General features: G+C 43.9%; 6 protein-coding genes, 1 long non-coding RNA gene and 1 pseudogene across 24 annotated transcripts in view, besides 23 other annotated features; 4 read left to right on the top strand and 4 right to left on the bottom strand.

Annotated features, from left to right (window-relative positions):
- The window catches only part of CXorf58 (chromosome X open reading frame 58), a 31,578-nt gene extending 25,414 nt beyond the window's left edge, over positions 1 to 6,164 (bottom strand). For 2 of the 3 annotated variants that reach the window (NM_152761.3, NM_001169574.2), the window contains exons 1-3: positions 5,767 to 6,090; positions 3,678 to 3,813; positions 2,240 to 2,339 (exon numbers count right to left, since the gene is read on the bottom strand). In NM_152761.3, the coding sequence (NP_689974.2) occupies positions 2,240 to 2,339; positions 3,678 to 3,793 (216 nt within the window). In that variant the 5' untranslated portion in view covers positions 3,794 to 3,813; positions 5,767 to 6,090. Of the gene's footprint in view, positions 1 to 2,239; positions 2,340 to 3,677; positions 3,814 to 5,766 lie in introns of all 3 variants that reach the window. The other variant, XM_011545473.3, reaches the window with a different exon arrangement.
- APOO (apolipoprotein O) lies at positions 6,158 to 80,743 on the top strand. Of its 7 annotated transcripts, XM_011545586.3 has the most exons (10): positions 9,754 to 10,321; positions 33,144 to 33,251; positions 35,062 to 35,181; positions 39,639 to 39,693; positions 45,408 to 45,503; positions 55,363 to 55,454; positions 57,714 to 57,794; positions 73,719 to 73,783; positions 80,484 to 80,489; positions 80,586 to 80,724. In XM_011545586.3, the coding sequence occupies exons 1-8, from the start codon at positions 10,301 to 10,303 to the stop codon at positions 73,752 to 73,754; spliced, it is 609 nt and encodes a 202-aa protein (XP_011543888.1). In that variant the 5' UTR covers positions 9,754 to 10,300; the 3' UTR covers positions 73,755 to 73,783; positions 80,484 to 80,489; positions 80,586 to 80,724. The 7 variants fall into 7 exon arrangements, 6 of the variants coding, with proteins under 6 accessions (NP_077027.1, XP_016885326.1, XP_011543889.1 ...); NM_024122.5 differs by lacking the exon at positions 9,754 to 10,321 and adding an exon at positions 6,158 to 6,402 and having other exon boundaries at positions 80,484 to 80,743; XM_017029837.2 differs by lacking the exons at positions 9,754 to 10,321; positions 80,484 to 80,489 and adding an exon at positions 6,158 to 6,402.
- Positions 6,199 to 6,408: an enhancer, noted in NCBI's record as "active region_29494". NCBI's record gives its function as "activates an Ori minimal core promoter by ATAC-STARR-seq in GM12878 lymphoblastoid cells {active_cell/tissue: GM12878}" and the evidence as "EXISTENCE:reporter gene assay evidence [ECO:0000049][PMID:35858748]".
- Positions 6,589 to 6,758: a silencer, noted in NCBI's record as "silent region_20707". NCBI's record gives its function as "represses an Ori minimal core promoter by ATAC-STARR-seq in GM12878 lymphoblastoid cells {active_cell/tissue: GM12878}" and the evidence as "EXISTENCE:reporter gene assay evidence [ECO:0000049][PMID:35858748]".
- Positions 26,517 to 26,694: a silencer, noted in NCBI's record as "fragment chrX:23905519-23905696 (GRCh37/hg19 assembly coordinates)". NCBI's record gives its function as "represses an EF-1alpha promoter that drives an FKBP-Casp9 reporter gene in an ReSE screen in phorbol 12-myristate 13-acetate-treated (for megakaryocytic differentiation) K562 erythroleukemia cells {active_cell/tissue: K562(+PMA)}" and the evidence as "EXISTENCE:reporter gene assay evidence [ECO:0000049][PMID:32094911]".
- Positions 30,511 to 31,277: an enhancer, noted in NCBI's record as "H3K27ac-H3K4me1 hESC enhancer chrX:23900936-23901702 (GRCh37/hg19 assembly coordinates)". NCBI's record gives its function as "activates a minimal SCP1, AML or CMV promoter by ChIP-STARR-seq in naive H9 embryonic stem cells {active_cell/tissue: H9 hESC(naive)}" and the evidence as "EXISTENCE:reporter gene assay evidence [ECO:0000049][PMID:30033119]".
- On the top strand, positions 76,750 to 77,452 carry RPL9P7 (ribosomal protein L9 pseudogene 7; annotated as a pseudogene).
- Positions 105,820 to 107,019: an enhancer, noted in NCBI's record as "P300/CBP strongly-dependent group 1 enhancer chrX:23825194-23826393 (GRCh37/hg19 assembly coordinates)". NCBI's record gives its function as "activates an origin of replication core promoter dependent on BRD2, BRD4, P300/CBP, MED14 and CDK7 cofactors, with strong dependence on P300/CBP, by STARR-seq in HCT116 cells {active_cell/tissue: HCT116}" and the evidence as "EXISTENCE:reporter gene assay evidence [ECO:0000049][PMID:35650434]".
- Positions 105,820 to 107,625: a biological region, named in NCBI's record as "P300/CBP strongly-dependent group 1 enhancer GRCh37_chrX:23825194-23826393".
- Positions 106,627 to 107,625: an enhancer, noted in NCBI's record as "NANOG-H3K27ac-H3K4me1 hESC enhancer chrX:23824588-23825586 (GRCh37/hg19 assembly coordinates)". NCBI's record gives its function as "activates a minimal SCP1, AML or CMV promoter by ChIP-STARR-seq in primed H9 embryonic stem cells {active_cell/tissue: H9 hESC(primed)}" and the evidence as "EXISTENCE:reporter gene assay evidence [ECO:0000049][PMID:30033119]".
- Positions 127,886 to 130,923, bottom strand: SAT1 (spermidine/spermine N1-acetyltransferase 1). 2 transcript variants are annotated; one of them, NR_027783.3, is made up of 7 exons: positions 130,679 to 130,923; positions 130,387 to 130,438; positions 130,213 to 130,296; positions 129,693 to 129,802; positions 128,667 to 128,768; positions 128,536 to 128,576; positions 127,886 to 128,410 (listed from the first exon to the last, which is right to left on the bottom strand). NR_027783.3 is itself a non-coding variant. In NM_002970.4 (6 exons), the coding sequence occupies exons 1-6, from the start codon at positions 130,742 to 130,744 to the stop codon at positions 128,240 to 128,242; spliced, it is 516 nt and encodes a 171-aa protein (NP_002961.1). In that variant the 5' UTR covers positions 130,745 to 130,923; the 3' UTR covers positions 127,886 to 128,239. The 2 variants fall into 2 exon arrangements, 1 of the variants encoding a protein (NP_002961.1); NM_002970.4 differs by lacking the exon at positions 129,693 to 129,802.
- Positions 130,203 to 131,402: an enhancer, noted in NCBI's record as "BRD4-independent group 4 enhancer chrX:23800811-23802010 (GRCh37/hg19 assembly coordinates)". NCBI's record gives its function as "activates an origin of replication core promoter dependent on BRD2, P300/CBP, MED14 and CDK7 cofactors, and independent of BRD4, by STARR-seq in HCT116 cells {active_cell/tissue: HCT116}" and the evidence as "EXISTENCE:reporter gene assay evidence [ECO:0000049][PMID:35650434]".
- Positions 130,226 to 130,275: an enhancer, noted in NCBI's record as "active region_29493". NCBI's record gives its function as "activates an Ori minimal core promoter by ATAC-STARR-seq in GM12878 lymphoblastoid cells {active_cell/tissue: GM12878}" and the evidence as "EXISTENCE:reporter gene assay evidence [ECO:0000049][PMID:35858748]".
- Positions 130,486 to 130,545: a silencer, noted in NCBI's record as "silent region_20706". NCBI's record gives its function as "represses an Ori minimal core promoter by ATAC-STARR-seq in GM12878 lymphoblastoid cells {active_cell/tissue: GM12878}" and the evidence as "EXISTENCE:reporter gene assay evidence [ECO:0000049][PMID:35858748]".
- Positions 130,726 to 130,905: an enhancer, noted in NCBI's record as "active region_29492". NCBI's record gives its function as "activates an Ori minimal core promoter by ATAC-STARR-seq in GM12878 lymphoblastoid cells {active_cell/tissue: GM12878}" and the evidence as "EXISTENCE:reporter gene assay evidence [ECO:0000049][PMID:35858748]".
- LOC127933115 (uncharacterized) lies at positions 130,729 to 130,818 on the bottom strand. Its single transcript, NM_001414725.1, has one exon. It carries the CDS (start codon positions 130,816 to 130,818, stop codon positions 130,729 to 130,731), a length of 90 nt encoding a protein of 29 aa, NP_001401654.1.
- On the top strand, positions 131,110 to 165,154 carry SAT1-DT (SAT1 divergent transcript). 7 transcript variants are annotated; one of them, NR_184056.1, is made up of 5 exons: positions 131,110 to 131,528; positions 143,800 to 143,991; positions 146,419 to 148,549; positions 151,514 to 151,659; positions 163,265 to 165,154. It is a non-coding gene; the product is annotated as an SAT1 divergent transcript (long non-coding RNA). The 7 variants fall into 7 exon arrangements; NR_184057.1 differs by lacking the exon at positions 163,265 to 165,154 and adding an exon at positions 156,987 to 158,089 and having other exon boundaries at positions 131,110 to 131,211; NR_184061.1 differs by lacking the exons at positions 143,800 to 143,991; positions 146,419 to 148,549; positions 151,514 to 151,659; positions 163,265 to 165,154 and adding exons at positions 136,245 to 136,378; positions 140,586 to 141,275 and having other exon boundaries at positions 131,110 to 131,211.
- Positions 132,574 to 132,723: an enhancer, noted in NCBI's record as "active region_29491". NCBI's record gives its function as "activates an Ori minimal core promoter by ATAC-STARR-seq in GM12878 lymphoblastoid cells {active_cell/tissue: GM12878}" and the evidence as "EXISTENCE:reporter gene assay evidence [ECO:0000049][PMID:35858748]".
- Positions 132,574 to 133,245: a biological region, named in NCBI's record as "H3K27ac hESC enhancer GRCh37_chrX:23798968-23799606".
- Positions 132,607 to 133,245: an enhancer, noted in NCBI's record as "H3K27ac hESC enhancer chrX:23798968-23799606 (GRCh37/hg19 assembly coordinates)". NCBI's record gives its function as "activates a minimal SCP1, AML or CMV promoter by ChIP-STARR-seq in naive H9 embryonic stem cells {active_cell/tissue: H9 hESC(naive)}" and the evidence as "EXISTENCE:reporter gene assay evidence [ECO:0000049][PMID:30033119]".
- Positions 161,207 to 161,394: a silencer, noted in NCBI's record as "fragment chrX:23770819-23771006 (GRCh37/hg19 assembly coordinates)". NCBI's record gives its function as "represses an EF-1alpha promoter that drives an FKBP-Casp9 reporter gene in an ReSE screen in phorbol 12-myristate 13-acetate-treated (for megakaryocytic differentiation) K562 erythroleukemia cells {active_cell/tissue: K562(+PMA)}" and the evidence as "EXISTENCE:reporter gene assay evidence [ECO:0000049][PMID:32094911]".
- Positions 170,651 to 170,970: a silencer, noted in NCBI's record as "silent region_20705". NCBI's record gives its function as "represses an Ori minimal core promoter by ATAC-STARR-seq in GM12878 lymphoblastoid cells {active_cell/tissue: GM12878}" and the evidence as "EXISTENCE:reporter gene assay evidence [ECO:0000049][PMID:35858748]".
- ACOT9 (acyl-CoA thioesterase 9) lies at positions 170,820 to 213,041 on the top strand. Of its 3 annotated transcripts, NM_001037171.2 has the most exons (16): positions 170,820 to 170,971; positions 178,080 to 178,177; positions 179,729 to 179,755; positions 180,879 to 180,924; positions 183,110 to 183,280; positions 183,532 to 183,569; positions 191,343 to 191,426; positions 192,112 to 192,215; positions 200,888 to 200,961; positions 206,152 to 206,219; positions 207,357 to 207,468; positions 208,238 to 208,328; positions 208,502 to 208,587; positions 209,016 to 209,103; positions 209,252 to 209,402; positions 210,114 to 213,041. In NM_001037171.2, exons 1-16 carry the CDS (start codon positions 170,952 to 170,954, stop codon positions 210,200 to 210,202), a joined length of 1,347 nt encoding a protein of 448 aa, NP_001032248.1. In that variant the 5' UTR covers positions 170,820 to 170,951; the 3' UTR covers positions 210,203 to 213,041. The 3 variants fall into 3 exon arrangements, with proteins under 3 accessions (NP_001032248.1, NP_001028755.2, NP_001317188.1); NM_001033583.3 differs by lacking the exon at positions 179,729 to 179,755; NM_001330259.2 differs by lacking the exons at positions 178,080 to 178,177; positions 179,729 to 179,755.
- Positions 171,241 to 171,290: an enhancer, noted in NCBI's record as "active region_29490". NCBI's record gives its function as "activates an Ori minimal core promoter by ATAC-STARR-seq in GM12878 lymphoblastoid cells {active_cell/tissue: GM12878}" and the evidence as "EXISTENCE:reporter gene assay evidence [ECO:0000049][PMID:35858748]".
- PRDX4 (peroxiredoxin 4) lies at positions 227,699 to 246,603 on the bottom strand. The gene is made up of 7 exons (NM_006406.2): positions 246,285 to 246,603; positions 242,450 to 242,567; positions 238,990 to 239,106; positions 234,809 to 234,931; positions 231,570 to 231,700; positions 230,391 to 230,425; positions 227,699 to 227,811 (listed from the first exon to the last, which is right to left on the bottom strand). Exons 1-7 carry the CDS (start codon positions 246,523 to 246,525, stop codon positions 227,761 to 227,763), a joined length of 816 nt encoding a protein of 271 aa, NP_006397.1. The 5' UTR covers positions 246,526 to 246,603; the 3' UTR covers positions 227,699 to 227,760.
- Positions 246,141 to 246,270: a silencer, noted in NCBI's record as "silent region_20704". NCBI's record gives its function as "represses an Ori minimal core promoter by ATAC-STARR-seq in GM12878 lymphoblastoid cells {active_cell/tissue: GM12878}" and the evidence as "EXISTENCE:reporter gene assay evidence [ECO:0000049][PMID:35858748]".
- Positions 246,550 to 246,844: an enhancer, noted in NCBI's record as "tiled region #11823; HepG2 Activating DNase unmatched - State 1:Tss, and K562 Activating DNase matched - State 1:Tss". NCBI's record gives its function as "activates a minimal TATA promoter and a strong SV40 promoter by Sharpr-MPRA in HepG2 and K562 cells {active_cell/tissue: HepG2 | K562}" and the evidence as "EXISTENCE:reporter gene assay evidence [ECO:0000049][PMID:27701403]".
- Positions 246,621 to 246,800: a silencer, noted in NCBI's record as "silent region_20703". NCBI's record gives its function as "represses an Ori minimal core promoter by ATAC-STARR-seq in GM12878 lymphoblastoid cells {active_cell/tissue: GM12878}" and the evidence as "EXISTENCE:reporter gene assay evidence [ECO:0000049][PMID:35858748]".
- Positions 249,088 to 249,622: an enhancer, noted in NCBI's record as "H3K27ac-H3K4me1 hESC enhancer chrX:23682591-23683125 (GRCh37/hg19 assembly coordinates)". NCBI's record gives its function as "activates a minimal SCP1, AML or CMV promoter by ChIP-STARR-seq in primed H9 embryonic stem cells {active_cell/tissue: H9 hESC(primed)}" and the evidence as "EXISTENCE:reporter gene assay evidence [ECO:0000049][PMID:30033119]".
- Positions 253,071 to 253,676: an enhancer, noted in NCBI's record as "OCT4-NANOG-H3K27ac hESC enhancer chrX:23678537-23679142 (GRCh37/hg19 assembly coordinates)". NCBI's record gives its function as "activates a minimal SCP1, AML or CMV promoter by ChIP-STARR-seq in naive and primed H9 embryonic stem cells {active_cell/tissue: H9 hESC(naive and primed)}" and the evidence as "EXISTENCE:reporter gene assay evidence [ECO:0000049][PMID:30033119]".
- Positions 253,677 to 254,282: an enhancer, noted in NCBI's record as "OCT4-NANOG-H3K27ac hESC enhancer chrX:23677931-23678536 (GRCh37/hg19 assembly coordinates)". NCBI's record gives its function as "activates a minimal SCP1, AML or CMV promoter by ChIP-STARR-seq in primed H9 embryonic stem cells {active_cell/tissue: H9 hESC(primed)}" and the evidence as "EXISTENCE:reporter gene assay evidence [ECO:0000049][PMID:30033119]".

Here is a 283,108-nt window from a genome sequence, read left to right as displayed (position 1 = left end):
TAAATAAATAGCTTTTAAAAGGACAAAGCATTATTAATTTAAGGTATTAAAGTATTACTATAACAGATAAAAAAGAATTTCCTTCTGTTACAAAAGTCTAAAAATACTATGAAACCAGCATTATAAAATTAAATACAAGTTCCATATTCAAAGACAATGGATAATAGACCTGAAATGCCAGGAGTTTACCTGGGTGGGTTTTCTCTGAAGTATTCAGACGGAGTCTTGCTCTGTCGCCCAGGCTGGAGTGCAGTGGCTCAAACTCGGCTCACTATAACCTCCACCTCCCCGGTTCAAGGTAGCTGGGATTACAGGCGCACACCACCATGCCCGGCTAATTTTTTTGTATTTTTAGTAGAGACGGGGTTTCACCATGTTGACCGGACTGGTCTCGAACTCCTGACCTCAGGCAATCCACCCGCCTCGGCCTCCTAAAGATCCCAGCTCACGCTGGGATTACAGGTGTGAGCCACTGTGCCCAGCCGTATTCTGCTTTTACTGACATCAGAAATAGGTCTGTGGGTCAGATGGTGAACGGTGTATACATTGCTCAGACTTTATTATTTTTTTCAGAGCTGCTAAAATTCCCTTAAGAGTATCACTAATTGGCCGGGTGTGGTGGCTCACGCCTGTAATCCCAGCACTTTGGGAGGCCAAGGAGGGTGGATCACCTGAGGTCAGGAGTTTGAGACCAGCCTGGCTAACATGGTGAAACCCTGTCTCTACTAAAAGTACAAAAAAAAAAAAATTAGCTGGGCATGGCGGCACGCACCTGTAGTCCCAGCTACTAGGGAGGCGGAGGCAGGATAATCACTTGAACCTGGGTGGTGGAGGTTGCAGTGAGCCAAGATCATGCCACTGCACTCCAGCCTGGGCAACAGAGTGAGACTTCATCTCAAAAAAGAAAAGAAAAAAAAGAGTATCACTAATAATAGACTACTGGATTTATAGGTTGTTTTATTAGAATATTTGGTACTATGCCAAGGAAGGCTCTGCTAGGGTTGCCAGAGTTGCTTTCTGGAGGAGGGGGGATATGCACCTTTTTTTTTTGGTTTTGGTTTTCACTCAAGTAGGATCATGCTCTTCATACTGTCTGGTGCTTGCTTTTTTAACTGATGAGCTATCTTCATTTCCTTTCTATTGCAGAATCATGTTAAAGCTGCAAAGTTTAACACTATAAAAGCAGCAACACTTATTTAACCAGCATCATATCAATAGATATTATACAGTTTACTCCCTTTGCTGTTACAAACAACGGTGCAATCAAATTGTGTATGTATTGTAGAACAGATTCTTAGAAGTAAAATTGCTGGATAAAAGGTAAGGGAACTTTTAATTCAGAGCTTTTTGAAGGGGGACAGAGTCTCACTGTCGCCCAGGCTGGAATGTAGTGGCGCAATCTCCGCTCACCATAACCTCCACCTCCTGGGTTCAAGCAATTCTCCTGCCTCAGCCTCCCAAGTAGCTGTGACTACAGGCTCATGCCACCACGCCTGGCTATTTTTTTGTATTTTAGTAGAGACAGGGTTTCTCAATGTTGGCCAAACTGGTCTCGAACTCCTGGCCCTCCCTGCCTTGGCCTCCCAAAGTGCTGGGATTACAGGCGTGAGATGCTGCACCTTGCAGATTCGGAGCTTTTTATTGTTGGAAGAGAACTGTCTCACATTTTCAAATAAGGAATCAAATTTAAAAACAAAACAAGGCAAGCAGTATATTAATTTCAGAAAAAAGTAATAGTCATCCACATTTTAAAAAATCCAGAAATACTCATCTAGGGCTAACAGAAGAAACAATTCCAGAACTCCACGTGATATTATTAGATCCAAATAGAAGAGATAAAGAAAGGGCCGGGCGTGGTGGCTCACGCCTGTAATCCCAGCACTTTGGGAGGCCAAGGCAGGCAGATCACGAGGTCAGGAGATCGAGATCATCCTGGCTAACATGGTGAAACCCCATCGCTACTAAAAATACAAAACATTAGCCAGGCATGGTGACAGGTGCCTGTAGTCCCAGCTACTTGGGAGGCTGAAGCAGAAGAATCGCTTGAACCTGGGAGGCAGAGGTTGCAGTGAGCCAAGATTGTGCCACTGCACTCCAGCCTGGGTGAAAGAGCCAGACTCCCTCTCAAAAAAAAAAAAAAAAGAGGAGATAAAGAAGGTTATCTATTCGATCTTTAATTAATAGATCTTTTAGCTTGATAATTAAATCCCTCAGAGAAAAAAATAAGCAAAATACATACCGCTGCACAAATTGCGTGTTTTAGGAGTCGAAATATCATTTTGTTTGTATGAGATAACCAAGCCCTCTGTATTATTTGAGCTGAAATGTCTTTAAGCATTCTGAGAGAAAAAAAGAGGTTAATATTTATAAAGTAGTTTTCATTTTCCTAAAACCTTAGAGAACTATCAATTTATGCTTCCTCCTCCTGTACCTCCCCATCCCCCACTCTAAGACTGACCTAATGAGGAACATTTGGATGTGGTAATTGGAAGTGGTCATTTGCAGAATCTACTCAGAATGAGGATATGAAATACTTGAGGAGATTTCCCTTGAGATTAAAAAAAAAAGTCCTGGCCAAAACTTTGTCATCAAAAGGCATATAAAATATAAATATATCATTAAGAGGCATGTATATTATAAATAAAAAGTATGAGGAGACAAGCTTACTTCCCAAAAACATTCACGACCTAAAATGAAACGTCCAACTAGTTCAAGTGCTATGAAAATGGAATGGGGAATAGTCAAAGTTACAGGAGGCCCAGTTCTCTTCTGGGGGTGGATGACTATGCCCTAGAAAAAGAAACTTCCTTCTCTGATCTTTGCTTGAACCAGGCTCATCCAGGTCAAGTCGGAATTATTCTACTTTTGATCATATCCCAGCACTGGCAGATTGTAGGGGTCTCCTCCTTCATACCTTCTCACCCCATCATTACCCCTTACAGCGCTATGTACAAAGACAGGTACTCCTGCATAATGCTACCCATTGGCTGGCAAAATGCAGGCTACAAGATATAAAGAAGAAAAGGCTAGGCCAGACACAGTGACTCACGCCTGTAATTCCAGCAGTTTGGGAGGCCGAGGCGGGTGGGATCACCTGAGGCCAGGAGATCGAGACCAGCCTGGCCAATATGGTGAAACCCCGTCTCTACTGAAAATATAAAAATTAGCCAGGCGTGGTGGTGCATGCCTGTAATCCCAGCTACTCGGAAGGCTGAGGCAGGAGAATCGCTTGAACCCAGGAGACAGAGGTTGCAGTGAGCCGAGATCGCACCACTGCACTCCAGCCTGGGTGGCAGAGTGAGACTCTGTCTGAAAAAAAAAAAAAAAAAAAAAAAGAAAGGAAAAAGCCTGAAGTGTGGAAACAAACCTTTGAATCCTATCTGATGCCATTTATTAGCTGATAACTTTCTGCAAGCCACTTACCTTCTCCCGGTTGCTACTACTTCATTTATAAAATGTAAAAATTGTTTCACAAGGTTGTATCAGGATCAAGTAGATGTGTGTTAATATGCTTTGTAAATTAGAAAATGCAATTATAATTACTCAATTTGAAAGTAATTTTAAAACACAAAAACTTTGATTTACAAAACAAGAAGCATTTGAAGTTATCTGAATAAGTACTGTTTGGAAACTGTACAGTTGTGGAAGATAACACAAGGCAAAACACAGGTACTTACGATAGTAATGATCTTGCATTTCGTGCATTTGCGAAATGTACTCTGCGAACTTTTTGTAAGGATCTTGTACCTGATTTCAGAATACCTTTACGTGGTACATTTGAGGAACGATTCATTTTCCCTCCAATGAAGTAATCTGAAAGTACATAAATTAACCCTTTGAGGTCATAATTTATACTATTACACTGTTTGGACAAGACTCAAGTGCCATATGATTGTTGTACTAATTCTGAATCCTTTAAAAAGGAAGGCATTGTGGATCTCTTAAAGTTGCTTACAGTTTACATTCTTTGTGTACTAAAAATATTATATGGTATATGGAAAAGACAAGTAAATCTATCCATAGCCTTCTAACTGGTCTGTCTCCAGTCTTTTTCTCCTCTTATTCATCTTCCACACTACACCTGGAGTTAACTTTTTAACTCAATAATTCAATCTCCTCACTCTCCAGCTGTCTACCAACAAGCTCATTGAGGGCAGGAGGCATCTTGTTAACTACAGAGTCCTCAGTGCCTAGCACAGTGGAGAGTTTTTACATGTTTGTCTAAAAACGTTTTGTCCCAGTTTTATCACCAAATAGCAGTGAGACTTTGGGCAAGTCACTTAACCTCTCAGTGGTTCAGTTCCCTCCTTGGTAAAGTGAGAGGGTATACACTAAATTTCTGATTCCACCTCCAACTTTCTATTCTTTAAAGCAACGAGTTTGGATGCAGTAATGCTCCAATTTGGATGCAGCTCCCAAATTCTTACTCACTGCTTGGTCTCTGTTACTAAACCAGGGGCTCTTTATCATTTCTTTTGGTGCCATGGACCCCTATGGACAGATCTCTTCTAAGAATTGGTTTTAAAACGCATAACATAAAATACATAGGATTACAAGGTGCTCCAATTATATTGAAATCATCAAAATATTTTTTAAAACAAAATTATAGTAAATGTGTCTTCTTAATGCATTAAATGAGCTCTAATAACTACTGTATTTTTGTAGTAACGAGCATAAATATTTCAAGATCCCTGACATGACTGCAATGTAACATGAAAATATCTGTGCTTTCCATTGATGACAAAGTCATCAATGTTAATACTACTGTGGCTTGTTATCTACACTATAATTGAAAGAAACAAAGTTCAGTTAGAGGTTAGTGAAAATGAAGTTGTCATTTTTTCCCCCATACAAGTTCACATACCCCCTGAATTAAGAACTTCTGCCCTAATTTATCAATATGTTTCACATTTTTATGTATGTGTGACGTTACACTGCTGATGCAGAGAGCCTTCTGAGTCTATTCAGTATTTCTCCTTGGGGATGCCTTGGAATATACAATCCTCTTAAGAAAGAGAAAAGCAGCCCTTAACATCTGGGAGCTAAGCTGGGCTTAACTAACACCAAGGCTGGCAGTCACAGCTGGGCCTTGGTGTTACCACTGCTTCCTAACAACACCCGATCCAGAGCAAAGCTCCTGCTTCCTTGAACTCGCCCCAAAATCACCGAACCAAAGCCCAAATCCTATAATAAATCTAACTCTTTTACTGAAATATGTCACTGTGTTCCTACGTGTGCGTTCTCCTTGCAGCAATGAGAAACCCAATTTCTTCAACTACAGGTGTGCCCCTAGTGGTCTTTGGCTGGAGGGCAGTGGCACGTCACTGTACAAATTCTAAATTTTTCCAGATGCTCGCCTGGATGGGGCTTACACTTTTTATAGGATTAGGGCAGAAATACAGAATGAAATAGGAAATACATCCTCATTATGAGACAGTGCAACAATTGTTTTGGCTAGAACACAGGTTTCAAAGGCAGACTAATGGGTTTGGATCCTAGCTTCCCACTTCCTATGTGGTCTTGTACAAATTACTTCTACGTGCCTCAGTTTCTTCATCTATGTATTGGGAATAATAATCATGCCCACCTACTTCCGTTGTTGGAAAGATTAGATGAATGTGAATAAAGAACTTAGATCAGGGCTGCGCATATCAAAGTGCTGTATCAGTGCTTGTTTACTCTTGTTAATAAGATAATTATTGCCATTATCAGTTACTTCTACAAGTATTAAGGGACAAACATTTGATTTCCAGAGAGGAGGCTTACCGCTTGTTTCTTAACGGGAAAAAATAAGGTCAGAGCCTTTTCCGATTAAAGGACACAGCATATTAGTTTAAATTTAAAACCTGAGAAACCTCAAGTCCTTGGTTAAAACCTTTCGTAAGGTAAATCCAGGCCGCCAACCGGCGGCTTCCGGCTGCGAAGCTTTCGAAGCCGCCGGTGGCCCTCCAAGCGCCCCCTCTCGGCAGCCTCTGCTCACAGAAATCCCAGTACACGCCGCTGGGCGCCCAGTCGCCGCTGCAAAGACAGTTTCCCAGCGCCGCGGCAACGCCAGGCGCCTCCCTCCTCGCGCCTCCGCGTACCGTCCACACAGAGCCGGCGCTTTCTTGCCGCCTAGCAACCGCCGGCGCAGGGGCGGAGCCTCCTGGAGGGCGGGGTTTGCGTTCACCCGCTGCCCGGGCGCGACGCGCTGCGGCTCAGCGACGCGGCTTCTAGAACCGGGTGATTGAACTAAACCTTCGCCGCACCGAGTTTGCAGTACGGCCGTCACCCGCACCGCTGCCTGCTTGCGGTTGGAGAAATCAAGGCCCTACCGGGCCTCCGTAGTCACCTCTCTATAGTGGGCGTGGCCGAGGCCGGGGTGACCCTGCCGGAGCCTCCGCTGCCAGCGACATGTTCAAGGTGAGAGCGTGGAGTCGAGTCACAGCTGTCACCGCCCCCTCCCGGCCGCCCGAGCCCTCCCCGCGCTCTCTTGGGGCCTCTCTGCAGCCAGGCCTGGCTCACCCCGAGGCTTTTCCCGCCACTGGGCCGGCTGCGTCCCGGCCCCGCGGTTCATTCACTGGTCTACTGGGGATGAGCGGCTGCCGGGCGGAGGCGGGAGACCCCCGGGTGGGTGGGGGCGGCCCTTTGGGTTGTGCTTTCGTGAATTAAACACTTTGAAAATTTAAAGTGCCTTCCCCCAAAGTACCCATCCCCTCGGCTAGTACCCTCTTGGGATCGTGGGTAGGGTGAGGCCAGCTCAGGGCACTGTGGGGTTCGCGGCTTTAGTTGCCTGGCAGGGTCAGGTTTCAGAACCTGATGTGTGGATGGGGGAGGGTCATTTTAGGAGAAGCTGTGCAGGGTATGGGGGAGGCTGGGGTGGGATGGCTGGGTGACGAGGGAAGCTGGAGCTTTGCTCCACTCCTCAGGGAACATTATTTAATACGGGCCAGTGGACCCCCTTCCCTGCGTTTTGTGAACTCGTGTCCTTTGGAAAAAAATCGACTTTTACGATGAAGACTTAATTTCGAAAATCTGCACTTTAGCATAAAGCCATTATTCTACTTTTTAAAAAGTAAATTATATGTATTTTGTCATAAAAAATCACAGGCTACCAGAAATTAATCTACAAAATTGAGTCTTCAAGAAGCATAGTACCCATAAAATAGTGCTAATGAAATCTCAGAATTGTACTATTCATTTAAAAGTTTTATTGAGCTCTGCAATGTGCTTTGGGTACGTTAATAAAGGCTGTAAAATCAGAACATGCATTCTGCCTTCTAGTCCTGGCATTGCCACTTTCTAGCTGTGTGACCTTGGGCAAGTCACTGTGCCTATCTTCCTTTGGTGAAGTTGGGGTAATAACATCTACCTCATAGGGTTGTTATAAGGAGTAAGTTGGTATGTGTAAAGCACTTGGAAAAGGCCTAGTATTTGCTCTTACTCTGTTTTCAGGCAGCTCACAGTTTAGTCAGGAAGACAGATCCTATAATCAACATTCATTTGATAAATTTGTGTGTTAAACACCTGTTATGTGCTAGGAGCTCAGCTCCATTTCAGGGTTACAACAAGGAAAGATATGCTGTGGCCAGTTTAACTATATGTGTACCAACAGTGTAGTAAAGTAGTAAAAAGGAGAGCAGGATCCACTTGGCTTAACCAGGGGTTCCTAACCTGGGGCCCTCAGCTCCTCAAAGGATCTGCACATAGATTTCAGAGGATCCCTGAACTTTGATGGGGAAAAAACATAACTATTTTTAGCAATCTCCAATTGGAATTGAGCACTTCCTTTAGTTACGCATATGGGTAATGTCTCAGTTATCTATTGTTGGGTAACAAATCACTGCAAACCAGTGCCTTAAAACAAGAATTGTTTCTCAAAATCTGGGTTGGCTGGGCAGTTCTGCTGGTGACTTGACTGAAAGTTGGCTTCACTCCCATGTCTGGGGGCTTGGTGCCCCTCCATGTGCCTAGGTTGGACTTCCTCACTTGGTTACTGACTTCCAAGAGGGCAAGTCCCAAGGCACAAACACAGCATCATGTTTGCTGATGTCAAAACAAGTCACGTAGCCAAGTCCAGAGTTGATATGGTGGGGAACCACACAAGGTCATAGATATGAGTTGGTGCACTTCGCTGGGGGCCATTCATTTTACAAGTTCCTACTGTAACAAATCACAGTAGTATTAGCAGTACCTGTTACCAGTAGAAGTCACAGTACCAGCACAAGTCACAGACATTTTCATATTACATTACAGTTGTTGCAGATGTCAAAATATCACTTATGCTCATTACTACTTCAGAACTATGGTAGTTATAAGACTCACTGCTAGATCTTTTTGTTTAGTGGGCTAGTAAAGAAGCACATACTGCTTATATCAGATATTTGAGTTTAAAAAATAAGATTATTTCAATATAGTTGGGACTTTTTTGTATGCAATTAGAAGCATTATTTTGAGAAGGAGTCTATAGGACTCACTGACGGCCAAAGAGGTCCACGGCAGAAAAAAAGGTAAGGAACCCCTGGGGACTTCAGAGAAGGCTTCACAGACGGGACACTTAAATTTAGTTTTGAGACAGGTAGGAGTTCTTCAGGTAAAAGGGGTGGGGAACATCAGTGGTATTCCATTGGGGGAAGTGCTGGAAGCTCAGTTTTGATGTGTCAAGGGAAAGACATAGTGAGCTGAGATTATTATTATTATTATTATTGTTATCATTATTATTTTTTTCAGACAGAGTCTGGCCCTGTTGTCCGGGCTGGAGTGCAGTGGTGCGATCTTGGCTCACTGCAGCCTCCGCCTCCTGGGTTCAAGTGATTCTCCTGCCTCAGCCTCTGAGTAGCTAGGATTACAGGCGCCCGCCACCACGCCTGGCTAATTTTTTTGTATTTTTAATAAAGACGGAGTTTCACCATGTGTTGGCCAGGCTGGTCTCGAACTCCTGACCTCGTGATTCGCCCGCCTTGGCCTCCCAAAGTGCTGGGATTACAGGTGTGACCCACCGCGCCCGACTGAACTGAGATTATTTCAGGTGAACATGTACTTTGGGTAGAAAAGATCACAACAAACCTTGGAGGACACCAAAATGTAGGAGTAGGCAGAGGAAAGGGGGAGGCCAGACTTGAGAAGCAGAAGTAGGAGCAGAAAAGAGTGATGTTTAGAAAATCGAGGGAGAAAAGTTTCAAGGAGAAATGGCTATGTTAGGATGCTTTCAGCTGGGAAAACCCAACTGCTTAAATAGTAAGGAAAATTCTCTCACAAAGTCCAGAGGAAGAATGGATTCCAGGCTCTGATTCAGTTGGTCAACAGTGTCAGGCCAGGCACGGTGGCTCACGCCTGTAATCCCAGCACTTCGGGAGGCCGAGGCGGGCGGATCACGAGGTCAGGAGATCGAGACCATCCTGGCTAACATGGTGAAACCCTGTCTCTACTAAAAATACAAAAAATTAGCCGGGTGTGTTGGCGGGTGCCTGTAGTCTCAGCTACTCGGGAGGCTGAGGCAGGAGAATGGCAAGAACCCGGGAGGCGGAGGTTGCAGTGAGCTGAGATCGCACCACTGAACTCCAGCCTGGGAGACAGCGAGACTCCGTCCCAAAAAAAAAAAAAAAAAAAAAACCAGTGTCATCAAGGACCCATCTCTTCTTGGGTTTCCACAGTCAGGTTGGTTTCCTTTAGGGTTGCAAGATGACTACTAGTAACATACACACTTTCTCATTCTCTAGAGCAAGAGGAGGAGGAGAGAGAAAAAACTCCCACACTTGGTCCTTCAGTCTGATTGGACCAACTTAGGTCAGTTGTCTGACCCTGTAACAGTTGTCAGAGGAATGCCATGATCTGATTGGCTTAGACTAAACAGGATCAACCCAGGGTGGCGTCACTTAATCACAGGGGAGAGGAATGCATTCATGAACACAATGGAGTTCTTTTAGGAAGGAAGAGGGAGAATAGAGACTGGATATGCAACCAACAATGTCCATGACGGAGATATAAGCTAGATGAGATATGAGTTAGTTACATATCATGAGTCGTGTTCACTGATTTGGGCACTTTGGAAAGCTTTCATGATCCTTATACTTTAGGTTTACTGATGGAAGTGAAGGGTAGATTAACCTGGGTTGGTGACTGAGGGCCAAGTAAGTGGACACTATGATGGTTGATAAGCTTGACTATCAAGGGAAGGAGAGAGAATTTGGTAACTAGAAGGATATGTTCAGTCAAGATTCTAGAGAGAATACCTCAGCTGTGCAAGGGAGAGATATTCCCACCCGAGAGATGGAAGGAAAAGAAAGGTGCGAGAGATTGTAGACCAGTGGTTCTCCATAGAATGGTACGACTCAACAGAATGGTATGTTTTGGAAACTTGTGGGGTTGTTCTTTTTTTCTTTTTTCGTTTTTAACTTTGCAAAAATTATAACTGAAAATGGGGTTGTTCTTTATGTCTTTAGTTGTGTTGAACATTTACATACTGAAATATAATTCACATAAATCTTTCCTTTTTATTCACCTTTATGCTACCATCAGAGTATACTGATTTACTTTTTGGACTTATGCATGTAACTTAGTGATGAATTTTATTTCAGGATACCAGAAGAGTGTCAGAAAATATTTGTCATAAAATGGTGATGTTAGGTCTAGTAGTTGAGAACCAGTGCTTGTCAAACTTTAATGGGCATGTGACTCTTGTTAAAATGGATTCCAATTCAGTAGGTCTGGGATGCGGCCTCAAATGCTCCATTTTTTTTTTTTTTTCTAGATGGAGTCTCGCTCTATCACGCAGGCTTGAGTACAGTGGCGCAGTTTCTGCTCACTGCAACCTCCGCCTCCCGGGCTCAAGCAATTCCTCTGCCTCAGCCTCCTGAGTAGCTGGGATTGACAGGTGCGCGCCACCATGCCCAGCTAATTTTTTGTATCTTTAGTAGAGACGGGGCTTCACCATGCTGGCCAGGCTGGTCTCAAACTCCTGACCTTGTGATCCACCCGCCTCAGCCTCCCAAAGTGCTGGGATTACAGACGTGAGCCGCCGCACCCGGCCAGATTCTCCATTTTTTAACTAGTTCTATAGTTTTCGTTGGTCCCCTTTGACTAGCAAGAATTGAAGCCAATCGGTAGATGAATGGTTCTTGTGTTTTCGAGATGGATGGTCTTATGAACATGGTGGGATTTGGGAGAGGCACTGACCAAGGAACAAAAAGATAGGCCAGACCCTTTGAGGGCTCTGCTGAGAGCACTCCTGTATGTTTGTGCAGAGTGGGGATGGAGTAAACGGTAGGATTGATCGGGGTTTGGGAGTTAACAGCTTGGGTTAACTAGAACTGGAGGGCAAAGGAGTTAATAGTATAGGTGTTGGTAGTAAAAGTACAATGGTAGTAAAAGTGCAGTGTGTCTGACTAGTTATGTGCATATTAAGTACACATTGTACTTAAAATATATACTGCGATGTTTTGATATAGTTATTCATCTTCAGGTCACTAGGGGGCATTGGTGGATTAAAAAACACATTTGAAAAGCTGCCCAGTATTTGCATTCCATTGTAGGAAGCAGCTTTTCCTTGTGCTGCTGCAGGAAGTTTGAATATTGGATACATATACCCAGATTCACGTTATTAGATTTCCTTCATTACACAGATTTTATCCTAGTCCAACTATGGGCTGGGCATCATGCTGGACCCTGGTGGGTACAAGTGAAAAGACCCAGTTCTTATCTAGGAGAGAGGTCCCAAATCTGGCCACAAATCAGAATTATTCAAGGAGACAGTTTCCAAGCCCCTGCGCATGGTTCTGACTGACTTTTTAGTTGGCGTCCAGGAACTGCTAGTTTTGAAAAAGCCCCCCAAGGTGATTATGAAACTTTCATTTCAGAAGCTCACAATGCACTTACCAGCACAGACATTAAAGGTCCGTTAACGATGCAGTGGGTCTCAACCTTGACTGCATGTTAGAGCCACCTGGGGAGCTTTTAAAAGTCCCGATGCCCAGTCTAGAACCTATACCAATGACATCAAGAATCTCTAGGGGTAGGATTAGGCATCTAGTTTTTGGAGCAAGCAGCCAGCCTTGAGATCTACTGACTTAGAGGGAAGAGCAACAGCAGGGGGCATCAGAAGGCTTTATAGAGAAGAACATGCCTATGCTGATCTTTGGAGCTAGGCAGACAAGGTTGAAAGGGCCTTCCAAACAGAGAAGAAAAGCACATGCAAGGACACAGAAGTGTGAGAGTGTTCAGAACAGTGTTAAGACCTTGGGCTTCACTGTGTTCCTTGTGAGAGATACTAAAGTTTTCTGTAGCTGCTTCCTCATTTGTAAAACAAGGATGAGATGCTTACCAACCTCAAATTATTGTGTGGATTAAATTCATTCCTACGCAAAGCTTAGAACAGTGCTTGGCCCAAAGTAAGGGCTGAAGAAATGTGAGCTGTTACTTTTAGTTGGCATCTTGTAAGATGGCATCTTGTAACTACCTGTGTTACGGTGGTGCACGGTCTTGGGGCTCTCCAAAAGTATTTTTTATTTCAAAACTTGGTAGTCAGTTGGATGTGGTAGATGAGGGAGAAGGATAAATTAAGGTTTCTGCCCAGGCTTTTGACTTTTGACTGTGGGATCTATTCATTGAGGTGGGAACTATTCATTGAGGTGGGAAAGTGGAAGAAGGTTGAATTTGGTTTGAGGGGGAGGTGATGGTTTGGTTTTGAACAGGTTGGGCTTGCTGAAATATCTGGGCATTGGAAGGGGGAAATCAGTTGATGTAGAACCCCAGGGTATGGACTTTTCCTGCCACAGACGTGGGCTGGAAATTGGGAAATCATCAGCTGCTAACTGAAGCCTCCAGGGCAAGAAGGTGGCCTAGTGAAAACTGGTCTGTGTCACTTCCTTCCTCAAGGGCAAATAACATGACCTGTACTCAGAGCTCACCACACCAAGGAGCCTGAGTGAACATGTCCATGACTATGAGGTGTTATTACCTCACACATTCTTTGTGGCTTAGTGTAATACTTACATTGCCTGTCTTCCTGAAATTAATTTTCTTACCATGTTACTAGTATGTTACTAGAACTGCGCGGAGAATTACAATGCTAAATGGAAAAGGAAAATCATCTGTAAATTGGAAGAGTAATGTAACTTTTATACTTGAGCATTATTTTAAAAGCCACATATTTGGAAAGATAATGAAGGTTTTTTTTCCCTAACAGTTTAAGCATCTTCAAGGGAATTCTTCTTGAGGAATTATAGTAACTACATTTTTACTCACATAAATACATTTTTTATGTGCAGAATCAATTGGTTGTTTCTTTTTCCTTTCTTACCTTTCGAAGAAGTTAGACAGTGGATCACAGAGACGAAGAAAAAACTGCTCTGTAGCTCTGGATGCAATCTTTTCAGCCTCAGGTTCTAGTTGTGTTTCTGGCTGAGCGACCTTGTTGAGATTTCTTTTTTTTTTTTTTTTTTTTTGAGCCGGAGTCTTGCCCTGTCACCCAGGCTGGAGTGCACTGGCGCAGTCTTGGCTCTCCGCACCCTCCGCCTCCTGGGTTCAAGCCGGTCTCCTCCCTTAGCCTCCCAAGTAGCTGGGACTACAGGCATGCACCAGCACGCCTGGCCTAGTTTTTGTATTTTTATTAGAGATGGGGTTTCACCATGTTGGCCAGACTGGTCTTGAGCTCCTGACCTTAAGTGATCTGCCCTCCTTGGCCTCCCAAAGTGCTGGGATTACAGGCATGAGTCACCATGCCGGGCCAGTTGAGATTTCTTAATCTCTCAGCGTCCTCTGATCATGATCCTGTGGGGATAGTAGTATGTCCCTCTGTATCTCACAGGATTGTTGGGAGATTCAATTGAGATAATATGCGAAAAGAACCGTGAACTACAAAGCACTATATCAATGTAAGGTGTTTTCTGTTCCTCTTGTATCACATTTGTCCACTGAAGTAATCTATGCTTGCAGGTTAGCACTCTGGACTTAACAACTGTAAAACGTGAATTAACTTGGGTTATTTCACTTCTCATTTGGAAATGAATTCTGCTCAGGACACTGTAGCATTCTTCTATCTACTTCTGAAATGCAGATAGCCTCACAGTTGTAACTAACACTGGAAGAGGAGAAAGAAGAAGTAAAACGATACATTAAAAGAACGGAGAGATTAGAGGCACAGTGGAGGAGAAAAGTAGATGATGTACCAGACATTTATGATAAATGAATTGATTACCCCATGAGGCCTGTTGATATTTGTAGACTTTTATGACGTAAAGGTTTAATTTATAATCTATATGTATATGTGTTCCACACCCATGTCCTTTCTAGGCTAGACTGGAACTTCTTAGAGGCTAGGAAACGAACTTGCATATTTGTTTGTATTGTACATTTAAAATTAGATATATAAATGCATGTTATTAGGTGTGTAATAAATCTCAATAGCAAAGATATCTGTTTCAAAAAGTTTAGACTTATTTTTAATATGACAAGAAAGTACTAAGAGATCTTTAAAATAAAGGAATTGAAAGAGTGTATCAGTTGATTTTCCCCAATAATGCTTAAGTGGAATTTTACAGTTAGTTCATACAGCATGAAACTTTATATATTTTCAGGGACAAAAAAATCCTAGTCTAAAGTTATATTTTAGAATTTGGAAGTTATTTATTTTTCACTTTTGCTGAGTTTTTCCTAATTTTTGCATAGCCTCATGCCAGTTTTGTTAGAAAATTTAATCAGTGCCAATTTCTTAATGTGGTAGGTTTTTAAACTTATTTTCAGTGTTCACTAAAACTTGGAGAAGCAGGAATGTAGGGCAAGGGTCGTAGAGTTTTCAGTATGCTGAAAGCCTATGACTTTGATTGTTAAGCTATATTTTCCTGATACAGCTTTATGCATTATGGATAGTATAGTTGAATTTTAAGTGAATATTGTTTTAAAGGCACTTTAAGTGCAGTTATCCTTTGTCTTCCTATTTCTGGCTGTTTGAAGCAATGCAGCGTGTTTTATTCAAAGCCCACACTGGCTCCCGCTTAAGGACTTCTTTGTTTGGTTCCATGAGGATGAGGAGCCCCCTCTGTGGGAGCTAGAGATAGATCCACAAGTGCATGTTCATTGCCTTAGTGTGGAGGAATTCCCAGTAGTTTCTTTTTTCAGATATTCCTGAAAAGAAGTCTATTCCTTCTTCTGAACAGTCTTTTAAAATGGAATATATGAAACTAACTAATAAAGGTTCTTTTTTTCTTTTCCCCCATTCCACAAACTTCAGTCCTTGTGAACTAGCCTGTTTTTGTTTGTGCTTGCTGAAAATGAGTCTCCTCTCCTATTAGAGATGCTGATTCATGTGACATGGGTTAGACTGGTGAGTGAGTAAGTAAGCAAAAAGTGATTATACGGGCTCCAAGAAGTTTCCTACATTGTCTGTTGATGGTTTACCTCACTTGGCAGATAGAACTGAGCCTGTTTGTGGAGTCACACCATTTGGGAGTCCTGTTAAAGTTGCTGGGTATAGTCCAAACATTTACTTTACTTGTTTTTGTTCCTTATTTTTGCACAGATTTTCATTATGAGGTCAGATGGTTATCAACCGAATTGAGTCTTGTACATGATTTTTTTTTTCCAAAAAAGGCTTACAGTTTTCCTTAAAGAAGAAAAACGCACATGAATAACTGAGATGAAGTCAAAGGCAGTTTTCATTAGTGAGTTTAGAGTTCTCTGTGCACATGGTGGTCTGTTAAGATATGAAACCCGGGTCTAGGCCCGACGTGGTGGCTCACACCTGTAATCCCAGCACTTTGGGAGGCTGAGGCAGGAGAATTCCTTGAGTCCAGGAGTTTGAGACCAACCTGGGCAACATGGCGAAACCCCGCCCGTCTCTACAAAAAATGCAAAAATTAGCCAGGTATGGTGGTGCCTGCCTGTAGTCCCAGCTACTTGAGAGGCTGAGATGGGAGGATCACTTGAGCCCAGGAGGTTGAGGCTGCATTGAGCTGTGATTGTGCCACTGCATTCCAGCCTGAGTGACAGAATGAGACCCTATGTCAAAAAAAACAACAACAAAAAAAGAGATATGAAACCCATGTCTAGGTAGATTTTTTTTTTTTGAGACAGAGCCATGTGTCTAGATAGAAACCTGTGTCTAGATAGATTTTTTTTTTTTTTTTTGAGACAGAATCATGCTCTGTCTCCCAGGCTGGAGTGCAGTGGCACAATCTTAGCTCACTGCAACCTCCACCTCCCAGGCTCAAGCGATCCTCCTGCCTCACCCTCCTGGGTAGCTGGGACTATGGGCACGTGCCACCATTCCCAGATAATTTTTTGTATTTTTTGTAGAGAGGGGGTTTCACCTTTAGCCTGTTGCCCAGGCTGGTCTTGAACTCCTGGGCTCAAAGGATCCGCCCACCTCGGCCTCCCAAAGTGCTGGGATTACAGGCATGAGCCAGCATGCCCTGCCCAGATAGATTTTACTTTGACAGACTAGCTCTCCTATTAAATGATGTACATTTTATTAGTTGCTTGGAAACACAGATGCATTTGAAAAGCTAAACTTGAAGTAAATGTTTCCCAACGATTTTTTCCTCCCTATATTTCCTTAATTCAGAAAAGATTGAGTGGGTCCCAGGATGCCATTCTAATAGAGAAAAAAACACATATATATAGGAGTCTTAAGTAGCAGTAAATTTCTGTCTGGATGAGGAAGTTCAAAATAAATTCTGGACTTGATAAATTACATATTATCTGTGTTCCAAGTCTTTAAAACCAGTATAGCCCAACTGGATGACTCAAAACCTGCCTAAATGAACAATTATCTCACTCTTTGGCCCTAAGGTTTTCTTCCTGTTTATCGCACAAGTTTATTATTTTTCTACATGAATTTTATAAAATCTAATCGCTATCTTTAAAGAGTAGAAAATGAAACAATTGCAGATGAGACATTTTGTTTGCTTTGCTGACCTAATTTTGTGGTGAATTCTACCCTCCAAAGATGAAACAGAACTTGGTTTTCTGTGAGAAAAAGATAATATTAGTCTTGAAAACAGCCTCATTTTTTTCTCTGCTTATCTCTTTAGATTGTAGTCTGTTTACAGTGGATGAGAAAGAGCTAGGAAATACCAATTACTGTAGTACAGAACTAAAGAATTAAAAATTTCTCATAAAATAGTTCTATGTTTGTTGTATTAGGAAGAGTTTTTTTAATGTTGTTTGAAGTCTAAACTTTACTGGGCATGGTGGTTCACACCTGTAATCCCAGCGCTTTGGGAGGCCAAGGCAGGAGGATTGCTTGAGACCAGGAGTTTGAGACCAGCCTGGGAAACATAGTGAGACTCCATCTCTACCAAAAAAAAAAAAAAAAATAGCTGAGTGTGCTCCGTCACACCCATAGTCCTAGGTACTTGGGAGGCTGAAGCAGAAGGATTAGGTGAGCCCAGGAGTTCAAGGCCACAGTGAGCTATGATTGTACCACTGCACTCCAGCCTGAGTGACAAAGGGAGATAAATTCTTGGCTTTATATCCTCCTTTGCTGTGAAACAGATCGAAATGATTGTGGGTTTTATTGTTATTGTTAAAGTATGAGTGCTCCCAAATTTTACATTCAAATGAATGCATCAAAACAGTCGTTTTGAGAGGATAGATTTAATTATACTGTCATTATATTTATTCCAAAAATTCTATCACTGATCAAAACATTTTTACTCTTCCTCATTTGGAATTATCTTCAAACTTTGTGGCAAACCTTTATAATATCCTCAGGAGCTAGCCATTTTTGTTCTTTGCATGTTACAAAACAAATCAATGGTTTTTTTGTAAAAACTTCAGGAAATAGAGATAAGAATTACCTTTAATATCACCACCTATAGACAACCACTGTTAACATCATATTTTTTTTTTTTGAGACGGAGTCTTACTCTGTTGCCCAGGCTGGAGTGCAGTGGCGCCATCTTCGTTCACCGCAACCTCCATCTCCCGGGTTCAAGCAATTCTCCTGCCTCAGCCTCCTGAGTAGCTGGGATTACAGGCGTGCACCACCACGTCCGGCTAATTTTTGTGTTTTTAGTAGAGACAGGGTTTCACCGTGTTGGTCATGCTGGTCTCGAACCACTGACCTCGTGGTCTGCCCACCTCAGCCTCCCAAAGTGCTGGGATTACAGGCATGAGCCACTGCGCCCGGCCCTAACATCTTTTTAGACTCCGTTCTGGACATATTCAAATATACCCTTGGTATGACATTTTCAAAAAACTCGGTGGAATCATACTACAAGTCCCCTTCCTCTTTTTTTTTTTTAAAAAAAATGCCATTTTCTTTTCTTCTTCTTCTTTTTTTTTTAGTAGAATGAGATAATCTTATTATTGACCAAGTTTACATAAAGCTTGATTCTTTACCGCCACCACCACCACAACAGAAAGAAAAGTTTATGTTGGACACTACGTTTAATTAGGAGATGTAGAAAAGGTTCCAGTAGAGATTGTTTTAATGAAGACTAATATTGTAATTTTTTTTTCTATTTTACTCTAAGTCCTGGGATACATGTGCGGAACATGAAGGTTTGTTACATAGGTACACATGCCATGTTGGTTTGCTGCACCTATCAACCTGTCATCTAGGTTTTAAGCCCCGCATGCATTAGGTGTTTGTCCTAATGGTCTCCCTCCCCTTGCCCTCCATCCCCTGATAGGCCCCAGTGTGTGATGTTCCCTTCCATGTGTTATCATTGTTCAATCCCACTTATGAGTGAGAACATGTGATGTTTGGTTTTCTATTCCTGTGTTAGTTTGCTGAGAATGATGGTTTCTAGCTTCATCCATGTCCCTATAAAGAACTCATTCTATTTTATGGCTGCATAGCATTCCATGGTGTATATGTGCCACATTTTCTTTATCCAGTCTATCACTGATGGGCATTTGGGTTGCTTCCAAGTCTTTGCTATTGTAAATAGTGCTGCAATAAACATAGGCGTACAGATGCCATTTTCTCATCTTTGTGTGTGTGTGTGTGGAGATAATGAATCTTTTTTTTTTTTTGAGGCGGAGTCTCACTCTGTCACCCAGGCTGGAATGCAGTGGTGCGATCTCGGCCCACTGCAGCCTTTTGCCTCCTGGGTTCGAGCGATTCTCCTGCCTCAGCCTCCTGAGTAGCTGGGGCTACAGGTGCCCACCAGCTAATTATTGTATTTTTAGTAGAGACAGGGTTTCACACTATGTTGGCCAGGCTTGTCTCGAACCCCTGACCTCAAGTGATCTGCCCGCCTCGGCCTCCCAAAGTGCTGGGATTACAGGCTCGAGCCACCGAATCCGGCCCATTCTCTATTCTTTACCACTCTTATTTAAAATATATCGAGACTGATTTTCTTTACTTTTTTTTTTTAAGCGGAGTTTCACTCTTGTTGCCTAAGCTGGAGTGCAGTGGCATGATCTCGGCTCACTGCAACCTCCGCCTCCAGGGTTCAAGCAATTCTCTTGCCTCAGCTTCCTGAGTAGCTGGGATTACAGGCGCACTCCACCATGCCTGGCTAATTTTTTCTATTTTTAGTAGAAACAGAGTTTCACCATGTTAGCCAGGCTGCTCTTGAACTCCTGACCTCAGGTGATCTAACCAACTTGGCTTTCCAAAGTGCTGGATTACAGGCGTGAGCCACGGCGCCTGGCCGAGACTGATTTTCTTTTAGGCTTAAAATGTGATCTGAAGGCATTTAGAAATGGAAGCCATATGATTACATATTAAAAGTAAATTTTGGTTGGGTGTGGTGGCTCATGTCTGTAATCCCAGCACTTTGGGAGGCCTGAGGTCAGGAGTTTGAGACCAGCCTGGCCAACGTGGCAAAACCCCGTCTCTACTAAAAATACAAAAATTAGCCAGGCGTGGTGGTGTGGGCCTGTAATCCCAGCTACTTGGGAGGCTGAGGTAGGAGAATCGCTTAAACCCGGGAGGCGGAGGTTCCAGTGAGCCGAGATCACACCACTGCACTCCAGCCTGGGTGACAGGGCGAGACTCTGTCTCAAAAAATAATAATAATAAAATAAATTTTAAAAAATAAATTTCACTTATGAAATTTATATAAATAGTTGTAGTAAATTCCGACTCCATATATGATTTATCAAGGTAACTGCTTTGAAAAGAAAACATCTATTTAAAAAAAATGTTGTAAGTAATACTGAAATACTTTTCCTTGTAAAAAGTCAAAATAGTACAGTTGGTCAGGTTGCTATTGTCCACCTCCCCCCAGCCCCCTTTCCAGAGAAAGCCTCTGTTCTGTTTGGTGTGTGGCCCTACATGTTAGAAAGGATTGCTGGCCGGGCATGGTGGCTCATGCCTATAATCCCAGCACTTTGGAAGGCCGAGGCAGGCAGATCACCTGAGATCAGGAGTTCGAGACCAGCCTGGCCAACATGGAGAAACCCCATCTCTACTGAAAATACAAAAAAAATTAGCTGGGCGTGGTGGCAGGCACCTATTATTCCAGCTACTCAGGAGGCTGAGGCTGGAGAATCACTTGAACCCAGGAGACGGAGATTGCAGTGAGCCGAGATTGTGGCACTGCACTCCAGCCTGGGTGGCAAGAGTGAAACTCTGTCTCAAAAAATAAAAAATATAAAAATAAAAGATTGCTGTATAAAATGTAGATACTGTCCTGAATGCTCCTTATGGAGGAGAGTATTCTGTATTCTTTTGACGTTTCAAGAATTGTGGACTCATTTCTCTTGATTTTTATTTTTATTTATTTATTTATTTATTTTTCAGACGGAGCCTTGCCCTGTCGCCCAGACTGGAGTGCAGTGGCGTGATGTCGGCTCACTGCAAGCTCCGCCTCCCAGGTTTTCTCCTGCCTCAGCCTCCTGAGTATCTGGGACTACAGGTTCCCACCACCACGCCTGGCTAATGTTTTGTTTTTTTTTTTTTTGTATTTTTAGTAGAGATGGGGTTTCACCATGTTAGCCAAGATGGTCTCGATCTCCTGACCTCGTGATCTGCCCGCTTCGGCCTCCCAAAGTGCTGGGATTACAGGCGTGAGCCACCGCGCCCGGCCTTTCTCTTGATTTTTCATTCAATTTACAACACGTTACTGAGGACAACAGTGTAGCCTGATTTTGACAAAATTTTTTTATTGTCTTCATCATTTTGTTGTATTCTGAGTTCTTTCACATAGTTCTTTTTTTTGTGTTGGTTACTTAGAATAAGAATAATCTCAAAAGTATTGTCAGTGTTCATAGTTTGTTTTTTTTTTTTGTAAAAAACCCATTTCAGATTTTTACCTCCTAAATAATTAGAATCAGATTAAAATAGTTTTGTTTCGAGTGAAAAATGCTGTCAGAATGGAAATTATTGCAGAAAAGGTTGACTGAGGCCAGGCGCGGTGGCTCACGCTTGTAATCCCAGCACTTTTTTTTTTTTTTTGTGACGGAGTCCCGCTCTGTCGCCCAGGTTGGAGTGCAGTGGCGCGATCTTGGCTCACTGCAAGCTCCACCTCCCAGGTTCACGCCATTCTCCTGCCTCTGCCTCCTGAGTAGCTGGGACTACAGGCGCCCGCCACCATGCCCTGCTAATTTTTTGTATTTTTAGTAGAGATGGGGTTTCACTGTGTTTCTAGGATGGTCTCGATTTCCTGACCTCGTGAACTGCCCACCTTGGCCAATTCCAGCAGTATGAGAGGCCAAGGCAGGTGGATCACCTGAGGTAAGGAGTTTGAGACCACCAGCCTAGCCAACATGGTGAAACCCTGTCTCTACTAAAATTCCAAAAAGTAGCTGGGCATGGTAGCGGGCGCCTGTAATGCCAGCTACTTGGGAGGCTGAGGCAGGAGAATCGCTTGAATCCGAGAGACGGCGGAGGTTGCAGTGAGTGGAGATCGCGCCACTGCACTCCAGGCTGGGCGACAGTGCGAGACTCCGTCTCAAAAAAAAAAAAAATAATTAGCTGGGTGTGGTGGTGGCTGCCTGTAATCCCAGCTACTTGAGAGGCTGAGGCAGGAGAATCGTTTGAACCCCAGGGGCACGGAGGTTGTCTTGAGCCGAGATTGCGCCACTTCACTCCAGCCTGGGTGAAAGAGCAAAACTCTGTCTCAAAAAAAAAAAAATTTATTTTCATTCTTTATCATTAAAGAGTTGCTTTTATGTTGTCCTTTGTGTGGCTTGTAGGATCATTAAATAAGGTAGAGAATCTCATAAAAACAGTTTTGGAGAAAGATAGTTGAAAGCATAATGTCATACATTTTAAATATATAAATGTAAACTATATATAGAAATACATAAAGTATTATATATACTTAAACTATATAAACTATATTTTTAAGTATATATAGTATGTATAAGTCTATAAGTATATATATACATATAGTTTATATACATATATATAAACTTGGTAGAAGGGTAAGATACTGTAAGTGTATATATACTTACATAGAGAGAGTTTAAATTATTTACATGGAAAATAGAAATAATATATTCCATCACTCCAAAAAAAAGGTCACCTTTGGATATAGCCTGTTTGAAGTAGCAGTTGAAAAGCCTGGTAACATGTCCCTCAGGGAGTTAGAAACACAGGAAACACACAAGCCTGAGGCTTAGGGAGAGGCCCAGGCTAGGGATACTGATTTGAGCATCAGTAGCATATGAGTGGGAGTTAAAGACTTAGATTTTGGCCAGGTGTGGTGGCTCACGCCTATAATCCCAGCACTTTGGGAGGCTGAGGCAGGTGGATCCCTTGAGCCCAGGAGTTTGAGACCAGCCTGGCCAACATGGCGAAACCCTGTCTCTACTAAAAACACAAAAATTAGCTGAGCGTGGTGGCGGGCGCCTGTAATCCCAGCTACTTGGGAGGCTAAAGCATGAGAATCCCTTGAACCCGGGAGGCGGAGATTGTAGTGAGCCGAGATCAGGCCACTGGACTCCAGTCTGGGTGACAGAGCGAGACTCTGTCTGAAAGAAAAAAAAAAGAAAGAATTAGATTTTAATGAAATTGCCCTGGAGTGAGAAGAGGAGAGAGTTAAAGACTACTCCATGACTCATCAACCTTGAAGAGCTATGCAGAGGAAGAGAAGGCCCAAAAGGGGAGGAGAGAGTACCTAGAAAGCCTCTAGAATGGGGATAGGGTAGAATCCTGTAAGCCAAAGAAAGGGGTTGAAGATGTAGAGTAGTCACCAGTTTCAGGGTGCAACCAAGATGCCAGATGTCCAGTGGGGTTTAGCAACTGGGAGGCTATTGGTGGTCTTGGGAAGAAAGGTTTTAGGTGCATTTAGTAGTAAAGGGAGGAGGAGATAAAATTGAGAAAGCAAACAGAATCTGCCTTTTTGACTTTGTGCTTAAATGCGGATGCTCCTCAGCTTGTGGTGGGGTTGCATTCTGATAAACCTATCATAAGTTGAAAATATCATTAAGTCAAAAATTAACACACCTAACCTACCAAACATCATAATTTAGCCTACCCTCCCTTAAATGTACTCAGAACACTTCCAGTAGCCCACAGTTGGGCAGAATCATCTAACACAAAGCCTATTTTATAATAAACTATTGAATGTTTCATGTACATTATTGAATACTGCACTGAAAGTGAAAAGCAGAATGGTTATATGGGTACTCAAAGTGCGGTTTCTACAGAATGCGTATCGCTTCTGCACCATGTAAGGTTGAACCATTTGTAAGTCTGAGACCATTTGTATAACATACATATAGGAAAGTAAACGGGGCATAAGTGAATTTTTACAAACTAAACATACTAGCACTCTAGAAGCTCTTCTCGTGGCCCTTCTAGTCACTACCCAGCTTGCTAAGGGTATCCACTATTCTGCCTTCTAACCATAGTCTACTTTTAAAATAAATTTGTCAATGGAAGTTGGTAGAAGGGTAAGGTAGTTGTTAGAGAGGGAATTAGGGGTGGAGGGTATTTGTTGTGTTTTGTTTAAGACGGGAGAGATTTTCTTGAATGTAAATAAATGTCATAATTTCTCTAGTGGGTGGCCAGTCACTCTGTTTCTTTTTATATTTAGGACAGTTTTCATTTTATACTTTCAAATGTTTTTAAAAGTATGTTTGAGTGCTTATACAAACTTAAGTTGAATAACTGTTCTCTAAGCATATGTTTGTGGAATGGTGGTTTTCAAAACTTTGCTTATCTTGGGAATAGATTCTTGGGCCCCTCTTAGATTCAGAGTCAGACACTCTGGGGGAAGCTGTTAGAATCTATGCTTTTAAAAAATTCCCCAGGTGGGCCAGGCGCGGTGGCTGACGCCTGTAATCCCAGCACTTTGGGAGGCCGAGGTGGGCGGATCACGAGGTCAGAAGATTGAGACCATCCTGGCTAACACAGTGAAACCCCGTCTCTACTAAAAATACAAAAAATTAGCCAGGCGTGGTGGCTGGTGCCTGTAGTCCCAGCTACCAGGAGGCTGAGGCAGGAGAATGGCATGAACCCAGGAGGCGGAGCTTGCAGTGAGCCAAGATCGCACCACTGCACTCCAGCCTGGGCGACAGAGCGAGGCTCTGTCTTAAAAAAAAAAAAAAAAAAAAAAAACAACTCCCCAGGTGATTCTGAAACCTCTTGTGTACACAGGCCTGCAAAAGCCTTCTATCATGAAGCTGGCATATATTATAAATGGAAGTCTAATAAGATAATAGTTCTGTAATTGTGGGAGAAAAGAGTCACCCTTTTTTTAAATGGGAGAGAGTATTCACTAGATTCTCTATAAAGTTGAAAAAGAAAGCAAGTTGTTAGGTATTTGAGCCCCACCATTCATGAGAGTCTGAATAATTCTGAGGGTGACTTATTTAGCTTAAGGTTTTTATTTGTCTTTAAGGCAGTTTTACTGGAACATAATCACAACATGATCCCAGAGCTATGGAATTCTGGGCAGTCAGTGTACTTTTATTTGCAAAGCAAGAACAGTTTAGCCTTCTGGACACCCATTATGATTTGTTTGTTTACGACCTTACCAGATTCATGTCTTGGTAAACTGTGTCTAAGAATCTACCTTTAAAGCTGAGGGAGCTGACTGATAAACTCAATCTTTTTATTTTATTTTATTTTTTGAGGCAGAGTCTTGCTCAGTCACTCAGGCTGGAATGCAGTGACGCGATTATAGCTCACTGCATCCTTGACCTCCTGGGCTCAAGTAATCCTCCCACCTCAGCCTCCCAAGTAGCTGAGACCATAGGCATGCCCCAAACACCTGGCTAATTTTTTTTTTTTTTTTTGTAGAGATGGAGTCTTGTTATGTTGCCCAGGCTGGTCTTAAACTTCTGGCCTCAAGTGATCCTCCCACTTCAGCCTCCTAATAAACTCAATCTTATGCCTGAATCTTTTTTTTTTTTTTTTTTTTTTGAGATGAAATCTCACTCTGTTGCCCAAGCTGGAGTGCAGAGGTATAATTTTGGCTCACTGCAACCTCCACCTTCCAGGTTCAAACGATTCTCTTGCCTCAGCCTCCCGAGTAGCTGGGACTACAGGCACATGCCACCATGCCTGGCTAATTTTTGTATTTTAGTAGAGATGGAGTTTCAGTGTGTTGGCCAGGCTGGTCTTGAACTCCTGACCTTGTGATCCACCTGCCTCGGCCTCCCAAAGTGGTGGGATTATAGGCGTGAGCCACTGTGCTGGGCCCTGAATCTTTTTTTGAATGTTAATTTATTTTTTAAATTGTGGCCTGAGTCTTTGATTAAATTCATAAGCTTCCTGGAAGCTCTATAAGAGCAGGGACCTTGTCTGCTTATGTGTTTTATCTGTTTAGTACCATGTCTGACATGATGTGGGTGTGCAGTAAATATTTGTTTTTGAAATAAAACCCTGGTTGACCTCTTCTAATTGTTATATATAACCTTGCTTGCCTGACCAGATTTGTTTTGCCAACATCAGTCCTTCGCAAGCTTCAGTGGAGACAGAGTAAGAACCAAATGTCTTTAAGATGATGACAGCCTACCCCTTTACACTTCTTGTTAGGGCCTCATCTAACCCAACACCAATACTGGTTGCTCTGTTTCCATTGACAAGCCCCTTGCGGGCTGTGCGAAACAAAAGTTTTGAGACATAGAGAGTCTAAGGTCCAAGATAGAGTGTACCTTGATACTTTGCTGGGGAGTAGGATCAGACCAGAAAGAAAGAAGAGTTAGCCACAAGAGTGAGAAAACTCAATGACACTCCCTCTGAGGTTTGCAAAGCTAAGGGCCACCAGTTTACCTTTAAGCCAAATTTTCGTTTTCTCTGTGACTATGGGTCTTACAGCTGTATTCAAAACCTCAGAGAAGCCAACACATTAGAGTCCTTACTTTGAGACCCCCAACTAGCTGAATGCCAAGAAAGGCATTTAGTAACTGAAGGGTATACTCCCGAGGGGCTGGATCTAAAGAAATGCCACCTTTGATCTAGCCTGTAACTTAGCACTAATTGGAGATTCAGCTCTTAACAGAGCTTGCTTGACTTTGATTGAGCAAGCCTAACTCATATAATGCAAAGTAGACCATATCTAATCAGTTCTTGGCAGGTGCATATGTACTCATTTTCTGAGCCAACTCATCTGCCCTGACCAGGGAGTGTACCTGGCAACAAGGCTTCTCAAGGACTATCACTTGGGAAAGGGAGTGCTCAGGGCGTGGGTACATGCAGTCTAGAGATTACAGCCCTGCATCAGAAAAAGTTTGGGGGAGGCCGGGCACAGTGGCTCATGCCTGTAATCCCAGCACTTTAGGAGGCCGAGGCGGACGGATCACAAGGTGAAGAGATCAAGACCATCCTGGCCAACATGGTGAAACCCCGTCTCTGCTAAAAATACAAAAATTAGCCGCATGTGGTGGCGCACACCTGTAGTCCCAGCTACTTGGGAGGCTGAGGCAGGAGAATGGCTTGAACCCAGGAGGCGGAGGTTGCAGTGAGCCAAGATCATGCCACTGCACTCCAGCCTGGCGACAGAGGGAGACTCTGTCGCAAAAAAAAAAAAAAAAAAAAAAAGGGAAAAAGAAAAAGTATGGGGGAGATTTCACTTCTTGGGAGGTATATTCAGTCCGATTATATCATAATGGGTCAGGACTCCTCATGGAGAGAGAATACCTTTGTGTTCATGTCTCACAAAGCAACCCATCCAGAGTGCGAACAGGAGGAAAGTTGATAAGGCTAGAGATTTTTTTTTATTATGTCCCAGACCCTGAAAGTTGATTGTGTTTCTTCAAAGAACTGGATTGTTCTTCCTTGGGGAGACAAAAGATTGAAGAAGGTTCATCTCCTCTTTGTGCCCTTACACTGTCCTGGGGTGATTCTACCCATCTTAGCCTTTCCCTTCTTAAATCCTGATTTTGAATAGGTTGGCCTGAATACTCAATATGAGCCCTAACAAATTATGATAACCACCTGGCAGGCACACAGTGTCGAAGATGGCCATTTGTGATGACATCTGGTCTGGCCAGCTTCCTTTTTACTGTTAAGAGGGAAAGGTGGTGAGCATGCTGAGGCAGGGTGGGGTCATCTCGCACCAGGAGGAGCCCCCTTTGAAGCTAAAAAGGAAGATGAATCAGCCAAGATGTTGAGTGCATCAGCTTCAGCCATGTCTACCTGGGGACCTTTTACCAAGGCTCCTCCCATGGGTTTCCATCACACAGATCTATACCAGTTCCTTACCATGGTCAGGTGTGTGGCTGGCTCCTTAGGAATGAGCTTGGCATGGATTAGGTGTGCTAGAGCTGATGGATTTTTTAAAAAGTCTAATTTACATAGAGTGAAATACATAGATTTTTAAGTTGTACAGTCTTAGTTGTACAATTTGAGCTTTGACAAATGTATATACCTTGAATAACCCATACCCCAATCAAGATTGTTTCACCCCAGAAAGTTCACTTGTGCCACTTCTCAGTAAGTCCACTTCCTTCCAACTCCCACCTCCCCGGCCTAGTAGTGATTGTTCTGGTTTCTCACTATGTTTGAGGCCATGGGTTTTAAAACATACAGATTTTCTTCAAGTCTAGATGGTGAGAGATGTCAGAAAGTAATACTTACTCAAGTAAATCAGAGGTTCTCAGTGGGAGAGTTGCTCCCCAGGAGACATTTGGCAGTGTCTGGAGATGTTTTTGACTGTCGTGACTGGGAGGAGGTGCTACTGGCATCTAGTGGGTAGAGGCTAGGGATGCTGCCAAACTTCCTGCAGTGCACAGGACAGCCCCACAAAGAAGGACCCAACCCAAATGTCAGTAGTGCTGAGTTTGAGAAATCCTCGAGTAAATCATGTGTTCTCTGCAAACTAAGAATTATGGTCCTGGGGAGTGTTCATTTGTAGGTCTCCCAGGTCTCCTGGGGTGAGGTTTGCTTTTTCTTTGTTTTGTTTGCTTGTCTGTTGAGAGCCTGCTGGAAGCTGAAAAGGCCGCTGCAGGAGCCAGCTTTCTTTGGTGCTACCACCCTTGTGGCCACAGTTCTTGCTGTGGAATGGGTATCAGGGTAGGCTTAGGGAGGAAAACTAATAGGAGAAGAGGAAGAAGAAGAAAACAGTTTAGGCAGTAAAGGGAGGCAGGCCTAGAATAATATTAAAACTAGAAAAACAAGTAAGATAAGAGGGGAAGGTAAAGTAGAAATTAATAATTAAGAATCCAATAAAATGTTAAAGGAAATGAGTTGAGATTTAAAATCAAAGATAGGCTGAGTGTGTTGGCTCACACCTGTAATCCCAGCACTTTGGGAGGCCAAGGCGGGAGGATTGCTTGAGCTCAGGAGTTCGAGACCAGCTTGAGTAACATGATGAGACCCTGTCTCTGCTATATATATATAGTTATGTATAGATATAGTTATATATTTATATATATATATAATATATATATTTGCCGAGGCTGGAGTGCAGTGGCACGATCTCGGCTCACTGCAACCCCTGCCTCCCAGTTTCAAGCAATTCTCCTGCCTCAGCCTCCCGAGTAGCTGGGATTACAGGCGTCTGCCACCACGCCTGGCTAATTTTTGTGTTTTTTGTAGAGACTGGATTTCATCATGTTGGCCAGGCTGGTGTCGAACTCCCGACCTCAGGTGATCCACCCACCTCGGCCTCCCAAAGTGCTGGGATTACAGACGTGAGCCACCGCACCCGGCCTTACTGTGCTTTATGAGAAATAAATACACCCCTGAAGTGCTGAGGAAGTCCAGACCCAAAAAACATGTTCTTATGGACTTAAAATTTCAGGTCAACTTTTTCTTAATTTCCAAAAGACAACAGTTTCTAAGTTTGCCTACTTTAGCTTTTCAAGTAAAATAAAAGATACATAGATAGATGACTAGACCTCTAGCTGTCTGTCGGTCTCTGGAACATGTCCAAAACCAACTCATCATTTTTCCCTCAGACTTGCCCCTCTTTTTCTACTTCCTCTCTCAGGAATGCTGTGTCACCACCCAACTAGAAAAACCCATCGGAAACCCCAAGGTCACTTAAAATCTACTCTTTTCCTGATTTTCGAAAATCCAATACATTGTTGTTAACTCTAGTCATTATGTTGTACAACAGATCTCTTGAACTACTCCTCCTAACTGAAACTTTGTACTTTTGACCAATATCTCCCCAACTCCCCCCAGCCCTTGCCCTGGTAGCCACCATTGTGCTCTCTACTTCCATTAGTTCAACCTTTTTAGATTCCACAAAAATTAATTTGTGAGGTAGTGCATATGTTAATTAGCTCAATTTAGCCATTCCACAATGTACACATATTTCAAAACAGCATGTTGTACACAATAAATATACACGATTCTTGTCAGTTTAAAAATTAAAATAAATGAAAATAAAAATTAAACCAAGGTCATCGTCACTCTTCCTTTCCCTTTGGTCACTAAGTCCTGCTAATTTTGCCTATTAAACTATCTCAATTCTACTTTCTCCTCTTTCTCCTCTCCTGTGCAATCTTTCCTTGGGCCCTTATTTCTTTCCTTCATTGTTTTAGCAGCACCATAACTGGTCAGCTGGCCCTTTAATGACTTAAAGCGCCACACTGAGAAATAATCGTCTTTCTAAATGGCAAACTCGATTCTATATTCCATCCTTATTTGAGATCTTTTGGTATTTATTACCTAGGACTTTTATGTGAGCCACACGAGTCCCATTATGATCTGGCTACAACCAACTTCTCTGACTCATCTCTCTGTCACTCTGCTCCCTCCCACAAAACTCGAACTCCCTACACTTCTCCCATGCTGTTTCCCAGCTTCGTGGCTTCACACATGCTGATTCCTCTGTCTATAATGTCCTATACTTGTTTTGTCTTTCTGTAGAACTGCCTAAGAGCCGGGAGAATTCATGCTTTTGAAACAAGGGGAATTTCCCTTGTCCCTCTTACAGGGCATGTGATGGGAGTGTGGCCCACTTCTTAGGTGCCCCACTGCTCAAAACCCCTAGGGAAAGCAGGCAGATGGGCAGGTCGTGGGGAGTGTGGGCTCCAACCCCATGGCAGCGTCTAGGGGTGGATGTTTACAGCTTCTGCAGCCCCAGTGGGCGTGTGTTACGTGTGCTCTTTTAGTTTTGCTGTCAGTAGGCAGCTTGTGTTCATCAGCTCAGTTAGACCCTCTGCCTTATTGCAAGGACAGAGGGCTTTCTGTATCCTAGGGTTCTTGCCTGAGTATACCAGAAAAACCGGATCACACGTGGGCTTGGAGGATGAGTGCAAGGTTTTATTGAATGGTGGAAGTAGCACTCAGCAGATGGAAACGGAGCCAGAAGGGGTATGGAGTGGGAAGGTGGTTTTCCCCTGGAGTCAGGCCGCTTAGCAGCCAGGCTCTCCTCTGACCGCCCTCAGCCAAACTCCGCGTTGTCCTGCCGTTCTGCTGTTGGTGGCCTGCCGGAGTCTGTCACTGTGTTCTTCTGCTGGTATGTTGTTCCTTGCCTCTGCTTCTCTTGACGTCCAGCCGCTTGTGTGCCTGCCCGCTAGGGTCTCGGGGTTTTTATAGGCACAAGATGGGAGTGTGGTGGGCCAGGGTGGTCTTGGGAAATACGATATTTGGGCACAAAAACAGAAATGCCTGTCCTCACCTAGGTTGGTGGGCACAGGCCCAGGGGTGGAGCCCTAGCCAGGGACCACGCCCTTCTCTACCCAGCATTTCCCTGCCTGCCCCTCCCGTATCACTTTTCTTTTATTTATTTACTTTTTGAGACAGGGTCTCGCTCTGTTGCCCAGGCTGGAGTGCAGTGGCAGTATCTTGGCTCACTGCAATCTCCACCTCCTGGGTTCAAGCGATTCTTGTGCCTCAGCCTCCCTTATTTTATTTTTTAATCTGTCCCAGGCCAAGTGCAGTGGTTCACACCTATAATCCCAGCACTTTGGGAGGCCGCGGTGGGTGGATCGTTTGAATCCAGGAGTTTGAGACCAGCCTGGGCAACATGGCAAAACCCTGTCTCTACAAAAATTACAAAAATGAGCTGGACATGGTGGTGCATGCCTGTAGTCCCAGCTATTTGGGAGACAAGACAGGAGGAGTGCTTGAACCTGGGATGGGAAGGTTGCAGTGCAGCAGAAATCCTGCTGCTGCACTCCAACCTAGGCAACAGTGTGAGACCCTGTGTAAAAAAAAAAAAAAAAGTTTGTCCATTTATTTACATCTATCAAGTTCTTCCTACCAGAATGGAAGCCCTTTCAGGGTGAGGATATGTCTTACTCCATATTCCTATTTCTATGGCTGTGCCTAACACACAAGGCATGCTCAATAATTGTTTATTTCCTGCTCAAATGAGACAAAAGGAAATGGATGGAGGAGAGGTGGAAAATAAATGAGTGATTGATTTCTCTCTAACTATTTAGGCATGATTTAGCATCTTGGAAATCATATTACTGAGATTTGCAGTGCCTGTAATGTGAAAGATGAGGCTATTCTGTAATACAAAACGTAATGCCAGCTAAAATATAACAAAAATATCTGTTGAAACGTATGGCTGCAAATTCCCATATTTCAGAAGCAAATAAAGAGCTGAAAGCCATTAAGAAAAAAAAGGGTGGTTGTTACTTTAACTGGTTTAAAAACAATTGATACATCTTGAAGTATTAAGTGTGCATCTTGAGGTCTTAATTTCAATGCAGTTTTGCTACAGATTTCTTTTGCTTCCACGATACAGATTAGCCAGCTAGTGCTGACATTAGTTCATGTGGTTTGTGCCCATCACAATTATTAGGCAGAACCAGCAGCACCAGGATACAACCTAAGGAGATCAACGTCCCTCCTAGAAAACTGCCACGGCCTTCGCAGGAGGGGTCTGAATTTTTTTTTTTTTTTTTTTTTTTTTTTTTGAGGTGGAGTCTCGCACTGTCACCCAGGCTGGAGTGCGGTGGCACAATCTTGGTTCACTGCAACCTCCACCTCCCAGGTGCAGGTGATTCTCCTGCTTCAGCCTTCTGTGTAGCTGGGATTACAGGTGCCCGCCACCACGCCCAGCTAATTTTTTTTTTTTTTTTGTAATTTTAGTAGAGACGGGATTTCACTATGTTGGCCAGGCTGGTCTCGAATGCCTGACCTGGTGATCCACCCACCCGCCTCTGCCTTCCAAAGTGCTGGGATTACAGGCGTGAGCCACTGCGTCCAGCACATTTTTTATATTCACAATTAAATTAATAAACCATAACTCTCCTCCTCTCAGCCCATCTTTTTTTTTTTTTTTTTTTTTTTTTTTTTTTAGTGGAGCGATTATTTTGTGTGTGTGAAACAGAGTCTCACTCTATTGCCCAGGCTGGAGTGTAGTGGCATGATCATGGCTCACTGAAGCCTCAAACTCAAGAGTTCTCCCACCTCAGTCTCCTGAGTAGCTGGGACTACAGGCACACACCACCATGCCTGGCTGATTTTTTAAAAAAATATATTTTGTAGGCCAGGTGCACTGGCTCACACCTGTAATCTCAGCACTTTGGGAGGCCGAGGCGGGCGAATTACCTGAAGTCGGGAGTTCGAGACCAGCCTGGCCAACATGGCAAATCCCCATCTCTACTAAAAATACAAAAATTAGCCGGGTGTGGTGGCAGACGCCTGTAATCCCAGCTACTTGGGAGGCTGAGGTAGAAGAATCGCTTGAACCTGGGCGTTGGAGGTTGCAGTGAGCTGAGATCACGCCACTACACCGCAGCCTGGGTAACAGAGCAAGACTCCATCTTGAAAACATAAAAATAAATAAAAATAAAATAAAGCACAGTAAGCCTTTCAGGGTGGGGAGTGGCTGAGGTTATGAATATGCTCATGTTCTGCACATTCGGTCTGTAACATAGAGAGGTTTAAGATTGCTTCTGCATTTCAGGTAATTCAGAGGTCCGTGGGGCCAGCCAGCCTGAGCTTGCTCACCTTCAAAGTCTATGCAGCACCAAAAAAGGACTCACCTCCCAAAAATTCCGTGAAGGTTGATGAGGTAACATGTTGTTCATGTTGCGATATATTTTGAGTGTCTGATTTAGTTACTGTAGGATAATTTTTTACAAATTGTATATCAGGAAGATGTGACTGTTTAAAATACATTTATTTATTTATTTATTTATTTATTTATTTATTTATTTTGAGACGGAGTTTCGCTCTTGTTGCCCAGGCTGGAGTGCAATGGTGCGATCTCGGCTCATTGCAACCTCCTCCTCCTGGTTCAAGCCATTCTCCTGCCTCAGCCTCCCAAGTAGCTGGGATTATAGGCATGTGCCACCACGCCTGGCTAATTTTGTATTTTTAGTAGAGACAAGGTTTCACCATGTTGGCCAGGCTAGTCTCGAACTCCCGACCTCAGGTGATCCACCTGCCTCGGCCTCCCAAAGTGCTGGGATTACAAGCGTGAGCCACCACGCCCAGCCAGAAGACATTTAAACAGAGAAAATATATTTCCTTATAGTTTGTTTAATTTGTGGGAAATATTAAACTATGGCTTTTTCAACAGATAAACTTTAATGATACTTAGGTAAGGGCACAATTAAGGAATACTTTATAAATGTTTACTGGGGAATCCACTGTGTCCCAACAGGTTATAAGCACAACTCACTTTTCTAAGTGGTCTGCCTGATTCTTGGCTTATCTTGATTCTTATCGAGCCAAGAATATATTCACATTTTTTCCTCTCTAAGAAATTAGAGATCTGGATCCTTTCTGTTTCTTGGCTAGAGGAGCCGCTCATAAGTATGTACTTAATAAATACTAAATTTAAAAAAAAAAAAAACAAGAAATCTTCTCTCTACTGTTTACATTCCTTTTTGGTCTGTACTTCCCACTAATTATTTTGGATATTCAGTTTCTGTTGCCTTTGAATAAAGTGAGGTAAGGATCTACCTTCAGTCCTGGGTAGGGTTACTAGATTGGTGTTTACATAAAGCTAATTAGCTTATCTTTTGCCCTTTACTCGCTTCTCAGGCCTTGGCACAGTGGCATTTTTGAGGGTAAAGAAGGCAGCCAGCAGTGGCTGTAAGAAGTTCTCTGGGTGGAGAATAAACCTGCTGTCCTGCTTTGATTAACATCAGACCAATCATTTGAACTGAATGACATGCCCTTTGGTTACTCTCAAGCTTTTTTAACCCCTTCACCCACCCTTTAGAGTAATAAAATCTTTTTTCCAAGCTCAATCTAAGGTGGAATACCAAATACCAGTATATAAAATGGATAAAGAGGAGCTGCTTTGTTTGTAGTCAGTGGGTGGGGAGAAAGTAGGACACCTCATAGCCCTGCCCTTTTGGCCTTGGCCTCGTTGATTATGGAAATAAGGTGCAGAGATAGTTTGAGATAAAGTTCAGGTTGCTTGTAACCCTTAGAGTCACTGGAATTCATGAAGTATTATTATTATTATTTTTGAGATGGAGTCTCACTCTTGCCTAGGCTTGAGTGCACTGGCACAATCTTGGCTTACTGCTACCTCCACCTCCCAGGTTCAAGAGATTCTCCCGCCTCAGCCTCCCAAGTAGCTGGGATTACAGGCGCCTACCGCGACACCTGGCTAAGTTTTGTATTTTTAGTAGAGACTGGGTTTCGCCATGTTGGCTAGGCTGGTCTCGAACTCCTGACCTTAAGTGATCCGCCTGCCCTGGCTTCTCAAAGTGCTGGGATTACAAGCGTGAACCACCACACCCGACCACAGAGTCACTGTAATTCATGAATTACTAGAAATATTATATTAAATACTTACAAATTTGATAAATGTATCCTGTAGACAGTACATCTTTTAAATCTTTGTTTTGTTTTAATGTGCGCAGCTTTCACTCTACTCAGTTCCTGAGGGTCAATCGAAGTATGTGGAGGAGGCAAGGAGCCAGCTTGAAGAAAGCATCTCACAGCTCCGACACTATTGCGAGCCATACACAACCTGGTGTCAGGTACAACTGTTCTGAAAATGGAGTGAACGCATTTCTGTTTAGAGTCCATAGAGGAAAGTCTGTATTGGCTGCATGTTTTTGGAAAAAGGCATGATAAAGGGCCCTGAGATGGTTGACAGAGGCTGGGAAGGGTAGTGGGGGTCTGGGGGAAAGGTGGGGATGGCTAATGGGTGCAAAAAAAAAAAATAGCAAGTAGCAAGAATGAATAAAACCTATTTGATAGCACAACAGGATGACTGTAGTCAACAATAATTTAATTGTACATTTTAAAATAACTTAAAGAGTGTAATTGGATTGTTTTTAACACTAAGGATAAATGCTTGAGCGGATAGATTCCGCATTCTCCATATTGTGCTTATTTCACATTGCATGCCTGTGTCAACACATCTCATGTGCCCCATAAATGTATATACCTACTACGTACCCACAAAAAATGTTGAAATACAAGGCCCCAAGTTAAAAGTGCCTGACTTACAGATGTTCTTCAGTGCCATCTGAGGAGGGGTTGCAGAGATGCCCTAGCTTCCTGGTGACAGCTGTTGCCACAGCTACAGAGAGAATTTCCCTCTCCCTGGGCAGTGCGTAACGCCTTAACTAGAGAGCAGAGGGGCTAGGAACTACCTTGTTGCTTGCAGTTATGAAAACATTGTTGTCTACCAGGGGAGGCTTGTGGGCTGGAACTCTAAACAAAGGAAAAAGATGCAACGTAAACACTTACATAAAAATTGCGAAGTTTTTCTCCCCCCACTATACAAATCAGTGCCACTTAAACCAGGAGGGGATATGGCATTTTGAATGCTATACTAAAATAGGGTAGAATTCCATACTGGATTACTGAACTATTTGTTCTAGTGACCAAAGAACTACATATACAGATTGGTTTCTGTCCCTGCCTGGGTTTTAGGTCAGGCATTTGTCATTACGTAAATGAAAAGTATTTCTGTGATTTTTAACATCAGTAACCAACGTTTACAATCTATAGAATGCTTTTGTAGGCTTTGATACATATGTTTGTTGTACTTGATCTTGATTTTGAAAATTGAAATTAATAAAAACTAATAGATGTAGATATGTGGGAAATTGTCTAGATTTACCTTGCTTGAGATTTATAAATTTAGTCTTTTTGTTTTTTTTTTTTTTTGAGAGGGAGTCTTGCTCTGTCGCCCAGGCTGGAGTGCAGTAGCGTGCTCTCAGCTCACTGCAACCTCCACCTCCCGGGTTCAAGCAGTTCTCCCGCCTCAGCCTCCCAAGTAGCTGGGATTACAGGCACGAGCTACCATGCCTGGCTCATTTTTGTATTTATCGTAGAGGCAGAGTTTCGCCATGTTGGCCAGGCTGATGTCGAACTCCTGACCTCAAGTGATCTGTCCACCTTGGCCTCCCAAAGTGCTGGGATTACAGGCGTGAGCCACCATGCCTGGCCTAAATTCAATTTTGATCCAGAGCTTGTTTAAAAATTTTTAATTTCCGTTGCCTATGCTGCTGTTGAACTTTTGTTCACCAATTTAGAAAGAAAATAGTAAAGCATGGACTCTATCAACAATAAGAATTAGGCCATTATACTTAAGTATCATAACCATATTATTGAGTTAAGTAATACCTAAAGACTTTAAACATAACATGTTGTAAAATGATTAGACTTTATTCTCTTGTTCTAGAAGATTTTTAAACTTCTGGTAGTTAAGATAAAGTCAGCAAATTTGTGTGTATATTTTTGTATCATGTAGGCATGACTACTGTTACTTGTAGTCTGTCTGTTTTTTTTGTTTGTTTGTTTGGTTTTTTTGGCAATAAAAGTACTTTGTACCTTTTAGCCTAAGGTTGCTTTTTGTTTTTTACCTTTTCTTCCATGCGTGATACTCAGTGCAGCAAAATACCTCTCTGGATGATGGATTAGTTATCTATATGTTTATTTCCACTACTACTAAATATAAAAACTTGCTTGTAATTATAATAGTTTTTGTAATTATAATGGTTTTGTTTTCCTGGGTAGAACAAAGCCTTTATGAGTAGAAATATTTCTAATTCCTGGTTCCTTTTTCAGACCAGCAATTTCTAGCCCTTTTCTTGAAGAACCAATTTAATTTTGTTTTTTTGTTCTTTGTTTTTCTTTTTTTGAGACGGAGTCTCGCTCTGTTGCCAGGCTGGAGTGCAGTGGTGCAGTCTCAGCTCACTGCAACCTCCGCCTCCCGGGTTCAGGTGATTCTCCTGCCTCAGCTTCCTGAGTGGCTGGGACTACAGGCGTGTGCTACCAAGCCCAGATAATTTTTGTATTTTTAGTAGAGACGGGGTTTCACCATGTTGGCCAGGATGGTCTTGATCTCTTGACCTTGTGATCCGTCCACCTCGGCCTCCCAAGGTGCTGGGATTACAGGCATGACCCACTGTGCCCGGCCTTAATTTTTTTTAATAGTAAAAATATTAAGCTAGCAAAAGAAGTCGGCAATCATTCTAGATATTGATCTGAAGTTTTTTCTTTTTTTTTTTTTTTTTTGGTAGAGACAAGGTTTCACCATGTTGCCCGGGCTGATCTCGAACTCCTGGGCTCAAGAGATCTGCCCACCTCAGCCTCCCAAGTAGCTCGGACATCATACACATACCACCATGCCCAACTAATATTTTTATTTTTATTTTTATTTTTTTTATTTTTTTGAGACGGAGTCTCGCTCTGTCCCCCAGGCTGGAGTGCAGTGGCGCGATCTCGGCTCACCGCAAGCACCGCCTCTGGGTTCACGCCATTCTCCTGCCTCAGCCTCCCGAGTAGCTGAGACTACAGGTGCCTGCCACCACGCCCGGCTAATTTTTTTGTATTTCTAGTAGAGACCAGGTTTCACTGTGTTAGCCAGGATGGTCTCGATCTCCTGACTTCGTGATCCACCTGCCTTGGCCTCCCAAAGTGCTGGGATTACAGCCGTGAGCCACCGTGCCCAGCCTAATATTTTTATTTTTTTGTAGAGATGGGGTCTCTGCTGTGTTGCCCAAGCTGGTTCTCAAATTCCTGACCTCACGAGATACTCCTGTCTTAGCCTCCCAAAGTGTTGGGATTACAGGCGTGAAATAATGGATTTTAATGAAGCGATACTCAGTTCTTTAGATCTTCTGGCTAATTCGGCATTTATTATTTCAGGTCATTTAAAAGAATGAGGATAGCTTGTTCTGACTTGAACTGAATTACACAAAACAAATCCTTTTCCAGGCCGGGCGCAGTAGCTCACGCCTGTAATCCCAGCAGTTTGGGAGGCCAAGGCAGGTGGATCACCTGAGGTCAGGAGTTTGAGACCAGCCTGGCCAACATAGCGAAACCCTGTCCCTACCAAAAATACAAAAATTAGTTGGGCGTGGTGGCGGGCACCTGTAATCCCAGCTACTCGGGAGGCTGAGGCAGGAGTAATCACTTGAATCCAGGAGGCGGAGGTTGCAGTGAGCCGAGGTCGCGCCACTGCACTCCAGCCTGGGCGACAAAAGCGAAACTCTATCTCAAAAAAAAAAAAATTAATTAATAAAAATAAAAATAAAAAAAAAATCCTTTCCCAAATGGCAACTAGTTTTGATACCTTCTGATACCCATGTATCTCTTCTTGTCTTCACTGTAGACTTCTTGAAGGTGGGTACCTTCTAGCGGGTCCCTCGTTTCCTTTAGGATCATGTGATATTCATGTACAAAGCCTTTTTTTTTTTTGAGACACGCCCAGGCTGGAGTGCAGTGGCGCCATCTCGGCTCACTGCAACCTCCGCCTCCTGGATTGAAGTGATTCTCCTGCCTCAGCCTCCCGAGTAGCTGGGACTACAGGCGCGTGCCACCACGCCCGGCTAATTTTTGTATTTTTAGTAGAGACAGGGTTTCACCATGTTGGTCAGGCTGGTCTCCAACTCCTGACCTCAGGTGATCTGCCCCACTCGGCCTCCCAAAGTGCTGGGATTACAGGAGTGAGCCATCATGCCTGGCCACAAAGCCTTTTTATTGTTTTTAAGAGAATGTTGACACCTCATTTGCTTTGGGCTATAGCCTTTGTCTCATTAAAGCTGGTCATTCTTGCTTCAAATGGGCAGTTTCCAGATGTAGGCTCTAATTAATGGCAGATCAGGAAGTAGTTAATATGAAAGACAGGTTTAATCTCATGGAGAAAAGCTTGCCACTTAAATATCAAGGGGATTGATTTTTAGTCTATTTTTTCCATTTTAATGGAAGAGTGAAATGGCTGGATTGTTGAAACCACTCTGTTTGGAATCTGCTTCCTGTGGCAGTAGTAAGCCATTCTGCTGAGTAATTTGCAGTGAAGGGAAGATTATAATAGGAAAAACAAACAAAAAGACCCAGACAGACAGTGTATCCCTTTGTTCAAAAAGCGTTAATAACATGATAATTTATTCAGTAAAAACAAGTATATTTATTCTGTTAACTTTCTAATCAGCAGATCCTGTGAATAGTTTCATTCAGTTTCTTTTTACCTTTTTAGGAAACGTACTCCCAAACTAAGCCCAAGATGCAAAGTTTGGTTCAATGGGGGTTAGGTAAGTTGATTTTAAATTAGGCATAATCAGCTACTTCATTAACATTGAACTCTTTAATCGGAGTTCCATGAATGAGCTCCAAGAAATCTGTGTATTCCTTAAAATTATATGCAGAATTTTAGAGCTATGTGGATTTTTCTGGGAAGAGGAGCTGTTGTTTTCATCAGATTTCAGGCAACTAGTGTCCCCAAATAGTCAGGTAAGTCTCTTCAAGATCGTTAGGATTCTTGGGCTAGCAAGTACAGATACACTGCTTTAAAAAAAAGAAATCTCATTTCTAGGTGCAGCGTAATACACCATACTAATTCATCAATAGATTTTCTGAATCGGAATAGCTCATTTGCATTGCAATTAATAGATGCTCTAGAAGTTTTGAAGCAGGAAGGAGCTGAGTTGGTACTCCTATAAAAGGTCTTACTGCATAATTGATAGTGTTCTTACTTTTTTTTCATTTGGTTTTATTTTCCTTGATTATTTTTCAGTTGTGGGCCACTTATCACATACACTCACAAACTGGATTCACAGTCCATGTTCTGACTAATCTTAATCAGAAACTGGTAAATTAATAAAGATACCGATCATATTTCATTCCCCTTATTAGGCATCTCGCAAACAAAATCTTGTTTTTACAAGGGTTTGTTTCCATGATAGAACAAAATAAACATAAGTACAGTTTCTTTGGTAAGATCACCATGGTGTATTGATGTCCTGATATTTCTGAGACTGTCAGATAAATTTATCGTTTGAAGACAAACATAACAATAGCTGCCTACTGGTTTTTTGTTTTTTTTTTTTTGAGACAAAATATCACTCTGTCACCCAGGCTAGAGTGCAGTGGCATAGTCTCAGCTCACTGATACCTTTGTCTCTCAGGTTCAAGCGATTCTCCCACCTTAGCTTCCCGAGTAGCTAGGATTACAAGCGTGTGCCACCACATCCACCTAGTTTTTGTATTTTTAGTAGAGACAGGGTTTCACCTTGTTAGCCGGGCTGGTCTCAAACTCCTGACCTCAAGTGATCTGCCCGCCTCGGCCCAAAATATTGGGATTACAGGCGTGAGCCACCGTACCTGGCCCCCTACTGGTTCTTTAAATTATTAAGGCATGTTAATAAGTAACATCTTAATTTTATTAATTTCATAAACACTTATTTAAGACTTATATGTCAGGTACTATTCTAAGTGCTTTACAAATACCAATTTATTGGGGGTGGAGTGAGGATGGTTAATGAGTACAAAAATATAGTTAGAATGAATAAGACCTAGTATTTGATAGCACAGTAGGGTGACTGCAGTCAATAATACTTTATTATACATTTTATTTTTTATTATTTTATTTATTTTTTATTTTTTTGAGACAGATTCTCACTCTGTTGCCCAGGCTGGAGTGCAGTGGTGCTATCTTGGCTCACTGCAACCTCTGCCTCCCAGGTTCAAGCAATTCTCCTGTCTCAGCCTCCCGAGTAGCTAGGACTGCAGGCACACGCCACCACACCCAGCCTATTTTTTGTATTTTTAGTAGAGACGGGTTTCACCATATTGGTCAGGCTGGTGTAGAACTCCTGACCTCAGGCGATCCACCCACCTCAGCCCCCCAAAGTGCTGGGATTACAGGTGTGAGCCACCGCGCCTAGCTTATTGTACATTTTAAATAACTAAAAAAGCTATACTCTTTTAGGTATTGTAAATAAACTGAAAGAGTATAATTGGGATGCTTGTAACACAAAGAAAAATGATAAATGCTTGAGGTAAAGGATACTTCATTTACCCTGATGTGATTATTATGCATTGTATGCCTGAACCAAAATACCTCATTTACCCCGTAAATATATACACCTACTATGTACCCACAAAAATTTTATATATATATATATATATATATAAATTCTCATAACAAGCTGACAGATACCTTATTATCTTCATTTTTATCCGAGGAAACTAGAGAACTCCTGATATAGTCTTTTATCTGTCCATGTGTGGCTGAGAGGTCTCTTGTTTAAATTTTTCTGAGACAGGATCTTTCTCTGTCATCCAGGCTGGAATCCAGTGGCGTGATCATAGCTCACTGCAGCCTCAACCTCCTGGGCTCAAGCAATCCTTCCAGCTCAGCCTCCCGAGTAGCTAGGATTACAGGCATGTGCCATCACATTTTTTCCACTTTTTGTAGAGGCAGGGTCTCACTTTTTTGCCCAGACTCCGTACAGTCTTAAAACATATCTTCTTTCCCCTTTCTTTGTGATTTACCCACTTTGGCCCAGCTCACCAGAGCCATCTGGGTGTCCCTCTGTCAACTGCTCTGTGTACACATCTAGAATTGAGCAACACTGGGCTAGTAGGCAAAAATAAAGGGAAGTAAAAAATTGCCTCAAATGACCCAGACTAGAGGATGGAAAGTAAAAACTAGGCTAAAGGCAAAATAAGTAACAGGCCAGACAGTAATTAATGCAAACATAATACAAGTCCTATAGTAGTATTTAAAATGATCACATTTCCCAAAGAACCCAGGAAAAGGAAAACTGGCGTGTATCTGGTATTACTTAGGGGACAGAATTGCTGAGTTTTCCAGTTTATTAGTTCAGTTCTGTATATATTTTTTAAGTCACCATTCTGCCAGGCCTCGAAAATTGAGATTGGTTAAGACAGTGGTCACAACCACTGAGATGCGTGTAATATATTATTCAGTACTAGTGCAAATACAGAGATAATCACAGACCATTATTGAAGGTACAGAGGAAGGAGATTAGTTTAATTGAAATCGAGGAGGTGGGAGCAGTCAGGGAAGGACTTCTGAAGTGAATCTTGAAGGAGCAGTGTTAGCCACTCCAAAATGTGGGGGTGGGACTGCTGGAAGCAGGCATTGCACACTGGGCCCAGCATGATCAGGCTTAGAGGTGTGACTTGGTATTGGATGTTTGAGGAACCCTAAGTAGATAGGGAGTGCTGAAGATGAGATTGAGAAGGAGACATGAGGGCTTTGTGTAAGTCATGACCTAGCTAAAATTCATTTGTTAATTCATCCAGTATTTTTTTTTTTTTTTTTTTGAGACGGAGTCTTGCTCTGTCGCACAGGCTGGAGTGCAGTGGCGCGGTCTCGGCTCACTACAAGCTCCGCCTCCTGGGTTTACGCCATTCTCCTGCCTCAGCCTCCCGAGTAGCTGGGACTACAGGCGCCTGCCACCACACCTGGCTAATTTTTTTTTTTTTTTTGGTATTTTTAGTAGAGTTGGGGTTTCACCATGTTAGCCAGGATGGAATACATCCAGTATTTATCAACTCCTGGCAGTGTGATTTTTGTTTTTTTGTTTTTTTGTTTTTTGAGACAGAGTCTCGCTCTGTTGCCCAGGCTGGAGTGCAATGGTGTGATCTCGGCTCACTGCAACCTCTGCCTCCCAGGTTCAAGCGATTCTCCTGCCTCAGCCTCCTGAGTAGCTGGGATTACAGGCACACGCCACCACGCCTGGCTAATTTTTGTATTTTTAGTAGAGACGGGGTTTCACCATGTTGGTCAAGCTGGTCTCGAATTCCTGACCTTGTGATCTGCCTGCATCGGCCTCCCAAAGTGCTGGGATTACAGGCGTGAACCACTGCGCCTGGCCTGTTTTTGTTTTTGTTTGGAGACAGGGTCTCATTCAGTCACCTAGGCTGGAGTGTAGTGGCATGATCATAGCTCATTGCAGTCTTGACTTCCTGGACTCAAGCAATCCTCCCACCTCAGCCTCCCAAGTAGCTGGGACCACAGACATGCATCACCACACCTGGCTAATTTTTTTTTTTAATTTTTTGTAGAGACAGGGTTTCGCCATGTTGCCCAGGCTGTTCTTGAACTCCTGGACTCAAGCAATCCTCCCACCTTGGCCTCCCAAAGTGCTGGGATTACAGGCGTGAACCACTACACCCAGCCATCATTCTTAATAAATATCTATTGAATGAACATCCATTATTACCACTGAGGGAAGATAACACAGAAGTGTAAGCAATCTATCATTAAGGAGCTTACATTCTCCTTGGGGAGACACCAGATATACACCTGAATAATTAAACACAGGGTACTATAGGATTAGGTACCAAGTGATGGTACAGAGAATAAATATGATGGGACTTTAGAGGAGGGAGAGAGGTGTGAACTGATGAGCTTAGGAAAGGCTTTTGTGTGGAAGTAGGACTCAACTTGGCTTTTATGAGGTGGGATTGGCTCAGTGGAGAGGAGACGAGGCATTATGTGAATGAAGTCAGAAGGCATGTTCAGTCATGATGAATAGGTCACATGTTGTATTTATTTTTATTCTATCACCATCAACAGCGATCAACAGTGGCTATTTTCTGAGTGAAATTACAAGTTTCCTTTATTATCCAAATTTATTCTGTTCTTCTGTTCGAGTAATGAGTTCAGATGGCAAAGGATGCTTATTTTTCTGAGTCTAATGTATTTGATTTCTTTCTTTTTTTTTTTTTTGAGAAGGAGTCTCGCTCTGTCACCCATGCTGGAGTGCAGTGGCGCGATCTTGGCTCACTGCAACCTCCACCTCTCGGGTTCAAATGATTCTCCTGCCTCAGCCTCCTGAGTAGCTGGGATTACAGGAGCGTGCCACCACGCCCAGCTAATTTTTTTGTATTTTTAGTAGAGATGGGGTTTTACCATGTTGGTCAGGCTGGTCTCGAACTCCTGACCTCGTGATCCGCCCTCCTCGGCCTCCCAAAGTGCTGGGATTACAGGAGTGAGCCACCGCACCTGGCCTTCCTTTTTTTTTTTTTTTTTTTTTTTTTCTTTTTAAGAGGCTGTGTCTTGCTCTGTGGCTCAGGCTGTCAGGCTGTCAGGCTGGAGTGCAGTGGCTCAATCCTAGCTCACCGCAGCCTTGAACTCCTGGGCTCAAATGATTCTTCTGCCTTAGCCTTGGAAAGTGCTGAGTTTATAGGAATGAGCCACCACTCACAGCTTGTTTTTGGTTCCTGAGTTTCAGAGAGCAAGCAGCAAAGCTTCAGATAGCAATAGATCTATCCAAAGATTTATCCAAATCTATTCTGTTTTTGTGTTTCCATAACAAGAGTTTGAATAGCAAAGGATCCCTGTATTTGTATTCCTCCCTGTGCAAATTGCTGATTCAGATCTGTTGCTTTCAGGAATATGAAAGTAATTTAACATTTACTTCATTGTCAGTAGGTTGTTGGACCAAAGGTACTTGAAAATTGGACACTTGCAGCCGGGCGCAGTGGCTCACACCTGTAATCCCAGCACTTTGGGAGGCTAAGGCGGGTAGATCACCTGAGGTCAGGAGTTCGAGACCAGCCTGGCCAACATGGTGAAACCCCATCTCTACTAAAAATACAAAAGTTAGCTGGGCGTGGTGGCGGGCGCTTGTAATCCCAGCTACTTGGGAGGCTGAGGCAGGAGAATTGCTTGAACCTGGGAGGCAGAGGTTGCAGTGAGCCGAGATCACGCCATTGCACACCAGCCTGGGCGACAAGAGCAAAACTTCATCTCAAAAAAAAAAAAAAAGAAAGAAAAGAAAATTGGACACTTGCTATGTGAATAGTAAATCTTGTTTATATGTCACATAAAAAGAGTATGTTGAAGAGAAGTATAGTAGCAGGATGCAGAGAATATGTGGTTTGAAAAGCACTTGATACTATATATACATATTATATACTGTATAAGACTTTTGTTTTGTTTTTTAATGAGAAATTTATGGAACTGCTTCCTGGTCTAATTCTATTGTAGACAGCTATGACTATCTCCAAAATGCACCTCCTGGATTTTTTCCGAGACTTGGTGTTATTGGTTTTGCTGGCCTTATTGGACTCCTTTTGGCTAGAGGTAGGTGCAATTTTATGGCTTTAACAGTCAGCTCATAAAGCAGAGATAGAATATATGTTTCATTCTTTCCCTTCATTTACCAGGTTTCAGAATAATGAGTTGGTTCCTAAATACGGCTTTCTTAATGTATAATGGATATGGTTATCATATTTGATTTTAAACATAAATAGAAATTGTATACTCTTGGTAAAAAAAAGAAGTTATCCTTTATAGGCACATTTACTTGATCAAATCTCTGTTGTTCTTTGGTACAGAAAGAGCAAAATTTTAAAGTCTTTCACACCTGAGAAATCAACTGTTTCTAAACGTTTCACTATTAAGATCAAGCTATATTAATCACAGTAGATAGAGCAGTGATTTAATAGAGATTTTATTACCTTCTTGATTTGTCATGCCTTCAGTCAGTGATGACAAAAACTTTAAAAATGCTTTAAATACTAACAAATGCCAACTTAAAAATATTACTATACTGCTAGATTATAAAATATCTATAGGAAATAAAGGCTAATAAAATACTTTGCTATGATGAGATGAATTTGTTATCAACTACTTGAAGTTTTGCTAGTTGGAAACTAAATGTTTATGATATAAAATTCTGACATTACCATCATTCCTAATGAAGAAAGTTTATGAATCCTGTAATCAGACCCCTGTAAAAGAGAACCATAGAGACTACTCTGGTCCCTGTATTAGTTTGTTTTGCATTGCTATAAAGGAATATCTGAGGCTGGGTAATTATAAAGAAAAGAGATGCCAGGCGCAGTGGCTCACGCCTGTAATCCCAGCACTTTGGGAGGCCGAGGCAGGTGGATCACAAGGTCAGGAGATCGAGACCATCCTGGCTAACACGGTGAAACCCCGTCTCTACTAAAAATGCAAAAAATTAGCCGGGTGTGGTGGCAGGTGTCTGTAGTCCCAGCTACTCGGGAGGCTGAGGCAGGAGAACGGTGTGAACCTGGGAGACGGGGCTTGCAGTGAGCTGAGTTCGAGCCACTGCACTTCAGCCTGGGCGACAGTGCGAGACTCCGTCTCAAAAGAAAAAAAAAAGAGGTTTATTTGGCTTATGGTTCTGCAAGCTGTACAAGAAGCGTGGCATCAGCATCTATTTCTGTTGAGGGTTTCAGAAAGCTTCCAATCGTGGTGGAAGGCAAAGGGGGAGCAGGCGCATCACATGGTGAGAGAGGGAGCTAGAGAGATGCCAGGCTCTTTTAAACAACCAGCCCTCATGTTAACTAATAGAGTGAGAAATCACTCATTCCCACAGGGAGGGCACCAAGCCATTCATGAGGGATCCACCCCCATGACCCAAACACCTCCCAGCGTGGGGGTTCACATTTCAACATGAGATTTAAAGGGGACAATCATTCAAACTGTATCAGTCCTATTCCTCCAATTTAAAAAATCTTCCCTCTACATGCAATAGCTTTTACTTTAGTTTAGTTTAGTTTCGTTTCGTTTCGTTTCGTTTCGTTTCGTTTCGTTTAGCTTAATTTGAGATAGAGTCTCACTCTGTCGCCCAGGCTGGAGTGCAGTGGCACAATCTCGGCTCACTGCACCCTCCGCCTCCTGGGTTCAAGTGATTCTCCTGCCTCAGCCTCCCAAATAGCTGGGATTATAGATGTGCACCACCACGCCCAACTAATTTTTGTATTTTTAGTAGAGATGGGGTTTCGCCATGTTAGCCAGGCTGGTCTCCAGCTCCTGACCTCAAGTGATCGGCCTGCCTCGGTGTCCCAAAGTGCTGGGATTACAGGTGTGAGCCACTACACCTGGCCTTATTTTTTTTTTAATTGATTTCTTTTTTGAGACAGGGTCTCACTCTGTCACCCAGGCTGGAGTGAAGTGGTGTGATCATAGCTCATTGCAGCCTGGACCTCCTGGGCTCAAGTGATCCTCTCACCTTAGCCTTTCAAGTAGCTGGGATTACAGGCGCCTGCCACCATGCCCAGGTAATTTTTGTATTTTTAGTAGAGACGGAGTTTCGCTATGTTGCTCAGGCTGAACTCCTGAACTCTTGAACTCTTGAACTCCTGAACTCAAGCCATCCACCTCCCTTGGTGTCCCCCAAAGTGCTGGGATTATAGGCATGAGCTGCCGCACCCAGCTAATGGCTGTTATTTTTGAATCTGGAGGGTAGACACTGCCCTGGTGGCACTACCAGCTCACCTGTGGAAGCAACTCATGTCACAGTCTTTGTGCCCTCCTCCCATCTCATGCAGAATATGTCAGAATTAAATTTCCAGCTTATTTTTGTAATCAACTTATGAACCAACATTTTTCCCTAAACTTCTTTCACCTCATTTCTTGCAAAGCTGTTCAGAAGAGCATTCGGTCTTATTTAGATAGCGTTTGAGATTGATGAACATCCCAAGGCCAGGGTGTTGGGATTTCAGCTATCGTTAGGGAGATAGGAATGTAGAAGTGAGTGAGAGGAGCTTCCCCCTCCCTCTCCTGGTTAGAGCATGTGGGAAAATCTTCCAGGTCCAAAGAAAGCACTTTTTCTGTGCTGTGGGTACGTTCCTACAGTGCCGAGAGCTTGTCCCTGGAACATCCACTAGGATGACCATCCTAAGGAGGATTGGAGATGGTGCTCTCCTGGCCAGAGCAGCAGCATGAGGACATCTGCTACAGTGGGTCCTAGTCCTCTGATTTTGTTTGTTCGTTCTGTCTCTTTTCTTCCTTTTCCTGGGGAGAGCTTGGTAGTATTAAAATAATTTGACACCTTAATTCTTTTTCACAAATATTCACACAGGCACGCACACACACATGTGCAATAGCAGGTCTTTTCTCCTGAGCGTTGGGTATAGAAAGACCTGAGGTGAGCAGCATCAGAGGGGTTCACCAAGCAAGATGAGTGGGGTGATAGGGATGTCTGTGGGTAGCCAGAATGGTTTGCAGGCCCCTCCAGGTGAATGGGCCCCTTTGAGGGCAGCAGCAGGGTGGGTGGGTGCAGAAGGTCCCTCCTGATAGGAGTTTCTTTTTTTTTTTTTTGAGACAGTCTTGCTCTGTTGCCGAGACTGGAGTGCAGTGGCGCCATCTCAGCCTCACTGCAACCCTGCCTCCTGGGTTCGGGTGATTCTCCTGCCTCAGCCTCCCGAGTAGCTGGGACTACAGGCGTGCACCACCATGCCCAGCTCATTTTTGTATTTTTAGTAGACACGAGGTTTCACCATGTTGACCAGGCTTGTCTCGAACTCCTGACCTCAAGTGATCCTCCCACCTCAGCCTCCCAAAGTGCTGGGATCATAGTTGTGAGCCACTGTGCCTGGCCTGGTGGGGTTTCTTGAGCGTATCTGCTAAGGTAGTCTGCTTCAGTTGTTGAGGATTGCCACAACTGTGGTGGTGACAAGAGGCTCTCAGAGAGGTGAATGGATGTCCATTCAGAGGAAGTGGGCCCAGCCAGACCACTCCAAGATGACACGTGGTTGTTGACACTATTGTTGCCTTCTGGTGGCTCTCCCCAGCATTGGCCACCAGTGGTTCCCCCCGCCCCTGGCAGTGCTGATAGTGACAACCTGTACCACTGGCCTCTTGGGAGATAGGGCATGGAGGTGGGGGCAGGGGAGTATGATTACACCTCCTTCCTGAAGTTCTTGGGTCTCTGGCTCATTGTGTGAACCAGCAGGAGCTGGAGGCCCGAGAGCTGCCACTTCTCGGCTCTCCCTGGAGGAGTGAGAAATGACTGGGTGGCAGGTTGGCTGCTCTTTCCCTGGTCCTCACTTGGGTGAGCTGCTTCAAGTGGATGGGGGCAGGGGAGGGGCCATATGCAGGGATATCACAGGCTTTTCTCTTCTAGGATAATTATACCCTTTCAATTCATGCAACAGGATCAGGAGAGAAACAGTAAATCATTAATAGTCTAGGTTGATAACATTTGTATTCTCTTCAGCAGTCCCAGTTCCATCGTTGGGGATTTCTCTGTTTAAAGTTTTAAAGCCAATAAACAGTACTTATGTGATTAGAACCGTTTAAGGATTAATGTACACATTCTGTCGGGGTACAGTGGCTCACACCTGTAATCCCAGCACTTCAGAAGTTCAAGGCGGATGTATCACCTGAGGTCAGGAGTTCAAGACTAGCCTAGCCAACATGGTGAAACCCGTCTCTACTAAAAATACAAACATTAGCCAGGCGTGGTGGCGGGTGCCTGTAATCCCAGCTACTTGGGAGGCGAAAGCAGGAGAATCACTTGAACCCGGGAGGCAGAGGTTGCAGCAAGCCGAGATCGCACCACTGCACTCCAGCCTGAGCAACAGAGCGAGACCCCATCTCAAAACAAACAAACAAACAAACAAATCAGCCGGGTATGGTGGCTAACACCTGTAATCCCAGCACTTTGGGAGGCTGAGGTGGGTGGATCACCTGAGGTCAGGAGTTCGAGACCAGACTGACCAACATAGTGAAACCCTGTCTCTACTAAAAATACAAAATTATTTGGGCATGGTGGCGCATACCTGTAATCCCAGATTCTTGGGAGGCTGAGGCAGGAGAATCACTTGAACCCAAGAGGTGGAGATTGCAGTGAGCCGAGATTGCACCATTGCACTCCAGCCTGGGCAGCAAGAGCAAAACTCCATCTCAAAAAAAAAAAAAAAAATCAATAACACACACATTCTGCTAGCATCTATATGGGTCCCACAGCAAAAAACACTATGCCTCTCAGTGGAGTCAAGGCCATGTGTATTCTCTAGTTTCATCCTCTACTGGTTTTTTTAACCTCATTCTCAGGTTTCTCCAGGCTCTGTGTCCTGCTGTCTCTTCTGTCCATTTCCCTTGCTCCACAGCTCTATATCCTCCTACAATCTGGCCTGAGACTTCAACACAGTTCTTGTTTTGGGACTGGTCTTCTTCACACTTTCTTGGGTTTAAGCCCCCTTTTCCTGGGTTCCATGTCATCTTCTCCTTGGTTTACTCTGCCGTGCTGTTGAACTACATGCTTAAGTCACTTTCAAAAAAGCGTATGTTGGAGGTAAACTTCCCAAGACCTTCCATGTCTGAAAATCACTTTCTGCCCTCATACCATGTGACAGTTTGGTTGGGCACTGAATTTTGTTTGCCATCAAAACTTTCAAAGCCATGTATTCTAGCATCTGGCGTTGTAGATGTGAGAGTCAGTAGCCATTCTGGATATTTGCTGCTTCTGAACAGGTGATACATTTTTTTTTTCTTCCTGGAAGCTTTGAAGATCTTCTGTGAATCTTTAGTGTTCTGAATTTCTTTGGTGCTGTGACTAGATAGAAGTCTTTTCTTTTTTTTTGAGACGGAGTCTCACTCTGTCACCCAGGCTGGAGTGCAGTGTCACAATCTCCGCTCACTGCAACCTCCTCCACCTCTGGGTTCAAGTGATTCTCACGCCTCAACCTCCCAGTTAGCTGGGATTACAGGCGTGCACCACCACGCCTGGCTAATTTTTGTGGTTTTAGTAGAGATGGGGTTTCACCATGTTGGCCAGGCTGGTCTTGAACTCCTGACCTCCAGTGATCCACCCGCCTCAGCCTCCCAAAGTGCTGGGATTACAGGCATGAGCCACCATGCCCAGCCTTGGATATAGTGTTTTCATTCTTGCCCAAACAATATGGCGGCTTGCAGCATCCAGCTGAAGGAAAATATCTTCTTTTCCTCCCTCCCTCCCTCCTTCTCCCTTCCCTGCCCTCCCCTCCCTCTCTCCCCTTCCCTCCTTCTCCCTCCCCTTCCCTCCTCCCTCCCCTTCCATCCCCTGCATCCCTCCCTCCCCTCCCTCCTTCTCCCTTCCCTTCCCTCCTTCTTCCTTCCCTTCTCGTCCCGTCCCTTTCTCTTCTCTTCTCTTCTCTTTTCTTTCTGAGAGATGATCTCACTCTGTCACCCAGGTTGTAGTGCAGTGGCATGATCAGGGCTCACTGCAGTCTTGACCTCCTCAGGCTCAAGCAATCCTCCCATCTCAGCCTCCTGAGTAGCTGCGACTATAGGCATGCACCACCACACCTGACTAATTTTTTTTTTTGTGGAGACCGGGTGTCACCATGTTGCCCAGGCTGGTCTCAAACTCCCGAGCTCAAGCAGTCTTCCTTCTTCAGCCTCCCAAAGCGCTAGGATTATAGGCATGAGCCACTGCGCCCAGCCTATCTTGTGTATCTTTGAAAATTTACTCTCATTCTTTTTCCTTCCTCAACGCATTAATTAGCAATTGAGTTATTTAAAAGGACCCTATGTGTCTCTTATATTTTCTTGATTATTTTATTTTGTTCCTTTTGAATTTTTTTTGCTTTGGTCATTTCCAAGAGCTCCTTCCTGTTCTTTGAATGTTCTTTTTTTCATAGAATTATTTTTTTCTTTTAATGTAGTGGCTTTTAAAATTTATTTGATGATACTTAGTAATAGGTTTAGTTTTGTTTTGAAGTTCTTCTGTTTCCTTTGTGCTTGTCTTGGTCTTTCTCCTTTATGTTTCAGGCTTTCCACAAATGACTGGTGATTCTTGGTTATCCAGTCATGTTTCAAAGTGAGGCAGCTGAAATGCTAATAAGAACTCTTTCACCTGTAATCCCAGCACTTTGGGAGGCTGAGGCAGGCGGATCACCTGAGGTCAGGAGTTCAAGACCAGCCTGGCCAACATGGGAAAACCCCATCTCTACTAAAAATACAAAAAATAGCCGGGTGTGGTGGAGGGTGTCTGTAATCCTAGCTACTCAGGAGGCTGAGGCTAGAGAATCACTTGAACCCAGGAGGCAGAGGTTGCAGTGAGCTGAGATCACGCCACTGCACTCCAACCTGAGCAACAGAGCAAGACTCCGTCTCGGGAAAAAAAAAAAAAAAAAAAAAAGAACTCCCTGTCTGTACATGGGGCCCACTGACGGGCAGGTTCTACCTCAGGGGAGCTGGGCAGGAAGTGACCATATACAAGGGTGCACCCAGGGCCAGTGTGAGGAGGGCTTTTCTCTCAGGCACTGACATACTCACCCCTTCCAGCTCTCTTGGTTCTCAGCAGGAAATCCATGGTGTTTCTTTAGTGATACCCTGCCCCCACTGTTTTAACTCTTTTTTTTTTTTTTTTTTTTTTGAGACAGGATCTTGCTTTATCACCCAATGTGTTAGGCCATTCTTGCATTGCTATAACCTAACACTGGGTAATTTATAAAGAAAAGAGGTTTAGTTGGCTCACAGTTCTGCAGGCTGTACAGGAAGCATGGCACCAGCATCTCCTCGGCTTCTGGTGAGGCCTTGGGCTGCTTGCAATCATGGTGGAAGGCAAAGGGGGAGCTGGTGTCTCACATGGCAAGAGTGCGAGCAAGAGAAAGAGGTGGGGGAGGTGTCACACATTTTTAAACAACCAGATCTCAAGAGAACTCACTGTTGCACAAGGACAGCACCAAGGGAATGGTGTTAAACCATCTGTGAGAAATCCACCTTCATGATCAGGTCACGTCCCACCAGGCCCCACCTCCAACATTGGGGATTACAATTTAACATGAGATTCAGAGAGAACAACATCCAAATTATCACCCAGGCTGGAGTGCAGTGGCATAGACACAGCTCACAGTAGCCTTGAACTCCTGGGCTCAAGCAATCCTCCAGCCTCAGCCTCCTGAGTAGCTAGGACCACAGGCACATGCCACCACACCTTACTAATTTTTTAATTTTTTGTAGAGATGTGGTCTCCCTAAGTTGCCCAGGCTGGTCTCAAACTCCTGGGCTCAATCAGTCCTCCCACCTCAGCCTCCCAAAGTGCTGGGATTACAGGTGTGAGCCACTGCATCAGGCTCATTTTTTTTTTTTTTTTAAAGGAATAGAGATGGGGGGCTGGGCGTACTGGCTCATGCCTGTGATCCCAGCACTTTGGGAGGCTGAGGCAGGTGGATTGCTTGAGCTCAGGAGTTCAAGACCAACCTGGGCAACATGAGGAAACCCCGTGTCTACAAAAACTACAGAAAAAAAAAAAATTAGCCAGGCATGATGGCTTGCACCTCTTGTCCCACCTACTTGAGGGGCTGAGGCAGGAAGATAGTTTGAACCTGGGAGGTCGAGGCTGCAGTGAGCCATGATTGTGCCACTGCACTCCAGCCTGGGAGACCGAGTGAGGCCCTCTCTCAACAGAAAAAAAAGAAATGGAGATGGAGTCTCGCTATGTTACTCCAGCTGGTCTCAATTCCTGGCCTCAAGCAATCCTTATGCCTCGACCTCCCCAAGTGCTAGGATTACAGGTGTGAGCCACCACACCCAGTAACCCTGGTTTACTGGGTTTTTTAACATTTTGAACTGGTGTGACTTCCTGGCCAGGGGTAGTTTTGTACTGGGATGGCATAGGGGAAGGAAAGGCCATGCTGGTCCATGCATCGGACTTGCGTTTGTCCTGTGCCCTTGTCTTGCTCCCTGGTTGCCATCTCCACTCCCCATGGTACCTGCCATCTCTGGATCTGGAATCTCCCTGGGGCTGCCTGGGACAGATCTGCTCCCTCTGAGGCTGCACTCCTCCTCAAGATTTCAAGATTTCAAGGCAGTGTGTCCTCTTATTTCCGTTCACTCTCCATTTTCTGAAAATTGATTGACACTTCCTTTCTGCCAGTGGCCCTTCCACACATTTTCTCTTCATTGTGGGTTTATTAATGTTTTTTCTTACTGTTTTTTTAACGGGGTTGCAGAAAGGGGAGAAGAAGAACGCTTGTGTTTAGTATTTATATAGGAAGCCAGATTGCTATAAAAGAACATAAACCCTAGAAACCAAAATACTCATTTGTTTATTTTTAAAATAATCTTTTTTTCTGCTCTCTTAGGGAAAAAAAGGTGTTCTTTTGAAAACACTTGGTGCTGAGTGAAAGAAGCCAGTCACAAAGGACCGTATATTTACTGCATGATTCCATTTATATGAAATACCCAGAGGGCCGGGCGCAGCGGCTTACACCTGTAATCCCAGCACTTTGGGAGGCCGTGGCGGGTGGATCACCTGAGGTCAGGAGTTCGAGACCAGCCTGGCCAGCATGGCGAAACCCCATGCCTACTAAAAATACAAAATTAGCCGGGCATGGTGGCGTGTGCCTGTAACCCCAGCTACTCGAGAGGCTGAGGCAAGAGAATTGCCTGAACCCGAGAGGCAGAGGTTGCAGTGAGCCAAGATTGCGCCATTGCACTCCAGCCTGGGTGACAAGAGCAAAACTCTGTCTCAAAAAAAAAAAAAAGAAATATCCAGAGTAGGCAAACACATAGAGATAGAAAGTAGATCAATGGTTGCCTAGGGCTGGACGGTACGGGGGAGTTGAGGAATGACTGCTAATGGGTTTCTTTTAGTGATTATGAAAAAGCTCTAAAGTTAATTGTAATGATGGTTACACACCTCTGTCAATATACTAAAAGCCATTGAACTGTACTTTAAATGGGTGAATATGAATTTTATCTCAATAAAGCAGTGCAAAAGCGTTTTGGTGCACATGACTTTATTTGGCACATTCTTTCAGTTTAGGACCAAAGAAATCTTATTCAGTGGTGGGGTTATTTTGGTTTTGTTGTTTGGGTTTCTTAAGAGACACGGTCTTGCTCTGTCACCCAGGCTGGAGTTTAGAGGTGTGATCATAGCTCATTGTAACCTCGAACTCCTGGGATCAAGGAATCCTCCCACCTCAGCCTCCCAAGTAGCTAGGACTATAGGCACACACTACCACGCCTGGCTAATTTTTTTATTTTAATCTTTGTAGAGACAGGATCTGACTATGTTGCCCAGGCTGGTGTCAAACTCCTGGCCTCAAGTGATCCTCCCGCCTCGGCCTCCCAGAGCTTTTGGATTATAGGCGTGAGCCACTGTGCCTGGCCTTGTTCCGTATTAAATGGATAAGGTAAATTGTGATGGTGAGGATAATGAATCATCTGATGGCGTGTACAACCTTTTATTTATCAGGTTCAAAAATAAAGAAGCTAGTGTATCCGCCTGGTTTCATGGGATTAGCTGCCTCCCTCTATTATCCACAACAAGCCATCGTGTTTGCCCAGGTAAGAGAAACTCTGTAATCCATGATGTCCCTCATTCTTGTTTGTGTGTGTATGAATCTGATGCTTAATTTTATTTTATTTTGCAGTTCTTATAACACCAGACTAAAATTTGTTTGTACATATAGATGAATACAGAAAATTTAAATGATTTTCTCCACTATATGCCTCAGTTCTGGCCCTTCTTCCAGTAATGCCAGTGTTCACAGAATTTGAACACGAATTTGCGTGATTGTTTGAATGTTCATCAGCAAAAATTTAATATACATTTTTTGTATACTTACATGGAAGTCTAGAGACTCAAATTCCAAAGCTGATAATTATGGGTCACTCAGTTTATGCATGTCCGGTCACAACCTGCTCTCGTTGGTATTGTAGACCCAGACTACTCTGACTTCCACTCCTCCCTAGTACTGGTGCCCTTGCTTTCCTTGCTGGGGACTTTGGGGACTGTAATCCCCTCTGCTTGGAGTGCCCTTTTCGGGGCTTTCAGTTGGCTGCTCCTTTCTTATCCTTGAAGCCTCAGTCTTATGGTACCCTGGCAAGCAGGTCTATCACGGTGGCAGGCAACATGGATAAAGCTGTACCACCGATTCTTAAAATGTGTTACCAGACCAGAAGCAGCAGCATCACCTGAGAACTTGTTAGAAATGCAAACTCTCAGGCCCCACCCCAGACTGACTGAATCAGAAGCTCTGGGAGTAAGGGCCAGCAGTCTGTGTTTTAGCAAGCCCTCCGGTGGTTTGTTATTAATGCCTATGGTGTTTGAGAACCACTGATGGAGACCAGTAGGTAGCCTGAAAAGGGTGATATCTGGAGTGAGTGGGACTCTAGAGATGGTGTCCCTCAGGAACTGGTAAGAACAAGACAGGCTCTAGGTTTTGAGGTCCTGGGCAGATTGTGGACACAGGGACTTTAGCTGCTGGAACTACCACATCACATGGAAACTCAGTTCCAGGAGCAGACAGCAGTGCAGTCACCCAAATTGGACTCTGAGCCAGACTGACCTGAGACTGAGCTTCCTTGGTTGTTCATGACAGTATTGAATCCAGATTCCTTGATTGGGCTACAGTTGTATGTGAGAGTCCAGTGGCCCCAGCTTGGGGAGCTTGATGGCTTTGATGACAAATACCAGTACTTTCCAGCATTTGCTCAACATTGTTTGTAACAGTCCTGGAGGCAGATAGTTAATGCTTCTGTCCCTGCTCCAGCCCCAGGTCAGGAACAGTGAGTAACATCTTCCAGCCCTAGATATAAAAATAATTAAACATTATTTCAGCCTGTTATGGTTTAAGCAGTAAATAGCTAGAGTGGAGAGGGTGAACTTGGTTGCTCGTTGAGAAGCATATGTGGCTGTCCCCAGAGTAGGAGTCTTTTTTTTTTTTTTTTAAATTTCTTTCTTTTTTAACTTTTAGCGTTAGGTGTACATGTGCAGGTTTGTTATTGTAAATCGTGTGTCATGAGGGTTTGGTGTACAGATTATTTTGTTACCCGGGTAATAAGCCTAGTACCTGATGGGTAGTTTTTTGATCCTCGCCCTCTTCTCACCCTCCACCCTCAAGTAGGCCTCGGTCTCTGTTCCCTTCTTTGTGTCCATGTGTTGTCAAGGTTTAGTTCCCAATTACAAGTAAGAACATGTGGTATTTGGTTTTCTGTTCCTATGTTAGTTCACTTAAGATAATGGCCCCCAGCTCCATCCCTGTCCCTGCAAAGGACATGAGCTCATTCTTTTTGGCTGCATAGTATTCTGTGGTGTATAAGTACCACATTTTCTTTATCAAGTCTACCATTGGCTGGGCATGTTGGCCCACGCCTGTAATCCCAGCACTTTGGAAGGCCGAGGTAGGTGGATCACCTGAGGCCAGGAGTTCGAGACCAGCCTGACCAATGTGGTGAAACCCTGTCTCTACTAAATACAAAAAATTAGCTGGGTGTGGTGGCACATGCCTGTAATCCCAACTACTTGGGAGGCTGAGGCAAGAAAATTGCTTGAACCCAGGAGGCAGAGGTTGCAGTGAGCCAAGATTGCGCCATTCCACTCCAGCCTGGGCAACAAGAGCGAAAACTCCATCTCAAAAAAAAAAAAAAAATCTACCATTGATGGGCATTTAGGTTGATTCCATGTTTTGCTATTATGCATAGTGCTATGATGAACATATGCATGCATATATCTTTATAGTAAAATGATTTATATTCCATTATTATTCCCAATAATAGGGATTGCTGGGTCAGATGGTAAGATCTTTTCTATTTTGTTTTAAGGTCAGTGGGGAGAGATTATATGACTGGGGTTTACGAGGATATATAGTCATAGAAGATTTGTGGAAGGAGAACTTTCAAAAGGTGAGGAGCATCTTTTTCATTATCTTCCTTTTGGTTTAAATATGTGGTTTCTCTAGGGTTTTGTAAAATATTTGATAACCCTGTTGATTTATTGCTTTTTCTGTTTGCTTCTAGTTCTGTCTCCAGCTCAGATTTTTCAGGTGACCTTTCTTGGTAGAGCAGTAGAACTTCTGAGTATTTGGTTATTATCAGCAGGGCCAAATAAGTGGTGACCATAAAATGCAATGCATTCCACCGTAGTCTTAGACCATATTTTCCATTATATTGTATTCCTAGTTTCCTCTAAGTGTAGCGTATTATTTAAAAGTCTTATTGAAACTGAATTCAAAGGGAATGTACTATGCTCCCAGGAAAAAGACATAATTGAGAGCCTCTTCCTCTTGGTTTTTCACTTATCATGAGTTCTGTTCTTTCCTTAGCACTGCTGTTTCTGTTTATCCCCCAGGCTTCTCAGCTCAGCTGAGGGTGTGAGCCATCGTATGTTGGGGACTAGCTACCAGCTAAAGGCCACGTTCTCTGTGCTGTCTAGTACATGAGCAACAGAGGGAAGAAGTTGTGTAATTGTAAGAACTTGTCACCTTTCATCTCTTTTAGTGGCCACATAGCCGATTAAATGTTGCCTATGTTCGCTTGGAACATTCCCTTCCTCCCACTGATAAGGAAGAATGAGTAGAGAATAAGGTATCATGTCTCTACTAAGCACTCAGAGGCACAGCCAGCTAAGGAAGAATTAGACTTCTTATATTAATATACCTTCTACATCACAGATTGAAGGAAGTTCATTTTTCAATGAAAATACTTTTTAAAAAAAAATAAATAACTGAGCTTCAAATCATTGACAAGTTAAAAAAATACATATAAATAACTATCTCAGAATTAAAATCCAGAATTTTGAACTGGGATTTGGAAGTAACAGAATAAATTATAAGCCCTCTTTATTATTTACATAAATAATCTTCTAGTGAAATCTTAAGACTCATTTTTTGGCCAGGTGCAGTGACTCACGCCCAGCACATTGGGAGTCCAAGGTGGGAGGATCACTTGAGCTCAGGAGTTTGAGACCAGCCTAGGCAACATAGTGAGACCCTATCTCTCCAAAAAATAAAAAATTTAGCTGGGCATGGTGGCATACTTTGGGAGGCTGAGGTGGGAGGATTGCTTGAGCCCAGAAGGTAAGGGCTAAATAGAGTGAGCCATGATTGCGCCACTGCACTCCAGCTTGAGCAACACAGTGAGGCCCTGTCTCAAAAAAAAAAAAAAAGAAAAAAAGAAAAAAAACCCCACTAATTTTTATACTGGTGGTTTCTAAAGGAATTAGTCCTTCTCGAGCCTATTTAAACTAGCTCTTGAATAGGAAATTCTATACCAATATCAAGAGTCTTTTGGCAATCCCTGTTTTTTTGATTGTTTTTTGTTTTATTTCTCTGATATTTTCTATGGAAGCTTCCTTTCCTTTTTAAAAAATTCCTTAACAAATGCGGCCAGGTGCGGTGGCTCATGCCTGTAATCCCAGCACTTTGGGAGGCCGAGGCGGGTGGAGCACCTGAGGTCGGGAGTTCCAGACCAGCCTGGCCAACATGATGAAACCCTGTCTCTACTAAAAAAATACAAAAATTAGCTGGGCATGGTGATGCACGTCTGTAATCCCGGCTACTCAGGAGGCTGAGGCAGGAGAATTGCTTGAACCCAGGAGGCAGAGGTTGCAGTCAGCCAAGATTGCGCCACTGTACTCTAGCCTGGGCAACAGAGCGAGACTTCATCTCAAAAAAACAAAAACAAACAAGCAAAAAAACAAATGCACACTAAATTTTATATGGGAAAGGAAGTAAAATATCAAGAAATCTCTAAACAGCCCTAGACAGAAATGTGGAAAGTGAGACTAAAAGCCTCAACTGCGAGCCTTCATTGTGGTGTGACTGCAGACTGAAGCACACCAAAGCCAGAGGGAGTCCCCCAGGCTCCCCGGAGTGCTCACTGTGGTGTCTGTGCAGACACACACGCACACCAAAGCTAAAGTGAGGGCTGCGGGAGCCTCTGGCTTGGAAACAGCATTCTCTGACTGTGCTAAGAATTCAGCCCAGTGCAGAAGCAGCTGGACTGTGGTTAGGATACCAGTTAAGCAGGCCAACATTTTCTGGTCATTTGAAGACATTAGATATTAAAGCTACCCAAATTTATATGCAGATCTTTTTAGAGTGAGGTGGTAAAGATTTTTAATTAGCTCATGATTGGTTTGCATTTCTCTCTGTCTTTATACCCTTGCCTTCTTCAGAGTCATTGAGAACTTAAGGCTTTCTCCTGTTTGTTACTCTCCAAGGATAATTTTATTGACAGCTGTCTGTTCTCAATAGAAGGTAATAAAATCAGGGCCAGGCACAGTGGCTCATGCCTGAAATCCCAGCACTTTGGGAGGCTGAGGCAGGCAAATCGCTTTGAGCCTAGGTGTTCGAGACCAGCTTGGGCAATATGGCAAAACCCTGTCTCTACAAAAACTACCAAAAAAAAAATAATAACCAGGTGTGGTGGCATGCACCTGTAGTCCCATCTACTTGGGAGGCTGAGGCAGGAGAATCTCATGAGCCCAGGAGGTAGAGTTTGTGGTGAGCCATGTTCACCCCACTGCACTCCAGCCTGGTGAATGGGAGTGAAACCCTGTATCAAAAACAAACAAACAAACAAACAAAAAAAAAAAACGGTCGGGCTCGGTGGCTCATGCCTGTAATCCTAGAATTTTGGGAGGCCGAGGTGGGCGGATCACGAGGTCAGGAGATCGAGACCATCCTAGCTAACACGGTGAAACCTCATCTCTACTAAAAATACAAAAAATTAATGTTGACTGCATTAAATATTTATTACAAGTTTTAAAGGAAAAATAGCAGAAGGCCCTATTAATTCAAAATTCAATATTCTTAAATTTCAGGAATTACTTGATATAATGAAGTGGCATTGTTTTTTGTTGATCTTGCTTCACCCCCCCCACTTTAGATTTCATGGGCTTCAGGGGGATTTTTGTTTTTTATTTTTTGGTTTATTTATTTATTTTTGAGATGGAATCTTGCTCTGTTGCCCAGGCTGGAGTGCAGTGGCACGATCTCGGCTTACTGCAACCTCCACCTCCCGGGTTCAAGCCATTCTCCTGTCTCAACCTCCTGAGTAGCTGGGACTACAGGCGCACACCACAACACCCAGCTAATTTTTGTATTTTTAGTAGAGACGGGTTTTCACCATGTTGGTCAGGCTGGCCTCGAACTCCTGAACTCAGGTGCTCCACCCATCTCGGCCTCCCAAAGTGCTGGGATTACAGGCGTGAGCCACCACGCCCGGCCTTGTTTTTGTTTTTTTAATGAGAGCTAAGATTTAAGCTACCCTGGAAAATGAATCTTTCTGGGGCCTTGGAGCTGAGTATATTCTCTTCATAGACTATCAAATAATTCAAAATCTAGTAAAGGAGATAAGGAAAGCATATGACCAAAATACAAGATAAAATGTGATAAATGCCAGAAGAAAGGCACACACAAAAATGTATGATTTTTGGATGAAGATATCTTGTCTTCATTGAAGGGAATTAAGGGACGCTTCATGAAGGGGACTTTTTTGTTTCTTAGCTTGTTAGGAAGTTGGTTTTCAAGTCCAGCTTTAATTACCAGTCTCAATTAAGTATCATCTAATTCATATTTTTTTTTTTTTTGAGACAGAGTCTCGCTCTGTGGCCCAGGCTGGAGCGCAGTGGCACGATCTCGGCTCACTGCAACCTCCGCCTCCCGGGTTCAAGCGATTCTCCTGCCTCAGCCTCACGAGTAGCTGGGATTACAGGTACATAGTACCACGCCTGGCTAATTTTTAATAGAGACGGGGTTTAGTATTTTTAGTAGAGATGGGGTTTCACCATGTTGTGCAGGGTGGTCTTGATCTCCTGACCTCGTGATCTGCCCGCCTCGGCCTCCCAAAGTGCTGGGATTACAGGCTTGAGCCACCGTGCCCGGCCAATTGTTTGTATTCTAATCATGTAACAGATGTACTGGCTTTTGGTTGTACATAGTCAGAGAAACTGTGGACACTATGTTTAAAACAGGGTGCTGGCCAGGTGTGGTGGCTCACGCCTGTAATCCCAGCACTTTGGGATGTGGAGACGGGTGGATCACTTGAGCCCAGAAGTTTGAGACCAGCCTGGACAACATGGCGCACCCCCGTCTCTACTGAAAACACAAAAATTAGCCAGGCATGGTGGCACACACCTGTAATCCCACCTACTTGGGAGGCGGAGGCACAAGAATCACTTGAACCTGAGAGGCGGAGGTTACAGTGAGCTGAGATCGTGCCACTGCACTCCAGCCTGGGCGAAAGAGCGAGACTCGGTCTCTAAATACATACATACATACATAAAACAGGGCACTGAAAATTTTTAAATTAGGAATGATGGCACAATTCTTAACGGTATTATTTCCCATGGGGGTATATTACTCTGAAATATCCCAAACAGGTCTGTGGCATTTTGCTGCTCTGCCACATCCCTTTTCCCTCTTACGAAATGATTCTAAATGTTTGTGCTGAGTCTTCTACCAATAAAGTAGTGTTTCAGTCTGTCATCATTGGTTACTTAAGAGGAATTTATCTGCTTCAGTTAAAATGAACTTTTTGTCAGAACTATGAAGCAAAGATAGGTGTGTCCAGAAATATTGTCATCTTGGTACAGTCTAGGGCTTTCTTTTAAGTTACAAGAATATATAACATATGTATAGTTTAAAATCCAACACTATAATGACCATGTACATACCAACCAATTATCTACCTTTAAAACTAGGAAATTACCGTGGGGCGCGGTGGCTCACGCCTGTAATCCCAGCACTGTGGGAGGCCGAGGCAGGTGGATGACGAGGTCAGGAGTTCAAGACCAGCCTGGCCAAGATGGTGAAAACCCGTCTCTACTAAAAATACCAAAAAATTAGCCAGGCATGGTGGCAGGTGCCTGTAATCCCAGCTACTCGGGAGGCTGAGGCAGAGAATTGCTTGAACCTGGGAGGTGGAGGTTACAGTGAGCCAAGATCGCGCCACTGCACTCCAGCCTGCGCGACAGAACAAGACTCCATCTCAAAAAAAAAAAAGGAAATTACCGATGCCTTTCAAGTCTTCCATGGGTCCCCTCACCCCCAAGTCTCCCCAGAGGGAACCATTATCTGGAATTTTATTTCATTCCCTTGTTTTTCTTTAAACTTTTCTTCCAGTTTAACCATATATGTCTGTATTCTGAAATACTATTGTTGAGCCTGCCTGTTTTTGCCTTTATAAAAATATACCAAATTTAAGTCTAAATATACATATTATATATATATAAGTTTATCTAGATGAGTCTTACTACATATTATTTTGCAACTTGTTTTGTTCCCTTAACATTTTGTTTATGGGTTATGTATGGCAGTAGTGTATTCATCTTCACTGCTGTAGACTATTTTCTTTGTGTTGTTGTTGTTGTTTTAATAGACGGAGTCTCACTCTGTTGCTCAGGCTGGAGTGTAGTGGTGCAGTCATGACTCACTGCAACTTCCGCCTGCTGGGTTCAAGCAATTCTCCTGCCTCAGCCTCCAGAGTAGCTAGGACTACAGGCATGCGCCACCATCCCTGGCTAATTTTTGTATTTTTAGTAGAGACAGGGTTTCACCATGTTGGTCAGGCTGGTCTCAAACTCCTGACCTCAGGTGATCCGCCCTCCTCAGCCTCCCAAAGTGTTGGGATTACAGGCATGAGCCACTGCGCCTGGTCATATTTTCTTTATGGGAAAATACCCATGTTGGTGGCTCCTTGGGTGGGTTTCAGTATATTACTATTACAACACAGCATGGCTTCATAATTTGTGAAGAATTTTTCTAGACCAGGGTTCCTGATTCATAGGGTCTGCATATCTTCAGTTTTACTAGATGATGCCAAGTAATTGTTACCATTTTTGCCAGTGTGATGGCTTTAAAAGAGTTTTTCATCATGGAGTATATGTGTATGTGGCTTTACTTTATTTCCCAATTTTCATTTTGAGAAAATTTCAAAACTACAGATCAGGTGCAGGACTAGTACAATGAATATACCCTTCACTTAGATTCACTAACATTTGCTGCATTTGCATAATCTATCTTTTCACCTATGCATGGTGTTCATACACACGAGTATATTTTATTTTCCTGAACCATTTGAGAATTAATTGTAGATATCATTGCATTTTCCATCTGTATCTAATTCAGCATGTATTTCCAAAGAACGTGGACATTCATTTATATGATCACAATACCGTTATTGTACTCAGGAAAGTTGGCATTTCATTATTTACACAAATGTTATCTAATATATAGCCCATGTTCAAATTTCCCTAGTTGCCCCAATAATGTACTTGCCTTAAACAACTTTTGATTTTTTTTTTTTTTTTCGAGATGGAGTGTTACTCTGTCGCCCAGGCTGGAGTGCAGTGGCGTGATGTTGGCTCACTGCAACCTCTGCCTTCTGGGTTCAAGCAATTTTCCTGCCTCAGCCTCGCGAGTAGCTGGGACTGCAGGCGCACGCCACCGCCCCCGCCTAATTTTTGTATTTTTAGTAGAGATGGGGTTTCACCATATTGGACAAGCTGGTCTCAAACTCCTGACCTCAGGCAGTCCACCTGCCTCGGCCTCCCAAAGTGCTGAGATTACAGGTGTGAGCCACCATGCCCGAACTTTTTTTTTTTTTTTTTTTTTTTTTTAAGTCTCTCTTAATCTACAGGCTCCCCTTCCATCTTTTGGAGTTGACTTCCTTACAGTTTATCTGTTAAAACAGTCTGGCACATTTCACCTATAGAGTTTCCAACGGTTTGGGTTTTGCTGATTACACATTTATGCTATAGTTTAACGTGTTCTCTGTACTCCCTGCACATTGGCAGCTGGATGCACGGGCTACTTGAACCAGATCCTGTTTGATCCTTTTGGCAATGCTCTAGATCCACGTAGGCACATAAGTCTGGTTTTTGCTTTGTTTTTATTGGTTTTAGCAGCTGTAGATGCTCAATGCCTAGACCCATTGAATCTTTGGGGGATAGAAATGGTGATATTGGCCGGGCGCAGTGGCTCACACCTGTAATCCCAACACTTTGGGAGGCCGAGGAGGGTAGATCACTTGAGATCAGGAGTTCGAAACCTGCCTGGCCAACATGGTGAAACCCCAGCTCTACTAAAAATACAAAAAAATTAGCCACACATGGTCAGGAGATTGAGACCATCCTGGCTAAGACGGTGAAACCCTGTCTCTACTAAAAATACAAAAAAATTAGCCAGGCGTGGTGGCAGGCGCCTGTAGTCCCAGCTACTCAGGAGGCTGAGGCAGGAGAATGGCGTGAACCCAGGAGGCGGAGCTTGCAGTGAGCTGAGATCCTACCACTGCACTCCAGCCTGGGCGACAGAGTGAGACTCCATCTCAAAAAAAAAAAAAAAAAAAAAATCAGCCGCGCATGGTGGCACGTGCCTGTAGTCCCAGCTACTCAGGAGACTCAGTCAGGAGAATTGCTTGAAGCTGCAAGGCAGAGGTTGCAGTGAGCCAAGATCATGCCACCTCACTCCAGCCTGGTTGACAGAACAAGACTCTGTCTCAAAAAAAAAAAAAAAGAAAAGAAAATGGTGATATTTTGCTTCTATTGTTTCATTTTCTCAAATTAGCTGAAATATTTTGATAAAGAACCCCTTCTCTTATCTACTAGTTACCCAGTTATAGTTTATATAGGAAAAACAAGATAATTACTTGATTTTTTTCTCTTATTTATCCAGTTTCAAAATAATGAATTCATTCCCTTTCCTCAGAAGATCACCTGTTAGTTTTTCTTTAAAAATAATGGCCAGGCACGGTGGCTCACGCCTGTAATCCCAGCACTTTGGCAGGCCGAGGCGGGTGGATCACCTGAGGTCAGGAGTTCGAGACCAGCCTGGCCAACAGGGTGAAACCCCGTCTCTACTAAAAATAAAAAATTAGCCAGGTGTGGTGGCACGCGCCTGTAGTCCCAGCTACTCAGGAGGCTGAGACTGGAGAATCACCTGAACCTGGGCGGTAGAGGTTGCAGTGAGCCATGATCGCGTCACTGCACTCCAGCCTGGGCGACAGAGTGAGATTTTGTCTCAAAAAAATAGGGCCAGACGCGGTGGCTCATGCCTGTAATCTCAGCACTTTGGGGGGCTGAAGTGGGCGGATCACGAGGTCAGGAGATCGAGACCATCCTAGCTAACATGGTGAAACCCCGTCTCTACTAAAAATACAAAAAAATTGGGCGTGGTGGCACATGCCTGTAGTTCCAGCTACTCGGGAAGCTGAGGCAGGAGAATCGCTTGAACCCAGGAGGCGGAGGTTGCAGTGAGCCAAGATCCCGCCGTTGTACTCCAGCCTGGGCAACAAGAGTGAAACTCCATCTCAAAAAAATAATATAAATAAATAAATATATATATATATTTATATAGAGATGGATATATATGTGTGTGTGTGTGTATATATATATATATATAATTATAGGCTGGGCACAATGGCTCACACCTGTAATCCCAGCACTTTGGGAGGCTGAGACAGGAGGATCACTTGAGTCTAGGAGTTTGAGGCTGCAGTGAGCGCTGTGTTCGTACCACTCCACTCCAGCCTGGGTGACAGAGCGAGACCCTGTTTCTTTTCTTTTCTTTTCTTTTTTTTGAGATGGAGTCTCGCACTGTCGCCCAGGCTGGAGTGCAGTGGCATGATCTCGGCTCACTGCTAGCTCTGCCTCCCGGGTTCACACCATTCTCCTGCCTCAGCCTCCCGAGTAGCTGGGACTACAGGCACGCGTCACCACGCCCAGCTAATTTTTTGTATTTTTAATAGAGTCGGGGTTTCACCGTGTTAGCCAGGATGATCTCGATCTCCTGACCTCGTGATCCGCCCGCCTCGGCCTCCCAAAGTGCTGGGATTACAGGTGTGAGCCGCTGCGCCTGGCCAAGACCCTGTTTCTTAAAATAATAAATAAATTAAAAATCATTACGGGTTTATAGATTTAAACATATTTGATAGTTTTGAATGCTTTGTAATTCTTGGTCTTATTAAAGTTCAAACTGTCCCATTTTGCTAGTGGAAGTTGGCTCTGAGTCCTCTTGACATGACCCAAGTAGTCTGTGATAGTTACCTCACTATCTAGCATGTGAAGATGTTCCCAGAATTTCCCATCGTGGTTTTCATTTACATTGCCCTGATTGAGCATCTTTTCACAGGTTTATTGGCTTCTTCTTGAAATGCCTGTTCATGTCTTTTGGCCACTTTTTATATGGGTCATTTGTCCCTTATTGATTTATAAGGGTTCTTTATTTTTTTCCTAGATATTAATAGTTTTGGCCAGATGTTTGCAGATGTCTTTTCTCAATATGGCTTGTCTTTTCAGTTTTGGTGTCTTGATGATCAGAAGAAGTTCTTCATGTAGTTGATTTATTGACCTTTTCCATTATGGTTTTCACTCTTTGACTCTAGGAGCTTAATAAAAGCATGAAATATTTATTGATTGTCCATTGCTAATCCGAAACCCTTTCAGAATAGTCCTAACCCAAGGTCTCAGTATCAGAGATGAAGGCCAGTTGTGGGTGTCAGGAGGTCAGTTGTGGGTGTCAGTCCTCAGGGTCACAGATGGCTCTTTTAGAGTTGTCTTTTTTTTTTTTTTTTTTTTGAGATGGAGTCTTGCTCTGTAGCCCAGGCTGGAGTGCAGTGGTGCAGTGGTGCGATCGCGTTCACTGCAACCTCCACCTCCTGGGTTCAAGCAATTCTCCTACCTCAGGCTCCTGAGTAGCTGGGATTACAGGCGTGCGCCACCACGCCTGGCTAATTTTTGTATTTTTAGTAGAGACAGGGTTTCACCATCTTGGCCAGGCTGGTCCTGAACTCCTGACCTCAAGTGATCCACCCGCCTCAGCCTCCCAAAGTGCTGGGACTACAGGCGTGAGCCACTGCACCCGACTAGAGTTGTCTTTTTTTTTTTTTTTTTTTTGAGATGGAGTCTCGCTCTGTCGCCCAGGCTGGAGTGTAATGGTGCCATCTTGGTTCATTACAACCTCCGCCTTCTGGGTTCAAGCGATTCTTCCGCCTCAGCCTCCCAAGTAGCTGGGATTACAGTCATTCACTACTATGCCTGGCTAATTTTTTTTTTTGTATTTTTAGTAGAGACGGGGTTTCGCCATGTTGGCCAGGCTGGTCTCGAACTCCTGGCCTCAGGTGATCCCCCTGCCTCGGCCTCCCAAAGTGCTGGGATTACAGGCGTGAGCCACCGCACCCAGCTTAGAGTTGTCTTATAATTAGCTAAACACAGCAGTATGTCTCAGTAAATATCATATTTTAGTTTTTCACTAGCTTTTTTTTAATGCAACAAATTACTATCACAGAATTGTACAATGACTGCTGAAGGCCAACACTAATTATTTAAAAGGCAGGAAATTAATAAAGAAGCATAAACCTGTTACCAATGTGAAAACTGAGCAGAACTTCTAAAGCTGAGCTGTTAATAGTTTTATTCAGGCCCTTGCTGGCTCAGCAGGAAAATGAAAGGGAAGCAGCAGCCACCACCCTGAGTAAACATGCCCTGCTTTTTCTTCCTCCATTAGAAGTTCCTCGGCTCTCTAAACATGGCAAAGTTTGGCTGAAAGTAAGTCATGTAGTTTTAAAATGTTCATCTTTGAAGTAAGCTAATCACAGAAGGACAATTACTGCATGATTCTACTTGTATGAGGTATTTAAAATAGTCAAACTCATAGAGGCAGAGAATAGAATGGCGATTGCCAGGGATTGGGGGAGGGAGAGATAGGGAGTTGGTAATCAACAAAGTTTTAGTCAAGCAAAGAGAATAAGTTCTACAGACCCCTTGCACAACACTGTGCCTATAGATAACAGTACCGTATTGTACACTTAAAAATCTGCCAAGAGGGCAGATGTCATGTTAAGTATTCTTACCACTGTATTTTTTTTAAATGACAGCTTGATGGGTTTTCCATAAAGTTATGAGTTTGTGCTTTGTAATTTTTTGCTGTCTAAAATTCTAAGAACTACAGGTATTAGGAAATGATTTTGAAATGATTTTTTCTTTCTTTTTAAAAACACCATTATTTACCAAAATGAAAAGTTAGAAATCCTGAATAATGTCATCTCCTCTTTAGAAAGGAATGCACTCTTGGTATCAGTGGGCAGGATACAGCGTTGTCCAGTGGACTAAGAGGAGCGGGAGCACCAGACTCCTACCCCACCTCTGCCTCTTACTAGCCCTGAAACCTTGGGAAGTTACTCCAGCTCTGTGGGAACTGGCATAGTACCTCCTGGAGCTGTTTTGAGGATTAAATAAGGTTATCTCATGTGAGGAACATATGAAATGGCTGGACTCTAGCCACATGATAGTCATCAACCACCACTCATGTGATACTGCACATTTTCGCTTCTGCCTGAGAAGATAATGTCCACTGATAGAAAATGGAACCATACCCTGTAGTCAGGAATCCTTATGTCATTGTTTTAGTTTTCCATTGCTGCCAAAATAAATGACTGCAAATTTACAGGTTGAAAGTAGTGCAAATGATTATCTTAGTTCTGTGGGTCAGAAGTCCAATTCTAAATCAAGGTGTCAGCAGGGTTGCGTTCCTTTCTAGAGGCCCTAGGGGGGAATTTCTTTCCTGCTCATTTAGATTGTTGACAGAACTCAGTTCCTCGAGGCTGTAGGACCAAGGTCTGTTTTGCTGGCTGAGGGCTGTTTCCAGCTTCCTTCCTCTATTGTCGAAGCCTGCAGCAAGTCGTTTGCAGATCCCCCTTCTGACCTCTTCTTCTGCCTCCCTCTTAGACTGCAGGCACTCTTATGCTTGAATCAAGCCCACCCAGATAATCCAAGATCATCTCCCTATTTTAAGGGCAACTGATTAGTAAACTTAATTCCAATGCAACCTTAATTTCCCTTTGCTGTGTGAGGTAACAGTCACAGGTTCCAGAAATAGAAGACATCTTTGAGGGGCCATTATTCTGCCTACCTCATCAAGTGAACTAGAATTGTGTTGGGGTCTTTAACAGGTCATTTATCCTTACCTTTTATTTTCTTCATCCAAAAAATAAAGTGGCCTGCCATATAGGATAGATAATGTTTATTGAGCACTTACTTGCTGTGAGCTTGGCCCTTGGCGCTAAACTCTTTGCTCAGGAAGAGTCTTTGAGGTGGGTTCTATTATTATCCCCATTTATAAGTGAGGAAACTGCATTTTGGAGAAGTTAAGTAATTGTTGAAAATAATTCAACTGGTGAGGGAGTCAGACATTTCAGTAGGCTGCTGTACCTCAAAGGTTTGGCTGGCTGGCAATCAGCCTTCACATGGCAGGCATACTAATTAGAAATCAGTGTCTTGATTTTCTTAAAAAGTTTTGGTTTTGCTAGCAGAAATTGTCATTTGTGCCCAGGCACGGTGGCTCATGCTTGTAATCCCAGCACTTTGTAGGCCGAGGCAGGCAAATCACCTGTGGTCGGGAGCTTGAGACCAGCCTGGCCAACATGGTGAAACCCTGTCTTCACTAAAAATACAATAATTAGCTGGGTGTAGTAGTGGGCGCCTGTAATCCCAGCTACTCAGGAGGCTGAGGCAGGAGAATCGTTTGAACCCAGGAGGCAGAGGTTACGTGAGCTGAGATTGCGCCACTGCACTCCAGCCTGGGTGACAGAGGGAAACTCCGTCTCAAAAAAAAAAAAAAAAAAAAAAAGAAATTGTCATTTGTGTTCATGGACGTGGTAAGAAAATAAAAACTGAAATCAGATATGTATGAAAATGAGTTACAAAATATTCTAGATAAAACTTTCTCTGTCTGAAAATGCAAAAAAAAATGATTTCTGGCTTGTGCTAAATCACGAACTGTTTTTTGAAGTCAGAATGTTGTTTTGTCTGAGATCCTGGAGTTCTCTGCCAAGAGAGATCTGATTTGTGACAGGGTGGTGGATGGGCTCAATATTTTTTTAATGAGATATTGGACTGTGCTGTTTTGTTATACTATAAGTGATATGTAACCAAACAAGAAAATTTTCCTAGCAACAAAGTTGTTTTCCTGAATCAGAAGAATGCTTTTGTGTGCTCATTTTCTTATTGTCCAAAAGATAAAAAAGCTTGTGAATTTAGCATCTTATTTTTTTGAGATTGAGGTACTGGCGAGTATAGATAGTAGAATATATAAGAATATCATTGGAAGTATTTGGCAAGCAGTATGTTAATTCAGACCTAAACTGTATTTAAGTAGAGAACTAACTTGTTTTTTTGTTTGTTTGTTTTTGTTTGTTTTTGAGATGGAGTTTCACTCTTGTTGCCCAGGCTGGAGTGCAATGGCGTGATCTTGGCTCACTGCAACCTCCGCCTCCTGGGTTCAAGCGATTCTCCTGCTTCAGCCTCCCGAGCAGCTGGGATTACAGGCATGCGCCACCATGCCCTGCTAATTTTGTATTTTTAGTAGAGACGGGGTTTCTCCCTGTTGTTCAGGCTGGTCTCGAACTCCTGACCTCAGGTGATCCACCCACCTTGGCCTCCCAAAGTGCTGGGATTACAGGCGTGAGCCACCACGCCCTGCCGAGAACCACCTTGTTTTTATGCCAGACCCGATTGTTGGACATGATTATCTCACTGGCCCTTATAAGCCTTTTTTTCTCTCTTCTTGTTCTTCATTAGTCTGGTGAGGGACCCAGACATTTCAGTAGGCTGCTATACCTCAAAGGTTTGGCTGGCAATCAGCCTTCACATGGCAGTCATACTAATTAGAAATCAATGTTTTGATTTTTTTTTAAGTTTTAATTTTGCTAACAGAAATTGTTATTCGTGTTCATGGATGTGTTAAGAAAATAGAAACCCAAGCTTTTTTACATTCATCAGATCTCTAAGTTCTACCCCATTCCATTTGTTTGTTTGTTTTGAGACAGGGTCTCACTCTGTTGCCCAAACTGTAGTGCAGTTGTGCAGTCACAGCTTACTGCAGCCTCAACCTCCCTGGCTTAAGTGATCCTCCCACCTCAGCCTCCTGAGTAGGTGGGACCACAGGCATGTGTCATCCCACCTGGCTAATTTTTGTATTTTTTTTAGAGACAGGATTTCAGCATGTTGCCCAGGCTGATCTTGAACTCCTGGGCTCAAGTGATCCACCCGCCTCGGCCTCCTGAAGTGCTGGGATTACAGGTGTGAGCCACTGCCCCTGGCTTTCCATTTGTTTATGCAACAAATATTTGAATAGTGTGTGCTAGGAGGCCCTAGGGATATTGTGCCCTCATGAAGCTTACAGGTTAATGAAAGACTCAAACATGAAAGAAATAATTACACAATCAGGAAGTACATGAGTGCTATGAAAGGGAATAGAAGGTTCTGCTAAATTGAAGGACAGGGTACAAAGAAAGCCTTGATGTAAAGGATGAATAACATTTAGCTAGGCAAAAATTGGGATTGTCTGGTCTCGGTCAGTGGGGTATATTTTGCAAAGGTCTTGTCCCAGTAGGGAGTTTGTCAATTTCGAGCAACAGCAAAAAGGCCTCTGGGTTGTAGGTGGGTGTGTGTTCACATATGGGTATGTGTGTTCGCTTGTGTGCATGCATGTGAGGAGGCAGGGTGGGGAGTGGCTCTGGAGGAGGAGAAGGGCACAGATTCTCAGTCCTGTAGCACTCTTGTTCAGAGCATCAAGTAGACCTGAGAATTGTATGTTGATCATTGGTCCGCCAAGCAGTTCGTATGGCCTTGTTTCCCAGAACTCCATCATCAAGTGGATGTGGTGACCATATACTTTATCATCAAAACCAGGATACTCTTTTTTTTTTTTTTTTTTTTTTTAAACTTCTTTTTCTATGTTGCCCAAGCTGGTCTTGAATTCCCAGGCTCAATGGATCCTCCCGCCTCGGCCTCCCAAAGTGCTGGGATTACAGGCGTGAACCAACATGCCCGGCAAACCAGGATACTCTTGAGAGTGAAAGGGGACACTATTAATTATGTTGGGACAACGGGTATAAAACAGTACTTATAGACCAGTTCTCAGCCACTCCAGGGAGCCCCAAAGTTGCCTAGAAACCATGCTCTGAAATGACAGGGTTAGTCACGTGCTCCTGCTTTCTCACCTTTTCCTCTTCCTTCATCCATGAATAACTCTGAAAGAGGGGCACCAGGAGAAACTGCTCCAAGTCTATACAACAGAATCTTAGCCCCCATGGCCCGCCCAGCTGCAGCCTCCTGTTTTTCAGACTGCCATCTGATCTCTGACTATTAATGTGTTTTCAGAATTAAAGTCTAAAAAACGTATAGAAAAGAAAGTAAGGCCTTAAAAGTTTAGCACGTGAACTTTTCCCACTAGAAGCTTTTCCTACACTGCTTCTTATGGATTACATGGCCTAATTATATGTTCCCGGAGGGCCACTGGGCAGAATGGGTGTGGTCTAACTTCTTTCAGAGTAAACATGTTTTGTGGATTGGCCCCTATGGTGGATAATGGTGAATAATGCATGGAGTAAATACCTACAGGAAGCCTTCCCATAGGTGTAAAACCTTTATTTCAGGAAATAAAAGGAAGATATATTGATTTTTTAATTAGAATCAACTGTTTGGCTGAATCTGCATAATGAGGATTAATGGAGCTTTATTTCCTGCTCTCTCTGCCCAAGTCACTCTACAGTAGGGCCCTCAGAGAGCCCTAGTAACTTCTTCAATTTACTGACAGATGGATCACTTTGCAGTAAAATAATATTTAATGGTCGGTAACTGCGAGAATGTGGGATCTCATTGTCCTCCTCAGCCTTTCTTCAACAACCCCCCAAGTCCTCAATAAAATGGTTTGACCCTGTCCCCCATAATAATTTTTAATGTTCATGTTCAGCCAAATACTCAGGACACTAAGGAGTTGCACTATTTCTTTTCAAACTGCATTCAAGCTCTTTCTTTTGTTTTAAAAGCCAGGAAATGTGAAGAATTCACCTGGAACTAAGTAGAAAACTCCATGCTCTGCCATCTTAATCAGGTAAAAAACAAGAAATTTCTGTGATTATTTTCAGCATTGTAGTGCCAGCTGAAATGACTTGTTTTTAATTAATTTAATTTAATTAATTATAACAGTTTCAATTTGATGTGAAAATATTTTATTCCATCTTTTAGTTTCTGGGCTTAAATGCTGTGACTTACTTATTTGTGTTTGTTCCACTAATGTTACCTGGGTTTTTTAGACAAGCTAGAACCAGACAGTTGGGATTTGTCTACAAATGTATTTCAAACAATTGAAAAGTGTCATTATTCCTTAGGTTTTTTTCAAACAACACTTTATTATAGTAAGTACACTTGTATTTATCTAATACTCAGTGAACACTGGAATGCATGACTGTTACAGAGAGGCTCAAAACACTAGTTATATTGTTTGTGTATATATGAAAAATTGTATAATAGCACTTGTGATTTCCTGGTAATTAGAAGACTGTAATTGAATTTGGAAGCAACCTAGATATTCAACTACAGGAAAATGGCTTAATTATGGTATATCTATAAAGAAGAATATTATTATTCTGTTTCTACAGTATTTAATTGCATGGGAACGTGTGCACAATTATTGTTAAATGAAAAAAAGGTAGTGTGATATGTTTATAGAGGGGATGAAGCCAGGAGATACGACAGAAAGTGTGTATCTTTCAGTGGCATGATGATTTTTATATTTTTTTCTTCTTTATAACTTTCTGTATTTAAAAAATTTTCTGCAATGAGTATGCATTTTATAATCAGAAAATTTTTTGAAAATTGGTGTTACATTTATTGTAAATCATGGCCCTTACTTAAAATTTATGAAAACCCTGAGTTTGAAGGGTCTTTTTTCCTCAAGCTTTCTTTATATTTTTGGAGACCCAAAGAGTCACATAAACTGAGAATTTGAGAGTGGTTATCTGGCCCAACCCCCAGCCTCAAGCAGACTCCCCTGAAACCCTGTATGTTCCTTCTTTTACACCAGCACTGATGGGAAACTCACCCTATGGGGCAGCCATCCTGGGACAATTCTGAGTTTTTGGAAGCTGTTTCCTCTGCTAAGCAAAAATATGTCTCCTTAGTGGTCACAGAAAACAAATCCAGTTCCTCTTTCACAGCATAGCTGTTCATACAGTAACCCAACATCAGTATGTTCTCAGATACAAACTATTACCCGGGGAGCTTGGTAAAAGGCAAAGGGCACCCCAGAATCAGTATCTCTGGTGAATGGGGCCAGATATGCATGGGATGTGCCATTAGAAGGATGACTGGAGGGTGAGCAGCCACAGAGTGACACATGTCCTCTAGAGACTTGACTTTTAATATGGTTATATTTCTCTCTTTTTTTAAATCCCTGTCAGCCAGAATGGATATATTTCTGTACAGGGACAATGAAAAAGACATAGAATAAAGGGAAATTAGGTAAATATCCATTTCAATTTTCAAAGATACTCTGCACCAGAGTTCAGCTTGCTGAAATACACAACCTTGACTTCATTCTTTATTGTTTTTAGATCTTTATTGGAGGAGGTGTAGCTTTTAATTATAAAAGTGATTCGTGTTGGTTGTAAAAAATGTTTTTAGCTAACTGTTTTAAAAGCTTGTCTTGGCCGGGTGTGGTGGCTCACGCCTGTAATCCCAGCACTTTGGGAGGCCAAGGTGGGCAGATCACGAGGTCGAGAGATCGAGACCACCCTGGCCAACATGGTGAAAGCCCGTCTCTACTAAAAATACAAAAAAAAAAAGCCAGGCATGGTGGTAGTTGCCTGTAATCCCAGCTACTTGGGAGGCTGAGGCAGGAGAATCGCTTGAACCCAGGAGGCGGAGGTTGCAGTGAGCCGAGATCGTGCCATTGCACTCTAGCCTGGGCAAAAAGAGTGAAACTCTGTCTCAAAAACAAAACAAAAAAGCTTGTCTTATCCTTTATTCTTTTCTTTTTCTTTCTTTCTTTTTTTTTTTTTTTTTTTTGAGATAGAGTTTCACTCTTGTTGCCCAGGCTGGAGTGCAGTGGAGCAATCTTGCTCACTGCAGCCTCTGAGGCCTCCCGGGTTCAAGTCATTCTCCTGCCTCAGCCTCCCAAGTAGCTGGGATTACAGGCATGCACCACCATGCCCAGCTAATTTTGTATTTTTTAGTAGAGACAGGGTTTTAGCATATTGGTCAGGCTGGTCTCGAACTCCTGACCTCAGGTGATCCACCTGCCTCAGCCTCCCAAAGTACTGGGATTACAGGTGTGAGCCACCACATCTGGCCCCTTTATTCTTTTTTCCAGAGGTAATTTTTGTTAATAGTTTGGTATATCATTCCAGACTTTTAAATATAGATAGATAGATAGATAGATAGATAGATAGATAGATAGATAGATAGGCCGGGTGCAGTGGCTCACACCTGTACTCCTAGCACTTTGGGAGGCTGAGGTAGGTGGATTATATGAGTCTGGCAGTTCGAGAACAGCCTGGGCAATATGGCGAAACCCTGTCTCTACAAAAAATTAAAAAAATTAGCTGAGTGTGATGACGAACACCTGTAGTCCCAGTTACTTGGAGGCTGAGGTGGGAGGATCTCCTGAGCCTGGGAGAAAGAGGTTGCAGTGAGCCATGATCACTCCACTGCACTCCAACCTGGGCAACAGAGTGATACCCTGTCTCAAAAACAAATATATATATTTATTTATATTTAAAATTTATTTATAAATTAAATAAATTTATTTATACATTTATAATATATTCATGCATACATGCATGTTTTTGGTTTTTTGACAAAATGGGATCATATTCCACATATTGTTTTACAAGTTCACAGAAAACTTTCTTTTTACTGTTATTTATCTGGGGGGATGGGATCTTGCTGTGTTACCCAGGCTGGACTTCAACTCCTGGGTTTAGGTGATCCTCCCACTTCACCCTTCTGAGTAGCTGCACAGAAAACTTACTGAAGGCATATAATTGTAATTATATTATCATACATAAAGAAATTAGGCTTTCTTTGCTGCGTCTACTGCGAGAATGAAGACTATTCTCAGCAATCAGACTGTCGACATTCCAGAAAATGTCGACATTACTCTGAAGGGACGCACAGTTATCGTGAAGGGCCCCAGAGGAACCCTGCGGAGGGACTTCAATCACATCAATGTAGAACTCAGCCTTCTTGGAAAGAAAAAAAAGAGGCTCCGGGTTGACAAATGGTGGGGTAACAGAAAGGAACTGGCTACCGTTCGGACTATTTGTAGTCATGTACAGAACATGATCAAGGGTGTTACACTGGGCTTCCGTTACAAGATGAGGTCTGTGTATGCTCACTTCCCCATCAACGTTGTTATCCAGGAGAATGGGTCTCTTGTTGAAATCCGAAATTTTTTGGGTGAAAAATACATCCGCAGGGTTCGGATGAGACCAGGTGTTGCTTGTTCAGTATCTCAAGCCCAGAAAGATGAATTAATCCTTGAAGGAAATGACATTGAGCTTGTTTCAAATTCAGCGGCTTTGATTCAGCAAGCCACAACAGTTAAAAACAAGGATATCAGGAAATTTTTGGATGGTATCTATGTCTCTGAAAAAGGAACTGTTCAGCAGGCTGATGAATAAGATCTAAGAGTTACCTGGCTACAGAAAGAAGATGCCAGATGACACTTAAGACCTACTTGTGATATTTAAATGATGCAATAAAAGACCTATTGATTTGGGGAAAAAAAAAAAAAAAAGAAATTAGGCTGGGGCTGGGCGTGGTGGCTCACGCCTGTGGTCCCAGCACTTTGGGAAGCTGAGGTGGGCGGATCATGAGGTTAGGAGTTTGAGACTAGCCTGGCCAATATGGTGAAACCCTGTCTCTACTAAAAATACAAAAATTAGCCAGACATGGTGGCGTGCGCCTGTAGTCCCAGCTACTCGGGAGGCCGAGGCAGGGGAATCGCTTGAACCCGAAAGGCGGAGGTTGCAGTGAGCCGAGATCACGCCACTGCACTCCAGCCTGGGTGACAGAGTGAGACTCTGTCTCAAAAAAAAAAGAAAAAAGAAAAAAAGGAAATTAAGGCCGGGCATGGTGGCTCATGCCTGTAGTTCAAACTACTCAGGAGGCTGAGGCAGGAGAATTGCTTGAACCCGGGAGGTAGAGGTTGCAGTGAGCCAAGATCGTGCCACTGCACACTCCCAGCCTGGGCAACAGAGAGAGACTCCGTCTCAAAGAAAGAAAGAAATTGCACTAATTCCTTAACATCATCTAATATCCAGTTCAATGTACACATTTTCCTGGTTGTTTCATGAATAACTTTTTACAGTTGGTTCGTTTGAACCAGGATCCAAACAAGATCTGCCTGTTGTGTTTGACTGATAGGTCTCTTAGAACTGTAATAGTTTCCGCTCCCTCATTGTCCCTTGCTATTTATCTGTTGAAAAACCTGGCTTATTTGTCCTTTAGAATTCCTGTTTTCTACAAGGATTGAGCTGGGAGGGGAAAAAAAGAATTTCTCATGTTCTGGCTGTGGCCGAATGTATCCATTTAGTATCATTCTGTTTATCTCTTGGTTTCTTTCTTCTCTATATTTCCCATAAACTTATAGTTGGATCCGAAGGCTTAATTAGACTTAGGTTCATTTTTTTTTTTTGCCATAGACAGTACTATATTAATCTATGCTGATGAATGAATGAACTTGTTTTACATAACATATTGTGTAAGTATTTCCCTGTCAGTACTTAATAGAGCTACGCATTCCTTCTCTAGTTGCTTAATGATTTCCTAGTATGGACTACCATGATCTACTTAATCCTTACCAACATAGGTTGTTTCCAGTTTTTAGTTTTTAACAATGCAATAAATCTATCAAATTCCTGGGGAAGACAAAAGCAGATTAATAAACTGAGATAGAAAAAATAAGCTAGTAGTTTACATGTTTAAGAATTTTTGGTTGTATATTAAAAGATCAAGTGAATAGTCACTGGCCTCTAAAATATTTAGAAATCTCCAATTGTGCCGGGCACGGTGGCTCATACCTGTAATCCCAGCACTTTGGGAGGCTGAGGCGGGTGAATCACCTCAGGTCAGGAGTTCGAGACCAGCCTGCCCAACATGGTGAAACCACATCTCTACTAAAAATACAAAAAATTAGCCGGGCGTGGTGGCGCCTGCCTGTAATCCCAGCTACTCAGGAGGCTGAGGCAGGAGAATTGCTTGAACCCGGGAGATGGAGGTTGCGGTGAACCGAGAGGACGCCACTGTACTCCAGCCTGGGCAACAAGAGTGAAACTCCGTCTCAAAAAAAAAAAAAAATCTCTAATTGCTGAGTATATTCATTACAAATTATGAAAAAAAGCCAGGCGTGGTGGCTCACGGCTGTAATCCCAGCACTTTGGGAAGCTGAGGCAAGCAGATCACTTTAGGTCAGGAGTTCGAGACCAGCCTGGCCAACATGGTGAAACCCTGTCTCTACCAAAAATATAAAAAATTAGCTGGGTGTGGTGGCGGGCACCTGTAATCCCAGCTACTTGGGAGGCTGAGGCAGAATTGCTTGAACCTGGGAGGCAGAGGTTACAGTGAGCCGAGATCACGCCACTGCACTCCAGCTTGGGTGACAGAGCAAGACTCCATCTCAAAAAAAAAAAAAATATGAAAAAAGCAATCTGGAGAAGACTCAGTTTGTCTTTGACATGTCTTTGACTATATGTGTATTTTATTCCAGAAAAGTATGATGGGGGTGATGCGAGGAAAATTACACATCAAACTGAGGGTGATGTAATCATGCTTTCCAGCAGATAGATGGAAATGTAGTTGTTTAATCTTCAGATGTGATGTGTACTGTGCCATTTAGGCATTTGTTTTTTATTTATTCATCCATCTAGTTGGTTAATTACACTCAGATACACAGCCAATTGAGGATCTGAATGTAGTGTATATGTAATGTTGATGGAACACAAAATCTTTTTTTTTTTTTTTTTTTTGAGACAGAGTTTTGCTCTGTTGCCCAGGCTGGAGTGCAGTGGCTCAGTCTTGGTTCACTGCGTCCTCTGCCTCCCGGGTTCAAGCAATTCTACTGCCTCAGCCTCCCGATTAGCTGGGATTACAGGCGCCCGCCACCATGCCCGGCTAATTTTTTGTATTTTTAGTAAAGATGGGATTTCACCATGTTAGCCAGGCTGGTCTCGAACTCCTGACCACAGATGATCCACCTGCCTCGGCCTCCTAAAGTGCTGGGATTACAGGCATGAGCCACCACACTCGACCTTTCTGATTCTTAGTTTAACTGTCTTTAAAATGGGAATAATTACAGTTTTCTCTGGCTCATGTTTCTTATGGTCATATAATGGTGATGTAAATATTTTCTATGGTTTCTCTATTTATTTATTTATTTTGAGATGGAGTTTCATTCTTGTCGCCCAGGCTGGAGTGCAATGGCATGATCTCAGCTCACTGCAGCCTCTGTCTCCTAGGTTCAAGTGATTCTCCTGCCTCAGCCTCCTGCGTAGCTGGGATTACAGGCACTTGCCACCATGCCCAGCCAATCTTTTTGTATTTTTAGTAGAGACGGGGTTTCACCATGTTGGGCAGGCTGGTCTCGAACTTCTGACCTCAGGTGATCCACCCGCCTCGGCTTCCCAAAGTGCTGGGATTACAGGCATGGGCCACCGCGCCTGGCCTGGTTTCTCTATTTAAATCTGAAGAATTTTCATAATGCAAAATTTTTTCTGGCACAGTTACTTATGTTTTTCTTTTCTTTCTTTTAGTTATAGGTAAACATTGGAAACTCCATAGAATAAATCAGTATTTCTACAGAAAAATGGCATAGAAGTCAGTATTGAATGTATTAAATTGGCTTTCTTCTTCAGGAAAAACTAGACCAGACCTCTGTTATCTTCTGTGAAATCATCCTACAAGCAAACTAACCTGGAATCCCTTCACCTAGAGATAATGTACAAGCCTTAGAACTCCTCATTCTCATGTTGCTATTTATGTACCTAATTAAAACCCAAGTTAAAAAAAAAAATCCGATATCACTGAGTGATGGTCTAAGTGTGTATGGTGTGTGTGTATGCATGGTTTGTGTGTGTGGTGCATGTTTGTGTGTGTGTGTGGTATGGATGGTGTATGTGAGTTAAAGACAACAGGTAACTCTTAGGGAAGTATCAGCTCACAGCCTGCTGAGTCTGGGCCCCACAACACATAGTATAGAAGAGTAGCTCTGGAGTCCGAGAGATGCTTCAATAACTAGCACAAGGAACAAAACTTGTAAGTAATACAGTTTCCCTGACGATGATTAGAAGACATATAAAAGGAAACAGTAACAGTGACCCCTTGTTGTGGCTGTCACCTCCTAGTTTGTACAGAACTTGCAATTCTTGAATGCCAGTGGGAGATTCAGAATGAAGAAGTCTCTGTCCTCTGCCAGTGGATGAATGGGGATGTGGTGTGTGTTTGGGTTCTCTGTATGTGTATGGCTTGTATTCTCCTCCTCTGTGGCCCTGAATGCACAGCTCATTGAACTCTGTATTCCCACTGCAGGAGCCTCTTTTGACTTGTCAGCCAGCCAGCCAGTGAGGATGACAGGGGAACAGAATGTCAAAGAGAATTTAGAATTTCCAGATTTCAATTAGATTTGGGAACTCTAAGTCTTCCTTGTATACTTGTATCATCATTGAATTCCTAATCATTGACCTTCCAGAACTGATAGCAGTCAGTAAGATAGCAATACACAGATGGATATGCACATATTCATGTTATATATATTTAAGAGAGCCAAAATGGCAGGAACAGAGGGAGCATTGTTACCAGATTAATGAGCTGAAGCAAATTTGTCCCTAGAATGTTCTCCATAGTCACCCAGAAGTCTTTTATTTCCTTTTATGCCAAAGTACTTTTGTGTTACTATGCCAATCACTCAAATATGTGAAAGCCATGCCTATATCTCATTATAAATATGCTGTTATTTCAGGCTTTCTCCATTTGGCTTGGCCTCCCATGTCACCTCTGGAAAGTAGCGATTCCATGAGTTTCTTCCTTGCAATTGCCTGATCTAGAGAAGATTAAGAAGAAATGGCCTACACGTCAGCATGCTCAGGTCATTAATCAATAATTTGAGTGCCTCCTATCTAAGATATTACCTCCCATTTTTAGTTTTTTACTCAGTATTGAAACATTGCTTTAAAACATTTTAGGCCAGGTGCGGTGGCTCACGCCTGTAATCTTAACACTTTGGGAGGCCGAGGTGGGTGAATCACTTAAGGCCAGGAGTTTGAGACCAGCCTGGACAACATGGTGAAACCCTGTCTCTACTAAAAATACAAAAATTAGCCAGGCGTGGTGGTGCACACCTGTAGTCCCAGCTACTTGGGTGTCTGTGGCACAAAAATTGCCTGAACCCAGGAGGCAGAGTTTGCAGTGAGCCAAGATCAATCCACTGCACTCCAGCCTAGGCAACAGAGTGAGACTTTGTCTCGAAAAAAAAAACAAAAAGAGAAAGAAGGCCAGGCATAGTGGCTCATGCCTGTAACTTTGGGAGGCCAAGACGGGCAGATCGCTTGAAGTCAGGAGTTCAAGGCCAGCCTGGCCAACATAGTGACTGTTGTCTCTACTAAAAATACAAAAATTTGCTGGGCATGATAGCGGGTGCCTGTAATCCCAGCTACTCAGGAGGCTGAGGCAGGAGAATAGCTTGAACCCAGGAGGAGGAGGTTGCATTGAGCCAAGATCACACTGCTGCACTCCAGCCTGGGCGAAAGAGCAAGACCCTGTCTAAAAAAAAAAAAGAAAAAGAAAAAGTTCAAAATGTAGGCAAAATGCCTGTGTTCACATATACAGATGGAAAAATGTGACTTGCTCGAGGTTAAATAGCAAATCAATGACAGGTAAAATTAGGCCATGCAGTGAATATTACTTATTTTTCTTAGTCTAAAGATATAATTCAGAATCCTTGAATTCAGAAAAAGTAATAGATAGGGGTTATATTTTCCTCATCTTATCTCTTTCTTTTTTTTTTTTTCCCCACCCGGGCTGGAGTGCAGTGGCATGCACGGTCACAGCTGCTGCAACCTTGACCTCCTAGGCTCAAGCAGTTCTCCTGCCTCAGTCTGCCGAGTAGCTGGGACTACAGGCATGCACCCCCACACCCAGCTAATTTTTTATTTTTTTGTAGAGACGAGGTTTTGCTATGTTGTCCAGGCTGGTCCCGAACTCCCCAGCTCAAGTGATCCACCGACCTTGGCCTCCCAAAGTGCTGGGATTACGGACGTGAGCCACCACGCCCGTTGGCCTTGTCTTTTTTTTTTTTTTTTTTTTTTTTGAGACGGAGTTTCGCTCTGTTGCCCAGGCTGGAGTGCAGTGGCACGATCTCAGCTCACTGCAACCTCCGCCTCCTGGGTTCAAGCAGTTCTCCTGCCTCAGCCTCCCAAGTAGCTGGGATTACAGGTGCCTGCTACCACACCCGGCTAATTTTTGTATTTTTTAGTAGAGACGAGGTTTCACCACGTTGGCCAGGCTGGTCCCGAACTCCTGCCTCGGCCTCCCAAAGTGCTGGGATTACAGGCGTGAGCCACCGCACCCGGCCTCCACCTTGTCTTATCTTAATGAATGCACTTTGCACTCATCATTTTGGCAGTCTTTTGTTTTGTTTTGTTTTTTCTTTGAGGCAAGGTCTTACTCTCTTGCCCAGGCTGGAGTGCAGTGGCGCGATCACAGCTCACTGCAGCCTTGACCTCCCTGGGTTCAGGTGCTCCTCCCACCTTAGCCTCCTGCATAGCTGGGACCACAGGCACATGCCACCATGCCCCGCTAGTTTTTGTATTTTTTGTAGAGATAAGGTTTGCCATGTTGCCCAGGCTGGTCTCAAATTCCTGAGCTCAGGTGATCCACCTATCTCAGCCTCCCAAAGTTCTGGGATTACAGGCGTGAGCTACCGTGCTCAGCCCAAGTTTTCACTTTTTAATTCAATGTACCAACCCAGTCTAATGCAGAAACCACTGTCAGGGGACCAGTAGTACATTTGTGGGACTAAAGTCTCCTTATGGCTTGATTTTCATTTAAAGTAAGTATTTGAAATCATGGTTTCATTCACCAGAGGTTGAAAGAAACTTGCTTCAGGTTTTGGTTTTCACCCTGTAAACCTTCTCTTGTCTGATGTTTTGTTTCCCTTCTGATATATTCAACTTTCAAGTCAGTACAGATTGAGTATCCCTTATCCAAAATGCTTAGGACCAGAAATATTTTGGATTTTGGAATTTTTTTAGATTTCGGAATATTTGCATATACATACTGAGATATCTTGGGGATGGGACCCAAGTCTAAAAACATGAAATTCATTTGTTTCACTTGCACCTTATACACTTAGGGTGAAGGTAGTTTTATAAAATATTTTTAATACTTTTGTGCATTAAATTTTGAGTGTGTGTGTGTGTGTGTGTGTGTGTGTGTGTGTGTGTAGAGAGAGAGTTTTTGTTTTGTTTTTGAGACAGTCTCACTCTGTTGCCCAGGCTGGAGTAAAGTGGCATGCTCTCTGCTCACTGCAACCTCCACCTCCTGGGTTCAAGCAATTCTTGCGTCTCAGCCTCCCTAGTAGCTGGGATTAAAGGCATGTGTCACCACACCCAGCTAATTTTTTGTGTTTTTAGTAGAGACGAAGTTTCAGTATATTCACCAGGCTGATCCCAAACTCCTGGCCTCAAGTGATGGCCCGCCTCGGCCACCCAAAGTGCTGGGATTACAGGCGTGAGCTACCGCTCCTGGCCAGTTTTCACTATACATATATATATATATATATATATATATATATATTTTTTTTTTTTTTTTTTTTTTTTTTTTTTTTTTTTTTTGAGACAGAGTATCACTCTGTCACCCAGACTGGAGTGCAGTGGCGTGATCTCGGCTCACTGCAAGCTCCGCCTCCTGGGTTCATGCCATTCTCCTGCCTCAGCCTTCCGAGTAGCTGGGACTGCAGGCGCCCGCCACCACGCCCGGCTAATTTTTTGTATTTTTAGTAGAGACGGGGTTTCACTGTGTTAGGATGGTCTCGAGCTCCTGACCTCGTGATCCGCCCATCTCAGCCTCCCAAAGTGCTGGGATTACATGCGTGAGCCTGCGCCTGGCCAGTTTTCACTATATTTTGACTGTAACCTGTCACACAAGGTAAGATACGGAATTTTCCACTTGTGGCATCATGTCTGTGTTCAAAAAATTTTGGATTTTGGAGTGTTTTGGATTTCAGATTTTTGTACTAGGGTTGCTCAACCTGTAATTAACCAGCACATAACACTAAGGGTATACAGTTAGGTCAAACTCTAGATGTGACCAAAGTTCAGGCTTATTTGTGTTTATGAAATGATAGCCAAGGAAATGCCCGGGTGGAAGAAAAGTTTGTTTTTATAAGCAAGTGTTTCACATTTCATTCACTTAGCAGTGCAGAATAAGTCATCTGTATTTCACATGTAGGGGCCTTTATCTTAACTGACTAGAGAGTTTTGTCGCTGGTCTTTAGCTGTGACTCTGGAAGACAGAAGGACAGCCAAGGAAGTAACTCTTTTTCCTGCCCACCTACAACCTGTGAAATAATCTTAAGACAGGCCAGGCGCAGTGGCTCATGCCTGTAATCCCAGCACTTAGGGAGGCTGAAGCAAGCGGGTCATGAGGTCAAGAGTTCCAGACCAGCCTGGCCAATATGGTGAAACCCCATCTCTACTAAAAATACAAAAATTAGCCAGGCGTGGTGGTGCGCGCCTGTAGTCCCAGCTACTCAGGAGGCTGAGGCAGAAGAATCGCTTTAACCTGGGAGGCGGAGGTTGCAGTGAGCCGAGATCGTGCCACTGCACTCCAGCATGGGCGACAGAGTGAGACTCCATCTCAAAAAAAAAAAAAAAAGTCTTAAGACTCAGTATCCCTATAGTCAGTCTGTAAATTCTCTCCTCTCAGGTATGCCTGGTGAGACTCACTGTTCAATGCTGATTTGTTGATAGGTGTAGAGAACACATAGAAGAACAAGGGAAAGGCAAAGAAGGAGAAAAATAGAGGATTCAAAGACTGCTCTCCACACTCAAAGTCATAGTGAGCCCTTCAAATGCTTAGATGACATAACACTGGGATTTTGTTAGGAGGAACCCCAAATTTGTGTATGGTCAGAGGGTGATTTTAAATGTGTTGTTTACTACAGAAAAAGCATCAGCTTTTTAATATCAGCTGTTTAATTTATCTCCCATATCCCTTCTAAATTATGAGAGAATGGCTTCCAGATAATGGTATGTGTGAATACATACATAACTGTAACTCCTGAAACCCCAGGAAGACAGGAAGAAAGAGATTTTTATGTAGCATTAGCACGTAAGAAAAGGATGGCGGAGGAGTTTGAGACCAGCCTGGGCAATGTAGCGGGAGACTCTATCACTAAAAGAAAGCAAAAGAAAAAAGGATGGAGAGAGGGAGACAATGGGACTTGTTTTTCACAACAGACTCAGCGGAATTGTTTGAAACTCTGTACCCATGTAACATTGACATGAATAAAAATAATGAAAATATTTAGAAGCGAATTCTACAAAAGGCAAGGAAGTTAGTATTAAAACTCTTGAATTTGGCCAGGTGTGGTGGCTCAAGCCTGTAATCTCAGCACTTTGGGAGGCCTAGGCAGGTGGATCACTTGCAGTCAGGAGTTCAACATGGCGAAAACTCGTCTCTACTAAAAAATAGAAAAATTAGCTGGGCATGGTGGTAGGTGCCTATAATGCTACTCAGGAGGCTGAGGCAGGAGAACTGCTTGAACCTGGGAGGAGGAGGTTGCAGTGAGCTGAGATCGCGCCACTGCACTCCAGCCTGGGCCACAGAGCGAGACTCCGTCTCAAAAAAAAAAAAAAAAAAAGTATTGTATTTATTTGGTAAACTTTGATTCTGTGCGTCCACTGGGGCCCTTCCTGTAGTGAAGGCGTATGATAGATTTCTCCCCATTTAAAAAAAAAATTTAGAAGGTTATGGGTGTCTTTGTGTCTGTGGCACTTTGTCAAAGCTCTGATTCAGCCAGGTGCAGTGGCTCATGCCTGTAATCCTAGCACTTTGGGAGGCCAAGATGGGAAGATCGCTTGAGCCCAGCAGTTTGAGACCAGCCTGGGCAACAGAGAGAGACCCCCATCTCTATAAAAAATTAAAAATTAGCTGGGCTTAGTGACATGTGCCTATAGTACCAGCTACTCAGCAGGGTCACTTGAACTCAGGAGATCGAGTCTGCAGTGAGCCATGATTGTGCCACTGCACTCCAGCCTGGGCGACAGTGAGACCCCGTCTCCAAGGGGAATAAAAAAAAAATAACAGGTGTGGTGGCTTATGCCTGTAATTCTAGCACTTTGGGAAGCTGAGATGAGTGGATCACTTGAGCCCAGGAGTTCAAGACACCTCCTGGCCAACATGGTGAAACTCTGTCTCTACAACAAATACAAAAATTAGCCAGTTGTGCTGATGTGTTCCTGTAGTCCCAGCTTCTCAGAAGGCAGAAGTGGGAGGATCACTTGAGCCCCAGAGGTCAAGGCTGTAGTGAGCTGTGATTGCACCACTGCACTCCAGCCTGGGTGACAGTGAGACCCTGTCTCAACAAAATTTTAAAAAGCTGATTCATTTTCTGAATCTTTTGTCAGGAATACAACCCTCAGTTACACCATTGCTCAAGAGGGAAGCTGTGACCTGTTGGTGGACCTGTTTCCCTGGATTGGAAGTTGTGTCATTTTATGAAGAAAAGCAGAGACCACTTAGTGTGTTGTTCCCCTTGCAGGTGCTCTTCAGAACTGGAAGCATCGTGCTCCTGGGAGCCTTTCCTTCCTCATACACCCCACTTGTCTCCTGTTTGTACCTCCTCTCCTTTCCATACTTCCTCTCTATCTTACCAAACAAACATGGTATTGTTTTCCATTCCTCATGTTGTGTTACTGGCTCTTTGTGGTCCTGCTGACCTAAAGATGCTTAACTTACTACTAACAGTCTTCTTTGTGTGATTGCTGTTTTCCCGTTGGGACACGTTCTGTTCTTGTTATTTATGTGCAGGATGTGAGATGTAGGAAAAGCCTGTACCCTTTGATACCCTTTTAAACTTACTTGTACTTCTGTTGAATTCACCATCACTGGTACCTTTCTGAAGAACTGACTTTCCAGACATGAAAACCTTTTCTCTCTGAACTCCTAGATCACATTCTAGATTTCTTATGGCTTCATGCCTGTTCTACCCTTGTTTGTTCATACCTGATCTCCCCTAGTAGGCTATAATCTTCCTGAGGCCAGGACAAATGTCCTTCTTCTTAGTGTTCCCATAGTGCTGATCTAATGCAGTGATATATACATTGTGAATGTGTGAATTCTTGAAAGTTCAAAATTGCATTGATTCTGTTTCAATCAAAACCTCTATAGGATATGCATAGGTATTTGATTTGTTTGTCCTCAACCTCAGAGTACATGTCTCTGTTTCTAACTTCCAAATCTAAAAAAGAGGAACTCTCTAAAGGCCTTCAATCTCTATGGCTTCTCCCCCTTAGATTTATTAAGCACTCACTGAATGCCTGGTGTAGATACTTTGTTATGGTGGGCAGGTAGAGAAATACCTTTTACAATTCAGATTCAAAGACAAAGTAAGTACATGAAACAATCAGAGTAGTTACAGGCAGCATTATCATAATGTACAATCTGTGGTAGATACTGATTTTGTATTTTGGTCTTGTGCAAAGAAGCACCCAAGGATGTTTGTCTAAAATATGAATGTTGCCAGGAGAGGTGGCTCATACCTGTAATCTTAATACTTTGGGAGGCCAAGACAGGAGGATCACTTGAGCCTAGGAGTTTGAGACCAGCCTGGGCAACATAGTGAGACCCCCAACTCTACAAAACAAATTTCAAAATTAGTCAATTGTCCAGGCGCAGTGGCTCATGCCTGTAATCCCAGCACTTTGGGAGGCCGAGGTGGGCCAATCACTTGAAGTCAGGAGTTCGAGACCAGCCTGGCCAACATGGTGAAACCCTGTCTCTACTAAAAATACAAAAATTAGCCGGGCATGGTGGCACGCACCTGTGATCCAAGCCACTCAGGAGGCTGAGGCAGAAGAATCGCTTGAACCTGGGAGGCGGAGGTTGTGGTGAGCTGAGATCGCACCACTGCACTCCAGCCTGGGCAACACAGTGAGACTCCATCTCAAAAAAAAAAAAATTAACTAGGTGTAGTGGTGCACGCCTGTAGTCTCAGCTACTTGGGAGTCTGAGATGGAAGGATCACTTCAGCCTGGGAAGTTGAGGCTTCAGTGAGCCAAGATTGTGCCACTGCATTCCAGCCTGGGTGACAGAGCAAGACCCTGTCTCAAAAAAAAAAAAAAAAAAAAAGTAAAATATGAGTGTACCTAGGCAGTAGTTTAAAATTTTTGTGTACACTAACTCTTTTAGGTAAGGAAGAAAAGTAATCAGAGGAAACAAGCCTGGTAAAACAGGGAATACAGGCTTCAGATGTATGGTTTTACTGTTAGGACTTAGCTCATGCTCTCTTTGTGTGATCACTGTTTTTCGCTTGGAACACCTTCTGTCCCTAGCAAGTCTAGCAAGTATTAGCCCAGAATTGGGCTTTTGAGCAGCCCTTGATGTATCCCTCTAGCTCATTAATGCTATTGTATATGGAAAATAGTTAATGTCTTATTACTTTCACATGTAAACAGGAATTTTTTTTTTTTTTTTTTTTTTTTTTTTTTGGGATGGAGTCTTGCCCTATTGCCTAGGCTGGAGTGCAGTGGTGCAATCTCAGCTCACTGCAACCTCCGCCTCCCAGGTTCAAGCAATTCTCCTGCCTCAGCCTCCCAAGTAGCTGGGATTACAGGCATGCACCATCACCCAGCTAATTTTTTGTATTTTTAGTAGAGACAGGGTTTCACTAAGTTGGCCAGGCTGGTCTCGAAATCCCAAACTCAGTTGATCTGCCCGTCTCAGCCTCCCAAAGTGCTGGGATTATAGGCGTGAGCCCCTATGCCTGGCCATGAATAGGAATTTGAACATCTGGCTAAGAGTAGTGCCAGTCGAGATCCTGCATGTCCTGCTTTAATAGATATGTTTAATGTAGAATTAATAATATCATTTTCATTGGCCAGGCGCAGTGGTTCACACCTGTAATCCCAGCATTTTGGGAGGCTGAGACAGGTGGGTCACCTGAGGTCAGGAGTTTGAGACCAGCCTGACCAACATGGTGAAACCCCATCTCTACTAAAAATACAAAATTAGCCGGGTGTGGTGGCACATGCTTGTAATCCCAGCTACTTGGGAGTCTGAGGCAGGAGAATTGCTTGAACCCAGGAGGTGGAGGTTGCAGTGAGTTGAGATTGCGCCATTGCACTCCAGCCCGGGCAACAAGAGTGAAACTCCATCTCAAAAAAAAATTAATAATGTCATTTTCATAAGTTATGCCACTGTCCTTTAATTAGCTCCTTAGCAGCTTAAACATGCCATTAGACAGTATTTACTATAGTAATATACTTACTTTTTAAAATTCATAGATAGGAATAAACTTCAGCTCACTGAAATAATTACAAATTCAGAATATTAATAAACATTAAGGTGAGTGTTTCCTTAAGTAAACATAAAATTCAAGCTTGCATGAATGACGTGACCTCTACACAGGAGAGAGTTACCATAGCAAGCCTGAGTCTGCTGACTTCAAAAAGACCTGCTTGCAGGGTTGGCCTTTCGGAAACTGGGCTTCCCGAAAGTTCCCTATGCTCATTAAGTCTAGGGCACCAAGCTCTGTTGTATCAGGTCACAGAGACTGTGCAAACGTTGTGAGTTATGGCAAATGCCTGGCTTCCTTCTGTGAATCTGGTGAATTTTGGTCATTGCTAGGCAGAAGATGCCTACATGACCAGACTCCAATAAAACCCTTTGGTGCCGGCTGGGCAAGGTAGCTCATGCCTGTAGTCCCAGCACTTTCCGAGGCAGGTGGATCACTTGAGGCCAGGAGTTTGAGACCAGCCTGACCAACATGGTGAAACCCCATCTCTACTAAAAACACAAAAATTAGCCAGGTGTGGTGGCACGCGCCTGCAGTCTCAGCTACTCAGGAGGCCAAGGCAGGAGAATCACTTGAGCCCAGGAGTTTGAGGCTGTAGTGAGCCGTGATCATGCCACTGCACTTCAGCCTGGGTGACAGAGCGAGATTCTGTCTCAAAACAAAACAAAAAAAGGCTTTGGCGGTGAATCTCTGATAGGCTTCTCTGGGCAGAAGCATTGCACACGTGTGGCTTCAGTTTTGCTGCTGGAGAAGGGAGCATGCTCAACGTGTGCCCTCCCGGGTTGGGAGGGAGAAAGCATGGGAAGCCTGTGTGTGGATTTCTCCAGACTCTGCTGTGTCTTTTTCCTTTGCTGGTCCTGTCATGAATCCTTTGTTAGGATAAACCTAAGGCATGAGAACATGTATGTTGAGTCCTTTGAGTCATTTTAAGCAAATCTTGAGGACCCACCACCGAAAACAGCATGTTAAGATGGTGTTTGTTTTATGTCATGCCATCTTGCCATCAGCTTTAGAAGAACATAAATAAAAGGACCATTATATTTACATTAAATATTTCCAGGTCACAAGACATTAAAAAAACTGTTTTTATTCATCTTCTTCAAGCAAAGAGAAAGTAGTTTTTGAAAGCCACAGAAAACTCTAAGCTCCCTTGTTTAGACCAAATTAGTGATTGGGTTTTTTTCCTGATTCTCACAGTAGAGTCTTTCTTCCTTCCCTCACGCTATGGAGGCAAGCGGTTTGGGCTGGTTCATAAGTAAATAGGTCATAAACTGCACTCCATTCAAAAGTGACGTCTTTATGAAAGCATTTATTTGTCCTACAGAGAGAGCACTGGCTCATTTCAAATATTGTTCTCAGCCTAGATCAGAATGCTAAAGAGCACACATTGCACATTTTGTTTTAAACACAATAGTTTAATTGTTTGTTTCTTAGTGGTGCCATAAATATTTCCCTGGGAAAGCACTACCAAATAGGTGAGACTTTTAGAAGTCTGTGTGGAATCATACACCTAAATGTCGTAACTAAATCTGTTAGACTTTCAGAAGACAGCATAGGAATAAATCTTGGAAAAGGAGTAAATCGTGATCTTGGGTTAGGCAGTGGTTTTTTAGATACAACACCAAAAGCACGGGTGACAAAACAGATAAATTGGACTACCTCAGAATGTAGAAACTTTTGTGCTATAAATTATACCATCAAGAAAATAAAAAGGCAGTTGGGTGTGGTAGCTCATGCCTGTAATCCCAGCACTTAGGGAGGCCAAGGCAGGTGGATCACTTGAGCCCAGGAGTTTGAAACCACCCTGGGCAGCTTAGCAAGACCCTGTCTCTACCAAAAAAATATCAAAATTAGCCAGGCGTGGTAGCACACACCTGTAGTCTCAGCTACTCAGGAGGCTGATGGAGGATTGCTTGAGCCCAGGAGGTTGAGGCTGCAGTGGGCCATGAGCCTGGGTGACAATAAAACCCTTTCTTTAAAAAAACAAGCTGAATGCAGTGGCTCACACCTGTAATCCCAGCACTTTGGGAGGCCGAGGTGGGAGGATTGCTTGAGCCCAGGAGTTCGAGACCCACCTGGGAAACATAGCAAGACCTCATTTCTATTAAAAAAGTAATAAAGAAAAAAACCCATGGAGTACAGGAAAATATTTGTACATAGATCTGATAAGAGGCTCGCATATACAGAATATTTAAAGAACTTTTACAACTCAACAATAAGAAAACAACCCAATTAAAACTGAGCAGAGGGCCAGGCGCGGTGGCACAAGCCTGTAATCCCAGCACTTTGGGAGGCCAAGGCGGGTGGATCATCTGAGGTCAGGAGTTCAAGACCAGCCTGGCCAACATGGTGAAACCCCGTCTCTACTAAAAATACAAAAATTGGCCAGGCGTGGTGGTTCACGCCTGTAATCCCAGCACTTTGGGAGGCCAAGGCGGGTGGATCATTTGAGGTCAGGAGTTCAAGACCAGCCTGACCAACATGGTGAAACCCTGTTCTACAAAAAATGCAAAAATTAGCCAAACGTGGTGGCACACGCCTGTAATCCCAGTTATTGGGGAGACTGAGGCAGTAGAATCCCTGGGAGGTGAAGGTTGCAGTGAGCTGAGATCGTGCCACTGCACTCCAGCCTGGGCAACAGAGCGAAACACTGTCTCAAAAAAAAAATTAGCCGGGTGTGGTGGCATACGCCTGTACTCTCAGCTACTCGGGAGGCTGAGGCAGGAGAATCACTTGAACCCAGGAGGCGGAGGTTGCAGTGAGTCGAGATTACGCCACTGTACTCCAGCCTGGGCGACAGAGTGAGACTCCCTCTCAAAAAATAAAACAAAGGATTTGAACAGACTCTTTTTTTTTTTTTTTGAGATGGAGTCTTGCTCTGTCACCCAGGCTGGAGTGCAGTAGCACGATCTCAGCTCACTGCAACCTCTGCCTCCTGGGTTTAAGCAGTTCTGCCTCAGCCTCTTGAGTAGCTGGGACTACTAGCGCACACCGCCATGCCTGGCTAATTTTTTGTATTTCAGCAGAGGTGGGGTTTCACCGTGTTGCCCAGGCTGGTTGCGAACTCCTGAGCTCAGGCAGTCTGCCCACCTCGGCCTCCCAAAGTGCTGGGATTACAGACATGAGCCACCGTGCCCAGCCTGACAGACATTTTTAAAAAGAAGATATACAAATGGCCAATAAACCCATGAAAAGCTGTTCAGCATCATTAGTCATCAGAAAAATGCGCATGAAAACCACAAGGTGTCATTTCATACCCACTAGGATAAAAAAGATAAGAACAGGTGTTGACAAGGATGTGGAGAAAACAGTTTGGCAGTTCCACAAAATGCTAAACATGTGACCCAGCATTTCTTCTCTACTGCAGTATATACCCAAGAAAAATGAAAACACATGTCCACACAAAAGCTTGTACATAGATAGCCATAGCAGCATTATTTATCATAGTCACAACAGAAACAATCAAATGTCCATCAACTGATAAATGTATAAACAAAATGTATTTCCATACAATGGAATATTATTCAGCCGTAAAAAAGAACGAAGTACTGGTCAAGTGTGGTGTCTCACGCCTGTACCCAACACTTTGGGAGTTAAGACAGGAGGATCACTTGAGGCCAGGAGTTCAAAACTAGCCTGGGCAACATAGTGAGACCTCACCTCTACAAAATTACAATTAGCTGGGTGTGGTGGCACATGCCTGTAGTCCTAGCCAGTCAGGAGGCTGAAACAGTAGGAGCACTTGAACCCAGGAGTTCAAGGTTACAGTGAGCTATGATTGCACCACTGCACTCCAGCTTGGGTGACAGAGCAAAACCCTGTCTCAGAAAAAAGTACTGATCCATGCCACGTCAATGACACTTGAAAACATTATGCTAAAGTGAAAGAAGCCCATCACAAAAGAGCACATAGTGTATGATTCCATTTATCTGGAATGTCTGGAATAGACAAGTACAAAGAAACAGAAAGTAGATTCATAGTTGCTTAAGACTCCAATGATTGGGGGAGGGCGGAGCATATCAATCAGGGTTCAACTAGAGAAACAGAACACGTAGGAGATGTATTTTGAGAGGTTTATTGCAAGGAGTTGGCTTAGCCGACTGTGGGGGCTGGCCAGGCTAGTCTGAAATCCATAGGGCTGGTAAGCAGAAAGGGCAGCTGGAGTTTTCAGGCATGAGTGGAAGCTGTGGTCCATAGATGGAATTTCTTCTTCAGGCAAACCTCAGTTCAGCTCGTAAGGTCTTTCACCTGATTGAATCAGGCCCACTTATATAGAAGTCAACTGATTATGGACTTTTTTTTTTTTTTTTGAGACGTAACCTCACCTATAGCTGGAACTACAGGTGCGTGCCACCACACCCGGCTAATTTTTGTATTTTTTAAATTATTTTTTTGAGATGGAGTCTCCCTCTGCCACCCAGGCTGGGGTGCAGTGGCCCAATCTCGGCTCACTGCACCCTCCGCCTCCCAGGTTCAAGCGATTCTCCTGCCTCAGCCTCCCGAGTAGCTGGGATTACAGGCATGTGCCACGACGCCCGGCTAATTTTTGTATTTTAGGAGACACGGGGTTTCACCATGTTGGCCAGGCTGGTCTTGAACTCCTGACCTCAAGTGATCCACCTGCCTCGGCCTCCCAAAGTGCTGGGAATACAGGTGTGAGCCACAACGCCCAGCCTCATTATGGATTTTTATCACATCTACAGGATAACCTTCACCAAAGCTCCTAGATTAGTATTTGATCACCTGGGGACTGTAGTCAAGTTGACACATAAACTGGCATGGAGGGGTGGGAAGTGACTTCTAATGGTGTTTCTTTTTGGAGTGAGGTTGCACAATTCTGTTGAAAATTATTGAATTGTACACTTTAAATGGGTGAATTATGATATGTGAATTATATCTCAATAAAGATGGTTTTTTGTTGTTTTTTGAGACGGAGTCTTGCTCTGTCGCCAGGCTGGAGTGCAGTGGTGCGATCTCAGCTCACTGCAACCTCCGCCTCCTGGGTGCAAGTGATTCTCCTGCCTCAGCCTCCCGAGTAGCTGGGACTACAGGTGTGCGCCACCATGCCCAGCTAATTTTTGTATTTTTAGTAGAGACGGGTTTTCACCACGTTGGCCGGGATGGTCTCAATCTCTCGACCTCATGATCTGCCTGCCTCGGCCTCCCAAAGTGTTGGGATTACAGGCATGAGTCACTGCGCCCAGCCAAAGATGTTTTTTAAAACTGCGTATTTGCACACCCCTGTTCATAGCAGTACTGTTCACATTAGCAATGAGGTGGAAGCAACCCAAATGTCCATTGACAGATAAATGGATAAACACGTGATATGTGTATACAGTGGAATGTTATTTGGTCTTAAAAAGGAAGGAAATCTTGTCACATGCTACAATATGGATGAAAAAGGAGGACTTGTTGCTAAGTGAAATTAAGCCAGTCACAAGACAAATTATGGGCGGGATGTGGTGGCAAAACTCCATCTCAAAAAAAAAAAAAGCTAAGATGGTAAATTTTGTTTTTTACAATAATAAAATAATGAAAAAAAGACTGTCCTGCGTTGCCCGAGCAGCACCCCTGTTATCTGAACTCTGCCCCAACACCCTTTTCTGTACCATATAGTGTTGCATATAGTCTCTAAATGAGAACATCCTCAAGGTATAATCAAAATATACTTAGAGAGTTCAGGTGGTACTGGCTCAATTGTTTATCTCTTCATGGCTTATTTAATTTCATTACCTATTTCTAGGAAACCAATGATGGAGATAATGAATTGACAGGATATAAATTTGAGTTAGAGTTGTTTGGATTTACTTTTTCCAGTAACTAAGGCAGCTGCTAAAAGCAACTAAAAATCTGGTCTCGGCCAGGTGCAGTGGCTCACGCCTGTAATCCCAGCACTTTGGGAGGTCAAGGCAGGTGGATCATCTGAGGTCAGGAGTTGGAGACCAGCCTGGCCAACATGGTGAAGCCCCATCTCTACTAAAATTATAAAAAGATTAGCCAGGCATGCTGGTGCACGCCTGTAGTTCCAGCTACTCGGGAGGCTGAGGCAGGAGAATCGCTTGAACCTGGGAGGCAGATGGTTGCAGTGAGCAGAGATCATGCCACTGCACTGCAGCCTGGGCAACAGAACAAGATTGTGTCTCAAAAAAAAAGAAAAAATCTGGTCTCAAATGATAGAAAAGTGACTGCCTGGCCCTTCTCTGAGTTCCCTGGGCAGCAAGGAGTCCTCTTCAGGGAAGCAATACATAGCCCAGACTCACCCATGGTACCTACTTGACTGTGTGCCCTGATGTATTCAGAGACTGTCTGGCCTCAGTCTCAGACTGTGAGTGGGGAAGATGAGCAGCCCACAGCTGAAGTGTTGAACCAGGAAGTATTCACCCCCAGTTGGCCAGTCTCACTTCCTGGTTTATTACCCCTCTCCACTCTGAGCATCAGTTGCTACTTTGCCACAGTTGACAGATTCACCTAGCAGGCAGGGCAGCGGGAGCTGGTGAGGCCAGGCAGGCTGGGGCCTTCTTCCTTCCTTGCACTTGCTGGTTTCTCCTGCTGGGAATGCCCTTGCCTTAACCCAGTGGTTCTCAGTCAGGCCATCATGTCCCCTAGGCATTTTGGGTTGTGTCACCTTAGGAGGGGCATGCTACTGGCATCTTGTGGGTAGAGGCCAGAGATGCTGCTGAGCATCTCGCAGTGCACAGGACTGCCCCCACAACTTTGTGAGGCTAGCTCCTTGTCATCCAGGTCTGACCTAAATTGACCTTTGTTTGGGTGTGTCCTGACCAACCAGGAGAAGGTAGTTTTGTTTTCCTTGTTGCACTATCACTCTATTATATTTTATTTGTTAGTCTTTTATCTACCCCATCTTCCCCCTACCTGCCCACACATACAATACACTAATGAGCAGGGCCGGGCACGGTGGCTCACTCCTGTAATCCTAGCATTTTGGGAGGCCGAGGTGGGCGGATCACATGAGGTCAGGAGTTCAAGACCAGCCTGGCCAACAAGGTGAAACCCCGTCTCTACTAAAAATACAAAAAGTAGCTGGGTGTGGTGGCGCACATCTGTAATCCCAGCTACTCAGGAGGCTAAGGCGGGAGAATCGCTTGAACCTGGGAGGCAGAGGTTGTAGTGAGCCAAGATCATGCCATTGCACTCCAGCCTCGGTGGCAGAGCGAGACCCCGTCTCAAAAAAACAAACAAACAAACAAAAACGCTAATGAGCAACATAAATTCCAAAAGTCTACAAGGATTAAGAGACCTGGTTCCTCCTCACTGCTGTGTCCCCAGCTTTTTGCACAGTGCATGGGACCTGGTGAGAGGCAATCAATATTTGTTTCATCAATAAATGAAAGGGATTTAACTTGCTGTAGCAACTCACCTCACCCCTAACCCCAGGGCAGCCCAGCTCCCCGTTCCTTTCAGTCAGGAGGACTCTGGCTCCTTCCTGCCTTCCCAGCTCCTACCTGCAGTTGAAGCAGTGAAACTCCCTGTGGGAAGCAGACCTGCAGGGCTGAGGGAAGTCCTGGAGCATTACGATCCTGAGGAGTTGGGAAGAGGAAGGGCTCATGGGAAATAAATAAGGTAAATGGGGAAGGGTGGGGTGGGGAGAATCCGTGTACGGGAAAGAAAGGAACTAACATGTATTGAGCATCCTTCTAGATTCAGGACATAATAATTTCATTGAATCCTGTTAATCTGAGATGAAGACACTAAAGTCTGGCACAATTAAGTACCGTATCTAAGGCCACATGCCAGAGCAATTTAAATCCCTTGCTCCAAGGAGCCATGTCGTGAAATCCTTTGGGGAAGCCAGATAAGATGGGTCCTGTCCTCAAAAGAGTTTCTAATCTGGGTTGTGAGACAGGCAGACACACAAGTTAGTATATTAAAATTGTAGTAGGTATGACCTCTTGACCAGCTTAAGGTACCAGTGTCACTTTGCTGTAATGAAATTAATTGGTCAAAAACACACATACCCAAATTAGTAGGCAGTCCGGTTTCATATTCTCTCTCTCTCTCTCTGGCTCCCTCTCTTCCCCCCGAGGGGTTTACTAGGTCTGAATGGGTCAGTCCTAAATGAAAGACAGCCATGTGGTCATTACCACCTGATCATCTACTGAAAATTAGTAATCGCAAGGACTGGAGTGGCGGCCAGTCTTTCATACTCCTATAGGTGATTTGTACCCATGGACAAAGCCATTATCCCAGAGGGAGTCCCAGTACACGCCCAGGTGGTTTCAGCCTGAGGCATATACCACCAAACCTGCTGGCCACAGCAATATTTCTAGTTCCACATATTCTTGTAAAACCTTGCCATTCCTCCCACCAAAAGGTAGAGTCTAATTTTCCTCCCTTTGAATATGGGCTGACTTGGCCGGGCGCAGTGGCTCACGCCTGTAATCCTAGTACTCTGGAAAACTGAGACGGGTGGATCACCTGAGGTCAGGAGTTCAAGACCAGCCTGGCCAACATGGTAAAAACCCGTTTCTACTAAAAATACAAAAATTAGCCAGATGTGGTGGCATGCGCCTGTAATCCCAGCTACTCGGGAGGCTGAAGCATGAGAATCGCTTGAACTCGGGAGGTGGAGGTTGCAGTGAGCCAAGATCACGCCACTGCACTCCAGTCTGGGCGACAGAGTGAAACTCTGTCTCAAGAAACAAAAAAAAAGAATATGGGCTGACCTTAGTGACCTCCCCCACAATGACCTGGATGCAGCCAAAGTGATACTGCATGACTTCTGAGGTTAGGTCATAACCTTCCACCCGGTTGTCTCTCGTCATTGTCACCCTCAGAACCCAACCACCATTCTGTGAGGAAATGCAGGCCCCATGGAGAGGAATGGTGCAGGTACCCACTGACAGGCAGCATCACTCAGCAGCTCTGTGACGATGTGAGCCTTCTAGTGATGACAGCCCCCAGCCTTCAAATCTTCCAGCTGAGATGTTATAAGCAGTGAGAACCTGTCCCTGCTGCTGTGCCGTGATGGAATTGCTGACTCACAGAATCTGAGCGTAATAGGTGCTTGTTTTTTGTTTTTTTTTTTAGTTTAGTTTTGTTTTTTTTGTTGTTGTTTTGAGACAGACTCGCACTGTTGCCCAGGCTGGAGTGCAGTGGCGTGATCTTGGCTCACTGCAACCTCTGCCTCCAGGGTTCGAGCGATTGTCCTGCCTCAGCCTCCCAAATAGCTGGGATTACAAGTGTGTGCCACTATGCCCGGCTAATTTTTGTATTTTTAGTAGAGACGAGGTTTCACCATGTTGGCCAGTCTAGTCTCGAACCCCTGAGCTCAGGTGATCCGCCCGCCTCGGCCTCCCAAAGTGCTGGGATTACGGGCGTGAGCCACCACGCCCATCCGGCAAGGGGAGTCTTTAGGAAGCACCATGGCACTGCACTGGCTCCTAGAAGCAGGGAAGAGGAGTCAGGAACTGGGAGGATGCCTTCAGTTACACAAGAAGAGATCATGACAGCAGTCCAAGCTGGGATGCCTTTGGGAGGTAGAGGACTAGTACTCTTCATAGACTGGGTTTCATGCCTTGAGGAGGGGAAGGGGAGAGGGACTGTGGGGTCTGAGACCTCTCCCTTAGTTCTGTATATTTGGAGACCACAGCTGTATCCGTTTGGAATGGGTTCAGATGTGAGTAATAGAGACCTTAAAATTCATGGCAAAAATACAGAATTTATTTCTCAAATAAAAGAAGTTTATACGTAAGCAGTCCAGGACTGGTATGACAGCTCCAGGGACATAAGGGACCCAGGTTTGTTTCAGCTTTTCACATTGCCATTCCTGGGGTATAGTCTTCATCTTTAAGGTCTAAAATGATTGCTGGAGCTCCAGCCATCACATCATAGTTCCAAGAAGCAGAACAGAAGAAGAGAGGAAGGAGTATGTGCCACCTCCCTTCCAAGACTTCCCCAAAGTTCCACCCAATACTTCAGCTTACTCATTGACTGTAACTTAACCTGGCTGCAATGGAGTCTGAAAAATGTAGTCTTTCAGCTGGGAGGCAATATGCTAAGTGAAAAATTGGGATTCTTTTAGTTTGAGAGAGAATTAGAGAGTAGAGATATGGTAGCCAGCTAAAGTCTATACCACAACAGCCTAAAAGCCAGTGTGGGCATGGTCACTAGGAAATCCAGTTCATTCCCTCATTCCCTTTGCATTTAGGGAATGAGCTTGTTTTGATGTGTTCAGTATAAAGATACCAGATATACTTGTCCTATTCATTCAGCAAACACGTACTGAATGTCAGTAAATTGCAGGCATAGAACTGGAGATGAAACGTTAAGACATGGTTTTTAGCCGAGTGCGGTGGCTCATGCTTGTAATCCCAGCACTTTGGGAGGCCAAGGTGGGCAGATCACTAGAGGTCAGGAGTTCAAGACCAGCCTGGCCAACATGGTGAAACCCCGTCTCTACAAAAAAATGCAAAAATTAGCTGAGAAGGTTGTAGTGAGCTGAGATCGCACCATTGCACTCCAGCCTGGGCAACAGAGCAAGACGCCATCTCAAAAAAAAAAAAAAAAAAAAAAGACATAGCTTTTTTTTTTTTTTTTTTGAGACAGTTTCGCTATTGTTGCCCAGGCTGGAGTGCAATGGTGTGATCTTGGCTCACGGTAAACTCCACCTCCCGGGTTCAAGCGATTCTCCTGTCTCAGCCTTCAGAGTAGCTGGGATTACAAGCATGTGCCACCACACCCAGCTAATTTTGTATTTTTAGTAGAGACAAGTTTCTCCATGTTGGCCAGGCTGGTCTCAAACTCCCAACTTCAGGTGATCCGCCCACCTCGGCCTCCCAAAGTGCTAGGATTATAGGCATGAGCCACCTTGCCCAGCCTGACATGGTTTTTAATCTTCAAAATCTCACAGTCTGGTGGATATTTGCTGTTTTTGTCTTCCCAGGACTCATTTCCCCTTCATCTGATAAGCCCTCTTTCCACTGAGAAATATATTCTATGTGCTTTGGATGAGTTTGACTGTATTCCTCCTCCATAATCAAGGGATGGAATGACAAGAGCCTGGTGACTATTTACTCTTGGATCTAGTCATGACTAAAGTCAGATCCGACGACTTTCCAGTTGTTTGGACCAAACACATTCCTTTTTTTTTTTCTGAGACAGAGTTTCGTTCTTGTTGCCCAGGCTGGAGTGCCGTGGTGCGATGTTGGCTCACTGCAACCTCCGCCTCCTAGGTTCAAGTGATTCTCCTGCCTCAGCCTCCTGAGTAGCTGGGATTACAGGCATGCACCACCACGCCCAGCTAATTTTTGTATTTTTAGTAGAGATGGGGTTTCACCATGTTGGTCAGGCTGGTCTCAAACTCCTGACCTCGTGATCTGTCTGCCTTGGCCTCCCAAAGCACTGGGATTGCAGGCTTGAGCCACTGTGCCTGGCTTTATTTATTTATTTATTTATTTTTGCTTAGTTTGAGTTGCTTTCTCTCACTTGCAACCATAGGTCCTGTTTAATCAGTTATTTTCCATAAGATAGAAATTACTGGCCGGGCGCAGTGGCTCACGCCTGTAATCCCAGCACTTTGGGAGGCTGAGGTGGGCAAATCACTTGAGGTCAGGAGTTCAAGACCAGTCTGGCCAACATGGTGAAACCCCATCTCTACTAAAAATGCAAAAAAAAAAAAAATTAGCTGGGCATGGTGGTGTGTGCCTATAATCCCAGCTACTCGAGAGGCTGAGGCAGGAGAATGGCTTGAACCCAGGAGGCAGAGGTTGTAGTGAGCAGAGATTGTGCCACTGCACTCCAGCCTGCGCTATAGAGACTCCGTCTCCAAAAAAAAAAGGAAAATAAAGTACTATACAAAGGAATATAGGTATAGGTGTCATCTCTGCCTTCCGTTGTCATAAATTTTCATTTTAGCCTGCAATTGCGTTAAAACCTGCAAGACTATTTTTACAGGTTTTACCCATTTCCCAAATTTGGGCCTGCCCATGCTATCAGTACTGCTCTTGAGGCCGCTTACTCCAACTCTACACACGCATGTCCTTAAAACAGCTGTGACACCCCTCGAAGAGAGGAAATGTGGGTCATATCTTGTTGGGGGAAGAGAGGAGGTTATGACATTTTAGCCAACACTGAGAACCCATCAAATATGGAATGCAGGGTGAATATCTATTGTTTAAATCTGAAGGGAGCTGTTTCCCTGAAGGGGAAAAAGTTCGATTTAGTACTAAGAATAGAGCAAGAGAAACATCGGCTCAGTGCCTTCAGCTGAGAAATGAATTTCATTAGAGTCACAGTTATTGTCTATTGTTCCCATTGGTTGTTCTGGTTGGGCTGAGATCTGATTTTCACTTCAATTCTCACAGTCGGCATTATTACTTCCCTTTGTGTAACCTTTGGGAAGAAATTCAATATGAATCAGATTTTGTTTTTAGCCCCCGCCAAAGAGGGACTTTTTTTTTTTAATACAATGAGAACAGACTCAGCCTTAGATCAAAATACTTATGTCACAATGGAAGATCTTTTAGGAGTACGATTGCGTCCTCTGCCTTTCATTGTTTCATAATCTGCGATTGCACGTCTCTTCCCGTCCCTAATTTAGAGCGGGTGCGCCTGCTGCTTAAACCCTTTGACTTCTTTCAACTCAGGCTTCCTCTTTTCTAATTTTTTTCTCACCATATTTGCAAACCTGAGATTTATTACTGGCTGCTTCCCAGTCAAGGGAACATGCAAATCTCTCAGACTTCAAGGGAACATCCCAGTTTTTGACTCTCAGCCTTTCTTGTTCTACGGGCTGAGTTTGGATCTTTAGTCTTCCCAGAGATTCTGTGAGTGGTGAGATAGGCTTCCCAAATTTTCTTCCCTCGAGTTACCTAAATTCTGTTTCTGATGTTTGAAACCAAGATTTTTTTTGTGTGTGGTAAAAAACACATAAAATGTACCATCTTAACCATTTTAAGGTATATATTTCAGTAGGGTTAACTATATGCAAATTGTGAGACAGATCTCCAGAACTTTTTCATCTCGCAAAACTGAAACTCCGTACCTATTAAATAACTCCCCATTTCTCCCTCCCTCCAACTCCTGGCGACCACTATTCTAAACTCTGTCTCTACAAATTTGTCTACTCTAGACACCTCATATAAGTGGAATCAGACAGCATTTGTGTTTTTGTGATGAACTTATTTCACTTAGCATAATGTCCTCAAGGTTCATCCATGATTTAGCATGTGACAGGATTTCCTTTTTTATTTTTTGACTTTTTGTAGACATGGGGGTCTCTCCATGTTGCTCAGGCTAGTCTCGAACTCCTGGGCTAAAGCAATCCTCCTACCTTGGCCTCCCAAAGTGTTGGGATTACAGGTGTGAGCCGCCACCATGCCTAGCTAGGATTTCCTTTTTAAGGCAGAATAATATTCCATTGTATGGACAATACCACATTTTGTTTATCCATTCATCCATCAATGGACATTTGGGTTGGTTCTACCTCTTGGCTGTTGTGAATAATGCTGCCATGAAAACCATAGGTGTGCAAATATCTCTTCGAGATCCTGCTTTCAGTTCTTTTGGCTATATACCCAGAAGTGGGATTGCTGGATCAGATGGTAATTCTATTTTATTATTTTGACACAGGGTCTCACTCTGTTGCCCAGGTTGGAGTTCAGTGATGCAATCTTGGATCACTGTAGCATTGAACTCCTGGGCTCAAGTGATCCTCCCACCTTAGCCTCCTGAGTAGCTGCGACCACAGTTGTGCACCACCACACCTGGCTAATTGTTTAATTTTTTTTTTATGAAGATGGAGTCCCACTATGTTGCCTAGGCTGGTCTTGAATCCCTGACCTCAAGCAATCCTCCCACCTTGGCCTTCCAAGGTGTTGGAATTACAGGTGTGAGCCACCACACCCAGCAGGTAGTTCTATTTTTAATTTTTTGAGGAACCACTATACCGTTTTCATCTTTTGGTTTTTAACTCAGATACCTAAGTTTTAATCTGTTTGTTGATTAAGAAGTGTACGTCAGGCCAGGCACCGTGGGTCATGCCTGTAATCCCAGCACTTTGGGAGGCCGAGGCATGCGGATCACCTGAGGTCAGGAGTTTGAGACCAGCCTGACCAACATGGTGAAACCCTGTCTCTACTAAAAATGCAAAAATTAGCCGGGCGTGGTGGTGCGTGCCTGTAGTCCCAGCTACTTGGGAGGCTGAGTCAGGAGAATCGCTTGAACCCAGGAGGCTGAGGTTTCAGTGAGCAAAGATCATGCAACTGCACTCCAGCCTGGGCAACAGAGTGAGACTCTGTCTAAAAAAAAGAAAAAAGAAAAAGAAGTGTATGTCAAGGAAACACCAATATTTTGTCACACAATGAGAAAAAAATGGGTGGAGCAGAATTTATATCAAATTGAAATTACAAAATGAAATTATAGCAACCTTCCAGTAGTGGGCCTTTCATTTTGAGATCAGACTCTTCAAAATTTAGCTTCATTTTCAATCTATGATTTTTCACTTCTTTGTACTGTTTTTGGTCTCGTCTCATCAAACTTCATTTCCTCTACTAGAATGAATTCTCAGAGATAAAGAGGAGTTAGAAATCTACTTTTTTCTCCTTTGGAGCTCTCTTTAATTATTAGGTGAAATAAAACTAGACAAAAAACAAAGCTACTGCATGCCCACCATTACATATTTTTATGGCTAATATTATGTATACTTTTGTTCAGACAGATGGTGCTGTTAAGAAGGAAACTTCTAGCTGGGCACAGTGGCTCATGCCTGTAATCACAGCACTTTGGGAGGCCGAGGCGGGCGGATAACAAGGTCAAGAGTTCGAGACCAGCCTGGCCAAGAGACCAGCCTGGCCAATATGGCAAAACCCCGTCTCTACTAAAAATACAAAAATTAGCTAAGCGTGGTGGCGGGCGCCTGTAATCCCAGCTACTCGGGAGGCTGAGGCAGGAGAATTGCTTGAACCCGGGAGGTGGAGGTTGCAGTGAGCCGAGATCGCGCCATTGCACTCCAGCCTGGGCGACAGAGCGAGACTCCAACTCAAAAAAAAAAAAAAAAAAAAAAGAAGGAAACTTCTTGATCGAGCTCTGCTGTTCTATACCTTTACACCAAAGTACTCTGATTGTTTGTTAAAATACACACACATGGCCGGGCGCGGTGGCTCACACCTGTAATCCCAGCACTTTGGGAGGCCAAGGTGGGCAGATCATGAGGTCAGGAGATCGAGACCATCCTGGCCAACATGGTGAAACCCAGTCTCTACTAAAAATACAAAAATTAGCTGGGCATGGTGGCGGGCGCCTGTAGTCCCAGCTACTCAGGAGGCTGAGGCAGGAGATTTGCTTGAACCTGGGAGGCAGAGGTTGCAGTGAGCTGAGATCGTGCCACTGCAGTCCAGCCTGGTGACAGAGCGAGACTCTGTCTCAAAACACACACACACACACACACAAACACACACGCACACGGTCCAATCTCTTTTTTTGTTTTGTTTCTTGAGACACAGCCTCACTCTGTCACCCAGGCTGGAGTGCAGTGGTGTGATCTCGGCTCACTGCAACCCCCTGCCTCCTGGGTTCAAGCGATTCTCCTGTCTCAGCCTCCCAGTACCTGGGATTGCAAGCATGCACCACCAGGCCCAGCTAATTTTTGTATTTTTAGTAGAGACAACGTTTCACCATTTTGGCCAGGCTGGTCTCGAACTCCTGGCCTCAAGCAGTGACTCGACCTCCCAAAGTGCTGGGATGACAGGATGACAGGCGTAAGCCACTGCGCCCGGCCAGAACTTTGCATGTTTCAAAGAACTCCAGGTAGGCTTTTTTTTTTTTTTTTTTTTTGAGATGGAGTCTCGCTCTGTCACTCAGGCTGGAGTGCAAGTGGTGCGATCTTGGCTCACTGCAACCTCTGCCACCCAGGTGCAAGCGATCCTCCTGCCTCAGCCTCCTGAGTAGCTGGGACTACAGGCACGAGCCACCACACCTGGCCAGGCTGGTCTTGAACTCCTGACCTCGTGATCCGCCTGCCTCGGCTTCTCAAGGTGCTGGGATTACAGCAGTGAGCCACCGTGCCCGGCCTCCAGGTAGGCTCTTACTTGGAGTGTCCACTTGTAGGTTCCCACGCAGTTTTGCTTCTAGTGGTTCTAGTGAGTATTGAAAGCTAATGACTCACCGGAATGTTTACTCTTTTAATTCTTTTAACAGTCCGCCTGCCGGTCTCCTTCTACCTTTGATGTTAACTGGCTAACACTGTGGTTCATTTCCTGTTATTTGCAACTTTGGAATTAAACTCATACATGAAATCAAAGCAAATGAAAGGCGCAGGTCAGCTATCCTGTTAAGGGCTACAGCTGTGGTTCTGGAAGCTTCCAGTCCAACAACTAGCTTGTTTTCCCTCCTCCCCGCCCCCTGTGGAGGCCTCTCTTTCTTAGGCAGGGTAATTAAGGTTGGCCTAAGGCTTTCTAAGCAAATGTGTGTTCTGCACCAGTGGTTAGTTTTTCCTACACTGAGTCACATATCTTGCTGCTAGGGAAATCTATTTGACAAGACTCAAGTGGAGAATTTGTCACAGTTTGTTTAGCATGTAAGGCCTTGTCCTTGAATGCCCTTTACCCCTTAGATTCTGGATATAATGATATGGTGGTACACGTTTGCTTATTAGCTGGTGGGAGGGGGTGAAGAGGAGTCTTTATGGGCAGTCGTTTTCTTTTCTTTTTCTTTTTTTTGGGAGGAGACGGTCTTGCTCTGCCGTCCAGGCTGGAGTGCAGTGGCGCGATCTCGGCTCATTGCAAGCTCCCCCTCCCGGGTTCAAGCAATTCTTCTGCCTCAGCCTCCCAAGTAGCTGGGATTACAGGCATCTGCCACCACGCTTGACTAATGTTTGTATTTTCAGTAGAGACGGGGTTTCGCCATGTTGGCCAGGCTGGTCTCGAACTCCTGAGCTCAGGTGATCCGCCCACCTCGGCCTCCCAAAGTGCTGGGATTACAGGCTTGAGCCACTGTGCCTGGCCATGGGCAGTCGTTTTCTTACACAGAATTTGGAGTCAGAGGTACTTGTTTTCATCTGTTTACAACCGGTTCAACATTCCAAGGTCATAAACTTACACATCTACCTCATAAATTGCTTGTACAGATTAAACAAGATAATGTAAGTTATGTGCAATAAATGTTGTTCCTCGATAGCCGCCTATTTAATCACGTATTAGAAAAACATTCTCAGCCAGGCGCGGTGGCTCATGCCTGTAATCCCAGCACTTTGGGAGCCCGAGGTGGGTGGATCACGAGGTCAGGAGATGGAGACCATCCTGGCCAACATTGTGAAACCCCGTCTCTACTAAAAACGTGGTGGCAGGTGCTTGTAATCCCAGCTACTCGGGGGGCTGAGGCAGGAGAATCACTTGACCCCTGGAGGCGGAACTTGCAGTGAGCCGAGATCGTGCCACTGCACTCCAGACTGGTGACAGAGCAAGACTCCATCTCAAAAAACAAAAAAAGAAAAAAAAAAAAGAAAAAGAAAAAAAGAAAAACATTCTCGCTGTATTATAGTTTCTGTCATAAGAAAAGAATCAAATTGGCCAGGCGTGGTGGCTCACGCCTGTAATCCCAGCACTTTGGGAAGCCAAGGTAGGCAGATCGAGACCATCTGGCTAACACGGTGAAACCCCGTCTCTACTAAAAATACAAAAAATTAGCAGGGTGTGGTGGCGGGCGCCTGTATTCCCAGCTACTCGGGAGGCTGAGGCAGGAAAATGGCGTGAACCCGGGAGGCGGAGCTTGCAGTGAGCCGAGATCGTGACACTGCACTCCAGCCTGGGCGACAGAGGGAGACTCCGTCTCAAAAAAAAAAAAATCAAATTTAGGCTGGGCACGGTGGCTCAAGCCTGTAATCCCCAGCACTTTGGGAGGCCGAGGCAGGTGCATCACGAAGTCAGGAGTTCAAGACCAGCCTGGCCAAAACGGTGAAACCCCCGTCTCTACTAAAAATACAAAAATTAGCCAGGCGTGGTGGCGCACACCTGTAATCCTAGCTACTCAGGAGGCTGAGGCAGAAGAATTGCTTGAACCCGGGAGGTGGAGGTTGCATTGAGCTGAGATTGCACCACTGCACTCCAGCCTGGGCGACAGAGCAAGAATCTGTCTCAGAAAAAAGACAAAAAAAAAAGGATCAAATTTACCAAGTCTTATCTGGTACTCTACTACATGCCAGGCCTGCGGGTGCTGTGAAAGGTAGGAGGCAGAAAAAAGCATAACATGACATGCTGGCAAGCCGTTTAGGACTCAGGCAGGGAGGAAAGCTACGCCATGTGATCTATTAAGCAATACGGGTCAGTCTATAAGTAAGAGGTACAGTTCTGAGTGGGACTGAGCCCTGTGACCTGGGGTGGAGTCTTGCGCTGGGAGTTCAAGGACTGAGAACGGAATAGGAATTCCCGAAAAAAGAAATCGGTCAGGCTTGGTGGCTCACACCTATAGTCCCAGCACTTTGGGGGACCTAGGTGGGCAGATCACTTGAAGTCAGGAGTTCAAGACCAGCCTGGGCAACACAGGGAGACCCTGTCTCTACAAAAAATAAAAAAAATTAGCCGGGCATAGTGGTGCGCACCTGCAGTTGCAGCTACTTGGGAGGCTGAGGTGGGAGGATCATTTGAGCCCAAGAGGTCGAGGTTGCAGTAAGCCGATATCACACCACTGCCCTCCAGCCTGGGCAACAGAGCGAGACCCTGTCAAAAAAAAAGAAAGAAAGGGCCGAGCACAGTAGCTCACGCCTGTAATCCCAGCACTTTGGGAGGCCAAGGCAGGTGAATCACACGAGGTCAGGAGTTCAAGACCAGCCTGGCCAACATGGTGAGACCCTGTCTCTACTAAAAATACGAAAATTGGCTGGGCATGGTGGCGGGTGCCTGTAATCCCAGCTACTCAGGAGGCTGAGGCAGGAGAATCGCTTGAACCCAGGAGGCAAAGATTGCAGTGAGCCAAGATTGCCAACTGCACTCCATCCTGGGCAACAAGAGCGAAACTCTGTATCAAAAAAAAAAAGAAAGGAGGGAGGGAGGGAGAAAGGAAAGAGGAAGGAAGGAAAGAAGGAAGGAAGGAAGGAGAGAGAGAGAGAAAGAGAAAGAAGGAAAGAAAGAAAGAAAAAGAGAGAAAGAAAGAAAAGGAAAGGGGAAAGGAAAAAGGAAAGGAAAGGAAGAGAGAGATCATAAACTGCTGCTGCGCTGTTATGTCAATGCTTGGCTCAGATTCCCACAGGTCTTGAATGTGCAGGAGAGTCAAAACTCTCTTCTCTTAGTGTCCTGGCTGAGCCTGAGAATTAAATTGACATAAAGTATATTAACAGGAGAAAAGCGTACTAATTTAATGTAAGTTTTATGTGACTCAGGAGCCCTGGGAAGGAAATGAAGACCCAAAGAAGTGACAAAACCAACAGGCTTTTGTATTAGGTTGAACAAAGAGAGGCAGTTGTGGAAAAGTAACTAAATTATGTGGGGAGTTTGTTAAAGGAAGGTAAGAATTAGTTTCACAAAGTATGTTTGTACAGGATTCTCAGAGCTGTGACTCCCCGGGGAAGAATGTTACTTTTTTCCTGGTACAGGGAGGGCATGTTCACATGGGAGTTTCTCTCTCCTGTTTGCAGGAAGCAAAGGGGAGATTAGAATGCCCTTCTTGTATCTGCTGTTTTTCAAGTGCCTTTAGCTTGAAGTAATCCTTACGTCATGGTGGCATATTTTGGCATAGAGTATTCTGCCACCCTTCAGCTGCATTTTGTAGCAGGCGCACCCTCAAGGCAAGGAAGATGACAGCCAACAGTCCCAGGCTACAGCCTCCAGCTTGCGAACTATTGCGAAATAGTGTTAGCCATGAAATCCTGGCTTGGCCCAGTTTGCCCAGCCCTGAGCCAACTCTTTGGGATGGTCTTGGAGAGGGGCAGGGCATCATGACTGATCATTGTACCAGGTAACCATGCAAGCAGTAGAGGAGTTCTCCAAACGAATGAAAGGAAATGGGGGCACTTTGGGAGGCCGAGGCGGGTGGATCACCTGACGTCAGGAGTTCCTGGCCAACATGGTGAAACCGTCTCTACTAAAAATACAAAAAATTAGCCGGGCATGGTGGCGGGTGCCTGTAATCTCAGCTACTCAGAAGGCTGAGGCAGGAGCTTCACTTGAACCCAAGAGATGGAGGTTGCAGTAAGCTGAGATGTCGGCACTGCACTCCAGCCTGGGCAACAGCAGTGAGACTCCATCTCAAAAAAAAAAAAAAAAAAAAAAAGTTTAATATGTTGCTCATTTCTCAGCCCTTGCTGTTCAGCACATTTTCCCCACAGGTTCTGACAACTCTGTTTTTTTTCCTGCTCGCTTTCCTTGTCCTACTTGCAAATCATGTGATTCTACTTTTCAGTGCTTTCTCTTTCTCTTCATCTTCCTTATCCTTTGGACTCTTCATTAGGGCTTGTTTTGGACTTTTTCTAAAACAAAGCACTAATAATGAAAACCTTTCCTAAAAGTTGTTAGGGTACTGTATGCAATGTATACTGGGATAATTGGGCCTGTTACCCTAGGAACCACCCCAGACTGCCCCCTAAGAGTATAGGTGGGAGTGTACAGATTGTGATGATGATATGATTCTGTTTTATAAAATGAAAGAAGTTAGACATGAATCCAACAGCATCAGCCACAACAGCTTCAAAAAGAAGTCTTCCATATAAATAATTCATATTAAAAGATTTTTTTTTCAGTTAGAATAAATAATCCCCTTCTAAACCTTTAAATCATCCAGAAAACATATTTGATGTTTCTGTCCCCAAGTATATACGTGTGTTTTATTTTTTATTTTATTTTATTTTTTGAGACGGACTCTCGCTCTGTCACCCAGGCTGGAGTGCAGTGGCATGATTTTGGCTCACTGCTACTTCTGCCTCCTGGGCTCAAGTGATTCCCCTGCCTCAGCCTCCCAAGTAAGTGGGATTACAAGTATGTGCCACCATGCCTGGCTAATTTTTATATTTTTAGTAGAGATGGGGTTTTACCATGTTGGCCGGACTGGTCTCAAACTCCTGGCCTCAAGTGATCCGCCTGCCTTGGCCTCCCAAAGTGCTGGGATTACACGTGTGAGCCACCGCACCCAGCCTATATGTGAGTTTTATATTCTTTGTTTATTTTCAGTACTCAAATAGTAAAGGCAAAGGTTTATCTGAGTTCTGATGATAGCTTCCTTAACAGGAAATGAAACTGCCAATGTTCCACAAAGCAGACAAAGTACCTAATTTGTTGAAAAAAATCATGCTGAATCACCAGAATAAAACTGTCTTAAGCGTAATCAACTGAACATTTGTGTGTAACTATTTTTAAAATTAACTTGCCTTCAAAATTAAATGGCTCTATAGACAGTCATGTAATGGTGTGATCCACAATTTAAAATGTATTTTTAGAATTTCCGACTTACGTGCTGATTAGAAAACCTGCAAGTCACAATCATTTGACATTCTGGAATAGGGCAGTTGGAGTTGGAAGTGGGAAGAAAAGTCACTGGAAAATTTTAAGAACAAAGTAATGTTAGGCCATATATACTACTTTTTATTTCTGTATAGTCTGAATTGTTTGTGAACTGCTTTTACTTTAACACGATTAGAAAATTGCATAGCTTTACACACTGTCAAAGGTTTTTGGAGGGCTTGTTTTTATTTATATTTATATTTATATTTATTTATTTATTTATTTTTGTAGAGACAGGGTCCCACTGTGTTGTGCAGGCTGGTCTTGAACTCCTGGCCTCAAGCAATCCTCCTGCTTTGACCACCCAAAGTGCTGGGATTACTGGCGTGAGCCACTGAGCCTAGCCTTGTTTTGTTTTTTAATTTTATTTATTTTTATTTTTATTTTTGAGATGGTGTCTCGCTCTGTCGCCCAGGCTGGAGCACAGTGGCACGATCTCGGCTCACTGCAACCTCCACCTCTCGGGTTCAAGCGATTCTTCTGCCTCAGCCTCCCGAGTAGCTGGGACTACACGTGTGCGCCACCATGCCCAGCTAATTTTTGTATTTTTAGTAGAGACGAGGCTTCACCATATTGGCCAGGCTGGTCTCGAACTCTTGACCTCGTGATCCGCCTGCCTCAGCCTCCCAAAGTGCTGGGATTAGAGGCATGAGCCACCACGCCCAGCTTGTTTTGTTTTTTTAAGTAACTACTTTGTTAGTTGATTATTTGGTTTACCTCACAGTCTTCCAAATTACTTTTTAGTTTTATTGGTTTTTAAAATTTTAAATTGAGACGGGGTCTTGCCATGTTGCCAAAGCTGGTCTCGAACTCCTGGGCTCAAGCGATCCTCCCACCTTGGCCACCCAAAGTGCTGGGATTACAGGCATGCGCTGCTGCACCTGGCCTACTTTTTATTTTTATTTTCATTTATTTATTTAGTTTTTTTAAAGACAGGGTCTTGCTCTGTCACCCAGGTTGGAGTGCAGTGGGGCAACAATAGTAGCCTCAAACTCCTGGGTGCAAGGAATCTTCCTGCCTCAGCCTCCCAAGTAGCTAGGACTACAGGCATGTGCCACCATGCCCAGCTATTTTCTTAATTTTTTGTAGAGACAGAGTCTTACTATGTTGCCCAGACTAGTCTCAAATTCCTGGCCTCAAGCAGCCCTCTCACCTTGACCTCCCAAAGTGCTAGGATTACAGGGAAGAGCCGCTGCACCCAGCCCCAAATTACTTTTTAGAATATATGCTTTATCACTTTGCTCACTTTACACACATGAGAAACACTTTTTACTAGAGAAACACACTTTTCTACTAGAGAAACTGGAAAGCAAAATACTAGAATTCCCAGACTCCCTTACAGCTAAGGGTTGCCAGGTGACACATTGCAGCCAATGAAATGTAGGTGGAAGTGCTTGGAGATGGCTTTCTTCAGAATTTAAAAAACAAAAAAAGGCCAAGCAGTATGAGGAAAGGCTGTGATTTTTTTTACCTGCTGCCTTCCGCCATTTCCCTGTGTAGAATGGACACATTGCAGGAAGCGACATTGAGCTGAGAGCTGAGGGGTCGGGCACGGTGGTTCACACCTGTAATCCCAGCGCTTTGGGAGGCGGAGGCGGGAGGATCACCTGAGGTCTGGAGTTCGAGACCAGCCTGGCCAACATGGTGAAACCCCCGTCTCTACTAAAAATACAAAAAATTAGCTGGGTGTGGTGGCAGGCACCTGTAATCCCAGCTATTTGGGAGGCTGAGGCGGGAGAATCGCTTGAACCCAGGAGGCGGAGGTTGCAGTGAGCCGAGATCACACCACTGCACTCCAGCCTGGGTGACAGAGTGAAACTCCGTCTCAAAAAAAAAAAAAAAAGGTGCAAAGAATGTGATTTCTGGTGTACTATACATTATGCACATGGCTTACATCTATTTTTTTCTTTTTTTGAGACAGTCTTGCTCTGTCGCCCAGGCTGGAGTGCAGTGGCATGATCTCGGCTCACTGCAACCTCTGCCTCCTGGGTTCAAGCGATTCTGCTGCCTCAGCTTCCTGAGTAGCTGGGATTACAGGTGCCCCCCCCCCCACCACGCCCTGGTAATTTAAATCTATTTTTATTGCTTCAGAATCTTGGCACAGCTCATTTAGCTTGTTCGGTTAATGGAAAGTGCCTGTTCTATAACTTAATGACAAAGCCATTCCTTACTATCAAACCAATCAGCCAAATCAGACTAACTTGTAAACGATTGTGCAGACCAGACATGGTGGGTCATGCCTGTAATCTTAGCACTTTGGGAGCCTAGGTGGGCAGATAGCTTGAGGCCAGGGGTTCAAGACCAGCCATGAGCAAGATGGCGAAACCCCGTCTCTACAAAAAAAAAAAAAATTAGAATAAAAATATTAGCCAGGCATGGCGGCGTGCACCTGTAGTGCCAGCTACTCGGGAGACTAAAGTGGAGGATCACTTGAGCCTGGAAGGTTGAGGCTGCAGTGAGCCATGATCTCGCCACTGCACTCCAGCCTGAGTGACAGAGTGAGACCCTGTCTCAAAAAAAAAAAAAAAAGCAATTTGTCATCTGGATTAAACAGCTGCCATTTTTTTTTCTTTTCTTTTTCTTTCTTCTTTTTTTTTTTTTTAACCAAAGCTCTCTTTTTTCAGGTCTTGAGAAAGCAAATTGTCCCAAACTTAATCTGGAAGAGAACTTTTAGGGCTGAGGTAGTTTACAGTCTGTTCCGGGACGTAATCAGCAATCCTGATGTAATGTTTGAGTAATCTTTTTCTGGAAAGTTATGGTTTCCCCCCAGCTGCCTGGCTGCTGAGACTCTGTAACCCATAGTTCATTGTATCACTTTTATCTCTACCAAGAAAGCAGTCTTCAAACTGACTTGCTGAGGAGCTTCTTTCTTTGTGAAACTTGAAATAAAACCCCAGTACATGCTCCTACCTAAGTAATCTGAGAAGGGGTCTCAACTCTCTGGGAACTCTTCCCTTGAGAGCTGTACATTCCTGAATTATTCTTTGGTTTGGTGCCCAGAGGTTTTTACACCTTGGGGGTAGCACCCTCTGCTAAGATTCAGGGTAGGTTAGGGGTACACCTTTCTTTAGTAAGGTGGGAGAAGGGCATTCATTTATTTATTTTAGGGACAGGGGTTTCACTGTGTTGCCCAGGCTGGTCTCAAACTCCTGGGCTCAAGCAATCCACCCACCTCCTCCTCCCAAAGTGTTAAGAGTACAGCCGAGGCCAGGCACGGTGGCTCACCCCTATAATCCCAGCAGTTTGGGAGGCCAAGGCAGGTGGATCACCTGAGGTCAGGAGTTCGAGACCAGCCTGGCCAACATGGTGAAACCTCATCTCTACCAAAAATACAAAAATCAGCAGGTGGTGGTGGCAAGCACCTGTAATCCCAGCTACTCAGGAGGCTGAGGTAGGAGAATCACTTGAACCTGGGAAGTGAAGGTTGTAGTGAGTCGAGATTGCACCACTGCACTCCAGGCTGGGCAACAGAGCGGGACTCTGTCTCAAAAATAAATAAATAAAAAGAGTGCAGCTGTGAACCACCCCATCTTGCCAGGAAGGGCATTTATGAAAGAGGAGAGAGGCAAGAGGAGCCAAGTGTGACCTCCTATTATTATTATTTTAATTTTTTTTCTTTTTTAGAGACAAGCTCTCACTCTATTGCCCAGGCTGGTCTCAAACTCCTGGGTTCAAGGGATCCTCCCGCCTTGGCCTCCCCAAGTGCTGGGATTACAGGTATAAGCCACTGCGCCCAGCCCAAGTGTGACCTCTTAACCTCAGGAGCATTTTCAGGTAGACCATTTCTGGAAAGAGTATATATAGAAGTTGAGGTTTGGAACCCAAGTTCCTTAAAACTCAGTACCTTGGAATCCTCTTGTATACCTCAAGCAACAAATGTTTCCCAGTTTGATGGCCCTAAACTAGATGTCTCTCTCCTATATGCTTGGGGCAGAGGCTTATATAAATGACCTAGAGAGTAACTTATCAGAGATGATGTCAAGTGATTATTCTGAAGGCCCTTGGAGCAGCATCCTTCTACATCTTTTCTAATTTCCCCAAAGTCCGCTCTTCTCAGTTCCAGAGAGATCATATGGTGCCCATTAAAAATAGTCTTTAGAGACTGGGCGCGGTGGCTCATGCCTGTAATCCCAGCACTTTGGGAGGCCGAGGGGTGGGGGCGTGGATCACCTCAGGTCGGGAGTTCGAGACCAGCCTGGCCAACATGGAGAAACCCCGTCTTTACTAAAAATAGAAAATTAGCCAGGTGTGGTGGCGCATGCCTGTAATCCCAGCTACTTGGGAGGCTGAGGCAGGAGAATCGCTTGAACCCAGGAGGCGGAGGTTGCGGTGCGCTGAGATTGCGCCACTGCACTCCAGCCTGGGCAACAAGAGCGAAATGCCATCTCAAAAAAAAAAAAAAAAAAGAAAAGTCTCTAGAAGGCAGGCCTTGATTGAGTAGACTTGAAAGAAACAAGCTGTTCTGAATCTGTCCCCTAGGGGTTGGAGCATAAGAAACCTAAGGGTTTGTTTTCAAAGGTAATTCTAGAAAAGTTATCATCTGAATCAAGACTTGTGTATATTTCATTAGAAGAAAGGCATATTCTTTAAAAGAATACTTTTGGTTTTGGCTTTTATCACTTGCAAATGTCAACTTTAAATTCTCACTTCTTCTCTTGGTCCAAATGTTATGGAAATGTCATTCTTTCCTACAAGTCATTACCAGGAAATACTTAGGTCTTAAAAGGTACCTTGGGCTTTTCCCCACTGAGTTGTAGTTAGAAAGAATAATAAACATCATGAAATTCAAACCTAGGACAATATACCCGGAAAAATACTAACACAATAACCTGGGCTGCAAAACTTGTTTAGCAAGTTTCAACTGGAGGTTAATTAAAATCGGCTTGGAAACCTCTTAAAATACAGACTGGCATGTAAACCACACACACGCAGCACCACCTAGATTCTTCCCTCAGGAGCTTTCTCCTCTCCACTTCCCTGGATTTCTGTGGGAACGTTTCCCCAGAATTCCATCCGGTCTGGCGGAGACCATGGTGCCCCTGAGCATAACACAAGCCTTTTTCTCCCATCTCAGGGGAGGACCAAGAGGACGGTGGATAGACAGGCCCCTCCTTCGCAGTTCTAACAAACAGTACCCCGACATTCAGCTCCTTAAGCCTTTGAGCCCTTTTGGAAAGTGGGGTGGTATTGGAGTGGGGGGGTCAGGGCGAATGGAGGATTGAAAGAATTTCCCCCAGTGTTACATGTTTTTGGCCAGGCACAGTGGCTCATGCCTGTAATCCCAGCACCTTGGGAGGCTGAGGCAGGTGGATCACTTGAGGCCAGGAGTTTGAGACCATCCTGGCCAACATGGTGAGACTTAGACTTCATCTTTACAAAAATTAGTCAGGTGTGGTAGCATGTGCCTGTAATCCCAGCTACTCCAGAGGCTGAGGTGGGAGGATCACTTGAGCCTGGGAGCTCAAGGCTGCAGTAACCTGTGATTGTGCCACTGCACTCTAGCCTGGGCGACAGAACAAGACCCTGTCTCAAAAAAAAAGAAAAAAAAAACAGAGGAGTTTAAGTGACAGTGTTCTGGACAGGACAAGAGAGCGTGAAGAGGTCAAAGGCAGAACAGGAGAAGGTAGAAATGCCGCCTGACATTGGACTTGCCCGTAAGAGGCTATTGAACTGGCCAAACATTCTCAGACCTTAGCTGTGTATTTCTTCCGAAGTTCCTCAGGTTACCGCTATTATTCCTTTTGTCTGGGCTTGTTTGGAATGATTGTCAGCTAACACTCCGTTGGTGGATAAGCATCTGTGAGATGTGCAGGAAACAAGGCCGAGTATAATTATAACATAATTCTATAACAACATTGCCCAAGACTGCCTCAGTACTATATGCCAGAGTACATCATGACTATCTTGCTGACAGGCATTTGGATGGCGATTAGTGTTGGATCCCGTCTGGGAATCAGGCTTGAAGCCAGAGAAACTGGAAAATGATTTTTGTCTTTTAACTCCTTGGAGGCCTGTGTGGAAAATTCAGGAGAGCACATTTTTGTTTCTAGCAACAGAACTCAAACGTAATTTGGCCAGGCATGGTGGCTCATGCCTGTAATCCCAGCATTTTGGGAGGCCAAGGCAGGTTGGGTCACTTGAGGCCAGGAGTTCGAGACCAGCCTGACCAACATGGAGAAACCCCATCTCTACTAAAAATACAAAATTAGCCGGGCGAGGTGGTGCATGCCTGTAATCCCAGCTACTCCGGAGGCTGAGGCAGGAGAATGGCTTGAACCCGGGAGGCGGAGGTTGCCATGAGCCGAGATTGCGCCATTGCACTCCAGCCTGGGCAACAAGAGCGAAACTCCGTCTCAAACACTTGCCTTGCCTCAAATCTGCTGTGGAGGCCAAGGGAAATCTTTCCCTTCGCCTTCTGACGGTTCACTGGAATATCAACTGACAAAAGGCAGATTAGTAGAAGAAATGGCATACAAATTTATCAATGTTCACGGAGGGAAATCACAGAGTGATTACTGCAACCCATCCTCCAGGGGGTACAGAGGTTTATATACCATCTTGAGGTTACAGAAAGAATGGGGCTTGGTAGCTGGGTGTGGTGGCGGGCACCTGTAATCCCAGCTACTCGGGAGACTGAGGCAGGAGAATCGCTTGAACCTGGGAGGTGGAGGCTGCAGTGAGCCGAGATCACGCCACTGCACTCCAGCCTGGCGACAGAGCTAGACTCCGTCTCAAAATAAAATTAATAAATAAAAATAAAAGAATGGGGCTTGGATCCTGGCAAAACAGGTTGGAGGAGAAGTCCTCTTCTAACCTGTTTAGGGGGAGAAGAGGAGGCCTGGCTAGCAAAGTGGGTCTTGTTATGTAGATCAAACCTCACAAGTGGTAGCCCTTTTTCAGGCCTCCAAAGGCCTCCAAAGGCGTCAGACTCTCAGTCAATCTTTCCTAGATCCGGACAAGGGAGGGCCTCCGAGAAAGCAGGGCTGCATCAATGCGGATTTTCTCTACACATACAAAGCTCCACAAAAGGCAGCTTTGCAGCTATTCTCGTATTTCCAGCCCTTCTGAATAGCCATCTTGAAATACGTCAAAGAAGTATGTTTTGGGGTGAAACATGTTGGCTTCCTTCACTGGTCTTTTGTGGAAGTGTCGAATTTTCTTGCAGAGCTGGCAGAGACGTGTTGAGACAGGGAACAGTGGACAGGAAGACTGCATTCTCCCTGTTCCTCGACACCGAATCTAAGCACAGGCAAGACCTTTTCCAGGTTTCAAAGAAACAGTCTTAGCCCTAAAGCACCACCAGTGTTTAATGAGGAAACACTACCATGAATGGTTAGTGAGACTAGACCATGAGTTGTAGTTCGTGAGGTATATGTGCAACCCGGCTACCCAGTTCAGATCTCAATCCTGTTGCCTCCTGGTTGTATGACATAAAATAAATTGATTTGTGCTGGGCATGGTGGCTCACGCCCTTAATCCCAGCACTTTGGGAGGCCGAGGCCAGTGGATCACTTGAGCCCAGGAGTTTAAGACCAGCCTGGGCAACATGGCAAGACCCGTCTCTGCCAAAAAAATACAAAAATTAGCCAGGAGTTTGGTGGCATGCACTTGTGGTTTCAGCTACTCAGGAGACTAAGGTGAGAAGATTAATTGAGCCTGGGAGGTTGAGGCTGCAGTGAGCTGCGATCACACCACTGCATTGCAGCCTGGGTGAGAGAACAAGACCCTGTCTCAATAAAATAAAATGCAATAAAATAAGATGGGCCTGATCCAGTGGTGTGCTGCAACCTGCTCCTTCTGGCTTGGGAGAACCTATTGTTAAATATTCAGGAATTTTGTCAGCCAGTTGCTAAAACCTTTGGTACACCCTTAGCGGATGTATTCACACCATGGAAATCAGCCAGTTCTACAAATCAAGGATACCCCACCTCCAGCTGACTTACTAGCATACCACTGGAATACCCTACAATATTGTTATGGGCATTCATGAAATAAAACCACAATGTCTGGCACATAGTAGATGCTCAGTGTAGTGTTACTATAAATATGTCACATAGAATATATTAATAATGTATATCTGCCAGGCACAGTGGCTCACGCCTGTAATCCCAGCACTTTGGGAGGCCGAGGTGGGTGGATCACCTGAGGTCAGGAGTTTGAGACCAGTCTGGCCAACATGGCGAAACCCTGTCTTTACTAAAAATACAAAAAAAGTAGTTAGGCATGGTGGCACATGTCTGTAATCCCAGCTACTCAGGAGGCTGAGACAGGAGAATCGCTTGAACCCAGGAGGCAGAGGTTACAGTGAGCCGAGATCACGCCATTGCACTCCATCCTGGGTGACAGAGTGAGACTCTGTCTCAAAAAAAAAAAAAAAAAAAAAAATCCCAGCACTTTGGGAGGCTGAGGCGGGCACATCACGAGGTCAGGAGATCGAGACCATCCTGGCTAACACAGTGAAACCCCATCCCTACTAAAACTACAAAACATTAGCCGGGTGTGGTGGCGGGCGCATGTAGTCCCAGCTACTTGGGAGGCTGAGGCAGGAGAATGGCGTGAACCCGGGAGGTGGAGCTTGCAGTGAGCCGAGATCGCGCCACTGCACTCCAGCCTGGGCGACAGAGTGAGACTCCGTCTCAAAAAATAAAAAATAAATTAAAAAAAAGATGAAGTTTGTTTTTATTCTCATAAATGAAGAAAAGCCAGAATCTAATTCAATTTCCTCTGACTCCAAGTCAAGTGTTCACCAGACCCAAACTGCCTCTGGACCACGTCTCTGCAAACAGATTTGTTGTTGTGGATGTAGCTGTTTTGAAGCCATTTTTATTGTTGCTGTTGTTATTGATTCACTGGATAAAAGAAAGCAGTATAAACAAACACTGAGGTGGAAGAAGACAGTGTTGGCCCACAGCTGGTGGAACACTTCCTCAGGAAAGCCTGGAGTGAATGCCGCCACTCTCAAGCCCCACTTTTAAAAGGATCTCCCTGCTGTGCCTGTGTTATTATCAAAACAGAGAACTGTGAACACCACCTGCTCCCAATAAATGTTGTTTCCCCTGGGAACCGCTGAAGCTCAGAATTACCTAGCCATTGATGTCAGGTCTGGGGGAGGAAATGTACTAGATGAGCCTGGGACAACTTAAAAGGGAAGAAGTTAACAAAGGCTTCTGGGGTCGAGTCCAAAGGACTCAATTCTGGAGCCAACTTGAAGAAGCTTTCACTGGACAATTAGGGAAATCTGAGCTTCAATAAGAAAAAAATGGCAAGTAATTAAGACACAGGAAATGCTAAGAGTCCTTGAGTTAATAATGATACTTCAGGCTGGGCGCGGTGGCTCATGCCTGGAATCCCAGCACTTTGGGAGGCTGAGGCGAGAGAATTGCTTGAGCTCAGGAGTCCAAGACCAGCATAGGCAACTTGGTGAAACCCCATCTGTATATTATTTTAAAACATAATAATGCTACTTGAAAGGAAAAAAGCCTAATTGGAAGATGCTGGGGGGCACTAAATTCATTCTTTTGAAAACTAGTAAATAAAAGGGAGTAATTAAGCATTTATTCTGCCTCTTCTGGGTGAACTGTGTACCTCAAGGTAACAAAATGTAAGATGGGGGAAAGTTATCTTATTTTAATAATAATAATTATTTTTTATAGAGACGGGGTCTCATTATGTTGCTCAGGCCGGTCTTGAACTCCTGGGCTCAAATGACCCTCCCACCTCGGCCTCCCAAAGTGCTAGGATTACAGGTGTGAGCCACAGCACCTGGGTGGAAGTTCTCTTTATAGAAGTATTCTAGGTGATAAATAAAGAAGGAATGATAGAATGTCACCATTTTGCAAGTCCTAATGAATCAGCAGACCTGAGTATTGCTATTAACAACGGCTAGCAGCACAGAGAAGACCAGGCATTATTTGCTTCTTGAGGGGAAAAACATCACCTATGAAATATTCTTGCCCAAAACTCAAACTTGAATCTGATCAAGTCTTATCTCTAATGCCTTTGGCACTTTTTTTTTAACCTAACAAAAGCAGGCAGTATTGTATACTGGTCATAGCAGGATTTTTCAAACTTGAGTAACACAGACTCCTTTTAAAAGAAAAAGAATTATCCGGCCGGGCACGGTGGCTCACGCCTGTAATCCCAGCACTTTGGGAGGCTGAGGCGGGCAGATTGCCTGAGGTCAGGAGTTTGAGACTAGTCTGGCCAACATGGTGAAACCCCATCTCTACTAAAAATACAAAAAAATTAGCCAGGCGTGGTGGCGTATGCCTGTAATCCCAGCTACTCGGGAGGCTGAGGCAGGGGAATCGCTTGAACCAGGGAGTTGGAGGTTGCAGTGAGCGGAGATCGCACCACTGCACTCCAGCCTGGGCGACAGAGCAAGACTCTGTCTCAAAAAAATAGAAAAAAAAAAAATTCTCACAGACCCTCAGTGGTGTTTGAAATTATTTTTATTACTATAATTATACACTAGATGTGAATATTTTGTGTTTACTGCTCCTCTATAACTGTAAAACCAGTATCCATTTATAAATATAATACAAACAAAATTACCAAACTAATAACATTCACATGAACAATGCTGATTTAATGCGATGGAAGATGTTTTTCTGTAATGAAGTTGCTGCTTGCAAAGGAACATGGTACTGACTGCTTGGGTGGATATTCTTTGATTTCAGCACTGTATGGAGTGAGATGACAATTCTGCCTTGTTTTCCAAAAACTTTTGAGAAGGTTCGTCTTTAGGCACTGTGATATGACTTCACTTGGTTTTGCTTGGCAAGAGCCAAGGTGAACAGCATAAACACAAACTGAAATGGTTGTACTAACAATTGTGACTAAGATTCAGTTATAAGCTGCAAGCTGCTTATCCAGATATCAGTGGGTCTCAACCCTGACATCACTTTTTTTTTTTTTTTTTTTTGGAGACAGAGTCTCACTCTGTTGCCCAGGCTGGGAGTGCGTGGTGTGATCTCGGCTCACTGCAAATTCCACCTCCCAGGTTCAAGCGATTCTCATGTCTCAGCCTCCCAAGTAGCTGGGTTTACAGGTGCATGCCACCACGCCTGGCTAATTTTTGTATTTTTTGTAGAGGCAGGATTTCACCATGTTGGCCAGGCTGGTCTTGAACTCCCAACCTCAAGTGATCTATCTGTCTCGGCCTCCCAAAGTGCTGGGATGACAGGCGTGAGCTGCTGCACTGGGCCCCTGGCATCACTTTGGTATATGCATAAAAACAGAAGTAAATTAGAAATCTCTTGGGCCGGGCGCGGTGGCTCATGCCTGTAATCTCAGCACTTTGGGAGGCCGAGACGGGCGGATCACGAGGTCAGGAGATCAAGACCATCCTGGCTAACACGGTGAAACCTCGTCTCTACTAAAAATACAAAAAATTAGCCAGGTGTGGTGGTGGGCGCCTGTAGTCCCAGCTACTCGGGAGGCTGAGGCAGGAGAATGGCGTGAACCCGGGAGGCGGAGCTTGCAGTGAGCCAAGATCACGCCACTACACTCCAGCCTGGGGGACAGAGTGAGACTCCATCTCAAAAAAAAAAAAAAAAGAAATCTCTCTCAGGATGGGGCATTAGTATTTTTACAGTGCTTTCTAGGCCATTCTAATGTGTAGCCCATACTGAGAATCACTGCTTTTGATTATCCAGAAAATGCTTATACTGATTATTCTTTGCAGTAGAATCACACAGAAACACCATATTCAATCATTCTTATAGAAACTGTGAGGTCCTGTGAGACTATGGCAGGAAGCCCCAGGGGTTTGAGAAATTGGTTTGGAGCTTGATTCCCAGGTCTAGTTGTGTGGCCTTGGGCAACTTAACTTCTCTTAGGTTTAGTTTCTCATTGTAAAAAGAAACTTATAATTGTACCAATCTCATACAGTCGTTGTGAGAATTAGATGAGATAATAATGTATACAAAGTGCTAAACTGAAAGCCTGGTTCCTGATTAGTGCTTAATAAATGTTAGCTCTTATCACTAGTTTTTTTCTTTTTCTTTTTTTTTTTTTTTTTTGAGACGTAATCTTGCCCTGTCGCTCAGGCTGGAATGCAGTGGCGTGATCGCGGCTCACTGCAACCTCCACCTCCCGGGTTCACGTGAGCCGAGATCGCGCCACTGCACTCCAGCCTGAGCAACAAAAGCGAAACTCTGTCTCAAAACAAACAAACAAACAAACAAACATGGCACCAGTCAAGGAAATAGAATTCTAGGAGCAGACATGGTCACCTGCAGACTCAGAGGAAGGCCATGGCTGTCACAGTCAGTGAGGAAGTTGCTTCACTCCTAGCAGGAGAAGGTGGCTGGTTTCCCAGGGCCTGGCAGTTCCATCAGTTGCTGGTGAGCAGCCACCTGCTTCAGTGAACCGTGATGAGCATCATCCATTCTAGGCCCTGCTGGGTCCCCAGTGGAAAGGAGACTCACAGGAAGGGGTAGAGTGGGTCGAAGGCATTAATAAATCATTAGGTTTCTTCTGAATTGCTTCTTCAGCATTTCTGTAAAAAAGACTCTACTTTCTTTCCCTAGAAAGACTACTGTGTGGAATCTAAGCGGTTGATGATCTTGGACTCTGGTTTTCCATGTTTATCATTGTTTGTTGTTTCTTTTCAGATAATTTCCCCGTAACATGTTTTCTTACTTGCCTGGTGACTTCAAACTTTATAGATTTGCTTTATAGTTCAGTTTTTAAAGAGGTCTCTTTGTAATTGAGTTGAGCTAGTAGTGGGCTAATGCTGTGGTGTTTCAGCTTCTTCTTTTTTTTTTTTTTTTTGAGACAGAGTCTCACACTGTTGCCCAGGCTGGAGTGCAATGGTGCAATCTCTGCTAACTGCAACCTCCACCTCCTGGGTTCAAGTGATTCTCCTGCCTCAGCCTCCTGAGTAGCTGGGATTACAGGGGCCTGCCACCACCCCGGGCTAATTTTTTGTATTTTTAGTAGAGACAGGGTTTCACTATATTGGCCATGCTGGTCTCGAACTCCTGACCTCGTGATCTGCCCGCCTTGGCCTCCCAAAGTGTTGGGATTACAGGCGTGAGCCACTGCTCCCAGTTGGCGTTTCAGCTTCTAAATTTTACAGCTGGCTGGGCGCAGGCTCATGCCTGTAATCCCAGCTCTTTGGGAGGCTGAGGGGGGAGGATCATTTGAGGCCAGGAGTTGGAGACCAGCCTGGGTGATGTAGCAAGACCTCATCTCTACAAAAAATTAAAAAAAAAAAAAAGAAAAGCTGGGCGTGGTGGTGCGTTCCTGTGGTCTAGCTACTTGGGATGCTGAGGTGGGAGGATTGCTGGAGCCCAGAAGGTCGAGGTTGCAGTAAATTGTGATTGCACCACTGCACTCCAGCCTGGGCAATGGAGTGAGAACCTGTCTCAAGAAAAAAAAAAAAAAGAAAACAACTAAAAACAAATAAAAATTAAAATAAATAAAATTTACACTTAAGGGGCTTCTTTAAAGTGGATACAAAACTTCATAAAAGCCTTCATCTTCACAACACTGGGCCTTTAAGGCTAAGTTCTAAGAAAGATGAGGAAACAAAGAGTTATATTGTAACTTGGTGGTTAATTTAATTTATTCCTATATTTAACCACAGTCAGCATGTAGTTGTTTTCCTCTAAGAGGCTCACTTTCCAAAACACAATTTGCAAAATATCTTACTTCTCCACAAGGCTCTTTGTGTTTAGTTACCCTTTCATTTTTGCCAGAGTTTCTCTTATGTAGTTACTTGCCTGCCTAATAGGGCCCCTGGTTGATCATTGACTCTGTAAGCCCATTTTCATGGCATGCTCTCTGAGCCACCAATAAATCCCAAAGCCCTCCTGTATTAAATATAATACAGGGCTACATTTTTATATGTGGCTGCCTTCTAATCTAGGAAGCCATAACAGACACTGATACAAAGGCTTGCAGGACAACATTACCTTTGACTGAGGAGCTCAGTACTGATTTGCTGGAGAACTCAGAGAGATACAGAGCATTGTTTTCAGGTATCTGACTTCTTTTGGAAAACATTTATCTTGGACATTAGTCTACAGTGGTTCTTATCAACTACTGTTTTCATTATTGTGGAAATTAGTCGGTTTAGGAATTTGGGCCAATGTCATGAATAATGAAAGGAGTTCACATATCTAGGGGGAAATGGTCTTTTTCTTTTTCATTTCAGTCCTTAAGAAAGCACTTGTTTACTTCTTTACCCCCTGGCAGTTTTAAGGGCTATTGTTTCTCTGCTCTAAAAATCCGTTGTATTAACACAGGACTACAAATTCACCCTCCAAATGAGATGTTAATTTATCTGATTTATGCTTGTGTCCAACTGGAGCTTTTCTGTTTGCAAATTTCCTGTAAAAAAATGTGTACTTTTTCAGTACACATAGGAGACCCTAATTTCAGTGATCCGCTTTACCTTCAAAATTATCTTGGTCAGGTGCCATGGCTCACACCTGTAATCCCAACACTTTGGGAGGCCAAGGCAGGAGGACCTGAGACCAGCCTGGGCAACTTAGCAAGACCCTGTCTCTACTAAAAATAAAAAAAATTAGCTGGGCATGGTGGCATGCAGCTGTAGTCCCAGTTACTTTTGGGAGGCTGAGGTGGGAAAATTGCTTGAACCCGGGAGGATAAGGCTGCAGTGAGCTGTGATCACACCACTGCACTGCAGCCTGGGCGAAAGAGTAAGACCTTGGCTCTATTAAAAAAAAAAAAAGTCTTGGCTGGGCACGGTGGCTCACGCCTGTAATCCCAGCACTTTGGGAGGCCGAGGCAGGCGGATCACGAGGTCAGGAGATCAAGACCATCCTGGCTAACACGGTGAAACCCCGTCTCCTCTAAAAAAAAAAAAAAAAAAAAAAAAATTAGCCAGGCGTGGTGGCGGGTGCCTGTAGTCCCAGCTACTCGGGAGGCTGAGGCAGGGGAATGGCGTGAACCCGGGAGGCGGAGCTTGCAGTGAGCCAAGATCGTGCCACCGCACTCCAGCCTGGGTGACAGAGCAAGACTCTTCCTCAAAAAAAAAAAAAAAAAAAAAGTCTTGTGTGGCATGAGGTTTTGGGGGACAAGATGTTCTTTCTTGATTTTCAGTGTTTCATAATCCCACCTCCACATTTTACTTGTGTAATGATGAGTTTATTCATTGAATGAGACCTTGGCTCTGTTAAAAAAAAAAATCTTATGTGGCATGAGGTTTTTAGGGACAAGATGTTTTTTCTTGATTTTCAATGTTTCATAATCCCATCTCCACATTTTACTTGTGTAATGATGGGTTTATTCATTGTGGGCCTCAGTTTCTAACTTGGTTTTCAGCTCTTGAAAATTCCGTCAGGCCAGGCGCAGTGGCTCATGCCTGTAATCCCAGCACTTTGGGAGGCCGAGGCAGGCGGATTATGAGGTCAAGAGATCGAGACCATCCTGGCTAACACAGTGAAACCCCGTCTCTACTAAAAAATACAAAAAATTAGCCGGGCATGGTGGCGGGCGCCTGTAGTCCCAGCTATTCAGGAGGCTGAGGCAGGAGAATGGTGTGAACCCAGGAGGAGGAGCTTGCAGTGAGCCGAGATCGTGCCACTGCACTCCACACTGCCCAGGCTGGGTGACAAAGCGAGACTGTCTCAAAAAAAAAAAAAAAAAAATCCATCAGATGCAGTGTATAGTGTCATCAACATAAAAAGCCGTTTTGCCGGGTGCTGTGGCTGACCCTTGTCATCCCAGCACTTCGGTAGGCTGAGGTGGGTGGATCACTTGAGGTCAGGAGTTCAAGACCAGCGTGGCCAACATGGCAAAGCCCCGTCTTTACTAAAAATACAAAAATCAGCTGGGTACGGTGGCACATGCCTATAGTCCCAGCTATTCAGGAGGCTGAGGCATGAGAATTGCTTGAACCCGGGAGGCAGACGTTGCAGTGAGCTGAGATCGTACTACTGCGCTCCAGCCTGAGCAACAGAATGAGACTGTGTCTCAAAAAAAAAAAAAAGTCATGTTTTACATGTTGCTATGTATAAAACCTTGATAGCCAACTGGTAAACTGGCTTCTATCCAGACTTTGTTAATACTAACATAACACATGACCATAAAAACTTTAAATTGGGTTAAAAACTATTTTGAGCAATTCTGTTCATCCAATGATGTTTGCGGGTCATTTTTGTCTTCAACAGCAAGAAAGATGTGTAAGAAATAAAGAACTAGTAAAAATGCTTACACCAAACAATTAAATCAAAGAGTAGTTTATTAAAAAAGAATCAAACAGAAACTCTAAGTACCAGTGTGTACATTGTACACATTTAAATGACTCACGAGAATGAAGTTTTTTTCAAATATATTAAGATCACACCACCTTGTTGTTTATCGAAAGATATTCAAGGAGAAAGATCTGACTCTCCAAACTGCATCTGAGATTGCCACTTTAAACAGACCTCATTTCAAACATGCAACAACGCCACTGGTAATAAAGCTTTGGAATGGGTGCTCATTCTATTATTTCACTACAAACAGCATAGAAAGCAAGAGAAGTTGGGAATTTATTCTAAAATAGAATGGAGGTTGTCATCTACAGCAGCACTCCTCACTCCTCTGTTGCCATTTTTAGCAAGTACTCCTTGTCGATCTTGAACAGTCTCCAACCCTCTTCACTGGACAGATCAGAAGCACCTCTTCTTTTATAGAAGTTGATGGATGGTTCATTCCATTCTGCTACCAAGAAGTGCATGCTGCTGCAGCGACACCTCATTGCAACCTATTATGAGAGAGTAAAACACACACTCAGTGACATTTCAGCCTGCTCTCAAGACCCAATTTTTATTCCATCATTAAAATAATCCAGTAAACTTACAAATTTGGAAACCAAAAACTAAGACATACCTGGCTTAGATTCTTCAGAATTTCTGATCCTATGCCAAAGCCTAAAAAGAAAGAGTACAATTTAAAAAGTCATTGTAAGCATTTATAACTCTGAACTCTCTTCAGACCCTCTGCTCCGAACTCAATCGTACCTCTATAATCACTCATCACGAAGAAGTCCTCAAGATACAATAACTTGCCAATCCACGGGTCATAGGTAAAATAGTACATGGCAAAACCAACAATGCTGTGTCCTGTAATAAGAGCATCACATGAGATGTGGAGAAGGAAAACATTCCATAAAAGTTGCAGCTGCAGAATCAGAGGCCTATCATAGGTTTTAAAAAACACACATGCATGTATTACAGAAACAAGTAGCCATGGCTGTCTCATGATTTTTATGTGAGTGCAGTCCAGGCCACTGCTGGATGATCTCACTGTTCTGAGAACATGTATTTGCAAAAAGCACACATCAGAACTCACTGAAGTCAGGCTACAACTGTGGACTGGCCACTCTGCAGTCTGCTGGAGCTCACACTCAGGAAGCGAGAACGCTTTCATTACTTGCCAGAGCAAAACTGCTATGGTTTTAAACTCAACACACACATTATTCACATCCTATTGGTATACTGGTATGTTGACTTGGGAATACGTCAGGTTTACACGGCAGTTCAGAATAGTAAATATTTGGAAGTTTACAAACTCTTGCTTCCTTAAAGGTCAGAACATCAGGCCAAAGTACAACGTTTAATTTCAGAACTTGCCTTCCAATTTACGCATTTTCAATTTGCTCTCCCCATTTGTTGAGTCAGAAGAAGCAGCATTGCCCAGAAACAGGTATTACGTAACATGCACATACTCTAAAAAGTACTCATCCCTTGTTTTCTGCTCATTTCTTCCAGCCTGAGGAACAGACGTCAGAAAAAAAGCAACCACCCAGACAACTTCCCCTTTTAGCTGAGCTGTCTTCTGACCAATCAACAGGGACCAGCCAAAAAAAAAAAAAAAAAAAAGGCATCTGACACCCTCTTAACTGGTGTCTACTATTCCAAATGGAGGCAAAGGTTTCAAATTAAACTTTCTAGCCATTTTATATTCCTTAGCAAACAGACAGGAAGCGAGTATCATAGTGGGTTTCTGATCTACCGTGTTTGAAGTGTGTGATAATAGGACCTTACCTCATTTATCATGATCATCTACTTTATTGTGTAAAGGATCTTTTAGTTACCTCCCCGCCCATCCATGTACACGGAAGGGCCATGTACATGGCGAAGCTAGAGACTGTAACCTGAAGATTGGGACAAATTAAAGAAAAAAATGTGATTTAACACAATTACAAAAACTGTTACGTTAGGGTCAAACAAGAACCATTTTATGAAACTGAATTACAACAAATGACATTATATCTAACTCTTCCGGGTCTCCACAGCACTTATACTTACTTAAGCAGCTTAAACACTTCCGAGTCTCCACAGCACTCTGATACTTACTTAAACAGCTCTTTTAACCTGCCCTAGTATTCTTAAGTGCAGCATATCTAATTTTTTTTTTTCCTCAGTAGTTTGAACACTTGCTGGCTATTTTTTCTGTCCAAGTTCTCAGTAACTTCGGCCTGTGTAGTCAGTGGTTCTACACAGCCGACACTACTTCTTACATAACACTTGGTCTCTCTGGCTTCTGGAAAGGGCGAGGGGTTACCTTCCGGAGTCCAGTGCTCTTTCGGCACTTCTGCAACCAGGCAGTGGTAAAAGGGGTGCTCTCCAAAACCATCTTCTAGCAGATCTGCAAGAAGGGGGAGCAGGGGCGGTAATGGCCTTGGCGAAGGTGACAGGCACCGAACGCTTGTCCCCCGTCCCGCCACTGTTGAATTACCTTTTTCAGTTAAGATTACTTGTTCTTCCATGTATTCATATTTAGCCAGCTCCTGGGGGGATGCACATAGGAGAGAAAAAAGTAGAAAACAAAATGAGGCTCCGGCCCGGCCAGCTCAGGGGAACGGAATGGGGCGGGCGGGCGGGGTGGCGGCCGAGCCGGGGATGGGCGCAGAAAGGGGAACAGGCTGGGCTCTCACACCGGCCGAGACCTCAAGACGTGAATCACCCCACTCTGGGAAACGGAGCCACCTCCACCCCACGCCCCGGGAGGAGCTCTGGCTCTCCGCTACCTTGATCAGCCGCAGTATGTCACTGCAGTCGGCGGCAGTGGCTGGGCGGATCACGAATTTAGCCATTTTCGTCTTTTGCTTTTCTTCCCTTTGCGGACCAGGCCCCTGTACTTGAACAGTAGGAGGAGGTGGTTCCTCATTCGTCTCCCGGGAGCGTCCTCTTCTCAGTCAGGCTGGCACCATGACCCAAGGAACCTCGGCGAGTGACGGATAAACACCAGTCGGCCCGCGACTAAGAGCTGCGCATTTGAACATTGGCCCGGCTCGGCTTTTAAGCGCAAAGAAGCCCCGCCTCGGGCCGTGAGGTGGGACCTCTCATCCAATGAGGCCGCGGCCCCGGGGCGCATCGTTTCCTCTCCCAGGCACCACCCTCTCTTCCGGGCGCCCGTGTGAACCCGGAGGACAAAAGTGGGGGCAGCGGGGCGCGCTGTGGGATTCGCTAGCGGCGCCCTCTAGTGGCGTTTCGCGGAGCCTTGGCGGAAACCCTACTGGGAGCCGGTGTGTCCCCCAGTAACATTTGCAAATGAAAGAAGGTAATTCCCTCTGCAGCCCCCCGACAAGTGACCTTGCTCTTTTCTCCTTGGCCAGTGGGAAGCAAACTCAGGAGCTCTGGCCTTAGGAGATGGGAGGAAGACTAAAGCAGCAGTTCTCAAAGTGTGATCCGGGAGACCCTGCAGATCCCAAGATCCTTTCTAGAGTTTCGGTGGGAGAACTAGTTTTAGAATTATAGACGTCATTTGCCTTTTAAACTCACAATGGAATTTTCCAGAGGCGACCTGATGTCTAATGATGACACTGCTCTTATGACCAAAGGAATGTGAGCTCGTATATTCTTTTAGAATTTCCTAAGGTAGGTTATTTGGATTTCCCAATAATCTTTTTTCTTTATACTTGTAGTTTTTAGAGTTGACGGCATATTTTTTTCTTACTTTTCTAACCTTCTTATACCTTCTTAAATCTCTAATCTTCCTTGACACTTGATCTTGACACTTTTCCTTCTGCCCGAGGTACATTCTTCATAATTTCCTTTAGTAAAGATCTGCTTTTGCCAAACGTTCTCAGTTTTGCTTATCTGAACGTGTCTTTAATTCATCTTATAATTCTTTTTTTAGACTAGTCAAGTGCAGTAGTCAGAGTAAAATAAGGAGTTTGATGTGTAACTGATTGTGAACAATCAACTGAGATAACTCACTACCTTTGGACCAGCCCATCTTAAAATTCTTGAAGGGTTTATTTCATAGTTTATAGATTTTGAGGTTCAGAAGTTTTCCTCTTTCAGCACATTGATGGTATCTGTCTTCTGACTTCGGTTGCTGTTGAAAGTTGTTGTAATCCCTACTTGATTCATCTTCTGTGCTTCATTTCCTTTAACTTTTTTTTGAAATAATTATACATTTACAGAATATGTGATGATGTCATTGCTCTGGTGACTAAAAGAATATGTGCTTGTGTATTACTGTTTTTTACAATTTTCGAAGGTAAGGTCTTTGGATTCTTTGATAAGTTTTTTTTTTTTTTTTTTTTTTTTTTTTTTTTTTTTTTTGGTAGAGATAGGGCCTCACCATCTTGCCCAGGCTGGTCTCGAACTCCTGGGCTCAAGTGCTCCTCCCACCTCGGCCTCCCAAAGTGCTGGGATTACAGGCGTGAGCCACCGTGCCCGGCCAAAACAATCACTATTCTATTAAACTAAGCAACCCAAACAGAAGATGGCTTTGGTTTTGCTTTAGCTACGCAGCTGTCACTAGCGCTTAGTCATAGCGGTCTAATTTACTGTTACCAGGAAATGTATAACAAGCTCTCCTAAGTCCTGACATTTTAGACAGAAGCAGAGGAGGAAAAGGCCTTCTGGTCATCCATGAGGTCTAGCCAACACTATCAGGAAAGACTAGTAGCTGTAATTTGGCAGTTGAGAATCAGTGGTTTTTAAAGATCTTTGAGAAAGACCTTTGAGTTTCATAATCTCCCAGGGTGACTCAGGATCCGTGGAATCCCCCTAGGGCAGGAAGGGTAACAGAGAATCTACTTCTGCTTTCTTTTCTACATACAGGATATTGCTAGCAAAGGCAGAGAATCACTTGTTGAATGTGAGGGGTGGTCTTTTGGGGATAGTCTGATCCCTCCTTCTACAGAGGCAGGTGGATCACGAGGTCAGGAGTTCGAGACCAACCTGGCCAACATGGTAAAACGCCGTGTCTACTAAAAATAATTTAAAAAAAAATTGGGCATGGTGACGAGTGCCTGTAATCCCAGCTACTCAGGAGGCGGAGGCAGGAGATTCGTTTGAACCCAGGAGGCGGAGGTTGCAGTGAGCCGAGATGGCGCCATTGCACTCCAGCCTGGGCAACAGGGCAAGACTCCGTCTCAAAAAAAAAAAAAAGAAAAAACATTGTTTCATGATCTTTTGCTTTGCTTTGTCCTTATGACAAGAAGAACCTATTCTGAAAAACAGATGGTGGCCAGGTGTGGTGTCTCATGCCTGTAAACCCAGCACTTTGGGAGGCTGAGGTGGATGAATCGCTTGAGCCCAGGAGTTTGAGACCATCCTGGGTAACATAGGGAAACTCCGTCTGTACAAAAAAAATACAAGAATTAGCTGGGTGTGGTGGCGTGTGCCTGTATCCCAGCTATTATACTTGGGAGGCTGAGGTGGGAGGATCACTTGAGCCCAGGAGGTCGAGGCTGCAGTGAGCCATGATTGCGCCACTGCACTCCAGCCTGGGTGACAGAGCGAGACCCTCTCTCAAAAAAACCGAAACAAAACAGACGGCTAAAAAAGCCCACTGTGACTGTGATTGTGGACATGAAGAAGCCTAGAACCCTAAGAAGTTTGAATGTTTTTCATGGCAGTGAATCACATTATGCTTTTCCATTGTCATGAATGGATAGATGCAACCAACATTACATATATATATATATATTATATATATATATATATATATATTTTTTTTTTTTTTTAAACAGAGTCTCACTCTATTGCCCAGGCTGGAGTGCAATGGCACAATCTCGGCTCACTGCAACCTCCGCCTCCTGGGTTCAAGTGATTCTCCTGCCTCAGCCTCCCACCTGCCACCACGCCCAGCTAATTTTATACTTTTGGTAGAGACGGGGTTTCACCATGTGGGCCAGGCTGGTCTTGAACTCCTGACTTCAGGTGATTCACCCGCTTTGGCCTCCCAAAGTGCTGGGATTGCAGGTGTGAGCCACCACGTTCAGCCATATATATATACACACACATACATATATATACACATATATAGGTATATATATATACATATATATACACATATATATGTGTGTATATATACGTATATATACAAGTATATATATATAACACAAAAATTATTATTTTTTGAGACGGAGTTTTGCTCTTGTTGCCCAGGCTGGAGTGCAATGGTGTGATCTCAGCTCACTGTAGCCTCCACCTCCTAGGTTCAAGCAATTCTCCTGCCTCAGCTTCCTGAGTAGCTGGGATTGCAGGCATGTGCCACCACGCCCTGCTAATTTTGTATTTTTAGTAGAGGTGGGGTTTCTCCATGTTGGTCAGGCTGGTCTCAAACTCCTGACCTCAGGTGATCCGCCCGCCTCGGTCTCCCAAAGTGCTGGGATTACAGATGTGAACCACTGCGCCTGGCCTATTTTTTTTTTTTTTTTTAAGAGACAGGGTCTTGCTCTGTCGCCCAGGCAGGAGTGCAGTGGCATGATTATAGCTCACTGCAGCCTTGAACTCCTGGGTTTAAGCGATCCTCCCACCTCAACCTCCTGAGTAACTCGGACCACAGGTATGTGCCACCATGCCCGGCTAATCTTTAAAATTTTTTGTAGAGATGGGAGTCTTTCTTTTCTTTCTTTCTTTCTTTTTTTGAGACAGTCTTTCTCTGTCACCCAGGCAAGCTCTACCTCCCAGGGTCAAGGGACTCTCCCACCTCAGCCTCCCAAGTAGCTAGGATTATAGGTGTGTGCCACAATACCTGGCTAATGAGATACGAGTCCTTCTGTGTTGCCCAGACTGGTTTTGAACTCCTGGCTTCAAGGGATTCTCACGCCTTAGCCTCCCAAAGTGCTGGGATTACAGGCATGAGAAATCTCATGTCCAGCATGGAATTTATATTTAAAATGGCATATACAGCTCCTGAACAGCAGGGGAAAAAATGGCGTGAGAAAAGGGATTAACTGTCTAGCATTTGGAAAACTTTTATTTGGTTAGTGAGTCGGCAGATGAACACGTCCTTACTGAGTCTTGTGCTAGGTACTTGGAGGTTTTAAAGGATGACCAAGTTTTGAAACCAGCCCTCAGGGTATACACATTACTTTTGGAGATGTGTGTGTGTGGTTTTTACAGCAGAATTTAATCTTTGTGAGAAAGAGAATCCCTGTAACTGAGGAGGACTGAGTAGGGGAAGAGTACTGGGAAGGGAATCAGCCAAGGCATTGTCTTAGGTGGTTTGCTTTAATTGTCTCATTTGATTCTTACAACTATTTTTTTTTTTTTGAGACGGAGTCTCGCTCTGTTGCCCAGGCTGGAGTGCAGTGGCATGATCTCAGCTCACTGCAACCTCTGCCTCCTGGGTTCAAGTGATTCTCCTGCCTCAGCCTCCCAAGCACCTGGGATTACAGGAATGAGCCACCACACCCAGCTAATTTTTGTATTTTTAGTAGAGATGGGGTTTCACCATATTGGCCAAGGTGGTATTGAACTCCTGACCTCAAGTGATCCACCAGCCTCGGCCTGCCAAAGTGCTAGGATTACAGGCGTCAGCCACCATGCCCAGCCTAAATTTTTTTTTTTTTTTTGAGAGGGAGTGTTGCTTTGTCACCCATGCTGAAGTGCAGTGGTGTGATCTTGGCTTACTGCAACCTCCGCCCTCTGGGTTCAAGTGATTCTCCTGCCTCACCCTCCTGAGTAGCTGGGATTACAGGCATGTGCCACCACACCCAGCTAATTATTTTTTTATTTTTTATTTTTTAGACAGTTTCACTCTTGTTGCCCAGGCTGGAGTGTAATGGCGCAATCTCGGCTCACCGTAACCTCCGCCTCCCAGGTTCGGGCAATTCTCCTGCCTCAGCCTCCCAAGTAACTGGGATTACAGGCATGTGCCACCACGCCCGGCTAATTTTGCATTCTTAGTAGAGACGGGCATTCTCCATGTCAGTCAGGCTAGTCTCAAACTCCCGACCTCAGGTGATCCACCTGCCTCGGCCTCTGAATGTGCTGGGATTACAGGTGTGAGCCACCGCACCCGGCCAATTTTTTTTTCTTTAAAATTTTAGTAGAGACGGGGTTTCGTCCTGTTGGCCAGGCTGATCTCGAACTCCTGACCTCAGGGGATCCTCCTGCCTCGGCCTCCCAAAGTGCTAGGATAACAGGCGTGAGCCACCACACCAGGCCCTATTTTTTTTTTAAACAGGGTCTTGCTCTGTTGCCCAAGCTGGAGGGCAATAATGCAAGCATGGCTCACTGCAACCACAACTCCTGGACTCAAGCAATCCTCCCATCTCAACCTCCCGAGTGGCTAGGACCACAGGCACATGCCGCCATGCCTGGCTAATCTTTAAAATTTTTTTGTAGGGATGGGATCTTGCTAAGTTGCCTAGGCTAGCCTCGAACTCCTGGCTTCAAGCACTCCTCCTGCCTCAGCCTCCCAAAGTGCTGGGATGACAGGTGTGAGCTGCCATGCCTGGCCGTTACAACTGTCTTGTGAAGTAAGTAATAGCACTGTCTTTACAGCTGGCAAAACCTGAGGCTCAACAGGGGTTACAAAATTGTTAAAGCTGGGACATGATAGAGTTATGAATGTTTATGATTTAAGACTGGCTTTGTTGGACCAAGGGCCACTGCTCTCTACCATTCTACCATGAACACTTTTTTTTTTTTTGACATAGTCTCATTCTGTCACCCAGGCTGGAGTGCAGTGGTGCGATCTTGGCTCACTGCAACCTCCGCTTCCCAGGTTCAAGCGATTCTCGTGCCTCAGCCTCCCAAGTAGCTGGATTACAGGCATGTGCCACCAGGCCCGGTTAATTTTTGTATTTTTAGTAGAGATGGGGTTTCACCATGTTGGCCCGGCTGGTCTCCAACTCCTGACCTCATGTGATCTGCCTGCCTCGGCCTCCTAAAGTGCTGGGATTACAGGCGTGAGCTACCGCGCCTGGCCCTATTTTCATTTTTTTTTTTTTTTTGGATATATACCCAGAAGTGGGATTGCTGGATCATGTTACTTAAATTTTTAACTTTTTGAGGAATCTCCCTGCTGTTTTCCATAGCAGCCGCACTGTTTTACATTCCCAACAGTGCATAAAGGTTCCAATTTCTCTACATCTACACCAGCAGTTGTCATTTTGTTTTCTGGTTATTTTTATTTTTTATTATTTTTTTTCAAGTGACAGGGTCTTGGTTTGTCATCCAGGCTAGATGGAGTGCAGTGGCATGATCCTAGCTCATTGAACCCTGAACTCCAGGGCTCAGGCAATCCTCCCACTTCAGCCTCCCAAAGCACTGGAATTACAGGTGTGAGCTACCATGCCTGGCCTTTCTTTAATTTAAAAAAATTTAAAAGTATTTTTATGTAGAGATGGGGGTCTCACTATCTTGGCCAGGCTGGTCTTGAACTCCTAGGCTCAAGTAATCCTCCTACATAGGCCTCCCAAAGTGTTGAGATTACAGGCGTGAGCCACCACACCTGGCCACCTTTCAAAAAATAGTGGCAGTTAAAATAGATGTGAGGTGATATTGTGGTTTTAATTTGCATTTCTCTGATGATTAGTGATGCTGAATGTCTTTTATATGCTTGTTGTCCGTTTATACATTTTCTTTGGAGATCTGTCTATTTAAGTCTTTCATCCATTTTTTTTTTCTTTTTGGAGACAGGGTCTTGCTCTGTCTGGAGTGCAGTGGTGCGATCTTGGCTCACTGCAGCCTCTGCCTCCCAGGTACAAGCAATTCTTCTACCTCTGCCTCCCAATTAGCTAGGATTATAGGTGCATGCCACAATGCCTGGCTAACTTTTTGTATTTTTTAAAAAGAAGGGGGTTTAGCTATGTTGGCCAGGCTGGTCTCAAACTTCTGGCCTCAAGTGATCCACCTGCCTCGGCCTCCCAAAGTGCTGGGATTATAGGTGTGAGCCACTGTGCCCAGCCTCCTTCATCCATTTTTAAATTGTGTTATTTGTTGTTTTGGGTGCTTTTTTTTTTTTTTTTTTTTGGAGATGGAGTCTAGCTCTGTTGCCCAGGCTGGAGTGCAGTGGTGCGATCTTAGCTCACTGCAACCTCTGCCTCTCAGGCTCAAGCAATTCTCCTGCCGCAGCCTCCTGAGTAGCCAGGATTATAGGCGCATGCCACCATGCCTGGCTAGTTTTTGTATTTTAGTAGAGATGGGGTTTCACCTTGTTGGCCAGCCTGGTCTTGAACTCCTGACCTCAGGTGATCCACCTGCCTCGGCCTCCCAAAGTGCTGGGATTACAGGCGTGAGCCACCGCTTCTGGCATAGCCAAAACTTATTAAGGCCTGTTTCCTACCAAGCATTGTACTTGGGGAGTGCCAAAATAAATATGGCATAGTACCTGCCCTCTGGGGACTCACAGTTCAATATTACAAGCCCTTAAGGTACTGGTTCTGGTAAGAAAGGATCCAGCCTTCTGGAGAAAAAGGACAGGTACAATTAGAACTGAGGGCAGATACACGATTCGTAACCCATTCTGTGTGACCTACCTCCTCCGGGCAGCCCTTCCTCTCTCCCCTCCTGAGACTGTGTCTAAAAGGAAGACTACTGCCTATCACTCAGCTCAGAGATCAAGCCTTTAACTCCTTATAAATACTTGGGATATCTGAAAAGTGCAGTCAACCATCCTTAGGCCTCCTAAAGTGTCAGCTCTTGGTGGGCGCCATGGCTCACACCTGTAATCCCAGCATTTTGGGAGGTCGAGTTGGGTGGATTGCTTGAGCCCAGGAGTTTGAGACCAGCCTGGTCAACATGGCAAAACCCCACCTCTACAAAAAACACAAAAATTAGCTGGACATGGTGGTACATATCTGTAGTCCCAGCTACTTGGGAGGCTGAGGTAGGAGGATCACATGACCCCTAGAACTTAGCTTCTGAAATGCCACTCCTGCACATCTTGGGTTTGGGTTTACTCCTTTTTTTTTTTTTTTTTTTTTTTTTTGAGTCAGGGTCTCACTCTGTCTCCAAGGCTGGAGTGCAGAGGTGCAATCATAGCTCGCTGCAGCCTTGAACTCCTGGACTCAAACAATCTTCTCAACTCAGCCTCCCATGTAGCTGAGACTGTAAGTATGTGCCACCTGGCTGGGCGCAGTGGCTCACACCTGTAATCCCAGCACTTTAAGAGGCTGAGGCGGGCAGATCACAAGGTCAAGAGATGGAGACCATCCTGGCCAACATGGTGAAACCCCATCTCTACTAAAAACACAAAAATTAGCCAGGCGTGATGGTGCACACCTGTCGTCCCAGCTACTTGGGAGGCTGAGGCAGGAGAAGAGCTTGAACCTGGGAGGTGGAGGTTGTAGTGAGCCAAGACTATGCCACTACACTCCAGCCTGGAGACAGAGCGAGAGTTCGTCTCAAAAAAAAAGAAAAAGTATCTGCCACCATACCCAGCTAATATTTTACTTTTTGAAGAGATAGGGTCTCACTATGTTGCCCAAGCTGGTCTCAAATTCCTGGGCTCAAGCGTTCCTCCCACCTTGGCCTCCAAAAGTGCTGGGATTACAGGTGTGGGCCACCATGCCTGGTCCACGTCTTGCGTTTATATACCTAGATTGTCCTCAGGTTTATGATTCTACACCTGATCTTATTAGAATTCCGTTGAATTTGTCTTTAATTCTCCATTTTCTCTTTGAATTCTGACCCTATCCCACAAGGATTTTTTTTCCTCCCTAATCCCTCTCCTCTCAGCCTCTTTTCAGAATCATCTGCAAACCAGTTCCATAAATGGCTTTTATTTGGCCAAGAGGCTCATATAGTCTGAGCAACAGAAAGTAAAGATAATGAATATAGAATTTTTTCTGATGCACTCTATCTTCAATTCTTTGAAAATAATCAGGCCGGGTGCAGTGGCTCATGCCTGTAATCCCAGCACTTTGGGAGGCTAAGTTGGGCAGATCACTTAAGGCCAGGGGTTTGAGACCAGCCTGGCCAACATGGTGAAAACTCGTCTTCACCAAAAATACAAAAATTAGCCAGGCATGGTGGCGCATCCCTGTAATCTCACCTACTTGGGAGGCTGAGGCACAAGAATTGCTTGAAGCCAGGAGGTGGAGGTTGCAGTGAGCTGAGATCGTGCCACTGCACTCCAGCCTGGGTGATGGAACAATTGAGAATAAAAAAAAAAAAAAAAGAAAGAAAGAATCATTAAAGGGGGGAGGGGACTAAAACAAACAAAATAATAAGTAAAGCCAATATACTAATTCAATTCCATTTAATTCATTTATTGAGCATCTACTATATGTCAGGTATTATGCTGGGTCCTGACACTACAAAGATCAAACAGGGAGAGTTTCTGACTTCTGAGAATTTGCCACCTAGAGAGAAAAAAAAACAGAAATGTAATCAAATACATTGTGATAACTGCTTCAGTGAATAATGTGCCACATGATCTACAGGAAGCAGTAAACAATTAATTCTGCCAGGATGGAGTGCTAGCGAAGTCTTGGTGACGAGGCAGCATAGTGGCCTGGAAAGCTACAGAGAGGAAGTGACATTTGTGTAAAGAGAAATGAAACTAAATTAGAGAAAAAGAAACTAAGTTATCCAAATTGAATTTTCTAGTTTCATACTAAACCTTTTATAAGGGGCTAATAAAATTTCCAAAAAATTAAAGGAAAACATGTTTATTTGTCTTTCTGTCTCACTTTATCATATATCTAAATCCAAATTAAAATGTCATTTTAATTACAGGCACTCATGAAAGGTGGCCGGGTACCACTGTATCAATGGCCCAGTTGCCCATCTCCTGGCGAGAGATTTCCCTAAGTGACCTGGAAGTGTCACTATTACCACCGCCCCACATGAATCTTGTGCTGGAGGCGACTAGAGCTGTGTGTCCCTCAGCAGAAGCAGGTGGCATAAGCAAGAGTTCCATTTTGGTTTCATTTTCAGAGGACCCCAATTGCGCAGTCTGCAAGAAATAATGTGCCTCTCAGGATGGTTCCAAGCTGAGCCCAAATCACTGAGGGAGATTCACTGCTTGCTAACATGAACTTTATTCCTGGATAAACAAGTCCCAAACCGTCTTGTCCATATGCCACCACGGTCAGGTCAAAACACACATTATCAGCTGGGTGCGGTGGCTCACGCTTGTAATCCCAGCACTTCGGGAGGCCGAGGTGGGCGGATCACTTGAGGTCAGGAGTTGGAGATCAGCCTGGCCAACATGGTGAAACCCCGTCTCTACTAAAAATACAAAAATTAGCCGGGCGTGGTGGTACGTGTCTGTAGTCCCAGGTACTCAGAAGGCTGAAGACATGAGAATCGCTTGAACCCAGGGGGCGGAGGTTGCTGAGCTGAGATCATGCCACTGCACTCGAGCCTGGACAACAGAGTGAGATCCTATGCCAAAAACAAACAATAAAAACCAACAACAAAAAAGTGCTTTAACAAGTGCGACTCTGTGAGAGACACTCTGCTAGATGCTGGGGCCATAAGAGTGAAAATAATAGTCTCTGCCCCAGAGGGGCTCAGGTCTGGCTCCTTGATACATTTCACAGATGAGGAAACTGAGGCACTGAACTTTCTGGTTTCTTTCTCTGGGCTGGTTATGCTGTACTCCCTTCACTGAGTATTTTCCTCCCTTCATGAATTTTCAAGAGTTTCACTCTTGTTGCCCAGGCTGGAGTGCAATGGCGTGATCTCGGCTCACTGCAACCTCCAACTCCCAGGTTCAAGCGATTCTCCTGCCTCAGCCTCCCGAGTAGCTGGGATTACAGGTGCCCGCCACAATGCCTGGCTAACTTTTTGTATTTTTTGTACAGACAGGGTTTCACCATGTTGGCAGGTTTGTCTCCAACTCCCGACCTCAGGTGATCCACCTACCTTGGCCTCCCAAAGTGCTGGGATTACAGGCGTGAGCCACCGCGCCCAGCTGCACAAAAGTTTTTAAGTTTGATGTAGACCCACTTGTCTATTTTTTGCTTTTGTTTCCTGCCAAGAGAGAATCTTACATCATGTGACATAATCATGGGAGTAACATCCTATCACTTATACCATATCGGTCAGAATCAAGTCACAGGTCCTGTCACCACTCGAGGGGAAGGTATCACACAAAGGCATGAACACCAGGAGGCAGGATCATGAAGGCCACCATGGAGTCTGTCAGCCACACATTTATTTATTTATTTATTTATTTATTTATTTATTTATTTATTTTTTCCTGGCTCCCAGAACTGATGCCAAACATTTAAAGGGCAGTAAAAGCCTACTTTTAATTCAACCTTTAACCAATACTTCTTTTCTTTTTGAGACAGGGCTCTCGCTCTGTCGCCCAGGCTGGAGTTCAGTGACGCGGATCTCAGCTCACTGCAACCTCTGCCTCCCGGGTTCAAGCAAGTCTCCTGCCTCAGCCTCCTGAGTACCTGGGCTGAGACTACAGGCATGCGCTACCACACCTGGATAATTTTTGTATTTTTTGGTAGAGACAGGATTTCTTTTTTTTTTTTTTTTTTGAGATGGAGTTTCGCTCTTGTTGCCCAGGCTGGAGTGCAGTGGCGTGATCTTGGCTCACTGCAACCTCCACCTCCCAGGTTCCAGCGATTCTCCTGCCTCAGCTGCCTGAGTAGCTGGGATTACAGGCACCTGCCACCACGCCCGGCTAATTTTTTGTATTTTTAGTAGAGGTGGGGTTTCACCATGTTGGCCAGGCTGGTCGCACACTCCTGACCTCAGGTGATATACCTGCTTTGGCCTCCCAGAGTGCTGGGATTACAGGCGTGAGCCACCGTACCCGGCTGAGACAGGATTTCTCTGTGTTGGCCAGGATGTTCTCAAACTCCTGGCCTCACGTGATCCGCCCATCTTGGCCCCCAAAAATGCTGGGATTACAGGCCTGAGCCACCACGTCTGGCACAGCCAAAACTTATTAAGGTCTGTTTCCTACCAAGCATTGTGCTTGGGGAGTGCCAAAATAAATATGGCATAGTACCTGCCCTCTGGGGACTCACAGTTCAATATTACAAGCCCTTAAGGTACTGGTTCTGGTAGGAAAGGATCCAGCCTTCTGGAGAAAAAGGACAGGTACAATTAGAACTGAGGGCAGATACATGATTTGTAACCCATTCTGTGTGACCTACCTCCTCCGGGCAGCCCTTCCTCTCTCCCCTCCTGAGACTGTGTCTAAAAGGAAGACTACTGCCTATCACTCAGCTCAGAGATCAAACCTTTAACTCCTTATAAATACTTAGGATATCTGAAAAGTGCAGTCAACCATCCTTAGGCCTCCTAAAGTATCAACTTTTGAGTGGGCGCCATGGCTCACGCCTTTAATCCCAGCACTTTGGGAGGCCCAGGTTGGTGGATCACTTGAGGTCAGTTGGAGACAAGCCTGGCCAACATGGCGAAACCCTGTAACCACTATAAACACAAAAATTAGCTGGGTGTAGTGGTGCATACCTGTAATCCCAGCTACTAGGGAGGCTGATAATCACTTCAACCTGGGAGGAGGAGCTTGCAGTGAGCCGAGACCATGGCTCTCCAGCCTGGGTGACAGAGCGAGACTCCATCTCAAAAAAAAAAAAAAAAAAAAAAACCCACCAAAATTTAGCTGAGCATGGTAGCAGGCACCTGTAATTCTAGCTACTCGGGAGGCTGAGGCAGGAGAATTGCTTGAACCCAGCAGGTGGAGGTTGCAGTCAGCCGAGATCTTGCCACTGCACTCCAGCCTAGGAGACTCCATCTCAAAACAACAACAACAACAACAAACAAGTATCAGCTCTTTGAATCTAGGTATAGAGGTTACTCAGTAAGAAGATCATAGTAAATAATTGCCTGTTAGTGCACAAAGCATAAGACACCCCCTCTTTTCTCTGTGGCCTCTGGGTACATGCAGTAGATTTTAAAGTTCAAAATCCAGCTTACCAACCTTTGTACCATTTGTCAACTGGCAACTAAATGTTAACAGTGAATCCAGGAAAATAGAGGATGCTTCAAAGAAGGAAACGCGAGAGTACCCTGCACCCAAACAGCCTCTGGCCTGAGGAACAAGGAACAGACCAATGTTCTGGCCCTGGTGCAAGTGAATGTTTGGCATAGTCTGCTGGCAACAACAGAAGTTATTACCTGAAAACTCATTCTGAAGGTGGAGGATGTTGGGGTGAGTCATTCCTTTTGGGAGGATGATGGAGGTAGGGGAAGGGTGCAAGAAGATCAAAAGGGGACCCAGAGCCATAGGACTGAGAGAAGTGTAGTACATTTTAGGGTCTCCTTATGAGATTAATTATAGGAGGGTACTACAGCAGAGGGAAAACAAAATATGCAACCAGCATTTCTTCCATTTCTTTGTGCCTATTGTGAGTGGTATTCCTTGTTTGGCATTTTACAAATGTGATTTCATTTAGTTTTTTTTTTTTTTTTTTTTTTTTTTTGAGATGGAGTCTCGCTCTGTTGCCCAGGCTAGAGTGCAGTGGCACGATCTCGGCTCACTGCAACCTCCGCCTCCCAGGTTCAAGCGATTCTCCTGCTTCAGCTTCCTGAGTAGCTGGGATTACAGGCGCGCACCACCACAGCTGGCTGATTTTTGTATTTTTAGTAGAGACGGGGTTTCACCAAGTTGGCCAGTATGGTCTCGAACTGCTGACCCCAAGTGATCCTCCCGCCTCGGTGTCCCAAAGTGCTGGGATTACAGGTGTGAGCCACCGCGCCCGGCCCTGGCCTCATTTAATCTTAATTACCATGTGTTGTTACTTATTTTTTATGTGTGTCCTGCTTTCTTATCTGGAGTCTATTAAATTAGAAAATATTTGTTGTACTCCAAAAAGGAGAGATTAATTGTACATTTCCATTCTAGAGCGTCAGGGAAAACTAGGAATAAAACCAGCCGTTTAAATAAAACTGGTCTGGATGAATATGATCTAGAAGTATAAGGGTTTTCTTCAAAGCCTTACATCCTCTATTGTTGAGATTTCTGTCATCTTAGAAGCATAGAAAGTAATTCTGTATTCCACATTCCTCATCTAAAAGCTAAGAAAACTGAAGCCCAGAGAAGGTAAAGTAATTGTCCCAGGTCACCCAGCTAGAAAGTGGCAGATAGTTGACTAGAAACCTCATTAAAAAGGCCAGGCGCAGTGGCTCATGCCTATAATCCCAGCACTGTGGGAGACCGAGGCGGACGAATCACCCGAGGTCGGGAGTTCGAGACCAGGCTGACCAACATGGAAAAACCCCGTCTCTACTAAAAATACAAAAAATTAGCCGGACATAGTGGCACATGCCTGTAATCCCAGCTACTTAGGAGGCTGAGGTAGGAGAATCGCTTGAACCCGGGAGGTGGAGGTTGCGGTGAGCCGAGATCGCGCCATTGCACTCCAGCCTGGGCAATAGGATCGGAACTCCGTCTCAAAAAAAAAAAAAGAAAAGAAAAGAAAAGAAAAGAAAAGAAAAAAGAAACCTCATTAAAAAAGAAAGAGAGTCAGAAATACAGCTGAGATTTACTGACTTTTTTTTTTTTTTGAGATGGAGTCTTGCTCTGTCCGCCAGGCTGGAGTGTGGTGGCGCGATCTCAGCTCACTGCAACCTCTGTCTCCCGGGTTCAAGCAATTCTCCTGCCTCAGCCTCCTTAGTAGCTGGGATTACAGGCACGTGCCACCATCCCCAGGTAATTTTTTGTGTGTTTAGTAGAGATGGGTTTTCGCCATGTTGGCCAGGCTGGTCCCAAACTCCTGACCTCAAGTGATCTGCCTGCCTCTGCCTGCCAAAGTGCTGGGATTACAGGCGTGAGCCACCATGCCTGGCTGGTTTACTGACTTTGAAGTCAAGAAATCTTTTACTGTACTACTGTGCAATTATGACCCTCATAGATTTTCTGGCAGAAATGGTAAATAAAAAAAACAGACGTGGCCGGGTGCGGTGGCTCACGCCTGTAGTCCCAGCACTTTGGGAGGCGAGGTGGGCAGATCATGAGGTCAGGAGTTCAAGACCAATATAGTGCCAACATAGTGAAATCCCATCTCTACTAAAAATACAAAAAATTAGCCGGGCATGGTGGCGGCGCCTGTAATCCCAGCTACTCGGGAGGCTGAGGCAGGAGAATGGCTTGAACCCAGGAGGCAGAGGTTGCAGTGAGCTGAGATCGCGCCATTGCACTCCAGCCTGGGCGACAGAGCAAGACTCCGTCTCAAAAAAACAAAACAAAACAAAACAAAACAAAACAAAACAAAAAGAGATCGAGACCATCATGGCCAACATGGTGAAACCCCATCTCTACTAAAAATACAAAAAAAATTAGCTGGGTGTCGTAGCATGCTCCTGTAGTCCCAGCTACTCGGGAGGCTGAGGCGGGAGAATCGCTTGAACCCAGGAGGCGGAGGTTGCAGTGAGCCGAGATCGCGCCACTGCACTCCAGCTTGGGCGACAAAGCGAGACTCCGTCTCAAAAAAAAAATTTGTTCTCTCTAAAAAAACAGATGTCATATGAAATATTCTCCTAGGGCTGGAACTTGGGCAAAAATCTGTAAACAAAACACTTGAGTCCACTTCTTACAAATTAAGTTTCACTAGCACACGTCTTGTTTTAATTACCACAGGGAGTGCTCTTGACAGTTCCAGTCTCCTCAACCTCTTCCTCTTCGTAAGCCTTTCTCCTCTGCTTTGCATCCCTGTCCCCAATCACAAGAATAGGACTGATAAGTAGAGCTCTGCAATATGGGTTATGAACACCTGCAGTTTAAGACAAGTAAACAATTGATGGCAGCAGTGGCCTGTCTGGAGCGGCTACTGTGAAGATGCCAGCTGTAGTGTGGGAGGCACGGTGGGGGCTGCGTGCTCCGTGGAGCTGGCCGGAGCCCCACCCTCTTCTGAGTTGGCCGGGTGGGAGCCCCACGCTTTCCGGCACAGCTGCAACCACCCAGCCACAGCTGCAGACCTGGACATCCCTGTGCTCTCGGGGGCTGGGAAGACCCCCTGACCCGCAGGCTTGGAAGTGCCTGCTCCTGCTGCCTGGCCTCTCCTTGCTCCTGGAGCCCACTCTGGGGTGGAGCAAAGTTGTGGCTGAGGCCAAGCGCTGTCTAGACCCAGCTGGGTGTGCGTGCGCCTGGGGCGCCGCTGACATGCCAGCCCCCTGCCACCCTGGCCCCCTCTAGGCTTTGGGCACTGAGAAGCACAGGAGAGAGGCTGGCGGCGTGGGGTGGGGGAGCTGAGGGCACTCGGTGCGGGCTGCCGGTACTCCTCTGCAGGAACAGCCTGGGCGCTGTGGATGACATGATTGATGGTGGCAGGAGGCAGACAGGCTCCTGGGCGGAAAGAGGTGGGTCCCCGGTAAAGCCCCACCATCAAGCCAGGGAGGCCTGAAGCCCAGGGGCTAGGCTGTCAGTCCCGGGTGAAGTCTGTGGCCCGGAGTGAGAACTTATGGTGATTTTTCCGGGTCAGCCCATGGCCACCCATGGGCCAATCAGCATGCACTTCCTCCCTTCTGAGCCTAGCCAGACTCACACAGACGCTGGGACTACCAGCTGTGGGAAGGAGCTACCCAATTCAGGTCTCCTCGACTCATCAAGACAACCTGCCTGAAGAAGGGAGCTACCCACTCTGGGTCTCTTCTCCACTGAGAGCTGGACACTTACTGGGACAACCTGCCTGCGGAAAGGAGCTACCCACTTCAAGTTTCCCGAGAGCTGTTCTGTCACTCGATAAGGCTCCTCTCCGCCTTGCTCACCCTCTAGTTGTCCGCGTACCTCATTCTTCCTGGATGTGGGACGAGAACTCAGGACCCACTGAATGGCGGGACTGAAAGAGCAGTAACACAAACAGGGCTGAAACACGCCCTCCTCCCGTCCCCACACCCCCGCGACTTGCCATGTTGCGGGTGATGTGAAGGAGAGAAGTGCTGTGGCCCTTCAGGGAGCACAGACCTAGGGGCTCCCTGAGCCAGGGCTGTGACACCCTCTTTGGGGCTCTGCGGTTTCTGGTATCTTCAAACTTCCGGGCACCACTGCATTCCCCTTGTCCAGACACAGGTGCCCACAGCAGAAGCCGCTTGTGGTTCATCAGATCCAGCTGCAGACTTGCATAGAACCGGCACCTTTGCCGGCGCCTGGAGCTGCCTGCCCAGCTGCAGCAGCTGGTGTGTCCGGCTCTGCGCAGTGGCCAGACCCTGCGTTCGCTCGCCTGCACACCCCTCGCTGTTCCGTGCCTGGCTCACCCTCGGCAGGCGTGGAATCCTGGCTGGTAGCATGAGCTGAGCACAGCCTGCCAGGCCACGTCAGTGGAACAAGTCTGGCGGGCCTGATCAAAACTCAGGCAAAGGCACCACTGGTCACAGAGCTTTCTAGCTGGAAAAGCAACACCTGAAGGATCCCGTGACACAATCAACCTGCTAGGAGATCCCTGCCACCCTGAGAGGCTGCAGGAAGCTGCCTCCATCCAGGCCTCTTCACAGAAGGAGAATTGCAGAGACCGTAGGATTTTTCTACTCACAGGAACAGATGGTGTCCGGTCAGGAAGGTAAAATGCTTCAAGAAAAGTGCAATAGGGATTATAATACTGATGATCTGAGACTCTGATAATGACTCTGAGATGATTCCCAATTCTATGATGAATCATCTCAGAATGACTCCGAGATGATGATTCCTGATTCTACGATGATTGAGGCAGAGCTCACTGGTTGGTGAATCTAGTTGGTAGAGCTGAGGCACCGCAATACCATCATTTCTTTCTGAGGTGAGAGCTGTCCCAATGCTTTGAAAATGGTCTACTGGCTGCTCTACCTGTGGAGTAGCCATTCTTTATTCCTTTACTTTCCTAATAGACTTGCTTTCACGGCTGGGTGTGGTGACTCATGCCTGTAATCCCAACACTTCGGGAGGTGGAGGTGGGCAGATCACTTGAGGTCAGGAGTTCAAGACCAGCCTGGTCAACATGGTGAAATGCCATCTCTACTAAAAATACAAAAATTCGCCGGGTGTGGTGGCACATGCCTGTAATCCCAGCTACTCAGGAGGCTGAGGCAGGAGAATGGCTTGAACCCGGGAGGTGAAGGTTGCAGTGAACCGAGATTGTGCCACTGTACCCCAGCCTGGGTGACAGAGTGAGACTCTGTCTAAAAAACAAAATAAAACAAAAACAAAAACAAACAAACTAAACTTGCCTTCATTTTAAAAAAATGGTCCACATCTCTTCATTTATGTTCTTGCCTCATAGATAGAATACACACTTATCCTCAGACAGGGATTATGGATTTTCCCATCCATGCAAGTGACTTAGAGAATGCCAGCCTTTTGCCATGGTGCCAAAGGGTAGTTGACTCAGTGAGTCCTTTTAGGAAAGTGGAGCTAAGTGTACTTGTGTGGTGGAAAAAGCAGGGTTTTTTTGTTTTTTTGGCCAGGCACATTTAGATGCAAATGTCCGTGCTGCCCAGTTACCAGCTGTGTGAGTTTAGACAAGGTACTTGAATTTGAGTGTGATTATGTGTAAAATGAAGTGAATAATAATAGCTTCCTCCTCCTAGGGTTGTAAATACTAAATGATGTTGTAAAGCCCTTTGTAGAGTGCCTAGAATATAACAGGCACCCTCTAAATGTTTGTTCCTTTCTGGCTACCTGGCGATATAAGGATCCCAACTATTTTTGGGTTAGGAAGAACAGCTGCGAATGGCCTAATGGTGCCCTAAAGTTGTTTTATCCTGCCCTTACACAGGACCATTCTCTTATTCATTGACCTTTGGCATGAAGCATTGACCTTCCTCACGAATAATAAATGTGTAATGATTCTTGTTTGCCAACCAATGAGGTATGGCTCAATAGTCATAGAATCAGGAATCATTAGAGTATGGATAATCAGTATTGTAAACCCCACTGCACTTTGCTTGGAGCATTTTATCTGCCTGGCCAGACACCTTGTGAACAGGGTTCAATCCAGAACACATCATCTGGGTAAATTATTTACAAGTCTGTCTCACTTTAGAAGTGGACCTTATTCAGGACCTAAATAGCATTCAACTATAATCTACACTTGGAGATTTTTTTTTAAAGAAGCAAACTTACAGAAAAGATGAAAGTAGGAGAAAATTTTCAAAAGGCCATGATTCAGAATATATCAATTCACACAACTTTTCTTCCTTGTTCTTTTTTTTTTTTTTTTTTGAGACAGAGTCTTGCTCTGTCACCCAGGCTGGAGCACAGTGGCACGATCTTGTGTCACTATAAACTCCACCTCCCGGGTTCAAGCAATTCTCCTGCCTCAGCCTCCCAGGTAGCTGGGATTACAGGTGTGCACCACCACGCCTGCCTAATTTTTGTATTTTTAGTAGAGACAGGGTTTTACCATGTTGGCCAGGCTGGTCTCGAACTCCTGACCTCAAGTGATCCGCCTGCCTTGGCCTCCCAAAGTGCTGAGATTACAGGCGTGAGCCACTGTACCTGGCCCTTTGTTCTTTTTATAGATATTTTACAGATACCGGATAGGAGGAGATTATGCAGTTATAATACTTAGAATCTGGACAGGACAGCAGACATAACCATTTCCCAGACTTTCTATTTTTTTTCCTTTTTTAAAAAAAATGTCAGAAACCTATTTGTTGCTAAATTTTCCCAAACTTTCTTTCAGTACCTAGTCTCTGAAGCCATGGTTAAAAACAAAAATAGGGCTGGGCGCGGTGGCTCATGCCTGTAATCCCAGCACTTTGGGAGGCCGAGGCGGTCGGATCATGAGGTCAGGAGATCGAGACCATCCTGGCTAACACGTTGAAACCCCGTCTCTACTAAAAAATACAAAAAAAATTAGCCCGGTGTGGTGGCGGGCACCTGCAGTCCTAGCTACTCAGGAGGCTGAGACAGGAGAATGGCATGAACCCTGGAGGTGGAGCTTGCAATGAGCCAAGATCATGCCACTGCACTCCAGCCTGGGCAACAGAGCAAGATTCCATCTCAAAAAAAAACCAAAAACCAAAAAACAAAAAACAAATTTAAGGACCTGTGAATAGTAGTTAAGCACTCTTTATTTACCTTCTGTAATATATATTAGTGCAACACAATTCTCAATTTTGTAATTCTTATTCTACATTTGGAATGTGCCAAATTTATTGAAGACTATAAATTAACACATTTAAGAATTCCAGTGAATCCCAAGCTGCATAAACACAAAGGAAACTACAAGGCATTTCAGAATCAAATTTCTGAAAACCAGTGATTCTTTTTCTTTTTCTTTTTCTTTTTTTTGAGATGGAGTCTTGCTTTGTCACCCAGGCTGGAGTGCAGTGGTGCAATCTTGGCTCACTGCAACCTCTGCCTCCCAGGCTCAAGCGATTCTCCTGCCTCGGCCTCCTGAGGAGCTGGGACTACAGGCATGTGCCACCATCACCGGCTAATTTTTGTATTTTTAGTGGAGACAGGGTTTCACCATGTTGGCCAGGCTGGTCTTGGACTCCTGACCTCAAGTGATCCACCCACCCTAGCCTCCCAAAGTGTTGGGATTACGGGCGTGAGCCATCACACCTGGCCTGATTGAGAGAAAATTTTAAAGATGAGACTGATGACTGGTTTCTCATTAAAAACAATGCAAACCAGAGATGGTGGAATGACATCTTTAATGAGCTAAAAGAAAAAAACTGCCAGCCTAGAATTTTATATCCAGTGAAAATGTTCTCCAAAAATGAAGGCATAACCCAAAAATGGATTTATATTTCAGGAAATCTAAAGATGAAAGAATTCATCACTAAAACTGTACTACGAGAAATGCTAAAGGAAGTTGTTCAAACTGATGGAAAATTATACCAGATGGACACTTGAATTTGCCCAAAGGAATGAAGAGCACCAGAAATGGCAAATGTGTGGGTAAATAGAAAATATATTTTTCTTGTTTTTAACATCTATAAAAGATATTTAACTATCTAGGGTGAAAGTAATGGACATGTATTATGGGCTTTATAACTTTTGTAGAAGTGGCCGGGCACAGTGGCTCACACCTGTAATCCTAGCACTTTGGGAGGCTGAGGCGAGTGGATCACTTGAGGTCAGGAGTTCAAAATTAGCCTGGCCAACATGGTGAAACCTCGTCTATACTAAAAATACAAAAAATTAGTGGGGCAGCCGGGCGTGGTGGCTCATGCCTGTAATCCCAGGACTTTGGGAGGCTGAGGCAGGTGGATCACCTGAGGTCAGGAGTTTGAGACCAGCCTGGCCAACATGGTGAAACCCCGTCTCTACTAAAAATACAAAAATTTTAGCCAGGCATGGTGGTGTATGCCTGTAATCCTAGCTACTCAAGAGGCTGAGGCAAGAGAATCACTTGAACCCGGGAAGCGGAGGTTGCAGAGAGCCGAGATTGCGCCATTGTACTCCAGCCTGGGCAACAGAGTGAAACTCAGTCTCAAAAAAAAAAAAAAAAAAAAAAAAAAAAAAAAAAAAAAAAAAGAAGGGAATGGCTTAGGGTAGGCAACTAAAGGTTTTATTAGGTTCAGTCCTGGACACACAGAAAAAGAAGAACCTCAAAGGCCAAAATTAGCAAATTGGCACCACTCAAGCTGGTACTGCAGTGGGCACAAGAATACCCTGATGCAAGAACTTTAGTGGCTGAATCTTGAGACAGGGATCTGTATATATATATATATTTATATTTATTTATTTATTTTGAGACAGAGTCTCACTCTTTCACCAGGCTGGAGTGCAGTGGCGCGATCTTGGCTCACTGCAACCTCTGACTCCCTGGTTCAAGCAATTCTCCTGCCTCAGCCTCCCAAGTAGCTGGGATTATAGATGGGGTTTCACCATGTTGGCCAGGATGGTCTCCATCTTTTGCCCTCATGATCCGCCCACCTCGGCCTCTCAAAGTGCTGGGATTACAGGTGTGAGCCAATGCGCCCGGTCAGGTATCTGTATATTGTGGAGATAGATACATCAGTCTGTCTTTATTCATTCATTTGTTTAACAGATTTTTTTTACTGTGTCAGGTACTATTAAAATCTCTGGAATTATAACAGTAGAAAAATCAGACAAATCTTTACCATCATGGTGTTTACATTCTTGTGAATGTATCTTAGCTGAATGCAACTGATTTCATGTTCATCAATAAATCTTCTAGTTATAATTGGGCTTCTCATGACCCTCAAGCAGACCCACATCTCATTATAAATTAAAAAATTGAGGCCAGGCCGGGTGTGGTGGCTCATGTCTGTAATCCCAGCACTTTGGGAGGCCGAGGCGGGTGGATCATTTGAGGTCAGAAGTTCGAGACCAGCCTGGTCAACATGGTGAAACCCCGTCTCTACTAAAAATACAAAAACTAGCCGGGTAGTGGTGATATGTGCCTGTAATCCCAGCTACTTGGGAGGCTGAGGCAGGAGAATCTCTTGAGCCTAGGAAGTGGAGGTTGTGGTGAGCCAAGATTGCACCACTGCACTCCAGTCTGGGCGAGAGAGTGAGACCCTGTCTCAAAAAAAAAAAAAAAAAAAAAAAGGCTGGGTGTGGTGGCTCACGCCTGTAATGCCAGCACTTAGGGAGGCTGAGGCGGGTGGATCACAAGGATAGGAGTTTGAGACCAGCCTGACCAACATGGTGAAACCCCGTCTCTACTAAAAAATATAAAAATTAGCCGAGCATGGTGGTGTGCACCTATAATCCCAGCTACTCCGGAAGCTGAGGCAGGAGAATCACTTGAACCCAGGAGGTGGAGGTTGCAGTGAGCTGAGATTGCGCCATTGCACTCCAGCCTGGGTGACAGAGTGAGACTCCGTCTCAAAAAAAAAAAAAAATGAGGCCAGATGTGGTGGCTCAGGCCTGTAATCCCAGGAGGCTGAGGTGTGAGGATCACTTGAGCACAGGAGTTCGAGACCAGCCTGGACCACATAGGGAGACCTCGCCTCTACAAAAAAAAAATTAAAAAGTTAGCTGGGCATGGTGGTGTGCACCTGTGGTCCCAGCTACTTGGGAGGCTAAAGTGGGAGGATTGCTTGAGCTTGGGAGGTTGAGGCTGCAGTGAGCCATGACTGCACCACTGTACTTGAGCCTGGGTGACCAAGTGAGAGACCCTGTCTCAAAAAAAAAAATTGATATTCTAATTTCATGTATCAGTCTCTTGGCAAATGTGAGTCCTCCTACACACACAGATTTACCTTTAGTGAAGTGACAAATCAAGTTTCAGACTAGCATATCGGAGGGCCAGTATCTGAACCATGGTAAACTCAACAAGGCATTTCAATCCTGTGAGCCACTGTGGGAGACAAAGAGCCACACAGCTTTTTCCAGTTAATGACACCAACTGCTCAGGGTAGCCTTTCCCTTATTTAGAGTGTTTACACGTATTCATATATGTGAAAGGGATACAAGATGCAAATATTAAATTACAAGCATTTGAAATCTATCCAAGGAAGGAGTACTGACCTTGAAACTGATTTGGCAATGCATTATGAATTAATTGGATTAAAAATCATTCCTTGGAGCATTCAAAGTTAAAAAAAATTCCTGTTGACGGACATTTAGATTTGTTTTCTCTTTCTTTCTCCTCCCTCCCTCCCTCCCTCTTTCTTTCTCTCTCTCTTTCTTTCTCTCTTTCTTTCTTTCTTTCTTTCTTTCTTTCTTTTTTTCTTTCTACTTTCTTTCTTTCCTTCCCTCTTTCTTTCTTCTTTCTTTCTTGATGGAGTCTCGCTCTGTTGCCCAGGCTGGAATGCAGTGGCATGATCTCAGCTCACTGCAACCTCCACCTCCCGGGTTCAAGTGATTCTCCTGCCTCAGCCTCCCAAGTAGCTGGGATTACAGGCGTCTGCCACCAGGCCCGGCTAAATTTTTGTATTTTTAGTAGAGATGGGGTTTCACCATGTTGCTCAGGCTGGTTTCGAACTCCTGAGCTCAGGCAATCTGCCTGCCTCGGCCTCCCAAAGGGCTGGGATTCCAGGCGTGAGCCACTGCGCCTGGCCTTGTTTTTCTTTTCTTTGGCCATTTCAAACAATGTTGTTTGAAACAACATTCTTGTGTATGTCCTTGTGTATGGGGGCAAGAATTTATAGGGTATTTACCTAAGACTGGAGTGCTGGGTCACAGGGTATACACGTATTCAACTTTGTGAAATGGTGCTAACTTGCTCTCCAAAGTGATCATACCAATTTACAACCTGTACTAGCAGTGAATGAGAATTCTTGGTGCTCTTTGTTATCACCAACAGTTGATATTTTCAGACCTTTTGGTTTTGCTTATCTGATGGGTATGAAATGGCATCTTATCATGGTTTAAATTTGATTAATGTGATAGTGATCTTTTCATATGTTTATTGGCCATATATTTTTCTTCTTCTGTAAAATGCTAACTTATAACTTTTGTCCTTTTTTTCTTTGAGACAGTCTTCCTCTGTTGCCCAGGCTGGAGTGTAGTGGCGTGATCTCAGCTCCCTGCGACCTCTGCCTCCCGGGTTCAAGTGATTCTCCTGCCTCAGCCTCCCCAGTAGCTGGGATTACAGGCACCCGCCACCACGCCTGGCTAATTTTTTTGTATTTTTAGTAGAGATGGGGTTTCACCAAGTTGACCAGGCTCGTCTTGAACTCCTGAGCTCAGGTGATCTGCCTGCTTTGGCCTCCCAAAGTGCTGGGATTACAGATGTGAGCCACCATGCTGGGCTGACTTTTGTCCATTTTTGATTGACTTGTTTTTCTTTTTCTTATGCATTTGTAGTAGCCCTTTTATATAATTCATTATTCTAATCCCTCCCCTTTTGCTATTTTTGTTACAGACATGTACTGAATCTGTGGCTAGGATACTTTTTTGTCAATAGTGTCTTTGGTCACATGGAAGTCTTTCAATTTAAAGTAGTCAAGTTTGGCCAGGTGCAGTGGCTCATGCCTGTAATCGCAGCACTTGGAAGGCCGAGGTGGGAGGATCCCTTGAGTCCAGGAGTTTGAGACCAGCCTGGGCAACATGGCAGATCCTATCTCTACTAAAAATTAAAAAAATTAGTTGGGCACGGTGGTGCACACATGTGGTCCCAGCTACTCAGCAGGCTGAGGTGGGAGGATTCCTTGAGTCCAGTAAGTTGAGGATGCAGTGAGCTGTGATAGTGCCACTGCACTCCAACCTGGGCAATAGAGTGAGACCCTGTCTCAAAAAAAAAAAGTCAAATTTATCAATGCATTTTTAACTGAGACTATGTTATTGGGTACAAGCAAGTTCAAAGTTTTTATACTAATATTTTCATGGTGAATTTTTCCTTTTATCATGTTTGTGCCTCTTTATCTTTAGAGTGGTTTTTTATATTATTTATTTTTTATTTATTTTGTTCTATTTTATTTATGTATTTTTTTTTTTGAGATGGAGTTTTGCTCTTTTTGCCCTGGCTGGAGTGCAATGGCACGATCTCAGCTCACTGCAACCTCCACCTCCCTGGTTCAAGCGATTCTCCTGCCTCAGCCTCTCAAGTAGCTGAGATTACAGGCACATGCCACCATGCCTGGCTTATTTTGTATTTTTAGTAGAGATGGGGTTTCACCATGTTGGCCAGGCTGGTCTTGAACTCCTGACCTCAGGTGATCTCATCTTGGCCTCCTAAAGTGCTGGGATTACAGGCGTGAGCCACCGCGCCCAGCCAGTTTTATATTTTTAAATTTTATATGTTATTGTTTATTTATTTATTTATTTTTTTGAGAAAGGGTCTTGCTCTGTCACCCAGGCTGGAGTGCAGTGGTGTGATCACAGCTCACTGCAGCCTTGATCTCCTGGGCACAAGTGATCCTCTGCCTTAGCCTCCCGAGTAGCTGGGACTACAGGCGCATACCATCACCCTGGCTAATTAATACAGCTTTATTTATTTATTTATTTATTTATTTATTTATTTATTGAGGTGGAGTCTCACACTGTTGCCCAGACTGGAGTGTAGTGCTGCCATCTCCGCTCACTGCAACCTCCGCCTCCCGGGTTCCAGCGATTCTCCTGCCTCAGCCTCTTGAGTAGCTGGGATTACAGGCGCCCGCCACTACGCCCGACTAAGTTTTTGTATTTTTAGTAGAGATGGGGTTTCACTATGTTGGCCAGGCTGGTCTTGAATTCCTGACCTCGTGATCTTCCTGCCTCGGCCTCCCAAAGTGCTGGGATTACAGGAGTGAGCCACCGTGCCCAGCCAATACAGCTTTATTTTTGTAAGTATTTACCTGATAAGCGTTTTTCCTAATCTTTACTTTCAGTCTTACTGTATCTTCATGTCAGTGTCATATCAAGGACAAGACAGCAGAAATGGTCCACTCCAGTTGCAGATAGTAAAGACCCTGTAGCTCCAGCATCAGCTCACCTTTCTGGTTTTGAATTTCATGCTTATTACCATCCTGTCATCACCTACTGTTTCCATGGTAGACGGGACTAAGAGATGGGTAAGAATGATACATGTGTAAGGATGTAACCAATAAATGACACAGACTCACATCCACCTGAAAGGGCACAATGAAATAGTAGTAAGAAGTCCAGAATCTATTTTTGCCAAAGTACAGTGGAAAGAAGTGGAAATACAGTTTCCTTATTTATTGGCTTTAGGTGGAAAAGAGTCCTAGATTACAAAAATTAAATGCAGACATAGGCTTCTGAGATGACAATTTTCAAGTCATTTTATTTGCAATATGGTGGGGAGCCCGTCAATTAAGTTAGAACTATCTGTCATTCATTACTTTATAATTTACCAGAGTAAAAATAAATTAGAATACATTTGTCCCCATGGGGAGACAAACCAAAAGGGAGAAATCTTGTCTGAAGGCTTGGAAAATGCTGAATATGTACATGAAAGGGGAACTTGAATACTACAATTTGAGGCCCTGTGATCATCTAGGTTTCTAGATGATGTCTCATTTCCAAGTTTGAGTCCTGTGACTGCAGAGTCCCCTGATTCCACCAGTGACTGCTGTTATCAATGACTGGGGTCATGAACCTACTTTCAGATCTACCCCATTATCGGGTTTTCGTGACAAGTCTCGGGTGCAGGACTGCGCCCTCTGGTGGAGAAGGACACAACTAATTACACATCTGATAATAGCCAGTACTTCCTTTTTTTTTTTTTTTTGCCATTACTTTCAGTGGCAAAAACTGCAATTACTTTTGCACCAACCTAATGTTTGGTAAATGTGTGCTAGCCATCAATTGCTGGCCATTTGACTTTTTGGAGAGTTACTTAATGTCTCTAAACCACAATTTCCTTATCTATAAGATGGTAATACTGACCTCATACAGTTGTTGTGAGTATTAAATAAGATTAGTGCTTATTTAAGGAATTAGTGCTCAATAAACCATACTATCCATACTATTATTTGGTCACTTTTTTTTTTTGGACGGAATCTTGCTCTGTCACCTAGGCTGGAGTGCAGTGGCACAATCTCGGCTCACTGCAACCTCTACCTCTCAGGTTCAAGCAATTCTCATGCCTCAGCCTCCCAAATAGCTGGGACTACAGGCGTGTGCCACCACACTTAGCTAAGTTTTGTATTTTTAGTAGAGATGGGGTTTCATCCTGTTGGCCAGGCTGGTCTCGAACTCCTGACCTCAAGTGATCTGCCCACCTCGGCCCCCCAAAGTGCTGGGATTACAGGCATAAGATACTGTGCCTGGCCCAATCCTGTAATTTTTACCCTGGCAGATTTTTACTAATTATGTTAAACAACAATACAGAAATTCAATAGGAACCCCTTTTAAAAATACCAACTAGTGCCTGGGCGCGCATGGTGGCTGATACCTGTAATCCCAGCACTTTGGGAGTTTGAGGCGTGTGGATCACTTGAGGTCAGGAGTTCGAGACCAGCCTGACCAATATGGTAAAACCCCATCTCTACTAAAAATACAAAAATTAGCTGGGCTTGGTGGCAGGCGCCTGCAATTCCCAGCTACTTGGGAGGCCGAAGCAGGAGAATCGCTTGAACTCAGGAGCCGGAGGTTGCAGTGAGCCGAGATTGTGCCATTCCACTCCAGCCTGGGCAACAAGAGCGCAACTCCGTCTCAAAACAACAACAACAACAACAACAACAAAACAAACCGACTAGTGAGGGTTGCTTCTGGTGATATTCTTTTATGACTTTGCTGAACCCAAATGTAACCAGCCCTATTACCTTTCACTTGAAAAATTCATTACTTTTAACCAAAAGGCCTTGGGACTAACCCACTCATCAGCAATGGAGGATTCCAACATTGGTGCCTTCAACTGTCAGTATTTTTCTTGTATTCTGACTTCTTCTTGCCTAGTGGTTCACGAGTTAGATATCTAAGTCCTGGAACAGGACAGAAAGGTACATCAGGGGCTGGCACTCTGGTGGGAGGTGATATATGGACCTATGGTCCCTGCTCTGATGAAATCCAACAATTTCTTTGTGTGTGGGAGGGGTAAGGGAAATCAGATAAATCTGTCTTCTAGCTGAATAGGAGGGCTATCACTCAAAATGAACTCTGACCTCTTCGTTAGTCCAAGCTCTTGGCTCTTGATCTCACTGGTCAATCCAACCATGAATCAGGGCCAAGATTAAGAATAGGCAAGTGAGACACTCACCTGTGCAGAATTTAAAGGGGTGAAAACCCCAATAATCAAGATAAATAATATTTCAATGGAATATTAGAAAAATCAAATTTGCATTCAAGGCAAATGCCTCACTTGCCACACCCTGGTCCTGACCCTGGCCCTGCTTGATATAACTGCTTCTATAATTAGTCACAAGTGAAGGGAAGTAAGTAGTGAGGTCAGTTATAGGCTGGGCATCAGACATCAGTAACAATCAGGGATTGATCAATCCTCAATCTCCCAAGTGCCATGGGAGGCAAGGAGTTGAGATGACCGTGGAATAGAGGATTGGGGTGGGAGGGTATGGAATAATATGCACCTGTTCTGCACATCTGCTAACATTTACCCAATGTCTGGACTGAGAAGCGGAGTTATTTTTTCTCATTACAATGTTGGGGTGGACATCCTCCCCCAGGCACGTGGAATGGCATATGGCAGCATCCTGCATTCGTGTTTGCAGAATACATGTCTGAAACAGCCTTGGAGGACTACTACTCTGGTTTAGGGCTGCAAACCACACTGTGTCATTGAATGAACAAGCAACATTTAACCTGAACTCAAGAAAATGGAAGGAAAGGAGTAAAATGGCAAATAGTTAAACTTGAAGGCTTGCACAAGAAAGTGGGACTAGGCCGGGCATGGTGGCTCACACCTGTAATCCCAGCACTTTGGGAGGCCGAGGCGGGTGGATCACGAGGTCAGGAGATGGAGACCATCTTGGCTAGCACAGTGAAACCCCATCTCTACTGAGAAATACAAAAAATTAGCTGGGCATGGTGGCATGCACTTGTAGTCCCAGCTACTCGGGAGGCTGAGGCAGGAGAATCGCTTGAACCCAGGAGGCGGAGGTTGCAGTGAGCCGAGATCGCACCACTGCACTCCAGCCTGGGCAACAGAGCAAGACTCCATTTAAAAGAAAGAAAGAAAGAAAGAAAGAAAGTGGGACTAGACTTAGACTTATTCTGTGTCATATCAGGGGCAGTTCCAGGAAGCAGATATTAGCTCCATGTGAAGAAAAATGTTTAATAACAAGAATACCCCTAGAGAACTGCCCTAAAGAATGGGGAGCTTCTGGAAAAAGGGTTACAAAAGGGCATTTCTACTTTATGGGGCAGGTTTGCTGAACCTGTTCTTTTTTTTTTTTTTTTTTTTGACACAGTCTCGCTCTGTTGCCCAGGCTGGAGTGCAGTGGTGTGATCACAGATCACTGCAGCCTCAACCTTCTGGGCTCAAGTGATCCTCCCACCTCAGCCTTTCAAGTAGTTGGGACCCCAGGTATGCGCCACCACACCCAGCTATTTTATTTTATTTTGTATAGACAGGGTCTCACTATATTACCCAGGCTGGTCTCAAACTCCTAGGCTCCAGTGATCATCCCACTTTGGCCTCCCAAAGTGCTGGGATTATAGGCATGAGCCACCACGCCCAGCCTGAACCTGTTCTTATAGGGTTGTTGCCAATTCCTATATTCTATTCTTTTTTCTAGATTGGCTGCCAGGAAACATTTGACTCTTATTATATTACTATAAGCATCTTAGGTCACTTCCATAAAAATAGCACTCAGAGTCAGTGGGGAGACCAGTGTGGAATTTTCTGATTCATCTCTGCCTCAAATCATAAAAAAACTTGCTTAACTGATTATTGTAAAAAGTTTGATTCCTTTTTCTTTCTTTTTGTACTGTATCTTTCTTTTCTAAAAGTTGCAGCTTGATTTACCAATTGGAAAATATGTCCTCTTTTCTCATAACATGTGCTTAGCCATGCAAATTGCTGTTGTGTACACTCATAGTCCTTGAGAGATGATGTAGGGGGTTGAAAAATGTCTTGGCTGGCTTTTAGGAGCCTTGGATTATAGTTCTGCTCTTCCGCTATGGCCTTAGGCAAGTCTTTTAAGTTCACTAAGTCATATTTTCCTTGTTAAAAACATTGTTTGGCTTTTGAGATGCAGGCTGGAATGCTATCACAGTTCACTGCAGCTTGGACCTCCTGGGCTCAAGTGATCCTCCTATCTCAGCCTCTGAAGTAGCTGGGACCACAGGCGTGCACCACCATGCCTGGCTAATTTTTGTATTTTTTGTAGAGACGAGGTCTCATTATGTGGCCCAGGCTGGTCTCGAACTCCTGGGCTCAAGTGATCCTCCCGCCTTGGCCTTCCACATTATTGGGATTATAGGTATGAGCCACCATGCCCAGCCTCATTGTTAAAAAAGTTGTAAAAAAATTGATAAAAACATTTGTATATGAGGAGAGGAGAGAAGGAATAGGATAGTTTTCCAGGTCTCTTAGAGCTCTGAAATGTAAAGTTTGTATCATCTCTGAGCTGAGTCTAGCGAAGTTGTTTCATGTCTTGATCCCATTTCTTTCCTCACCTCCACCCCCAATCAAATGATAATAGAAGGTGCGGGGTCAGATAATCAGGTAATGTTACATGACATTTCAGAAAACCACTTTTTTTTTTTTTTTCTGAGAAGGAGTCTCACTCTGTCGCCCAGGCTGGAGTGCAGTGGCACAATCTAGGCTCACTGCAACCTCTGCCTCCTGGATTCAAGCAGTTTTCATGCCTCAGCCTCCCGAGTAGCTGGGATTACCAGCGTGCACCACCATGCCTGGCTAATTTTTTGTTGTTGTTGTATTTTTGGTAGAGATGGGGTTTCGCCATGTTGGTCAGGCTGGTCTTGACCTCCTGGCCTCAGGTGATCCACCCACCTCAGCCTCTCAAAGTTCTGGAATTATAAGCATCAGCTACTGCGCCTGCCTGAGAAAACCACATTTTAAAAATGGACTTGATGGTAGTCTGAGCTACTAGGCGCAACTGTTTATGGAGCAATATTTTTTTATTTCTTATTTTTTTGAGACTGAGTTTTGCTCTTGTTGCCCAGGCTGGAGTGCAATGGTGCGATCTTGGCTCACTGCAACCTCCGCCTCCTGGGTTTAAGTGATTCACCTGCCTCAGCCTCTCTAGTAGCTGGGATTACAGGCATGTGACACCACACCCGGCTAATTTGGTATTTTTAGTAGAGATGGGGTTTCTCCATGTTGGTCAGGCTGGTCTTGAACTCCCGACCTCAGGTAATCCACTCGCCTTGGCCTCCCAAAGTGTTGGGATTACAGGCATGAGCCACTGTGCCTGGCCAGCAATATTGTTTTTAACTGGGTTTTTAATCCAGTAGACATTTACATTAATTGCTAACTTGCTGTCCTTTTTCTGAACTGGCAGTCTGCATGTTGACTTGGTGATTGGCCCCCAAGCACAGAGCTTCAGTGTATCTGGTTGAGCAGTAATGCCTGCTGTGTTTGCAATTAGATGTTAGGGACACTCACAGCTCCAGGGACTTGCACCAGTGCTTTCCCCAGGTTCTCAGGCCTCATGGGCTCAACAGCATGGACTCCCACTTACTGAGCTTCACCTGGCTACTGCCACCTTTGAATGTCCAACCTGCCATCAGAGACCAATGCCAAGTCCCCTGACATGGCACTCTTCTTCAAGGAGACTCACAAGCTACTTGGCAAGTTGATGACATTGGACCCCTATTACTTTAGAAGGGTCAGCGATTTTTTAAAAAATATTTATTTATTTATTTATTTATTGAGATGGAATCTCCTCTACCACCCAGACTGGAGTACAGCGGCCCGATCTTGCTTCACTGCAACCTCCACCTCCTGGGTTCAAGCAATTCTCCTGGCTTAGCCTCCTGAGTAGCTGGGATTACAGGCACACGCTACCACGCCCAGCTAATTTTTGTATTTTTATAGAGATGGGGTTTCACCATGTTGGCCAAACTGGTCTTGAACTCCTGGCCTCAACTGATCCGCCTGCCTTGGCCTCCCAAATTGCTGGGATTACAGACGTGAGCCACCGCACCAGAGGAGGGCCAGAGATTTGCTCTCACAGGAATCAGTATTTTCTCTGAGTATGACTGCCTTTCCTACCTGTAGGGCTTCATTTACCATCATTATCCTGGGGCTTTTGGAATGCCTGATCCACAGGCCTGGATTCTCACACAAGATGGCATCTGAGGAGACCTGCTTCATCATGAAGGAGGTGTGGGAGCAGGTCCTGACCAGTAGGATTCATCGTTCATATCATATACCACAGCATTCACAAGTAGCCATCCTAACAGAGCATCTGAATGATCTGCTGAAGGTGTAATTGAAGTGCCAACTTGGAGACAAGACTCTGCAAGCATGGGGTACCATCTTCCAGGATGAAATATAGGCACTGTATTCATGTTCTATTGCTAGGTAACAAATTAACACAAATTTAGTGGCATAAACAACACATGTTTATTACCTTACAGTTTCTGTGGGTCAAGAGTCTGGGCATAGCTTAGCCGAGTCCTCTGTTCAGGGTCTCCAAGGCTGGAATCGATGTGTCAGCTGGGGCTGGGGTCTCTCTTCTAAGTTCACTTGGTTGTTGGCAGAATTCATTTTCTTGCAGTTGTATAACTTCTTTTTTCTTCAAGGCCAGCAAGAGAATTCTTTTTTTTTTTTTTTTTTTTTTTTGAGACAGAGTCTCACTCTGTCGCCCAGTCTGGAGTGCAGTGGTATGATTTCGGCTCACTGCAACCTCTGCCTCCCGAGTTCAAGTGATTCTCATGCCTCAGCTTCCCGAGTGGCTGGGACTACAGGCGGGTGCCACCATGCCTGGCTAATTTTTGTATTTTTAGTAGAGACGGGGTTTCGCCACTTTGGCCTGGCTACTCTTGAACTCCTGGCCTCAAGTGATCCGCCTGCCTCAGCCTCCCAAAGTGCTGCGATTACAGGCTTGAGCCACCGCACCCGGCCTCCAATTACTATCATTTCTAATGGCCCACAGGGGCACTCATGTTTCCTGAATTTGCAACTGTGGGCTCTGCAGAGTTCAAGGTTCTGTTCTGCAAAGGGGCACATTCTTGCCAGTGGACACAAGTGTGGGTATGGCCAGGCCTTTGGACTTCTTGTGGCCAAGGAGTCAGCACCTTGGCAGGGATACTTGCTCTCAATCAGCAGGAAGAGGCTGCTGTTGTACAACGTGGCAGAGAGGAATGTGTGTGAAACTTGGGTGATCAATCTAGTTGGGCACTTCTTGGTATTCCCTTGCCTGGTTGTGACTGCGAATGGACAAGTGCAGCAACTCTGGTGTGAAATGGATATGATTACCAGGGGCTCAGATCTCACAGGAATGAGGGTTTGGGTTACACCATTGGGAAAGCTAGAGGTGAGGGGAATTTAGAATACATGGTAGAGGAAAGACAGGATGAGAACCAGCTGTGACTCCAATACCAACTGTAGTGACAGGGACTGTAGTTAGTCCTACTAACCTACCTCTTCTAAGTTTCCCTTCAGGAAGAGAGACCCATGGGAACCATGGAGGAGTTCCCTGAATGTGTATGGGGAAATCGATCTGTGCAGTGCAGGGGGTGACCCGTGGTAGCCATGGAGGTGTCCCACTCAGATCTCCCTACAGCAGACCTGCCACAAGGGGTGGAGTTAGCGGACAGCTGTCAAGATCTGCCTCAGCTTTCAAGCTGAGGCTACATGCTTCCCAGACAGCCTCTAAGCAAAGGCCAGGCACTGCCATGGTACAAGGGCTCACCATTTCTGGCCAGTATGGGACTCTTCGGGAGGGCAATCTTTGCACCAGCACTCCCTGTTTTGCAGGCCTAGGCTTTCTCAGAGCTGCACTGCAGTCCAAGGCTCCTCCTACCCAAATATCTTTCCTGGCCCCTCTCCTTTCTCAGGTTTTAGTCCTACATCACGAACTAAAGGTGTTCCTTGTCTGGTCCTGTTCCCTCTCCCTTTTATGTTTTATAGGCGTTGCCCCTAATAAACCTTTTGTATATCTGACTCTGTACCCCTATATTATTGAAAGAGACAGATTTATTGAAGGTGATACCCTGAAATGAAGATGTCCTGTTCTTACAGATGCCCTCTGATCCTATGTTAATAATAGTATTATATGTTTTAAATGTTTGCCTTCTTCTTTCTTTCTTTTTTTTGGAGATGGAGTTTTGCTTCATCCCCCAGGTTGGAGTGCAGTGGTGCGATCTCAGCTTACTGCAACCTCTGCCTCCCAGATTCAACCAATTCTCCTGCCTCAGCCGCCCGAGCAGGTGGGACTACAGGCATGAGCCACCACACCCGGCTAATTTTTGTATTTTTAGCAGACACGGGGTTTCACCACGTTGACCAGGCTGGTCTTGAACTCCGGACCTCAGGTGATCTGCCCTCCTTGGCCTCCCAAAGTGCTGGAATGACAGGCGTGAGCCACCGTGCCTGGCCATGTTTGCCATTTTTAAGCAAGAGAAAATTGTTAGAGGGAAAAGCATTTCTTTTGTTTGTTTGTTTTTTGAGACTGAGTTTTGCTCTGGTTGCCTGGGCTGGAGTGCAAATGGCGTGGTCTCGGCTCACTGCAAACTCTGCCACCCGGGTTCAAGCAATTCTCCTGCCTCAGCCTCCTGAGTAGCTGGGATTACAGTTGTGCACCACCGTGCCCGGCTAATTTTTGGATTTTTGGTAGAGACAGGGTTTCACCATGTTGGTCAGGCTGGTCTTGAACTCCTGACCTCAAGTGATCCACCTGCTGCAGCCTCCCAAAGTGTTAGGATTAAAGGTGTGAGCCACCGTGCCCGGCCTGGAAAAGCATTTCTAAAGACACGAACCTTTCTCTCGCTCTCTCTTTTTTTTTTTTTTTTTGAGATGAAGTCTCTGTTGCCCAGGCTGGAGTGCAATGGCGCGATCTCACCTCACTGCAACCTCTGCCTCCTTGGGTTCAAGTGATTCTCCCGCCTCAGCCTCGTGGACGAGAACCTTTCAACACTTGGATTTGAAGAGCAGTCATAAAAGTGGAGCTGGGGGCCACAAAATTACAAAAATTAGCCAGGCATGGTGGCAGGCACCTGTAGTCCCCGCTACTCAGGAGGCTGAGGCAGTAGAATAGCTTGAACTCAGGAGGTGGAGGTTGCAGTGAGCCGAGATTGGGCCACTGCACTCCAGCCTGGGCAACAAGAGCGAGACTCTGTCTCAAAAAAAAAACAAAAAACAAAAACAAACAAAAAACTAAGCACATTCACGTAACAGCCCACTAGTCTTTCTGTTTTTTTCTTTAACGTTAGGGTGAAAAATACTTTTTTTTATTATTTTTTTTTTGGGACGGAGTCTCACTCTGTCACCCAGGCTGGAGTGCAGTGACACGATCTCGGCTCGCTGCAATCTCCGCTTCCTGGGTTCGAGCGATTCTCCTGCCTCAGCCTCCTGAGCAGCTGGTACTGCATGTGTGCGCCACCACGGCCAGCTAATTTTGAATTTTTTATAGAGACAGGGTTTCACCATATTGGCCAGGCTGGTCTCGAACTCCTGACCTCGTGATCCATCCGCCTCGGCCTCCCAAAGTGCTGGGATTACAGGCGTAAGCCACTGTGCCCAGCTGGAAAATACTTTTACATTGTTTCCTTCTCCCTTCCTGACTTTATTATTACTATTATTATTTATATTCTGAGATGGAGTCTCCCTCTGTCGCTCAGGCTTTGAGTGCAGTGGCACCATCTCGGCTCACTGCAACCTCCGCCTCCCAGGTTCAAGCAATTCTCCTGACTCAGCCTCCCAAGTAGCAGGGAGTACAGACGCGCGACAGCATGCCCTGCTCATTTTTTTTACCTTTAGTAGAGATGGGGGTTTTGCCATGTTGGCCAGGCTGGTCTTGAACTCCTGACCTCAGGTGATCTGCCTGCCTCGAGCTTCAAAGTGCCAGGATTACAGGCGTGAGCCACCGTGCCTGGCCCTCCCCTCCTAACTTTATTGTGGATCCTTTTGTATAATCTGAATAATTGAGGAAATAAGATATATTTTTAAAAAGTTTCTGTGTCCTAATGAAATCGTAGTTCGAATCACTTTGTTTGAAAGTTGATGACAGTTTTCCAGGAACATTTTCTACCTAAATCAGATATCCAAAAGTATATATTATTCAGCAGCCCAAGGAAAGATGGTAACTGGATATTTTTCACTCATAATACTAGATTGAACTAACAATGCCTTTGGCCGGGCGCGGTGGCTCACGCCTGTAATCCCAGCACTTTGGAAGGCCAAGGTGGGAGGATCACGAGGTCAGGAGTTCAAGACCAGCCTGGCTAACATGGTGAAACCCCATATCTACTAAAAATACAAAAATTAGCCGGGTGTGGTGGCACGTGCCTGTAATCCCAGCTACTTGGGAGGCTGAGGCAGGAGAATCGCTTGAACCCAGGAGGCGGAGGTTGCAGTGAGCTGAGACCGCACCACCGCACTCCAGCCTGGTAACAGAGCGAGACTCTGTCTCAAAAAAAAAAAAAAAAAAAAAAAAAGAAGAAGACCTGACAATGCCTTGTTAGGTTTTGTTGTTTGATTTAAACAATTTTTTTTTTTTTTTGTAGAGATGGGGTCTTGCTCTGTTGACCAGGCTGGTCTTGAGCTCCTGTTCTTAAGCAATCCACCCACCTCAGCCTCCCAAAGTGCTGGGATACTGCTTTCCAGCCTTGTTATTTGATTTTATTGTTTTACTTGTAATAACGACATTAATATCTTATGTATCTGTCAGTGCATGATTAAGTAACTTTTAATTACACAATTGATACCATCTCTGTTATCCTGAGACCATATTAAAATAGAACTAATAGAACATAACAGGAAACAAAAAGGTTGGGTAGAGAACCTGTTACTTAAGGACGGTGATTCTCACCACTATACAATTGTTGTATGTTTCCTGTTTTGATTTTGTGACCATTTCCCCTTCCTTCTCTGCTATCCAAAATGTGGTATAGCATATATGCTTGATAATAATGACGACAACAACAACACACACAGAAATCAGAGTTGCTAAGCTGTTTTAAGAATTTTATGCATGCTGCCAATTGAGGTAGTTAGAGACTCGTGGATGAATGCTGGGCAGGCTAGGTCTAGCAGGGGTTCCCTGAAGTTACAACTAAGGTAGGTGGGCTAAGTGATGTGATCATTTTTTTCCCTCTTTAACCTTCTAGTGGACATCTATGTGGTTGGCTGCTCCATACTCCTCTTCTTTTCTTTCTTTCTTTTTTTTTTTTTTTTTTTTTGAGATGGAGTCTCTTGCCCAGGCTGGAGTGCAGTGGCGCGATCTCAGCTCAGTGCAACCTTCGCCTCCCAGGTTCAAGCGATTCTCCTGCCTCAGCCTCCCGAGTAGCTGGGATTACAGGCGCCCACCACCACAGCCAGCTAATTTTTGTATCTTTAGTAGAGGCAGGGGTCTCACCATGTTGGCCAGCCCAGTATTGAATTCCTGACATCAGTTGATCCACTCGCCTCAGCCTCCCAAAGTTCTGGGATTACAGACGTGAGCCACCGCACCCGGCCTCGGTACTCCTTTTCTAAGAAGGTGCTCCGTATCCCCATCTGTACAGTTACTTACAGAAATAACCATGTTAGTAGATTGTGACCCAGTACCTGGCCATGAGTCTGGGTGAGGGGGTTCCTGGTAAGTCAGGGCAAGGGTTCCTTACCCTGATGCCACAGTTGGCTAGTCCAGGAGTGTGTACCTGATCCAAATTGGACCAATGAATCTCTTCTCAGAACTTTTTTGTATTTGGGCCGTAGAAATTTCAGTCAGTCTGTATGTGTGTGGCTGTGGTTGTAAGATGTAAAGTTCAGGAGCTTCTATTGCCATATGGAGAATGTCATTACATAGAGAGAAAAAAGAATGAAGCCAGTATGCAAAGGAAAGCAAAGATAAGCAATAGAGAGAAGGCATCTGCATGGCATTAAGTCCCTGGTTTCAGCTGTTCCAGCCAAAATCGATGGTGTTTATTATATTGATGAGAATGTGTCTTTATAATTTGGAAATTGACGGAAGGCGACTTGATTGCGGGAAAAACTATAAACTGTACCTACCTATTATACCATTTACAAAAAATTCTCTCTTGTACTTATTTTTTCTCCCTGAGCCTCCTATTGCTTCAAAGAAAAGTTCAAGTAAAAAGAAGAACAAAAATAGCATAATTCAATACAATATTTATTGCCCTCTGTGTTAGGTGTGGTAGAGTATAAAGAAATATGGCTGACCCAAAACCAACAAGACAATCACTGAAAAGTGACTTGTGAACAATGTGAACAATGTGACAAAAATGAAAAGACAATGTGAACAAAAATGAAGGAGAGATCCTTGTAGGCTAAAAGGGGAGTCTTCCAGATGTGAGATTGATAAAAGCAGGGAAAATTCAGTAGAAAGAGAAAGCCGAAGACCATGCTCCATGTGTAACTCATGAAGTGATTCAAAACAGAAAGCTAGCTTAATTCAAATCAATACATTTTTACTAAGTATGGGGTATTGCGAAAAAGCATATGGCCCTTGCCTTTTAGGAAATTGCCGTATTTAGAGGCAAAGCAAGACTTGCTTATATTCTCAAAAGATCCCCACTCGTTACCTTATTTCCCCTTTAAACCGCTTTACCATATTTGAGATCATGTTATTTGCTAACTTGTTTGTTGATTTGTTTTCCTTCCTTATCAAGAGGCAAGCCCCTTAAGGGCGGGGATTTTTGTCCTTTTTTCTTTTTGCAACCCCAACCTCTGCAATAGTGCCTGGCACAATGCAAACAGCTCAATAATAATTCGTTGAAAGAAATGGAGAATTAGATCGTAGGGTGAAATAATCTTAAACTCTCTGGCCTTGAATCTCTCTAGCTCGCCCAAGATATCAAACATTGGGGGTCAGGCCGAGAAGAGGAGAGGAACAATTTTTTCCTGTTAGGTCAGTGGTTTTTAGCCTTTGGTTACATTAGCATCACCTGGGGGCATCTTTAGACATCATCCCGAAGCCCAGACCGCACCCAGGACTAAACTAGAATCTCCAGCCAGTGGGTCTCAAGCATCAGTTTTTTGTTGTTTTTTTTTTGAGACATTGTCTCCTTCTGTCGCCCAAGCTGAAGTGTAGTGGTGCGATCTCGGCTCACCGCAACCTCCGCCTCCCAGGTTCAAGCGATACTCGTGCCTGTCCCCCGAGTAGCTGGGATTACAGGCGTCTGCCACCACGCCTGGCTAATTTTTGAATTTTTAGTAGAGACAGGGTTTCGCCATGTTGGCCAGGCTGGTCTTGAACTCCTGACCTCAGGTGATCTGCCCGCCTAGGCCTTCCAAAGTGCTGGAATTACAGGCGTGAGCCACCGCGCCCGGCCAAGTATCAGTATTTTGGAAAGTTGCCCAGGAGATTCCAATGTGCAGCCAAGGGGAAGAACAGACGGAGCCAAGGCGCGGGGATCAAGGATAAAGGAGACAAGCTCCACTAGGCAGAGCCGGGCCTCTTCTCGACGTCACGCCCTGGCGTTGCTGCGTGGTTCGTTTACTCAACCGAGAATAGGCCGGTCCTCGCTGTAGCAACACGACCCGCACAACTGATTGAGTGGGAAGCTCCGCAGAGGCGGACTCCAGCCTCCCGCCAATGAACGGGTAGGGTCCGCCCGGCACAGCGCGGCCACGCCCCCTGGACGCCGCGGTCCCGCCCCCGGACACCGCTGTCCGGCTCCCGGGCTGTCCTCAGCAAGGGCGCGGTCTGGTACTCGTGCGTCTTTTATCGCCTCAGTTTCCCTCCGCCGACTAGCGCGCGGGGCCCGGTTCTCCATCGCGCGCACGGCAGCCTAGCGCAATGAGGCGGGCAGCACTGCGGTAGGTGGCGGGGCGTGGAAGGGGCTGGCAGGGCGGTAGCCTGGGGTGCCATCGTCTTCCCCTAGAGCTTCGGGCTGGCCCCGGCGGAAGAAGTGGGCCACGCATGGGCATTTGGGCTCTATGATAAGGGGCGCTCGCCCACTGTACCTCCGACCGGACATAAGCCCGCCGGCCTTTGGTTGGGAGAACCTCGCCCCCACTTTGGCGACTTCTAGCACTGAGTTTGATATTAAAAGCAAAGCAGCACTTTTAAGGGAGGAAGTTGGGTGTTCCCTAAAATTCCTTTGGCCTTGCTCATCCGGGGTGTGGTTGGTAGCCGCGTCGGGGTAGCCCCTTGTCAGAAAGATAATATTTGGAGTTCTATGTTACCTCTAGCCCTTCATCTTCCTTTGGAGAACATTTTTAGGATTAAATGCTTGACCTACTTCGGCTCTTACTTAAGTTTGTTGTAACATTGGCAGAGATTACAGGGTACCTTTTGGCTCCCAGGACCCTAGGACTGTGCGTCTAGGACCCTGGTGCCAATTTGAACTTAACTTTAATGAGCCGCAAAGCCCTTATAAGAGGCTGGGTGCTTTGATTGGGCCACGTGGGTAAGGGAGGATGCCTTTTTGTATATGTAATCTTCCCAGCTGGCACAGTTAAGGCCTGAGGGCCTTAGACTCCAGAGCGTGTCTAGCTCTCCCTAATCCCTTTCACCCGAGCATGCCACCCTTTCCAAGTTTTCTGCCTGGCTGCATCCCAGGGGGCTCACACCTGCTCCAGTTTCTGAAGTTATCTCGCTGCCAGTGGGCCTGTCCCCCTGATGTGACTCATAGTGCTTTTGACTCACATTAACCCCATCAATTCTCTTGGGGGTCCTGGATATCTCTCTCTCTCTCTCTCTCCCTCTCTCTCTCTCTCTCTCTCTCACTCACTCACTGTTCCTGGGGACTTTGTTATCAGTTGTAAGGGTTCTGTCTTGTTTATAGTACTTAAAAACAAACAAAAAACCTTTGTTAAACTATTTGAAGGCAGACTGAAAGTCATTATGAGAGGGGCCACAGTTGACTTTAGCTTGCAATGTGAAAGGTCTTCTACAAAAGCTCCATGGTCTTGTTCAGGTGCTTTCTCTTATAACCCTGTGTTCCTTTCTTGAAAATTCTATTGAGGCCGGGTGTGGTGGTGCACGACTGCAGTCCCAGCGTTTTGGGATGCTGAGGTGGATGGATCACTTGAGGCCAGGAGTTCGAGACCAGCCTGGCCAACATGGTGAAACCCCGTCTCTATTAAAAATACAAAAATTAGCCGGGAGTGGTGGTGCATGTCTGTAGTCACAGCTACTTTTGGAGGCTGAGGCAGGAGAATCGCCTGAACCGGAAGGCAGAGGTTGCAGTGAGCTGAGATCGCGCCCCTGCACTCCAGCCTGGGCAACACAGTGAGATTCTGTCTCAAACAAAAAACTATTGAACCTTAAGCGGATAATCTCTTAGTGTCTAGTGAGAGGAGGAGTTCACAAATGAATATAGACTGAGATGATTAGGTTCTTTGACTGGTGGGCAACCTTTGTAGCTTCTTTTCTTTTTTAGACTTGCAAGAGGCACCTTTGTTTAGTCTCTAAATAGAGGTTATTTCCTCAGAGTGGAGGGCATATGAGTGGTATTGCCTGTTATTGCACTGAACACTCTTCCTTGCCAACTGCTGTAAGCTTGGGACCCAGGGCTGAGCCAGGGTGAGTTATGTGACTCCCCAGGTAGGCCATGGAGGCCTTGAGTTTTCTTTTTTTTTTTTCTCTTTGAAATACTTTTTTTATTTCTTTGGGATATATGTCCAGAAGAGAAATTGCTGGATCATATGGTAGTTATATTTTTAATTTTTGGAGGAACTGCCTCATTATTTTTCAAAATGGCTGTACCAGTTTACATTTTCACCAATAGTGTACGAGGGTTCCCTTTTCTCTACATCCTCACCAACACTTGTTATCTTTTGTCTTTTTGTAATAATCATCTTTTTATTATTATTATTATTATACTTTAAGTTTAGGGTACATGTGCACAATGTGCAGGTTAGTTACATATGTATACATGTGCCATGCTGGTGTGCTGCACCCATTAACTCGTCATTTAGCATTAGGTATATCTCCTAATGCTGTCCCTCCCCACTCCCCCCGCCTTGAGTTTCTTGATCTCCTTTGATTGGAAAGGTTCAGTTACAAGGTCCTGGGATTTGAGTGTTGCAAAGGCCTCTCCACAGTAAAGGCCTAGAGGTTTTGCTATAAGTAAGACTCCTGAGGGCTTATCAGGAGATAAGCCAGTAACCCTGAGGTACTGAAGTGTTGAGTATTGATTAAAACCATTCTCCCACCTCCTCCACCTCAGTGCGGTGTGTGTGTGTGTGTGTGTGTGTGTGTGTGTGTGTGTGTGTGTGTATGTATTGGGGGAGATCGGAAGAACTGGGCTCTATCTGGACTCTGCTGGTGTGCCTGTTGACTGGCACTGGGGGAAAGTCGTCTGAAACTGGGGCCTCAGTTTCTTAAGGAGGTTGGTTTGAATCAGAATCTTCAAATATAGGGGGATCTGAGGGTACAAAAAGGGTCTGTGCACCTCCTGAAATAGTATATACCATTGTGTGTGTGAGCAAAAATGTATTCCAACCCTTCCCACGCCCGCTCGAGGTCCACAGTTTCCATCAGATTATCAGTAAATAGGATACCAAATGTAGTGAAAAGTTACCATTACATGCCAGGCGCGGTGGCTCACGCCTATAATCCCAGCACTTTGGGATACTGAGGCGGGCAGATCACTTGAGGTCAGGAGTTCAAAACCAGCCTGGTCAACATGGTGAAGCCCTGTCTGTACTAAAAACACAAAAACTAGCTGGGCATGGTGGTGCACAGCTGTAATCCCAGCTGCTCGGGAGGCTGAGGCTGGAGAATCGCTTGAACTCGGGAGGTGGAGGTTGCAGTGAGCCAAGATGTTGCCACTGCACTCCAGCCTGGGTGACAGTGAGACTGTCTCAAAAAAAAAAAAAGTTACCATTACCCGAATACTCTTGAATGCTATGTTGACAGTATGATATAGATTTATTATTACCAATATGCTATTGGTATAAGCAACATTTTTTTAAAAAGTGTTCCAATTATGCCTTTGTTGTGCCACAGGAATGTATTTCCAAATTTTTTAAGGCAGCATGCAAAGCAATGGGGCTCTAGGACTACAATTTTCCAAATAAATTGGCCCAAGTGTTTCTCTGTATTCATTAACTCCCTTCTTTTCTCTCCTCATTTGATTCTATGTTTGGCAGTGGTCCGTGATAGTGCCTGGCTTAGGCTATCTTTCCTTTTTTTTTGGAGACAGAGTCTTGCTCTTTTACCCAGGCTGGAGTGCAGTGGTGCGATCATGGCTCACTGCAGCCTCGACCTCCCCGGGGCTCAAGTGATCCTCCCACCTCAGCCTCCTGAGTAGCTGTGACCACAAGTGTGCACCACTACGCCTGACTAATATTTTAAAATTTTTTTGTAGAAACGGGATCTCCCTATGTTGCCCACACTGGTCTCAAGTGATCCTCCCGCGTTGGCCTCTCAAAGTGCTGGGATTACAGGCGTGAGCCATTGTGCCCAGCCTGGTTCTTTTTGATCTTTAGGGGAGACTTTGGAGAAGCATGACTTTCTGGAATAATGATAGCTAGAGATTTTTGAGGACTTGTCAGTATATTAGACATGCTCTTCTAGACGTGCCCTTCAGGGTTTAATATGTGTTAATTCCTTTATCCTTTTGACAATCCTATGGGATAGGTAGTATTATTATCCCCATTTTACAGATGAGGAAACTGAGGATCAGGGAGGTTAGGTAACTTGTCTAAGGTAACTCAGCTAACAAGCAGCATGATTGGGCTCTTTTTTTTTTGAGACAGAGTCTCGCTGTGCAGTGGCACGATCTCGGCTCACCGCAGCTTCCGCCTCCTGGGTTGAAGCAATACTCCTGCCTCAGACTCCCGAGTAGCTGGGACTGCAGGTGCCCGCCAGCATGCCCAGCTAATTTTCATATTTTTAGTAGAGACGGGGTTTCACCATATTGGCCAGGCTGGTCTCAAACTCCTAACCTCAAGTGATACGCCTGCCTCGGCCTCCCAAAGTGTTGGCATTACAGGCATGAGCCACTGCGCCCAGCCTTTGGGTTAACCCCTATACTGTATTGCCTCTCACACAAACAGGATGGAATGATTTTCATCCCTCTTCAGAAAATGCTGCTTCTTAGTGTAACAAAACAATTTCTGTGTATATGTGTATTTATTCAGGTATGTGAGACTGGTTATATAGCTCCTGTTAGTGATGCGTATTCAGGGTATTTAGCCATTCAGAATCAGATCCCATTTCTTATGTTGGATACATTTAACGTGTCTATTATAGTTCCTATTAATGTGTTGGGGGTCATGATTTTTTTGCTCTTTCAGCTAATGGTAGCAATAGAAAGGATTAGCTTTTTCCAGTGTGTTCTTTAAAACCAGATATATTCAGTTGTAGAATGCTAGTTTCTTTTTTGAGATGGAGTCTTGCTCTGTTGCTCAGGCTGGAATGCAATGGGGCCATTTCAGCTCACTGCAACCTCTGCCTCCTGGGTTCAAGTGATTCTGCCTCAGCCTCCAGAGTAGCTGGGACTACAGGTGTGCGCCACCATGCCTGGTTAATTTTTATGTTTTTAATAGAGATAGGGTTTCACCATGTTGGCCAGGCTGGTCTCGGACTCCTGACCTCAGGTGATCTACCCACCTCAGCCTCCCAAAGTGTTAGGATTACAGGCATGAGCCACCATGCCTGGCTGCTTGTTTCTGAGATGGAAGAATGAAGGAATACTTACTCTGTTTCCTTCAGTAAGGCATATGAACCTATAGAAGATACATAAAACAAAATAATGAAAAAAATGGAAAATTCAAATCACGTTCTGAGAAAATGCAGATTAGATGGTCAAAAACAAAAAGACGGCCAGGTGCGGTGGCTCATGCCTGTAATCCCAGCACTTTGGGAGGCCAAGGTGGGCAGATCACAGGGTCAGGAGTTTGAGACCATCCTGGCTAACATGATGAAACCCCGTCTCTACTAAAAATACAAAAAATTAGCCGGGCGCGGTGGCGGCGCCTGTAGTCCCAGCTACTCGGGAGGTTGAGGCAGGAGAATGGCGTGAACCCGGGAGGCAGAGCTTGCAGTGAGCCGAGATCGCACCACTGCACTCCAGCCTGGGCGACAGAGCGAGACTCTGTCTAAAAAAAAAAAAAAAGACAAATATTAATCTGTATACGAAAGTACAGGAATTGAATATTTATCGTGAAAAAGTGAAGCTAAAATATTTAAGAGAGAGGCTTGTTAGCTGTGTGATTGAAGAATAAACAGATCCAAAACCCCAAACCCTCCAGCAAGAATTTTGGTCTTAGTGGACCAGCAGGGATTGTATTGCAACCAAATAAGATGACTGGTGACTAAGAAGTTCAATTAGCCAATGAGTATGTGCTCATATTTCTGTGTTCTGTGCAATTAGATGATTTGACTTGGTGAAAGGATAAGGATTTGTTCTAACAGCACAGTGTCAAAACTGCATGTAGATTTTACAGAATACTGTAAATACTGAGAGGCTTTCTCTGAATGCTGTCATTCAGAAGAGAAACCTATAGTAGCTTGGTCTGTAAAGAAAACTAAAAATATCTCTTTTTTTTGTTGTTAGTCATTGCTTATTCCCACATTAGGTGGTGAGAATTTACTAGTAAATTGAACTGGAATGAGTGACAGTATCTGGGGTTCTGGGTTTTTTTTGTTTGTTTGTTTTATTTTTGTTTTTGTTTTGAGACAGAGTCTTGCTCTGTTGCCCAGGCTGGAGTATAGTGGTGTGTTCTCGGCTCACTGCAACCTCCATCTCCTGGGTTCAAGCGATTCTCCTGCCTCAGCCTCACAAGTAGCTGGGATTACAGGTGCCTGCCACCACACCCGGCTAATTTTTGGATTTTTAGTACAGACAGTGTTTCACCATGTTGGCCAGGCTGGTCTCGAACTCCTGACCTCAAGTGATCCACCTGCCTTGGCTTCTCAAAGTGCTGGGATTACAGGCATGAGCCACCACGCCTGGCCTGCGGGGTTCTTAACCTATTCAGTGCCTTGCCTTCTTCAACTGTGCTCTCACAGATCAGTTTATTAATCTGTGATATTGCCTGTGTGCTACCCCTGACATAATATTGTGTGATTAGGAGTCAATGCTTAAGCAATAATGAACCAAAATCAACTTATTTTGGGAGAGTAGGTTAGGCACATTTAGGTAGACAGCTTTTATTTTTTATTTTTTTGAAGCAGGGTCTCACTCTGTTGCCTAGGCTGGAGTGCAGTGGTACAATCTTGGCTCACTGCAGCCTCGACCTCCTGGGTTCAAGTGATCCTCCCATCTGAGCCTCTTGAGTAGCTGGGACCACAGGTGCATGCCACCACGCCCGGCTAATTTTTGTATTTTTTGTAGAGATGGGGTTTTGCCATGTTGCCCAGGCTGGTCTTGAACTCCTGGGCTCAACCTGTCTACCTGCCTCAGCCTCCCAAAGTGCTGGGATTACAGGCCTGTGCCACCGTGGCCAGTAGATAGCTTTTATTTTATTGTGTTGGGACTCTAGAAAATTTCTGCGTAAGTTAAATAAATACTTTCTTTGCATCTGGAAAGGGCTAATTCAATTTTCAAAGTTTACTTTATAATTGGGTTTATCTTATTTATTGAGGAAATATGGTGCGATAATAAAGAACAGAATAAATTGTTCATAATGAGTTTGCTCAGTTGTTTACTAAATCGATTATGGACTTCTGAAACTAATAAAATAGAAAGACCAATAATAAATGCATTAAACCTAGTTGCCGTCTTTTATTTATTTTGTAGATAATTACCTAATTGGTCTCTGCTCTCAAGAAATGTTTACTCTAGTGGGAGAGATGATTTATGGAATAGCCTCATGAAAACATACATATACTTGTGAAACAGCTACAGACTCCTACAAGACAATATATACTAAGGGTGATATGGCCAGATACTCTGGGAGGAGGGTAGGTCTTTAGGGTTGCCAGGGAAGAAGCTGTGGGATCTGCTCTGTGTTTTATCTTGTTTTATAGGCTTTGTGCCTTGGGCAAAGGGCAGCTTACTCCTGGAAGAGGACTGACTCAAGGACCCCAGAACCCCAAGAAACAGGGAATCTTCCACATTCATGAAGGCAAGCATGGTGTCTCTGTTTGATGCCTATGTGGTGAAAAACCTTGTTTTACTTTTATTTGAAAGGTATATAGAGTGATAGTTTAGAGCAAATGAGGCATATTAAAGGTAGATCTTTCATAAACATTTCATTGACAAAATGACCAGGATAGCTGCATAATATTAATAGCTTCAGATAGAAGTCACATTCAGATTTTGAACTATTGTTCCTGGGAGCCTTGAGGACTGAGCTCTTTTAGTTAGGTGATTTCCACTTCCTGTGTGTAGGTTCTGAAGGCATGGAAAAAAAGAGATGGGCCCATTAGTTGTATCAAGTAAACACTCCTAGTCCATAGTTATGTTCGAGGGATCCTGTTAGTCCATGCTTAATTAAAGTTAATTTCAATTACCAATATGATACGTAAACTATGGATTGTCTTTATTAAACTAGGAGTATTCGTTATAATTAAAATTGCGGCTTCTTTAAAGGGTCCAAATAAATTTATATTATGTGTGTATATAAATATATATGTAAGTAAAATTAAAAAGTTTTTCCTTCTTGGCCCTCAATACTTGCCTCTCTTCTTACACTGATTAAGCTAGTAGTAATTATTTTATGTCAGTGAGCATCAGTAGTCCATGTACTATTTGAGGTACTTTCTGTCCATTCTTTTTTTTTTTTTTTTTTTTTTTTTTTTTTGGGATGGAGTCTTGCTCTGTCACCCAGGCTGGAGTGCAGTGGCAGGATCTCGGCTCACTGCAACCTCTGCCTCCCTAGTAGCTAGGATTACAGGCATGCTCCACCACGCCCAACTAATTTTTGTATTTTTAGGAGAGATGGAGTTTCGCCACGTTGGCCAGGCTGGTCTTGAACTCCTGGCCTCAAGTAATCTGCCTGTCTTGGCCTCCCAAAGTGCTGGGATTACAGGTGTGAGCCTTTTTTTTTTTTTTTTTTTTTTGAGATGAAGTCTCACTCTGTCGCATAGGCTGGAGTGCAGTGGTGGGATCTTGGCTCACTGCAACCTCCGCCTCCCAGGTTCAAGTGATTCTCTGCCTCAGCCTCCTGAGTAGCTGGGATTACAGGTGCCCACCATGCCAGGCTAATCTTTGTATTTTTAGTAGAGACGGGGTTTCACCATCTTGGCCAGGCTGGTCTTGAACTCCTGACCTCATGATTCACCCACCTCGGCCCCATCCATTCTTTTATTCAAGGAACTTAGGAGGAAAAAATCAGAAATAAGACTAAGTTACTAATGGTTGTTGTTTGCAGTTCTCTAACATTTAGTTGTAATTATACATCAAATTTATGGTGTATCCAAAATTGTTTGATAGAAAAATCAACCATTTTTCATGAAAGTTAAAATGCATGTTCATATAAATTATATTTGGTTTTGATCAGTTAGTTATTGAAGGACTGAGGATTGCTATAGTTAATTTCCTATAACTGGAATGTATATTTTGAAGTGCTAGGAAAAACACATAAACTCAACACAGTATTTGAAATACTACAGATTTATCTTTTAGTTTTGAATTATTGCTGGTTCTCTAATTGATTTTCCCTTTATTCATATAGCATGTTCATCTATACATGTGAATCATGGTGTGTGTGGTAATTAGTATCAGCTTTTCTTTTAAGAGCTTAAATTTTGTAAGCACTAATATACGCTTGCACTTTTGGGCAGTGGCATTAACTAAAATTGCATTCTTTGCCTTAGCTTGATGTAAGTCTTTGCTTCATTTTTCTGGCTTAAACTTTTCTAACAACCAGGAGACTATAAATATATGAGAAATTAATTATAATGAGACTCAGATTTGGATATTAGTATTAGTCTCTGAACTAAGTAATTTGATCTATTACTGCGTATAAGAAGATAGGTGGGGGCCAGGCGCAGTGGCTCACACCTGTAATCCCAGCACTTTGGGAGGCCGAGGCAGGCGGATCACCTGAGGTCAGGAGTTCAAGACCAGCCTGACCAACATAGTGAAACCCCATCTCTACTAAAAATACAAAATTAGCAGGGCATGGTGATGCCTGCCTGCAATCCCAGCTACTCGGGAGGCTGAGGCAGGAGAATCACTTGAACCCGGGAGGCGGAGGTTGCAGTGAGCTGAGATCGTGCTATTGCACTCCAGGCTGGGCAACAAGAGCGAAACTCTGTCTCAAACAAAACAAAACAAAACAAAACTACAAAAATTAGCCGGGTGTGGTGGCACAGCGCCTGTAATCCCAGCTACTTGGGAGACTGAGGCAGGAGAATCGCCTGAACCCGGGAGGTGGAGGATGCAGTGAGCCGAGATTGTGCCACCGAACTCTAGCCTGGGTGACAGAGTGAGACCATCTCAAAAAAAACAACAAAAAAGAAGATAGGTGGGAATCCTGTTCATATCTCCATCATAATGGCTCTTACTGGCTAACACTGATACAGCCCCATTAAGTGAATAATTGAAGTTATCCTTTTTTGTTTGTTTATATAAACCCTAGTGATTGGCACAAAGGTATTCATTTGTGCACCTTTAAAGAGACAGTATAGTTCTTTCAGGTTTTTAGGGAGCAGAGGCTTGATCCTGTCCCTGAGCTGTTTGTTGTGGCATTAAATGGAAATCTATGGATCTTTAAATCTTTTGAGTGCATGAATTGCTTTTTGTAGTTCTTGAGCTCATTGCCATAATCCGTTTCTCATATTTCTTTGTTTCATGGAATGACCTCTTTATTTTTGTTTCAGTTCGAGATAAGTTGCGGGAGATAGTAGGAGCATCCACAAACTGGAGGTATGCATCTTTGTTTTCATTCATTCTTTTCATCCCCAAGGTATTATACTACACTGTATTTAGGCTCAGTTGATGGTCTCACAGTGGGGATGGGGAGCCCTATGTTCAGAGATAGGTTGAGAAGTATTTTGCTTGGGGGAGAAGGTCAACATTTCAACATACTCATCAGATGACACCTCATTGTCATGAAAGAAGATGATTTACGTATATTCTGCATTTTCAAAGTGCATTTAGGTGTATATTACTTCACTGATTCTCATAACAAAACTTGTGACGTGCTTACGACATATGTTCCTGTTCCTTTTTTTACACATGAAACTGAAACTCAGAGATTGAATGATTAAATGTCAGGGTTTGGGACTTGAACCCAAGTCGCTAAGTTTCTCTGTTTCATGCAACTTGACTCCTTTATTGCTTCTTGTCAGTTCAAAATTAGTCAGGCCTCCCATATTGTCTTTCTCTTTCTCGCAGTATTTCCTTGTTGTAAAGTAGGATCATATCCCTCTTGGTGTACATAATTTTGAGGCTAAAATGAGATAGAAAAAACACGAGTGATCACTAGATATATAATAATCTATTGTTGGTATAGAAATTATCTAATGACTTATTTTTAAATTCTTTATATGAAAAATTTCACTTTACTAAAAGGTAGAAAGAATGAATACCTGTGTACCCACCACCTGGATTCCATACTTATTAATATTTTGCCAAATTTTCCAATATACACATATTGCCTGAACCATTTCTAAGTAAATTATAGACACCATGACACTTCAGCGTGCATCTTCAGTAAACATTTTATAAAACCAGCCTTCGCTTATCTCCAACAAATAAGACATTCTCTCATGTAATCAAATTGACAGCAATTCCTTGCTAGTATATTACTCATCCATAGTCACATTTCCTCAACTGTTACCATTTTGTGTAATAGATTACTCCTTTTAACAAAAATGTTTTTATAGCTGTTTAAAAAACATCAAGATCCAATAAAGGATTGCATGTTGCATCTGGTGGTTATGACTCTTTAGTCTTCCCTAATCTAGAGTAATGGACAGTCGTCCTTCCCCTATTCTTCCCCCATGAGCTTGACTTTAAGGAGGCCAAGCCATTTGTCTTGAGAATGTTCCACATTCTGGATTTACTGGTGTCATTTAACTCATTCCTCTATCTCCTGTAGTTTTTGTAGGGTAAACATTTCTGGAAATAATACTTTATAAGTTAAGCTTAGAAAGACATCTTAGCTAATGTTCTTATCAACATTGTCGTTCCGTATCCCCTTGTCTTTCTTTTCTCTTTCACCTTAATCTTCTCTTCTTTTTCTTCCCTTTCTGTCTCCTTTTCATGTTATGTTCTTCTTTACCTTTTGTTCTGCCTTCCATACTTCCTTTGGATATAGTCCATTTTCCCTCCTCTGTCTCTCTTTCCTGAAATTGAAGGCAGAGAGAGAGAGAGAACTGGGGCTCAAAGAATCCGAGAACTGTCAGGTGAGAAATGGGAATATAAAGTAGAGTGGCCAAGCCATTCTTTAGCATATATATTTATATGTATATATATATACTATTTTGTCCATCTCTCTAAATTTTTAATTTAATTTCAAATATTCTGGTCTTTGAGTAAACTTTTTGATAAGGGTGAATATATGGCTCATTTGGGTATATCTATATCAGTTTTAAGTTTTCTTTTTTTTTTTTTTTTTTGAGACAGTCTTGCTCTGTTGCCCAGGCTGGAGTGCAGTGGTGTGATCTTGGCTCATTGCAACCTCCGCCTCCCACGTTCAAGCAATTCTCCTGCCTCAGCCTACCAAGTAGCTGGGATTACAGGTGCCCACCACCACACCTGGCTAATTTTTTGTATTTTTAGTAGAGACGGAGTTTTGCCATGTTGGCCAGGCTGGTCTTGAACCCCTGACCTCGTGTGATCCACCCGCCTTGGCCTCCCAAAATGCTGGGATTACAGGCGTGAGACACTGCACCTGGCCTTAAGAATGTTTTTAAGCTTGAGAAATGATACCGGAAATGATCAATTTCACCAAGTGGCAGGTGGGAAGGGAGGGAAGGAAGAGAAGGTGAAAGTAGGCCCAGACCTTCTTTTTCCTCCTTTGATGGTATCTTACTGGCCTGTGTACCACTGGAATTGTGGGCTAGAACTGCTCTTGTTTTATGAATCCTGCATCCTTTCTTCTCAGAGACCATGTGAAGGCAATGGAAGAAAGGAAATTACTTCATAGTTTCTTGGCTAAATCACAGGATGGACTGCCTCCTAGGAGAATGAAGGACAGTTATATTGAAGTTCTCTTGCCTTTGGGCAGTGAGCCTGAATTACGAGAGAAATATTTGACTGTTCAAAACACCGTAAGGTAACACAGTGCTATTTTTATGTATTTGTTTTTATTTCCTTGTTTTATAACAATTTTGAAATATAATTCACACACCATACAATTCGCCTGTTTAAAGTGTACAGTTCCATGGTTTTGATATATTTAGAGAGTTGTGCATCCATCACCACAGTCAATTTTAGAACATTTTCATCACCCTGAAGTGTGTTATTTATTTTTAAAGGGAGACCAACATGATTTGCATTTAATTCACTGTTTGCTTTATTTCACAGATTTGGCAGGATTCTTGAGGATCTTGACAGCTTGGGAGGTACTGGTATTATTTTAGTCTTTCTAATAGATACCTACAGATATACATTGAATTCTGTGACTGGAAAGGGCTCTTTTATTCTTTAACCTGCACAGATGATGATATTCTAAAGTGCACAAAAAAAGAAGGACATCGGCCGGGCGTGGTGGCTCATGCCTGTAATCCCAGCACTTTGGGAGGCTGAGGCGGGCGGATCACTTGAGGTTGGGAGTTTGAGACCAGCCTGACCAACATGGAGAAACCCCGTCTCTACTAAAAATACAAAATTAGCCAGTTGTGTTGGTGGGCGCCGTAATCCCAGCTACTTGGGAGGCTGAGGCAAGAGAATCACTTGAACCTGGGAGGCAGAGGTTGCGGTGAGCTGAGATCGTGCCATTGCACTACAGCCTGGGTAACAAGAGTGAAACTCCATCTCCAAAAAAAAAAAAAAAAAATGGCATCTACTACTTCTGAATTGTCATAATTTTTTTCTTATAAATGTAGATTCCTATTTAATGGAGGTATAGTCTGAATAATCTTTCTTACTAGTAACTTTAAAAAAAGAAAGTCTTAAACTTACAGAAAAGTTGCAAATACAGTATAAAGAATTTTTCTGTGGCCAGGCGCGGTGGCTCACGCCTATAATCCCAGCACTTTGGGAGGCTGAGGCAGGCAGATCACAAGGTCAGGAGATCGAGACCATCCTGGCTAACATGGTGAAACCCCATCTCTACTAAAAATACAAAAAATTAGCCAGGCGTGGTGGCATACGCCTGTAGTCCCAGCTATTCAGGAGGCTGAGGCAGGAGAATCACTTGAACCTGGGAGGTGGAGGTTGCATTGAGCCGAGATCGCGCCACTGCACTCCAGCCTGGGCGACAGAGTGAGACTCCGTCTCAAAAATAAAAAAGAAAAAAATTTTTTGTCCCTGAATTATGTGAGAATAAGTGGCTGACATGATGCCACATCACCCCCAAATATTTGAATATGTCTTTCCTACAAACAAGGACATTCTTCTACATAACTACAAAACAACCATAAAAAATCAGGAAATTAACACTGATGTGTCATACTGTCTAATCCTCAGGTCCCATTCAACTTTTGCCAGTGGTCCTTCATAGCAGAAGGATCCAGTTCTGAATCATATGTTGATTTAATTGTCATGTCAGGACTAGTTCCTTAATCTTTCTTTGACTTTCGTGACTTTGACATGGTTCTTTTGTGTATTGTCCCTCAATTTGGGTCTGTGTGGTGCTTCCTCATGATTAGCTTTGGGTTATGCATCTCTGGCAGGAATGTCACAGAAGGGATGCTCTGTTCTTATTGTATCCTATCAAGTGGTGCATGGTTTTGATTTGTCTCATTACTGATGATATCAGCTTTGCTTACTGGATGACGATGATGTCTGCCACTGTTCTTCACTGTAAAGTTACTCTTTTCCCCTTTGTAATTAATAAGTACCTTATGTGGGGGGGGGTGGCAGGTAACTTTGAGACCTTCATCAGACTTTCAATTCATTATTTTTAAATCAGTATGGACTCAGGAATTCCTATGTTACTGAATGGACTATAATATGTTACTATCATCTATTTGATGTTCACATGATCCCAGGAGTGTCCCAGTCCCTTCAGGCTAGCTTCTGTGTGGTTTTCTTTGATGTGTCCCCATTATTCTTTGAGCACTTTCTCACTTTCTGGCACAATAAAATATTCTAGGCTCATCTTATGCTTTTCCCTGCCCCAGTCCTAGAATCACCCACATCTCCAAGGAGCCCTTTTTTGAAATGGAGAATGATATTTTGAAGTGGAGGATGATATTTTGAAATGGAGATATGTGCGTTGGGAGTGGTCATTATTCCTGGGTATCACTGCTCCCATACCCTCTTAGTGGAGGAGCTGGGAAATATATGTGCATATACGTACATATATGTTATTTCTAAATCTTTGTACAGATGTATGTATGAAAACCATGGGATCGCACTGATAGCTCCAATTCCAGTTCAGCCACCACGGGGTTCATTCTCATTTCCTTCCTTTCCATATTTGTAATTCCCTTCTCCAACTGGCTCCATTCTCCTTAATATATTGACTTATTTAATCAGTTCCGCTGTATGTGACCAATTTCCTATGGCTGCCACCCCTCATGCATCATGGATGCTCCCCTCACCTTACCTGGGCTCTGGTACCCCACACCAGGTCCCCCTCTGCAGGCTCACCCTCTTCATTGTGCTCAAGCTGTGACATGCTCTGCCATCACTCTTGCAGCCTCTCTGCAAGGATGTCCTCCTCACCGTGCTTGGATGCCAGCACCCTACTCTAGGTTACCTTACTTGCTCCCACCTAATGATATTTGGGCTGAATGGTTGGGAAAGGGTCTGAAAAAGGGTTCTAATATATTGTTTAAAAAACTATTTTTTTATAGAGATGGGGTCTCCCTGTGTTGCCCAGGTTTTTCGTGAACTCCTGGGCTCAAAGGATCTTCCTGCCTCAGCCTCCTAAAGTTCTGATTACAGGTGTGAGCCGCCGTGCCTGGCCTTTTTTTTTTTTTTTGAGACAGAGTCTCACTCTTGTTGCCCGGCCTGGAGTAGAGTGGTCCGATCTTGGCTCATTGCATCTTCTGCCTCTGGGTTCAGGCGATTCTCCTGCCTCAGCCTCCTGAACAGCTGGGATTACAGGCACCCGCCATCACATCTGGCTAATTTTTGTATTTTTAGTAGAGACGGGGTTTCACCATGTTGGCCAGTCTGGTCTCAAACTCCTGACCTCAGGTGATCTGCCTGCCTCGGCCTCCCAAAGTGCTGGGATTACAGGTGTGAGCCACCATGCCAGGCCCTAACTTTTAAAATATAGATACAAGCTTGTTGTTAAGCTTACGCCTAGCAACTACTTTTCTCTAGATTAAATAAACCCAGTTAAAAATTCTTGGCTGGGCACAGTGGCTCACACCTGTAATCCTTGCACTTTGGGAGATCGAGGCAGGAGGATCGCTTGAGGCCAAGACTTTGAGACCAGCCTGGGAAACATAGTGAGTCCCCATCTCTACAAAACCCAAAAAATTAGCTGGGCATGGTGGCATGCACTAGTAGTTCCAGCTACTCAGAAGACTGAGGTGGGAGGATTGCTTCAGCCCAGGAAGTCGAGGCTGCAGTGAGCTGTGGTGACACCACTGCACTACAGCCTGATTGACTTTGGTTTGCTTAGGTGTCCTTATATATACAAACTCCCCTGCCACTACCCTCTTTCTTGCTCATTAACTTCTGTTGATGGCCAGTCCCTTTAACCTGTTCACTTGATTCTATTCCTTCTATTTCTTCAAGGAACTGCCTTATCACTTGGCTTTCTCCCTCATTTCCTGAGCCTTTTCTCAACTTCACTTTTCCCTCAAGTTATAAACATATTCAAGGTTCTTCCATCTTAAAATGAAAAATAGGCCGGGCAGGGTGGCTTACGCCTGTAATCCCAGTAGTTTGGGAGGCCGAGGCGGGTGGATCACTTGAGGCCAGGAGTTCGAGACCAGCCTGGGCAATATGGTGAAACCCCGTCTCTACTAAAACTACAAAAAGTAGCCGGGCGTGGTGGTGCGTGCCTGTAATCCCAGCTACTCGGGAGGCTGAGGCACGAGAATCGCTTGAGCCTGGGAGGCAGAGGTTGCAGTGAGCTGAGATAGACTCCAGCCTGGACAACAGAGCGAGACTCTGTCTCAAAAACACAAAAATTAGCCGGGTGTAGTGGCATGTGCCTGTAGTCCCAACTACTCAGGAGGTTGAGGCAGGAGAATGGCTTGAACCCGGGAGGTGGAGGCTGCAGTGAGCTGAGATCGCACCACTGCATTCCAGCCTGGGTGACAGAGTGAGGCTCTGAGTCAAAAAAAAAAAAAAAGATAAGTAAAAAATCCTCTTTCCTTATAACACCTCACACTTTCTTCCTTACTTCATAGCTCACTTTCTGAAAAGAACCTAGAAAATCACCTGCTCTCATTGCCTCTTTATGCTAACTTCCTGTTAATTAAACATTTCCCGGTCGGCTGTGTTCCGGCTTCTGCTCCTCCACGCCATTGAATCTGCTCTTGCCAAGCTCGCCATTGGCCCCTTTACTGCACAGTTGAATGGATACTTTTCAGGGCTGACCTGACCCCTTTGTGGCTTCTTATATCGTCCAGCCCATCCTTGGGCTTTGGTGACATTTCCTTCTGCTTCTCTGGCTGCTCTTTTGTAGTCCCCTTTGTAGGTTCCTCTTTTTCTGTTGATCCCTTAAATGTAGGTTATCCCCAGGGTTTTGTCTTCTGCCCTTTCAAAAACTGATTATTTTTTGAATTTATTTTATTTTATTTTGTTTATTTATTTTTTTTGAGCTGTAGTTTCGCTCTTGTTGCCCAGGCTGGAGTGCAATGGCGCTATCTCAGCTCACTGCATCCTCCATCTCCCGGGTTCAAGGGATTCTCCTGCCTCAGCCTCCCATGTAGCTGGGATAACAGGCACACACCACCACGCCCGGCTAATTTTTTGTATCTTTAGTAGAGACGGGGTTTCACCATGTTGGCCGGGCTGGTCTCGAACTTCTGACCTCAGGTGATCCACTCGCCTCGGCCTCCCAAAGTGCTGGGATTACAGACGTGAGCCACTGCGCCCGGCCTTTTGAATTTTATAATTTGTTCATATTAATTAAATTTTAAGGCATTTTAAAATTTAACAATAAAATTGTTAAATCTTTTAAAATTATTTATTTAGTTTTTGAGACAGGGTCTCACTCTGTCACCCAGGCTGGAGTGCAGTGGCGTGATCACAGCTCACTGTAGCCTTGACCTCCTGGCTCAAGCAGTCCTCCTGCCTTAGCCTCCTGAGTAGCTGGGACTACGGGTGCACACCACCATGCCCAGCTAATTTTTTTGATTTTTAGTAGAGACAAGGTCTGCCATGTTGCCCAGGCTGGTCCCAAACTGCTGGACTCAAGGGATCCCCCCACCTCGGCCTCCCAAAGTGTTGGGATTACAGGTGTGAGCCACTGCGCCCAGCCCTATTTTTTCAGTTGAGGTTAAAATATAAAATTTACCATCTTTATCTTTTTTTTTTTTTTTTTTTGAGACAGAGTCTCACTCTGTCACCTAGACTGGAGTGCAGTGGCACCATCTCGGCTCACTGTAACCTCTGCCTCTCGAGTTCGAGCAGTTCTCCTGCCTCAGCTTTCGACGTAGCTGGGATTACAGGCATCTACCACAACGCCCAGCTAATTTTTGTATCTTTAGTAGAGATGGGGTTTTGCCATGTTGGTCAGGCTGGTCTCAAACTCGTGACTTCAGGTGATCCCCCCACCTCGGCCTCCCAAAGTGCTGGGATTACAGGTGTGAGCCACCGCGCCTGGCTCATCTTTATCATTTTTAAGTGTACTGATCAGTGGTAAAAACTACATTTATATTACATTTTCCTCCGTCTCTTCTCTACCCTTCCCTTCTGCCCTTTTTTGGGTTGACGTTGCAGATTCTCTATAAACTCATCTACTCCCAGTGTTTCAGTTGCTATCAGTATGCTGAATACTTACAAAGCTACATTTTCTGGCCTGCTTTTCTGAGTTTCAATCAATTTTTCCTCTTAGCTACTAGATTTATTTTTCTTTTTTAGAGACAGTCTCACTCTGTTGCCCGGGCTGTAGTGCAGTGGTAAAATCATAGCCTACTGCAACCTTAAACTTGCGGGCTCAAGTGTTCCTTCTGCCTCAGCCTCCTGAGTAGCTGGGACTATAGGCACACTGCACCATGCCTGGCTAATTTGTTTTGTTTTTTTGGAATAGGGTCTTGCTCTGTCACCCAGGGTGGAGTCCAGTGGTGCGATCACCACTCACTGTATCCTCGACATCTCGGGCTCAAGCATCCTCCCATCTTAGCCTCTCAAGTAGCTGGGACCACAGGCACACGCCACCATGCCTGGCTAATTTTTGTATTTTACTGTAGAGACGGGATCTCACCATGTTGCCTGGGCTGGTCTGGAACTCCTGGGCTCAAGTGATCCATCTGCCTCTGTCTTCCAAAGTGCTGGGATTACAGGCTTGATCCACCATGCCTGGCCTAATTTTTAAAGTTTTTTGTAGAGACAGGGGTCTCACTCTGTTGCCCAGGCTAGTCTCAAGCTCTGGGCTCACGTGATCCTCCTGCTATGGCCTTGCAAAGCCCTAGGATTACAGGTGTGAACAACTGTGCCCTCCCCAATACCTTCATTTGGATGTGCCATAGGCTCTTCAAATTCAACGCATTGAAAATGGCCCATTCTTTTCTTCCTATATTCTCTTTTTATTTTGAGACAGAGTCTTACTCTGTTGTTCAGGCTGGAGTGTAGCGGCATGATCATGGCTAACTACAGTCTTGACCTCCTGGGTTCAAGCAATCCTCCTACCTATCTCCCGAGTAGCTGGGACTACAGGCATGTGCCACCACACCTGGCTAACTTTTGTGTTTTTGGTAGAGATGGAGTCTCTGCTGTGTTGCCTGGGCTGGTCTTGAACTCCTAGGCTCAAGTGATCTTCCTGCCTTCGCCTCTAAAAGTGTTGGGATTACAGGCATGAGCCACTGTGCCCAGTCTCTCTTCTCTTTTTCAGTGACTAGTACACCACGCTTACCTATGCAAGCTAGAAAACTGAATTTATTCAAGTCTTCTCAGGTTTACCTTCTTCTTAACTCATAGTCTTTTCATTTCTACTCCTGTTGCCATAGGTTGGAGCCATCTGATTTCTTTGCTGGACAAAGACTTTTAAATGGAGTTTATTGCCTTTAGCCTATCATTCCCCCAGTGTGTCCTTTAGCAGGTGCATAGATGGAAGGATTTACACTTACTCAACAAGTATTTATTGAGCCACATATCTTGTCTGAGAGTTTGTGATACAAATTTGAATGGATCATGGGGGAAGCAGGGAGCCAATCAACATATAATCATACAACTTTTTTTTTTTTTTTTTTTTTTTTGAGACAGTCTTGCTCTGTTGCCAGGCTGGAGTGCAGTGGTACGATCTCGGCTCACTGCAACCTCTGCCTCCTGGGTTCAATTGATTCTCCTGCCTCAGCCTCCTGAGTAACTGGGACGCCACCACGCCCGGCTAATTTTTGTATTTTTAGTAGACATGGGGTTTCACCATGTCAGCCAGGATGGTCTCGATCTCTCGACCTCGTGATCCGCCTGCCTTGGCCTCCCAAAGTGCTGGGATTACAGGCTGAGCCGCCGCGCCCGGCCCAACGTATAATTATACGACTTTAAATGAGTTGATATCTGTAAGGTGCATGAACCATGCATGGCACATATAAATGCTTGTTAAAATATGGAAAGTATACAGATAACCACAGGGTGGTATAGGAGTCAAGGGTGTTATGGGGAAGGAGGGATAACTGAGTGAAATAATTGTTTCATGATTAATTAGGACAAAGCCAGGAGGAAAACAGGTAGCCAAGTCCTTGTGCTTTGTTTCTCTTTCCTGAAGATGTTTGATACTGTCAGACTCATGTGCTGAGTTCTTACTCTGATTTGGGCACTGAGTCTCTGTGGAGTGGTAACAAGCTGTCTGGTGGGTCTGGGCTTGCTTCGGGCTTTGATTTCTTCACCAAATCTTAAAATTGAGGGGGCAGTCAGATTGGAGGATCTCCCAAATCCTTCAATTTATAAAAGTGTTTGATCCTAGGATAAGATGATCAATGGAATATTAGGGGCTGGATCTTCCAAGCGAGACAAGGCTTTTCATGGATCTCAGGGAGGAAATTTTAAATGTTGGGAAATAATTCTGCCTTTTTAAAATTTGGTACACTCCTGTTTCCCTGCAGTTCTTATTTGTTACATGCACAACAAAATCCACTCCGCCAAGATGTCTCCTTTATCGATAGTTACAGCCCTGGTGGATAAGATTGGTAAGTGATATCATTTTCTATGCATACTTAGAATTCTTAGTAATTTCAAGATATTATTGAGATTACAGGACGTACTCTCCTTTTATGGGAATTTTTTTTTTTTTTGAGACGGAGTTTTGCTCTTGTCACCCAGGCCGGAGTGTAATGGCACGATCTTGGCTCACTGCAACCTTCGCCTCCCAGGTTCAAGCAATTCTCCTGCCTCAGCCTCCCGAGTAGCTGAGATTACAGGCATGTGCCACCACGCCCGGCTAATTTTTGTATTTTTAGTAGAGATGGGATTACACCATGTCGGCCAGGCTGGTCTCAAACTCCTGACCTCAGGTGATCCACCTGCCTCGGCCTCCCAAAGTGCTGGGATTACAGGCATGAGCCACCGTGCCTAGCCCTTTATGGGGAATTTTAATGTATATATGCATATGAAAATGTCTAGAATGCTGTATACCAAGATATTTATTATAATTAGGTGGGTTTTGCATGATTCCAGTTTTATTTTTTATATTCTTTGCTTTTTCTACATTTTTCAAAAACACATGTAGATTTCTTCTGCGTGTCAAAAAAGTTATTTTAGTTTTGAAGACAAAAAAGAAATGTAGTGGAATTTGCCATAATTTCTAATTGTTCATATTTACAGAACAGAAAATTTTTGGTATGACTTGGACCCTGATTGACTTCTGTTTTGCAGATATGTGTAAGAAGAGCTTGAGCCCAGAACAGGACATTAAGTTCAGTGGCCATGTTAGCTGGGTCGGGAAGACATCCATGGAAGTGAAGATGCAAATGTTCCAGGTAAATATGCGCCTGAAGATTGTCCACTGTTTAAGTAAAACCAGCTAGTCTCCATGCAAGAAAAGCTTATTTACCTATGTATCTGTAGACAGGTATGTTGCTCACTGCTTCTAGAAAAACAGTTGAAAGCTCATGTCATATGGATGGTGGGTTATTAATATCCTCCTTGTGGACAAAGCCTGACGTACTATTTGGTGTTTATATTTAATATTTATTTCTAATCATATACAAGTCCATGTTAAGGTGTTTGTTTCTGGTTCTGCCTAGGAGAATTTCACAGAAGTCTGTGTTATGGTAGGAGTGAATGGAATTGATTACTGTATTCATTTCCCAGGACTGCTGTACAGTTGGCCCTCTGTGTCTGTAGATTTCACATCCACAGATTCAACCAACCATGGATTGAAAATGTTTGGAAAAAAACAGTGAAAAATAATATAAATAAAACACAATACAGTATAACAACCATTTTTTTAAAAAAATAGAGATGGGGCTGGGTGCAGTGGCTCACGCCTGTAATCCCACCACGTTGGGAGGCTGAGGTGGGCAGATCACTTGAGGCCAGGAGTTTGAGACCAGCCTGGCCAATATGGTGAAACCCTGTCTCTATTTAAAAAATACAAAAATTAGCCAGGCTTGGTGGTGCACGCCTGTAATCTCAGCTACTTAGGAGGCTGAGGGTTGGGAACCGCTTGAACCCAGGAGGTGGAGGTTGCAGTGAGCTGAGATTGCGCCACTGCACTCCAGCCTGGGCAACAGAGTGAGACTCGTCTCAAAAAATAAATAAATAAATAAATAAAAATAGAGAAATGGATATGGAGTTTCACCATGTTGCCCAGGCTGGTCTTGAACTTCTGGCCTCATGTGGTCCTCCCACCTTAGCCTCCCCAAATGCTGGGATTACAGGCATGGCTGGCCTTAAAACAACTATTTATATGGCATTTATATTGTATTAGGTATTATAAGTAATCCAGAGATAATTTAAAGTACACAGGAGGAGGTGCATAGGTTTTATGTAAATATGACCCCATTTTATATAGGGGAGTTGAGCATCTGTGGATTTTGGTATTGGCGGGTGGTGGTAGGGAGTTCTGGAACCAATCCTGCGTGGATTCCAAGGGGCAGCGGTACCACAAAGTACCATAAACTGGTGGCATAAAAACAGAAAATGTATTGACTCACAGTTTGGAGGCTACGAATCCAAAATCAAGGTGTCAGCAGAGGCATGTTCCCTCTAAAACCTGTAAGAGAGAAGCCTTCCTTGTCTGTTTCTTGCTTCTGGTGGTTTGCTGGCAATCCCTAGCGTTCCTTGGCTTCCAGCTGTAGCACTTCATTCAGTCTCTGCCTCCGTCATCACATGGTGTTCTCTCATGTGTCTCTGTCTCTCTGGTGTCTCTTGTCAGGATGCTGCTAATCATACTGGATTAAGGGCCCACGCTACTCCGGCATGACCTCATCTTAACTAATTATGTCTGCAACGACTCTATTTCCAAATACAGTCACGTTCACAGTTATGGGGGTTAGGATTTCCACATGTCTTTTTGGGGGACACAGTTGGGCCCTTAACAGTCATTTGAGCTATTACAGTAGTTAGGAACAGCTAATCTGATGAGTAAAACTCAGAATAGCTATTACAAACAATTGAAGAAATTTGACAAGAAAAAGTACCTCAAAGAGGATAACAACACAGAAATAAAATGATTCAGTGTATGTCCAAGATTTCATTGTGGAAAACTTATTTAAGAATGACTGGCTGGGCGCGGTGGCTCACGCCTGTAATCCCAGCACTTTGGGAGGCCAAGGCGGGCAGATCACCAGGTCAGGAGATCGAGACCATCCTGGCTAACACGGTGAAACCCTGTCTCTACTAAAAATAAAAAAATTAGCCGGGCGTGGTGGCGGGTGCCTGTAATCCCAGCTATGGGAGGCTGAGGCAGGAGAATGGCGTGAACCCAGGAGGCGGAGCTTGCAGTGAGCCGAGATCACACCACTGCTCTCCAGCCTGGGCGACAGAGCGAGACTCCGTCTCAAAAAAAAAAAAATGACTTATTCATTTATGCCAGGGTATTGAGTAGACCAGGGGTCCCCAACCCCCGGGCCATGGGCTACATAGCAGGAGGTGAGCTGTGGGCAAGAGAGAATTACCACCTGAGCTCCGCCTCCTGTCAGATCAGCAGCGGCATTAGATTCTCATAGGAGCACGAACCCTATCGTGAGCTGCGCATGTGAGGGATCTAGGTTGCACACTCCTTAGGAGAATCTAGTGCCCGATGATCTGAGGCGGAGCAGTTTCATCCCAAAACCATCCCCCCCAGCCCACCCCATTCCGTGGAAAAATTGTATACCACAAAACTGGTCCCTGGTGCAAAAAAGGTTGGGGGCCACTGCAGTAGACCTATTATTCAGATGCATTTTTTCCTGCTATGGAATGATGAAGCATTTCACCTTTTGGTGAAATAAACTTTCACACTTTCAGAAAAAGCCTGAAGCTAGCTCTGTAGTAGTTATTTGTCAAAATAAGTATTTTTTTTATTCAGTACTATATGCAAGTGATTGAATCTTTCAATTCCCATGTTTGATGTAACTGACAGTAATACTGTTTTATTTTGTTTGTTTGAGACAGTGTCACTCTGTCTCCCAGGCTGGAGTGTAGTGGCGCGATCTCAGCTTTCTGCTACCTCTGCCCCTCGGGTTCCAGTGATTCTCATGCCTCAGCCTCCCAAGTAGCTGGGACTACAGATGTGTGTCACCATGCCTGGCTAATTTTTGTATTTTTAGTAGAGACGGGGTTTTACCATGTTGCCCAGGCTGGTCTTGAACTCTTGGACTCAAGCCATCCACCCGCCCTCGCCTCCCAAAGTGCTGGGATTTCAGGCGTGAGCCACCGTGCCCAGCCAGTAATACTGTTTTAAAAACAAAACATTGCTGGGTTGCTGCTATGATCTGCCTACAGTCTTTTTTTTTTTTTTTTTTTTTTTGAGACGGAGTCTTGCTCTGTCACCCAGGCTGGAGTGCAGTGGTGCGATCTCGGCTCACTGCAAGCTCCGTCTCCTGGGTTCATGCCATTCTCCTGCCTCAGCCTCCCAAGTAGCTGGGACTACAGGTGCCTACCACCATGCCCGGCTAATTTTTTTGTATTTTTAGTGCAGACGGGGTTTCACCGTGTTAGCCAGGATGATCTCGATCTCCTGACCTCATGATCCGCCTGCCTCGGCCTCCCAAAGTGCTGGGATTACAGGCGTGAGCCACCGTGCCCGGCCTGTTCTGCCTACAGTCTTTTAAAAAATATTCTTGGTTAATTCCTAGTCTGCTCAGTGCCATGCACAGCAGATTCCTGGCACAGGACCTGCCTTTTAGGGCATCTTGACAATTTGCCTCTTGGACAAATAGGTTGAAAAAGAGATACAGGAATTATTGAGAGAGAACCAGTGGAACTCAGTGTCAGACAAGTAAACACTTTTGTTTTAAATTTGCATTCTTCACTGGCTATTTGACTAATAACTCATGACTCGAGTGATCCTTTTTATTCCAGAGAAGTGGTGTGGGGATAAGCACTCTGCCTCTGGTTTGCATAGATTTAGGTTCTAATCCCAGCACTGCTGCTTCCTAGTCATGTGGCTGTGGATAAACCACTTGTCTGAGCCTCTGTGTTCTCAAATGTAACATGAAAATAGTAACAGAGTACCATGTTATATGGTTGTGGTAAGGGAAATTTGAAAAAAACCCATTCATGTGAAGTACTTTGGTACAGTGCCTATCACACAGTAACCACTGTTGGAAATTTTTTTTTTTTTTTGAGACAGGGTCTTGTTCTGTCACCCAGGCTGGAGTGCAGTGGCATGATCTCGGCTCACTGCAGCCTCTGCCTCCTGGGTTCAAGCAATTCTCCTGTCTCAGCCTCCCTAGTAGCTGAGATTACAAGTGCACACCACCATGCGTGGCTAGTTTTTGTATTTTTTATACAGACCGGGTTTCACCATCTTGGCCAGGCTGGTCTCGAACTCCTGACCTCAAGTGATCCGCCTGCCTCGGCCTCCCAAAGTGCTGGAATTATAGGCGTGGGCCGCCGCCCCCAGCCTGGCAATAATATTAATTTATTATAAATACTGTTGAGGTGGCCTCAAATTTCTATTTTGGGCTTGACCTTCATACCCACTTTCCTGAGTGCTCCTTATATTTCTCCACCTAGACGTGCTGTTGCTACCTCAAGTTCCAATAAACAGTATGTTCCAAACTGATTGGCCCCAATTCTCATCCTCCTCCAGTCTTCCCTTTGCCAGCCTCCTGCTTCCTTTCCCATGCAGCCTTTTGCCAGGTCTTGCAAATTCATCACCCACAGCAACTCACCAGAATTCTTTCTCCCCATATCCTTTTGGCCCTGTGTTTTATTCAAGTCCTCACTGCCTCTTGTGTGAGTGCCTTAACCGTCTTTTAATTAACCTGACTTTCTCTAGCCGGACCTCTCTCTTTTAATTTTATGCATTTTTACCACATAAGTCTTCCAAAGCTGATCTTGAATCAGGTCACTTCCCTTCTCAGAAACCTTCAGTGACCATTCATTATCTCTGGATTAAAGTCTAAACTCCTTTGACTAGCCCAGGTGCAGTGGCTCACGGCTCCAATCTCAGGACTTTGGGAGGCCGAGGCAGGTGGATCTCCTGAGCTCAGGAGTTCAAGACCAGCCTGAGCAACATGGTGAAACCCCGTCTCTACAAAAAGTACAAAAAACTGGCTGGGCGTGGTGGCCATGTCTGTAATCCCAACACTTTGGGAGGCCGAGGCAGGCGAATCATGAGTTCAGGAGTTTGAGACCAGCCTGGCCAATATGGTGAAATATCCCATCTCTACTAAAAATACAAAAATTAGCTGGGGGTGGTGCCACGTGCCCGTAGTCCCAGCTACTGCGGAGGCTGAGGCAGAAGAATCGCTTGAACCTGGGAGATGGAGTTTTCAGTGAGCCGAGATAGCGCCACTGCACCCCAGCCTCGGCGACAGAGTGAGACTCGGTCTCAAAAAAAAAAGTACAAAAAATTAGCTGGTGTGGTGGCGTGCGCCTGTGATCCCAGCCACTCGGGAGGCTGAGGTGGGAGGATCGCTTGAGGCAGGGGGGTGGAGGTTACAGTGAGCCGAGATTGCGCCACTGTACTCCAACCTGGGTGACAGAGTGAGACCCCATCTCAAACAAAAAACAAAACTCCTTTGATTAATTAGGGCCCAAGGGGCTTCATAAACTAGCCCCAGCCTACCTTTCCAACTATATTCCCTTTGACTTGTCATTTATATACCTTCTTAATGCTCACCACTGGCCTTCAAGCATCGTAAGAATAGGGAGTTATTCATGTTTGCGTTCTAGTGCTTGGCACTAGTGGGTATTCATGATAGTAAACCATAACTTACATAGGTTGAGCATTGCAACTCTGAAATCTGAAATGCTCCAAAATCTGACTTTGAGCACTGACATGATGCCCAAAGGAAATGCTCATTGGGTTTGGAATGTTCAACCTGTAAGTATTGAATGCAAACATTCCAAATCCAAAAATCGAAAATCCAAAATAGTCTGGAATACAGAACACTTCTGGTCCCAAGCATTTTGGATAAGGGATATTCAACTGGGAGTGAGTGAATGAGTATAATTGCTGATGCTTTTTCTTTTGCCTGAAATTCTCGTGCTCTGGCTCTGTATCCACATTCTTTCTCCCTGTGCTCCAGGATAACTTCATGCTCAATCCTTTCCTTATTCTCCCAGCATGTAACACCTGTTCCTCAGGCCTCCTCCCTCAATACCGTCTCTTTGACTTGCTCTCCTGGCACCTGCTAGTCTCCTACAGAGCTGTGCATGAATATGTCTTTTCTCTTCCACTGCGGACTCTACTCCTCAACGATAGGACCTGGGTTTGAGTCACCTAGCTCACTTCCTGACATCCATTCATTTAACATTCATTTAGCAATCATTTATTGAGTGCCTGTCCTGTGCCAGGCATACAGCAGTGAGCAAAACAGATAAAGTTCCATTCTCTTGGAGTTGACATTCTAGTAGTGCCTAGAACCTGCCTCCTTCATTCATTGGCAAATATTGATCAGGTATCTGCTATTTGCTGGTCTTTGTGCTAAATACTAGGGATATAACTGGGGGAAAATGGTCTTTGTCCTACAGGAGCTCACGGTGCAGTAGGGAGACAGTCACATAAACAAATGGTTATGATATAGTATATCGTTATGCAGTATTTTTCAACAGGGACACTGTTGGCATTTCTGGTGGGAGCATTCATTGTTCTGCAGGTCTATCCCCTGCATTGTGAGGGATTTAGCTCCTTGGTTACCCCCCTCCATAGTAATGCCCCCCAAGTTATGTGACAACAAAAACCACTCTGTATTTTTCAAATGCCCGCCTATTAGAGTGACATCTACTTCTCTTACATTGAGAACCACTGTCAAGAGAGGACTGTTTCTATTAAGGGGGCTGAATGAAGGAGGCAAAGATAAACTTGGTCTGGGGAATAGGGATGGGGGAGGGGAGGAATGTCGTGAAGAATGAGGCTGCTGAGGAAGGCATCAGGTAAAGATATAGACAGGAGGCAGTCAACAGCCTGTTCTATCCCAGGACCTCTCAGTTGTTAGTTAGCTATGGCTAGAGAAAAAGGTGCAGGTATGAGCACAGTATTTGGTGAACAACTGGGGAGCAATCGTGGGCTCTGTTGTGGAGGGCTTTATATGCCACGCTAACAGGATTAGCCCAGGTGCTGGTGGAAGAAAGGAGGAACTATTGAAAGGTTTGAATAGGGCAGAGGCATAATGAGATTGGTGAGACTGTTCCTGCAATTGAGGGGGAGGGCAGTAGTGATGAGGCTTGTATCATTTATTGAGGAGGGAACCCAATATACTCTCAGGTTATAAATAACTTCTGTCATTACTTTATGGTATGACTTTCCTGGAAGTACAGACTTCTAGGGGATAAAGAAACATCTTAAGGCCCAGGCATGGTGGCTCATGCCTGTAATCCCAGCATTTTGGGAGGCTGAGGCTGGTAGATTCCTTGAGCTCAGGAGGTCAAGACCAGCCTGGGTAACATGGAAAACCCCATCTCTACAAAAATTAGCTGGGTGTGGTGGTGCATGCCTATGGTGTCAGCTAGTCAGGAGGCTGAGGTGGGAGGATTGCTTGAGCCCATGAGGTCGAGACTGCAGTGAGACATGATCATGCCACTGTACTCCAACCTGGGTGATAGAGTGAGACCCTCTTCCTGGGGAGAGAAAAAAAGAAACATCTTAAAACCTCAGAGGCCTATGCATTGTAAATACAGGTTGAGTATTCCTTACCTGAAATGCCTGGGACCAGAAGTGTTTCTGATTTCAGAATATTTATATTTACTGGTTGAGCATTCCTAATCCCAGAGTTCAAAATCTTGAAATGCTCCAATGAGCATTTCCTTGAGTGTCATGTCAGTGCTTGAAAAGTTTTGGATTTTGGAGTATTTTTTATTTTTGGATTAGAGATGCTCAACCTGTATTTAACTTAACCCACATAATCATCTTTGATTTTACCTCTTCTTGGGAGCTCCTGTGCCCAGCTATGAAGGCATAAACTGTGCTAGTGGTTGGCACACTACAGTTCCCTGAAACATACTAGTGTTTGTGAGCATGATGGGAGGTCCGTCTGGGTAGGTGTGCCATCAGGAGGACAGGCACGCCCTGCAAGAAGCTCAGATTCTGAGGAAAGCAGGCAAATTAAACGCTGATGATACTCTCTGTGACCCTTGCCTTTGGGTCCCAGTCTTGCACAGTTCCAAACTCCATGCCAGCAGCCCATCTCATGCAGTATACTATTTGCGTTTTGTTTGTTTTGTTTTGGAGATGGGATGTTTTCTGTCATCCAGGCTACAGTGCAGGGTCGTGATCATAGCTCAGTGCATCCTTGAACTCCTGGGCTCAAGGGATCCTCCTGCCTCAGCTTCCCACTAGCTGGTACTACAGGCATGCACCACCATGCCTGGCTAATTTTTTAATTTTTATTTGTAGTTAGAGACCAGGTCTCGCTATGTTGCCTAGGCTGATCTCGCTTTCCTGGTCTCAGGCAATCCTCTCATCTAGGCCTCTCAAAATGCTGGGATTATAGGCATGAGGTACCATGCCCAGCCCCCGATTGGACTTTGAGGTATTTTTCTCCTCTGCTAGGCCACGGGCTCCTTTGTCATCCTGCCATTCTGAGAGCCTAGTGCTGTGCCTGGCTCAGGGTAGGCCCTTAGCAGACGGTGGTTAATGAGAGTGCTTCTCTTCTTTTTCCAGTTGCAGGCTTTCTCTCTCTCTCTCTCTCTTTTTTTTTTTTCTTTTTTTTTTTTTAGACAGGGGCCTGCAATCTCGGCTCACTGCAACCTTGGCCTCCTGGGTTCAAGCAATTCTCATGCCTCAGTCTACTGAGTAGCTGAGGTTAGAGGCATGCGCCACCACACCCTGCTAATTTTTGTATTATTTAGTAGAGACAGGGTTTTGCCATATTGGCCAGGCTGGTCTCAAACTCCTGGCCTCAAGTGATCCTCCCACCTTGGCCTCTCAAAGTGCTGGGATTATAGGCGTGAGCGACTGCACCTGGCCAGCATACATACCGTCTGTTAGAATCGTGGTAGGTCTTCCCGATAAATCCATTTCTCATATGTACATTTTCTTTCCTTTGTTCTTCAGTTACATGGTGATGAATTTTGTCCTGTTTTGGATGCAACATTTGTAATGGTGGCTCGTGATTCTGAAAATAAAGGGTAATTGCTATTTTTTCATAATTCTTTATTTTGAAGAATTTCAAAGATACATAAGACTGGAGAGAAAACTATAATGAATGTCCATATACCTATCACTTGGACGTAACAGTTTTAATTGCAATTTCTTGGCCATTTTTATTTTAAGGCAAATCCCAGACATGACATTTCACTCTTAAATACTTCGGGCATCTTTTAAAAAATGAGAATATTCTCAGGCCGGGAGAGGTGGCTCACGCCTGTAATCCCAGCACTTTGGGAGGCCAAGGCTGGTGGATCACTTAAGGTCAGGAGTTGAAGACCAGCCTGGCCGGCATGGTGAAACCCCATCTCTACTAAAAACACAAAAATTAGCTGGGCGTGGTGGCACGCGCCTATGGTCCCAGCTACTGGGGAGGCTGAGGCACGAGAATTACTTGACTCTGGGAGGTGGAAGTTGCAGTGTGCCGAGATTGCGCCATTGCACTCCAGCCTGGGCGACAGAGCGAGACTCCATCTCAAAACAACAACAACAAAAAGAGATGTTGCACAATTCTGTGAATACACTAAAAGCCGTTAAATTGTACACTTTCAATGGGTGAATTGTGTGGTATGCGAATTATACCTTAATAAAGCTGTTATCAAAAAAAAACAGACTTACAGACATAAAAATCAAATGTAATTTTTTGTTAGGCATGACAATAGTAATGTAGTTACTTAAGAGAATATTATCCTTTTTTTTTTTTTTTTTTTAAGATGGAGTTTTGCTCTTGTTGCCCAGGCTGGAGTGCAATGGTGGGATCTCGGTTCACTGCAACCTCCGCCTCCTGGGTTTGAGCGATTCTCCTGCCTCAGCCTCCTGAGTAACTGGGATTACAGGCATGTGCCACCATGCCTGGCTAATTTTTGTATTTTTAGTAGAGATGGGGGGGTGTTTCACTATGTTGCCCAGGCTGGTCTCGAACTCCTGACCTCAAGTGATCCACCCACCTCAGCCTCCCAAAGTGTTGAGATTACAGGCGTGAGCCACCATGCCCAGCTGAGTTGTGCAATCTCTTAAATCTGTTTTAATCCAGAACAGTTGTGTCTTCCCCTATTGTTTCTTATTCACTCGTTGAGAGGCTGGATCATTTGTTCTAAATAGTGTCCCACTTTCTGGATTTGTTCTATTGCTTTCTCATGGTGGTTTGTTTGTTTGTTTTTTGATCTTGTTTCTCTATCCCTAGTAATTTCTCTAAACTGAAGTTAGATCTAAAGCCTTGTATTAGATTTAGGTTGAGCATATTTGGTGAGAGTACTACATAGATGATGTTGTATATCTCGTATTTCATATTGCATCGTATCAGGAGGTACAGGTTGTCCCACTCACAGTGATGCTAAGATTAGTGTGTGGGTTCAAGCAGTTACAGCCTAATCTCTCCTTTGTGAAGTTCAGTTTTTCCTCTTCTGATCAGCAACAATCTACAGGGGTGTACTTTGTCATCCTGCAAATAGCTGAGTTTCCCATCAGTCTTTTTCCAGTGCTTTCAATGTCCACTGCTGATCATTGCTTTAATTAGTATCATTAGGCAGTTTAGAGTAATTCTCAAATTTTGTCATTCCTTCTATGTTTGTTAGCTGGAATTCTGTAAAGAAGAGCGTTCCCTTAACAACTAGGGCGATTGGGTTTGAAATGGAGTTAGGATCAATGCTTCATTCTTGTCTTTTATTTACATGTTTTCAGAATAAGGAGTTGGTTCACTAGCTAGTGATGACATGCTTTTCCCAGTTTTTTAGCTTTTTAGAAAAGTATCATGTTTTTAAATTTCTTTTTTTTTTTCTGTGTGTGTGTGTTTTTGAGATGGAGTCTCGCTCAGTCACCCACACTGGACTGCAGTGGCGCAATCTCGGCTCACTGCAGCCTCTGTCTCCTGGGTTGAAGAGATTCTCCTGCCTCTGCCTCCCAAGTAGCTGGGACTACAGGCATGCCCCATTATGCTTGGCTAATTTGTTTTGTATTTATAGTAGAGACGGGGTTTCACCATGTTGGCCAGGCTGGCCTCGATCTCCTGACCTCAAGTGATCTGCCCACCTAGGGATTCCAAAGTGCTGAGATAACAGGCGTGAGTCATTTCGCCCAGCCCGTTTTTTTTTTGTTTTTTTATTTTTTTTGAGATGAAGTTTTGCTCTTCTCTCCAGGTTGGAGTGCATTGTCATGTGTCATGAGCATGGCTCACTGCAGCCTGGGCCTCCTGTGCTCAAGCAATCCTTCCGCCTCAGCCTCCTGAGTAGCTGGGACCACAGGCACATACCACCATGCCGAGCTAATTTTTTTTCTTTCTTTCTTTTTGAGATGGAGTTTTACTCTTGTTGCCCCGGCTGGGGTGCAGTGGCGCAATCTCGGCTCACTGCAACCTCCACCTCCTGGTTCAAGTGATTCTCTGGCCTCAGCCTCCTGAGTAGCTGCCCAGCTAATTTTTAAATTTTTTGTAGAGATGGGGTTTTGCCATGTTGGCCAAACTGATCTCAAAATCCTGGGCTCAAGTGATCCTCTCACCTCGGCCTCCCAAAGTGCTAGGATTACAGGTGTGAGCCACTGTCCTGCCAGAAAAGCATCATTATGAATTCATGGTTGTAATATATTACATGTATTTCAATAAATTGCAGCCATTGTTTCTCTTGATGCTCCAAGTGTGCCTTCTTTGGGCGGTGGGAGTTCCTCTAAGCTGGCTCCTTTCCACCTGTCTGTTTGATAGCTTCCTGCTGTCTGACACAAGATGTCTTGGGCTCATCTTACGTATTTCCTGCCCCAGGCCTGGAGTCAGCCATTTCTCCAAGTAGTCCTGGGGTTCCTTTTAGTGGGAACTGGTATTTAGACATCAAAATCTGGGCACTAGAACTGTACATTGTTACTAGTTTGTTATTGTTTCCAGGCCTTTTTAGTGGACAGAGCTAGGATATATTTTAAACAAACAAAAAACCTCATGAGAGCTGGGTGTGGTGGCTCACGCCTGTAATCCCAGCACTTTGGGAGGCCGAGGTGGGCAGATCACTTGAGCCCAGGAGTTTGAGACCAGCCTGGCCAACATGGCGAATCCCCATCTCTACTAAAAGTACAAAAAAATTAGCCAGGTATGGTAGCATGTGTCTGTAGTCCCAGACGATGTGGGAGGCTGAGGTGGGAGGATTGCTTTAACCCGGGAAGCAGAGGTTGCAGTGAGCCAAGGTCGCACCACTGCACGCCAGCCTGGGCGACAGGGCAAGACCCTACCTCAAAAAAAGAGCCTCATGAGTTTATATGGTCATTTTCAAGTCATTTAACCATATAGACTTCAACTTACTTTACGTCATCTTTTTTCTCTGAAATTGAATTCTTGGTTTCTAACAACAGTTACACCCAAACTGAGAAAAACTAATTGTGGGGGTAGAGCTGGGGTGGGAGGGATTGCTCTTTGCACAGGACAGAGTCCAGTGGCCTGTGGGAAATCTCATTTGTATTAGAAACTTGATTTAGGAGTCTGCAGTGAAAAATCTTTGCTGCTGCGTGGAAAGCTGACTTGGAAAGCCAAATTAAGATAGAAAAATATGTTGGTCCCTTAGTGATCTGAGGGAAGAATAACACCCATCTACTCTGGCCCTTCCTGCCAGCCCCAGCTGACCTGCTGTGGCCAGTGACTGGCCTGGGGCTTGTATTCAAGCACTGAGGCCACTGCTGCAAGTTTCACTCCCAGCTGATGCATGTCACTTTCCCAAGCTGTTGTTTCAATTCTTTTGTTTTTTGTTTTCAAGACAGAGGTTGGCTCTTGTCACCCAGGCTGGAGTGCAGTGGTGCTATCTCGGCTCACTGCAACCTCTACCTCCTGGGTTCAAGTGATTCTCCTGCCTCAGCCTCCTGAGTAGCTGGGATTACAGGCACCTACCACCACACCCGGCTGACTTTTGTATTTTTAGTAGAGACGGGGTTTCACCATGTTGACCAGGCTGGTCTCGAACTCCTGACCTTAGGTGATCCACCTGCCTTGGCCTCCCGAAGTGCTGGGATTACGAGCGTGAACCACTGCCCCCGGCCTGTTTTAATTCTTTTGTTTCCATTGTTGTTTCATCAAATCTTTTGATTCTACCACAGTGAAATATTATCCCTTTTCCCTTATTTTTTATTTCAAAAAATTTGATGCTTACAGAAAAGTAGATAGAATAATGCAACAAACGTATGCCTTTCACGTAAATTGTATTACATTTGCGTAATTCTCTTACCCTCTCTCTACAAATACACACATTTACATATTTTTTCCCATGAATCATTGGAAAGTAAGTTTGAGACTGCTTCACCCATTCAGGAGTTCAGCATGTATTTCCTAAGAACCAGGTATTTCTCCATAACCTCAATGCCTTTATTATATCTGAGAAATTCAACAGTGATACAGTTATTTAATATGTGATCCGTATTCAGATTTCACCAGTTGTCCCTAAAATGTCCTTTATAGCTATCTTCCTGATTCAGGACCCAATCCATCAAGGATTGTATATTGCATTTGGTTATCCTGTTTCTTTAGAATAGTCTCTCTGCCATTTGCTGTCTTTCAAAAATTGATATTTTTAAAGAGTTCAAGCCAGTTTTCTTTTTCTTTTTTTTTTTTTTTTCTTTTTTTGAGACAGAGTTTCGCTCTTGTTGCCCAGGCTGGAGTGCACTGGCACGATCTCGGCTCACCGCAACCTCCACCTCCTGGGTTCAAGCAATTCTCCTGCCTCAGCCTCCCGAGTAGCTGGGATTACAGGCATGTGCCACCACGCCCGGCTAATTTTGTATTTTTAGTAGAAACGAGGTTTCTCCTTGTTGGTCAGGCTGGTCTCAAACTCCCAACTTCAGGTGATCCCCACCCGGCTTGGCCTCTCAAAGTGCTGGGATTACAGGCGTGAGCCACCACGCCCGGCCTAAAGCCAGTTTTCTTGTAGAGTGTTCTACAACCTATATTTGACTGTTTCCTCATGATTAGAATCAGGTTAAACATTTAGCAGATGCCAGTATCCTTTTTATAATGTTAAGTTTCTAGTGTGCAATTAAGGCTGTAACTGTAAGGCTTCCCTAATTGTTCCAGCGTTCACATGTAAGGCAAGCAGTAAGCACTACCCAAAATGAAAAGCAGATTCTTTAAAAGTAGTAGGTGATTGTTCATCTTCAAGTTTTATTAGATAATGGCATATCTTAAATTATATTCTTTTTTTTCTTCTTTTTAGGCCGGCATTTGTAAATCCACTCATCCCTGAAAGCCCAGAGGAAGAGGAGCTCTTTAGACAAGGGGAATGTACATTAATTTGTTTATAATAAAATAAATTTGAAAAGCACATTAATTACGCTGCAGAAGAGATTATTTAAGATTTTATATGGGCTCTTCATACCAGTCAAATGTCTTTTTTTTGTTTGTTTTTTTGTTTGTTTTTTTTGAAATGGAGTCTCTCTGTCTCTTGCCAGGCTGGAGTGCAGTGGTGCCATCTCGGCTCACTGCAACCTCTGCCTCCTGGGTTCAAGTGATTCTTCTGCCCCAGCCTCCTGAGTAGCTGGGACTACAGGTGCGCGCCACCACACCCAGCTAATTTTTGTACTTTTAGTAGAGATGGGGTTTCACCATTTTGGCCAGGATGGTCTCGATCTCCTGAACTCGTGATCCGCCTGCCTTGGCCTCCCAAAGTGCTGGGATTACAGGCGTGAGCCATTGTGCCTGGCCCAAATGTCTTATTCATACCAATAATTTATTGAAATTAAAAATATGCTATTCTTTTTTCTTTGGAGTCCATACTTTGAATGATTTTATTGATCAGACAATATTTATTAAGTGAAGTAATTTGTTATCTCCGTTTTTTTTTTTTAGACAGTTCTTGCTCTGTTGCCCAGGCTGGAGTTGGGCTTGGGTCCAGGAGTTTGAGGCTACAATGAACAATATTGTAGTCTCGATCTCCTGGGCCCAAGCTATCCACCCACCTCAGCCTCCTGAGTAGCTAGGACTATAGGCACGTGCCACCATGCCTGGCTAATTAAAATTTTTCTTTGTAGAGACAGGGGTCTCACTATGTTGCCCAGGCTGGTCTTGAACTCCTGGACTCAAGCAATCCTCCTGCCTCCGCCTCCCAAAGTGTTGGGATTACAGGCATGAGCCACTGCACCTGGCCTGTTTTCTCCGTTTTAATGAAGTGAGAAATGCATCTCAATGGGATAACTGCAGGTCAGGGCTCTGGATCAGGATGATATCAAGTGATCTCACACTGAACCAATATAATTTCCATGTGGAACCAAAGACTCACTGGGAGTTTTATGTGGCCTCTGCAGTTTTCTCTTGGATACGTGTATAATTTTCAGTGAGATTTTGAAAGGCATCCCAGGTCAGAATACCGTGTGCTGTAGTGCGACCGTCCTGATCATTGCTCCTTATTCTCCCTTGTTCCAGTGAACAAGGGGAGAAGAATTGCCTTCAGCTCCACGTCGTTACTGAAAATGGCCCCCAGCGCTGAGGAGAGGACCACCATACATGAGATGTTTCTCAGCACACTGGATCCAAAGTAAGGATGGTGAGATTCCACGTTGGGAAAACATTTAAACCTTGGCCTTTTTTTTTTTTTTTTTTTTTTGAGACGGAGTTTCGCTCTTGTTACCCAGGCTGGAGTGCAATGGCACGATCTTGGCTCACTGCAACCTCTGCCTCCCGGGTTCAAGTGATTCTCCTGCCTCAGCCTCCGAGTAGCTGGGATTATAGGCATGCACCTCCACGCCTGGTTAATTTTGTATTTTTAGTAGAGACGGGGTTTCTCCATGTTGGTCAGGCTTGTCTTGAACTCCTGACCTCAGGTGATCTGCCTGTCTCCACCTCCCAAAGTGCTGGGATTACAGGCGTGAGCCACCACACCCGACCTTTTTTGTTTTTGAGATGGAGTCTTACCCTGTTGCCCAGGCTGGAATGCAGTGGCGTGATCTTGGCTCACTACAACCTCTGCCTCCCGGGTTCAAGCAATTCTCCTGTCTCAGCCTCCCAAGTAGCTGGGATTACAGGCGCCCGCCACCACGCCTGCTAATTATTTTGTATTTTTAGTAGAGACGGGGTTTCACCACGTTGGCCAGGCTGGTCTCAAGCTCCTGACCTCATGTGATCTGCCTGCCTCGGCCTCCCAAAGTGTTGGGATTACAGGCGTGAGCCACCGCGCCTGGCCTAAACCTTGGCCTTCTCCAGAGCCACAGTTGTCTGAGTGTATTGGGAGTGACTTGCAAATGTTTTTACTTTTCAACAAGAGAACCATGGCATTAACAGGGTTTAATAAATATTCATTTGTACAGGACTATAAGTTTTCGGAGTCGAGTTTTACCCTCTAATGCAGTGTGGATGGAGAATTCAAAACTGAAGAGTTTGGAAATTTGCCACCCTCAGGTATTATAATTTAGTGAGAAATCCGAATAGGATAGCTTCCGTTCATGATATTTGTCCAAGATTTGACACACCTTTAAACTGGCCTTTGTCCTGTGGCATTGTTAATTCCTCTGTTCTGTATACAAAGGTGGCCATAAGTTTTGTATTTATTGATATTTATTTATGTCCTGTAGGAGCGGAACATTTTCAATCGGATCTTTGGTGGTTTCCTTATGAGGAAGGCATATGAACTTGCGTGGGCTACTGCTTGTAGCTTTGGGTGAGTTACATGTAAGGCAGCCTTAACTTCTGAGAAGCAATTTATATCACCCCACTGAAATGAAACATTTCGGACCAGTCTGGGTGTGTGTGGGAATATGTTATGTTTTTGAATGAATACCACACTGATACCAGCTGAATTTGATCTTCATTTTAGAAGGTTGTTTCTCTGACTTTGTAAGTTCATACATTAAAAAAACTACTGAGAAAATACAGTGATGATATGTAGAAAGGAAAAGATATAGTTATTTTGGCCCTAATCTGCTCACGATGGCGTCTCTTACCATTTCTCACTGGTAGGATCTTTTCCCCCTTCTCTAACTTTATTCTTCGTTCATTTTTATTTTGCTTCAGCTAGTTGTTAGAGGAAACAATTGAGATCATCTGAATTTTGCAATATACCCCAAATTCTGTCCTTTCCCCCAACAGTGGTTCTCGACCGTTTGTGGTAGCAGTAGATGACATCATGTTTCAGAAACCTGTTGAGGTTGGCTCATTGCTCTTTCTTTCTTCACAGGTAGGTGTGTGATGAGAGATGACATACAACTTTTTTTTTTCATTTGAGCCTAGAAGTTTCTATATCAAAAAGCCACTGTTTTCTCTTATGACTGCCTTTTTCCCCTTCCTAATGCAGTTGACTGATTATAGTGTCTATAATCTGTTAGGTATGCTTTACTCAGAATAATTATATTCAAGTCAGAGTACACAGTGAAGTGGCCTCCCTGCAGGAGAAGCAGCATACAACCACCAATGTCTTTCATTTCACGTTCATGTCGGAAAAAGAAGTGCCATTGGTTTTCCCAAAAACATATGGAGGTAAGTAGTGATTATTGCTTGTCCCTAACAAAGGGAAGAACTTCTAAGGACATTTTTCTCCTTTTGAATTGGAGGAAGTGTATTGATGCCTGTCAGCACAAGAGCATGTCTTCAGGAGATTTTGCTTTTGAGATTTGGCAGCCCTGAAGGCCAAAGATGCCTGTGGCCCCCAGGCGGGCAAGCAACCACTGGTAGTCAAAAACTGATCCAGCCAGGCTGGGCGTGGTGGCTCATGCCTGTAATCCCAGCACTTTGGGAGGCCGAGACGGGCAGATCACGAGTTCAGGAGATCGAGACCATCCTGGCTAACACGGTGAAACCCCGTCTCTACTAGAAAAAAAAAAAAAAAAAAAAAATTAGCCGGGCACGGTGGCGGGCACCTGTAGTCCCAGCTACTCGGGAGGCTGAGGCAGGAGAATGGCGTGAACCTGGGAGGCGGAGCTTGCAGTGAGCTGAGATTGTGCCACTGCACTCCAGTCTGGGCAACAGAGCGAGACTCCGTCTCAAAAAAAAAAAAAAAAAAAAAACTGATCCAGCCAAAGGAAGGGGACAGGAGTCATGGCCTGCTCCTTTGGGAATGTGGCACACCCCGGCCCAACAGTGTATCTTGTTCTGTCCCAGTGTTCCCAAGTAGTCTTGTGTTTGTATGATGATATGATGGTTTTCTACGGTATTACAAGTTTCTCCAAGGTTCTCTTTCTTGTGTTTCAGAGTCCATGTTGTACTTAGATGGGCAGCGGCATTTCAACTCCATGAGTGGCCCAGCGACCTTGAGAAAGGACTACCTTGTGGAGCCCTAAGAACACCACATTTGTTGAAAACTAGCACTCTACCCACAGTGACGTGGTATCTGATGAAGACCTGATCGAGTGTATTGATTTTAGTATTGCTTCGTGTCCTCCACACAGGAGGAGGATGTATTCAGCCTTTAGGATGATCAGAAAAGCAGAAAGAGAGAGTGGCCGGATGGGGCTGAGGGGAGAAAGAATTATTAAACAATAAATACTTTCAAGACAATTTTAATTGTGAACCTACCATGTTGCCTCCCATCTTCTGAAAAAACAAAAAAATTGAGAGGCTGGGCGTGGTGGCTCATGCCTATAATCCCAGCACTTTGGGAGGCTGAGGCGGGCGGATCATGAAGTCAGGAGATCAAGACCATCCTGGCCAACATGGTGAAACCCTGTCTCTACTAAAAATACAGAAAATTAGCCGTGGTGGCATGTGCCTGTAGTCCCAGCTACTTGGGAGGCTGAGGCAGGAGAATTGCTTGAACCCAGGAGGTGGAGGTTGCAGTGAGCTGAGATTGCACCATTGCACTCCAGCCTGGGCGACAGAGAGAGACTGTCTCAAAAATTAATTAATTAATTAATTAATTGAGGATACCATTGGATGCATTCTTTTCTTACACATATTGCAACTGTCAGTATACAAGGTTTCCTGCCAGGGTATTTGGATGACGTTCTTTAAACCTAACCACTTGCTCTGTGCTGTCTAAATCCCATCAGCCGTACATGATTCCTTTGCTTCCCTCTATTTCCCAGCTTTTGTTGTCAGAGGGTAGATGAAAAGTTGGGGCGAAGGGATTTAACAAAAGTTACTGCATCCGTAAAGATTTGTGGGAAGATTTAGGTCTGAAACCATACCATTAGAAGGTGTTTAGAGATGATCTAGATAAGGAAATACAGGACCATTTGGTCATTCTTTCATTCACCAGACAGCTATTTAGCACATTCTGCTAGTGGCTCCGCAGGATATATCTGATTTAAAAAATAGGAACCACAATAATAATAGCTGCTTATGCTTATGGAGCATTGCCATGTGCTAGATAGGCACCATCCTCAGCCCTTGGCAGGTCTGAGCTCCTTTATTTCTTCCAATCAACACTATGAGGCAGGTTCTGTAACCCCCCTTAGGGTTAGGCCACTCGGGAAACTGAAGCACAGAGAGTTTAAGTAACTTCCTGGAGGTCCGACGCGTAACATGTGGAGGTGCTGGGATTCAAAACCAGGCAATGTGGGTCCCGGGCACTCTTGACCAGTGCCTGTACTTCTTCCAAGGAATAGAGCAAGGGAGGTCATACCGAATATCACAGTGTCACCTAGGAAGCCCAAGGGAGGTATTCCCGTTAATCTGCAGCCAAGGCCGGGCGCGGTAGCTCATGCCTGTAATCCCAGCACTTTGGGAGGCCAAGGCGGATGGATCATGAGGTCAGGAGTTCAAGACCAGCCTGGCCGAGATGGTGAAACCCCGTTTCTACTAAAAATACAAAAATTAGCCGGGCGTGGTGGCGGACGCCTGTAATCCCAGCTACTCGGGAGGCTGAGGCAGAGAACTGCTTGAACCTGGGAGGCAGAGGTTGCAGTGAGCTGTGATCATGCCACTGCACTCCAGCCTGGGTGACAGAACGAGACTCCATCTCAAAAAAAAAAAAAAAAAAAAATCTGTAGCCAAGACCGTTCCTTTTTTGACAGGAAGGTAACTTAGAAGAAAAAATAATCTCTGAAAAAAGTCCTCCCAAGAAGGAAGCAATATTTATTGTGGGTTCTACATTAGTGTTCACAAACTTGGCTCTGCCTCAGAATTAGGTGGAAAGTATTTTTGTGTGTGTGTGTGTGTGTGAGACAGAGTTTCACTCTGTCGCTCCAGCTGGAGTGCAGTGGCATGATCTTGGCTCACTGCAACCTCTACCTCCCGGGTTCAAGCGATTCTCCTGCCTCAGCCTCCTGAGTAGCTAGGATTACAGGTGTCAGCCCCCATGCCTGGCTAGTTTTTGTATTTTTAGTAGAAAGGCGGTTTCACCATGTTGGCCAGCTGGTCTCAAATTCCTGACCTCAGGTGATCCACCTACCTTGGCCTCCCAAAGTGCTGGGATTATAGGCATGAGCCACTGCACCCGGCCGGTGGAAAGCATTTTTAACAAAAAATTTTTAGGCCAGGCACAGTGGTGGCTCATGCCTGTAATCCCAGCACTTTGGGAGACTGAGATGGGAGGATCGCTTGAGACCAGCCTGGGAAACATAGTGAGACCCTTTCTCTACAAAAAGTTAAAAAATTATCTGAGCATGGTGGTGTGCACCTGTAGTCCCAGTTAGGAGGCTGAGGTGAGTGGATTGCTTGAGTCCAGGAGTTTGAGTCTGCAGTGAGCTATGATCATGCCACTGCACTCCAGTCTGGGTGACAGCAAGACCCTGTCTCAAGCAATTTTTTTATATTAGTTTATGTAATGTTTATTGAAATCACAGTGTCAACAAGCACCTCTGGCATGAAATAGTCACAGGAGCGAACACAACTATCTCTTGGAAGCATGCAGTTTGACTCATGGAATCAAGCATGTGCTGTACTATAATAACTTGTCTCTCCATGCCGTAATGCCATCCTGACTGAGATTTACCTGGCCCTTCAATATAGCATTTTGCATATCTACCTATGACATGATGGGAGGTGGCTAATGGGGAGGGATGCGCCCTGGGGAGTTTTGTGAATGTGTTAAGTGGAGTTAAGAGACCTACTGCATGCTATTGTATAGATTATACATTATATATTTAACCATTTGTTGCTGTACAGTGAAGCTTTTTCTAGTATTTCTTTTTTGCTATTATAAACAATGTTGCAGTAAATATCCTAAATACTCTAAAACATTTGACCCTTAAATTATTTTCTTTGGAAAAATATTAAATGAGATATTTAGGTCAAATAGTAGGCACACGTTGAAGGCTTTGAATATGTATTTCATGTAACCCTTCAGAACAGTTTCACACAATCACTTACACATCAGCAATTTCCCTGAACTTTGCCAATTTTTATCTTTTCTTTTTAAAATATCTTTGCCATTTTGATAGGTGAAGAATGACCTTCTGCTGGATGTGGTGGCTCACACCTGTAATCCCAGCACTTTGGGAGGCCAAGGCAGATTGCTTGAGGTCAGGAGTTCAAGACCAGCCTGGGCAACACGGTGAAAACCTGTTTCTACAAAAATACAAAAATTAGCAAGGTGTTGTAGTCTCACCAGTGCGCCAAAATGTAGCAGTCTTTGGTTGTCTGAGATAGTATCCGGAGTTCTTTGTGTCACAGAGCACGAACACAAGGGTGAGGTTGGAGCAAAAGTTTAGTAAGCAAAACAAGAAAGCTCTCGGCTGGATTCGGTGGCTCACACCTGTAATCCCAGCACTTTGGGAGGCCGAGGTCCGGAGTTCAAGACCAGCCTGACCAACATGGAGAAACCCTGTCTTTACTAAAAATACAAAATTAACTGGGCGTGGTGGCACACGCCTGTAGTCCCAGCTACTTGGGAGGCTGAGGCAGGAGAATCGCTTGAAGCCGGGAGGCAGACGTTGCGGTGAGTTGAGGATCGCGCCGTTGCACTTCAGCCTGGGCAACAAGAGCAAAATTCCGTCTCAAAAAAAAAAAAAAAAGCTCTCCGCAGCGGAGAGTGGGGGCCTGAACGGGTTGCCCACTATGAGGTTGGGGTCGGGGGTTTTTGCGGACTGGGAAGGGGAAGGAATTTGCTTAGTCTGTGAGCTGTCTTGGAGAAAGCTAGATTCAGCTTGGCCCGGGACCAATCAGGAGCTGAATTGATGATTCATTGAGACCACTCAGCTTGGCCCGGGACCTATCAGGAGCTGAAGTGAAAGCTTGGCCCGGGGACCAATCGTGCTGAAGTAATTCTTAGAGGCCGGGCTCACAGTCGAAAGAGGAAAGGAAAGTGCCCATCGGAGTCGTCGGAGCCCACAGTATTAATGCCCACGAAAGGAGAAGAAACTTTTTCCCGGGAACCTGCTGATTATACAAAAGACAAAGACATTTCTATGTCAGGTCTTGTTCCCTTATCTGAGTGAGCTGGAGGTTTGTGCAAGTTTTTATCTAAGTGGGCTGGAGGTTCTCGGATCTGTGCAGCCGCGGGCTTGTCTCCAGGCACACCACCACCCTGTGCTACTTCCCTTATCGGTGCCTGCAGCTTGATTTTTATCCCCAGGCTGCTTTCTCTGTTCTGTGGGGATGAGGCACTGACCCGTGGGTTGGGGGCTCTTTGGGGACCCTTCCCTTGCTGTCTACCTAAGGAAAGCTAGCTAACTCCTCTCAGAGTGATGGTGCACACCTGTAGTCCCAGCTACCCAGGAGGCTGAACTGGGAGCATTGCTTGAGTCCAGGAGTTTGAGGCTGTAGTAAGCCAAGATCACGCCACTGCACTCCAGCCTGGGCAACAAGTGAAACCCTGTCCCCCCCCACCCCCCCAAAAAAAGAAAACTGACATTTGTTAATTGCCTTTCTCTGAATTCTACTGAGATTGAAATTAAATTGCTTATTGTTTTTGTTGTCTTTTTGTTAAATTGCTCACGTAATTTTGGATACCAGAATCTTCACCCCAAATCTGTCCTCTACCAATACAGATATAAAAGCTAGAGGTTTTGGTTTTTAATACAGGACTTTTAAGAAGATGAGGTGAAGCAAACTAACGGATATACACTAGGTTCTGGATTATTAGTGTTATGTCCCTCTCAAAGAATAAAGGAGAATTTTTGACCGGGAGCGGTGGCTTACGCCTGTAATCCCAGCACTTTGGGAGGCCGAGGCGGACGGATCACCTGAGGTCAGGAGTTCAAGACCAGCCTGGCCAACATGGTGAAACCCCGTCTCTACTAAAAATACAAAAATTAGCTGGGCATGATGGCAGGTGCCTGTAATCCCAGCTACTCAGGTGGCTGAGGCAGGAAAATCGCTTGAACCTGGGAGGCAGAGATTGCAGTGAGCCGACATGGCGCCATTGCACTCCAGCCTGGGCGACAGAGCGAGACTGCGTCTGAAAAAAAAGTTAAAGGAGAATTTTTACCCAGCACCAGCACTGCTAAGTTCTAGCATACATCTTCCTCATGTGAGTTGGACATTGTTTTATATTAAATAGTCTGTGCTGAGATCCCAGTTTTACTTCAGGCATTTATTACCAAGTTCTTAGTTTTTGCCTCCATGCTTCTTCAATGTGTAGTCTTTGAGGATGCTGTCTTTTTCACTGGTTTCTTTAGGAGAGTTTACTTCATTCTAGTATGCTTTGCACTGTGTTGGGCATGTCCATGTGATTCTGTGGTAACCCAAATCTTCTGTCAACGTGTTCCATCTGATACCTGTGTTTGCTCTGATCCAATCTGCTTTCTTGCACCTTTTTGAATAGAGCCAAGCACTTGACTCCTAGAGAACTGAAGTTGCACCCAACTCCCCTGGGGTTTCAACATTTTTCTTTTTCTTTTCAATTAGTTTGTGCAGTTTATCTTTCTAAAGATATACTTGATTCTGTGGGATGGCTGGGCTCACCTGGGAGGTTCTTCTGTTCCATGTAGCATTGGCTAAGGTCACTCAGTCAGCTCTGTTCATCTGGGAGTTCATCTGGGGCTGGGACATCTGGTGCCTCAGCTGGGGTGGCTGAGGTGGCTGGCTACCAGCCTGGTTGGATTTCTTTCTTTTTTTTTTTTTTTGAGTCAGAGTCTTGCTTTGTCACCCAGGCAGGAGTGCATTGGCACTATCTTGGCTCACTGCAACCTCCGGCTCCCGGGTTCAAGCGATTCTCCTGCCTCAGCCTCCTGAGTAGCTGGGATTACAGGCGCCCACCACCGCGCCCAGCTAATTTTTATTTTTTTAGTAGAGATGGGGTTTCACCATGTTGGCCAGGCTGGTCTCGAACTCCTGACCTCAAGTGATCTGCCTGCCTCGGCCTCCCAAAGTGCTGGGATTACAGGCGTGAGCCACTGTGCCCGGCCTTGGATTTCTTTTTTTTTTTTTTCTTTTTTTCTTTTTTTTTTTTTTCTTTTTGAGGTGGAGTCTCGCTCTGTCACCCAGGCTGGAGCGCAATGGCAAGATCTCAGCTCACTGAAACCTCCGCCTCCCAGGTTAAAGTGATTCTCCTGCCTCAGTCTACTGAGTAGCTGGGATTACAGGCACGTGCCACCATGCCCAGCTAATTTTTGTATTTTTAGTAGAAACAGGGTTTCACCATGTTGGCCAGGCTGGTCCAGAACTCCTGACCTAATGATCTGCCCGCCTCAGCCTCCCAAAGTGCTAGGATTACAGGCATGAGCCACCGTGCCCACCCGGCCTTGGATTTCTTAAATGGTGGCTTGAGGGCTCTAAGAGCAGCCAGATTCCCGGGTCTTAACCACAGCACCCTCCTTCCTCTCAAAGCCATTTTCTTGGAGGGATCAGTGGTGTCACTGAAGGTGGTAAGGATGAATACTGGGAAAAGGCCACTGATTGGATGATTAAGAGGTCCCTATTAAAAAGAAAGTTTCAGCCAGGCACAGTAGCTCATACCTGAAATCCCAGCTGAGGCAGGAGGATTGCTTGAGGCCAGGAGTTCAAAACCAGCCTGGCAACATAGTGAGACCCTATCTCTACAGAAAATAAAAAAATTAGCCGGTCGTGGTGGCACGTGCCTGTAGTCCCAGCTACTTGGAAGGCTGAGGCGGGATGATTGTTTGAGCCCAGGAGTTTGAGGCTGCAATGAGCTGTGATAGTGCCACTGCACTCCAGAGTGAGACAACAGAGTGAGACCCTGTCTCTAAAAAAATAATAAGTGCCGGGCGCAGTGGCTCACGCCTGTAATCCCAGCACTGTGGGAGGCCAAGGCAGGTGGATAACTTTAGGTCAGGAGTTCGAGACCAGCCTGGCCAGCATGGTGAAACGCCTATAGTCTCAGTACTTGGAGAGGCCAAGGTTGGTGGATTGCTTGAGTCCAGGAGTTTGAAACCAGCCTGGGCAACATGGTGAAACCCTGTATCTACAAAAAATAGAAAAATCAGCTGGGCCTGGTGGTGTGTCCCTGTAGTCTCAGCTACTTGGGAGGCTGAGGTGGGAGAATTGCTTGGGCCCAGAGGCAGAGGCTGTAGTGAGCCAAGATCGTGCCACTGAACTCCAGCCTGGGCAACAGAAGGAGACCCTGTCTCAAAAAAAAAAAAAAAAAAAAGATGTAATCATATAATTTTTATATGTGGCTAACACATATGTGTCAGGCACTGTACTAGTGACATTAAAATGTATACTCTCATTTAATCCTTACAGTAATTCTTTGAGATCAGTACTATTATTACCCACATTTTGCAGATGAGGAAACAGGCTTAGAGAGGGAAGGTAACTTCCTGAAGCCTAACTTGTAACTATATAAGTGGGAGAGGCGAGACTAGGTCTAGAATTTTGGTCCTTTGCCACATTTCTGACATATTTTCTCAGCTATTATAGTAAAGGGTTAACTAATGCCATCTATATATGGATCAGAATGCAGTCAAGTCTCAACCATAAGAATGAATTATGGCTGAAATGTTCTGGGCATTTGGTTTATTTCCTCTTAGAATAAAACTTTTGCGACAATTGTGATTGACTCTCTAAATTGACTTGTGGTTTTTTTTTTCTTTTGAGATGGAGTCTTACTCTGTCGCCCAGGCTGGAGTGCAGTGGCACGATCTCAGCTCACTGCAACCTCTGTCTCCCGGGTTCAAACAATTCTTCTACCTCAGCCTCCCGGGTAGCTGGGAGTACAGGCACCCGCCACCACGCCCAACTCATTTTTGTATTTTTAGTAGAGACTGGGGTTTCACCATGTCAGCCAGGCTGGTCTCAAACTCCTGAACTCGGGTAATCCGACCTCCTCTGCCTCGCCTCCCAAAGTGCTGAGATTACAGGTGTGAGCTACCGCGCCCAGCTGAGTTGTGTTTTCTTTCCCTTCTGTTGGCAGCAAGTAATGAATTTACTATAAAATAGGAAACAGAAAAGAGGAGTTAAAAGAAGGGATTAGGGCCAGACGTGGTGGCTCATGCCTGTAATCCTAGCACTTTGGGAGGCTGAGGCGAGCGGATATCTGGAGCCCAGGAGTTCAAGACCTCCTGGCCAACATGGCAAAGCCCCATCTCCACAAACAAATGAAAAAACTATCCAGGCATGGTGGCACGCATATGTAGTCCCAGCTACTTGGGAGGCTGAGGCAGGATAATCACTTGAACCCGCGAGGCGAAGGCTGCAGTGAGCCCAGATCGCGCCACTGCACTCCAGCCTGGGCGACAGAGCGAGACTCTGTCTCAAAAAAAATTATATATATATATATCCGCCAGGCACGGTGGCTCACGTCTGTAATCCCAGCACTTTGGGAGGCCGAGGCGGGTGGATCACGAGGTTAGGAGTTCGAGACTAGCCTGACCAACATGGTGAAACCCCGTCTCTACTAAAAATACAAAAATTAGCCAGGCGTGATGGCGGGCGCCTGTAGTCCCAGCTACTCAGGAGGCTGAGGCAGGAGAATCGCTTGAACCTGGGAGGCGGAGGTTGCAGTGAGCTGAGATTGCGCCACTGCACTCTAGCCTGGGCAACAGAGCGAGACTTTGTCTAAATATATATATATATATATATATATATATATATATATATATATATATATATATATATATATATAAAATATATATTTTTAGACAGTTTATATATATATAAAATATATATATATATTTCTAACTATGGGCTTGAAATTAGTAGGACATAAAAATGAGTGGGCTTGAATATTTAAAAAAAGAAAAAACATCAGAATGCATCATGCATAGTAATGTTAAGTGTTGTGTGACACGTTATGTATGCACATGGTACACACATCTACGTGAGTACTAGGTCACAATGTAAAATGTACTTCTACATGGATTATGGTTAAAAAGTTTGACCTTCCATCATGGATGGAAGGAGTATACTTAGTAAAGTTCACATACCTATTTAAGTTGTGCTTAGTTTTAAATTGTTCTGAATTTCTAAGTTATTTTCCTGTTTTTTAATAAATTAAATTTGTAAAAACATTAGTTTGACAGTTAATTGTTGCTCTTTTAGTTTAGGGTAACGCTCCCCCGCGTTACCCCCCACCCCCGGCGCACCCCCCCGCCCCCACCCCCATCCCCACCCGCCCCGGCTTCACAAGTGGCTGTTTGCTTTCTGTGGGCTGGGTGCCATCTTGTGGCCTTTGTGTTACAGTGCAGTGTATTCCCTTTAACACAACTTGGAAATCCTGTTTCTGATGTCCAGAGTGAACTGTACAAATAGCCAGAGCTTGAAGTAATGAAATCAAGACTACAGATTCCATTCTTTTTTTATTATTATTATTTGAGACAGGGTCTTGCTCTGTCACCCAGGCTGGAGTGCAGTGGCTTGATCACGGCTCACTGCAGCCTGGACCTCCTGGGCTCAAGTGATCCTCCCACCTCAGCCTCCCAAATAGCTGGGACCACAGGCGCACACCACCAGGCCTGGCTATTTTTAACAATTTTTTTATAGAGTTGGGGTCTCACTCTGTTGCCCAGGCTGGTCTCAAACTCCTGAGCTCCAGTGATCCTTCTGCCTCAGCCTCCCAAAGTGCTGGGATTACAGACATGAGCCACTGCCCCCAGCCTTGATTCAATTCTTAAAATTTCCATCTGGCCTTGGCCCCACATTTGACCCCTAACCCTAGCCAATCAACTCTAAAATATGTGCCATTTCCCAGTAGATAATCATCAAAGAGGAAAACCAGTCAGTCCTTGGTTCTCTTGACGTTGGGTGATAAGTACTGTCTTCTTCTGTAAGGGCTACTTGCAGATGATATGGCCTTCAGTGGAGAAATGGGAAATGGGTGTACACCTCTTCTTCCCTGTGAAACCTTCCCTCATTCCATCCCTGATTTTTCTTGTGGTTGTTTGTGCTCACCATGGAACCTCCACAGGAGCTGGTGTTTTTAGCACTTATTCCAAGGTATTGCAATTCCATTTTTAAATATTTATTTATTTATTTATTTGAGACAGGGTCTTACTCTGTCACCCAGGCTGGAGTGCAGTGGTATGATCATGGCTCACTGCAGCCTCAACTACCCCAGGGCTCCAGTGATCCTCCTGCCTCAGCCTCCCGAGTATCTGGGACTACAGGCGTGCACCATCACATCTGGCTAATTTTTAAATGTTTTGTGGAGACAGAGTTTCACTATGTTGCCCAGGCTGATCTTGAACTCCTGGGCTCAAGTGATCCGCCTGCCTTGGCCTCCCAAAGTGTTGGGATTACAGGCGTGAGCCTCTGTGCTTGGCCATAATTCCTTTTCTTACATGCTTATTTCACTTATGAGACTGTGGGCTTCTTGAGGGAAGGAATTGTATCAGATCTTTTTATTCCTATTGTCTAGCAAAGTCCCTTGCACATATTTAGGTAATAAATGTTTTTTGTGTGAACAAATATACGATTTAGGTGAATTTGGGTGTTCGAGTTGGCTTTTGAATTTGTTAATTAAAAAAAATTGTAAGTTTAAGACTCAGGAAGGAGGCTCTTTTAAAATATATTTTTGGGCTGGGCACGGTGGCTCATGCCTGTAATCCCAGCACTTTGGGAGGCTGAGGCGGGCCATTCACTTGAGGTCAGCCTGGCCAACATGGTGAAACCCTGCCTCTACTAAACATACAAAAATTAGCCAGACATGGTAGTGCTTGCCTGTAATCCCAGCTACTTGGGAGGCTGAGGCAGAATTACTTGAACCTGGGAAGCAGAGGCTGCAGTGAGCCGAGATTGTGCTGCTGCACTCCAGCCCCTCTCAAAATAAATAAATAAAATATATTTTTAGCATTTTACATAAATGTACAATATTATGCTAAAATTGTTATTTAGTAATAGGATTGGTAAAAATTACTTTGCTATATGAAACTAAATACATAGTAACTATGATAAACATTTTCTTTTCTGTTGAAAAGCTAGGTAAAAAATATGAGTTTATAGAAGCATCTGTGTGTGTATATATACATATGTATATCTATGTGATATCATTATATATATGTGATATCATTATATATATATAGCTTTTTGTCCATGGTTCCTGGCTCATAACTCCCATAGCCCTTATTATTTCCCAAGTGATTAAGCAATAAGCATATCTTTTGTTAAAGTGTTCGTCCTTTAGTCCTTGGTTCCTGAAGCAGCTTTGGAAGTGCTTCAGAGCGATCAAAGGAAAAGACCATCTTTGGTTTTAATGTGCGGGTGCTGTAGGCCTCAGAAGCAGGGCTCAGAAAACAGCCTCTCCCGCTGACCTTCTCATACTCTCCTTTTTCACCTGCTCCTTTGTCTCTCCAAGGCAGGCCATAGAAACTGAAAATATAATCTGCCCCCACCTTTGTATTTGGAGCCGGTCATAAAGAAATTCTCTGACCTACCTTGTCTGATTGTAGGTCATAAGATCCTCATTTTAGAAAGGGTCCTGCCCTCAACCCAGGAGGAAGGAGTGCCGTGCAGAGAGGCCAACAGGAATCTGGACAGGCCTTGCTAGGATTCCCCACTCCGTCTATTAGCATTAGATCATGCCCTTTTTGCCCAATCACGTTTTGCACTTGATCTTAGCCAAAAGGCCGAGAAGCGATCCAATCACATTTTGACACGGTTGTCCATGCTTCAGTCATGCCTATCCAATGAAGTCTCCATAAAAGGCCCAAGAGGACCAGGTACGCAGAACTTCTGGACAGCTGAGCTGGTGAAGGCTTGCAGGAAGGTGAACAAGAATTCACCCATGTGTTGGGATGATGGTGCACCCCAACTCCACGGGAATAGAAGCTCCCGTGCTCAGGACCCTTCCAGACCTCGCCCTATGTGCCTCTTCATCTGGGTGTTTATTCGTATCCTTCAAAATATCCTTCATAAGAAACTGGTAAGTGTAAGTGGGCGTTTCCCGGAGTTTTGCAAGCTGCTCTAACAATTGAGCCTAAAGAGGGGGTCATGGGAACCCCAACTTGAAGTCAGTCAGTCAGAAGTTCCAGAGGCCTGTACTTGGGAGCTGGTGTCTGAAGTGGGGGCAGTCCTGTGGGTCTGAGCCCTCAACCTGTGGTATCTGATGCTATATCCAGGTGGACAGCATCAGAATTGAATTGGATCAGAAGATTCCTGGCTGGTGTCCACTGCAGAATTGCTTGCCTGTTGGTGGGGAAAATCCCTACACCCTACACATTTGGTCACAGAAGTCTTCTGTATTGATTGTTGTCATGTGAGAACAGAGGAAAAACAGTTTTTCTTTTTCTTTTCTTTTCTTTTTTTCTTTTTTTTTGAGACAGGGTCTTGCTCTCTTGCCCAGGCTGGAGTGCAGTGGTGTGATCACAGCTCACTGAGGGCTTGACCTTTTGGGCTTAAATGATCCTCCTGCCTTAGGCTCAGGAACAGCTGGGACTACAAGTACAAGACACCACGCCTGGATAATTTTTATACTTTTTGTAGAGATGAGGTCTCACCATATCGTCCAGGCGGGTCTCAAATTCCTGGGCTCAAGTGACCTTCCTGCCTCGGCCTCCCAAAGTGCTGGGATTATAGGCATGAGCCACTGCACCCAGCTGTAAAAGTTTTTTGACCCTATATATATGTATGAATATATATAGACACACAAATACATAGATATGTGTATATATATTCCCCTCCACTGCAGACACTTTTATGAAACTTTTTTTTTTGAGAGAGAGTCTTGTTCTGTCACCAAGGTTGGAGTGCAGTGACACGACCTTGGCTCACTGCAACCTCCGCCTCCTGGGTTTAAGCGAGCACGTCCAGCTAATTTTTGTATTTTTAGTAGAGACGAGGTTTCACCATGTTGGCCAGGCTGGTCTTGAGCTCCTGACCTCAAGTGATTCGCCCGCCTCGGCCTCCCAAAGTGCTAGGATTACAGGTGTGAACCACTACGCCCGGTCTATGAAATTATTTACCTGAAACACATATTTTGTTACATCTTATATATTAATAACCTTGTATTCAAAGATTTCTCAGTGACATAGTGTTGTCACAAAGTTCATAGGGGGGTTAGGATACCAAAATATCATTAAATAATAAAATAGTAGTTAATGTGTTTGAGAACAAAATATACAACCTGGAAACCTAGTGACAGATGGGAAGTTTAGGATGTAGGGTTAGATGAGCTCTTGGACAGAGAAGAGACAATGGGGATGTGGTGGGGAGGGCGTGAGGAATGATCTCTTGTGTGAGATTCTAGGGACTAAGAAATCCCTGAAAGAGCTGTCCACCATGATCACTGGAAACCTCAGAACACTGGCCAGGCTTAAATGTGAAATATTCAACAGAAGACTAGAAATTATAGGGAGAAGCAGGGAATAATAGATGTCATTCATATATTAGTGCACTGGAAAGATATTGCCTGGTGTGTTTCATAGAAACTTCAGGTCACTTCCGTTTATTTGAGATGGAGTCTCATTCTGTCGCCCAGGCTGGAGTGCAGTGGCACGATCTCGGCTCACTGCAACCTCTGCCTCCCAGGTTCAAGCCATTCTCCTGCCTCAGCCTCCCAAGTAGCTGGGATTACAGGTGTCCACTACGAAGCCAAGCTAATTTTTTGTACTTACTAGAGATGGGGTTTCATCATGTTAGTCAGGCTGGTCTTGAACTCCTGATCTGAGGTGATCCACCCGCCTAGGCCTCCCATAGTGCTGGGATTACAGGTGTGTGCCACCGCGGCCAGTCAGTCACCTATTTATTTACATTTTTTTTTTGAGATGGAGTTTCGCTCTTTTTACCCAGGCTGGAGTGCAATGGCCTGATCTCGGCTCACCACAACCTCCGCCTCCCAGGTTCAATGGATTCTCCTGCCTTAGCCTCCTGAGTAGCTGGGATTACAGGTGTCTGCCACCATGCCCGGCTAATTTTTGTATTTTTAGTAGAGACAGGATTTCTCCATGTTGGTCAGGCTGGTCTTGAACTCCCGACCTCAGGTGATCTGCCCACTTTGGCCTCCCAAAGTGCTGGGATTATAGGCGTGAGCCACTGCTCCTGGCCTCCTATTTATTTACTAATTTTTTTTTTTTTTTGAGACAGAGTCTCGCTCTGTCGCCAAGGCTGGAGTACAGTGGCGTGATCTCGGCTCACTGCAACCTCCGCCTCCCGGGTTCAAGCGATTCTCTTGCCTCAGCCTCCCCGGTAGCTGGGATTACAGGCATCCACCACCATGCCTGGCTAATTTTTGTGTTTTTAGTAGAGACGGGGTTTCCCCATGTTGGCCAGGATGGTCACAAACTCCTGACCTCAGGTGATCTGCCCGCCTCAGCCTCCCAAAGTGCTGGGATTACAGGCGTGAGCTACCATGTCCGGCCTTATTTACTATTTTTTAAATGTTTGTGGGCAGGTCATCTCTTGATCTATTATTTTGGGTAAGCTCCTACTGTTGTGGCATTGTTCTGACCTCCTGCTGTACAGGCAGCTACTAAATGATACTGGTCTCCTCCTTTCCTTAGTCTCTAGAGCGGGTTTTCTCAACATTGCCACAGTTAACATCTTGAAGCAGAAAAGTCTTTGCTGTGGGACTGTCCTGTGCATTGTAGGATGTTTAGCAGCACCCTTGGCCTCTACCCACCAGATGCCAGTAGTAGTTTCAGTTTTTTTTTTTTTTTTTGAGGCGGAGTCTCACTCTGTTGCCCAGGTTGGAGTGCAGTGGCGTGATCTCGGCTCACTGCAAGCTCCGCCTCCTGGGTTCACGCCTTTCTCCTGCCTCAGACTCCCGAGTAGCTGGGACTACAGGCGCCTGCCACCACGCCTGGCTAATTTTTTTTGTATTTTTTTTAGTAGAGACGGGGTTTCACCGTGTTAGCTAGGATGGTCTCGATCTCCTGACCTCGTGATCCACCCGCCTCAGCCTCCCAAAGTGCTGGGATTACAGGCGTGAGCCACCGCGCCCGGCTGTATTTTCAGTTTTGACAATAAAAACATCCCAGATATTGCCATGTCTCCTGGGGGCAAAATCTCCATCCCTCCCCATTGAGAAGCACTGCTCCAGATTATGGTAGGTCAGCATCTTCTGGGAATAGGTCTCTAGTAGCTGCATCCTGGTTAGGCCCAGGGTCCATCGTCTCCAGTAGGGCAGGGGACTATCCTTTCTCAACTCTTTTTCCAGTCTTGTAAATGGCCACGAGACCATCTTTTAAGATGTAAGCTTGGATTTATGGACTTTCAGAAGTCAGCTCTTTGAAGGGATAGTTTATAAAAGGCACTGACAAAAGGGGTGCATTTAGTGCTATTTTATTCGGAAGCTATGTATATCACTCAGTTAATACGAAAAGTGGTGAGAGGCCAGGCGCTGTGGCCCACACCTGTAATCCCAGCACTTTGGGATGCCGAGGCAGGCAGATCACTTGAGTTCAGGAGTTCGACACCAGCCTGAGCAACATGGCGAAACCCCGTCTCTACTAAAAATACAAAAATTGGCCAGGCATGGAGGCACACGCATGTAATCCTAGATACTCGGGAGGCTGAGACAGGAGAATCGCTGGAACCCAGGAGGTAGAGGTTGCAGTCAGCTGAAATCGTGCCACTGCACTCCAGCTTGGGTGACAGAGCGAGACGCCATCTCAAAAAAAAAAAAAAAGTGGCAAGTCAGGGTATGTATCTTCACTTACTTGTGAGTACCAAGAAATTACTATTCTATCAGCACCCGCTTCAGTAATCAAATACTGAGCTCCTTGAGGGCAGAAATTTGTTATTTGGTCATTGATGTACGCCAAGTGTTTAGGTGGTCAATAGTTGCTGAATGTTGAATGAAACATTAATGACTGGTTTTTCTGGGTGGACCTACAAATAGTTCTCCTTGTAAACCATACTAAAATGAACAGGAGGCTAGAAAAGCTCCAAAGAATGGAAACTATTAATCAAGAAGATGCTGCTGGTGCATGCTTGTAGTCCCAGAGACTTGGGAGGCTGAGGTAGGAGGATCGCTTGAGGCCAGGAGTTTGACGCTGCAGTGAGCCATTATTATGCCACTGCACTCCAGCTTGGAGTGTACGTGTATGAATATATACAGACACATAAATACATTGATGTCAGAGTGAGACCCTGACTCTTAAAAAAAGGGATACCAGCTTATTTCATGAGTAAAACATTTGTACTTTTTAGATTGGAAGGAGGAAATCTGCATATAGAATTCCCATTGTATTGGACCTATTGACAAGGTTATCACAAACCTGTTTAGATATCAAAGTACTAGCAGTCTTCAACTTTACTAATAGATTGGTTTATAAAACTTCAACTGTAAACTAGCATTAGAACATACTCTGCTATAGAAAAAGGTTATAAATGGCAGCTGGATTCCTGTGTATCTACAAATCACCCGCCATTTGCGACAGACCTCAATTTCAGCCAGAAGCCCAGTAATCCCCCCACCACTTCTAGTGATGGCCTTTCCCCAGGAGAAGGGCTTTTTGTATTAAGAGAGGGGATGGCTAGGCACAGGGGCTCATGCATCTTCCCACACTTTGGGAGGCCAAGGCGGGTGGATTGCTTAGGCTCAGGAGTTCAAGACCAGCCTGGGCCACATGGTGAAACCCCATGTCTGCAAAAAACATAAAAATTAGCCGGGCATGGTGGTGCATGCCTATAGTCCCAGCTACCTGGGGGGCTGAGGTGGGAGGATTGCCTGAGCCCGTGAGGTTGAGGCTGCAGTAAGACCATACCACTGCACTCCAGCCTGGGTGACAGAGTGAGACCCTGTCTCAGAAACAAAACGGACAGAGATTAGCAGATTAGCATGGAAGACAGGATGAAGTTAATTCTCCTGGGTACCTGGTCTCTTAACTACATGGCATGTCTACAGATAATGACAATAAAGTAATTGCCATATTGGGGTGGCAAATGGGATGATGAAATAGCACTGGAGTTCAGCTTTGTATATGGTCATTTGTTAAGAGCTAGTTATATGTATTTAAGGATTCAAATTTTGTTAAACTAAATATCTAACTTATAAATTTGGTACAAGCTGAAGATGTAAATTTAGAGATGGCGGCGGGGGCAAAAGGCTTTATGTTATTACAGAGCAGTGGGCCATGGGGCCAGCTATTCCTATTACTGTGGAAGGTGAGTGTGCTCACAACCCGTTCTTTACCGCTACCCTCAAAGGTATGGAGAGGTGAGCCACAGTGGAGTGTTAAGAGCTCAGAAACTAGAATTAGCCTGTCTGGGTGCAAGGTCGGATTTTGCCTTTGCTAGCTAGCTATGTGACTTTGGGTAAGTAAGTAATCTACCTGCACTTCAGTTTCCTCATCTGTAAAATAAAGAACTCAATGAGTTGCTGTGAGGATTAAATAATGCCCCTAACCTGCTTAACACAAGGCCTGGCACATGGCATGTACCCCGTAAATGTCATTATTGCTATTACTCAGTTTGATTCAATCTCCCATTTCTTCCTTTGGAAAGACAGAGAATAACTGCTTGTCTTTTGGCATCAGTGTCTAACGCTAACGCTAAATATCTTTGGACTTTGATGTGGATTTTTATATTCTCCAAGAAATTACTACTGCAACACAATGTGGTAATGAAACCGTGAACTTTATTGAGAACTTTCAAGCATCATAACTTGAAGAAGTATTTCTCAATTCAGTTTATCGAAATACTTCAGCTTTCCAGCTGGATCTGGGATTATCTGTTAAAACAAAACGAAGAAAGGAAATTATTCATTTTAAAGCCAAAGTACATAATGAGTAGTCTGACATTAGTTGCCCATGCCTTGACTAAAAATTATTTTTGTATATCAGATTGTATATTTAGAAAAAAATGAGATTTGTCCTGCCTACTAATTTCGGCTATTCCAAAAGACAAATATTTTTATTTTGTGTGAATAAATTAACATCTGTACTCAAGCACCCCAAAACTTACTTACAGCTCTCTCTTGGCCACCAGGCTTTCATGGTATCTTCAGGTTTGATCTAATTAAGTCAAACACATTTAGAGAGCATGGCTACAGATGTTAATGTACTTTTAAAATCATGCTGCTAAAATGATGGTATGTCACAATTATCTGAAAAGGAGGCAGGTGTTCACTAAGGGCTCACTAAAGTCCAGAATACACCTTTTAAATCTCAAGCTGCAAAGTAAAAAAAAAAAAACAAAAAAAAAACCCAAACTCAAATACATCAAGCACTACTGTCAATAGTTAATGAATACTGTTGTGTTCCCTCTAAGAGCATCACAGCCTTAGAATCCTGTTAGACTTAAAAAAAATTTCCAATATAATTTGGCCTCACATTATGTTATTTGCTAGTTATAGGTAAAGTACATCTATCTTTATATATATAAAAATAACTTATTGTAACTTTTGTAATTGACTGATTCTGAATCAATTTCTGATGGGTTTGCAAAACAGTTTTGCTTTGAGGTCAAAGTTAATGTTACAATAGCAAACTTACTCATCTCTATGTTAATCTGATGGATCTCAAAGGGGATTTGAAATTACACATTAAAGGTACTTTGACCACTAGGTACCTTAAAGTATAAATCAGTCACATTAGTTTACATTTGTTGATTATGAGGCTTATAGAAAGAAATATGAATCAGAAGCTGCTGGCTTAAGCAGCAGCTTAAGAAGCCTTAAAAAGCATTTCAGACACATCTTCAAGGTAGGGGGCACTTCCCCCTGGAGGTGCAGCAAAACCCTCTGTGACTGATGAAAACATCATCTCCAATCACAGGCATGTGCTAGGTGTCCAAGTTCCCAGAGATCAGTGAGAGCTCCCAAGAAGTACAATTTCACTCTGAAAGGTATTATAGGATGAGTACCGGACATTTCGGAAAACATGTTGACTATTTACATGATTAACTTTTGGGGGCCACAAATCTCTGAGAATCTGGTGAAAACTATGGATTCTCCCTCCAGAAAAATGCATACGTGTTATCACATACTGTGGTGGTCATTCTTTTTAATTTTTGATTGATTGACAAATAATAGTTGTATATATTTATGTGTTTGGACGTTCTTTCAACAGACTCACTATATGGAAACTATTCAAGGTATTATGATAGGCAGTATTTATTAGTGAACAACACAGCCAAAGTCCCTGCCCTTGGAGTTATATCCTAATTCTAATTTTAGGTTGTGGTAATAAATGCTTTCATAAATAGGTTGGTTGGGCCAGGAGCGGTGCCTCATGCCTGTAATCCCAGCACTTTGGGAGGCTGAGGTGGGTGGATCGCTTGAGGTCAGGAGTTTGAGACCAGCCTGGCCAACATGGTGAAACCCTGTCTCTACCAAAAAATACAAAAATTAGCTGGGTGTGGTGGTGCAGGCTTGTAGTCCCAGCTACTTAGGGGGCTGAGGCATGAGAATTGCATGAACCCTGGAGGCGGAGGTTGCAGTGAGCCCAGATCATGCCACTGCACTCCAGTCTGGGCGACAGAGCAAGACTCCGTCTCAAAAAAGAAAAAAAAATTATACAGCCTCCTAAATGAAAGAATATACGTGTTTCAATCTTTTCTTTCTTCATGACAAGGAGAGAATCATTATCTTCAGTATTAATTGAGCTAGATTTTCTCAAAACCTCTTACTATGCATAGAAAGGTTTTGCTTGTGACTGTTTTCTTTGTCCCAATACAGGAAGAAATTCGATACATGACCTATAAGACCTCTGAATTATTCTACCAAGTCTCCACTCTGCCCTACTTTTTTTTTTCGAACGGTGTATTTATCTGTATACCTGGCTTTAAAATTCACAGCATCACGCCCCATATTCTGCTTTCTCCGGTTTCAGCTACTCTTCCTACAGGCCAAAGAATGTCTGTACTCTGATTTCTGCTTAGCAATGTTTACTTCATTTACAAAATCAAGACAGTTCTAGTAACAAGGGAAGATTATTCTAAGGTTAGCATTTTTTTTTTTTTTTTTTTGAGAAGGAGTCTTGCTCTGTCGCCCAGCATGGAGTGCAGTGGCATGATCTCGGCTCACTGCAACCTCCACCTCCCGGGTTCATGCCATTCTCCTGCCTCAGCCTCCCGAGTAGCTGGGACTACAGGCACCCACCACCATGCCCGGCTAATTTTTTTTTTTTGTATTTTAGTAGAGACGGATTTCACCATGTTAGCCAGGATGGTCTCCATCTCCTGACCTCGTGATCTGCCCGCCTCAGCCTCCCAAAGTGCTGGGATTACAGGCGTGAGCCACTGCGCCCGGCCAGCATTTTTTTCAACTCTAACCATCAACTCAACATAAAAACATATATATATACTTACTGTTTCACTACCAGGTTTCCAGCCAGCAGGGCAGACTAAAAGAAACAAAAAGAGGCAGAAGACATTTTAAAAACAGAATTCAGTTACCTTCAGCAACTGACTTTTTCTGTTTCTATATGAAACTGAATAGAATATACTAATAAGAACATTTCCAGACCACCGAGCACATGACTTCTATTAGCTGCCTGTTGACACCAAGGAATTTTAGTCATGGAGCTCATAAGCAGGCAGCTAATCTATTTTCATTTTTACCAATTATGTTTAGTTACATTTAAAATATAAGAAATCAAATTGATTGCCCCTCTAATACAGTTGGAAAGTTTGGGAATCTGGTGAGCTGAAAGGCCTGGGCATGGCAAAAATTCCTCCAAATTTACATAAACTTCCAGTACGCTTGTTTGCCATGTATACTTCAGTACTTTGTACTGATGACATGATTCACTGTTTGTCAAAAGAGACATTAGAATGCATCCTGACTCAGTGACATTTTTAAAAGGAATATATAATGTGTTCTATTTTAGCAAAATGATGAACTTGTAGATTACAAATGTGATACTGAATAAGCCCAGAGATTACATTACTATACTTCATCTTAGCTGAAAGGCAGAGAAGTGATCAAGGATTATTTAAAAGGCTAAATTCAATAATGCAAAGAGGCAAATGAAAACTACATCACTAAATGTTGCCAGATTGACACATTCTAAGCTTGCAGAAACATAATTTTAAAAATTGCAGTAGCAGAAACTTTTGTCTTTGAGTTTATCAAAAAGGACTATGCAAATAGTGAATATTTTTGCATCTCATTTAGTAAGCAGAATATATTAGTTTATATATATATATATATATATATATTTTTTTTTTTTTTTTTTTTTTTTTTTTTGATTTTTAGTAGAGGTGAGGTTTCACTGGGTTGCCCAGGCTGGTCTTGAATTCCTGAGCTCAAGCAATCCTCCTACCTTGGCCTCCCAAAATGCTGGGATTTCAGGCATGAGCCACCATGCCTGGCCTGATATTTTGTTAAAGCACTGTAAATTATAATTTGGTCTGTTAAAAGGATCTGCTAATAATTTGTAAATAATCAGAAAACTTTGGAAATATCGATTACTTTTACGATAAGAAACCTAACTAATTATGCTATCTTTCAAACTAAAAAATCAAAAGGTTAGAAGGGAGAGGTACCTTCTCCGTGTTTGTCAGTGTACTGGAATGCTTGAACCAAACGTAGTGTCTCATCCACTGATCTACCCACAGGAAGATCATTCAGAGTAATTTGTCTTAGGATTCCTTTGTCATCAATAATGAAGAGACCTCTGTAAAACAGAAGAATGGTAGAGATGAGGTCATTTCTTCTCATTTATGTATTGTGAATTCCTATACCATCCACACAAAAGGATGCTATACAGAACAAACACCACACTACCTACCTACTCCAATGGTATACACACACACACACACACACACGTACACACACCTGTGGACATCCCTCCCTCAATCTAATGTATAATTTGGAATTATCACTGTAAAACTGCAGCTTTAAAAATTTGTTTTTGGCTAAGAAATGTACCAGAGTATTTACAGTTGTTGAAGATAATCTGACCTTTAAAAACTATGTGCATATGTACATGTATTATTTTGAAAATAAATAATAAATTTTTTATTTGTTTTCAAACAGGATCTCACTCTGTTGCCCAGGCTGAAGTGCAGTGGCATGATCTCGGCTCACTGCAGCCTCAACCTCTTGGGCTCAAGTGATCCTCTCGCCACAGCCTACTGAGTAGCTGGGACTACAGGTGTGTGCCACCACGCCCAGCTAATTTTTGTATTTTTTGTACAAACAGGGTTTCGCCATGTTGCCCAGGCTAGTCTCAAACTGCTGGACTTGAGCAATCTACCTGCCTCGGCCTCCCAAAGTGCTGGGATTACAGGCGTGAGCCACCATGCCCGGCCTTAACAAAAAAATTTTAAAAAGAAACTACTGGCTCAGGTCAAATAATATAGCTAACGTTAGATAATTTTACTTGGTTAATGTTCAAATGATTCCACATTTTAAAACTGCCTCAGTCGTTTTTGGGGCATATTTATTCTTGGAAATTAACTTAGTAACAGATTTTATGAAAGCAGAAAACATTAAATACTTAGCAAGTACAAAAGAGGGGAAACTACTGGTAGCAATACATGATACAATACAATGAACCTTGAGAACATTATGCTGCGTGAAAGAGGCTAGTCATAAAAGCACATATTGTAGGATTCCATTTATATGAAATGTCCAGAATAGGCAACTATAGAGACATAAAGTAGATTTGTGGTTGCCTAAAGCCAGGGGAAGTGGGTTAGGGGAAACATGGAGTGACTGCTAATGGGTATGGGGTTTTTTGGAGCATGAAAACATTCTAAAATTGTGGTGATGGTTGCACAACTCTGTGAATACACAAAAACCACTGAAATGTATTCTTTATTTATTTATTTTTTTTTGAGACGGAGTCTCGCTGTCGCCCAGGCTGAAGTGCAGTGGCGCGATCTCGGCTCACTGCAGACTCCGCCCCCCAGGGTTCACGCCATTCTCCTGCCTCAGCTTCCCGAGTAGCTGGGACTACAGGCACCCGCCACCACGCCCGGCTAATTTTTTCTATTTTTTTTAGTAGAGATGGGGTTTCACCGTGTTAGCCAGGATGGTCTCGATCTCCTGACCTCGTGATCCGCCTGCCTTGGCCTCCCAAAGTGCTGGGATTACAGGCGTGAGCCACTGCGCCCGGCTATGTATTCTTTATTTTTAATTTTAATTATTTTTTTAGAGACAGGGTCTCACTCTTGTTACCCAGGCGAGAGTGCAGTGGTGTGATCATAGATCATTGCAACCTTGAACTTCCAGGCTCTAGCGATCCTCTTATCTCAGCCTCTTGAGTAGGCTGGGACTACAGGAATGTGCCACCACAATGGCCTAATTTAACAAAAAAAAATTATTTTTTTTTTTTTGTAGAAGACAAGGGTCTTGTTATGTTGCCCAGACTAGTCTCAAACTCCTGGGCTCAAGGGATCCTCCCACCTAGGTCTCCCAAAGAGCTGGGATTACAGGCATGAACTACCATGCCCAGCTGAATTGTATTCTTTAAATGGGTATTGTATTATATGTGAACTATATTCCAATAAAGTTGTTATAAAAAAACACAGGATTATAAAATACTGACACTTTCACATAAAACATTCAAGAAAAACTATTGGCACTACAAAGCAAATCAATACAACCAAATTACAACTGTTCCACACTAAAATTGCCCCCTTTTCAAAGAATTCTATTAATGTTTGTTAGCTCAAGTAACCCAGTGAGAGCGTCTGGGTAAAATATTTCCTTAATTTTTCCTACTCCAAAGACACAGGTTTGCTAAGTAGTATGACACTTGTATTTAGAAAAAAACATTACTGGAGTCAGGTTGCAAAAAAGGAAAAAGAAATGGACAAGGAGTTGGGGGACCTGGATTTAAGTCTGGGCTCTGCAATTAAATTATTATATAACTTTGGCTAAGATCACGGAACTCTATGAATCTGTCTCTTTTATCTGTAAGATGACAGGGTGGGTGAAAGACCTCTAAATAATCTTCCAGCTCTAAAAGTCTATGATGCTAACATAGTTTAATCAGGGTAATATAAACTAACGGTTTAAGTTTAGTAGTTTAAAGACTAATAGAACAAAGTAACATTTTTCTTTCTTTCTTTTTTTCTTTTTGAGACGGAGTCTTGCTCTGTCGCCTGGGCTGGAGTGCGGTGGCGTGATCTCGCCTCACCGCAACCTCCGCCTCCTGGGTTCGAGCGATTCTCCTGCCTCAGCCTCCCGAGTAGCTGGGACTACAAGCGTATGCCACTATGCCCAGCTAATTTTTGTATTTTTTAGTAAAGATGGGGTTTCACCATGTTGGTTGGCCAGGATAGTCTCGATATCTTGACATCATGATCTGCCCCCCTCGGCCTCCCAAAGTGCTGGGATTATAGGCGTGAGCCACCATGCCCAGCCAATTATTTCTTTTTTTTTTTTTTCACTCTGTCGCCCAGGCTGGAGTGCAGTGGCATGATCTGGGCTCACTGAAACCTCCGCCTCCCAGGTTCAAGCAATTCTCCCACCTCAGCCTCCCGAGTAGCTGGGACTACAGGCATACGCCACCATGCCTGGGTAATTTTTATATTTTTTGGTAGAGACAGGGTTTCACCATGTTGGCCAGGCTGGTCTCAAACTCCTGACCTCAAGTAATCTGCCCACCGTGGCCTCCCAAAGTGCCAGGATTACAGGCTTGAGCTACCGTGCCTGGCCTCAAAATTATATTTCTTGATCAAAATTTGTTCTTCTATTTCATAAATAACATCTATTTCAAGGAGGATTATAAACACGCTTGGATTTGTCATAATATAAAACCACTGAAAGGTACCTAAGAGTGTGGCCTGAGTCCTCTAGGTATACACCATAGTCCTTTGAGATCTGATGGGTCAAATCTGAAAGAAGTGGAATCCTTATTGGCCCAAGTCCTCCTTGTCTTCGAGGGGTATTAATCCTGTAACAAACAGAACGCTTACCTCTCAGAGCTAAGTAAACGGCATATATTAAAACAGCACTCTTTCTCTATACATGCACACGCACACACATGAAATACACACATTCTTTCACTAACAAAAACAGGCTAATATACTTTCTATTTTCTTGCTTTTCCCATTTAATATATTCATATCCTTTAAACATTAAAAATATATATACACAACACATTTTTATTTTATGTTTTTGAGACAGGGTCTTGCTCTGTCTCCCAGGCTGCAGGGCAGTGACGTGATCATAGCTCAGCGTAGCCTAAAACTTCTAGGCTCAAGCGATCCTCTTGCCTCAGCCCCCTGAGAAGCTGGGACTACAGGTGTGCACCATCCCACTGGGCTAATGTTTTAAACACTTTTTTGTAGAGATGGGGTGTGGCTTTGTTACCCAGGCTGGTCTCGAACTCCTGGCTTCAAGCAATCCTCCTGCTTCACCCTCCCAAAGTGCTGGGATTATAGCCGTGAGCCATTGTGCTCAGCCTACAACACATTTTTGTTTTTTCTGAGACGGAGTCTTGCTCTGTCGCCCAGGCTGGAGTGCAGCAGCGTGATCTCGGTTCACTGCAACCTCTGCCTCCCAGGTTCAAGCGATTCTCCTGCCTCAGCTTCCCAAGTAGCTGGGATTACAGGCATGTGCCACCACACCTGGCTGATTTTTGCATTTTTAGTAGAGTCAGGGATTTACCATGTTGGCCAGGCTGGTCTCGAACTCCTGACCTCAGGTGATCCACCCGGCTTGGCCTCCCAAAGTACTGGGATTACAGGCGTGAGCCACCGCGCCTGGCCTATAACACATTTTTAATGTATGGATACACAGATACTCCTTGACTTAAGATGGGGTTGTTTCTTTCTTTCTTTTTTTTTTTTGAGATGGAGTCTTGCTCTGTCACCCAGGCTGGAGTGCAATGGCACGATCTTGGCTTACTGCAACCTCTGCCTCCCAGGTTCAAGTGATTCTGCTGCCTCAACCTTGTAAGTAGCTGGGATTACAGGCACCCGCCACCACGCCCAGCTATTTTTCGTATTTTTAATAGAGATGGGGTTTCGCCACGTTGGCCAGGCTGGTCTCAAACACTTGACCTCAGGTGATCCGCCCACCTTGGCCTCCCAAAGTGCTGGGATTACAGGCCACTGTGCCCGGCTGGGGCTGTGTCTTGATAAACACATCATAAATTGAAAATATCATTAGCTAAAAATGTATTTACTATCCCATAAACCCACTGTAAAGTTGAAAAATTATACGTCAAACCATCGTAAGTCAGGAACATCTTTACTGTATTTTACTTAATTCCATGATGAAGATTTAAACCATTTACCTTTTTTTTTTGCTTTATAAACACTGCTGAAAACATCCTTGTATTCTTACTTTTATACACTTGTCTAATTGATTTCTGAAAGTGAAACTGATAGATCAAAAGATACGTAGTATCAAAAGCATAACCTTAGTAGTGTGATCATAAGATAAAGCCTTGAACAGACAGGCAGGATACAAATGGATGACATTTTAATATTCTGAGAGACAAATGCAAAGTCCACTTGAAGCAGTGAAGGAAGTGAGTTATAATATCAGATGCCTCAGTCTTCACTACAGGTTGAGTATCCCTTATCGGAAGTGCTTGGGACCAGAAGTGTTTTGGATTTAGGATTTTTTCCGATTTTGGTATATCTGCATACTTACTGGTTGAACATCCCTAATCTGAACTCTGAAATGCTTCACTAAGCATTTCCTTTGAGCATCATGTCAGCACTCAAATTTTGAATTTTGGAACACTGTGGATTTCAGGTTAGGGACGCTCAATCTGTATTCTGTAACTTGAAACCAGGAGACATGGGCTGATGCTCTAACAGGAGGGTACTGACACAGCAGATAGAAAACAAAACGACATTGCTCTAGATATCTGGAGCCCCAGTTCTGACACCCAAGTAGAAATTTCTGGTTGATGTGAACCCTATCAGGCTGAGAATGTATCCCCAAATTTCCTTGGGAAAGCAATCCCAAATTATTTGGGATGCCATAACTTTTTCCTTAGTGGATATGCATTTTAATCCTCGGAAGATTTATAATTACTACAGAAGTGATGAAGCACAGCCCGGGCAACATGGCAAGACTCCATCTCTACAAAAATAAAAATTAAAATAGGTATGGTGGTGCAAGCTTGCAGTCCCAACTATTTGGGGAGGTAGAAGGATTGTTGGAGCCCAGGAGTTCAAGGCTGCAGGGAGCTATGATTGATTGTGCCACTGCACTCCAGCCTGGGCAACATAGTAAGACCCTGTCTTTCTTTTTTTAAAGGAAATGATGAAGCAAATTAAGCCTATATTTTAATTTTTTTTTTTTTTTTGAGACAGGATCTCACTCTATTGCCCAGGCTGAAGTGCAGTGGTATGATCTTGGCTCACTACAGCCTCGACCACCTAGGCTCAGGTCATCCTTCCATCTCAGGCTCCCGAGTAGCTGGGACCACAGGCATGCACCACCAGACCTGGCTAATTTTTTTTATTTTTTGTATAGATGGGGTCTCACTATGTTGCCCAGGCTGGTCTTGAACTCCTGGGTTGAAATGATTCTCCTGCTTTGACCTCCCAAAGTGCTGGGATTATAGGCGTGAGCCACCATGCCAGGCTATTTTAATATTTTTACATTAAGAAATAATCAGTACATATTTATATGTTAAGTTATTTATAATGTTTAAGAGAATTTGGCATATTAGAACTACTTAAGTATTTGGGAAGGTTTGTCTGAAAATTGAGATACTTAAGGAATTCAAATATATTAAATATATAACTGCATTTAAAAATACTTATGGGAATTAATTTCTTAGGGAAATGTAATTAATTAAATTGTAGCTCACCAAGCAATGAAAATTTGTTATACACACACAGATTATAAATGAGAAAAGCTTGTGTTTCAAATTTGTAACTTTAATAAATTGAATATTATGTTTTAAAACCAATAGTTCTGAATCTTTTTTTTTTTTTTTTTTTTTTTTTTTTTTTGAGATGGAGTTTCACTCTCATTGCCCAGTTGCCCAGGCTGGAGTGCAATGGCGTGACCTCGGCTCACTGCAACCTCCACCTCCTGGGTTCAAGTGATTCTCCTGCCTCAGCCTCCTGAGTTGCTGGGATTACAGGCACCTGCTACCACGCCTGGCTAATTTTGTATTTTTAGTAGAGACGGGGTTTCTCCATGTTGGTCAGGCTGGTCTCGAACTCCCGACCTCAGGTGATCTGCCTGCCTCGGCCTCCCAAAGTGCTGGGATTAGAGGCATGAGCCACTGTGCCCAGCCCAATTCTGAATGGTCTTTATTGTGCACAAAGTTTTCTGCACAAGACTGTGGACACTATAAAAACTCATATTAACATGTAAATTTCCAATTTTGAGACATGTTGCCCAACTGCTCTCCAGAAATGCTAAACAGCTGTGTGTGAGTGCCGTTTCTTCAATTTTTGTCCACAGTGGATACATTTTTTCAATCTTTTAAATCTTGGCCAACCAGACAGGGAAAATTGGCATCTCGTCATTTTAATTTGCAATTCTTTATAACGAATTTAGGTAAAACATCTTTTTATGATTAATGAATTTTTAAACATTTTTTAAAATTCATTTTTAAAAAGTATTGTTTCTTCAAAATTGTAAAAGCTGAGTTTGACTATATAACTGTGTAACAGAGAAATGGCATATTTTAAAGATTTTTTTCCTCCAGATTATGGTAACCCAATTTATCATAAGCATATAATTCAGTGGTTTTCGCTATAGAAATCACATCTATTGCATTTAACTTTTCCCCTTATTTTGAAATGTCCTATAAAATCCTTAAGCATTTTTATTATAGCAGCTGATTATATTACTCTTCTCTCTTTTTTTAACCTGGAAAATGTGTAGTTACATGTATTACTCTTAGATAAAGCTATTCCTGAATTGTCTGATAAATGACTATATTCTTATATCATATCAAGAGTTATCTGTCCATGCTTTAAGAGTAAATCCATTCTTTTTTTTCTACGAATATAAGTGTAAGATACTGACCAGGCCAAATGGGTAAACTGTGAATCAACAGAGCATGCTACCACTTCAGTATTTATAGATCTGAATTCTTCAAGTCTGTCGCCAAAAGCGATAATTTCAGTTGGACACACAAATGTGCTGAAAGGTAAAAAAAAAAAAATATTCAGTATTCTCCAAATAAGCATATACCTAAACTTTCAAATGACAATTTTTACAAATACCTTTAATAATAAAAATGCACATTAAGAACAATTTTATATTTGAACCTTTTCAAAATGGAGTAGTCTAAAAGACTGTCATTTAATCAAATATTTAAGACAGAAACATATTACAGAGTTCCCAACTACATCTCAATAAACTTTCTTATTACAACTTAATAGATCAGTAGTCAACCAATGTTCCCTTCTCCCTTATAGCAATAGCCACCCCTCATTTTATTACTTTTATTTAATAATACCTTTTATTTATATAGTATTTTATAGCTTTCAAAGGATCTATACAAATTTTATGTCATTTCACTATTTTTTTTTTAATATTCCTATACCAACCCTATGAATTAGATGCATCTATGTGTATTTTGGAGAGGAGGCAATGTTTTCCAGTACCCCCACCCCTCCTTTCTTGATAAGGTCCTCTTCCACCTTGTCTACCAGTCCTGTGCAGCCAGGGATTTTATACCTTAATACCCTCATGTTGTCAGGCCATGTTTACAGAATATTACTAGGGTGGCATTTTTTCAAACCGTGGTAGGGACTCCTTAAATTAACTGAGTTCTAAAAAATATTTTTAAAAAGTGAAATCGAATAGAAAACAGGAGACTCTATCATACATACTAAGGGTAAATTATGAAACACATATTTATATATACAAATATATATGTTTGTCTTCAACAGTGATGATATTCAAAATATTTAACAATCTTAACTCAAAGCTGGCTTTAGTTCTGGAGGTTTCTGAAAGGGATCAGGCAGGAGGACTAACTAGTTGGTGAGGAAAGGGAAGTGGCTATTTACCACATGATATGAGGGTTTTTCAGTATTTTAAGGAGCATGGCTGTGCTGGTGCATCCAGATGGAATGTTACCGTATATATATGTGCCTGTGTACTGGCTGACAACGAAAAATGTATTTCCTACTGTGAGACATGGTCAAGAAAGTTTGAAAAACATAGACTTAGTTAGGGCACAAGTTCCTACCAGATACCAATACAGGATTTTAACATGTTTCAGGTATTCAGGTACAGCACTGTCATGTCCAAGTAGACAGTTCTAATCTCGGATGATGTCCCTGGAAACCTGGGCTATAAAATGTATTTTTAATATTTTCTAAAGGGTAGGAATGGTCAGCCTCAGCCTTCCTTTTTTTTTTTTTTTGTGGCAGGGTCTCACTCTGTCACCCAGGCTGGAGTGCAGTGGCGCGATCTCAGCTCACTGCAACCTCCGCCTCCCGGGTTCAAGCAATTCTCCTGCCTCAGCCTGCTGAGTAACTGGGACTACAAACGCCCACCACCACGCCCGGGTAATTTTGTTTGTATTTTCAGTAGAGACGGGGTTTCACCTTGTTGGCCAGGCTGGTCTAGAACTCCTGACCTCAGGTGATCCGCCCATGTTGGCCTCCCAAAGTGCTGGGATTACAGGCGTGAGCCACTGCACCCAGCCTCTGCCTTTCTTCTTATTTCAAGGAATGCTACCTAGAGATACATTTGACCAACTTCTTAGTGAAGACAGAAAAAGTTTTGGCAGGAAACTGAAGGGTTACGTTTGTAACTTTCCTCCTTGTAGACTGTGGCAAATGCCCCAGAATTCTTCCTTCTCTAACCAGGCACAGTCCAGCATTACATGAAAACAGGAAGAGGCTATCTTAGCTCCTTGTCCCAGAAGACCATTGCTAACAACATGCTCCAATTAACTATCTCTTACCCATTATGGAGTTATGAATAACAATGGAGAAACACAGAACATATTTTTCTGCTACATTAGACTAACTTCCAAATTCAGGGTGTTAGTCGTATATATTTAACATACATGTTAACCTTCTGGTTTTATAACAACATGAATTTAGAAGGCCTGTCATTTTTTATGTCTACTGAAATTTCTACTTCTGGTTTCTATTAGAAATTAAGCTATACTTAAAAAAATCAAGTCACAATATGAGTTGATTAGAAAGAAGCAAGTTCTTATAATTTAAAAGATTATATATTATGCAGACTCATAACTTTAGTCTCAATGTAATAATTTTCATGAGAATTCTTCCTTTGTGGCTTAGAGCAGGGGTTGGCAAATAGGTCAATAGGCCAAATCCAGCAGAAAAAATTTGTTAATCCCTGGCCTAGAAACAACCTATAGCAATGAGCTTAAGTATACCCTCCCTGCAAGTTTAAATTTGATCTATGTAGTTCCAGATTAGTCCTAATGGAAAAAGGCACAGTGGCAAAGATAGAGGAGGAAACTTCTAGTTATTTGTTGTAACCAAAAAGTAAGTTCCAAGAGAATAAAAGATAAAAATTGACATAACTCTTTTTGGTCTCTTCTCACTTTCATGAATTTTGAAAAACACTCAAAATAGTGTTTTGTAAAATAAAATTAAATCCTCAACGTGAATAAAGCTGTAAGGGTATTTACTTTTAGTCAACTTTCTGACCATATACAAAAACGCTCACTGTCACAGAGTTAAAAAAAGACGAGAAACCCCACAATAACCATAACATATACACAGGTGTTATTCCTTATTCCTTAAGCAGTATATAATATTTTCAGCAAAATGTTCAAATCCCAGAAAAGCAACAGATGCAGCAAAGAATAAAAATGGAAAAACCACAGTTACATGGTATCACTAGAGAAAATGGCTTAATTTTCTTTTTCTTTTCTTTTTGAGATGGAGTCTCGCTGTCGCCAGGCTGGAGTGCAGTGGCACTATCTCAGCTTACTGCAACCTCCGCCTCCAGGGTTCAAGCAATTCTCCTGCCTCAGCCTCCCGAGTAGCTGGGACTACAGGCGCGTACCACCACGCCCAGCTAATTTTTGCATTTTTAGTAGAGATGGGGTTTTACCATGTTGGCCAGGATGGTCTCGATCTCTTGACCTTGTAATCCACCTGCCTTGGCCTCCCAAAGTGCTGGGATTACAGAATTAATTTTCTAATCAAGAGAGATACAGTAAAAAGAATTATGGCATAGGTCTTGCTATTAAATGCTTTCTAATATATTATCAGTCCATTTTCTTGCCTTAGTAGGTATAGCTTAATGAATATATTGTAGCTTTCCTCTAATTATTCCATTATAACATAATCATGTAGACATAAGTATTGAGGTCGGTGTGTTATGACTCTGAAATATATGGTAGATGTTACCTTTTTAAATACATTTCTTTACTTCAGCTTGCCTTTTTAAAAACCAAGAGCTGAACAAAATAATTTGTTTGATACTCCTGAAAAATAATTGATAAAGACTGAGATTTTACTAGCTATTTACATGTATTACTTACAAATCAAGTGGGTAGAAGAAGAAAACCAAGTATTTCCCACGATAATCAGTTAACTTCAGCTCCTTAAATTCTCCATCGATCACAGCTGTTCCTTCCCAGTAGGGCGCTGGCTTGGAAACTAAGAAAATAAAATACATGATGTTCTGTAACACTGAGAAAGTTGGTGGAATGGTAGAAGGACATCTTTAGAAAATCACTAAAAATCAGGGCTACCTTTAGATCTCTTTGGCAGTCTGGTGAAGCTTACAGACTTCTTAAAAGAGTGTTATTGAATGCAAAAAGGAAAATACATAGAATTACAAAAGAAACCAATTGTATTTAAATGCAATTATAAAAATATTAAAAAAAATTGGTGATATCATAATACATGTGCTCTATAACACTTCAAAACTGCAAGATCTAGTTGTAATCTGACAACTACGTAAGATAATGATGAGTGAAAATGGTGTTTCAGGATACCTGCGATAACCATATGTAGCAAGAAAATAAGTGATTCTATTGGTGAAAGGTACAAGCAAGTGCTGCTGAAGATAGTGTAGTTTGTTGCTGACATTCATAATAGAAGGAAACACTAAATTTCAGATGGGGATTAGTGAAAATAAATACTTTTTTCCCCTATTCATGCTCACAGACCCCTTAAATTCTACCCTGCACTAAACCCTCCTGGATACTTCACTATAGTCCCGCTTCAAGTTGTCAACTTCCTACATTTCAAATAATTAGATTTTCCTTTCTCTAATGGCAGTCTTCCAGATGTACTAGTTTGTCCAGCTTCTGACATACACATGGAGGACCTGCTGCAGATGAGGCTACACAAAATGAGGAGGGAATGTACAAATATGTCAGGCCAGAAGTGTAAAATCCCAGACCATGGGATCATTTTCCTAGAGGGCTTTGAAAGAAGACTCCCTTGAACAGGTTTCAAGTGACCCAATGGAAACTGAACAGTTCATGCTGCTCTCTTGTAAGGGCGTACAGTAATTTTAGCCAACACACTTAGATACTAATGCACCTTCATGCTCTGTTAACACATTCAGATAGCACTTATACTTTCAGACCCCTTACAAACACTGAAGTCAATGCTTGCTTCTAAGTTTGGCTAAGGGTCCTAGAAAGTAAGGCTTATACTTCTCTGTAACAGCCACCATTTATGGTCACTCCAAAATAGAGACAAACAACATGAATTTCTCTTAAAAATTAATATATAACATATGATTACTTATCTTGAGCCAGCATCCTACCTCATATATATAATCCTGATCTGATTAGGTAAAGGCCAGGAGGGAGAAATAGACAGCAGAAGAGTATTCAATTATATATACTTTAAATAAATTACTTAAAATGCTACTCAAGTGAGAGGTTATAATAATTGTAATGATCTATTACAATGACACGCCTTAATGATTTTAGCATACTGGGAAAACCATATTTGAAAAATAAATTTTGTTCTGAAAATTGATTTTGGAAATATTTGGTTAAGAATGGTAGTTACTTTGCTAAGATCTATAAATGGAATTCCCAAAGCAATCCCTTGCATTTATTAAAAAAACAAAAATTGTCTTGAATATAAATTATGTAATTAACATAAAGATTCTGGTAAATGCAGAGAAGTACAAAGAATACTTAAATCCTCTCTCTCCATAACTCCCATCAACTACTGTTAACATTCTGATGTCTGTCTTTCTAGTCTTATTTTTTTTAATTTTAGTTATTTACTTTTTTTTTTTTTGAGACAAGAGTCTCAGTCTGTCGCCCAGGCTGGAGTGCAGTGGTGTGATCTGGGCTCACTGCAACTTCCGCCTCCCGGGTTCAAGGGATTCTCTTGCCTCAGCCTGCCCAGTAGCTGGGATTACAGGTATGCGCCATCACACCCGGCTAATTTTTGTATTTTTAGTAGACACAGGGTTTCACCATGCTGGCCAGTCTGGTCTCGAACTCCCGACCTCAGGTGATCGGATGGCCTCGGCCTCCCAAAGTGCTGAAATTATAGACGTGAGCCACCACACCTGGCCTTTCCGTTCTTTTTTAAACACAAATTTGCCACGTGTTGCATCCCGCCTTTTTTTTCTCCTTAAAGGAAACAGTAAATTAATTATGAACAGTTTTTGATATTACTAAAAATTATTTGAAAATATGGCCTTAATGGCTCCATAATAGTCTTTACTAACAAAAGTCTTTGTATCTTTAATTATAGATAAGCCTACATGTGACAGAGAAATGTAGTAAACAACTAAAATGTTAAGTTTTGCTGGTAAAGGGAAAGCTTTGAAGTAGATTTGTTTCCTATGGAAAATATATGTAATGTAAGTAAACACTTAACTGGCTGACATATTTAAAATACTTTCCCAGGCAAGTAAAACCAGTGGGACTTGGAAATACTGATTTTAAAATTTAAGACTGGTTTTGTTAAAAATCTCAAAGTAGGCTGGGCACCGTGGCTCACGCCTGTAATCTCAGCACTTTGGGAGGCCAAGGCAGGCGGATCATGAGGTCAGGAGTTCCAGACCAGCCTGGCCAATATAGTGAAACCCCGTCTCTACTAAAAATACAAAAAATAGCCGGGTGTGGTGGTGCGCGCCTGTAGTCCCAGCTACCTGGGAGGCTGAGGCAGAAGAATCGCTTGAACCCGGGCGGCGGAGGTTGCAGTGAGCCGAGATCGCGCGACCGCACTCCAGCCTGGGTGCCTGGGTGACAGAGCAAGACTTCATCTCAAATAAAAAAAAAAAAAAAGTCCCAAAGTGGTTAACTGAAAGTACTTACTTTCAGCAAGTAAGAACTGTAAATGTTTAAGAGGACAAAACAGTTTTTCTCATTTATCACTCCCAACCAACCCATCCTAAGTCATAACAACATTCCATTTAACTCTAGGGATTCAGAATTTGAAGCATTACTTTTTTCACTGAATACTGGCATGGAACATGCTGTAACTGAACCATAAAAACCAACTACACACCTACAGAATGTCAAATGATCTGCAGGAAAAGCAGGTTACTGAATAGCAAGCAAGAGACAGCCTTTATCTATAGCCACTGTTCACTTTTGGTTAATTTTAACATCCAGATGTAGCAGGCTACAACTTTCACAGTATCTACTTCGTCTGACGTGTCATTCCTGAAAGTGGCCATTAGCTTTGTACACTGGACAGAAATGCAAATAATCAAAAACCAAATTGGCAGGACACAAATTTGCCACGAGGTTTATCATCAACCCAAATGCATACTTCTAACCTTTTCCCCCATTTCCCTCAAAAGTACACTCTGTAATAGGTTCTTCATGTCTGAGAAACATAAGGAATATCCATTAACTACACAGGCTTTGGGGAAGGTGGCTTTCAGTAATAATCTTTGTAAGATGCAAACAAAAAGGAAGAAAGAAAAATGAAATGTTTGACCTCCCGAGCACTGTGTTTAGCAACTTTTCTGTTTAATCAAACTTTTTGTGAATCATTATTCAACCTATCAATGTCTTCCTTCGCTGAAATAGTACCTGAAAAAGACAGGATGTGCTGAAGGCACTTTGAGATGTTTCAGGAACTGTTTCAGTTTGCCCAACATCCTCGATGCAAACTCGGGACTAGGGCCACCCACTTTCCCTCAGCTGCGGCTTTTGGGGTAACCACTACCTCTTCTAAAATCTGATCAGTGGAAACCATACCTTTCTTCACAGCTAGAACTCCCCTTTATTCCCCTCCCCGCCCTCCTAGGTGAGAACCAGGCCCGCCCAGGGCCCGGAGGCAGCCCAGGGGGTGCCGCCCAAGCCCAGATTCCGGGGGTGTAACCGGGGTACACGTGTCTCCGGAATCTCCCCTCCCACCCTTTGGCGGGACACCACCTACTCTTCGCTTTGCTTAGGTGCAGGGAGTGGTCGGCGACCGATACCCGGGATGCCTCTCCCGGGTACACTTGTCCACCCGCGTAGAAGTGGCACTCCTCTTCGCGAGTCCGGGGCCTCTCCTCTGTCTCCCAGCCCTGCACAGCTCCAGCCGGCAGCAGGAACAGCAGTAGCGGCAGCAGAAGCAGCCTTCGGTGGCGGCCGTGGTCCGGAGTTGTCGCGGCTAGCAGCGGCAGCGCCTCCATGACCACGCGAGCGCAGAAACACGTCCCTTGGCGCGAGCGCCGCTTCTGCCGCCGCCGGGCAGCTACAACCGCGTGCACGACGCCCGCGCGAACCGGGGCGCGGCCTCGCGAGACCAGCTCCTCCCCCTACCCCCCCTATCTGCTCCCCGCCCCGCCACGTGGGCGCCGGCCGCACCTCCCCCATCCCAAGCCTGCATTTGCGCCTGCGTCCCGCGGCTGACCAGGACCGGGAGCGTTGCCCAACTCTGTGAAGGCAGCGACAAGGTCTCCTGACCTCCGCGCTGTTTTAGACATCTTTCCACGTCCATCTCTTCCACAAAGCCTCACCACTGCACACAAGCCCCTCACAAGCGGAATCTAACCTATATGCTTGTGAATGGCTTGCATTTTATACTTCTAATAAGCTTTTTAAAAAGTCACTTAACGTTTTTAAAAATTATATTTACTTGACAAATCATAATTGTATACATTCGTGGGATGCAATGTGATTTTTTGAAATATGTATCCAATGTGGGATGATTACATCACATTAACTTATCCATCGCCTTGTTTACCTATGACTTTTATGGTGAGACATTTCAAATTTACTCTTATTCATTTTGAAATATACATTATTATTGACTGTATTTACCCTGCTGCTTACCAGAGGTTGGGAAGTAGGGAAGGCGAGGCGAGAGGGAAGGAATGGGGAGTTAGTTGTTGGTCAGAGGTTACCAAGTTCCAGATAGACAGGAATAAGTTTCAAGATCTAATAGACATTTACTAATTTTTTTTCTTGAAGTGATTTGTGTGAACGGGGCCATGATCTGCACTACTTGCAGCTCTTTTAAGTCCTGGAAAAACTTAGGGAGGGTAGGTCTAACCATTTACTTTCCTCCAGCATGCAAGGGCGTACAGGCAGTTTTTAGTGACCTAATCTATTGTTTCAAAGACAGCTTTTTTTTTTTTTAATTTAAATGAAGACTTGAAAAGTTACCAGAAAACTCTCCCAGCAGTGTTGTTCCTTTTTCTGACAATTACCCCATCACCCAACCCCTGGCCTTTTCCCTGCCCTCCCCACCCATCTCCCCGCCGTGGGCACCGCCCCGCTTGCCGCTGCAACCTGCCGTGTGCGTCTGCGCACTGGGGGCAGGCCCAGGCCACCGAGCGTCCACCAACTGGACTAAGACCACCTTGTGTCGTCACTTGTGACCGATCTTCTGCACTCCCACCCTCAGCACTGTTTTAGACCCTGTTCATCCTTCTGGGCCCATCTTGTACACAAAACTTCGCAGGTGACTGGCCTCGCGCCCTCAGCACTGTTGTAGGCCTTCTCATCCTTCACACCTATTTCTTCCACAAAGCTTCGCCCATGGCTGTCTTCCCACCATTGAAGTGCCAACGACCCTCGCCGCCAGCACTTGTTAGACATCCTTCCACGCCCATCTCTCCCAAAAAGCCTCCTCATCCCACGCCACCCCCGCCCCTCAAAGGGAAACTGACCTTTCTGCCTCTGAATAGCTCGCGTTTTATCCCTCTAACAGACATTTCTTATTCTTTTCCTTGCAGTGATCTTTGTGAACAGCCATGACTCCTCTCTCAAGTCGGAGCCCTTTTCAGGTCCCCAGAAAACTTGGAGAAGAAAAGTCTAACCTGAAAAGCCATATCCCTAGACCATTTCTTCTCTTCCAGCTGGAAAGGAACTATGGGGCAAACAGGCAATGTTGCAACTTAACCCTGTGTTAGGTTGTTTTTTTTTTTTTTTTTTTTTTTAGACAGAGTCTCGCTCTGTCGCACAGGCTGGAGTGCAGTGGCAATCTCGGCTCACTGCAACCTCCACCTCCCAGGTTCAAGTAATTCTCCTGCCTCGGCCTGCCGAGTAGCTGGGATTACAGGTGCGCGCCACCATGCCCAGCTAATTGTGATCCGCCCACCTTGGCCTCCCAAAGTGCTGGGATTACAGGCATGAGCCTGTATGATCCCAGGGTGCCCTCTGTCCTCCTGCAAGTGCTTGTTATCTTTCTTTTTAAATTAAAAAAAATTTTTTGTGGCTACATAGTAGGTATATGTATATATATATGTATATGTATATATATATATTTATGGGGTATATGGGATATTTTGATTCAGGCACACAGTGTGTAACAATCACATCATGGCAAATGGGTTATCCATCACCTCAAGCATTTATCATTTGTGTTACAAACAATCCAATTATACTCTTTTAGTTATTTTAGGGTATACAATTAAATTGTTATTGACTATAGTCACCCTGTTGTGCTATCAAATACTAGGTCTTATTCATTCTATATTTCTGTACCCACTAACCATCCCCACTTTCCTCCCCAGCCCCCCACTACCCTTCCCAGCCTCTAGTAACCATTCTTCTACTCTCTATCTCTATGAGTTCAATTGTTTTAATTTTTAGCTCCCACAATTAAGTGAGAACATGTTAAGTTTGTTTTCTGTAAGCACCTGTTATCTTTCTGAATCCTGCAGAAACCATCCTAAGTTTGTCTTTCCTCTACTAGACTGTGGGCTGTCTGGGGCTGAAATCAATGTGTAATAGGTCTTTGTTTCCCAAAGAACCTGGCCCACAGTAAGCAACTGACATTGCAAACACCTGATTTTATAAATAACACCTAATATTGCAGACAGCCTCAGTTTCAAGTTGCTTTCACATATTTTATCCTTACTCCTTGTGAAACAATCTTTTGTGGCAGATAGAAAATTTCCCCTTTCCAAACTCATCCCTCACCCTAGTTCTGCCCACTGTATACTCTGCTTTCTGCCTCCCGGCCCCTGCTTCCTGGAGGTAAAGGATGAAAAAGATGATGCCAGCCTCCTTCTGCTGAGGGAGGGTGTGTCCTTACCCATAACATTATCTGGCAGCTCTTCACTTTCTGGTGGCTCATAGATAGGAGGCCTCTGACGAGGTGGCTCTCGCTCCCAGTCTTCTCCTTCCCTGGCCTCCTGTTGCACGTGGAAGGGGAGTGGGACTCGGGGGGCTCGGGACTGAGTCCCAGGGATTCGGTTCAGGCCTGTGCCCCGTAGTCGGCTTCGGTGATCCATGGTGACTGTTGGACAAACAGCCACAAACCTCAGTGAATTCTAGGCCCAAAACTGGGCCTCTAAGTTTGGACCTGGGAAAGGAAGCTTGAGGAAAGCGTTATGTCCCTACACGTCTTTGCTCTGGGCTGAGCTGAGATGCCCTAGCTGGCAGCAGAGACTGCCCACCAAGTGGGCCCCTGTGGCCCACTGGAGAGAGTGACCAGATCGGCCAGCTCTCAGGCACCTACTGTTCGTCCCTCAGTTCTGTTGGAGCTCCCTGGCAACTGACATTCTGGGTGGCAGTTGCTCTGAATCCTTTCATCCAATGATATTTGTGCAGACATTGTGATATCACAGTGACATCAACAAGGAAGCTTGAGGTGGGGGCCCTGCCCTCAAGATACTTACCATCCAGCTGGAGTCAGTAGCCCATATTAATAATACAAAACCATCAGAGACAGGGGGCAGGTTCCAAATCCAGGATGCACCTCAGAAACACTTGGGGAGCTTAAAAACATTCTGTCTGGGCGCGGTGGCTCACGCCTGTAATCCTAACACTGTGGGAGGCCAAGAAAGGCGGATCACTAGAGGTCAGGAGTTCAAGACCACCCTGACCAACATGGTGAAACCCGGTCTCTACTAAAAATACAAAAATTAGCCGGGCGTGGTGGTGCACACCTGTAATCCCAGCTACTCAGGAGGCTGAGGCAGGAGAATTGATGGAGCCTGGAAGGCGGAGATTACAGTGAGCCAAGATTGCGTCACTGCACTCCAGCCTGGGCAACAGAGTGAGACTCCGTCTCAAACAAACAAAAAAACAAAACCAACCAACCAACCAACAAAACCATTCAAGTGCTGTGATTACAGGCCCAGAAGTGATGTTTCCTTCTTTTTTTTGAGATGGAGTCTCGCTGTGTTACCCAGGCTGGAGTGTAGTGGCATGATCTCAGCTTGCTGCAACCTCCGCCTACCGGGTTCAAGCAATTCTCCTACCTCGGTCTCCCGAGTAGGTGGGATTACAGGCACACACCACCATGCCTGGCTAATTTTTTGTATTTTTTTAGTAGAGATGGGGTTTCACTGTGCTGGCCAGGCTGGTCTCGAACTCCTGACCTCGTGATCCGCCCGCCTCGGCCTCCCAAAGTGCTGGGATTACAGGCATGAGCCACCGTGCCTGGCTTAGAAATGATGTTTCAATAGGTTTTTGGGAGGCCCCAAGCATTTTTGGTTTCACAAATGGGCACAAATAGGTTTCACAAATGGGCAAATTAAGAACCACCACTGATGGTAGTTAAAAGCACAGGTTGTGGAGTCAGGTATTTTTAAATTCAAATAGGAGCTCTGCCATCTATTGGCCTTGTGGCCTTGGTAAGTTTATTCAACCTCTCTGAGCCTCAGTGTGTTTATCTGCACATGGAAGACAGTAATAGTTTCCCTATGTTGTGAAACTGAAATGATAGGGTAAATGTTAAGCCTCACTTTGAATGTGGGCCAGACTTAGGTACTCACTTCTGATGAATATGGCAGAAGTAATGCTTTGTTGCTTCTGAGGCTGCGTCATAAAAAGATACTTTCTGTCTGTCTTGTGCTTAGATTACTCATTCTGGGGGAAGACTATCTGCCCAATTTTTAAATTGAGACAAAATTCACAAAACATGATTTTTTCATTTTTAAGAATAAAATATAAAGTGGTTGTTAGTATAGTCACAATGCTGTGCTTTGTGCTCACCACTATTTGATTCCAGAACACTTATATATACACCCCTAAAAGAAGCCTCCTACCTATTAATCACTCTCAATTTCTCCCTTCCTCCTATCCAACAAGCAACATCCCTCCATACAACAGCTAATTTACTTTTTCTCTCTCTAGATTTGCTTATTCTGGACATTTTATTTAAATGGAATCATTTGTGTCTTCTTTTACTTAAGCATAATGTTTTCAAGATTCATCCAAGTTGTATCATGTTAGTACTTCATTCCTTTTTTATTGTGGTAAAATATACATAATGTAAAATTTACCATTTTAACCATTTTTAAGTATTTTTACCATTTTTGCAGTTCAGTGACATAAAGTACATTCACACTGTTGTGCACTCATCACCACATCCTCCGGAATTTTTTCATCTTCCGAAACTGAAACTGTAACCAATTAGCAATAAATCTCTGTCTCCCTTTCCCCCTATGCACTGGAAACCAATATTCTACTTTCTGTCTCCATGAATTTGAATACTTCTAGACACCCCATATAAGTAAGATCATACAATATTTGTCCGTTTGTGCCTGGCTTCTTAATGTTTTCAAAGTTTATCCATGTTGTAGTGTGTATTGGTACTTCATTGCTTTTTATGGCTTAATAATATTCCATTGTTGATATACCAATTTTGTTTATCCATTGATAAATTGATGGATATTTGTGTTGCTTACACTTTTAGGCTATTTTGAACAATGATGCTATGAACATTCTCATACAAGTTTTTGTGTTAACATGTAGTTTTAGTTCTGTTGGGTATATACCTAGAGTGGAATTGTTGGACCATATGGTAACTCTATGTTTAACTTTTTGAAGACCTGCCAAAGCGTTTTCCACAGCAGCTGCACCATTTTTCATTCACACCAGCAATGTTTGAGGGTTCCAATTTCTCTACAGCCTCTTCAACACTTGTTATTGCCCATTTTTTTTTTTTTTTGGTTATAGTCATCCTAATGGTGTGAGATTGTATCTCTTTGTGGTTTTGATTTGCATTTCTTAAATGACTAATGATGTTGAGCATCTTTTTATGTGTTCTTTGGCCATTTGTATATCATCTTTGGAGAAATGTCCACTTAAATCTTTTGCCTATGTAATAATTGGGTTATTTTCCTTTTGTCATTGAGTTATACAAATTCTTTTTATATTCTGGATACTAAACCTTTATCAGATGTATGATTTACAAATATTTTCTCCTATTCTGTGGATTGTCTTTTAACTTTCTTGCTAGGGTCTTTGATGTAAAACAGTTTAATTTTGTTGAAGTACAAGTTGTCTCTGTTTTTTGGTTGCTTGTATGTTTGGTGCCATTTTTAAGAAGCCATTGCTTAATCTAAGGTCATGAAGATAAAAACCTCTCTTCTTCTTCTAAGAGTTTTATAGTTATCGTTTTTATATTTAGGTATTTGGTCCATTTGAGTTAATTTTGTGTAACATGTGAGGTAGGGATCAGGAATAGTTTTTGAGCACTTACTATGTGCCAGACACTGTCACTGGGAGGCAGCAGTAACAAAATAGACATGTTCCTGCTATTATCAAGCTAAAATTCCACTGATGCTCACAAATATTAGTCAATGGTCACGTAAATGTTCATATGTAAACTTGATTTCACCACACACTGTTTCTGATCTACAGCGGGGGCCCGGAAAGTAGCAGGCTTGTGGGAGAAGGGCATACCCTTGCATGGTTCGCAAAGTTGCAATATAGCCTTAGGGCTTGGTGATATGGAGGAAATCCTTGTCTGACACAGTAAATGGGGATATTTGCAGGTTCCTTGAGGGACCTCAGAGTACATGACCCTGCCACATCCAGTGTCTTTCCTCTGGCCACTTAGGCTTCCCCTCAGTCCCTAGGCCTTTTGTAGCCCATCCCTGTGTTGGGGTCCTTCCACCCCAGTGGGTGGCCCACTTAGCTATTTTTCCTTTTAAGGTAATCTCAGGCCACTCCCTTTTGTGGGATCCTGTGGGGAAAAGAGAGAGAGATCAGACTGGTACTGTGTCTATGTAGAAAGAAGTAGACGTAAGAGACTCCATTTTGTTCTGTACTAAGAAAAATTCTTCTGCCTTGAGATGCTGTTAATCTGTAACCCTACCCCCAACCCTGTGCTCACAGAAACCTGTGCTGTGTCAACTCAGGGTTAAATGGATTTAGGGCTATGCAGGATGTGCTTTGTTAAACAAATGCTTGAAGGCAGCATGCTTGTTAAAAGTCACCACCACTCCCTACTCTCAAGTACCCAGGGACACAAAACAGTACGGAAGGCCGCAGGGACCTCTACCTAGGAAAACCAGGTATTGTCCAAGGTTTCTCCCCATGTGATAGTCTGAAATGTGGCCTCGTGGGAAGGGAAAGACCTGACCGTCCCCCAGCCCGACACCCGTAAAGGGTCTGTGCTGAGGAGGATTAGTAAAAGAGGAAGGCCTCTTTGCTGTTGAGATAAGAGGAAGGCATCTGTCTCCTGCTCGTCCCTGGGCAATGGAATGCCTCGGTGTAAAACCCCATTGTATATTCCATCTACTGTGATAGGAGAAAACAGCCTTAGGGCTGGAGGTGAGACATGCTGGAGGCAATACTGCTGTTTATGTATATGCACATCAAAAGCACAGCACTTTTTTCTTTAACCTTGTTTATGATGCAGAGACATTTGTTCACATGTTTTCCTGCTCACCCTCTCCCCACTATTACTCTATTGTGCTGCCACATCCCCCTCTCTGAAATGGTAGAGATAATGATCAATAAATACCGAGGGAACTCAGAGACTGGTGCCGGCGTGGGTCCTCGGTATGCTGAGTGCCGGTCCCCTGGGCTCACTTTTCTTTCTCTATAGTTTGTCTCTGTGTCTCTTTTCTCAGTCTCTCATCCCACCCGACGAGAAACACCCACAGGTGTGGAGGGGCAGGCCACCCCTTCAGGATCCATATTTGTTCCTTGGAAACACAGATTTTTCTGCATTTGCTGGTAGTTCAGGTTATGTCCAAGCATCCCATTTTTATTGTTCCTTCTGCCAGGAACTGCTCTAGCCCCAGCCTCTAGACTTTACTTGTATGAGTCAAATACTATTTCCTGCAATCCTTAACCTGCAGGAGATAAAAGCCAAGCTTTCTGAAGTTTTTTGTCATTTGCTTGAGGTAATGGGGAAGCAATATTTGTTCCTCTCTCATTCTAGAAGAAGTCATCTACCAGGTTGTGAGGACATACAAACAGCCTTTGGAGAGGCCCACGTGGGAAGAAACAGATCTCTCATTAACTACCAGCACCACCTTGCCAGCCTTGTGACTGTATCTCCTTGAAAGTAGACCTTCCACCTGCAGTCAATTTTGATGTTGCAGCCCCAGCTGACATCTTGACTACAGCCTCACGAGATGCACTGGGCCAGAACCTCCCAGCTCCGCCATTCCAGAATTCATGATCTACACAAACCGTGAGTTTGAGAAATGTTTGTTATTGTTTAATTTTGCAGTTTTGGGGAAATATAATTAATATACATACATTTTGCTATTTTAAAGTGTATAGTTCAGTGATTTTTAGTTTATTCATTATTATTCGACAATTACCACGATCTCATTCCAGAACATTTCCATTAACCCAAAATGATACCCCATACCTCTTAGCAGTTACTGTCGGTTCTCCCTACTTCGTGTTACCTGACAACCATTAATCTACTATCTGACTCTATGGATTTGCCTATTGTGGATATTTCTTATAGATGGAATCATGCTGCTGTGAACATTTGAGAGTAAGTTTCCATGTTCAATTCTATTCCAGTCCTAGGTAAATACACAATAGAATTGAACATAGGTTCACATGGAAACTTACTCTCAAATGTTCGTAGCAGCATTATTTATATGCAGATCCCCCATATATGTGACTGTCTTTAGGTGTCTCTGGATTCAAATCCACCTCGTTATTCTCAGAGAGTTTTCATACTGGACAATCTCCAGTGTGATATCGTCCACACACTTTTAAGCCTGGGTGTTTAGTCTTGTGGGTTTTCTCAGGGAGCCTGTTTTGTAAACTTAAATACTCACTTAGAAACGTCTTGGTATTTGTTGGATATTGATTTCACTACAGCTTCATGAATCTAGGCAATGTGACTGATCAGTACAGGTAGCGCTTCATTTTGGTGATCACCAGTTTCTCGTGTTATATTCATTTTGCTATTCATATAGCAACATGTCCGTCCTCTAGGCTCTATGCGTGGCATGGACTGGCTCCATGCCAGTCCAGAAAGCCTGAGCCCAAGTTTGTGTGTTAGGCAGTAGAAGCACCTTGAGTGGTTTGTTTTTATGTAGGCCCCCGGCCTGAGCTGATGAGCTTTCACAGGGACTGGGTGGTCACTGGTCCAGAGCTTTTGACTCCATGGGATTTTAACTCCTTCCTCCTGGAGGCTGCTAAGGCCATAATGTTCTATTGGAAAAATACAGGCGAGACCCTGTAGGCTGAAATGGGATGCTCTCATTTGAGCATCATAGCTGTGAAGTGAGACATTATCATCTCCTGTCTCAGATGTTATCTGTTCACATTTGTCCGGGCTTTTCTAGGAATGGTTTCTTCTTTGAGATACATTTTTGATATTGCCATCCCACAATTGTTAGAGGGAAGGTAGACCCTTTTCTAAACGGTGGACTTTCTTCCAGAACATGTCTTCATCAGCAGTTTGTTGAGAAGCCTTTGATGGTAATAAAGAGATGGTAATAAAGAGGTGGTAATAAAGAGAAGGAAACTGCCTTGGGGATCGGTTTTTCCCATGTCTAGGAGGAAATCTCTGGAAGATCCCATAGACATCTGTTGACTTTTAAATAACCAACCATCCTGTTGTCACTTCTAACCAGTTAGAAGCCCAATGTACTATATCAATCAAAACCCTATGCTCCTAAAGACTGAGGCGTTTCAGCCTACTCTATTTTTATTTATTTATATTTAGTAATTTTTTTATTTTTATTTTTATTTTTTTGTAGAGGCAAGGTGTCACTATGTTGCTCAGGCTGGTCTTGAACTTTTGGCCTCAAGCTATCCTCTCACCTTGGCTTCCCAAAGTGCTGGGATTATAGGAGTGAGCCACTGCACCCAGCCCATTTCCATGAACTCTTAACTGGAGCATTCATGGGTTTTGTCATCCTGTCAGTGATGTGTATATATATGTAACAGGATGGATATAGTAACTCTTTTTTTTTTTTTTTTTTTTTTTTTTTTTGAGATGGAGTCTCACTCTGTCGCCCAGGCTGGAGTGCAGTGGCGCGATCTTGGCTCACTGCAAGCTCCGCCTCCCGGGTTAAAGCCATTCTCCTGCCTCAGCCTCCTGAGTAGCTGGGACTACAGGCGCCCGCCACCACGCCCGGCTTATTTTTGTATTTTTGGTAGAGACGGGGTTTCACCGTAGTCTCGATCTCCTGACCTCGTGATCTGTCTGCCTCGGCCTCCCAAAGTGCTGGGATTACAGGCGTGAGGATATAGTAACTCTTTTTGCCTTTCCTGTCTTCATCTCCTCTCCCCTTGACCACCACTCTTTTTTTTTTTTTTTTTTTGAGACAGGGTCTCGATCTGTCACCCAGACTGGAGTGCAGTGGCACAATCGTTGTTCACTGCAATCTCCACCTCCCAGGCTCAGGTGATCCTCCTGCCTCAGCCTCCCAAGTAGTTGGGACTACAGATGTGTGCCACTACACCTGGCTAGTTTTTGTATTTTTAGTAGAGATGGGGTTTTACCATGTTGTCCAGGCTGGTCTTAAACTCCTGACCTCAAGTGATTCACCCGCCTTGGCCTCCCAAAGTACTGGGATTACAGGCGTGAGCCACTGCAGCCGGCTGTAAAAGTGTGTTTTTAGAGTTTTTAGTGGAATAATAATTTGGGCCTTGTCCTTGGCCTTGCATGTCTCTGTGCATGAGATGACATATCTGGTCTGGAATGTGTGGCTGAAAAAGTTGGCCCTTTTATTAGACAAGACAGCACACTAGTTAGGTTGGTTTCTAAGACACATCTTCTCACCTAAGTGGTAGGCAAGAGGGGCAATAAAGTTCCTCCACTAGGAGATTGTAAATTCCATGTTAGGATGGATAAGGCACCAGGGATCCATGGCACTGGACTTACTGTGGTCAAGCCATTGAATGAGATGAGATTCTTATGACTGTGTAACACAGATAGGGTGGATTAGGAGAGATCAAGGCTCCCTGGAATCCTTGTCTACACGATGGGTGAGTGGGAGTGTAGGGGTCCTCCCACTGTCCAACAGTGGGCCAAGGTAGGGGTAAATGGGCCTGCTGTGTGTGGGCCAAGTTAGGGGGAAGATAAGATAGTTTCTTTGGGGTCCAATAGTGTATGTCACCTGTTGAAAAAGTTTGGAAGGTTAGGCAGCAAGAGGTAAGATTGAAATCATCTGTTTAATTGGTGCCTAATTATTGTTAAAGGTACCTTTTTTGTAACCCCAGAGGATGGCTGAAAGCAAGTACAAACTCGTGCTTACTGGTGCCAGTTGTTCTCGTGGTGTGTCTCGCACCTCTTTATTTTCTGGGCTTCCAGCCAAGGAGAGTAGATGGTCTCCTGGAAGCCGGTATTGTAGTGTCTGTGTAAAAATTATTTATAGTCTTTGTTTCTATAAAAATTGTCTGAATGCAGCTGGTAGAACTTGTAGCGAAAAGATAAAAAAGTTAAAAGTGATCTTATCATTGAGAGGCCTGTGAGCTGATTCATTGTATGCACTGTTTACTAATGTGTAATTAATTTTGAAATGTGTTATATGTTGAATTGTGAATGCTCAAATCTTATCGGTGAAAAATTATTATTATTTATTTTTTTGAGATGGAGTATTGCTCTGTCACCCAGGCTGGAGTGCGGTGACGTGATCTTGGCTCACTGCAACCTCTGCCTCCTGGGTTCAAGCAACTCTCCTGCCTCAGCATCCCGTGTAGCTGGGAATATAGGCATGCACCACCATGCCCAGCTAATTTTTGTATTTTTAGTAGAGACAGGATTTCACCATGTTGGCCAGACTGTTCTCAAACTCTTGACCTTGTGATCCACCCACCTCGTCCTTCCAAAGTGGTGGGATTACAGGCGTGAGCCACCGTGCCCGGCCTGAAAAATTCCTCTTATGCCTAATGCTTTCACTGTGTTATAATCTCTCAACTGGCAAACTGAAGGTGTCAACCCTATGGCCTCGGATGCACACCAGCAAGGGAAACTTAAGATCCCCAACAAAATCCGGGGCTTACCTACCAGTTATGATACTTGAAATAATGTAAGTGGTTTCCCTCACTGAATCCCATTTGTAGTCAAAGAACAACTATTGTCTTTCACCAAATAAAGTATTCTGTGTTCCTGAGAGAACAGTTATTGCTACAAAATGGCTGCAAAAGTTGGCCTGTTTATTTTAAAGTAAAAGAGGGAAAACTACATGGGGCTCTGCCACACCTGGTTTTTCACAGATTGGTTCCATCATATTTTTAATTCCCTTTTCCTGGAGGCTGATAAGGTCATAGTGCCCTTTTGGAAAAAATACAAGTGAGATCCCACAGGTTGATTGGACAAGTATGGAACAGGACTTGAGGAGCAGTAGCAGACCTCATTGATAAAGTGGTGGCAGGGACAGTCTATTATACAGAAATGTACTGAGGTCCGCTCCTACAGTCAGTAGGAAAGAAGTGATATTGAGGATGGGCAAATGCCCAGTGAGGCAATATGTGTTGGGCTCCTTGGTTAGCAGATGAGGGAGTCCTGTCAGTTGTGCTGGAGGACAAGGGGTGAAGATCACCCCATCATCTATGATCCACCCTATGTTCCAAGCCAGTCTGGCCATGACCACATTGCTAATCACAGGAGGACTGAGAGGCTTATCCTCCCTTGCTGAGATATGTACTCTTCAGACTGACATTTATCACATTTAGTACATTTTATACCACCTTTCTACCTAGATCTTTCTCCTGTTTTTTTTTTTTTTTGAGACAGAGTTTTGCTCTTGTTGCCCAGGATGGAGTGCAATGGCCCGATCTCGGCTCACTGCACCCTCCACCTCCTGGGTTCAAGCAATTCTCCTGCCTCAGCCTCCTGAGTAGCTGGTATTACAGGCGTGAGCTACCACGCCCAGCTAATTTTTGTATTTTTAGTAGAGCTGATGTTTCACCATGTTGAAACAGGCTGGTCTCGAACTCCTGACCTCAGGTGATCCACCCACTTTGGCCTCCCAAAGTGCTGGGATTACAAGCAAGAGCCACCGCACCTGGCCCAGATCTTTCTCCTTTTAAGAACATACAAGTCTAGGGTAGAGGATGTGGCCCTTCCTTCTCTAAATGGAACTGGAGGCTTTATGCACCAATCAAGGTATGTTGGGAACTTGATGTAGTCAAGGGTTGAGGACTTAAAGTAGTCAAGCCTTTTCAGTCCTTATGGGCATGGGGACACAAGTCACTTTGGCTCTAAGAAGTCCCAAAGGGCACGGTCAAAAATTTACTTTGGATGTGGGAATAGCTGTCAGATTGGACTATGGACTGATGTGAGTTTACGGGTGGGCCTTTTTGGGTTAATACATAGGCAATATATTATAATTGATACTGCTGAGTGTTTTGTGGAAAGAGTTGTGTTAAGTATATGTAATTCTTCTCTTGATTGTAAGGGCTATTTCCAGTGGGGGAAATGCCATGATAGAGTAGTGGTAGTTGGTCGAATAGGTAACCCAGAGCCTGCCAGCCTTCTCCAACCCAGCCGTGGGGCATAAGTAAAGCAGTATAGGGTTCCATGTTGGGGGCTGGTGAAAGGAGTTCCTTTAGTTGATCAAAAAACCCTGTAGTATTTGATGCTTCCCTGTACCATATCACAAGCTCAATATGGCAACAGTCCTCATTTTTGCTCCACTTGCAGATATCAAAGTGATCACAGAGTTCATTGTTGAGAAAGAATGGCCTGGTTTGTGGTGGTGGACATGCTACTGCTTTCTTCAGCACCCCTGCATTATTTTTTCAGAGGCTTTTTGGCTTCATAGATTATAATATATGTTCACCTGCTGCCTCATAATAACCAAAACATTGTGATTTCTCATCAGTGGATAGGATGAAACCTACAAAAGACTGAAATCTAACCGGAGCTGTCCTGGTGTCTTTAAATGATGACATTATTCTGATTGTAAGGGCTATGGACACAGTATTGTCTGTGTTTAATAGTCCAATATCTGAGTGACCAGCACTGGAAGATTAATCCTGACAAGAATCAACAGCCAGTCATTTAGCTATAGTTCTGGTGAACCATGTGGGTTGGTGCCCAGAGTATAATCTTTGAGCCTGTTCAGGAAAAACTGATGGTCTTAAAACTGCCCTAAAACCAAATTTGGCACAGAACATTATAAGCTTGTTTAGTATTGGATATATTTCATGCACATAACATAGAGATTCTGTCAGCTCATTACATAAGATTGCTTGAAAGGCATTCAGCTTGACCAACAGCCTGCCTTAGAAACTCTCCAACAAGTTGTCTAGATCACCTTGCCACTGAGGCAAGTCACCCAGAGGCATTTTGAAAGAAAGTGTCAGTAACTGCTATTAATGCAGACAAAAACTTACAGCAAAAGACGTGGCTCTTTCGTTAAAGGTAATAGCACATTTTGGGATTCATTTGTGGTCCTTGTCTGAAACTATCACTTGATATATGTCACTTTAGAGGCTTTTGATGGCTTGTTAGTTGGTGTTGGTGGACATCAACAGAGTAACAAGACAAGAGCAGGTCTTGATACACCCTGAATTCTTTATTATGGGATGAATCCCAAATGAGAATGCTATTAAAGTGAGTTTTGGCTAAGAAACATTCATTTTAAAGGGAAAAGGGTATTTCTAGAGAAGAAGTACATCAGATAGTAAAGGTATCTTGGAGGTGTAGGAAAAAGTGTCCAGTCACCCTCTAGCTGTGGCTGTGTCAGATGCAGGGACTGTGCCACCTTGTTGTTCCTGGTGGCTTTGGTGCATCCAGGTTCCTGAGTGTTCCTGAGTCTTGTTCATGGATGCATCCACTAAGTTGAAGGCAGATGGGGTGTAGTAGGCTGCAGAAATTGTACATTCTGTACACAACCTGCTTGCTTCTGTGCATGAAAAGGAAATTCTGATGTATTGGTTTAGATATAGGCTGCAGTGCTTGCCTTAGAAATGGCCCCCCAATTCACCTTGTTATATTTTGAATCACTCCTGGGAAGGTGCCCATGGGCTGACAGTGTGGACTAATGCCTGGCAGGGGGCCGACTATATGATCAAGTCTCAGCCTCAGAGGTGGCAGCTATAATCAGGTAATTGCATAAAATACATACTTCCTATTTATGCCCCATGTAAATCCTTGTGGATAAAATCCATTTGGGGATGAAAATTAGTGGAATTAATAAGCTCATCAGACATGTCCTGCCCATGTTGAGATAATGGCTACCTTGATAGACTATGTAACAAGGCATGGTAGTCCATCTGCAATGCAGGATCTGGCCCCAAATTAAGACTTACTGTTTCCAGCATATGAGACCAAGGGAGTCTGGCAAATGTGTCCAGGGTGCCAGCTGTCTAGTCGAGTAGAAAGATCTCTGGATCCCACATGCAGATAGTTCAGACCTGGCGCTGTACCCTTTCTCAAGGTTACCACTGTTCATGGGCTGCAGTAGATCCCTTTTCTGTGTATGGCCTTGTCAATCCTGTGCACACAGCAGATGTGGAATTCTTTGAAATAACTGTTAGTTGGACTGGTTTAATATTTGGATTCACCAACCACATGCAGTTACACATTGGTGCAACCTTTACAGCAAACAGTACTCCCTGCAATGAACTATTTAATTCACATACTATCCCCAGACAGCAGGTGCCATTGAAAAATGACTCAAATTCTCAAAGAAAATGGGTCATTACACATTACATACATATATCAAAATATCGCATGTACCCTCAAACTATGTACAACTGTTATATATTGATAAAAAATAAAACAACAACAAAAAACCTTAGCAGAGGGGATGGTTCCAAGATGGCTGAATAGAAACAGCTCCATTCTACGGCTCCCAGCGTGAGCGACACAGAAGACGGGTGATTTCTGCATTTCCAGCTGAGGTACTGGGTTCATCTCACTGGAGCTCATTGGACAGTGGGGGCAGGAAAGTGGGTGCAGCCCACCGAGTGTCAGCCGAAGCTGGGCGAGGCAGGAAGCGCAAGGGGTCAGGGAATTCCCTTTCCTAGAAAAGGCAAGGGGTGACAGATGGCACCTGGAAAATCGGGTCACTCCCACCCTAATACTGCGCTTTTCCAACAGTCTTAGCAAACGGCACACCAGGAGATTATATCCCACGGATGGCTTGGAGGGTCCCAAGCCCACGGAGCCTCGCTCATTGCTAGCACAGCAGTCTGAGATTGAACTGCAAGGCGGCAGCGAGGCTGGGGGAGGGGCGCCCACCATTGCTGAGGTTTGAGTAGGTAAACAAAGCTGCTGGGAAGCTCGAACTGGGTGGAGCCCACTGCAGCTCAAGGAGGCCTGCCTGCCTCTGTAGACCCCACCTCTGGGGGCAGGGCATAGCGAAACAAAAGGCAGCAGAAATCTCTGCAAACTTAAATGTCCCTGTCTGACCACTTTGAAGACAGTATTGATTCTCCTAGCACAGAGTTTGAGATCTGGGAACAGACAGACTGCCTCCTCAAGTGGGTCCCTGACCTTCGAGTAGCCTAACTGGGAGGCACCCCCCAGTAGGGGCAGACTGACACCTCACATGGCCGGGAACCCCTCTGAGACGAAGCTTCCAGAGGAAAGATCAGGCAGAAACATTTGCTGTTCAGCAATATTCGCTGTTCTGCAGCCTCTGCTGCTGATACCCAGGCAAACAGGGTCTGGAGTGGACCTCCAGCAAACTCCAACAGACCTGCAGCTGAGGGTCCTGACTGTTAGAAGGAAAACTAACAAACAGAAAGGACATCCACACCAAAACCCCATCTGTACGTCACCATCATCGAAGACCAAAGGTAGATAAAACCACAAAGATGGGGAAAAAACAGAACAGAAAAGCTGAAAGTTCTAAAAATCAGAGCACTTCTCCCCCTCCAAAGGAATGCAGCTCCTCACCAGCAACGGAACAAAGCTAGACAGAGAATGACTTTGACGAGTTGAGAGAAGAAGGCTTCAGACGATCAAACTTCTCCGAGCTAAAGGAGAAAGTTCGAACCCAACGCAAAGAAGTTAAAAACCTTGAAAAAAGATTAGACGAATGGGTAACTAGAATAACCAGTGCAGAGAAGTCCTTAAATGACCTGATTGAGCTGAAAACCATGGCACGAGAACTACGTGATGAATGCACAAGCTTCAGTAGCCAATTTGATCAACTGGAAGAAAGGGTATCAGTGCTGGAAGATCAAATGAATGAAATGAAGTGAGAACAGAAGTTTAGAGAAAAAAGAGTAAAAAGAAACGAACAAAGCCTCCAAGAAATATGGGACTATGTGAAAAGACCAAATCTACGTCTGATTGGTGTACCTGAAAGTGACGGGGAGAATGGAACCAAGTTGGAAAACACTCTGCAGGATATTATCCAGGAGAACTTCCCCAACCTAGCAAGGCAGGCCAACATTTAAATTCAGGAAATACAGAGAACGCCACAAAGATACTCCTTGAGAAGAGCAACTCCAAGACACTTAATTGTTAGATTCACCAAAGTTGAAATGAGGGAAAAAATGTTAAGGGCAGCCAGAGAGAAAGGTCGGGTTACCCACAAAGGGAAACCCATCAGACTAACAGCAGATCTCTCAGCAGAAACTCTACAAGCCAGAAGAGAGTGGGGGCCAACATTCAACATTCTTAAAGAAAAGAATTTTCAACCCAGAATTTCATCTCCAGCCAAACTAATCTTCATAAGTGAAGGAGAAATAAAATCCTTTACAGAAAAGCAAATGATGAGAGACTTTGTCAGCACCAGGCCTGCCCTACAAGAGCTCCTGAAGGAAGCACTAACATGGAAAGGAACAACTGATACCAGCCACTGTAAAAACATGCCAAATTGTAAAGACCTTCCATGCTAGGAAGAAACTGCATCAACTAACGAGCAAAATAACCAGCTAACATCATAATGACAGGATCAAATTCACACATAACAATATTAACCTTAAATGTAAATGGGCTAAATGTTCCAATTAAAAGACACAGACTGGCAAATTGGATAAAGAGTCAAGACCCATCAGTGTGCTGTATTCAGGAAACCCATCTCACGTGCACGGACACACATAGGCTCAAAATAAAGGGATGGAGGAAGATCTACCAAACAAATGGAAAACAAAAAAAGTCAGGGGTTGCAATCCTAGTCTGTGATAAAACAGACTTTAAACCAACAAAGATCAAAAGAGACAAAGAAGGCCATTACATAATGGTAAAGGGATCAATTCAACAAGAAGAGCAAACTATCTTAAATATATATGCACCCAATACAGGAGCACCCAGATTCATAAAGCAAGTCCTTAGAGACCTACAAAGAGACTTAGACTCCCACACAATAATAATGGGAGACTTTACCACCCCACTGTCAACATTAGACATATCAATGAGACAGAAAGTTAACAAGGATATCCAGGAATTGAACTCAGCTCTGCACCAAGTGGACCTAATAGACATCTACAGAACTCTCCATCTGCTCCTGAATGACTACTTGGTACATAACGAAATGAATGCAGAAATAAAGATGTTCTTTGAAACCAAGGAGAACAAAGACACAACATACCAGAATCTCTGGGACACATTTAAAGCAGTGTGTAGAGGGAAATTTATAGCACTAAATGCCCACAAGAGAAAGCAGGAAAGATCTAAAATTGACACCCTAACATCAGAATTAAAAGAACTAGAGAAGCAAGAGCAAACACATTCAAAAGCTAGCAGAAGGCAAGAAATAACTAAGATCAGAGTAGGACTGAAGGAGATAGAGACACAAAAAAACCCTTCAAAAAATCAATGAATCCAGGAGCTGGTTTTTGGAAAAGATCAACAAAATTGATAGACCACTAGCAAGACTAATAAAGAAGAAAAGAGAGAAGAATCAAATAAATGCAATAAAAAATGATAAAGGGGATATCACCACTGATCCCACAGAAATACAAACTACCATCAGAGAATACTATAAACACCTCTATGCAAATAAACTAGAAAATCTAGAAGAAATGGATAAATTATTCGACACATACACCCTCCCAAAACTAAACCAGGAAGAAGTTGAATCTCTGAATAGACCAATAACAGGCTCTGAAATTGAGGCAATGATTAATAGCCTACCAACCAAAAAAAGTCCAGGACCAGACGGATTCACAGCCGAATTCTACCAGAGGTACAAGGAGGAGCTGGTACCATTCCTTCTGTAACTATTCCAATCAATAGAAAAAGAGGGAATCCTCCCTAACTCATTTTATGAGGCCAGCAGCATCCTGATACCAAAGCCTGGCAGAGACACAACAAAAAAAGAGAATTTTAAATAAATATCCCTGATGAACATTGATGCAAAAATCCTCAATAAAATACTGGCAAACCAAATCCAGCAGCACATCAAAAAGCTTATCCACCATGATCAAGTGGGCTTCATCCCTGGGATGCAAGGCTGGTTCAACATATGCAAATCAATAAATGTAATCCAGCATATAAACAGAACCAAAGGCGAAAACCACATGATTATCTCAATAGATGCAGAAAAGGCCTTTGACAAAATTCAACAGCCTTTCATGCTAAAAACTCTCAATAAATTAGGTATTGATAGGATGTATCTCAAAATAATGAGAGCTATCTATGACAACCCCACAGCCAATATCATACTGAATGGGCAAAAACTGGAAGCATTCCCTTTGAAAACTGGCACAAGACAGGGATGTCCTCTCTCACCACTCCTATTCAACATAGTGTTGTAAATTCTGGCCAGGGCAATCAGGCAGGAGAAAGAAATAAAGGGTATTCAACTAGGAAAAGAGGAAGTCAAATTGTCCCTGTTTGCAGATGACATGATTGTATATTTAGAAAACACCACCGTCTCAGCCCAAAATCTCCTTAACCTGAAAACTTCAGCAAAGTCTCAGGATACAAAATAAATGTGCAAAAATCACAAGCATTCTTATACACCAATAACAGACAAACAGAAAGCCAAATCATGAGTGAACTCCCATTCACAATTGCTTCAAAAAGAATAAAATACCTAGGAATCCAACTTACAAGGGATGTGAAGGACCTCTTCAAGGAGAACTACAAACCACTGCTAAACGAAACAAAAGAGAATACAAACAAATGGAAGAACATTCCATGCTCATGGATAGGAAGAATCAATATCGTGAAAATGGCCATACTGCCCAAGGTAATTTATAGATTCAATGCTATCCCCATCAAGCTGCCAATGACTTTCTTCACAGAATTGGAAAAAACTACTTTAAAGTTCATATGGAACCAAAAAAGAGCCTGTATTTCCAAGACAATCCTAAGCCAAAAGAACAAAGCTGGAGGCATCACGCTACCTGACTTCAAACTATACTACAAGGCTACAGTAACCAAAACAGCATGGTACTGGTACCAAAACAGAGATATAGACCAATTGAACAGAACAGAGCCCTCAGAAATAACACCACACGTGTACAACCATCTGATCTTTGACAAACCTGACAAAAACAAGCAATGGGGAAAGGATTCCCTATTTAATAAATGGTCCTGGGAAAACTGGGTAGCCATATGGAGAAAGCTGAAACTGGACCCCTTCCTTACACCTTATACAAAAATTAATTCAAGATGGATTAAAGACTTAAATGTTAGACCAAAAACCATAAAAACCCTAGAAGAAAACCTAGGCAATACCATTCAGGACATAGGCATGGGCAAGGACTTCATGTCTAAAACACCAAAAGCAATGGCAACAAAAGCCAAAATTGACAAATGGGATCTAATTAAACTAAAGAGCTTCTGCACAGGAAAAGAAACTACCATCAGAGTGAACAGGCAACCTACAGAATGGGAGAAAATGTTTGCAATCTACTCATCTGACAAAGGGCTAATATCCAGAATCTACATAGAACTCAAACAAATTTACAAGAAAAAATCAAACAACCCCATCAACAAGTGGGCAAAGGATATGAACAAACACTTCTCAAAAGAAGACATTTATGCGGCCAACAGACACATGAAAAAATGCTCGTCATCACTGGCCATCAGAGAAATGCAAATCAAAACCACAAAGAGATACCATCTCACACCAGTTAGAATGGCGATCATTCAAAAAGTCAGGAAACAACAGGTGCTGGAGAGGACGTGGAGAAATAGGAACACTTTTACCCTGTTGGTGGGACTGTAAACTATTTCAACCATTGTGGAAGACAGTGTGGTGATTCCTTAGGGATCTAGAACTAGAAATACCATTTGACCCAGCCATCCCATTACTGGGTATATACCCAAAGGACTATAAATCATGCTGCTATAAAGGCACATGCACACGTATGTTTATTGCGGCACAATTCACAATAGCAAAGACTTGGAACCACCTGAAATATCCATCGATGTTAGACTGGATTAAGAAAATGTGGCATATATACACCATGGAATACTATGCAGCCATAAAAAAGGATGAGTTCATTTCCTTTGTAGGGACATGGATGAAGCTGGAAACCATCATTCTCAGCAAACTATCGCAAGGACAAAAAACCAAACACCACATGTTCTCACTCATAGGTGGGAATTGAACAATGAGAACACTTGGACACAGGAAGGGGAACATCACACACTGGGGCCTGTTGTGGGGTGGGGGAATGGGGGAGGGAAAGCATTAGGAGATATACCTAATGTAAATGATGAGGTAATGTGTGCAGCACACCAACATGGCACATATATACATTTGTAACAAACCTGCACATTGTGCACATGTACCCTAGAACTTAAAGTACAATAAAAAAACCAAACCAAACAAAAAAACCTTAGCGGAATGGACAGCTGATGCTCAGCTTGCAGTGGAGCACAGGCTTAAGAAAGTCAGTTTCGATTCTAAATGTGACATTTTCCCAGCAGATTTCCTCCATTTACATTAAATGTTTGTTTATGAGATTAGGGAAAGCAAGTGAAGGCTTTTATTCAGGACACAGGAGAAAATGCCTACCACAGTGACAATTCCCTCTAACATTTCTTTCCTCCTTCTTCCACCTCAATATTCACATCTTTAAGGTTGGAAATGGACTAATGTCGGCTGACCCAGTTTTGCTCAGGGTTTTGGCAAGATAGTATGGTACCTCAACTTAGGATATGGGGTCCTAGACATTTATTGTTTTGACCTTCGGAGCCTGTGCCAAAATACTTACATCCAAAAGCGTATTGCTTTCAATATTGTTCAAGACAGACTTTCAGGAACTTGTCTGACCCACACCATCTTGCCTCAATGCAGCCTTAATTGTGGGTCTGAGGATACATTTAGTTATCTAGTTTACGTATTTCAAAAGTGAATGTAAGCCAGTATTCCTTCTTTCTGTCATTCTGTGAGATGTCAGCATGTATGCAGACCCTGTCACAGGTTGACTTCCTTCTGCTCTCTAGACTTGAAGCCTTCTGGTTGTTCTTAGAGATAAGTTTTATATTGGATTATCTTTATATCTTTAAGTGGGGGTATTTAGACTAATGGTTATTCTCTGGGAAACTGTTTTGTATTTTTAAAGGTACTCTGAAAGGACTTGGTGATTGTTGGCTTTCGAATTCACTGTACCTTCTGGCGCCTAGTAAATCCACATGTGTAGTCCTGTAATTTTGCAAAAATCATTTCCTCCTATTTGTATTCTTTCTGCCTTTTGGATCATGACATGTTGTGTATCCAGTTGTTAGGCTAGGAACTGCAATCCCAAGTTTGCAATGAGGTGGTTGGCAGCCCTCAGGGGGCCTTATCTCCATGTTGGCCTTGGGCCTCAGCTCCCGCACAGAGTGGATTTTCAAGGCCCCAGCTGCTTTTGACAAATGAACTTGATAGAATTTTTTTTTTTTTTTTTTGAGACGGAATTTCGCTCTTGTTGCCCAGGCTGGAGTGCAATGGCGCGATCTCGGCTCACTGCAACCTCTGCCTCCTGGGTTCAAGCGATTCTCCTGCTTTAGCCTCCTGAGTAGCTGGGATTACAGGCATGTGCCACCATGCCCAGCTAATTTTTTTTTTGTATTTTTAGTAGAGATGGGGTTTCTCCCTGTTGATCAGGCTGGTCTTGAACTCCCGACCTCAGGTGATCCACCTGCCTTGGCTTCCCAAAGTGCTGGGATTACAGGCATGAGCCACCGTGCCCGGCTGGAATTTTTAACCTACCTTCTAATTCCAGAGGCACCTAAGGTCACAATGCACTTTTAGAAAAATGCAGTTGGTAGTGAAAAGGGTAGGAGGAGAATCTGGATGTGTTCCATGGTCGTTGGAGAACAAATCTCATTTAGGAAACCACATATATGGGAGATGAGTATGTGGAAATAAATCTTATTAGGATGCTCCCTGCTCAGCTATGGCTAGGAAAGCATCCTTGAATGATTGGGGTCCAGTCTTCATTGTGAGTATCATTGCATTTTTTTTTCATAGATAGCACTCAGCTTAATAAGAACATGGGAAACATGGGAAAAAGTAGAGAAAGAGCACAAAGGGGAACAAAAGGATAAAAGGGGGTTGAATGGGGAGAAATTCAGGAAGACAAGGCAGGTATAATGTGTGTGTAACCCAATGTCCCTTTATCCCATCTTTCTGTGAGATGTCAGGGTACATGCAGACTGCCACATGTGTGACTGCCATCAGCTCTTTTTGGGTTAGTAGCCCCTTTTTATTCCCAGAGGATCATCTCCTGTATGAAATCCTCCTTTAAGCAGGGGAATTTATACTAGTTGGTTTTCTCAGGGGGGCCTTTTTATTTTTTCATATTTTCAATATCCACTGAAAAATGCTAGAACAGTAGGATTGTGCATAGCTGAGAAGTTGCTATGTATCTCCTACCTTAGGGCTACCAAACATTCCAGAGAGGAGTGCCATCCTGAAGTCCTCATTATAATTTCTTGGCTGTCCGATTTCTCTGGAGCATATTCAGTTAGAAATTCGTTCACTGTGTCCACAACTGTGTTGTTGTTGAGCTGCCTTCATGGAAACAAAAAGAAAGTAACTTTCTTTTTATGTGAAACAACTGGCTTGAGAATGTTCTTTCCTTGTATGGGAAGGAATCTCAGGAAGTTCCCATAGTCATCTGGCTGCTCTTAACGAACTGTCCTGCGGTCACTTCTAAGCAGGTAGAAACCCAATCTAGAATAATACATTAACTATAATCATCATGCTGTACATTAGATCTCCAGAACTTACTCATGTTATAACTGAAAGTTTGTACCCTTTGACTAGCATCTTCCCATTAACTTCATCCTGGTAACCACCCTTCTCCTGTCTTTCTATGAGTTCAACTTATTGAGATTCCACATATAAGTGAAGTGACAAGTAATGCCAGCAGATCCTGTATGTTTCCATTTCTTCGCAAGGTGTCCTAGTGCCTCACTTTAGATTATGGCAGTATTTGACATTTATTATGTTGGCCTTTGGAGACCAAGGCCAAGTCTGATAAGGCTGGCTTTATCAGATTAGTCGGATAAGGCTGCCACAACAAAGTAGCACCAACTCAGTGTTTAAACAACAGAAATTTGTCTCACAGTTCTGGAGGCTATAAGTCAGAAATCAATGTGTTGGCAGTTGGTTCCTTCCAAGGGCTGCAAGAGAAGGCTCTGTTCTAGGCCTCTGTCTTTGGCTTATAGATGACTGTCTTCCTATTCACATGGCATTCTCTCTGTATATGTCTGTGTCCAAATTTTTTTCTTCTTAAAGGACACCCGTCATATTGGAACAGGGCCACCTAATGTTTTTGTTTTAACTTGATTACCTCTGTAAAGTCCCTATCTCCAAATAGTGTCACATTCTGAGATACTGGGTGTTAGGACTTCACATATAAATGTTCTGGAGGACACACTTCAATCCATAACAGAGCCTCTGCCAAATCTCTTACCTGAGATAGTGTGCGTTCGACTTCCCATTCAATGCAGGCTTTTAGGATGTGCCTTTTCTGGGTCTGGGCATCTTAGTCCCTAGGATTTTGCCACTCACCCCTCTGTTGTGCTCCTTCTTTTCTTTCCAAGTGTTCCTCTTGGATGCTTTGATTTTAATACGATCTCAGGCCACTCAACATTATAGCCTCCACATGTAGACACTGGAAAGCGCAGTTCTTTCTTGTGCATGTGATAGACGTGTGGTTCACTCACAAGTCAGTGTCTTATTGTATCTTCCAGCAAGAGCATTCCAGCCACAGGTCCTGGACTTCATTTGTGTGAGTCTGATATTAATCCCTGTTTTTGCTAATTCCAGGAGGATATAAGACAGACTTTAAAAAAATGGCCTTGTTGAAATATCACTGATATATTAAAATTAGGTATATTTAAGGTATACAACTTGTTTTGATATACATATATATCATGAAATGATCACCACAATAAAGCTAATTAACATATTCATTACCTCTACAGAGTTACCTTTGTGTGTGTGTATGTGTGTGTGTGTGTGTTGAGAAGATTTGATTTAAGAGATATCCTCTTAGCAAATTACAAGTATAGAGTACAGTACTGTTAACTATTGTTGACTATGCTGTAAATTAGATCTCCAGAAATTATTCATCTTGGAAAACTAAAAGTTTGTACCTCTTGACCAACATCATCCCCTTTCCCCTACCTTCCATCCCTTGATAACCATACTTCTCTTCTCTGTTTCTGTGAGTTTGACTTTTTTAGATTCCACACATAAGTGAGATCATGCTGTAGTTGTCCCTCTGTGTCTGGCTTATTTCACTTAGCATAATGTCCTCCAGGTTCATCCAAGTTGTCACAAATGGCAGCATTTCCTTCCTTTTTTGAGGCTGAATAATATTACACACACAGACACACCACATTTTCTTTATCTATTCATCCATCCACCAACAATGAGGTTGTTTTCATATTTTGGCTATTGTGAAAAATGCTGCAGTAAACATGGGAGTGCAGATATGCAGATATCTCTTTTAATTCTAATTTTAATTCCTTTGGATATATACCCAGAAGTGGGATTGCTGGGCCATATGGTAATTCTATTTTTAATATTTTGAGGAACCTCCATACTGCTTTCCATAATGACTCTGCTGATTTACATTCCCATCAACAGTGTATAACATCCTTGACGACACATATCTTTTGACTCTTTGATAATAGCCCTCCTAACAGTTGTGAGGTGATATCCCATTGTGGTTTTGATTTGCACTTCTCTGATGATTAGGGGTGTTGAGCACCTTTTCATATACCTGTTGTATTGTCTTCTTTGGAAAAAAGGTCTATTTAGGTTGTTTGCCCATTTTTAAACTGAGTTATTTGGGTTTTTCTTTTCCTGTTAAGGTGTAAGAGTGGCTTATATATTTTAGATATTAACACCTTATCATATATGGTTTGTAAATATTTTCTACCAGTCTCTAGGTTGCCTTCTCATTTTGTTGATTGTTTCTTTTGTTGTGCAGAAACTTTTTAGTTGGACATAGTCCCATTTGTTTACTTTTGCTTTCGTTGCCTGTGTTTTTGGTGTCATATGCAAGAAATCATTGCCAAAACCAATGTCAAAGAGTTTTTCCCCTGTTTTCTTCTACGAGTTTTATAGTTGTAGATGTTATGTTTAAGTCTTTAATCTGTTTTGTGTTGGTTTTTGTTTATGGTGTAAGATAAGGGTCCGATTTCATTATTTTGCATGTGGATATCCAGTTTTCCCAACACCATTTATTGAAGTGACTATCCTTTCCCTATTGTGTATTCTTGATGCTTTTGTTGAAGATTAGGTGAGCATATATGCATGGGTTTATTTCTTGGGTCTCTTGTTGTGTTCCATTGGTCTATACATCTGTTTTTATGCCAGTACCCTACCATTTTGATTATTATAGCTTTGTAATAGAATTTGAAGTCAGGAAGTGACTCCAGCTTTGTTCTTCTTGTTCAATATTACTTTGGCTATTCAGTTTCTTTTATGGTTCCATATACATTTGTTTTTTCTGTTTCTGTAAAGATGCCATTGTGATTTTGATAGGGATTGCGCTGAGTCTGTAGATTGCTTTGTATAGTATGAACATTTTAACAGTATTAATTCTTCCAATCCATGAACATGGGATGTCTTTGTATTCTTTGTCTTTTACAATTTCTTTTATCAGTGTTTTCTAATTTTCACTGTACAAGTCTTTAATCTCTTTGGTTAATTTCTAAGTATTTTTTTTTTTGCTAATGTAAATGGGATTGTTTTCCTAATTTCCCTTTTGGATAGTTTGTTGTTAGTGTATGGAAACACCACTGATTTTTTAATGTTGATTTTGTATACTACAACTTTACTGAATTTGTTTTTTAGTTCTAAGAGTTTTTTTTGTGTGTGTGTATGTATGTGTGTGTGGAGTCTTTAGGGTTTTCTAGGTGTATGGTCATGTCATCTGCAGACAGAGATAATTTTACTTCTTTCTTTCTGATTTGGATGCCTTTTATTTCTTTTTCTTGCCTGATTGCTCTGGCTAAGACTTCCAGTACTTTGTCAAGTAGCAGTGGCAGGAATTGTCATCTTTGCTTTGTTCTGGATCTTAGATGAAAAGCTGTCAGTTTTTCCTCATTGAAAATGATTTTAGCTGTGGGTTTTTCATAATGGTCTTTATTGTGTTGAGGTAAGTCCTTCTACACCTATTTTGTTGAGATTTTTTATCATGAAAGAATGCTGGATTTTGTCAAATGCTCTTTCTGCATCTGTGGAGATGATTATGTGGTTTTATCTTTCATTCTGTTAATGTGGTATATCACATTAAATTTTGCATATTGAACCAAGGGACAAATCTCACTTGGTTGTGGTATATAATCCTTTTGATGTGCTGTTGAATTTGGTTTTATAGTGTTTTATTCAAGATGTTTTGCATCTATGTTTCAGGAATATTGGCCTACAGTTTTTTTTTTTCTCTCTTCTGCTATCTTTGGCTGGCTTTGAAATTAGGATGATGCTGGCCTCATACAATGAGTTTGGAAGTGTTCCCTCTTCTTTTACTTTTTGGAAGAGTTTAAGAAGGGTTGGCATTTTTTCTTTGAGTAGTTGGTAGAATTCACTCATGAAACCATGTGGTCTTGGCCTTTTCTTTGTTGGGAGGTTTTTGATTATGGATTCAGTCTCCTTATGTGATACTGATCTTTTCAGGCTTTTTGTTTCTTCTTGATTTGGTTTTGCTAGGTTGTGTATTTTTCAGAATTCATTTCTTCTAGGTTATCCAAGTTGTTGGTGTATAATTGTTCATAATAATCCCTTATAATCCTTTTTATTTCTGCATCATTTATTGTATTGTACTTCTTTCATTTCTAATTTCATCTGAGTCTTCTCCCTTTTTTCTTAGTCCAGCTAAGGGTTTGTCAATTTTGTTTATCTTTTCAGAATACCAACTCTTAATTTTATTGATTTTTAAAATTGTTTTTCTATTTCATTTATTGCTGCTGTAATCTTTATTATTTCCTTCCTTCTGCTGACTTTGGGTTTAATTTTTTCTTTTTCTAGTTCCTTGAGTTATAAAATTAGCTTGTTTAACATCTTTCTTCTTTTTGATGTAGATGTTTCTTGCTATAAACTTCCCTTATTACGTTTTTGCTTCATCTCATAAGTTTTTGTAAATTGTATTTTCATTTTCATTTGTATCCAGGTAGTTTTAAAGTTCCCTTTTGATTTCCTCTTTTGTCTAATGGTTGTTCAAGAGTGTGTTATTTAGTTTCCATGTGTTTGTGAAATTTCCTATTTTTAAAAAAAATTGAATTATTTGGCTGGGCGTGGTGGCTCACGCCTGTAACCCCAGCACACTGGGAGGCTGAGGTGGGCAGATTACCTAAGGTCAGGAGTTTGAGACCAGCCTGGCCAACATGGTGAAATCCCATCTCTACTAAAAATACAAAAATTAGCCAGGCATGGTGGCACACGCCTGTAATCCTAGCTACTCAGGAGGCTAAGGCAGGAGAATTGCTTGAGCCTGGGAGACGGAGGTTTCCGTGAGCCGAGATCATGCCACTGCATTCCAACCTAGCTGACAAAGCAAGACTCTGTCTCAAAAAAAAAAAAAAAAAGAAAATTAAATTATTTTTTATTTTTTTAAAAAATATATTTTTAGAGATGGGGGGTCTCACTATGTTCTCACTGTGTTGCTCAGGCTGGTCTTGAACTCCTGGCCTCAAGTCATCCTCCCACCTCAGCCTCCCAAAGTTCAGGGATTACAGGCATGAGCCACCATGCCTGGCCTGTTTTCTTTTTGTTATTAATTTCTTGTTTTATTCCACTGTGATCTGAGAAGGTACTTGGTGTGATTTCAATCTTCTTAAATTTTTTAAGAGTTGTTTTGTGACCTAACACGTGATCTATCCTGGAGAATGTTCTGTGCGCCCTTGAGAAGAATGTGTATTCTTCTGCTGTTCAGTGGAAAGTTCTGTGTATGTCTGTTAGGTCATTTGGTCTATAAAGTTGTTCAAGTCAGCGGTTTCCTTATTGATTTTCTGCTTGGATGTTCTATCCATGACTGAACATGAGATAAGAAAAGCTTTCTAAAACTCTGCCATTTGCTTGAAGGTAGGGGGAAGTTCTCTATGCCTTTTCTCCTCTAGATGGAGAAAAAGTCTGTCATTCTTTCTCAGGGTCCACATGTCCACATGGAGATCACAAGCCTTTTTTCTGTAGGAGATAGAGGTGCAGGTCACTGTCTAGCTAGCCCCTTTTTGCATATTCTGGCAGAGGCATCTCCAGCCCCAGATTCTCTTCATACATGTGTCAGACACTAGTCTCTCTATCTAACTCAGGGCCATGAGTGAAGCTTGTGGGACCTGTTACATTTGTATCATCCATCCCATAATCCATCATAAATCTTCAGTCATGCAAATCAGAGTTCTACAGAGAAACACATGGTGGATGATAGATAGCACCAGCTTCCTCCAACAATGAGGGACCTTTTGACTTATGCATATCCTAGGAGGAGGGCATTGCATGTGCGTTTTGTCTTGGTGACCTTCACATATCTATATAGGCCATGTAGGGACAATCTTCTAGCATGGCTCATTTGAGTGTGGTGAAATGCCTAGAGACCATTCTGGAACATGAGCAAATGTGAGACCTATGAGAAACTGCTCAGAGGCCATGTCCCACTCATTTTCCCAATCATTGTGTGGCGTGGATGGTGGCTATAGCAGTGGTGGGACAACCCTTGGGCTCCTGGGTGGCAAACGCTTGTGATAGTGGTGCCTATGGCAGGCTGGGTGGGCCATTCCCCAGCCCCCTTGTTGGTGTGTGCAGGTAGGTGCCGGCTATGATGGTAGTAGTAGGCTGGGTGGGCCTGTCCTCATGTATCCAAGAGGAGTGCACAGATGCCAACAGTAGTGGAAGGAGCATGCCCCTAGGTGGCATGTTTGGGTACTGAAGGGGGTGGTACCAGGCTGGGCAGGCCTGCCTTCAGGCCCTCCCCAGTGGTCCATATGGGCACAGGCTGTGGTGGGCAGGGCAGGGTGATTCCCTAGGCTCCCCAGCAGTGTGCTTGGGTGGTGGCACAGCAGTGGCAGCGAGCGGGGATAGTCCATCTTCAGGGTATGTGCAAATGCACTGTGGCCCTGCTGCTTGTGGGGAGGATGGGTTTGCTGTCAGTGGCAGCAGCTGTAGGCAGGCAGCTCTTAGGCTCTGGGGAGCCTGTGCTTCAGCTCTGGTAGTGGCTGCCATGGTGGTGGCAGCAGCAGCAGCTGGGGGAGCCAGTCCTCAGGGTACATGCAAGTGTGTGTTGGCCCTGTTGCTGATGGCGGAGGGGGGAAGAGGGGGCCAAGTCACTGTCAATGGTACCTGCTTTTGTCCTTAGTGGTGGCAGCAGCAATGGCTGCTTTGGGGGAGAATCTGGCCTCAGGGTGCATTTAATTGTCCTGCAGTCCTGCTGGTGATGGGAGCAGGGTTGCTGTCAATGGCTGTGGCTCCAGGCAGGCGAGTTTCAGGCTCTGAGGAGCATGTGACTTGGCTCCCTTTGTCTTTGGGGCAGCCTCCTGGGTACACTGCACTGCCCATTCCTGGGGTGCAGGGCAGTGTGTGTGCCAGAGTGCTGGGGAGCCTGCTGCTTTGCTGTGTCTAGCTGGTGTCATATTGCTGCAGACCTCTGGGTGGATGTGAGGGGATGTTAGTGGGGCTCCAGGGATGTACAGATGCAGGGGCTGTTGGGTCCCGGGGCAGAATGCAGTATGGTGGGGGTTGGGCTCTCAAAATGGTGTCATGCTACAGCTGCTTAGGACTTGGGGAGTGTGTGGGACCCAGTGTGAGCAACTTCTCTAGAGCAATGCCATCGCATGGTCTCCAGGCAGCTCCCCATGCTAGTCTTAGGGCCTGTGAGGGTTGAGGGGCTTTATTGTGGCTAGCATTATAGGAGTCTGTAGAGGGAATGTGGACCACTGGGGATCTCTCACTTACCCTTTCCCCACACTGGGGAGCCTCTGGGCTCCCATCTGATCCTGGCTGAGCTGATTTGTGTGCCTCTCCTCTCCTTCCATGCCTTGGATATTTCCTTTCACTTCTCTGTTGAATTCCAGTGTTCTCTCTTAGATGCTCTATTCATAGTGTAGCTGGATTACTTTTTATTTCACCTTGCCATGCTTGTTGGCTGTGGGCAGTTATGGAGCATTGTGATAATGATGGTGACTATAAGGTGATAACTAATAATGTGTTCCTGGTGTGGCCAGGATGTCTGAGGGTGGGAGATGTTCTAGGATGGTACAAGGTATATATGGAAGGAATCAGTGAGCCACATAAGGATGATCTGGGCATACTGTGTAGGTAAGGTAATGGGAGGATTATAAAAGGCGGATAGCTCCAGGGAGTGGTCATACTGACATCCCACGGTTATTATATATAAATCCATAAGTCTTTTCTCAAGCCTTTTTTTACAGTAAGACTGATGGTCCCTGTACCCCTGTGACTTTGGTGCTCCTCTGTTGTTCATCTTGTTGCTCTGATTGTTTCTTCTATGACTAGTCTTTCTCTTTCTAACCTCTCAGTTTTGGTGTTTTCCAAGGACATGTCTTTAAACTCCTCGTCTCAGGCTCCTCCTTTGCCAAATCTCACAAGTGTGAAGATGTCTCCATACATATCTTCTCTCTTGACCTCTCCCATTGCTTCCAGCTTTCTGCCCTAACCTCTCCACTTGTTCCTTTCTCTCTCATGTAAAATTCTGGTTGGGAACTCCAGACTGGCATCAGGCTGCTATCTTGTTACGCTGCCATCTTAAACTCTTGCCTGGCCAGGGATTGCTCACCACCATGTGTAGCCCCTAGAAGGAAAGGCAAGGGCAAGGGGCTAAAGTCTGTAGCAGGGGGCCTGGACATTTCCTCAGGTAAAACTTGCAATTCTGTAAAAGAAGGAGAGTATGAATGTTGATCAATAACTAGCCTTCTCTTTCCCGGATAGCTTTACTATTCATCATGTAGCAATTTAGTACTGTAACCAAATTTGGAGTGGATTAGTGTAGAGGATTATTGGAGCTGCCCTCTCTCCATTAGCTGATATCATGTCCTTAGGACAGAGAAGTCTGAAAGGTCACCACATTGCAATGCTAGCTTTCTTGTAGTTCCTTTTGGCCTTTCTGTCATTCTCTACTAGTGACTTTACGTATCCCAGTTATTTTTATAGATTTCTAAACTTAATGCTGCTTGTTTATTGTAAGCTCAGTTCAAAGCTACTGTGGAGGTGGGAGGGGGTGGATGATGATAGATTATTTAATGGGTACAGTGTATGTTATTTGGGTGATGGGTGCTGTAAAAGCCCTGACTTCACCACTATGCAATCTATTCATGTAACAAAATTACACTTGTACCCCTTAAATTTATACAAAAAAGCTATATGGGCCAGGCGCTGTGGCTCACGTCTGTAATCCCAGCACTTCGGGAGGCCAAGGCGGGTGGATCACGAGGTCAGGAGATCCGAGACCATCCTGGCTAACACAGTGAAACTCTATCTCTACTAAAAAAATACAAAAAAATTAGCCAGGCGTGGTGGTGGGCACCTGTAGTTCCAGCTACTCGGGAGGCTGAGGCAGGAGAATGGCGTGAACCCGGGAGGCGGAGCTTGCAGTGAGCCGAGGTTGCGCCACTGCACTCCAATCTGGGTGACAAGAGCAAGATTCAGTCTCAAAAAAAAAAAAAAAGTCATTGAATAAATATTTATTGTGATTTTTTTCAAAAAAAAAAAGCTATATGGAGGTGGTGTTCATTGAAGAGCACCAAAGGGGATAAGGCACTGGGGACCTATCTTGCTGTTTTTGTTAGGGGTGTTTCTTGGTGTTGGGTAAAGGTAATGAAGTAGTAGAATGACTGTATTAAAGCAAAAATGTTTCAGTGTAAAGTTCAGTAATTCCACTAGATGGTAGCAAAAGGTTACATGTTGTACCCTCACAGTGACTGGGTTATTGATAACATCTTTAGTAAAACGATTCTGGAAAAGTGAAAATTACATCTGAAATATTGGTTCCTTTGGAGAGGGTAAACACACTGGGTTCAAACTTCTAAAAGAAAGTGCTGAAAAAAGTTGTTTTCTCAATAGAATAGTCTCTGTTCAAATGGTAAGAAAACACCAGTCTCAGGTCTGGAAAAACACTTTATTTGAGCAGTCAACAACTTACATGTGTTGGTTGTGTAAGGACCCCTTCACTTTCAGTTGTCCTAGTGCCTTCTTCCAGGAGGAGCCAATGATCTGGCACCCCTCCCAGTCAAGGGGCTAAGACTTCAGGTAGAAATATTCATTGCTGATAAAGTTTCTCATTCTAGGTCTTAAGTCCGAAGTGCATTACTCTGTACACATCTTTGTACAGAGGCTTCGGAAGAGCACCTGCATGGCTGCTATGGAACATACAACACCAAAGGGGGTTAGCTATTAGTGTACATTTTGAAACTCTTTGATATTCTTTGGGTATCATGAGGATTTGGTTGTGTAGGGGGCCTCAAATCACTCCCAGACAAAGACCCACTTGAGAGTTGCGAGAGAAAATTTGTGCTGAGCATTATTTTCTGACACCCTTTTGCTCTGAGTTGGATTGAGATGCCCCTGACTGTGGCAGGCACTGACCCCAAGTGGGCCCTAGTGAATCTCCTGCCTACTGGAGAGTATCCATGTTGGCCATCTCTCATGAATACTTCAGTTCACTTGGAACCTCCTAGAAACTCTCTTCCTGGGTGGCGGTTGCTCAGAATCCTTCTAGTGCTTGCTTCCTTTGGGCAGATATTGTACTGTCACAGTAGGTTCCACAGGGAAGGTTGAGGTGGGAACTCTGTCCTCAAGGCACATACCATCCAGCTGGAGTCAGCTACCCATATTAATAATAGAAACCCATCAGGCTCAGAGGGGGTAGTTCTAAACCCAAGATGCACCTCAGCAACACCTAGGGATCTTAAAAACCATTCAGGCGCTTGGTCTCCAGCCCCAAAGATGAGTATTTAACTGGTCCTTTGGGCCACATGCATCATCTTGCTTTTGCATATAGCATGTCCGGTTAAGAAACACCAATGGTGGAGGTTAAGAGCACAGGTTTTGAGTCAGCAGTTTGTACGTTCAAAAACGAGTTCTGCATATGTTTATTGCAGCACTATTGACGACAGCAAAGATATGGAATCAACCTAAGTGTCCATCAATGGATGGTTGGATAAAGGAAATGTGGTATGTATATATCATGGAATACTAGTCAGCCATAAAAAGAATGAAAGAAATCATGTCTTCTGCAGCAACATAGATATAACTGGAGGCCATTATCCTAAGGGAAATAATTCCTGAAACACAAAGTCAAATATCTCATATTCTCACTTTTTTTTTTTTTTGAGGTGGAATCTTGCCCTGTCACCCAGGCTGGAGTGCAATGGCGCAATCTTGGCTCACTGCATCCTCTGCCTCCTGGGTTCAAATGAGTCTCCTGACTCAGCCTCCTAAGTAGCTGGGATAACAGGCACCCACCACCATGTCTGGCTAATTTTTGTATTTTTAGTAGAGACAGGGTTTCACCACGTTGGCCAGGCTGGTCTCGAACTCCTGACCTCATGATCCACCCACCTCGGCCTCCCAAAGTGCCGGGATTACAGGCGTGAGCCACTGCACCTGGCCAGCCATATTCTCACTTTTAAGTGGGAGCTAAACAAAGAGTACACATAAATATATAGAGTGGAATAAAAGACATTGGAGACTACAGAAGATAGGAGGGTGGGAGAGGGTGAGGGCTGAAAAATTACTTGTTGGATACAATATTCACTATTTGGGTGATGGGTACACTAAGAGCCCAGATTCTACTACCATGCAATATATGCATGTAAGAACTCTGCACTTATACCCCCTTGATATGATTTGAATCTCTGTCCCCACCCAAATCTCATGTCAAATTGTAATTCCTAATGTTGGAAGTGAGGCCTGGTGGGAGGCGATTGGATCATGGGGACAGTTTCTCGTTAATGGTTTAGCACTATCCTCCTAGTGCTGTTCTCGTGATAGTGAGTGAGTTCTTGGGACATCTGGTCGCTTAAAAGTGTGCGGCACCTTCCCCTTCTTTCTCTCTTGCTCCTGCTCCCACCATGTGAGATGCCTCACTCCTGCTTTGCCTTCCGCTATGATTATAAGTTTCCTGAGGCCTCCCCAGAAGCTGAGCAGAATGCCAGATCATGCTTCTTGTATAGCCTGTGGAACTGTGAGCCAATTAAACGTTTTTCTTTTTTCGAGTCTCACTCTGTCACCCAGGCTGGAGTGCAGTGGTGCGATCTCAGCTCGCTGCAACCTCCACCTCGCCTCCTGGGTTCAAGCGATTCTTCTGCCTCAGCCTCCCAAGTAGCTGGGATTGCAGGCATGCACTACCATGCCTGGCTGATTTTTGTATTTTTAGTAGAGACGGGATTTCACCATGTTGGCCAGGCTGGTCTCAAGCTCCTGACCTCAGGTGATCCACCCGCTTCGGCCTCCCAAAGTGTTAGGATTACAGGCATGAGCCACCACTCCTGGCCATTAAACCTTTTTCCTTTATAAATTACCCAGTCTCAGGTATTTCTTTACAGAGTGTGACAGCTCATACACCCCTAAATCTATAAGAATAAAAAAAATACATTAAGAACAAAAACAAAAATGACTTCTGGCAGCTATTGGCCTTGGGAAATTTATTTGATCTCTCTGAGCCTCAGTTTCCTCATCCGTAGATGAGAGAGAATAATACCTTCCCTATGTGATCAAGTTGAAATGATAGGATAAATATGATTTACCTTGAGTGTGGGCCAGACTTAGGGACTCACTTCTCTTAAATATATAAGATGGAAGTAATGTTTTGTGACTACTGAGGCTTCTCTCTGTCTCTCACTGGGATTACTCATTCTGGGGAAAATCATCTACCGAGTCATTGAAGATACTCCAGCAGCCCCCAGAGAGGCTCATGTGGGAGGAATCTGAGGTCTCCCACAACCTACCAGCACTACCTTCCCAGCCTTGTGACTGTACCATTTTGGAAGCAGATTTTCCAGCTCTAATCAATTCAGATCACTGCAGCCCTGGTTGAATTCTTGACTGTAATCGCATGAGATGCCCTGTGCCAGAAACACCCAGCTCAGCCGTTCCTGAATTCGTGATCCACACATAAACTATGAGTTTGATAAATATTTATTGTTTTATTTTACAGTTTTCTTGAGATACAATTCACCATTTTAAAGCATATAGTTCAGTGGTTTTTAGTATAATCACAGTGTTATGGAACAATTGCCACTGTCTCATTCAAGAACATTTCCATTATTCCAGAAATGATACCCTA

Source organism: Homo sapiens, chromosome X (genome assembly GCF_000001405.40).
Source record: "Homo sapiens chromosome X, GRCh38.p14 Primary Assembly".
NCBI classification, from domain to species: domain Eukaryota; kingdom Metazoa; phylum Chordata; class Mammalia; order Primates; family Hominidae; genus Homo; species Homo sapiens.
This window is presented reverse-complemented; position numbering and strand designations above follow the sequence as displayed.

Excerpts from the sequence above, each read along its gene's own strand:
- PRDX4 (NM_006406.2), bottom strand. The coding sequence starts at position 246,525 with ATGGAGGCGCTGCCGCTGCTAGCCGCGACAACTCCGGACCACGGCCGC. Across the intron at positions 239,107-242,449 it reads TTCTTCTACCCACTTGATTT|CACATTTGTGTGTCCAACTG; the intron begins GTAAGTAATACA and ends TTTACCTTTCAG. Across the intron at positions 230,426-231,569 it reads CACTGACAAACACGGAGAAG|TCTGCCCTGCTGGCTGGAAA; the intron begins GTACCTCTCCCT and ends TGTTTCTTTTAG.
- ACOT9 (NM_001037171.2), top strand. The coding sequence starts at position 170,952 with ATGAGGCGGGCAGCACTGCG. Across the intron at positions 183,281-183,531 it reads ACTGTTCAAAACACCGTAAG|ATTTGGCAGGATTCTTGAGG; the intron begins GTAACACAGTGC and ends TTTATTTCACAG. Across the intron at positions 183,570-191,342 it reads GGATCTTGACAGCTTGGGAG|TTCTTATTTGTTACATGCAC; the intron begins GTACTGGTATTA and ends GTTTCCCTGCAG.
- APOO (XM_011545586.3), top strand. The coding sequence starts at position 10,301 with ATGGTACGACTCAACAGAATG. Across the intron at positions 33,252-35,061 it reads ATTCCGTGAAGGTTGATGAG|CTTTCACTCTACTCAGTTCC; the intron begins GTAACATGTTGT and ends TAATGTGCGCAG. Across the intron at positions 35,182-39,638 it reads CATACACAACCTGGTGTCAG|GAAACGTACTCCCAAACTAA; the intron begins GTACAACTGTTC and ends TTACCTTTTTAG.
- LOC127933115 (NM_001414725.1), bottom strand. The coding sequence starts at position 130,818 with ATGAGGAACCACCTCCTCCTACTGTTCAAGTACAGGGGCCTGGTCCGC.
- SAT1 (NM_002970.4), bottom strand. The coding sequence starts at position 130,744 with ATGGCTAAATTCGTGATCCGCCCAGCCACTGCCGCCGACTGCAGTGAC. Across the intron at positions 130,439-130,678 it reads ACATACTGCGGCTGATCAAG|GAGCTGGCTAAATATGAATA; the intron begins GTAGCGGAGAGC and ends GCATCCCCCCAG. Across the intron at positions 128,411-128,535 it reads TTCTGAAGAATCTAAGCCAG|GTTGCAATGAGGTGTCGCTG; the intron begins GTATGTCTTAGT and ends CTCTCATAATAG.